Source organism: Haemaphysalis longicornis, unplaced genomic scaffold, assembly GCF_048455015.1.
Source record: "Haemaphysalis longicornis isolate Haplotype H1 unplaced genomic scaffold, Haemaphysalis longicornis Haplotype H1 scaffold_7, whole genome shotgun sequence".
NCBI lineage: Eukaryota > Metazoa > Arthropoda > Arachnida > Ixodida > Ixodidae > Haemaphysalis > Haemaphysalis longicornis.
Genome location: NW_027526422.1, coordinates 100069363 through 100338279, shown reverse-complemented (window position 1 = coordinate 100338279; position 268917 = coordinate 100069363). Strand labels below are relative to the sequence as shown.

The following is a 268917-nucleotide window of genomic DNA, read 5'->3' as shown; positions in this document are numbered from 1 at the left end:
TTGCTTGACAATGTTGGCACGTGTGAAGGATGTTACTAATTTAACTGGTTTGGAACGGTTTTGCCTATGTAAACGTCTTGTACAAGAGTTCATTTCGTCTTGTGGCCGGGTGGCTGAATGGGGGACAAACTGACCGACATTAAAAACAGACGGATTAAAAATTTTGCATTTCTGTAGCCAAAGAAACACTACCGTCTCAAATAAATTCATAGGCTCTAGAATGCAAAAATACCTACAATTTTGGCAGGGTAGGTACTCCTGCACATTCGGAAATACTTTCGCGTATTTCGCCGACCAGCTGGAAGCGTCACTCCTTGATGTTCGATTGAAACATGCGTCTAGCGTGTTCTTTTCTAGCTTATCTAGCTATTCTATCGTACCTGCGTTCGTCGGTGTTTGTATGAGTTTTTGTATCATTGCTTCCTTCGATGATTTTCGCCCCTATCATGTTCATATGGAGTAGCAAGCCGAGCTCGCTGCCAGGCTGACTTCTCTTTATCATTAAAGGCACCCCTCCTCTCCTCTTACTATTGACACTTACCCCCTCCCCCGGTATTATGAAGGAAGGAATCAACAGGTGCACGCAGAAAACAATATGCGAACCATGGTTAGATATTCACCGCTTTAGAAACATTGACGCTGAAGCCGAATTCTTAGGCACCCCAATGGGAGTTTTCGGAGCGGGTGGTGAAAGTTACAGGCACATGGGCTTCCGCGAACAACGTTTATTGTCAAGACAGAAATCAGGACTGCTGGGTAACCTTCCGTATGCAGAAGTCCTGCCTATTAACCGCTTGCGACACGCATTAGGATGTAGCCGCCAGGAAAATTTGTAACTGCCTGTGCCTTCGTAAACGTGACTACCGTTTCCTAACCATTGCTACAATAGAAAACGTACACACACTATTGTGATCTGTTGCCCTTATATATTAAGGTAAGAGCTTCAGTTTTGCTTGAATAAACGTTTGAACTAGGTAGAAAAGGCAACGCCAAGAACATTTACTCGACGCGCCGTAGAAGGCCGAGGCGTTCATCTTGCTCGCTTGTTTCGGTTAAGCATTGGTGCATGGTAAAGGCGCGGCATTTACGAGATGGCAGCACCGTTACGTAGAGCAGGAAATGCGAATGCTGGCTGAGCAGTCCAATTGGGGATGACGACTGTAACGCGCAAAAATGCTCTTAAAAGTCGACTGTACCACTGTACACGCCATACAGGAAAGGGCTACTGCTAAACTCTCCGACAGTAGCTGCAACTCGCACCAGGGAAAGAGAAATAAAAAACACCCGCCCAACGTGGGGCTCGAACCCACGACCCTGAGATTAAGAGTCTCATGCTCTACCGACTGAGCTAGCCGGGCGATGCCGCAGTCTCTCGAGAAGGTGCATTTGCCCGGTAGGTGGAGCGAATGAAGAAAAGAAACGTCGGTCGTTTGCTCTGAGCAAAAGCTCACTCGAACAGGACCACGGCCCCTATCGTAGGATCTCCACGCAACGACAACGTCATTATCCACGGGGCCGCCCTTCCCGCATCCTATCCGCACACGTACCACAACGGGGCCCTCTTGAGCGGTCGAGCACCTGTGGCGTTGCGCCAGAAATGAGAGCGACAGGAGCTAACGAGAGTGTGAAGGAGAGCCCGAGTATGACGTATTCCGAGAGGGCTTGCGTGTACGTGCGGAGAGAAGAGAAGAAGCAGGAAAAGAAGGCTACAGATTCTATGCAGGCGGGCGAGAACGGGACTTGGCTGTGGCCTGATAGTAAGACAATATGGATTTCCCGATACACGGCTACGGTCACGCGCATTATACTACTGCATTGTAACGCCTGTACATGACTTGGCGATGTCGTTACTTCGATTTATATGTCGTCAGGAAAAAAAAAAACTTTACCATCCCCTTCTAAAGAAACTTGACTACTGAACTGTTGTGCGAAGAGCGAAAGCGTCGTCCAATCCAAGGAAAGTGACCCAATCTATCGTCAAACCTTCAAAGCCCCAAATCACAAACTAAGAAGGAACACATGCGACTATTTTTTGGTAACTAAGTAAACGCATCCACGAACGATCTAAGGGCCTACCGATACGTCGTTTATGCAATATAGGTGTACTATTGTGCTCATTATTAATGATCGATACGTTTACTGTCTCCGTTCCTTTTTGAAATTTTCAAGTAACTGTTTTGACACAATGGAAGCTGGGTTTCATGCCCATGCCGTGTGTCCAGAGATCTTATCAGAACTTTTCGTTCGACCGACTGGTCTATGGAGAAATGCATTAGCTTTTTGACAGGACGCCATCGGTCCCGCTAATAAAGCTTTACCTTGAAAAGAATAGCCATATGATGCCGTAACCGCTCACAATAAGCTATTCAACGAAGGCCACAAGCGTCGGCAAGGTTTTGTCATGTGGAGGGCAAAGCTTTTGCATGGTGGGAGGAGGGGTGAGGACGGGGAGAAGGATAATTGAACTTGTCTGAAGCGGTGGGGGGATGGGGGGGACAAGTGCCCCTTTTGCACCCCCTGCCGACGATCATGGCGAAGGCTGCCATGATCGGCGAAGAACATATACTTCAATTTCGCTTTTGCTTTTTTGTACATGATGGTAAGCGTGCGTACACTGGCAGCTGCGGTCTAAATCTAACGCAATAGCTCAAGGGTCTGGGAAATTGTGGACTGAATCCGTTAAAAACCGCTAGGGATGTGCAGTCATGACCCAATGAAACGACAACACGAAAAGATAAAGCTGGAAACACAAAAAAGCGCAATTTCGTTCCTTGCAAGTGAAATTGCCGCGTGGCTTTACTGCAGTGGAAAACGTTGGAGATGTTTTTATAAATGTGCCACTAGTGTTCCATTAATTTATCTTCACTATCCATATTCTTTGATTCGGTATGTTCTGGTTGATATTTTCATTTGTTGACTGCACGTGCTGTGCAAGACAATGACTGTAAGCAGCTTTTTGTCATCGCCTTTTGCGCATTCCCCACTTTCCTGAGCGTTGTACGTGTAAAGCCTCGGATTAAAGCCCGGATATCGAGACGATGAGTACGAATGCTGCGAAAAATAGTTGCTTTCGGACCTACGCACACATTGCCAAGGGATAAACCCACGCACGAATGCAGTTAGTTTCAAAGCAAATAAAAACAAAAACAAAAACAACAGTTTCAAACCTTTTCAGCGGAAGTAGTTTTAAGGGTAACTTTTCTTGACAACAAGAAAAGAGGGACGGTTTGCTTGTACTGCCTTTTACATACAGTATATGCACAGCAACCAAATCAATTCTTTCTTGTACGACCTCTTTTGTTTTCTCGGTGAAGGGGGCAATTTTCCCAAATATTTTTATCCACGCAAGTCCACGCGGCAATGGTGAGACATTTCTGGCCCGTTCGGCATTCATCTCAATATAAACGCCATCCGCAAACCCCTAAAGCATCCTAGATTTTGTGTTGTTCTTCGTACCCATCCTTCAGACCCTACAGTAAAGTAAATCGCAATGTCCTGTGGCCACATTTCCTGCAAGAGTGATCCCTCCTGTCTCTAAATAAATTCTTTTGTTGTATCTTTTGCAGAATACTTGTTAAATTGAGTCATATAGTATACTTCAAACTGAGTATGTCCGTTTGCATATGTTTGTTGGGGCATCGCGGCTGCATTCCCATCACAAGCACTGTTAAGGTCGCGATCCTCTGCTTACTTACCCGGGAAATACTACATCGTCCCTAACGCACCCAACGGGTCGTATCTCCGCCCTGCTCCTCGCGAAGAATAGTGCCGGGTCACCTCTTGGAATGAGCAACATGAGAAGAGGATCGGAATCCTCCTCTGATGTCCAATCTAGTGGAATTTGTAGAAAGGTAGTAAAATGACATGCAGCATCCGCTCTTGGGATGTGGTGTCATCATACCCTTCGTCAAGGGATATCATGTCACTACATGCTACCATGTACCATGGTACAATGTGTTATTCAGGTGAGTGAGGGGCTAAATCAAGGTCGGAGGTTGAAAATAGTTTAGAAGTTTCCGAAAAATAGAGCTGCTTCAATCACTCAAAACACCGCGAAAAGAGGAAGATCAAATAAAAACTTACATTTATTTCTGACAGTGATTTATAACAGGAGAAGCACTTAGCCTACATCTTGCATCTTCGTCATACCTTCTTTGTATTGTGAGATATATTCTGCCGCTTTAGGTGGCAACAACTGTTGTACACGCTTTGGCATGTCGTGTGACTGCTTAACGATTGTGTGCCATCCGTTGGAAACTTGAATAATTCTGCTTTGAATTCATTGCTGTAACGTTGTTGCGTACGACTTGTATCTCGCAAAGGGTGTTATAATATCTGGGCCAACTTTTGACCTGATGTTACACTGAACTATTGTCCAGAAAAGTTATATGCATTAGTCCTTACAAAACTCCTAAGCGCCGTATCGATTGCTGGGCAACATGAGACCTGCAATGAACTCGGGTATATTACTTTCCTCATACATTCAATAAATGTCCTTCATACCTGTGTCGAAGCTTATTATAAATGGAAAATTGAAAGACGTGTTTTTATAAGTTAGCGCTTCGTTCTACCTATTTGCTGCTCAGTGCCTGTTTTTTAAACAGAGTTTTGATATTGCTTCCATGTTGGCTAAACACTTCTGCTTGATGAAGTTTTTTGAAATAGCATGTTTGTTTGCAGTGCCAGGCAGTGCTGTAGCAACCTTATGCGCTTGGGTACGCCCTATATCTGTACGGTTTTCGTTTCACTTAGAATTAGGTGCTATTTTTATGGTCATGGTCATCATTATTATCAGTAAACTTCATCTTCTCCCTCTCACTCACTCACTCACTCACTCACTCACTCACTCACTCACTCACTCACTCACTCACTCACTCACTCACTCACTCACTCACTCACTCACTCACTCACTCACTCACTCACTCACTCACTCACTCACCCACTCGCTCACACAGTCACTCAGTTACTCACTAAGAACATTGGCCTGTCATCTGCATGTGCCGTTAGTAGACGGTGCATGGATTCAGGGAAAAATGTGTACGGGTGGTTGTGTGTCTAGGAGAACACCTTTCACCTGCCATATTTTATGGAATGAGCTATTACTTCGAAGTCATAATTAACTCCGCAATTTTCAAAATACTATCCTCCTTTGCGATCGAATGTTGTACTTTGTCGATGCGAGCAACTGGCGCAAATTTTGAGCCGATCCACTGTCGGGGGTGTAGCTCAGATGGTAGAGCGCTCGCTTAGCATGCGAGAGGTACGGGGATCGATACCCCGCACCTCCACTACATTTTTTTTATTTTGTTGGCTTGTGGTATAAAAATGCAGAGCAGAACATGCTGCTTTTGCCAATGAGTAAAGAAGCGGACAGTCCCGCATTTATTCTTGAGCCACCGTACTGAAGAGCTATTCGCAGGAACAAATATATAATAAAGGGAAGGAGACTACCGCTGCAAACGACCCTTGTAATAACAAAAAAAACCATACACTGGACGAGCACTCCACTGTTGGGGTGCTGCGGTTTCATGCAACTGCTTAGAATTTTCTCGGCGATGAGAAGCCAGTTTGGTTTCTATAGAACATCAACCGTAGAATACTTTATTTCGAGAGCCTCGCTGTAGCACTCTACGCTCTTTACGCAACACTGCAGGCTTCGATACTCGACGAGCACTACCAACGGGACGCAGTAGGTGATGGCACCAGGGCCCGCATTTTTGTGTGCAGTAGCACTCCCGGTAAGCCACCCTGCATTGTTCATGTATTTTGTATTACAAGGGAGAATACGATCAGTCGTGACAGCACGATGACTACATATATAGTCAAGAAAAAAAAACAATATACTGAAGTTACGAGAAGCCCAAATACATCAAAATTCAGGCAACACACACAAGCGTTCGAAAGAGTGAACCAGTCAGGTGGTTGGTCACAAGAATTATACACACTATATACAAATGCCACAGTTTCACATAAGCAGTTTCACAATATCACAGTGTCACAATATCACATAAGCGAAATCGCCACAAACTAAACTAATCAACTCAAACATGTGATAAAGTACTTCACCAGGTTAGCCGAACGGAAAAAATCGGATTGAGAGGGCGTAATATCCATGTATTTTCTGAGTGTTCGCTGCAAAATGTCCCAAAAAAAGACAGCATCTCTGCAATCTAAAAAAAAGTGGTCAATTGTCTCTGGGCGAGAACAGAGCCGACAGTCTGTCCACCAAGCTATAAAGAGACCCCGGTCTTTCATCCAAGTTTTAACAGGGAGCATGCTAGTGTGTAATTTAAAGAGAAGTGTTTTAACAGCTGGCGAAGCAGACATTCTACACACCTATTCAGGACATCATGGTACGGACACACCAGGTACGAAACACTATATAAAGGCATGGGAAAAGCCCAGAAAACAGGGCATCAGAAATAGAGACACGCGAAGCATTAAATATGTACTCAAGGTTAAACCAACCCTGTAAGAAGCAAAACGTGTCAACCACTTCTTTGAGGAAACCCCGCGGACTTCGAACTGCTGCCACAGACAGCGAAAACACCACAATATCAGGGAGCAAATTAGGAAGACCTGTTTGCAGTACAACTTTCAAAAACAGATGTTCAAGATCTCGAAAGTAAAATAAACGAAAAACAAGCTGCCAAACAAAAAGATGAACAAGCCCTAGCCTCCCTGGCACAACCGGAAGAAAAAGGGTATTGAGACGCAGTGGCTCACTATGCGAACACCAAATGAAGGTTGCAAAAATCCGGTGAACAGCCTGTATCCTGAGTGGAGAGGAATGTAACACCTGTAGAACATAAAGAAGTCGGGTCCGAAAAAACGTGTTACATGCCCGATCACGACAAAAATTGACAGCTGCGCTGTACCCTCACCGCCTGCTCCGACCAATGCAAGGCAGTACCCTCATAGTGTGTATATAACGGCTGAAAACTGCCTGGCCTTTTTTTACAATGATTTCCTGTTTACGGTAGTTACCTTCCCTTATTTCTAACTAATGTTGCATTAAGTAAATTCTGTTATTTTTAGTGTGCTTAAAATGTTTTTGCATTCGTTGTTGTTATTGTGGTCATCTTGTTGATGAAGTAATTGTGTATTGGTAATTTGTATAGTCATGTGTTTTTCTCATTGGTATTTCTGTGCAATAAAGTACTAATTATTGCGCCAAATGTTCCTTTTTATTTTCTTCCTTTCCTTTTCTTTTGTTGCTTCCTTTCTATATTTTCTTTCTTTTTGTCTGCTAGTAACCTGAACAATGAATTAAATGCTGGATCTTAATAGTGCGTAAGCTAATTTTGTTTGGATGTATGTCTGCTGGTTTGGAACATTTGTTTGTAAATTCTACGCTTATAATAAGGCTAAACCGCTAATTTTAATCACTTATCATACATTCAATACTAAGAGGTCCCCTCGCCAGTACTTCACTTCGGGACCTCTTTCTCTATTCCTCCAATGTATTTGTGACCTATCATGAAACTAATAAACTTTGATTTGATTTGATATCGCGAAACTGCGAGTGGCGTACTCCTAAATACGTTACGTCTCTGTTCCAATTGATTCAGGCTAAGGAACTGAGTGTCGTTCCCCTGTGTCCCAATCAAAATCCACAGCTTTTCTCGATATTCAGGGCCGCATCGGGAACGTCACTAAATTCTTGTGTAATTGCATGGGCATTCTCCACATTTGCCTTGTCAGTACAAAATGAAGTGACATCATCGGCATATGCTAAGATTTTCACTTAGAAGGACGATAGTGTAAACCCTCTAACACTAACGTCCTGTATTATGTGCATACATAATGAAACCAGGTGTAAGCAAAACAGGAGTGGTGATAAAGGACATCCTTGACGAACCAATGAAAGAAGGTGAACTGGTTGGATTCGTCGATTGCTGACTATCACTCTTACCGAGCCAGTGGCACAACATATTTGAATACACTCGGTAAGCCAAGATGCTGCGTCCACATACTGTAGAGCACGGAACAGCAATTGGTGACTGACACGATCGAATGCCTTTGCCCTAGTTGCACCAGGGCTGCTTGGGAAGAAGTAACCGAAATACACTCAAGTATGAGCTCGCTATGGGAATGTTAGTTTGAATAGATCGCCCACGGATGCCACAGGTCTGGTGGCCACCAACTAGGAGAAGAAGACGACCGCTACTACGGATTGATTGATTGATTGTAGGGTTTAACGCGCCGACGCAACGCAGGTGATGAGGCGCGCGGTAGTGGAGGGCTCCGGATTAATTTTGACCACCTGGGGATCTTTAACGTGCGCCGAAATCTCGTACACACCGGCATTTTTGCTTTTCGCCTCCATCAGAAAAGCGACCGCCGCGGCCGGGAATCGAACCCGCGACCTCGTGCTCAGTAGCGCAACGCCTTAGCCACTGAACCACCGCGGCTTTTTTTTTCCTTTATTGCCTTTTTACATGTGAACCAAAAACAGCGCGCAGAACTGGCAATTGATAAAAAACGTCAGTCTGACTTAGACTGACGCTGGTGCTTCAATACTCTTTCAATTTCAACAGCCCTTCGAAAACAGGTATCCACTCAGGGTAAACCTCTCGCACTTTATATATTTCTACAAAAAGATGTACCGACTCTTCGAAATATTCCGGTATTCTTCTCACATCAACGTCACTGTACCTTACCGCCAATCTGTTCCGCCATATGCTGTGCAGTCCTAACAGCATGACGGTGTCATACGGAATACCATCCTCTATTTTTACAGAGAGGAACCTTATACCCTTGAGATCCAGCGGAAATTCTTTTTTGATTGTTCTTTGCAAAATATCCCAAAAGAATACAGCCCCCCAACAGTCTAAAAAAACGTGTTCGATTGTCTCCGGTTTTTTACATACAAAACAGTCTGGTCCCCATGGTACAAACAATTGTTTCTGCTCCATCCATGTCTTTACCTCAAGTGTACCCGTGTGCATTTTGAAAAAGAAGTTTTTTCTCCCCAGATGGAACAAGCATATTTTTTACCCTTTTCAGAACGTTCCGCTCGATCCCCAGGGTGTACATGCTTCGGTACAATGGTATAGGCAGCACTATGTCTACAATATCTTTGTACAGCCTTTTCCTTGTGACTGTTCTCAAATAATTCAAAGAGAAACGTGCGGTGAGGAAACGAAAAGACAAGACCACTTCTTTGAAATAGCCCTTCACCCCACCGCTCATATATTCGGTGGTCACGACGTACTCTGACAGCAAACTTCCAAGCCTCAATTGACAGACCGTTCGAAGAAAAGGGTCTGTGACATCTCTAAGAAAAAGAAACCTATTAACCAGTTGCTCTAAAAACAGATGAGTTAACCCGAGACCGCCTTCTCGGACCGGCCGAAAGAGATTTGTTCTGCTTGTTCTTTCCCACGTTGAACTCCACACGAACACGGCAAACACCCGGTGAATCTTCTGCACGTTTACTCTTGAACAATGCAACACTTGAAGCACATACCAAAGCTTGACGGGAAGAAATAGATTGCAAACAGTGGCACGCGCGAACACAGACAGTCCCCACACTTTCCACTTGTCAGCCTTATCGCGAAGCATAGCGGCTTGCTCTCGCCAATACGGCCCGCTGTCCTGGTAGTACAACAGCGGCACTCCGAGGTGTTTAACAGGGCTAGTTACCCACTGCATGTTGGCGAATATGCCTGGTGTTGCAGGCCAGTTGCCATGCCAAAACCCTAAAGATTTACCCCAGTTTACTGAACTGCCGCTGGCTTCACAAAAACGTTTGACCACTTGTACAACCTCAAACACACTCTCATAATTTGTACAAAAAGCAGCAACATCATCCGCGTAAGCCAGTGTTCTAACTTCAGCCGCATGGAGTAGGAAACCTTGAATGTTCTCACTCTTAATCACACCTCAACAAAAAGACTCGATAAATATACAGAACAAAAGCGGGCTAAAGGGACATCCCTGACTCACAGATCGTTCCACTTGTATTCGCTTACCGACATGCTTGTTTATAATCAGGCTTGTCGTACACCTATTGTACGGCATGCGTACTCCTTCCAGAATCACAGATCCTACATTAATATACTCTAAAATGAGGAACAGTAGGTCATGTGGCACACGATCAAATGCTTTTTCTAAATCCAACTGGATCATGGCAACGCCCCCTCCTGTGACATCGCAACGCTCTAGGACACATCGTGCCTTGTGTGTGTTAGAAAATATAGTCCTTCCCTTTATTCCACATGTTTGGTGGGGACTTACTAATTCTGTCATTACTGTCTGCATCCTTCTTGCTAGTATTTTCATGAAAATTTTATAATCCACGTTTGCTAAGCATATGGGACGGTAACTATTAACCTGTTTAAGTTTGGTGATGTCTTCAGTTTTGGGGATAAGTACGGTGTGTGAATTTAGAAATGACGGAGCAAGGGTCCTAAGCTCTAGAGCCTCATTGAGAACGTTTGCTAACAAGGGTGAACATTCAGTCTTAAATTTCTTATAAAACGCTGCCGTCAAGCCATCCGGCCCCGGCGACTTACCAGGGTTTAAGTCTTCTATAGCCTTTTCTACGTCGTTAACTGTTATGGGCTGTTCTAAAAATTCTTTACTGTCTGCTTCTAACACTGGCATCAAAGGAAGAAACTCCTTCTTGAATTTTTCTACGTTAACCGTGCTTTGAGCGAAAAGGGCGCTGTAGTACTCGTAAAAGGCATGCTCGATATCTTCAGTTTCTGTAACGTACGTATCTTTGTATTGTACCTCCTTTATATCATTGCGGCGAGCTTGGCTTCTTTCTGTTCCTAACGCTCGCTTCGTTGGCTGTTCTCCCGCGATAATGTGTTCAACTCTTGATCTTACGAGCGCCCCACGATATCGCTCGGTGTCGATCACTTCTAGTTTTTTCTTTATCGCGCAGATGTCATCCTGAAAGGCTCCCGGCTGCGTACATTCAAGCTGTACGAGCGCCTGCAGATTGTTGCGCAAAATTCGTTCGTCCTTGTCCTTCTCATGCTTCAGCAATGTAGCTCGTTCTAGCGCTTTCATCTTTATGTTTTGCTTGAGCAGCTCCCATTTGACCCCATATCTTTCTTTTTTGCTTTCTTCCTTCAATGCACTCTGGACGTATTTTACAAAGACGTCATCGCTTAGAAGGTTCGAATTTAATTTCCATTGTTCCCATCTGAATTCTTTCGGTTGCGTTTTTTTGCTCCCGATGGAAAAGGCGACCACACAATGGTCCCTGAATGGGACCGGACGCACATGATAATTTCTGTATTCTGGTACAATTTCCAATGAAACGTACGCTCGATCAAGCCTGGAGTGACTGTATCCTTGAAAATGAGTAAACTCAACTCCTCCACCACTTACAGTGTCTCCTACTTCGTCACGCCCACATTCATTTACAATAGACAGTAACGTTTCGGTGCTTGCGTCTTTGAACGGTGTAGCACTTGTCTTGTCGTGTGATGCACAAACACAATTGAAATCGCCTAACATGATGACAGTTCGTTCACTGTTGCAGCAAGGCGCCACAGTGCCGAAGAAATCTTTCCTATCCAGCACCTTTGTTGGAGCGTACAAGCACAAGACACGCCACTTACACTCAGACACCGCAAAATCACAGACAACTAGGCGTCCGCCGTGCTAGAAGTCACATGCTCAATATTTAGGCCCATGTTTTGTCGGATAAACAGTACGCACCCTGCCGACGTGCCAACCGCGTGAGAAACACATGCATGATACTGAGACTGGAAACAGCGTACCATAGCCTCTGTCTGATCCTCGTCTTCTAATTTTGTCTCTTGAACTGCTAATATATCCAAGTTCTCCTCAAGCGCCAGCCTATACACTTGCATCTGCCTTCTTCGGGAACTTAGTCCCCGTACATTAAGCGTAGCGACACGCATGGGACTATTGAGGTAAAACATGAAATAGCAGTGTCAGACGGAAGGCGTAGGGTTTACCTTTGTTGGCACGTATTGCAGGGTATTCCGTTTCAGACTCAAATCAGGACTTGGGTGTGCTGCCTCTCGTAAGAGGTGACGCAGGCAGCTCGTTGACGACACGATTTTTTTTTCCCAACGTACTTCCACTGCTGTTCAAGTTGCGGTAGACGTTGCGCTTTGGGCGCATCGTCGACGCACTCCCTCCGGCGTTTCGCCGACCCTTCCTGCAGGTTCATCTTCACCACACTGGACCCTCTTACAGTTGCCTCGTCGTCTTTTTTGGAGCCACTCTCGGTGGCCACAGCCGGCGAAGCCGCGAGGGCAGTCTCCGATGTGGAGGGGTTGGCTTCCGGAACCATCACCTCCTTCGTTAGTTCTTTCCCTAAACCGTCTTGTGTGGAGTTGCCCTCGGACGGCTTCTCTGCAAAGTCGCTCACCACGTCTTTCACAGCGTTCCCGTCCTCTTCCGGAGTCGCCGCCGTCTCCACCTCCCCTTCGTCCATCAAGAGCTCGTCCCGGTCTGCGTCAGCACCTCGGCCGACCGCTCGCGCGTACGTTCGCGTGCAGTCAGCTTGCTCATGCCCGAAGGCATGGCACTCGGTGCATTTGGGCACTCTGCATTCACGTCTGATATGGCCTGCAGTGCGACACCGCAGACAGACCGGGGCCCTACCTGGAACCACTACAAGGGCTTTCCCCTTTCCAAGCGGCACCTGGTGCGGTAGACATTCCGGGGGTACGCCCTCCCGAAGCACAAGTCGGAGCACACGAGTGGTAGAGTCCGCAGTTTCAAAATCAGCTGCTCTCCATCGGTCGCTCGCCACATCCTTCACTTCGCCGTACACAGCGAAGGCCCGGCGAATCGCTTCGTTTGACACGTCGAAGGAAACCCAATGAAGCTTCACCCGTAGCTCTTGCTTGTTTGAATCGATGACCAAACACGCCCCTTCACGTCCAGCCTCCCGGCTTCCAGCAGCTTCTTCTTCGCGTCGTCGCTCTGAAAGTTCACCAGTCAAACGTGCGACATCTGATAAGCATCGATGCCGCCCACTTCCTGTATGACGCCGAAATCTTTCAGCGCGGTTGGCGAAAATCGTCAATCCGGTACGGTCGAGAGGTATTATCGCAGTGTAAAACGACTGCGCAACTCATAGCTTCTCCTGTTGGCAGCGGGGGCAAAATAATCCTGTAATCCTTGGGTACAGCCAAAGACGGAACACCACGGCCGAATCGGCCGCTATCGCTGCTCCTTCGGAGCCAACCATTCTGCGACCGCTCCTGACGGAAACCGGAAATAGAATCCTGAGCCACCGCGGCGGGTCGCTACTACGGCCACGTTGTAATCCTTGGGTACAGCCAAAGACGGAACACCACGGCCGAATCGGCCGCTATCGCTGCTCCTTCGGAGCCAACCATTCTGCGACCGCTCCTGACGGAAACCGGAAACCATTCTGCTGAAACAGCGCATCGTCCTTGGGCAGAGGTACTCAAGTTGCGTCATCTTATGACTCTGGAACCTACAAGGTCGTACTTCCCCGTCTGCTTTCTGGTAACAGCGTTGTAAACTCCGTGTTCTTTTGTGCTGATCTTCCTGGCAGACTGAACCGTGCCCCGGACTTTCGTGATGTTTTGCTTGCCGTTCTAGACACCAAGGACATTCTCGCTTGTGGTCATTATCAGATGAGTCACTTGTGGCTTGTCACACGCGTCAACGGTGCAACGAAACAAAAGTTAGTAGAGCGTGTTGAGAAATAAAGAAGCGCAGGCAGGGGGCGACGGTAGGAAAAGAGGAAGAGGAGGATCGTGGGGGCGCACTGCCTCGCTAACCGACTCGATCACCACATCGGAAGCCAGACGCTGGTCCTCTTTCGCTACAGAGCACGCCTAACTTTTGGGTAAAGGCTTCAAGTGCCTGGTCATTGGTCCTGACAGTAGGAATTTGTAAATGAAGCTTCGTTAGTTTTCCCCGCACATGAAGCAACGACGAATTGTAGAAGCGCCGGAACTGCATGGCAGTTTAAGTCTATCAAAAGAGAAATGTTGCATTGTAATGGCGTGCAGGTGTGGCAGATGACCAATAGAGACGTGTCATTCACGCTGAAAGATGGATTCTCTGTTAACTCGCTACCGCACCTATTAGACGTTTATGGTAAACAGCCTCTCAGCTTGAATTCTGTGCGTCCAGCACTGTGCTTGCGCTGCAATAGGGTAGGCCACATAAGTAGGCAGTGCAAGACTCCACGTTGCAAAATAAGTTTCCGTTATGGCCACTTCTCATCAGCCTGTGTGTGCAAACTTATGCAGACAAGGTTCGTTCGAGCTAACCGGGTGACGCTCCCATTTCTATAAACGTAACATTGCAAGCTTGTCAAAAATAAAATCGAATGTACCCAGTGTAACTTTGATATTATGTGCCCTTCTTCCTCTGATTTTCATTCTAAACAGGGGCGGTATTTACGAGGCAGCCGTTTCACCGTTCCCGGCGTAAATGTGTCGCGGGCGGCTGAGAAACAGCACTCTTCAAAGGTCGGGGAACGCTTGGTGTTCTGCCAGAAAGGAGAAGAGCCGATGAAAAAGCCAACAAAACCAAGAAATACGAGAAAAATACATTGACGAGACACGATCGTAAATGTGTGCGTCCAGGCCAGTATTCCCAAAACATTCAAAACGTCTGTCTGTAGTTCTACACGTTGCCGAGAAAAGATCGAACCAAAATGGCAAAAAACTCCGAGAAAATTAGAAAGAACAATACGCTGAGAAACAAAATCCGAAAATGGCACTGTAAATGTATTTATGATTGGTTCACCACTTTATTACTCGGTGAATTATGAGGAATTACGTCACTGCAGCGATGCAGTAGTTGGCCACCATTAGCTGTGGTCTTGCCTCGCCTTGCGTGCGACGAGGATGAGACATCCACTGGAGACGGGCTTCCGTGTAGACGACACACCCGCTTACACCACATGAATACAGAGGCCCCATCCGCAATGCGGGCATTTTCACGTTCATCTAATTATTTCATGCTCAAATCATTTCCTGTTCTAATCATCTAATCATTTTATGCCCATCTAACCTTCTCATCATCAACTCATACCCCCGCATCTATGCCCTGCGGCAAACTGGTGACTCTAAAAAGTACTTTGCGAAAGAAAGAAAGCCGCCACGGATAATTATATTACACTTTCTTTTGTGCTTATAACAAAGATACAAAGTAGATAACCAAGGCAATGAATGTGGACCGAGCAGAAATTCTGTATCGACTATACTTGCGATTACGATTCATGAAACAATAATGAGCGTGACGTTTAAGTGTTCGCGTAATTGATTAGCTCAGTATGGTTCTGTGAACAGAGTCTCGTACAATGATAGAAATTTCGAAACAAAATTATATCGATAGAGCAGGCTCTACTGACGAATACGGTCAAGGTGAAGTGATGCTGAACACCAGGTCAAGGGCTTGGCCCTCGACAGCAAAGGCTATTTGCTCTGTGTTCCTGTCTCAGAGAGAGGAAACCAACGTTAACGAGACGGCCGCGCGACGTTGGCCTAGCAAAGGCGTCTAGCTTGCTGCGTCAGATTTACTCCAGAGATATATGCAGTAAAGATAGTGAAAAATACAAAAAAAACGGAAATACTAATTGATGGGGGGATGAGGATGATGAAGTGAAATGCTAATAAAACAATCACGATCCCCCTTCTGTGCGACACGCCTGGGTATAGCTTCATCACCATTATCATCATCATCACCAGCCTATCTACGCCCACTGGAGGGCAAAGGCCTCTCCCATTATTCTCCAATTACCCCGGTCCTGTGCCAACTGTGACCAATTTATCCCTGCAAACTTCTTGATCTCATCTGCCCATCACACAAAACGTTAATTAAAGCTCAGACTTGAGTCACCCGATTTAGTATTACGACATATTGTCTTCCAACTTTAGAAGTATCCGGCACAGAAATGTACCGTGCCGAAAGCGCCAGAGCGAAATTGCGCAATTTTGTAATTGGGAAGGAGGGACGTGTGCTGTCTTAGCGGCCCTTGCGGTATCCAGGGGTCACAGGTTAAAACTTGCAGATGGGACTTCAGCATACCCGGGAGCTCTCTGCAGCCGTATGCGATATATTGCCGTGTGTGTACTTTATGTTTGATGAAAAGTTACTGGTAAACGTTTCTATCGCCTTCCTCTAAGAAGATAGGGCTGCGGACCAATATGGCTGAACCCCTAACATGAGTGCTGCCTAATGAAAGGGGAAGGAGGCGGAGTACAACAAATAGAAGTTGATCACAAAATAAGTAAAATAATAAACGAGTTTTTGTTACCGCGTTTTCTTAGTGGTGGGGACGACGACTGATTTAAAAACTCTTGGGTTTTTTTATTGCACAAAGTTTATCATAGTGAGCACAAAAGAGGGTGGCTTTCTTGGAACTGATCTTATATAGCTACATTATGAAACATAACGACAAGAAAACATGAAATACCAAAACAAAAACTCCCACCTCCCCTCGCGGGAACCCCTGTGTAGATGCGACGCATAGGCGGAGCGGCGAAGGGAACGCGTTGTATAGCGCGCATAACGTTGAGGGGACTGCGTAAGCTGGTCCCAGTCGATGACGACGTTGGCGTACTTGTAAAGCGGCGTGGACTAGGTGTTTGAGCCAAGCGTGGATGTTGCTTCGCCGGAGAACGGCACACCGGTTATATGCGCAGCGCGCCCGAAGGAGAGGAAACCGCGGAAGAGAGAGTACTGCACATGCGCCGGCCCCAGCGCGTCTGCCGCGGCTATGACGTAACGTGCCGCGGCTATGACGCAACACAATCCAACACAATCCACTTTAATCCAATCCAATCCAAATCCAATCCAACCGAATCCAAGCCAATCCAATCCAAGCCAATCCAATCAAATCAAATCAAATCAAATCAAATCCAATCCAATGCCCCTCGCGAGAGAGTGTTCGTTATCGGAGAGGAGAGGGGGTGAGCGGTGGAGAGCGGCGGAGAGCGCAGCTCGCGCGGCGAGGAGAATGGCAGAGGGGTGGACAACGCCGACAACAACGACGACGACGCCGGAGGGACAAGGCGAGTGAATCAGATGCTCTGCATCTAATAAGTCTGTGACTGCGGCTGGGCCTCTTCGCGAGTAGACGAGTTCCATCGAAGGGCGTGTTCTGCGGCCCAGTTTCCCTCTAAACCAGTCCCGAGTCATGCGTCATTCCGCCTTTTAAGGCGCTCTGGACCGTCCCCCCGGACAGCCGTGATCGTATAGTGGTTAGTACCTTGCGTTGTGGCCGCAATAACCCAGGTTCGAATCCTGGTCACGGCAAGTTTTTTATTTTTTTTATTTTTTTTTATAGAAACGGCAGTCTTCCTGCTGAAAATATTTGCCTGTCACTCGCTTCAACCGATTACCGCCAGGTCTCTGACGCGGACTAACTCAGTGCATGAGCTCGTGAAAAAATTGTTCGTAAAATTTCTTTTTGAAAGTCGCTGGTGATTTAGTACGGCAACACTACGCAGCAAACTGAACGTTCTCGCAAACACTCCCTCGATAAATTCAACGTTCTCTTGGTTACCCCTCCAGAGCTGTGTCTTCTACGCTCGTAATTCGCAAGACGCATCAACGCGACTGTCAAACTAGGCCTAACGTTCACTGGTCGATCTCAAGTGGGTAATTTGCTCCTGCGGTGGCAGCGCCTGCCCTATCTTCGTCGCACGATGCCCAATGAGCGATTCCCCTGCCACTTTGATTTCAGCAGCACATTTTCTTTTTGCGTCTTCATATTTAAGTATACAATAAGTCTCAAAATAGCTTTCAACGGGTGTGTGTGCCGGAGCACGCTTAAAGCCAAGACAGAGGCGTCGATCCGGCCAGTGCTTATCAGCATTGAGTAAGAAGAGTGTCACCATATCAGCTCGCACTCAGGCTTTTCGGTGTCAGGCCCGCTAATCTTTTCGGGCAATTTATGTTGCAAATTGATTACATAGTCCAATGCGATTTGTTACTATTATATTATTATTATCACAGAAAAAACACAAAATACGTAACCGGTGTGAAAGACGGATTTCTCAAAAGAAGATCTCAAAACGCAAGGCCACGTGGGGCCCCCCTACCTCAACCTCGTCTTCATCTCGATGCATTTTTTGGGTGCCTTCGTTTCCCCTTGTACCTGATATTATACCGTCCCCGCTGCGACATAACGGAAAGGAAGGCCCAACACTAACCTTAATCCATCCGGCGCATTGCCACAAGTGCGCTAAAAGGTCGCAAGGATTTATCGCGCTTTCACAAGGTCTGGCAACGTCGTAGCAAAGACGGCGAAAAGGCGGCCCACGGAGGTTCGCCACTGCGACCCAATCGGTATCCAATAAATGGCACTCGCAAGCGAGACAGACTTAAGGGAAGCGAGTAAAGGTGGAGGAGGTGGATGGTGTGCTAAAAAAAGAAGAAAAAAGGACGACCACCTAAGATGGCCTTTCTAGCGTGAAGAATTAAAGGGGCCAGAGCAGCTGCAATTTTTTCCACTTGAAACGATGCAATAATTGGGTCCTGAATGTACTTGTGCTAATGGATTCGCCAAACATGAGCCTCTTAGCGTCTAACTGAGATGTTAGAGCACGCTTAGTATACGAAAGGTACCGCGACCGATAGCCCCACCTCCACGACCGTTTTTTTTTTTTTTCGCTCAAGTCTTTGCTTACTTACACTCTTATGTCTTTGTCTGTCTGTCTGTCCGCCGGTCCGTCCGCCTGCTTGTCCCTTTTCGTACGTCCGTCTTTCTGTCTGTCACTCGGTTGAACCACTTGGCTCCCGAGCGAAAAATTGACCGCGCATCTGTTTGCCTGGCTGCAAATTTGCTCTGTCGTAGTTCATGCATGTCCACATCATTCAGCGTAAAGGAAACATCAGCCACGCATGAAGCAAAACATTAATTATGCATGATGCCACAAACGGGGACACTTTTGTTTTGTCTAAAATCCGTTGTTACAGTTCGCCCGCCCGCTTGTTTCTTCCCGTGTATCCGTTTTGTTTCCGCAGGTGCATCGTGAATCGTTTAAGCCGGCTCGGTGAGATACATAATTATGTGCATAACCGAGAGAACCGGTGTGTGTTTTATAAATAATGTTCAATAAATTGGTTCTTCCGGTAGCAAATGGGCCAAAAAAATACAACGCATTTGTGTAAAAGAGGTGCGAAACAGAAAATGAAGGAAGCTCACACTAACGCGCAAGACTTGAAGCTAGCGAAGTTTATTTTTACACAAGTTTATTTTATACGAAAGATTTTCTGTTTTCTTGTACCCTAGGCGCTTCTTCGGGAGCAAACAATTCTTTGTTCACGAAAAAATTAAATATTGTAAGCCAGAATTTCAATGCTCCCGCTAAATCGTTTGCGTGACGTCGACAACGACGTATCAAGAGCAAGGCCTTAAAGGAGCAGTGACAAGAAATTTCAAAGCTGAGATAACTATGTAAAATGCTTCTTTTTTATCAGGAGATATCTCGCAGCAAGTGTAAATAGTAACCGTTCAGTATAAAATTTTAAATCCATTTTAATCTTTGCCCGCACAAGAAAGCCCAGAGCGGGCCAGCATGTCTGCATCTTCCACTCACTCACTGACTTCTCCTTGCCCCATGGAGGAAAGAATACCTTTTCTTTCCTCCATGCCTTGTCCCACCTGCCGACATCGGGGCTCCCGTAACGTAGCCGATGCGCTGGCTGCGGTTGGCGTGCGCTGCTGCGCCCTGTGTACACGTCATGATTTTCGGACATGCGTCATCTGCGCTTCGGCGCATGGGGATGGTGAAGACATCGGTCGGTCTGGGCGCGCGCGTCAAGACTGTGAGCCCTGCGACAACAGTGGTGACGTCACAGGTGCCCTCCTGTCATGGCGGCTACTGCGCGTTCGTTTTGTCGAAACCGAAACTGACACGAATAAACGACGCTGTAAACGATTGTTTACGCTAATGGTGCCATTCCAATGTACCGTCTAATGTGCCATTCTATGATTACTGGGCTGGTAGGCTCCCATAGCAGCCAAAAAAACGTAACACGAAAATTTAGCGTCAATAGGTACTCCTTCAAAATTAAAGATAGCATGCTGACCAGGGCTGCTGCCATCTCAAAGACGACTATTTGGTTATATTGTTTAAGGGACCGGTTTTATAGATGGCGTTGCAATACCACGGAAGTGCCAGTGTTAGCGCTTTGCTTCTGCCCGGATTTCTATACCTGCCGTGTTTTTTACTAGGGTTCATAATAATCGTTTCTTATCGTTTTAGCGGTTACCCCACCATTCTTGCTGCTATAAAAAGAATGTGCCCTAAATATAAGCTCAACTAGCTCGTTCAGCAAGATTATAATCCCAGCATAACTTGCGTTTCCTTCGCCGGCCTAGCCAGTCACACAGCTCAGCTTATGACATCATACGTTCTGTTGCGGGAAATGAGCTAGTGGGTCGCATGGCCATTACCGTTTTCCCTAATTATATAGCTTTTTTGAGTGAGGTTGACGTTAAAAATGTTGTCAGTATGGCTCTAACGAGGCAATTGTTGGAATGAACCAAACTTTTGTTGCGACTCGCTTGGGAGCTTTTTGCACCCTTGGACGATCCGTTGCGATCCCTTGAGAAGTCTTTACGAACGGTTACCATTGTCTTCCTCCGCGATAGTCCTTTGGACCACTATGGCCGATCCCCAAACAAGATGCTTCTTTAGCAGAAGGGTAAGAAGAAGAGAAAGTACGAGAAATATATGGCCACCAAAACAAATACAAATAAAAAGTCAAAGGAAATGGCTTTAGTATCTTTTGTGCATTCGCAATGTCGGGGACGACGACGGGCCCGAAAACTCATAGAAACGACATGATGTAGTTTCACCATAGATATGAGCGCCATGAACAAATGAAAGGTTTAAAGAATGCACTGACTGCAGCTGGTTTCTTTGGCAAGAATACGAGTTACAGTGGAGGGCGTTTTTCCCCGATCGCTATCGTGCCCGTTATTGTTGAGCTTATGCTTGCTCGCCGACCCAGTTTCTCTTGAAACCAGGTCCGCATCGAGCGTCATTCCTACTTTCTTCGCTGCCACCGCAGTCCCGTCTGGACAGCCGTGATCGTATAGTGGTTAGTACCTTGCGTTGTGGCCGCAATAACCCAGGTTCGAATCCTGGTCACGGCACGATTTTTTTTATTCTTCGAAGTAAAACTACCACGGGTAACCTCAACGTGAACAATTTTGCTTCACCGCCAAGTGGGGACCCTGCAATATTCCCCCCTGTTCTTTCTATCTTTGTCAGATCCATCTAACGCTACGCTTTTGCCATACTTTGCCGAGTTATGTTGAACCGCCTCTTTCAATAAAACGAAGAAACTTAAATATTTTACATTTATATTTTAGTTTCCGTTTTTAAATTAACGCAAGTCTAAGAAAACCCAACCGCTGGGGAGTACTAACTCCGCTCACTAACCATGTCGGTTAGATTTAATAATCGTACATTAGCCACATTGTGCTCATTATCATTATCAAACGATATGTCAATCAACAAAATTCGCCCGTCAGTAACAACATTACACGTTCCTCCTTAATATTTCGCTTTTTCAACATGAATATAGAGACATGAACATAGACATCTCAACTAGATCTAAATGCTTTCAACGCCGTTCGCTCTAACCAATAAGCGTACACTAAAAAAACAACCACTAATCTTGCATTGCTCGCTACCATGCGGACATAGCCACCCCAACCGCATTATGAGAATGCGTTTATCAGAAAAACATACGCACACATACACACACTTAATTTAACACCGCACAAACACGTGATTTGGTACTTGGGTGCTTGGGCACTTGGGACACTTGTCATGTACACACTGCATCACCCTAAAATGCCGAGCGCTGTTGGTGAAGCAAATAAATAAATAAATAAATAAATAAATAAATAAATAAATAAATAAATAAAATGCATTGAACCGGCGAAAAGAGTTGTGGCAAGGGGAGGTGAGGAGTGGGGATGCAGATGGCAACAACATAAACATAAAGGGAAGGGCAGAAGGAGGAGGAGTGGGGAGTAAAACAGAAGGTCAGGGCGTGAGAAGGATGTGGAAGGACGCGACGATGAGTAGAGGAAAAGGGAAGAAGAGGAGAGGATAAATGTGGAGAGAGCAGTGATAATGGAGAAAGAAATGGGGAGGGAGAGGTTCGGCAAACAGAGCAGCAAAGGGTGTGGGTACCGTCTAGTTGGTGTTTGATAATGCACACAGGGCGAAAAAAATGTCCCAGCAAATGGAGGAAAGAGAATGGCAGAAAAAGTGAGAGAAATTGGAGGAAAAAGAGATATAGAGGTGCCGTTCCACGTTTGCGCTGTATGGTGCTGAAGACTTGAACATGTAATATTGTACTTCTTTTTTTTTTTTTTGGGGGGGGGGGGTGCTAGTCAAGCTGTTCGTACAGCTTATTTTCCTTGCCTCCCTCAATTTAAAGGATAGAAAACGAAAGTTTTTATTATTAGAGGGGAACGGGATCATGGGAGAAACATTCGCGATGGTCAGTTTGGAATGGAAGCAGTGGAGAGGATCGGGAGGAGGGTGCAAGGAAATGGCAAGGAAGAGGGTCTGAAAGCGGAAAGGTGCATTAATGATCGCGGAAAAAAACGTTCAGGGTGGGTATGAAACCGTCCCCGCAGGGCAATATGGCCGCTAGTGCGCACGAATAGGTGGCCGCCAGACACAGAATTGACGCAAACAAGAATTCTCGGAAGATTTGCAGATGAACGGGCCTCAAACTTCACGGTGTATTTTGTATCAGAAAGCTAGGGGAGGACAAGTGCGTTAGTGGGACGTAAATATGCCACGTAGTAGTTTTGTTTAAATGCGAGAGCTTTAAGTGCCCCACTGTCCGGTACCGAAAATGGCGGCGGCTGCAAAGGGTAAATAAGAAAGACATTTGATTTCGTCTATGATTCACCCGGGTGTCAACTGCCAGTGCATGAACACTGCGCCGCCTCCGCCCGTCGCCCGGCAGCGGGGGAAGAGAAGCTATACCGCTGCATGACACGCGTACGTGACGGCCCGTGAGTACAACAGCGCCCCGGACACTCAGAGCTCTGGTTCTGGGGAAGCTGTGGCGTTAAGTCTGCCTGCTGAAGTATTTCACCCCGAAAGACGAAGAAACGAAAGCGAAGAGACGCACACATGGTGTAGCATAAACAAGCCTGTCGAAGCAATTCTTTCAAAAATACGAAGAAACAAAAGCGAAAAAAAGACGCTAATACTACGTGAAGAGAACGCAATAACGCAAGGAGACTTAATTGCCAGAGGAAGTGTTTTTGCAACTAATAGACTGAAAGACAGTATTAATTTGCCTGTTTGTTGGGGAAACCTTCTTTTCCGTCTTGTCTGCGGCGTTCAGCGTGCAGAAAGCACACCGCCTCCATCAACGCGCCACTCTTCCCATATTCCACTTCACATCCACCTAGTGGCAATGTTGCGAAACTGTATGGCAAGTAGTGGGGGACGTTCGGTCGCATTGGAACAGATGGCAGCACGCGCCCGGCTTACCGTCAGCCGTGATCAGCTGGTTCAGCCAGGGAAAGCGAAAGAACACCGCAGTGTGCAAAAATAAAACTTGGCCGTGTATCTGCTTCCTTCCTTCAGAGCAAATCGTCGAAAAACAATTGGGCTGCAACCTTTCGTTACTGTCGGACTTCGCAGAATTCCACGATCTGGGGTCGCGATAGAGCGCTTTTGGTATCTTCTGATCAAAACATTGCGTTCAACGCGTATTTTTTTTATATATCGCAGAAATCAAGCAACCATGCAGATTTAATTAAAAGTACACTGCGAATACCACTCACGTGTTAACAGTTTGCTCAAATATGCCTAGTTTTTTCTGTTTGCTTGACAATGTCAAGTGTGAAGTGTGTTTCCAAGTTAAGTGGTCTGGAACTGTTTTGCATATATGTAAACGTCTCGTCTTATGGCCGGGTGGCTGAATGGGGGACAAACTGACGGACATGTTAGAAACAGATGGACTAAAAATTTTGCGTTTCGGTAGCCAAAGAAACACTACTGTGTTAAATAACTTGGTAGGCTCTAGAAAGCAAAAATGCCTGCAGTTTTGAGAGGGGAGGTACGCCTGCACATTCGGAAATCCTTTCGCGCATTTTCGCCGACCGGCTGAAAGCGTCACTTTTTGATGTTCGATTGAAGCATGCGTCTAGCGTTTTCTTGTCTAGCTTATCTGGCTTTTATAGCTTATCTGCGTTTGTTAGTGTTTCTATAAGATATGCCTTCGCTTCCTTCCCTCATTTTCGCCCCTCTCAGTTTCATATGGAGTTGCAAGCCGAGCTCGCTGCCAGGCGGACTTCTCTTTATCATTAAAGGCATCCCTCATCCTCCTCCTTCTGCTCCTCCTCCTCCTCTTGACCCTTACCCCTCCCCCCGGTATTATGAAGGAAGGAATCAATAAGCGCACGCAGGAAAAACATGCGAACTATGGTTAGATATTCCGCGATTTAGAAACATTGGCGCCTAAGCCGAATTCTTAGGCACTCTGATGGGAGTGTTCGGAGCGGGCGATGGAAGTTACAGGCACATGGGCTTCCGCGAACAACTTTTGTTGTCAAGAAAGAAATAAGGACTGTTGTGTAAGCTTCCGTATGCCGAAGCCCTGCCTATTATCCGTTTGTGACATGCATTAGGCTGTAGCCGCCAGAAAGAACTGGCTGTGCCCTCGTAAACGCCACCACCGTTTCGAAAACGTATACACATCATTTTGATCTGTAGCCCTTATATATTACGGCAACAGCTTCAGTTTTGCTTTAACAAACGTTTTAACAAGGCAGAAAAGGTACCACCAAGAACATTTACTTGACGCGATGTAGAAGGCCGAGGCGTTCATCTTGCTCTCTTTTGGTTAAGCATTGGTGAATGGTAAAGGCGCGGCATTCACGAGATGGCAGCCCCGTTCCGCAGAGCAGGAAATGCGAATGCTGGCTGAGCAGTCCAAGTGGGGATAACGACGATTGTAACTCAGAAAACTGCTCTTAAAAGCCGCGTGCACAGCCTCTCAAATTTTCTAATAATATAGCGGGAGCGACGACCGACCGGCATGTCAGCGACTTATTACGGTGCTCAGCAGCAAAATAGGCGAGAGTACGCGCACGCGTATAGGGCTCTCTGCTGTATAAGTGTCGTCTGCTACGCTTTTTCCCTGAGAGTGGTACACCCCCTGCCACTGCATCTGAATGACTTTGTGAGCCACGCTGCTTAGCTACCTTTGGCGGCAGCGAAACGGCCTGACAAGATAAGAAAAACAGGGGGTGTGTTGCCCTGAAAAGACTGGAGAAGACGACGTTCGCACAACAGATAGTTCTATGCGCGTGCGCGTACCCTCGCCTATTTTGCTGGTAAACACCGTGATAAGGCGCTAGCACGCCTATCGGTCGTCGCTCCCGCTATATTATTATAGATTTGGGAAGCTGTACCATTGTACACGCCATATCCTAAAGGGCTATAGCTAAACACTCCGACAGTAGCTGCACCTCGCATCCTGGAAAAAGAAATAAAAAGCACCCGCCCAACGTGGGGCTCGAACCCACGACCCTGAGATTAAGAGTCTCATGCTCTACCGACTGAGCTAGCCGGGCGACGGTACAGGAACTCGGGAAGGTGCATTTTCACGATGTGAGGAATGAATAAACGAAACAGCGGGCGTTTGCTCTGAGCAAAAGTTCACTCGAACAGGACCGCTGCCCCTATCGCAGGATCTCCACGCAACGACAACGTCATTCTCCACGGGGCCGCCCTTCCCGCATCCTATCCGCACACGTACCACAACCGGGCCCTCTTGAGCGGTCGAGCACCCGTGGCGTTGTGCCAGAAATGAGAGCGACGGGAGCTAACGAGACTGAGAAGGAGAGCCCGAGGGTGACGTATTCCGAGAGAGCTTGCGCAAGTGTGCGGAGAAAAAAGAAGAGGCAGAAAAAGAAGGCGACAAATTCTATGCAGGCGGGCGAGAACAGGACTTGGCTGTGGCGTGATAGTAATACAATATGGATTACCCGGTTCGCGGCTACGGTTACGCGCATTATACTACTGCATTGTAACGCCTGTACATCACTTGGCAATGTCGTCACATGGATTTATATGTCCTCAGCGGCAAAAAGCTTTACCGCCCCTTCCTAAAGAAAGTTGGCTACTGCACCCTTGTGAGAAGCGCGAAAGCCTCGTCCAATCCAAGGAAAGTGCATTTTATCGAACGTCAAACCTTCGAATCCGCAAATCGCGGACCAGGAAAGAACACATGCGAGGTTTTTCGTGCACTAAATAAACGTATCCACGAAAGATCCAAACGTATACCGATACATCGCGTATGGGGTAAAGTATGGGGTACTCTGTTGTACTTCTTATTCATGCTCGATACGTGTATTCTCTCATCTAGAACCGTTCTTCTTTTGCGGTTTTCAAGTAACCGTTTTGACTCAGCGGAAGCCCGGTTTCATGCACGTGCCGTGTGTCCAGAGATCTTATCAGAACTTTTCGGTCGACCGACTGGTCTATGGGGAAATCCACTAGTTTTTTAACAGGACGCCATCGTTCCCACTAAGAAAGCTTTCGTTAAAAAGAACAGCCGTATGACGTCATAACCGCTGGCAATAAATAATTCTATGAAGGCCACGAGCGTCAGCAGGATTTGGTCGTGCTGGGGGCAAACCTGATGCATTGTGGGAGGAGAGCTGAGGACGGGGAGAAGGGAAATTGCACTTGTGTGGCAGTGGGGCATGGCAGGTGCCCCTTTTTCACCCCCTGCCGACGCCCATGGCGAAGGCTGCCATTGTCTGCGGATAACATAGGCTTCAAATTCGCTTTTTTTTGTACATGAGGGTAAGCGTTCGTACACTGGCAGCTGTTTTCTGAGTTTAACGCAATAGCTTAAGGTTCAGAAAAGTTGTCGAATTGATCCCGCTAAAAGCCGCTAAGACCCGCCGCGGTGGCTCAGTGGCTAAGGCGTTGTTCTGCTGAGCACGAGGTCGCGGGTTCGTTTCCCGACCGCAGTGGCTGCTTTTCTGATGAGGCGAAAAGCAAAAACGCCCGTGTGTACGAGATTTCGGCGCACGCTAAAGATCCCCAGGTGGTCAAAATTAATCCGGAGCCCTCCACTACGGCGCGCCTCATCGCCCGCGTTGCGTCGGCGCGTTAAAACCTACAATCATCATCATCATCATAAAAGCCGCTAAGGCTGTACAGTCATGGACAAATGAAACGCCAACGCGAAAATATGAAGCAGAACGTATAAATAGGGCGATTTCTTTATTTCAAGAGAAATTGTCACGTGGCTTTCTTACAGCAAGATCGTTTGAAAATGTGCCTGTCGAAATTTAGCACTAGTGAGACATTATTTTATCTTCACTATTTATATTCTCTGATGCTGCGTGTTTTGGTTCATATTTTCGTGTTCTCATTTCATTTGTTCATAAATGTACGCGGTGCGCAAGGCAATGACTGGGAGCAGCTTTTTGCCATCCCATTTAGCGCATTCCCCACTTTCCTGAGCGTTGTACGTGTAATGCCTCTGGTTAAAGCCCGAATATCGAGGCAATAAGAACCAATGCTGCGAAAAAAAGTTGCTTTCGAAACTGCGCGAGCATTGACAAGAGATAAATCGAGGCACGAATGCAGTTAATTTCAAAGCAAGTGAAAAACAGAAACAAGAACAACAGTTTGAAACCTATTCAGAGAAAGTACCTATAAAGGTACCGTTTCTAGTCAGCACGAAAAAAGGGTGGGTTTGCTTGTATTGCCTTATATATAGAATATATGCATGCTTAGCAACCAAATCAATTCTTTCTTGTCTGACCTGTCCGCTTTGCTCGGTGAAGCGGGCAATTTTCCGAAACATTTGTATCTACGCAAGACCAGGCGGCAGTGGTGAGACATTTCTGGCCCATCCGGGCTTCATCTCCATATAAAGGCCGTCCGGACATCCCCAATGCATCCTAAATTTTGTGTTCTTATTCTTACCCGTCCTTCAAACACCATAGCGGACTAAGTCGCTTTGGCCTTTGGCCAAATTTCCTGCAAGCGTGATCCCTCCTGTCTCCGAATAAAGTCTTGTGCTGCATCTGCTCCAGCCTACTCCTTATATTGAGTCGTATAGTATACTTCAACCTGAGTATGTCCGTTTGCATATGTTCGTTCGTGCATCGCGGCCGCATTGCCACCGCAAGCACTTTTATTGTCGCGATCCTTTGCTTACTTACTCCGTAAGGACTACATTGTCCAGAACGCATCCAACGGTTCATATTGCCTTCCTGCTTGTCACGAAGAATACTTCCGGGTCACCCCTTGGGATCAGAAACATGAGAGGGGGATCGATATCCTCCACTGAAGTCCAATCTAGTGGAATATGTAAAAAGGGAGTAAAATGACATGCCGCATCGGCTGTTGGGATGTGGTGTCATTATGCTCTTCTTCAAGGGGTATCATGACACCACGTGATACCATGTACCATGGTACCATGCGTTATTCAGCTGGGTGAGGGGCTGAATCATGATCGGGAGCTTGAAAAGGTTTTAGAAGCTTTAGAAAAATAGAGTTGCTAAACTCCCTCACAACACAGCGGAAACAGTAGGATCACATAAAATGTTACACACAGGTGTGTGTGGGTATCTTTGACAGTCATTTGTAAGAGGAAAAACACCTAGCCTACGTCTTACAAACTTCGTCATACCTGCTTTTTATTATCAGACATGTTATGTCCGTTTCGGTGACAACAGCTTTTGTGCATACTTTGGCCGGTAGTGTGACTTCTTAGCGATTGTGTGCCATACATTGGAAACAAAAGAGTAATTCAATTTTGAATTCCTTTCTGTAACGCTGATGCGTACGACTTGCATCTCGCCAAGGGCCAACTTGTTACGAAACTTGTAAAAAATATCTGGACTAACTTTTTACCCGCTAGTGCACTAAAGTATTGTCCAGAAACATTATCGAATTAGTTTTTATAAAACTCTTAAACGCCGTATTGTTTGCCAAAATGGGCAATATGCTACTTGAAATGAACTGGAATATATTACTTTTCTCATAAATTCAATAAATGTCTTTCATACCTTTATCCATGCTTATCAACACGAAACAATTAAAACGTTATTTTATAAGTGCGTGCGTCATTTTGTCTACTGGTACCTCAGTGCCTGTTCTTTAAACGGACTTTTTATATTGCTTGCAAGTTGGCTAAACACTTCTGCTTGATGAAGAACTTTGAAGTAGCAAGTTTGTTTGCACTGCCAGGCACTGCTGTAAAAGACTTACTTATCCGCTTTGGCAAGCCTGATCTTATTATTACTATTATTATTATTATTATTACTGTTATTATTATTAAACTCCACCTTCCCCCCTCAAACACTGACTCACTGACTCAATCGCTTCCTCAGTTACTCAGTCACTCACTCATGAAGGAATTTTCCTGCCACCGGCATGTACCGTTAGTGGACGGCGGATTCAGAGAAAAATGAGTACGGGCGGTTGTGTGTCTAGGAGAACACTTATCACCTGTCATATGTTATGGAATGAGCTATTACTTCGAAGTAATAATTAACTCCACACTTGTCAAAATACTATCCTCCTTTGCGTTCGAATGCTGTACCTTGTTGATGCGAGCAAACGGCGCAAATTTTGAGCCGTGCGCCTGTCGGGGGTGTAGCTCAGATGGGAAAAGTGGGAGGGAAAGGGTAAAACGTTGTCTGTGTTTGCACGGGCGACGGTGTGTAATGTGTTTCTGTTCGCTAAACTGTGGTACGTTTTGCAAGTTATTCATTGTTCGCGTGCAAATGTACAAAGGTTACATCGTGTATGTGCTGTTTTTATCTGGGGCTCGACCTGGGAACGGACGAGTAGAACTAATCTTTTCAGACGTGTGCGTGATGGTGGTTTGTCACTATCGCATCTTTTTCTGCGACAAGTAGTCAATAGATTTTATTTTTTGCGTGAGGTGAAGGACCCCCTACTTCGCACTGTAATTCAGGTTAGGTTAGGTAGATTTCTGCCTCAGTTTGTTATTACGTCATCTTTGTGTTATACCGGAGGACTTCACGGATATCTAAAGGAAGTCGTACAGGCAACACAATTTGTATGTTCGCGTTTTTCCATGGAGTATTTGACTTCAGTGTCGAAGAAGAAGTTGTACAAAGATCTCGTTGAAATCTGCTTTCCTGTGCCACTATACAGATCCATGTTTCGAAGTGGACCAGGACAAAATGTTTTGAAACGTGTAAAAGCAATGGTTGTTCCGCCGGGTGTTAAAACGTTTTTCTTTAAGCTTCATGTTGGTGTGCTCCCGGTTAAAACGTGGATGCTTGAGAAGGGTTTGTTCGTGCCCTGGGGAGCAGACTGCTGGCTATGCAAGAAGCCGGAAACTGTTGAACATGTATTTTTGGACTGTTGGGGTGCGGTGTTTTTGTGGGATGTACTTCAGAGAACTTTGAAAAAGGAATTCCCCTTGGATCCTCATGGTATATGGTTTCTGGCAGTTGAGAACGATAATGGAGTGCCTTACGACCTATTGATGTTGCTGGTCCTCCACGGAATATGGAGGTCTCGATTGGCAGCTCGTTACTCGGACGTTGATGGACGGCCCGCGAGGCAGTATTTCTGTGAAAGCGTTCATCGCATTGTAGAAATGTGGAAGGGTCAGCCTTGTACACCCGAGTGGCTGCAGGAAGTAGAGAAAGTGTTGTCTATGCCCCGTTTTTAGACATAATACGCTGGCTTAGGCAAAGCTAGCGTTTGTTATCTGTAGCACGTTTTTGTGATGTCTGAAACCGGTAATATAAAAAAAAAAGTGTAGCTCAGATGGTAGAGCGCTCGCTTAGCATGCGAGAGGTACGGGGATCGATACCCCGCACCTCCACGACTTTTTTTATTTTTTTCTTTTGTTGGCTTATGGTATAAGAATGCAGAGCAGGAAAGCCAATGGCCCCTGAATTTCTTGGTCGGGCGTTTCGTATGCAGCTTTTGCCAGTGAGGGAGACAAATGCACAGTCCAGCATTCATTCTTTTTCAGCCCTCGTACTGATAATTCGCAAGCAAGAATATATAAAAAAAATGGAAGGAGGCTACCGCTGCAAACGACCCTTCTAATAACAAAAAAAAAAAATTAAACATACACTGGACGAGCACTCCACTGTTGGGGTGCTGCGGTTTCATAGAACTGCTTAGAATTTTCTCGACGATGAGACGCCACTTTGGTTTGTATAGAACATCAACGGTAGAATACTGTATTTCGAGAGCCTCGCTGTAGCACTGTACGCTCTTTACGCAACACTGCAGGCTTCGCTACTCGACGAGCACTACCAATGGGGCGCAGTAGGTGACGTCACCAGGGCCCGCTTTTTTGTGTGCAGTAGCACTCTCGATAAGCCACCCTGCATTGCTCATGTATTTTTTATTACAAGGGAGAATACGATCTGTCATGACAGCACGATGACTACATAGTCAAGCAAACAAAACAATACACTGAAGTTACGAGAAGCCCAAATACATCAAAATTCAGACAACAAACACAAGCGTTCAAAAGAGTGAACCAGTCAAGCGTTTAGTCATAAGAGTTATACACACTATATACAAATGCGACAGTTTCTCGGAAATATGACTTTGTTGATCTTCGTGGCACAGCAGGAATATCACATAAGCGAAATCGCCACAAACTGTGTAAACTAAACAACTGAAACATGTCATAGGGTATCTTACCAGGTTAGCCGAATGGAAAAAATCGGATTGAGAAAGGCGTAATATTCATGTATTTTCTGAGTGTTCACTGCAAAATGTCCAAAAGAAAGACCACATCTCTGCAATCTACAAAACAGTAATCAATTGTCTCTGGCCGAGAACAGAGCCGACTGTCTGTCGACCAAGCTATAAACAGGCCCCGGTATTTCATCCAAGTTTTAGCAGGGAGCATGCTAGTGTGTAATTTAAAGAAAAGTGTTTTAACAGCTGGCGAAACACACATTCTACACACTCTAGTGATGACATCATGGTGCGGACACAGCAGAAGCGGAACACTATATAAAGGCATGGGAAAAAGTCCAGAAACCAGAGCACCGGAAATGGAGACACGCGAAGCATTAAATATTTACTCAAGGTTCAAACAAGACTGTAAGAAGTTAAACGTGTCAACCACTTTTTTTAGGAAACCCCGCGGACTTCGAACTGCTTCCACAGACAGCGAAAACACCACAATACCAGGGAGAAAAAGCGGAAGACGTGCTTGCAGTACAACTTTCAAAAACGGAATGGTAAGATCTCGAAAGTAAAATAAACGAAAAACAAGATGCCAATCAAAAAGATAAACAAGCTCAAGCCCCCCTGGCACAACCGGAAGAAAAAGGGTATCGCGACGCAGTGGCTCACTACGCGAACACCAAATGGAGGTGGCGAAAATCCGGTGAAAAGCCTGTATACTGATTGGAGAGGAATGTAACACCTATAGAACATAAAGAAGTCGGGTCCCAAGAAACGTGCTACATGCCCGATCACGACAAGAATTGACAGCTGCGCTGTACCCTCACAGCCTGCTCCGACCAATGCGAGTTAGTACCCTCGTTTGTGTAAAAAACTGCTGAAAACTGCCTGGCATTTTTTTTTTCAATTATTTTCTGTCTACTTCAGTTACCTTCCCTTATTTCTAACTAATGTTGCGTTAAGTAAATGCTGTTATATTTATTCTGCTTAAAATGTTTTTGCGCTCTTTTTTGTTGTTGTGGTCATCTTGTTGATGAAGTAATTCAGTATTGGAAATCTGTATAGTCATGTGTTTTTCTCATTGGTATTTCTGTGCTATAGAGCATTAATGATGCGCCAAACATTTCTTTTTCTTTTCTTCCTTTACTTTTTTTGCTTCCATTCTATATTTTATTTCTTTGTTTTCCTCTTTTTGTCTGCTAATAACCTGCACAATGAATTAAACGCTGGTTCGTAATAGTGTATAAGCTAATTATGTTTGGATGTATATCCACCGGTTTGGAACATTTGTTTGTAACTTGTACGCTTGTAATAGGGCTAAACCGCTAATTTTAATCACTTGTCATACATTCAATACTAAGAGGTCCCCTCACCAGTGCTTCACTTCAGGACCTCTTTCTGTACTGCTCCAATGTATTTGTGCACTATCATGAAACTAATAAACTTTGATTTGATATTGCGAAACTGCGACAGGGGTACACCTAAATACGTTACGCAACTGTTCCAATTGATTAAGGCAAAGCAACCGGGAGTCGTCCCCCTTTCTCCCAATCAAAATCCACAGCTTTTCTCTATATTCAGGGCCGCATTGGAAACCTCACCAAATCCTTTTGTAATTGCATGGGCATTCCCCACGCTTGCCTTGTCAGTACAAAATGAAGTGACATCATCGGCATATGCTAAGATTTTCACTTCCAAGGACGATAGCGTAAACCCTCTAACACTAACGTCCTGTATTATGTGCATAAATAATTGAAGGTGTAAGCAAAACAGGAGTGGTGATTAAGGACATCCTTTGGCGAACCGATAAAAGAAGGTGAACTGGTTGTGTTCGTCGACTGCTGACTATCACTCTTATCGAGCCAGTGGCATAACATATTTGAATACATTCGGTAAGCCAAGATGCTGCGTTTACATGCTGTAGAGCGCGAAACAGCAATTGGTGACTGACGAGATCGAATGCCTTTGTCCTAGTTGCACCAAGGCTGCTTGGGAAGAAGTACCCGAAACACACTCAAGTATAGAGCTCGCCATGCGAATGTTAGTTTGAATAGATCGCCCATGGATGTCACAGGTCTGCTGGTCACCATTTAGGAGAAGACGGCGGCTGCTACGGCCACGTTTGCAATACATTCTGCTGGAACAGCTCATCGGCCTTGGACTGAGGTACTCAAGTTGCGTCATCTTATGACTCCGGAACCTACAAGGTAGTACTTCCCCGTCTGCTTTCTGATAACACCGTTGTAAACTCCGTGTTCTGGTATGCCGATCTTCCTGGCCGACTGAACCGTGCCCAGGACTTTCGTGATGCTTTGCTTGCCGTTCTAGACACCAAGGACATTCTCGCTTGATGCAACTAGGGCAAAGGCATTCGATCGCGTCAGTCACCAATTGCTGTTTTGTGCTCTACAGCATGTAAACGCAGCATCTTGGCTTACTGAATGTATTCAATGAGGAACTTGTGGCTTGTCACGTGCGTCAATGGTGCAGCGAAACAAAAGTTAGCAGACCGAGGCTAACTTGTGGCTAAAGGTCTCAAGTGCCTGGTCATTGGTGCTGACAGCAGGAATTTCAAAATGGAGCTTCTTTTGTTTTCCCCGCACCTGGCGCAACGACGAATTGTAGAAGCGCTGGAACTGCATGGCGCGGTTAAGTCTATCAAAAGAGAAATATGGCATTGTGATGGCGTGCAGGTGTGGCAGATGACCAATAGGGACGTGTCATTCACGCTGAAAGATGGAGTCTATGTCAACTCACTGCTGCACCTACTAGGTGTCTATGATCAACAGCCTCTCAGCTTGAATTCTGGGCGTCCACCACTCTGCTTGCGCTGCAATAGGCTAGGCCACATAAGTGGGCATTGCAAGACTCCACGTTGCAAAAAAAATTTCCGTTATGGCCACTTCTCTTCAGCCTGTGTGTGCACACTTGTGCAGGCAAGGTTCGTTCGAGCTAACCGGGTGGCGCTCCCATTTCTATAAACGTAAAATTGCAAGCTTGTGAAAAAGAAAATCGAATGTACCCAGTATAACTTTGATATTATGTGCCCTTCTTCCTCTGATTTTCATTCTAAACAGGGGCGGTATTTACGAGGCAGCCCTTTCACCGCTCCCGGCGTAAGTGTGTGTCGGGCGGCTGAGATACAGCACTATTCAAAGGTCGGGGCACGCTTTGTGTTCTGCCAGAAAGGAGAAGAGCCGAAGAAAAAGCCAACAAAATCAACAAATACGAGAAAAATACATTGACGAGACACGGTCGTAAATGCGCGTGTCCAGGCCGGCAATCCCAAAACATTCAAAACGTCTGTCTGTAGTTCTACACGTTGCCGAGAAAAGATGGAAACAAAATGGCAAAAAACTTCGAGAAAATTAGAAAAAAAAATTCCGCTGGGAAACAAATTTCGAAAATTGCGCTGTAAATGTATTTGTGATTGGTTCACCACTTTATAACTCGATGAATTATGAGGAATTACATAACCACAGCCATGCAGTAGCTGGCCACCATTAGCTGTGGTCTTGCCTCGCCGTGCGCCCGACGAGGATGAGACATCCAGTAGAGACGGGCTTCCGTGTAGACGACACACCCGCTTACACCACATGAATACACAAGCTCCATCCGGGAAGCGGACATTTTCATGCTCATCTAATCATTTGTTGTTCATCTAATCATCTAATCATCGACTAATCTCTAATCAGCGCATCTGTGCCCTGCCGCAAAATGGACGCTCTAAAAAGTACGTTACACAGGAAAGAAAAACGCCACGGACAATTATACTACGCTTTGTTTTACGCAAGCTTTAAAAATACGCTATTTATTGAAGTAGATTACCAAGGACAATAAATGCGAACCGTTCAGAAATCCTGTATCGACTATACTTGCGATTATGATTCATTGCACAATAATGAGCGTGGAGTCCAAGTGTTCGCTTAATTGATTTCCTCAGTATGGTTGTGTATTTAGAGCATCCGACAGTGATTTAATTTTAGGTAGAAAATTGTATCGATAGAGCAGGCTGTACTGATGAATGCGTCACCGTCAAGGGAGAGTGGCACTGAGCACTAGGTCAATGGCTTGAGCACCGAGAGAGGCAGGAAACCAAAGTTAACAAGTCGGGCGACGTTGGCTGAGCAAAGGCGTCTAGCTTGTGGCGTCAGATCCACTCGGGAAGAATTGGCATGAAAGACAGTGAAAAATAAAAAAAAGGAAATACTGATGGGTATGGGGAGGATGATGATGATGAGTTTAGTTGGTAATAAAATAATCCAGGTCCCCCTTCTATACGACACGCCTGAGTATTGCTTCGTCACGCAAAGCGTTACTTCGAGCTAAGACTTTTTTCACCCTGATTTACTATTACGAAATATTGCCTTCCATCTTTAGGAGTACCGTACACAGAAATGTACCGCGGCGAAAGCGCCAGAGCGTCATTGCGCAATTTTGTCATTGGGCATGAGGGACGTGTGTGGCCTTTGCGGCCCTTACGGTATCCAGGGGTAACAGTTGAAAACCGGCAGGTGGGTCTTCAACATGCCCGGGAGCTCTCTACAGCCGTATGCGATATATTGCCGTGTGTGTACTTAATGCTTGATTGAAAGTTGCTTGTAAAGATTTCCATCGCTTTTCTCTACGAAAGTAGGGCTCCGGAATAATCTGGCCAAATACCTGTCATGGATACTTCGTAATGACAAGTGGAAAAAGACGACGTACAAAAAACAGAAGGAGATCACGAAGAAATAATGAACGAGTTTTTGTTTCAGCGTTTTTTAGTGGCGGGGCGACGAGCGGTCTAAAAACTTTCGGCACTGACCTTATACAGCTACAGTATGAAACCAAGAACAAATGAAATGAAAAAAGAAAAGCAGTGACTGCTGCTAGGTGTCTTCGCGAGTTGACAAGTTACAGCGAAGCGCGTGTTCTTCGCCGTATACAATTGCCCCCTTAATTGTTGCGTGCATATATACTGGCTCTGCGACCCAGTTTCCCTCGAAACTAGTTCGGCGTCATGACTTTCTTTGCGCTGTGGACCGTCCGCCCCGGACAGCCGTGATCGTATAGTGGTTAGTACCTTGCGTTGTGGCCGCAATAACCCAGGTTCGAATCCTGGTCACGGCACGTTTTTTTTTTAATTAGTAACGACAGTTGTTCTGCTGAAAATATTCGCCCGTCGCTCGATTCAAACGATTGATGTCTGTTCTCTGACGAGGAGTAACGCGTTGCGTGAGCTCCCGAGCTCCTAAAAATACGTTCGTAAAATTTGTATTCGAAAGACGCTGGTGATTGAGCACGCGATCACTATGCAGCAAATTGCACGTTCTCACCGACACTCCCTCGACGGTCCCAACGTTCTCTTGGTTCCCCTTCCAGAGCCCTGTCTTCTACGATCATAAGCCGCAAGACGCATCAACGCGACTGTCAGAGTAGGCCTAACGTTCACCCGTCGATCTCAAGTGGACTCGAAGTCTAGTAAACCGCTGCAGTCCGGTTAATTTGCTCCGGCGGAGTAAGCGTCTGCCCTATCTTCGTCGGGACATTCCCAATGACCGTTTACCCTGCCACTTTGATTTCAGCTGCACATTTTCTCTTTCCGCCTTCATAATTCCGCTAGCAGAATATCGTTCTCAAATGCCCTGCAACGCGCGTGTGTAAGCAGGAGCACGCTTCAAGGCTGGACAGAGACGTCGATCCGGCTCGTACTTTTCAGCACTAAGAAGTGTGTCACTGCATCAGCTCACTCAGTATTTCGGTGTCAGGCCTACTATTCCTTTCGTGAAATTTATATCTTGAAAAATGATTATGTAGCGCACGATAATTAATATTTTGATTATTATAACAGAAAAAAAACGCGAAAAACGTATCCGGTGTGAGAGGTGCTGTGAGAGGCGGAGGCAAATTCGTTACTACAGTGCGCCCGTCCACGTGTTTCTTCCTGCATCCCCGCTTTTTTTCCGCAGGTGCGTCATGAATCGTTTAGGCCGACTTGCTGTGTTACGTAATTATGTGCATAACATTGAGTAAAGGTGCACATTTTTAATAAATAATGTAGAGTAAATTGGTTCTTGCGGTTGCAAATGGACAATAAACATACAACGCATATGCGTAAAAGAGAGGCGAAATAAAAACGAACGCAAAAACAAAATTTGCCGGCTCCATGTGCTCTGAGAAAGAAGCGAAAGCTCCCAACTGGTGGCCCATGAGCAATGCGATCGCGGGAAAATTTAATTGAGCAAAACCTCCGTTGCGTTCGTCGTGGGAGGATCAAGAGGTGTGGAGGAGAGCGTGTGAAGGTGTGGAGGAAATAGTGTTACCTGGCTGCGGCGGCAGGAGACGTTTGCCTTTTTTTCTACATTCGCAGCGAAGCAAGCACATACGCGGCCAATTTCGGAGCGGCTCACTCCTGCAGGGGCAGACGGGTGCTTTTTTCTAACTTTGCACATAAATTGCAGGACGAGACTGGTTCCAGGTTTCTATGAGTGGGTCGTGGTCAGCCAGAGACGTAGGGGAAGTGACATGTGCGTCCTTTCCAGGATCTCTGATCCATGTGTTCCTGGTTCGACACCTGAAAGTGGGGCTTCGAGAAAGTGCCGGTGCCCTAGCTTTCACCGTAAAAGTTTGGTTCCTAAAACAGGCTAAGGCTTCCGAAAAGTGTCCATAACAGTTACACTTAAAGGGGCCAGGCACACAAAATACAAGTTCGTTTTATTCGAAAGATTTAGGGTTTTTTTGTGCCGTCAGCGCTTGCACGGTAGAAAACAATGCTTTATTCATTGGAAAATAAACGTTGTAAGCCAACATTCAAACTCTCCCGCTAAATCGTGAATTTTCCTAACGTCCACAATGAACTATCCAGAGCAGGGCCTGAAAACTAAAGAAAGCCTGCTGACCAGGGCTGCTACTATATCAGAGACGGCTGTTTGGTTATCTTGTTTATCGACTGCTTTCATAGATGGTCCTGCAATACCGCTGAAGTGCCACGGTTCGCACTTTCCTTCTGGCTGAGCTTCTATACCTGCGGTATTTTTGTTACTGTTCTTACTAATGGTTGCCTAAAACGTAAGCTATGACTCGACAAACATGGTCTTGTAAGTGGCCGTGGCGCTTACGTCGGTTGTTCAGTGTTGGCTCAGACAAGTCCAACGCGTCCGACGGCTGTATTAGGCTGTGTCAGCCGGCGCAGTGCCGCACTAACTGCTTCAGTGTTTACGTGTTTGTTCGTAACTTTAATTGTTCCCCCCGCAGTTCTTCCTGTTATAAAAAGAATGTGCCCTAAATTTAAGCGCAACTAGCTCGTTGGGCAAACTTATAGGCCCAGCATAATTTGCGTTTGCTTTCGCTCCCTTCAGCCAGTCGTACAGGTGGCATATGACATCATAGGTTTTGTTGCTGGAAATGAGCTTGTGGGTCGCATGGCCATTCCCGTTTTTCATAATTATGTGCCTTATTTGAGCAAATCAGACATCAAAAGTGGCGCCAGTATGACTCTATCGACGCAGTCTTTCTAATGAACCAAAGTTGTGTTCTGTCTACATACCACTTTTAAATAAGGCGTGGGAAGGTGGTTATAATAGCATGGGGGCTTTCTGCACCCCTGGATGATCCGTTGCGATCCGCTGACAAGCCACTAGGAAAGGTTACGATCAATGCAAGTGGTGCACCCAACGAGCCACACGCGCTCACATGATGTGGGCTTGTGATGCTCAGTCACGAACTGTACGAGCATGCTTACGAATTACCAGTGCGGAGCAGTGGGAGACCTGTTTGCTCAGATCCGACCCTGAAATACAGGCCAAGGTCGTCCACCTGGCTGAAGATGCCGCTTGCACCCAAGGGCTGCAGGCCGTCATCTGAGGGGGAGAAATTCAGGAAGGACCTCACTCCCCCTTCCTGCTATCCCCAATTTTTGGGCAAAATAAAGTTATTATTATTATTATTATTATTATTATCATCATCATCATCATAGCCTTCCTCCACGATAGTGCTTTGGACCACTATGGCCGATATCCCATGCCGCAGGCTTCTATAGGAGAAAAGTAAGAAGAAGAGAAAATACAGGAAATATATGTCCACCAAGACAAATAAAGAAAAGACAAAGAAAAGGGTTTGAGTATCCGTGTGCATTCATAGTGTCGGGGATGACGGTGGGCCCCAAAACTCGCGGAAACTACATGGTATATTGTCGCCATAGACATGAGCTCCAATTACGAATGAACGGTTAGAAAAATGCACTGGCTGCTAAAGGATTCTTTCCTGAGAAGACGAGTTCCAGGGGAGAGTGTGTGCTGCCCCGATCGCTATCGTACCCGTTATTGTTGCGCTTACACTTTCTCGGCGACCCAGTTTCTCTGGAAACCAAGTCCGTATCGAGCGTCATTCCTACTTTCTACGCTGCGACCGCCGTCCCGTCCGGACAGCCGTGATCGTATAGTGGTTAGTACCTTGCGTTGTGGCCGCAATAACCCAGGTTCGAATCCTGGTCACGGCACGTTTTTTTTTTCTTCTTCCAAAGACCCAGTGGAACTACCTCGGGCAACAACCCTAAACGCGAACAATTTTGTGTCACCGCCGACTGGGAACCCTGTTAATATTCCCCCATGTTCTTTCTCTTTTTGTCAGATCCATCTAACGCTACGCTTTTGCCACACTTTGCTGAATTATCATCAACGTTATATCAGGCTTTCTCTTTCAATGAAGCAAAGAAACTTAAATATTTCAAACTTAAATCTTAGTTTCCGTTTTTAAGTTAGCGTAAGTCTAAGAAAAACCAACCGTTGGGGAGTACTAACTCCCTTCACTAACCATTTCGGTTAGTTTTAATAATGATACATAGCAACATTGTGCTCATTATCAAACGACATGTCAGTCAACGAAATTCCCCCGTCAATAACAACATTACACATTCCTCCTTAATTCGCTTTTGCAACATTAATATAGAGACATGAACATAGACATCTCAACTAGATCGAAACGCTTTCACCGGCGTACGCTCTAACCAGTAAGCTGATCCCCACCAAACAAGCACTAAACTTACATTGCTCGGAAAAATGCGGACATAACTACCCCAACCGCATTACCGAAATGCGTTTATCACGAAACACACACACACACACACACACACACACACACACACACACACACACACACACACACACACACACACACACACACACACACACACACACACACACACGCACACACACACACAATTTAACATCAGCACAAACACGTGATTTTGTACTGCGTGCTTGGGCACTTGGGACACTTGTCCTGTACACAGTGCATCACCCTAGAAGGCCGAGCGCTGTTGGTGAGGCCAATGAATAAATAAATAAATAAATAAATAAATAAATAAATAAATAAACAAATAAATAAATAAATAAATAAATAAATAAATAAATATAACATTCCACCTATGAAAAGAGGTGTTGCAGGGGGACGTGAAGAGTGGGGATGCAGATGGCAACAATAGAAACGTAAAGGAAAGGACATAAGGGGGAGGTATGGGGAATAAAACAAAAGGTCAGGGCGTGAGAGAGATGTGGAAGGAGAGCTGCACGGTCGGTGGAAGCAGGCGACGATGAGTAGAGGAAAAGGGAGGAAGAGGAGAGGGTAAATGTGGAGAGAGCAGTGATGATGGTTTGGCAAACAGAGCAAAGGGTGTGGGTACCGTCTAGTTGGTGTTTGATAATGCCCACAGGGCGAAGAAAATGTCCCAGCAAATGGAGGAAAGAGAATGGCAGAAAAAGTGAGAGAAATGGGACGAAAAAGAGATATAGAGGTGTCGTTCCACGCTTGCGCTGTATGCTGCTAAAGTCTTCAACATGTCATATTGTACTTCTTTTTTTTTGGGGCGGGGGCGGGGGGGGGGGAGGGGGTGCTAGTCAAGCTGTTCGTACAGATTCTTTTCCTTGACTCCCTCACCTCAAAGGATGGAAAACAAAGGATTTATTATTATAGGGGAACGGGATCATGGGAGAAACATTCGCGATGGTCAGTTTGGAATGGAAGCAGTGGAGAGGATCGGGAGGAGGGTGCAAGGAAATGGCAAGGAAGAGGGTCTGAAAGCGGAAAGGTGCATTAATGATCGCGGAAAAAAACGTTCAGGGTGGGTATGAAGCAGTCCGCGCTGGGCATTACGGCAGTGCGCACGAATAGGTGGCCACAACACACAGAATTGATGCAAATACAAATTCTGGAAGGATTCGCAGACAATAGTGGCCTCTCGGGACATTTTGTATCAGCTACGAGAGGACCAGTGCGCTAGTGCCAGGTAAATATAGGAGGTAGTAGCTTTCTCTCAAGGCGAAAGCTATAAGTGCCCCACTGTCCGCTACAGAAAATGGCTGCCGCGGCAAAGAATACACAAGAAAGGCGTTTAAGGATTCACCCGGGTGTCTGGAGTATTATCCCAGTGGCTTAACACTGCGCTGCCTCCGCTCGTCGCCCGGCAGCGGGGGAAGAGAGGCTAAACCGGTGCGTGACACGCGGACGTGACGGTCCGTGAGTACAACAGCGCCTTGGCCACTCAGAGCTCTGGTTCCGGGGAAGCTGTGGCGTTAAGTATGCCTGTTGAGGTATTTCACCCCAAAAGACGCAGGAACGAAAGCGAAGAGACGCATCCATGGCGTAGCATAAACAAGCCTGTCGAAGCAATTCGCTCGAAAATACGAAGAAACGAAAGTGAAAGAAAAGACGTTAATACGATGTCGCAGCAAAAAAAAAAAAAATCGTTCGGCGCTATCACCGGGTTTCTGCCTTCAAAGAACGCAAGGAGACTTAATTGCCAGAGGAAGTGTTTTTGACTAATAGACTGAAAGACAGTATTATTATGGCTGTTTGTTTGGGAAATTTTCTTTTGCGTCTCGTCTACGGCGTTCAGCGTGCAGAAAGCAACACCGCCTCCATCAACGTGCCACACCTCCCATATTCCACTCCACATCCACCTAGTGGCAATTTTGAGAAACTGTATGGCAAGTAGTGGGGGAGGCTTCGGTCGCATTGCAACAGATGGCAGCACGCGCCCGGTTTCCCGTCAGCCGTGATCAGCCAACGCCATCTTTGGTCAGCTAGATCAGCCGGGGAAAGCGAAAGAACACTGCAGTGTGCAAAAATAAAACTTGGCCGTGTATCTGCTTCCTTCCTTCAGAGCAAATGTCGTCGAAAAACAATTGGGCTGCAACCTTTCGTTACTGTCGGACTTCTCAGAATACCGCCAGGCTATCTGGGGTCGCGTTAGAGCGCTTTTGGTATCTTCTGATCAAAACATAGCGTCGAACGCGTATTTTTCTATATATCGCATAAATCAAGCAGCCATGCAGATTTAATTAAAAGTACACTGCGAATACCACTGATGTATTAATAGTTATATATGCCTAGTATTTTCTGTTTGCTTGACAATATTGATAAGTGTGAAGTGTGTTTCCAAGTTAAGTGGTTTGGAACTGTTTTGCATATATGTAAACTTCTCGTACAAGAGTTAATTTCGTCTTGTTGCCGGGTGGCTGAATGGGGGACAAACTGACAAACATATTACAAACAGATGGACGTGTAGTGGCGGCAACACCATCTGCATTTAGCGCCAATATCATCATCATCATCCGCATCCTCCCACCATCATCATCAACAGTGTTTGCCTGGCAGCGTCAGCAGGGCCTCGCGCCAGGAGAGATCGAACACGACTGCGCAGCGGGGCGGACGCTTGTTCACGCCACTCTCTAAATTCTGGCCGGGCCTTACGCACCTGAATAAATGTAGGAGAGCCACAGTGCATCACCGAGTCCACGGCTCCCGTTCCTACAGACTAAAAAAATTTGTAGCCAAAGAAACACTACCGTGTTAAACAACTTCATAGATTCTAGAATGCAAAAATACACGCAGTTTTGCCAGGGGAGGTACTCCTGCACATTTGGAAATCCTTTAGCGCATTTCGCCGACCGGATGGAAGCGTCACTCACGTCTTGATGTTAGATTGAAGCATGCGTCTAGCGTTTTCTTGTCTAGCTTTTCTAGCTTATCTGCGCTTGTTAGTGTTTGTATGTGTTTTTGTGTCTTCGCGCTTCCTTCGTTCATTTTTGCTTCTCTCGTGTTTATATGGAATAGCAAGCCAAGCTCGCTGCCAGGCTGACTTCTCTTTATCATTAAAGGCATCCCTCCTTCTCCTCTCCCCGTCGTCTACCTTCTTTCCTCACACTTACCCCCCCCCCCCCATTATTATGAACAAAGAAATCAAAAACCGTACGCAGAAAGCAACATGCGAACCTAGGCGTTATATTCCCCTTTTAAGAAACATTGGCGCTTAAGCTTAATTCTTAGGTACTCTGAAGGCAGTTTTCAGCGCGGGTGGAGGAAGTTACAGGGACATGCGCGAACAATTTTTTGTCAAGAAATAAATAAGAACTGTTGGGTAAAAAGGCCCACCCATAGCTGAACTCTCCGACAGTAGCTGCAACTCTCAGCAGGAAAAGGTAAATAAAAAAAATATCCGCCCAACGTGGGGCTCGAACCCACGACCCTGAGATTAAGAGTCTCATGCTCTACCGACTGAGCTAGCCGGGCGACGCCTCAGGAGCTCAAGAAGGGGCACTTGCGCGGTCGGAGGAGCCAAGAAACTAGGAAAAGAAACAGCGGGCGTTTGCTTTGAGCAAAAGCTCACTCTGTCAGGACCGCTGCCCCTATCGTAGGATCTCGACGCAACGACGTCATTCTCCACGGGGCCGCCCTTCCCCCATCCTATCAGCACACGTACCACAACCGGGCCCTCTTGAGCGGTCGAGCACCCGTGGCGTTGGGCCAGAAATGAGAGCGACGGGAGCTAACGAGACTGTGAAGGAGAGCCCGAGGGTGACGTATTTCGAGAGGGCTTGCGTGTACGTGCGGAGAGAAGAGAAGAGGCAGAAAAAGAAGGCGACAAAAAAAGAAATGCGACCGCGAACAGGACTTGGCTGTGGCCAGATAGTAAGGCAAGATGGATTAATAGCCAGGCTACCCTATACACGGCTACGGTTACGCGCATTACACTACTGCATTGCGACGACTGTACATCTCTTGGATTGATATGTCCTCAGGCGAAAAGCTTTACTACCCTTTCTAAAGAAAGTTGACTACTGTGCTCTTGTGAGATGCGCGAAAGCTTTGTCCAGTCGAAGGAATAGAATCAGTCGTCAAACATTCGCAACGCCAAATGCAAACGAATAACGATCTCATGCGACGCTTTTTCGTGCACTAAGTAAATGCATCTACGAACCATATACGATACCTAACACATCTACGATACGCATCCATGCATCTACGATACGTATAGATACAGATAGGAAACGCATCTACAATACGTAAGCGTGCGTACGCTGGCAGCTGCTGTCTAAATCCAACGTAATATCTTAAGGGTATGAATGGACAAATGAAACGCCAGCACGGAAATATGAAGTAGAACACACAAACAGCGCAGTTTCTTTCCTTGCAACTGAAATTGTCGCGTGGCTTTGTTACAGTAACAACGATGGAAAATGTGTCTTTCTACATATACCCTAGAGAGTCACTACGTGTTCTGGTTCATATTTTCGTGTTCTCATTTCATTTGTTCATGAATGTACGTGGCGCACAAGGCAATGACTGTGAGCAGCTTTGATGTCATTGTTGTGAGCAGCTTTGTTGGCGAATGCACGTGAACTGGCCAGTAGAACAGCACGCGAGAGATGACGCCACGAACGCTGGGCAAAGTGTTCTCAAAGGTCGAGGTGGCCAACGCCAAGCGCTCGTCACGAGGCGCTCGCCCACGTGCGCTCGGTATTTCTTTTTTGGTTTTCTTTTCTGGTAACGCTCGATGACAGAAGTGAAAGCTGCCCCGCTTTTAAAAGGTTGGAAAGAGATAATCACTTTCCGATTGCTGCGCCTGCAGACTCATGTTGCTTATATTTATGGATGACTAAGAAGAGTTACTCATCCATAAATGCCAATTTTTCGCAATTTTGCCTCGCAACATCATTTATTTTACATGGTGCTCTGATCGGTGCAAGACAATCGTATCAGAAAACTGTGCCCTCAATCGTTCTGCTTACTAAATAGTGCCGTTATGGAGCGCAGTGGTTTCTTGCTGTGATTTATGAGCGTTAATTAACATTTGCAAGTTGTCACCCGTAAGAACATAAATAAACTATCTTCGTTATATCCCCTGGATGCTGTGAAATTTTGCTTACATTATTTCCACGCTCCTCCTCCTCCTCTCCCCCCCCCACCCTGTCCTACATCAGTGCAAATGGTTTGCCCCACTCCCCCTGAGACAAAATCCTGCCGACGGCCATGCGTCCGCGTAAAACTTCCATTTCCGCGCCCAACTTTTATTAGAACATAAGGCTTGAAACCGCGCAAATGATCCCTGAGCTTTGTCACGTGAGTGATGACTCTGTTGTGGACACCGAGGAGTACCATCGCGTGCGTCGCAAGCTCCGACGTGAGGACGCAGAAGTGAGCGCTGTTTGATTCTCTAAATGAACAATTATCAGCTTGTTAGTCTTAGCAAGCTTGAACCCCCCCCGCTGAGACAGGCGCAAAAAAAGAGATCAGACATGCTGCAGTGGGCGGTGGACACTGCAACAAGGCACTGCAATTGACAGGATGGTAGCTACGTACTGTCGAAAGGGCAGGCAGAAACTTTCTGCCTTGCATCCAGAACTCACGCGGGAGCAGAAAGTGATGTATCAAAAGATACAGAGTCCTTCTCCCCCCCCCCCCCCACCCCTTACTCAATTTAACATGTTCCCGAATCATTACGACAAAAGTTCCCCATGATGTAAAAAGCTGCACAACCTTCGTAACATGGAAGGAGAGTGCCATTTTAGCTGATAACACCCGCCACCCACATTTCCTCCCCTAATAACCCCACCTTTCCCGTAGAGAGTGATGGGAGCCCTTGCTGTCCACTCAGCCTTGGAGCATCAGCTACGGCTGGTCGCCAGGAGCCAGGTGGCGAAGGCAGCGTATAGAATCCTGTGAGGAGGGAACCCCGCTCGTCCAGCGTGGTTCGCGCTCGCGTGCTCTAGATTAAGTTTTTCTCCACAGAAGGCTCGAGCGGTCCCCAACACGATGTCCTACAGAAAGCAGTCGACAGCGCGATTTCCTATCCCCAGTACTGAGGCCTGACTTGTGAGCCCTCCAAATCAGCGCTTGTATTAAAGTCCCGCACCCGCGGTCCCCCACCTCCCCCAATGCCTGAAAAACAAGTAACCATCTGCGGTCAACCGATACCCAAAGTCAAGACTCTAAGAATATGGGGGGTCCCATTCCACCACGATAGGTACGGCGCGGCCTTCTTACCTCAACTGCAACAGCCAGAGCAAAACTCACCCACCTCATTCGTCGCATCAGCAACAAAAAGTGCTGTGTGAAAGAGCAGTACACGTGCCGCGTCGTACAAGCGCTACTAGTGAGCAGGCTCACGTACGCCACGCCGTTCTGGCCCACAAGTCTCACGAAAAAGCCAAATTGGATGCCCTCATACGCAAGACCTACAAAACAGCACTGAAACTCCATGCGTACACCAAACGGATAGATAACATCCTCTCAGAACTTCTAGAAGCCCAGCACACGACGCAACTCAACCGGCTGTCTCTAACACCACCAGGCAGGATAGTACTACAACGCGTAGGGAGAGCCCCCCCCCCCCCAATTCCAACAACGACCCACACCAATCCCGCTGAACATACGGTGCAAGATCTGGGTAGCCTCCATAATACCCCGCCTCATGCACCCAATTTTCAACAACGGCCGCAGAGGAGGTCGTGTTCGTCATCTGGCTAGAAAATACTCCGAAGACCGTCAAGTTCGGTACACGGACATTGCACAGCACCCCCGATCACGAAGAACCACAATTGTTGCCCTTACTCCGCAAGGTGAGGTGGCCACAGCAGCACCTTATTGTAGTTTATCAACCACAGCGGCTGATGCTATCGAGATTGCCCATGCTGCAACTATCCACCAGAACCAATCACGAGTCACAAATTTTACCGATTCCGAATAGACCTCCCGACTGTATCAGTAGGGTACCGGCAAGCGCCCTTCGTCTCCTTCTGACCTTGCCCGAAGGTCTTGAAATCGCCATCGTTTGGACCCCAGGCCACTTGGGCCTTGCCGGGAACGAGGGAGCTCGCGCTCCCGCTCGCGATCTGCACTTCCGGGAATTCACATCCTTAAGGCAAGGTGCCGCGAGCGGCCCGGACTCCACAATCCCTTCTCTAACACCCCTCGTACCTACACACAATGCCATCCCATCCCACTACCTGCACTCCAGAAGGAGCTATCCACCGCCGCACCCTACTCTCAGCCACCAACAGTCTCATATCTGGCGCGAGCTACAGGGTCGGTACTTACTTTAACCACACAATTCTCTCTCATTTCTCCATCACCCTTCCAACACGACTGCCGCACTTGCAACGTCCCTGTCACTACCTACCACTTGACGCACTCATGCACAGACAACCCTAAACCCCTCCTCAACCAATCACCTGAGCAGTGGCAGACTGCGCTGACCAGCTCGGCTGCGGAGCAACAACAAGCTCTGGGGTGCTATTCCAGAAGGCCTGAGTTTGAGCGAAGAGCTGTGGTGGTAATAATAAGCTCATGACAATATTTCGGAGCAAAGTTAAAACGCTTTAAAAATGCGATTTATGCTGTTTGCTGATTATTGAGGTGGCGTAATCGGATTAGGGCAGCGCGCTCCGAGGATGCGCGACTAGGGCGTGGCGCATCTTTCAGTGCCTTCTCTCGCTCCACTGCTGCACTGGTGGCTACTGGAGGCAAGCAGAACTAGTTTATTTTATTGCACTTTTAATTTATTAATCTGTATTTCTCTATAAAGTTAATTTTATTTTTTATTCCGGCGCTCGTATGAGCTTTTTGTTTGAAAATTTTCGTCCTAAGAAGTAGTTTCTGCCGTCAGTAGCAGACAGTGCAATCACGTGACAATGGCAGACTGAAAAAAAAAAAAAAAAAGAAAGCGGGTGACAGAAGCGCGCCACATTCAAAGAACCAGTTGCTGCTCGTATTACGTTATGGAGAGAGAGAGAGAGAGAAAGACGTGCTTTATTTGAGGCCTGTGGGAGAGCACTCTTGCTGTCTGCATCAGTGCTGGCCTGTGAGGGTGGTTTAGTCGTCAGGGAGGGCGGGTGGGATGGTAGGAGTGTCTGTGGTAGGCACCCAATACGCCTCTATGACCCTCGTCGGCATAGACAAACGCGGCAAGAGTTATGGAAACGTTACGTTATGGAAACCCTCCGCTTTTCGAAACAAAATTTCCTCGGCACGGTCCAGTCTACCTAGTTGCGTTTGAGGCAAAAGCCTGGCGAAATGTATTTGCAAATTCCTTTCTAATACACTGTACCTGCGCCTTTTTCATCGTTTTCATTTCTTTGTCTTTTGGTCCGGATCAATTTAACGCCTTCTTTTCGCTATTACGTGTTTGCGTCCGTTTCTCCTATTTCATTTGTTTGTCTTAGTGTGCGAGCAGACTCGAACACACCACGGCCTACCTAGAATCGGCGTTCTGCGAGGGTGGTGTGCACCTGTCCTACTCCCGTGACATCACGTTAAGACTTCACTCTGCACGACTATTTTACAACTGTTACTTTTCGAATTCACAGTGTTATGAATTTTGCCAACCGGGAACGTTAGTTACTCAAATAAGCTCCGAATTGCGGGCCAATCCCCCAAGTGGCCATGTGTTACTAAGGAAGGAATAGCAACAAGGACAACAACTTTTCGAATTTGTTTGCTTTATTTTATTTTGCTCTTCACCGCTTTTGTGCGAAGAAGCTCTCCACTGCCGTTTTTTTTTTCTGCAGAGTTCAATCCCCTCATAATCCTCTCTTCTTTCGCCCTCCACTACGGCGCGCCTCATCGCCTGCGTTGCGTCGGCGCGTTAAACCCTACAATCAACCAATCTCTTCTTTCGCGCCCATCCCACTCCTTCTTACCCTCCCTCTGGCGTCACGCGGTTACTTTAATTCTCAGCTCACCCCTTTACTCGTTTTCCATGCTCTACTTCCTGCCATGCGATGGTGACGCTGCACAAAACCCGTTGAAATGTGTACAGATCGCCTCTGATAATAGGCACGCGCGCCGTTGATTGTATTGTAGCGAGGATAATGAACAGATGCAACAGGCCATCAAGCCATCGGGGTATGCGCCGTACCAGCATCAACCATGTGAAAGAGGAAGGTGGTGGTGGTGGTTTAACTGGTTTATTGAGTTAACAGGTTGGAAGCGGATCTGCCCCCGGCTACTCCATTTCACCAATACAGGGTCATAGACCTACGTCCTATCCGTATGCGAGGATATGCGCCAAACATGTGTCAGGAGAAGAAGATGAACCCCATAAGGTGCATGCCTGTGAAACGAGCTGGGTTATCTCGAAGCTCGGACCTGCGCTGCAATCGGTTTCACCCCCGCGAATAAACCACCTCAACTGCCTCAACCGCCTATCGGTGCGTCGACTGTCTCCTTCACAGTATACGTAATAGGTATAAGCTGTCCTGCCAATAACCTTTTCAGAAGAAATGCGCGTCACGCAAACCATCGAGGGAGCCTGTGTGCCGCGCTTATAAACAAAACGCACAGTCATGCAACGCTTCATTCGTAACTGTTTTGCGAGCAGACGATAACTGAAGCGCACGTTCTGGCTACAGACGGATAGACGCGCGGTAGGAGACTGCGGAAGCCATGTCCGCCAAATTACCTAAAAGAAAGGCGAGGTTTTGGAAACACGTCTCCAGTGATCGTATTGCGCACACACCGGTTGAAGGTCGAATGTTGGCGGTCGATGGTGCGGTCGCCACCAACGCTTCTGTAGAAGCTGCCCGTCGCGCCAAAACCGCAGCGCACACTGCACTTGCTCCTCGACGGTCATGGAGCGAAAGCCGCCTCCAAGTCGTCGCAAACGGTGTTCTGTCGCCAGCCGACTGCACAACCAATGCACAGCACTTTTCGAGAGCTAAAAACGAGCTCGAAATTCCTAATTCGGTTAAAATACCTGTCGGGGTAGAAATATGCCTGCTACGGCGACCATAAAAATAAATCACTCCGCAGCAGCGGCCACCACGGGCGTCCCGAGTTCAACTCGGCCGTGCAAAACCATAACCGAGTTTCCTCCGAGTTCTAATGTCAGTCAAACACATCCAGCACATTCGTGGGCGCGGTGTAACAACCGAAGCCACACCCACCCATGACATCCACCTTGTGTGGGCGTAGCGTCGTAGCCACGAAGTCGTCGTTTGATGCCCGCTAGCAGCGAGAGGAACTGGCACAAAACAAAATGAAGTCCCCAGGCCTTCGTCAGCTAATGGTGGCACAGTCGCGGGGGTGTTCTGTCCGAACTGGAGTTCACTATTGTAGTAGCCGATCGAAGAGGCCAAGACGACAGGATTTTATCACGGAAGCCTTCTTCATGCCCCGTGAAAACACGGTCCATTACAAATGACACAACTTCCACGTGTAAAACGCACCCGCCAATGCTCAAACACGTTCTTGACACGGGACGATTTCTGGTAAGGGCCCGCCGTGCACACTCAAGCAAGCCGTAAACAAAACTCATATTTGATGGTCGGGAGCAGGGCGCGTTCCGTTCGCTACACTTGACACCTTTGATTACTTGGTTTGTGCTTGCGCAGAGCTGCACTGGGACTACCCTCAAGCCAAGTAGCAAACATAATTAAGTGGAAGAACAGAATACAGAGAAAAAGGCACCGCCCGCGCCGGGCGTGGCCAACATCCAGGCTAAGGATTTAAAAGTAGCAGTGGGGTTATCTAGTTTATGCGAGGGAATGAGTATTACAGATCGATTTCAGATGGTGCTGCATGCGGAAGATAGCACAACCCGTACTTTATCAACGTAATCGGCTCCAATACAGCGCGCTGAATATACCAGGCGTGCTGCGCGCGATTCCGGTGGTTTCGCTCGAAGTGTATAGAATGCTCCACTATCTCTACTTTCACAAACCAAGCATCTGGGAACTCGGGAGTAGGCGGAACTCGAGCCTTCTAGAATAGCGCCCCTGGTCGACCGGGCACTGGAATCCGCGCGGGCTTGCAGCCTCCTCGATTTGGGAGACTGACCGCTTCCTCTCTTACTCCTTGCTCTCTCAGATAAATAAACGTTCATATCTCTCTCTCCTCCTTCTCATCCGATTTTTATTCTCGGGAACCGTTCGTATGCTGCACCGTAGACATGAATATAAGACAACATGCGCCATGAGATGCACTTTTGTGCTCCAAAGTTCCAAAGGCATTGATGTTCTCAAGAGATATTTCATGTCTTTTTGGGGCTTTTAAGCATTACGATGACTTAGAGGCGCCAACCACGATACAAACAAGGTGTTGGTTTCGCTCAGTTCTAAGAAATACATTATACATACCCCCCCCCCCCCAAGTTTTAATGTACACACACAAAAACGTTCTTTTCAATATCGTTTCTGCGTAGGACCCGCCGCGGTGGCTCAGTGGCTAAGGCGTTGCGCTGCTGAGCACGAGGTCGCGGGTTCGATTCCCGGCCGCTTTTCTGATGGAGGCGAAAAGCAAAAACGCCCGTGTGTACGAGATTTCGGCGCACGTTAAAGATCCCCAGGTGCTCAAAATTAACCCGGAGCCCTCCACTACGGCGCGCCTCATCGCCTGCGTTGCGTCGGCGCGTTAAACCCTACAGTCAATCAATCAGTCAATCTGCGTAGAACTGGAGGCCGAAAGAAAAGCTATGGCAGCATAGCACATTTCCCTTGACGCGCTTAGTCTAACGAACTATAGAGAATATCGCGTAACAGCGGATGTGGTCCACTAAATTAAATTTTCTAGCTTTGTAGTGACGTCATACCAGGCCTAAGCGCCGTGCGCCTTCGTTTTGTCTATTGCTTACTGGACAAAAATAAAGCGGTTCTAATTGACGCACAAAGGAAGCGTGCACGTTTCGTGCAGCACAAGTCTTTACAACAGACAATGCCCCGAAATTTTATGGTTATTGCTTACGTCCCCTTTGAGAGCTTTTGAGCATAGCAGACGTTCAATGGTATACCGCACTCAAAAGCAACCATACCAGCCAACTGGCGCCGTCGGATAACATAAACAGCGCAAATACTTTGCCATCCCTTACTAAACGAAGTTTGGAGAAGCGCGAAAGCTTCGTCCAATCCAAGGAAAGTGCGTCCAATCGATCGTCAAACTTTCAAAGACCCAAACCGCGAAAGAAGAACGAATCCATGCGACGACTTTTCGAGCACTAAGTAAGCTCATCCACAAACGCTTTGAATGTATAGCGATACGTGGTTTTGATCAGCACGTGCACTGGAGGGAACAAATCGATAGTGCGTGTAGGAAACTTGCTTTTGGTTGTTACACGCTGATAAAGACCCATCGACACTTTCCAGTTAGCATTCTTCGCTGCCTATATGCTTCTCATTGTTACACGGCCATATAAGTTACTGTAGTGAAGCGGGAGGATGACATGTGGGACCTATTGCACTCCTCTTCAACGAGTACAAAAACGAGCGTTAAGAATAATGACATGTTCTCCTTTTGACAACCCAAGTAACACGTTATTGGATGAACATCGCGTGGTCTCATTCACATCTCTCCGTGACTACAAAATCGCCCTTTTAGTCAACTCCATAGTAACTTCCAACTCTCCCCTGCACTTAACTTCATTTCATTTACCGGCTCGTACGACAAGACGAGCTGCAAACGGAAATTTCAACCTGTGTGTTTGTAAAAATGTGTACAGTGAAAGGTTGATTGAGTTCTTTGGTGAGAAAGTATGGATTGTATCATCAATTGAAACTAAACAAAAAATTTCAATTGACGCGTAAAATGTTTTACTTGTACAACAAACTTTTATAGTTTTCTATGGTTACGTAATCCTTATGTGTTGCTTTTCTGCCATTTGCATTGTTTCGCAACCACATAATGCATAAATGCATTAGTGGATGCGTCCGGGAATCAATAGAACAAATGTTTGGTCTGATAGCCAAAGGCAAGTTTCCAGCCTAATATAGCAATTTCTGCATTGGACCGGACACTTGCCTTTGACTATCAGTGCTAGTATTTGTTGAATAATTTTCCCAGAAGCATTCACTAAAGTTTTTTTATGATGATGATGAGATAAAGGTATACTATTGTACTTCTTTTTAATGGTCGACGCGTTTATTGTCTTACCTGGGACAGTTCCTTCAAATAACCGTTTTCAAGATTTTGAAGTCACGGTTTTGACTTAAGGAAATCCCGTCTTCACGAACACGAGAGGTGTCTACAGCTTTTCGGTCGACTAACGGGTCTGTAGGTAAATTCTTCACTTTTCTGACAGCACACAATCGGTCCCAGTAAGAAAGTTGTCACTTTAAAAAACACTTTAGAACGATCTGTGTGGTGTTCACACACCTTGCCCGCTTCCAGGTACGTCACTTGTCAACGAAAAAAACTTGCGTTCACCGAGAATAGAGATCCCGTGCGTCCTTCCCGAAAGAAGGAATACTTGTTCGAAAAGCGCGTCACTTGTACGAGGAAAAAAAAATTGGCCGCGTTTCTGATCTTTTCGCTGCAAATGTCGACAAAATACGACAGCCTTTCGTCGACATTTGCCAAGTAAATGCCTCTTTTGCTTTCCCGTTCACCTCTCATGCTGTTCCTCTTCCGTCGCGCTCTTCTCAATGTGAACATGCTAGAGGTCTGCTCAAGTCAATTTAAATTTACCGCGCTCCATTGCTCTAGGCCGGGTTCCTCGATGCCAGCGATGCCATACGGCGGAGACGCGCGTGAATCGAGGCACCCTACTTCAACGTTTATCGCACCACGTTGCCCTACTCCACGTGCCTTCCAACCGGAACATGAAAACTATGTAGTGGAACCTTTCATAACTGTTGCCGTTTCGTTTCTTAAAATGCCGCCAGAAGCTATAGGGGCGCGGGCGACTGCAGGCGACAGAGTGAATGCAGTGGATGTAGTATTTCATGTGAAAAATCAAGCAGTCATGAATATTTTATTAACAACCACTGAAAATATCACTTGTGCAATGATTTTGCGCCTCATATTTGCGTAATATTTTGTTTTTGTTCAACAATGTTGACAAGTATGAACATTGACACAGGAATTAGACTTTAGATTTGGCTGTGGGTATATAAAACTATTTCGCAGCTTCTACTTCACTTTGGCTGGGCGGCTGAATCGAGTCACAGACAGACAGACAGACCGACAGACAGACCAATTTTCTGCGTTTAAGAATCCCAAGAAAGACTATGGTTTTTAAAAAAACACGTTCATCGAGAACACCGATCTCGTGCGTCCTTTCTGAAAGAAGGAATACTTGTTTGAAACGTGCGAAACTCTCCGCCGTTCATAGGTATATACTTTTTGGGATGTGCCGAACTAACGTCGTCATCCCAGGGCGACCAGGCCACAAAAAACAAACTTGTGCGTGATGGCCGTTTTCACACGGGTGATTTTGCTCGTTATGGTAACAATCCTAAAGGAACAGAGCAGCCGTATACACCATTTTCCATAAGCAGCCGGGAAAGGAGGAAAATACTCTCAAACCAGTTCTCTCGGCGGCCGACCAGCGTTGCCTGAGCGCGCTGGGCTGCTAACATCGCTCGGCGCGGTGTGCTCCATTGCGTAGTTCAGGAGTATTTCGCACCGTGTGCTTAGTTTTTGCGGAACTTCAACTGTTTTAGCCAATGCTGCGATGCCGTTCAAGGCACAAACGTCGCTTGGTCAGCTCTGCGCGGTGGTGGGTTATTGAACAACCAGAGAAAGCGAGAAACAGTCGCTGACAGCACGCATGTGCACGACACTGCCTGGAGAAAATGCAGTGGGGTTGCGGCGTGTTTTTGCGGCATCGCTTCCCAACGCACACCGAGTTGAGATATCGGTGGATTCCGTTGATAAATCGCAACGACTTTGTACCAACGACCAACTCCGGGGTTTGTTGGGTGCACTTGGACGGCAAGCAGACGGAGCAAAATCCATTTATCACACGCAAAGCTGCGACAGGGAACGGAACCCCCTGAAATGTTAGAAGCAACTTTATCCTTTACAATACAGCATTGATTGGTTGGTTGATTGATTGATTGATTCATTTATTATGGTGTTTAACGCCCCGACGCTTCATGGGTGATGAGGCGCGCAGTAGTGGAGGGCTGCGGGTTAATTTTGCCACTTGGGGATCTTTCACGAGCGCCGATAAAATACAACACTACAATAACTTCTGGTTCCTTGTAGTCAATTTAAAATACCATATATTGTTTGGTCATTACAGCCGGTTGGCATTAAACAATCCCCTTTTCATCTAATCTAACCTTTAAAATCACGGCGTTTTGTTTACTTTTTTTCAGGCCAACGCATTACACTGCCAAACGATATGAAAGGATAACTTTCTCCATCGCACACTGCTGGTCGATAGCAGGATAAGCAGGCAGCCAAATGTGGAAACGCAGCTCGAGATACGCGTGAACGCTGCATTTACAAAATACCTCAACCTGTTCACAACGCATTCAAAGGAAAAACTTCTAATCCTTTTGCGTTACCACGGAATCTAAAGTATTACAATTACAAAACAGTTACTGCTGGTCGCGTAAAGCATTTGTGGTGCAAGCAGCGGTTTCACAAAGGTGGGCTCCGAGCGACAGGCCACATGCGCTGCGCAGAGTTAGGTCAATCATGATCACGATCATGATCAACCAATATTAACTCGCCCGAACGTCAACCCTTTTGCTCAACCTTCGAATAGTAATTTGACTGGTTGTGCGGTCGTGTTATTTTTCCGCCCGGGTAATTTCGTTTCGTCAGTAACCGTCATAAAGCGCTAACCACATGGAGCGATTTTTCCAGCGACGCGACGAGCGACTCGACTAGGATCCGCAGTCGCCGAACCGAAGTCGCTCGCCGAGGCAGCCACATGACAGCGACGGCTCGAGCGACTGAGCATGCGACTGAGGATGGCGATTTCAATGTTTCCGCACTGCGCATAGTAAGGCGCTTGGTACGCTGGATGTTTGCAAACATTTTTTTTGTTCATTTGTCATAAAAAGCATGACTAAAAAGCATTACGCCTTTCTACCTTGCTTTTTGCACTTCATTGCATCTCTAAAACTGGTTTGCCATGGGTTAGCGATAGCGCACGCTTTTCCTTCTGCGCCTCGTTTCTCGGCTCCAACATGAACGCCGTGAAGAATTCGCTTTCTTGACGTCGTTTTTCCCACACGGGTCTCACCCAGTGTGAGCGGGAGCCTTCTTGCTTCTGCTTCAGCGTGTACACAAGCTTTGCCACGCAAAGCTTTCTTTGCCGCTGCACCGCAAACGTCGTCTGCGTGGATTTGCAAAATCTTCCCCCCGTTCTCTTTCAAAACCGGAGGTTGCGTGCTTACGTAGGGGCTCTCCTATTGGCTAGTCGCTGAGGCCACTTCCGGGAGGCGAGCGACTGTTTCTGGCGACCCAGAACCGAGCGATTCGATGAGCGACTTGGTGCGCGGCGAAAAGTAGTTCGTCGCTAGTCGCGTCGCGCCCCAAGTCGCTCGCAAAATCGCTCCATGTGGTTGGGGCTTAAGTCTAGTTAAGAAAGATTATATTGCATTGCAATGTCAACAGCGTAGCAATCGCCTCGTCGAAAGTCCATCACGAGCACGGATCACCGTGACCCACATATGCTGTGTGCGCTCCGCATTCGACGTCTGCGCTTCCGTAAACATCGGTGAACATAACAAGCACGGTGGCATTGAAAACACGTATTTACTCCCCGATATCGATTTCTATGTCAGTTGGTGCCATACCGGTACGGTTGCATCGCGGAACTGCGGAGCACCACCGGCACCACCACCACACTGCTACTGCTGCTCGCAACAGCCGGGGTCGGAATTTCCCGCTCTGGCAGCAAATTAGGACCTAAAATCTGTCCGCAGATGATGAAAACAAAGCAGAACACACACACACAAGCACTGCAACCGCTAACTTAAGGCCAAACACTACGGTTCACTCGGTAATGCACGGATTCCGAGCAGACGCACGCAAAGAACGGCGCACTTAACAGCCCAGCGCGGAGGTTTCGGCGGTCGCTTCATAGACGGCGCTAGCGTCTGGTCAGAAAAAGCAAATGGCGGCGCCCACCTCAAGCAAGGAAAATGGTGTATAGAGCTGCAGTGCCAGAACGCACTGTGTCGGCCGTATTTTCGCCGCTTCGCTATTCGCGACCGACATCCGTAGGGAGTTTTAGCTGACCGTCTTTCACGGTCCGCTCCGCTCCGATAGCAAGCGGAAGCGCCATTGCGCATGCGTGGCGCGCTTGGCCGCGAACGGCAGGCCGCGGGCCGCGATACCGGAGCGGAGCGTCGAAAACGGTCAGCTAAAACTCTCTAGTTTTAATACATGAGATCAACACCGCACGGCGCTAGCACACCATCGCATCTAGAGTTCCTGTATATAGCTCCCGCAGGGAGCTAAGAGTTGCGCGACCCTTTTCCACGCGCCGCTGTGATTGCGACACTCCGGTTATCCATGCCGCGCAGAGAAGCCCCCACTACGGCTGCGCCGCAGCCGCCGATGCGGGCGGCACCGCGCCCCGCCCAGAAACAGCAGCAGCAGCAGCGTGAGCGACATCGCAGGAATCCAGCGTAGGAATCCGCCGTAAGGCGCCGCCGACCGAAGCGCCCCCACCACGCGTCTTACTGTGGCGTTGTTGAAAGACAGCTGTCGCCTTCGTGCCATCCTGTCGGCTGGCACTGCGGCGTAGCTGTCTTACTGTGGCGTTGTTGAAAGACAGCTGTCGCCTTCGTGCCATCCTGTCGGCTGGCACTGCGGCGTAGCTGTCTTACTGTGGCGTTGTTGAAAGACAGCTGTCGCCTTCGTGCCATCCTGTCGGCTGGCACTGCGGCGTAGCTGTCTTACTGTGGCGTTGTTGAAAGACAGCTGTCGCCTTCGTGCCATCCTGTCGGCTGGCACTGCGGCGTAGCTGTCTTACTGTGGCGTTGTTGAAAGACAGCTGTCGCCTTCGTGCCATCCTGTCGGCTGGCACTGTGCGCTCATAGGGGGTGACGCGCTAAGGAAGGAACAGCCTAGCAGACGATGGGCACAACTAAGCGCGGCTTTCTGGGCATGCGCTTAGCCTCAAACAGCTTGCAACTTGGCTCCGTCATATGGCGCTGACGCACAGAAAAGTCGCCGCTCACGCACGCCAGTTAAAGATTTGGCCGACTGTACCATGTCTTCCACTGTAAACCACTTCCCTCTGTAATGCCATTTGGCCCTGAGGGTATAATAAATAAATAAATAAATAAATAAATAAATAAATAAATAAATAAATAAATAAATAAACAAATTAATTAATTAATTAATTAATTAATTAATTAATTAATTAATTAGTTAGTTAATTATTAATTATAGGCCGATTGAATGCCATTTTCATTGTGATGCAACTTCAAAGGGGCATTCACCCTTCCGCAACACGCGATTACAATGTAATCTCTTCGTCGCGAGGCATTCCCTTGAGGATGAACAAAGGAGCCCGAAGCGGCTAGGTGATGGGTCAAAGATGGGTCGGGCGGCGGCCCGGATCATATTTGTAAATGTTAGGCGGACGCTAGACACATCGCCAACACTTCTTGATGACGTGATGCGCACGCTTTCTTCGATGCCAGGCGTTCGTTACACAGCATAGCAGAAGGAGCAAAGATGTCCGAAGCGGCGAGGTGACGGGTCCAAGATGGGTCGCGCGGCGGCCTGGTTCATACGTGCCAAAGTTATGCAGGCGTTAGACACATCTCCAACACTTCTCGATGACGCGATGCACACGCGTCTGATGTGAAATAACGCTACAAACCGCTCGTTTATAGCCGTCTTCTTCCCAAACATACACACACGCCAACCGCACTTTGATGTTTGTCGCCATGTTGGCTACCCAACGAAGACCATGGCATGGCTTGGCTTGACTTCGTTGCAGTCTTTCCGGCTTAGATTTCTTGCTCTTCTTCCAACTCTGCTTCTTGCGGCCTCGCAGGCGCAGCACTTTTAGCTCTCTTAGCTCCCATCAGGGATACGAGTGTAATAGCTTTTCCTTCACGGTAACAGCCAGAGTTACTCAATATATCCAGTAACTCTGGGTAACAGCAGCGTCAGACGTCCATGTGGATTGTGATCCAAAAGAAGTAATACAACGGATCATTTAGGGATCATTCGCAATCCCTTGTGATCCAAAATAAGCTCTAGGATGAACCATTGAGGGATCATTTATAATATCTAATCCTGTGGATGTCCCGTGAACGCCCAGTATAGGATCCAGGATGTTTTGACCATTTGAGGACGTCCTCAGGACGTTTTGCGTTATCTGGGGCGGATGTCTTTCATAAAGAAAGCATGCAGTTGCTGCGCATGATTATCAGGAAATATCATTCGTGCTGCAACGAACTTGCGCTATTGGCATCTCAAGCGAAATCGCGTGCGCACTTGACAGCTACTGCTACGCGAAAATTCATTTAAAATGCTGCCGTTCTTGGTATTTTGGCCCCCGCTAAAAATCACTGGGCGTACGTACATCTCCTTGCATAATCGACCCGTTTCAAATAAATCGCGAACTGGAATAGCGCGCGCGCGGCAAGAAAATGTTGAGCAACTTTCGAGAGCAGTTATTTCTTTTCGAGTACGCAGCCAGATCACAACCCGAGATGCCGAAGCGGAACGCTACGGAAGGGCCGGAATTTGCACGAGGGCGAAGGAATCCAAGAGCGATAAAAATCACGTGATCAGCAACACTACGTAACGTGTTACGCCGCCAGTTTTTTTTTTTTTTTTCCTGCGGGGTATGTTATATTTTTCTGCCATTCTTTTTTCTTTTCTCTCGCGCGCACGCTGCGTTTGCACGGCGTTGCACGCGCTCTCCGGCAAGTCGACGTTCTCATGTGGTGCCGATTATTCTTCTCTGTGCCTGTTCTAGGTACAAGCGCATAGAGCTTTTCTTGCGCGCTGACATCCCAGCGCTCACATGCGGTTTACGTTATGCTTTCCTTCCGACTGGAGCAGGAAGGCGAAAACCACTTAGTTAAAGGGACACTGAAGTGATATGTAAACATTGCGCGATTACTAGCGCAAATTGTAGTCCGGAGTCCCCAGGCCATGTTTCGACCACTCTAGACGCGTTTACGCGATTTTATTTAGTAGAAAAACTAATTCGAAAATGCTGTCCTCCTCTCTTTGCGCTCGCCCATTTTCTGTGGCGTTTTCGTGTGACGTCAGGAGGGGATGAGCTGGCAATTGGCTGCGGCGCTACTGCACGGCTCCCCGGCCAACAGAGTCAGTCGGCCCAGCGTTTCGTCCGCCGGCCGCCGGCGGGTCGTCGCAGTCCAGGAGGTTAAAAAAAATTGCTTGGTCGCAATTCGTTCGCTTAGTTGAAACGAAGCCAGGACACGTTTGTGAATGGAAGAATGTGCCTTTCTTTACTTGGTTTGTTTGTACACTGTATCTAGCTCCAAGTCAAGGTCGCTTCACACAAGCGCTGCACAAGCGCACATGCGACGCTTCGCTGACTGGTACGCCAGTAGGAAAATATAAGGCCTCTTGAAGGCGGGAGAAGAGTCAGCGAAGTCAATATAGGTACTAAGGAAATAAAATCAACTGATATTTTTACCGTACAGCGTAAAACTAGGGCGCGGGAAGCACTTTTTTGCGCTGGGCGAACAAGCACAGCGGTCAGCAGCACGACTACGCATCCACGAACGCTTTTCCGTCTACGAAATGCAATTGCTAGACGTGAGCTACTGTGGAAACTCGGGCGACGTTTACTGCACGAGCGCAGTACAACAAATAGTCACCTAAGCTGCTTGAAATGCCAAAACTAAATAAAAGTGTACACCGGTTGTACAATATGTACCCTATATTAGCCAGGCCTTCGCATCCCGCTCCGTGGCTCAGTTGTCTGAGGCGCTAGGTACTATGTCACCGCAAGTGTTTTGCAAGTCACGAGTTCAAATCCCCGCGGGTACATGCTTTCTTTTTTTGTAAGTTAACTTTTATGTTTTTGCGCCGATGTTTTCTATATTGAGTTCACCTTTTTTTGGGCCGCAACGTTCATGGCTACACGAACTAGTTCACAAAACGCGCGCAGGCTGGCACTGGCGCGCTAGCGAGTTCTCGTTGGCGTGCTGTTGCCATAAGCACCGACTGCTTGCAGGCAGTGGGCACATGCCAGAATGAACAGACCCTTGGCCTGGTGCGAACACGCTTTTTACGATACAGGCATGAGGGAGGCAAGCTCCAAATATGGGGGAAAAGCGCATGACATTTGGGCGTCTGCGGTTACGCGGAGGGCGTTCATGCACTGCGTAGGTCTCGGCTAGTGAATGCTACGACTACAAGCCGTCCTGGGAGGCTTATCTTGTGCATTTTACAGCCGACAACATGGCAGAAGCGCGGTACGATGATTACTGAGATATTGAGAATGCCCATCCAACAACGCCATTGGTTGTGTTTTACAGAACCGAAACCGAAACCGAAACTTGTGTGATTGCTAACCTTGGGCATCGTCCAATCACGGCGCCCCTCCTCTCAACGTCACAGCCTTAGTTGGTGCGGCCGCCGCAAACCGCGCATGGTAGTTTTTCTTCTTTCGCGCTTTGTAAAATAATTACCGATTTGTCAACCGGATAAACGATGAAAAGTGTGCTAATTTGAGCCAGTCTACGCAGTGCAAGCAAAAACGGGAGCTTGACAAATTCACTTCAGTGTCCCTTTAAGTGCTCCACGTGCTTGGTGTGCGCGCGTGGGTGGGCGCACACATCCGGTAATTGTGTACATTCTTGAAAGCAAACAGCTACAATAAACAGAAGACAACGAAATTGTTTGCCACTTGTGTGGTTCTTCCGAGTTCACTTTTGCAGAAGTGCATGCATATACGCGCGTGCGTATATGCATGCTCAAAGTTTCGGCGTAGTTGCGTGTCTCTACAAGTTTCTTCCTTTTGTTTGCGTTTGTTTTTGACCCCTGTGCGCGAACCTTGCCCCTTCAGTGCGTTCAGTTTGACGCTATTGAACAGTGCCGGCCGATTTCATCGAGGATTTCGTGACTCCGTCAAGGCGCTGTGTTTTCTTTGATGAGCCTGGCTTACCGCAATGCCAACGTGCTCCGCACCTGTCTGTACGAGCAGATACAGAAGCAACACTCAGAAGTGTCTCTTTTTAGCGCCGTCATCGGATCCATAGCTTTTCACCCAATAGAAAAGAGCGATCCCCGCGCGGACAAAGAGATAAGCAAAACGCGCAAGATATGTGGACTTCATTTTCTCGAAGAGGATATTGCGATCATTAACGTAAAGTCGTCGAGATCGGCCGGGCTTACTGGGCACTGAAGGAAAGTGCAGTTTCCGTTAACTTTCCCAACCTTCCCAGCAACTTGTTAAGCAAGCAGACTCGGCGGCGGTCTCTGAAAAAGAGAAAGGTAGCTTCTGCGCACGAGCTAGGTGTTTACAAAAGGAGAGCACTTTCCCAAGGAGCGACAAGAGGAGCTCTCTAAAGCACCTGTTCCCCAGCAATGCACCGATTTTGCACAGATAGTCGAGAATAGTGCGGCAATATGGCTCCCAGCCAACTGGAGAACGGCAGCACTCGAAGAAGAACCGGGGTAGCGTCGGCAAACTTTTTTACTGGGCCCGAAAGAAAGCGGGGCCTACACAATCCTCAAGAATGTTGTTGCGCGACACGATATCACCTATGTTGTCTATGAAACGGGAAACTGCTCCAACAGTCGTGTGAAAAAATATCATTCGTGATGCAATAAATTTGCGCAATTGGCATGGCAAGAGAATTTGTGCGCACGCTTGACAGCCACTGCTACGCGAACGTTCATGTAAAACGCTGTCGTTCTTGATATTTTAGCCACCGCTTCAAATCCCTGGGCGTAGGTACACGACTTCTTGCATAATACCGTCCGTTTCAAATAGATCTCGAACTGCAACGGCCGCAGCAAAATGATGAGCAACGTCCGAGAACAGTCATTTCTTTTGCAGTACGCAGCCAGAAGCGGCGAGGACCGGAGACGCCGAGCGGAACGCTCCTCGCTAGCAGACGACGCTCGCTCTCCTAGCGCAACTCGCAACCGCAGCGCCGCGGTGGCGAGAGACGCGGCCGGCCGCCTTCTCTCCATGGCCGCGGCGGGGAGATACGGAACTGAAAAAGTATCTAAAAACGTTGGTCGGAAGCGGGGAGGCGAGGCTCCTACACTCGCGACGTGCGGCTTTCCCGCAGCAATCCGGATAACAAAGATGGCGCGCGGTCGCGCAACTCTATAGCTCCCTGCGGGAGCTATATACAGGAATTCTAATCGCATCGTATTCGATATATCAAAGGCGCGTGCTTCGGAAGCCTTAGACTTCAGGTCGACCCCCCATACAGTGAAAGTTCTCGGTGAACTTCGCGCGGCGGCCGCCGCGGTTTGACGCGCCGCTCAGTTTTCGCTCACCCCAACCTCCATTCAACGTGATGCTACAGTGAACTAGAATACTAGTTCGCTGTAGTGATTATAGTGAACTAGAATACTTACCCAAGTATTCTTGTTCACTGTAGTAGTGATGCGGCCAACGCGGCTAACATGGAGGAAAGAAAAGGTTGCGGCTGACAAGCGAGCTGCTTGCATCAAGGTGGCCAGATGTACAATACAAAACATGTGCGTAAATATAACCGTGCTCACAATTTGTCTTCAACAAAACCTAACTAGGAAGTAATAAAACTTGATGTAAACAACTGAAATAATGTTTATTTTCTTATTTGTTTATTTTGCAAGCTTCTTTTGGAGACTGGCTTCATATTTAGCGCACAAAACATTTCCAAATGGCAACAATGGGTGCTGCTCGGGGGTTTTTCTCATAGAGTTAACTGGTTTTGCTAGTTTTGCTTTGCTCTTGTTTTGCTTTGCAGATACTTTCAGTTTCACGCTCTGAACTTCTCCATTTCGACTACACTTTTGCACACCGTGGTACACTCCAAATGACACATACCCGCCGCCACCGTCGTCGTCTTCTCGTAAAGTCTCCCCTCCATGCTTACTGTCCGAGAGATACAACTGTACCCAGAAAAGGCGCGAAAGAAGCGTTTGCTTTTTGGCTACCGAGTGCGCAGGCGCTCTGCGCAGACAGGAAGTACAAAGCTGTGATGCAGTTTGCTGCTTTCGGTCGCGTGACTCGCGTTCGCCGCCTAGTTCGCCGGCAATCTAGCTCGCGTAGGTTGCCATCGAACAGCCGCATTTACAACGCCGGTGACAGAGAAGTCGCCGCCGGGCGTCGTTCGCCGCTTTTTCGCCGACATTTCGCTGCATGGAGGTCGGCCTTTAGGCGCCCACCAGTAATCACTTCTCTTTTTCTACGCTTCTCATAAGTGTAATAGACACTTTTAACCACCACCCCCAACCCTGTCTTCCGTCAATAAAGTTCTTGAGCAGCAGCAGCCCCAGTAGAATATTGGGCCGTAGCGGCATGAGGCGCAGAGTTGTTGCGTGCCGGCATTTTCTTCGCCACGTACGCTGTGTTCGAACTCCATGGACACAAAATAATGTAATTATATTACGCCAGTGTTACTGAGGAGCTTTTGTGAAAGCCTCTTACAACAGCTGTCCTTCAACATCGTAATGTCGGAAACTTCGGCCTCAGCGTCCACACCAGCACGCACACATCAGCTCGTGTTCATTTTTACTAACACCGGTAGACGTCGCTCCGCCGCGTGAATGCCACGCTGTCATCATCATCATCATCGTCGTTTGCCCGTACCTGGCACCTCCCACGAATTCCATTCGTTCTCGTTCTGCTGACCTTGAAGGCGCACCGTCTCACTGCCTCCCAGTTCTTCAGGTCACGCCAAGGATTCTGCCACTGATAAAAGTGCCGTAAGCCAGTGCGAGCCATCCTCGCCTCCTGCCAACCATAATGATCGCTTCACAGCAAAATGAACGCCCAGAGTCCCTTCGAAAGACGTCGGCAGGCATCTCGGGCGCCGCTTCGCAGGCCTCGCGGTCAATCTCTGGAAAAGTGTCGCGGGGCTTAATGAGCCTCAGGCACAGTTTCGCAATCGAGGTAGCCGAAAGCGATCCCTCTTCCCCGCATCGGTCCTTCTACCCGCCCCCCGTTCCTCACGAAGAGGCGCACCATGAGGAAGAGCGCAGCGCCAAGACCTTCTCGTGGGACGCGTCCGTGCTCGCCTGCAGCTCCAGCATTTTCTGGGTGCTGCTCGACGTCGTGGTCAAGCTGAACCCGTCCATACGGGCTCCCAAGTTCTTCTTCCACTTCTCCAGCGGCATCTTCGTCGGCAGCATGACGCTCATGGCAGGCGTCGCCGAGCCCTACGGCCCGCTGGACGCGCAGGGGGTGCTGTTCATGCGCAGCGTCTGCGTCACGGTCGCCCTGTTCGCGCGGATCTTCTCGCTGCGCTTCATGACCGTCGTCGACGCGTTCACGGTGAGCAGCCTCGGGCCCTTGCTCACCCTGTTGCCCGAGTGTCGCAGGGCCGGCCGTCGGGGGGTCACGGTCGGCTGCCTGGTGGCGCTAGGCATGGCCGCCGTGGCCATCGGCCTGGTCATCTACTCGAAGAAGTACAGCTCCAACGACGCGGCGGCCACTACCCGCTTCGCGGCCGGTCTTGTGCTCACCATTGCGGCGTCCGTGCTGCGTTCCACAAGTCGGTACTTCAATAGCGCGCTGTGGTACGTGCCTAGCGTGGTGCAGTCCTTCCACACGTCCTTCGTGAGCCTCATCGTGTCCGTCTGCCTCGTGGCCCTTTTCGACAACATGCACCACCTGTACAACGAGGTAGACATGGGCACCATGGTGTTTCTGGCACAGGTACGTAGCTAAGAAGCCTAAATTGAGAATATTTTTTATGTCCTAGGTGTTTCAGTAGCCTGATGGGAGTTTCAGCGTAGGCGTCCACCAACGAGCTTAATCGTGCCCTCCCTGCTTCTCTCCTGCAGTTGGCGTTCGCGTACAACTTATCGCTGACCAAGGCGCACAACTTGGAGAGTTTCGGCGTGGTACACATCGTGGTGTACACCCTGGACGCAGTTTTGTCGATGATAGCGTCACTCCTGGTGCTGGAAGAACAGGTCACTCGCCTCGGCTACTGCGCGGCCGCGCTGGTCATGGGGGCCGTGCTGCTGGTCGAGCTGCACCACATGGCCGGGGTGGACGCCGACAAGTCTCGCAAGCGGCGCTGGTTCGCGGTGCTTACTGTGCCCCTTTTCGGTCGCCGGCCACGACCGGGAGACGGGAACCCCGAGCCAGAGGCGGAGGTAGTGCATGACGACGAGCGCCTCAACTGGCGTGACTTACCCCAAGCCTGAAGAAATTGGGCATGGCGTGTATGTCGCCTTGACTTGAAACGTTGTTGCTTGGCATTGACATGTGGAGAGCGTATGATACAAAGCGGTACAACCTGCGTTTCCGTCTGTTTATTAGGAACTGAAAATCTCACGCAGTTGGCTTTCTCGAGTGGCCCGCATGTGCACTCGGTCACTGCTGTTTTGCAAGATTATCAAATATAGAAAATGTGTTCCGGAACATTATATTGTAGCTTATATTCAAGCTAGGCTTCGTGTCGAAGTAGGGATTGCTATTGGCGCGGCACGCCAAAACTCCCTCCTTCCCCCTCCCATGCATCTGACGGCCTCAAACCGTGTGCGCCCACAAGTGGCGCGCTATATCACGCTATACTCCCAGCCAATCCCATGCGTTCCCTCCTCCCGGAGAAGGGAAAGGAGGTTAGCTAGCTCCCCGCGCCGTTTCTCGCCAGTTCAAGGCCAACTGCCTCATGGGTGGCCGCAAGCCCTGAAGAACGACAACGGGAGCGGGCAAACCCGTCAACGTGCGCGTGCTTGGCGAGCCAATGCCGAGTTATGGCAGTTGCAAAGCCAGACTAAATGACAACGGCGGGCCGCTTAAGGGGGTTCGGCAGGCTGGGGTTGTGCATTGGGTTTGACAGGGATGTCACCGGGGATTGGTTTACGGTTTCACAGGGCTGGACAAGCTTCGTGTGCACCAGTGTTGCTGTTGGGGAAGGACCTGTTTTTTGTAGGATGGTCATGTTTTACGGTATGTTTCGCTTGTCATTGAAATGGGAAACATGTAATTGGTTACATCGCAATCCAAACATTCCAAACGGCTGCTACGCTATCGCGAATATGAGATGCAGCAGATGTATAAGAGCCGACTCAGAAGCATGCCATATTCGCGCTTTCACTTTTGTACGCCAGACCATACAGACTCCCTCGAATGCACAAGTTGTGTTGTCAGTTGTGCCTTGCGGGGGCAGGATGAATTCATAAATATTGTGCTCGTTTATACATGTGCATGCTAAATTATACACTTTTCCGATTGGAGTCGGCATTTGCTGCTGGAATCCTCCGCATACACACACGCAAGGGGCAGTCTTGTGTAGAAACACGGGCGCCTCAGCCCAGGACCACTTACCTTGAAAGTACTTCTTGGTCCATGGCCATCTCCACCAGGTGAACGCAAAGTACTGGAGGCGTTGTTCGCTTGGCCTGCCCGCTATCACGCGCCGTTTGCGGACACTTGCCCCTTCTATGTGCTTCCTGCGTCAGGCGCTGACATTGAACACTTGCTGGTGACTTTCCCAGGCCTTAGAAACGCCCGAACGCAACACCTCCGAGGCACAGAGCTCCATCCTGGCAGACCCCCAGATCTTAAGCGCTGGATATTTTTTTATGCCGTAGGGCAATCTTTTGCAGAAAAAAAGAGACTATCTGGACGAGATTGGCGTCATTGCCGTGATTTGGAGTTTAGAAGATAGGCTTTTTAATCCTACTGCGTACTCACAACCTGAGCATCATTTTTTTTTATTTTTCTGTCTTCTTTTATTTCGTCCCCGTCTTCCTCTTTCTTCTACCCTGTAATCTATGGGGCCTTTTCTTTACCCCTCCGCTTCCTCCGCCGAGTGGCATGTCGGTGTAGAAATTCCGGCTTTCGGCTTTCTCTTCTAATAAAAAGCCTTCTCTCTATATATATATATATCTCCCTCTTATGTTCATAAAAGATTCGTAACGGGAAGTTGGCGCTTCAGGGTCATTGCCGCCAACGAACGTTGTGTTGCATAAACTGAAGGAGCTACACTTTTCTGCGCGCATCCTGCACGCGTTCTTCGCGTTTGTTCTCGAAAAACTATTCCTGTAATGCCTGAATCATCTTGACTGTTCGTCTTTGCTAAAGTAGGCCGCTCCCCGGCACAATACAACCATTGTCCAGCCAGCGATTTGTAGGCGTCAGTTACGCGTTATATAGGAGTGCATCCACCTGGTCTTGTTGAGGATGCAGAGTTCGATGCGGATGGCGTCGAAGCAGTATTCAAGTGTTTTTAACTTTAGCGGTAAGGTCACGTGAGTCGTAAACCAACGAGAAAGCCTGCTGGCGTATGAACAGGAAATATGACAACGGGAAACGTTTTATCCCCTTGTTCGGCACCTATATAAACTTGACGCCATCAACCCCACCCTCTACAGCGCCACATGCTCACACTGCGGTGAGATCTGTACCCTCTACCACATGGTCTGGGCCTGCCAGAAAACCCAACCATTCTTATGAGCAGTGGGAGAGAGAACTGGCCGGCTCCAGCAGCGAAACTCAGCTTCGGCTGGTGGAACGTGCGGAGAAGGCAGCAAGCTCCAACGGGATCCTGAAATGAGGAATCCGACCACGTGGTGCTCCCCCCCCCCCTTTTTTTTTTTTTGCAAAATAAAGTTTACTATCTCTCCCTCTCCCCTTGTTCGTCTCTCTTTGTTTTGGGGGCTACGGTCTATTAATTGTTTTCTGTTGCGCCTATTTTAGGGGTTAGGTTATGCAATTTTTGCTATTTTATTATCTATTTCCAAGCTCGATAACACAAGTGCGCATTTGCCTTCTTGTCTTGTAATGAAGCGGCGTGGGAAGGCTAGACGGAATCGTTCTTGCATGCAATGGGCGCCTTATTCGTGCCTAGGTACATTTTTTCCGTTTCAAAATTAACCTATTAGGCTTCCAATGCTCTGAGGCGATTTTTTTTCCAAGTGAGCCAGATCCACCTAACGCAAATTTGAGAAACAAGCGGAAGTTTGTTACCAGTCCTAAATACAACGCCGTCAAAGCTATTATATGATATATTATATTGAAGAGGACAGAGACACCCTTACTGTTCCGCATCCGGACCAACTCAGCGCGGACACGCTTCATAAGCTGAACTTTGCCTCCTCACCTCTGTGCGCAACGTGTTGTCTAACACGTCATATCGGACATTTTCTTATGGACTGCCCAGAGCATGCGATGGAGAGGTTAGCTTTGTTTGAGGAACTTCGAAGGAGAGCTGCTCCGCATGACTATTTGGAGGATAATGACTATTTGGATGATATCATTTTTCCTATAGGACATTGGACAGCCAGGACAGACATTTTGCACCCGATCCTTGAGTTTTTAAGTGACACCCGTCTCCGTGCTTTTGGTGATTTCGTTCGCATAGCACCAAAAGGTGTTGATATGGGGAGCAATTGCGAGCATTTCACGCAAGGCTGAATCCACTCGCCGACAAACATCACCACCACCACATGTCAGCTAGAGGAAAAATACCGCCATAAAAAATTAAAAATTTTGTATGAATTCAAGCAATATCAGGGCGATAAGTATGGATTTCACTCATATTAAATTGAAACGCACTTGTAAATTGATGCGGCGTTTTTACGAAAACTTTATTTAAATTGACTTTCAAGCCATGTGCGATTGAGTTTTGGCGGTAAAGGCAATAAAGATATGCAACAGGGGTTCCAGAACAGTAGAACTGTACATGGAGAGCAGGTAGGTCCTCTTGGTAGCATTACCAGCTCTTTCAGAATTCTTCCCTAGGATAATTTTCTTGGGCACGCCTGAAAGCACTCACGAAGTACGCAAGCTCTTCTTTGCTTTGCCATGAATTTCCCAAACGCTTCAAAAGAAGGCTGCTCATATATTCTTCTTCACCTTAACGAAGTGGTTTGCACTCTCACAGGGGCGGGGGGGTCACGCAGTCATGCCGCTGTGGCTCGGGCTCGAACGAAGGGCCCGCCGCGACGAGGCTGCTGCTGCGCGGCCTCGAACGGTGGCTGGATGTCGGTTGGCTATGTGTGGAGGCGTGTGGTCAGACGTCGCACTCGAGCGATGGCTTTAGACTCCAGGACCCAAAGCCCAAAGCTCCCCTGTCTTCTGCCTAGCGCTTCTCGCGACTCGTCTCGTCCGCTCCCCGGATCAATCTCTCTCTCTCTCTCTCTCTCTCTATCTCTCTCTCTCTCTCTCTCTCTCTCTCTCTCTCTCTCTCTCTCTCTCTCTCCCCCCCCCCCCTCCGGTGGGGCTCCTCTTTTGATAACTTCTTTCGTCGCGTTCTTCCAGCCTGACCATGTGTTTTTTAGGTGGCACACAAGAACGAAGACGCCCACGAAGGGACTTATTATCCCACAATGAATGAACATTAAGGATATCCCCATTCATCCCCTCCCTACGTGTCTCCCCCCCCAAAAAGGGCTTCCTGCCTCCTTTATAATAGAGCACATTCATTCATTCATTCATTCATTCTCCTTCTCCCCTGCCGTCAGTGACCGCTGTCCCCCACCTCGTGTCCGCCGGGGACATGAGCCACTTAGGCTGTCACAAAAGAAGTTCTTATCGTGGGGGTTCCAGGGGCGTTTCAAAGGCAGTACTAAGATGCTCTCTGCAAGGTAAGTCACGGCGCTTCCCATCGCACGCGCTTCTACTCGTAGGCTCCCGAAATAGCCATTGCTGGCCCGGTGACACCGTGCCCCTTGTGGCGCGCTGGACAAATTTTCGGAATGGTCACAGACCGGTTTCCCATCGCCGACCCATAAAAGTTCAATGCACACATGCGCACACACTAACACTAGACTAATAGGCCCTGTAGAAGATTATAACCAGCGCTAGACTCTTTTAGCGCCGGGTCCCGAGATTGGTGGCGCTGGCCGGATGAAACAGTACCAGCATGGCGCCATGAGCAGTTTCTTGAGGCCAACCACCTGCTGAAGTCTTTTCAACGAACTCGAGTCGTCATAACGATATTCATACGACATGAGGTTCCGGATATTAAAAAGAAGGCAAGTATCTATTTTGGCGGGTAAGTAGAGCTGTAAGGTGGTGTGTCCAAGTGACTGAATCGTCTAGAAATTGCCAGATCGTCGTCATCTGCCTGAAAGTTGGTTCTGTTCCGTTTTTTCAGCTTGTCTAGACGGCTGAAGCGCACTGAGAGGTCATATAAGACACTTTTAGTGGAAAGGGAGGCGTCGGAAGGGCGCGGAAATATATGTAATCATCAGTGCTTAAGGCAGCGAGACAGTAGCCAGGCCTCCACACTGAAATTTCCGCCCCCATGAGTTTCGAAAAGTCGTCAGTTTGGCGATAAATCGCCAGACCAGACAACTCTGGTTCCAGCGTAGCGTCGGTAGTCATTCCGTGTGAGGTGCCGTGTCCTGGTTCGTTGTAGATTCTCAGCATTCAGCAATACAAGGAGAACTTGAGGGTGCATTGTCAACGCCGGAAGGACAAAAACGGCGCGTCACGCTAAGTGCCCGGTGGCTTCTTGGGACGCTCCACGTTAACGTTTATGTATATGTATACATCACCGACGCCCGTCGAGCATGAATCTGAGCCTTCATCGGCATCACCGCTCGGATCGGTGGTGGTGGCCTCTTTTCACATCGGAGCTTATGTTACTCGCCGTAAGTTCGCCGTCACAGAAAAAAACCAAGAAAAAACGCCCAGCGCTCGTGAGCGCGTGCTTCGCGGTGACCGCCGAGTCTCAGGCTCGCGCAGTAGCTTTAGCAGAACAAAAAAGCTTCAGCGCTGTCGTCAAGCACTACCCCGCATGTGAAAGAACCTCCGCGCTAATGCTAAACATGAAAAGAACACCCTGCTTGGGGGAGGTCAACCCGGCCGCCGCATTCTGTGCAGGCCCGTATGAGTAGCAGGAGAAATGGCTACGAGTGTGCCGATCCTTCCCGAGAGGACTTGCAGATCCCGCCCCCGCTGCCTAGAGTCGATGATGAGGAGCTGGTGGAAGTCTACAATGCTGAGGATGACTTTGCATCCACTTCTCGCCACGACGCAGACGGCTTCTTCGATGCATATGACAACTATTACTAGCACCGCAACTGTGCAAATAAACAATGCATTGAAACTTAACTATGTGTCCGGCAACGCTCACCTACAACAACTTTGCCATTCAAGACTAGCGCGTGAGTGCAAGCTTCCCTGAATTTTTTCCTCGACGACCTCGCTCGCATGCCGTAGAGACCCCGAAATAACACTTGACGTCTCGACTACATCTAGTTCTTTGCTTTGTCGCCATCGGACAAAGAAAACGGTGCGCCAGTCGTGGACGCGCTGACATAGACGGTTAGGGAGCCGCTGTAATTAGGGTGCCCTGATTGCTCGGGGTTTTGTTGGGCGCATCTCCTTCGGCGGGTGGTTCGCCGCCCGGTGCCACAACAGTTGAACGGCCAGGGGGCGTAACCTCCTTCAGCGCGTCCTAGCTCGAGCCCTTCGCGGCGTTCTCCGCGTCTTCGGTGTCAACTACATACTCAGACTGGCGGTCGTCTCCCTCTGGCCCGGCAACGTTCGCGTTAGTGCTAACGCACTCATTCTCACCGTGGCCGAAGCGGCGGCAACGCCCGCCGAATGTGTCCACGTTGGCCGCGCAAACAAAACGGTACCCGTCCGGGCACCACGACAATGGCCTGCTCACCGGCGACGCGACGCTGGTGCGGGACGTTGTCGATGGTGACTCCTCACTTACGCCGTAGTGTGACCAGGCGTGTTGTCGAGAGCTGCAAAGTGCAGCCCGGCACACGCCAGCGATCACGGATCACCTCGGTGACTTTTCCGTCAAGCGCCAGGACCCCTCGCACTTCGCCTTCAGGGACGTGGTGGAGCACCCAGTGCCGTTTTGGGCGAACGTCCTGGCCCTGCTGGTCGATGATAAGGCACCTCCGCCCCTTTATGTGAAGTTCGGAGGCGGCAACCAGCTTTGCAGCTGCCTCGGCTTCCTTGAACGTCACGGCGCACAGGTGCTTCATCTTATATGCGCCCAAGGCAACAACCTCGGGCCGCGAATTCAGATTCACTAATGGGTCGCGGAAATCTTCAACCTTGTATGACCTGGCTTTCGCGACCGCGTGCAGAAAAATGGTGTTGACGACAGATGGTCCGGATGGCAAATGAGGCAGAGTAACTTGGTATTATTGGTTTGCAGCATTGTCAAAAACAGAAGACCTAGTGCCGCGGGCCGCAGGGCCTGCCAAATCCACCGCTTGAACGGAGCTCGCCATCCTTCATCCGCACGCAAGCGCGTCCAGAAGCGTCCAGAAGGAAGGCCCCGTGCAACCACCTTCTACTGTTGCCCGGCTAGCTCAGACGGTAGAACATGAGACTCTTAATCTCAGGGTCGTGGGTTCGAGCCCCACGTTGGGCGCTTCAATTTTTCCCTTCAGTTTTAAAACTGCCAGTACCAGAAGGCCCCGTGCAGCCCCACCTCCCGTCGCCCGGCTAGCTCAGTCCATGGCTGGCAAACAAAGGTTTCTTTGTTCTGTGGTCAACCAACTGTGATCTCTGCCCTTACCCAGAGTCCCTTCAGCACGTGTTCCTCTTTTGCACGAACGCAGCGCATTTCTGGCATGAGGTCAGATCAGCATTTGGAATTTCTCTGTATCCAACTTGGAAAGATGTGAAGTTTCTCACAAGTGAGGAATTCCGAGATGACAAATGTGTGGAAATTGTCCTGCTGTTGGGATTGTATGCAATTTGGCGGTCTCGCACGGATCACGTCCTTTGTTTGGAGGTAGCAAAGTCCGCGTGGACGCATTTTTGTGACGCGTTTGCCTACACCAGCTCTCTGTTAAAAAGTGCAGACGACGAGCTATCCACCAAGTGGAAAGTAATGGAGGCGCAATTGCACAGACGCGTCCATCCGTGATCTCAAGATGAACCAGTGTATCTGTGTGTTGCACTTCGCTGAGTGTACTCTGTTATGTCAACGGACTCCGATGTATAAAGGCAAAGACTGCCTTTTTACTATGTACATAGCACCCGATTTTAAATAAAGCTTAAAAAAAAAGCCCGGCTAGCTCAGTCGGTAGAGCATGAGACTCTTAATCTCAGGGTCGTGGGTTCGAGCCCCACGTTGGGCGCTTCAATTTTTCCCTTCAGTTTTAAAACTGCCAGTACCAGAAGGCCCCGTGCAGCCCCACCTCCCGTCGCCCGGCTAGCTCAGTCAGTAGAGCATGAGACTCTTAATCTCAGGGTCGTGGGTTCGAGCCCCACGTTGGGCGCTTCAATTTTTCCCTTCAGTTTTACAACTGCCAGTACCAGAAGGCCCCGTGCAGCCCCACCTCCCGTCGCCCGGCTAGCTCAGTCGGTAGAGCATGAGACCCTTAATCTCAGGGTCGTGTGTTCGAGCCCCACGTTGGGCGCTCTTGTTTTTCCCTTCAGTTTTACAACTGCCAGTACCAGAAGGCCCCGTGCAGCCCCACCTCCCATCGCCCGGCTAGCTCAGTCGGTAGAGCATGAGACTTTTAATCTCAGGGTCGTGGGTTCGAGCCCCACGTTGGGCGCTCTTGTTTTTCCCTTCAGTTTTACAACTGTCAGTACCAGAAGGCCCCGTGCAGCCCCACCTCCCGTCGCCCGGCTAGCTCAGTCGGTAGAGCATGGGACTCTTAATCCCAGGGTCGTGGGTTCGAGCCTTACGTAGGGCGCTCCTATTTTTCTCTTCTGTTTTACAGCTGCCAGTACCAGAAGGCCCCGTGCAGCCCCACCTCCCGTTGCCAGGCTAGCTGAGTTGGTAGAGCATGAGACTCTTACTCTGGGTCGTGGGTTCGAGCCCCACGTTGGGCGCTCTTGTTTTTCCTTTCAGTTTTACAACTGCCAGTACCAGAAGGCCCCGTGCAGCCCCACCTCCCATCGCCCGGCTAGCTCAGTCGGTAGAGCATGAGACTCTTACTCTGGGTCGTGGGTTCGAGCCCCACGTTGGGCGCTCTTGTTTTTCCTTTCAGTTTTACAACTGCCAGTACCAGAAGGCCCCGTGCAGCCCCACCTCCCATCGCCCGGCTAGCTCAGTCGGTAGAGCATGAGACTCTTACTCTTGGTCGTGGGTTCGAGCCCCACGTTGGGCGCTCTTGTTTTTCCTTTCAGTTTTACAACTGCCAGTACCAGAAGGCCCCGTGCAGCCCCACCTCCCATCGCCCGGCTAGCTCAGTCGGTAGAGCATGAGACTCTTACTCTGGGTCGTGGGTTCGAACCCCACGTTGGGCGCTCTTGTTTTTCCTTTCAGTTTTACAACTGCCAGTACCAGAAGGCCCCGTGCAGCCCCACCTCCCATCGCCCGGCTAGCTCAGTCGGTAGAGCATGAGACTCTTACTCTGGGTCGTGGGTTCGAGCCCCACGTTGGGCGCTCTTGTTTTTCCTTTCAGTTTTACAACTGCCAGTACCAGAAGGCCCCGTGCAGCCCCACCTCCCATCGCCCGGCTAGCTCAGTCGGTAGAGCATGAGACTCTTACTCTGGGTCGTGGGTTCGAGCCCCACGTTGGGCGCTCTTGTTTTTCCTTTCAGTTTTACAACTGCCGGTACCAGAAGGCCCCGTGCAGCCCCACCTCCCATCGCCCGGCTAGCTCAGTCGGTAGAGCATGAGACTCTTACTCTGGGTCGTGGGTTCGAGCCCCACGTTGGGCGCTCTTGTTTTTCCCTTCAGTTTTACAACTGTCAGTACCAGAAGGCCCCGTGCAGCCCCACCTCCCATCGCCCGGCTAGCTCAGTCGGTAGAGCATGAGACTCTTACTCTGGGTCGTGGGTTCGAGCCCCACGTTGGGCGCTCTTGTTTTTCCTTTCAGTTTTACAACTGCCAGTACCAGAAGGCCCCGTGGAGCCCCACCTCCCATCGCCCGGCTAGCTCAGTCGGTAGAGCATGAGACTCTTACTCTGGGTCGTGGGTTCGAGCCCCACGTTGGGCGCTCTTGTTTTTCCTTTCAGTTTTACAACTGCCGGTACCAGAAGGCCCCGTACAGCCCCACCTCCCATCGCCCGGCTAGCTCAGTCGGTAGAGCATGAGACTCTTACTCTGGGTCGTGGGTTCGAGCCCCACGTTGGGCGCTCTTGTTTTTCCCTTCAGTTTTACAACTGTCAGTACCAGAAGGCCCCGTGCAGCCCCACCTCCCGTCGCCCGGCTAGCTCAGTCGGTAGAGCATGAGACTCTTACTCTGGGTCGTGGGTTCGAGCCCCACGTTGGGCGCTCTTGTTTTTCCCTTCAGTTTTACAACTGTCAGTACCAGAAGGCCCCGTGCAGCCCCACCTCCCATCGCCCGGCTAGCTCAGTCGGTAGAGCATAAGACTCTTACTCTGGGTCGTGGGTTCGAGCCCCACGTTGGGCGCTCTTGTTTTTCCTTTCAGTTTTACAACTGCCAGTACCAGAAGGCCCCGTGCAGCCCCACCTCCCATCGCCCGGCTAGCTCAGTCGGTAGAGCATGAGACTCTTACTCTGGGTCGTGGGTTCGAGCCCCACGTTGGGCGCTCTTGTTTTTCCTTTCAGTTTTACAACTGCCAGTACCAGAAGGCCCCGTGCAGCCCCACCTCCCATCGCCCGGCTAGCTCAGTCGGTAGAGCATGAGACTCTTACTCTGGGTCGTGGGTTCGAGCCCCACGTTGGGCGCTCTTGTTTTTCCTTTCAGTTTTACAACTGCCAGTACCAGAAGGCCCCGTGCAGCCCCACCTCCCATCGCCCGGCTAGCTCAGTCGGTAGAGCATGAGACTCTTACTCAGGGTCGTGGGTTCGAGCCCCACGTTGGGCGCTCTTGTTTTTCCCTTCAGTTTTACAACTGCCAGTACCAGAAGGCCCCGTGCAGCCCCACCTCCCATCGCCCGGCTAGCTCAGTCGGTAGAGCATGAGACTCTTAATCTCAGGGTCGTGGGTTCGAGCCCCACGTTGGGCGCTCTTGTTTTTCCCTTCAGTTTTACAACTGCCAGTACCAGAAGGCCCCGTGCAGCCCCACCTCCCATCGCCCGGCTAGCTCAGTCGGTAGAGCATGAGACTCTTAATCTCAGGGTCGTGGGTTCGAGCCCCACGTTGGGCGCTCTTGTTTTTCCCTTCAGTTTTACAACTGTCAGTACCAGAAGGCCCCGTGCAGCCCCACCTCCCGTCGCCCGGCTAGCTTAGTCGGTAGAGCATGGGACTCTTAATCCCAGGGTCGTGGGTTCGAGCCTTACGTAGGGCGCTCCTATTTTTCTCTTCTGTTTTACAGCTGCCAGTACCAGAAGGCCCCGTGCAGCCCCACCTCCCGTTGCCAGGCTAGCTGAGTTGGTAGAGCATGAGACTCTTAATCTCAGGGTCGTGGGTTCGAGCCCCACGTTGGGCGCTCTTGTTTTTCCTTTCAGTTTTACAACTGCCAGTACCAGAAGGCCCCGTGCAGCCCCACCTCCCATCGCCCGGCTAGCTCAGTCGGTAGAGCATGAGACTCTTACTCTGGGTCGTGGGTTCGAGCCCCACGTTGGGCGCTCTTGTTTTTCCTTTCAGTTTTACAACTGCCAGTACCAGAAGGCCCCGTGCAGCCCCACCTCCCATCGCCCGGCTAGCTCAGTCGGTAGAGCATGAGACTCTTACTCTGGGTCGTGGGTTCGAGCCCCACGTTGGGCGCTCTTGTTTTTCCTTTCAGTTTTACAACTGCCAGTACCAGAAGGCCCCGTGCAGCCCCACCTCCCATCGCCCGGCTAGCTCAGTCGGTAGAGCATGAGACTCTTACTCTTGGTCGTGGGTTCGAGCCCCACGTTGGGCGCTCTTGTTTTTCCTTTCAGTTTTACAACTGCCAGTACCAGAAGGCCCCGTGCAGCCCCACCTCCCATCGCCCGGCTAGCTCAGTCGGTAGAGCATGAGACTCTTACTCTGGGCCGTGGGTTCGAGCCCCACGTTGGGCGCTCTTGTTTTTCCTTTCAGTTTTACAACTGCCAGTACCAGAAGGCCCCGTGCAGCCCCACCTCCCATCGCCCGGCTAGCTCAGTCGGTAGAGCATGAGACTCTTACTCTGGGTCGTGGGTTCGAGCCCCACGTTGGGCGCTCTTGTTTTTCCTTTCAGTTTTACAACTGCCAGTACCAGAAGGCCCCGTGCAGCCCCACCTCCCATCGCCCGGCTAGCTCAGTCGGTAGAGCATGAGACTCTTACTCTGGGTCGTGGGTTCGAGCCCCACGTTGGGCGCTCTTGTTTTTCCTTTCAGTTTTACAACTGCCGGTACCAGAAGGCCCCGTGCAGCCCCACCTCCCATCGCCCGGCTAGCTCAGTCGGTAGAGCATGAGACTCTTACTCTGGGTCGTGGGTTCGAGCCCCACGTTGGGCGCTCTTGTTTTTCCCTTCAGTTTTACAACTGTCAGTACCAGAAGGCCCCGTGCAGCCCCACCTCCCGTCGCCCGGCTAGCTCAGTCGGTAGAGCATGAGACTCTTACTCTGGGTCGTGGGTTCGAGCCCCACGTTGGGCGCTCTTGTTTTTCCCTTCAGTTTTACAACTGTCGGTACCAGAAGGCCCCGTGCAGCCCCACCTCCCATCGCCCGGCTAGCTCAGTCGGTAGAGCATGAGACTCTTACTCTGGGTCGTGGGTTCGAGCCCCACGTTGGGAGCTCTTGTTTTTCCTTTCAGTTTTACAACTGCCAGTACCAGAAGGCCCCGTGCAGCCCCACCTCCCATCGCCCGGCTAGCTCAGTCGGTAGAGCATGAGACTCTTACTCTGGGTCGTGGGTTCGAGCCCCACGTTGGGCGCTCTTGTTTTTCCTTTCAGTTTTACAACTGCCAGTACCAGAAGGCCCCGTGCAGCCCCACCTCCCATCGCCCGGCTAGCTCAGTCGGTAGAGCATGAGACTCTTACTCTGGGTCGTGGGTTCGAGCCCCACATTGGGCGCTCTTGTTTTTCCTTTCAGTTTTACAACTGCCAGTACCAGAAGGCCCCGTGCAGCCCCACCTCCCATCGCCCGGCTAGCTCAGTCGGTAGAGCATGAGACTCTTACTCTGGGTCGTGGGTTCGAGCCCCACGTTGGGCGCTCTTGTTTTTCCTTTCAGTTTTACAACTGCCAGTACCAGAAGGCCCCGTGCAGCCCCACCTCCCATCGCCCGGCTAGCTCAGTCGGTAGAGCATGAGACTCTTACTCTGGGTCGTGGGTTCGAGCCCCACGTTGGGCGCTCTTGTTTTTCTTTTCAGTTTTACAACTGCCAGTACCAGAAGGCCCCGTGCAGCCCCACCTCCCATCGCCCGGCTAGCTCAGTCGGTAGAGCATGAGACTCTTACTCTGGGTCGTGGGTTCGAGCCCCACGTTGGGCGCTCTTGTTTTTCCTTTCAGTTTTACAACTGCCAGTACCAGAAGGCCCCGTGCAGCCCCACCTCCCATCGCCCGGCTAGCTCAGTCGGTAGAGCATGAGACTCTTACTCTGGGTCGTGGGTTCGAGCCCCACGTTGGGCGCTCTTGTTTTTCCTTTCAGTTTTACAACTGCCAGTACCAGAAGGCCCCGTGCAGCCCCACCTCCCATCGCCCGGCTAGCTCAGTCGGTAGAGCATGAGACTCTTACTCTGGGTCGTGGGTTCGAGCCCCACGTTGGGCGCTCTTGTTTTTCCCTTCAGTTTTACAACTGTCAGTACCAGAAGGCCCCGTGCAGCCCCACCTCCCGTCGCCCGGCTAGCTCAGTCGGTAGAGCATGGGACTCTTAATCCCAGGGTCGTGGGTTCGAGCCTTACGTAGGGCGCTCCTATTTTTCTCTTCTGTTTTACAGCTGCCAGTAACAGAAGGCCCCGTGCAGCCCCACCTCCCATTGCCAGGCTAGCTCAGTTGGTAGAGCATGAGACTCTTACTCTGGGTCGTGGGTTCGAGCCTCACGTTGGGCGCTCTTATTTTTCTCTTCAGTTTTACAACTGTCAGTACCAGAAGGCCCCGTGCAGCCCCACCTCCCGTCGCCCGGCTAGCTCAGTCGGTAGAGCATGGGACTCTTAATCCCAGGGTCGTGGGTTCGAGCCTTACGTAGGGCGCTCCTATTTTTCTCTTCTGTTTTACAGCTGCCAGTAACAGAAGGCCTTGTGCAGCCCCACCTCCCGTTGCCAGGCTAGCTCAGTTGGTAGAGCATGAGACTCTTACTCTGGGTCGTGGGTTCGAGCCTCACGTTGGGCGCTCTTATTTTTCTCTTCAGTTTTACAACTGCCAGTACCAGAAGGCCCCGTGCTGTCCCACCTCCCGTTGCCCGGCTAGCTCAGTCGGTAGAGCATGAGACTCTTAATCTCAGGGTCGTGGGTTCGAGCCCCACGTTGGGCGCTCTTATTTTTCTCTTCAGTTTTACAACTGCCAGTACCAGAAGACCCCGTGCAGTCCCACCTCCCGTTGCCCGGCTAGCTCAGTCGGTAGAGCATGAGACTCTTATTCTCAGGGTCGTGGGTTCGAGCCCCACGTTGGGCGCTCTTATTTTTCTCTTCAGTTTTACAACTGGCAGTACCAGAAGGCGCCGTGCAGTCCCACCTCCCGTTGCCCGGCTAGCTCGGTGTCGGTTTCGTGGCTCATTCTGCTTCCGGCCGCTGCGCAGTGCGGACGCAGGATGGCGAGCTCCGTTCAAGGGGCGGCTTTGGCGGGCACATCGGCCCGCGGTACCAGGTCATCTGTTTTTGACAACTCTGCAAACCAGGAATATCAAGTTATTCTGCCTCATTTGCCATCCGGACCATCTGTTATGAACACCATTTTTCTGCACGCGGACGTGAAAGCCAGGCCATACAAGGTGGAAGATTTCCGCGACCCGCTGGTGCGTCTGAATTTGCTGCCCGAGGTTGTGGCCTTGGGCGCATATCAGATGAACCACCTGTGGGCCGTGACGTTCAAGGATGCCGAGGGAGCTGCGAAGCTGGTTGCCGCCTCCGAACTTCAAGTGAAGGGGCGGAGGTGCCTTATCATCGATCCGCGGAGCCAGGACGTACGCCTAAAGCTGCAGTGGGTGCTCCACAACGTACCAGACGACGAAGTGCGAGGCGCCCTGTCGCTTTACGGGAAGGTCACCGAAGTGACCCGTGACCGCTGGCGTGTGCCGGGCTGCACTTCGCAGCTCTCGACGACACGCCTGGTCACCCTACGACTGAAGTCAGACGTCACCGTAGACGACATCCCGCATCAGCTACGCATCGCCGGTGAGCAGGCCCTTGTCGTGGTGCCCGGACGGGTACCGCTTTGTTTGCGCTGCCACCGGAGTGGCCACATTCGGCGGGAGTGCCGCGTCCCACGGTGCGGGCGTTGCCGCCGCTTCGGCCACAGCGAGAGCGAGTGCGTCCGCACGTACGCGAACGTTGCCGGACCAGGGGATGACGACCACAAGGCCGAGTACGTGATGGACGCCGAAGACGCGGAGAGCGCTTCGAAGGGCAAGGACGAGGACATGGTGAAGGAGGCAACGCCCCCTGAACCTGCAGCCGCCGTGGCACCGAGCGCCGAACCACCCGCCGAAGGTGGCACTCCCACCGAATCCCCGGACGTGCAGGGCAACCAAATCCCCACGGACAGTTCAGGCTTGGCCGAAGCACCACTCGTGGCGTCGGAGGGAGATAAAAGCAAGGAAGAAGAAGAGGTTGAGATGGCAGGTGTTCTTTCTGGATCTGCAAAGCGTGCAAGGGATGCTGTCGAAGAAAAACAGGCCAGCACCGCCGAGCCGAGCGGTGACGAGCCGCCGGCGAAAGCTCCGACGCATGCTCGACGGGCATCGGTTAAAGTGAAGCCGAACATCAACGCGGAGCGGCCCAGGAAGCCACCGGACACTTAACGTGAAGCCCCTTTTGCGTCCCTGCAATGTCAATAAGGCCCAGTGATGTTCTCCGTGCAGTGCAACGAGCAGCAGTCTCCGGGGAGTGTTGAGCAGCTACTATGGACAAGAGCACGGCAACATACTTGGGATATCCGCCGTCGCTACACTGGAGGCTAGGGTTCGTTGAGCTGGTCTTTGTTTTTTATGCTCTTGGTGTGCTTTAATTCGATGTAATGGCTACTTTAAATAGGCCACTTCGCATTTCTACATTAAACGTAAGAGGGCTTGGGGCCAGGCGCAAGCAATATCAGCTGCGAAGGATTATGGACGACAAAGAAATAGATATATTGGCCATTCAAGAAACAAAAATTGAAAGCGAAGGCAGCACCGAGAGCATGATAAAGCCCTTTAGTGGGCGTTACAGCGTTTGTGGGACTCATTCTGTGGGAACTTCTGGGGGTGTTGTATTTTGGTTAGAAATTCAGTTGGTATTCGTGTACGATCAGTTATTTCGAGCGAAACTGGCAGGCTTGTGTGTTGTGATTTCAACTACTGTGGAGTAGATTTTCGTGCAGTGTGTATCTATGCACCAAATGTTGCAAGGGACAGGACGGTTTTTTTCGAAGGGTTGTCTGATTATTTAAAGAAGCAAGAAAGAGTAATTTTATTGGGCGACTTCAATTGTGTGTTAGAACGAAGAGACAGAATTGTGTCGCCGCGAACAAGTGATCAGAGTGCAAGGGTCTTGACAGAAGTTCTTGAAGACGGCGAACTAGCCGATGTAGCACACTGTGCGGTTAACAGAAGTGCTTTAAAATTCACGCACTTTCATGGCACGAGCCATGCGCGGCTGGATCGTGCATACGTATCTTTCGAGCTCGCTGCGGCGTGCAAGAACTACGTGGTCGATAGTGTCTCTTTTAGTGACCACTGCCTGGTTTCATTTTTGTTGGGGGAAAGGAGGGAGGAGTGTAAGAAGTTCAGCTGGGAACTTTGGAAATTTAATGTAAAATTATTGCAGGACACCACATTCACGGATTGAGTACAGGAAATTGCAGAAAAACAAACAAACGACGAAATCAGCAGCTGGCGGGAAAGGTGGGAGGTATTCAAACAGGAATGCAAAATGGTAGCGATGGAGAGGGGGACAGTGCTTAAACGGCAAGAGAGGGAAGTGGAAAACCAACTCAGAAATAATCTGCAACACATGTTAAAACTCGAAAGCGAAATGCCTGGGGCATACAAAGAAGATATTAGAACTATTAAAAATAAGCTGGAAGCCATCGATATAGAAAGATATCGGGGAGCGACCGTGAGGGCGAGGGCCGAGGTGTTTTTGGCCGGCGAAGCGCCAACAAAGCGAGCTATAAAAGACGAAGCACGGTACGCGAGAGGGAATGGTATTGAGGAAATATACTGGCGAGGCGCGCTTACCAGTGACAAAGAGAACATAAAAAGTGCGTTTCAAGAACATATTACACAGATTTGTTTAGCCCCACAGTTCCAAAAACTGATGAGTTCAAGCGGGACTTTCTTCCAGCCATGCCAAGGTTGGGAGACGATGTGAGGGAGGAGTTAGAACGACCGATATCGCTGGGCGAAATTCAGACGGCAATATCGGAGTTAAAAGTAGGTAAGTCGCCAGGACCTGACGGGCTTGGTGCGGATTTTTATAAAAGGTTCTCGGATATAGTAACTCCGTTTTTATTTATGGTCTTTCACGAGGCGTACGACTCCAAGGTACTTCCGCCGTCGTTTGGTCGCACACACACCGTCCTCATACCCAAATCGGAAGACCGTGTTAAACTTCAGTCGGTTTCTGGGTACCGGCCGATTACATTGGCCAATGTAGATTATAAAATCCTTATGAAGATCTTAGCGCAACGAGTGCAGAGTGTTATAACAAGTGTAGTAGGGCCGCATCAGACCTGTGGTATAAAGGGGAGGAGTATAGTAACAAATGATCATGTTGCGCGCAGTGTGCTGGAGTGTTGCGATATGTTTTTTAAAAGGGTCGCTATGCTTCAGATTGATTTCGAAAAAGCGTTCGACCGAGTGTGCCATGAGATTCTTTTTTGTATTTTGGAGCATATAAATGTTGATGATGTGATCATACAGGGAGTGCGTATGGCGTACTCTCACTGCTGCACGCAACTTATAATCAACAAGAATGTCACGGGAAGTATTCCTGTACTGTCTTCTGTGCGACAAGGATGTCCAGCATCTCCTCTTCTGTTTGCAATTTATTTGGAACCCTTTTGTTTAAGAATAATTAATGACAGTGGAGTACGTGGTTTTCAGTTACACACATGCGAGGTGAAGTTACTAACATACGCGGATGATGTGGCGGTTTTTTGTGAAGACGAGGAGAGTGTAAGCGCAGCCATATCGATAACAAGGGAGTTTTGTAGTCTTACTAACAGCTGTGTTAATTGGGCCAAGTGTGCGGGTTTTTTTCACGGGGAGTGGGGGTCAACACCATCTGTATTTGAAAACGTGTCTTGGTCGCGTACACCAGCGCGTTATCTCGGAGTTCCGCTGGATCGCTATCAGGATAGCGGCGAGTACTGGGAATCCGAGACGGCGAAGCTGCGCGAAAAAACAACGAAGTGGGGCGGTCGCGCGTTGTCTGTTTTCGCACGAGTCACGGTATGCAACCTTTTTCTTTTGGCAAAGCTGTGGTATGTGCTGCAGGTGCTTCATTGTGCACGAGTCCACGTGCAGTGAATGCACAGAGTATTTGCAGTCTTTATCTGGTCATCGGTGTGGGAGTGTTCCAGTCGGAGTAAACTTTTTCGCCGAGTAAGGCATGGGGGTGTTGGCCTGTGTCATGTATTTGTTCGCCAGCTTGTAAACCGGTTTATGTTTCTGCGTGATACACGTGATCCATTTCTTCGCACTTTAATGCAGATTACATTAGAAGATGCCTTGCCTATGTATATTGTTTCTTCTGTAAGTGATAGATGTGGTGTCGTGAAAGGCTATATGAAGGAAGTGGTTGAGTCTTTTCGTTTTCTTACTGTGAGATTTTCAGTAGAATATTTAGCCACTGTTTCGAGAAAAACCCTTACAAATAATTTGAGGGAGATGCTGTTCCCCGTACCACGTTATCGTGAAATGTTTAGTACTGGTCCTGGGCAGGATGTGTTAACCCGCGTGAAAAAAATGGCAGTCCCAGCATGCGTGAAAACTTTCTTTTTCAAGTTACATACAGGAACGCTGCCAGTTAAAACATGGATGGAGGAGAAGGGGCTGTTTATTGGTTGGTCAAACATCTGTATGCTGTGTGCGAAAGCCGAAACAGTGGAACATGTTTTCGTGGGACGCCGTATTTTTTTGGGATGTCTTACAGAGAGCGTTAAAGAAAGACCTGCCGATTTCAGCGCATGGCATTCGGTTCCTTCCGGTTGAGCGCGAAGATGAAGTCCCGTATGATTTGATCATGGCGCTAGGGTTACATGCCATTTGGAGGTCCAGAATGGCTGTGAGACATGCGGACCCGAATGCACTCACTGTAAGCAAGTATTTTTCTCAAAATGTCAGGCTTTTGTATGAAGTGTACAAGTTACAGGACCCCGAACTTGAATGGCTTCCTGTTTTGGAGGAGTTGTGTACTTTTGATGTTAATTTTAAGTCCTTCCGTCAGCCAAAGTTTGGCAGGCGGTTTTTAATTTATCCGTGACTTGTATTACGTGTGTGCAGAAGGTAATAATAATAAAAAACAAGCCCGGCTAGCTCAGTCGGTAGAGCATGAGACTCTTAATCTCAGGGTCGTGGGTTCGAGCCCCACGTTGGGCGCTCTTATTTTTCTCTTCAGTTTTACAACTGCCAGTACCAGAAGGCGCCGTGCAGCCCCACCTCCCGTTGCCCGGCTAGCTCGATTCTGCTTCCGGCCGCTGCGCAGTGCGGACGCAGGATGGCGAGCTCCGTTCAAGGGGCGGCTTTGGCGGGCCCATCGGCCGGCGGTACCAGGTCTTCTGTTTTTGATAAGTCTGGAAACCAGGAATACCAAGTTATTCTGCCTCATTTGCCAACCGGACCATCTGTTCTGAACACCATTTTTCTGCACGCCGACGTGAAAGCCAGGTCATACAAGGTGGAAGACTGCCGCGACCCGCTGGTGCGTTTGAATTTGCTGCCCGAGGTTGTGGCCTTGGGCGCATATCAAATGAACCACCTGTGGGCCGTGACGTTCAAGGACGCCGAGGCAGCTGCAAAGCTGGTTGCCACCTCTGAACTTCAAGTGAAGGGGCGGAGGTGCCTAATCATCGACCTGCGGAGCCAGGACGTACGTCTAAAGCTGCACTGGGTGCTCCACAACGTCCCAGACGACGAAGTGCGAGGCGCCCTGTCGCTTTACGGGAAGGTCACCGAAGTGACCCGTGACCGCTGGCGTGTGCCGGGCTGCACTTCGCAGCTCTCGACGACACGCCTGGTCACCCTACGACTGAAGACAGGCGTCACCGTAGAAGACATTCCGCACCAGCTACGGATCGCCGGTGAGCAGGCCCTTGTCGTGGTGCCCGGACGGGTACCGCTTTGTTTGCGCTGCCACCGGAGTGGCCACATTCGTCGGGAGTGCCGCGTCCCACGGTGCGGGCGGTGCCGCCGCTACGGCCACAGTGATAGCGAGTGCGTCCGCACTTACGCGAACGTGGCCGGACCAGGGGACGACGACCACAAGTCCGAGTACGTGATGGACGCCGAAGACGCGGAGAGCGCTTCGAAGGGCAAGGAAGAGGACGAGGACGCGGTGAAGGAGGCAACGCCCCCTGAACCTGCAGCCGCCGTGGCACCGAGCGCCGAACCACCTGCCGTAGGAGAAACGCCCACCGAAGTCTCGGACGCTCAGGGCAACCAAATCGCCACGGATGGTGCGGGCGTGAACGAAGCACCACTCTTGGCGTCGGAGGGGGAGAAAAGCAAGGTAGAAAAAGAAGTTGAGATGACAGGTGTCCTTGCTGGCTCTTCAAAGCGTACAAGGGATTATGTCGAGGAAAAACAGGCCAGCACCGCCGAGCCGAGCGGTGACGAACCCCCGGCGAAGGCTCCGACGCATGCTCGACGGGCGTCGGTGAAAGTGAAGCCCAACGTCAACGCGGAGCGGCCCAGGAAGCCACCGGACACATAACGTAACGTCCCTGTTCGGCCCTGCAATGCGAACAATGCCCCTGATTCTCTCCGTGCAGTGCAGCGCAGCGAACAGCCGTCTCCGGGGAGTCTACGGACAAGGGCACGGTAACGCACACGGAATATCCGCCGTCGCTACACTGGAGCCCAGTGTTCGTTGAGCTGGCCGTTGTATTGTGCTCTCAGTGTGCTTTAATTCGATATTATGGCTATTTTAAATAGGCCGCTTCGCATTTCTACTTTAAACGTAAGAGGGCTTGGGGCTAAGCGCAAGCAGTATCAGCTGCGAAGGATTATGGACGAAAAAGAAATAGATATAATGGCCATTCAAGAAACAAAAATAGAAAGCGAAAGCAGCACTGAGAGCATGATAAGGCCCTTTAGTGGCCGCTACAGCGTTTGCGTGAGTCATTCTGTGGGAACTTCGGGGGGGGGGGGGGTGTTGTATTTTGGTTAGAAATTCAGTTGGTATTCGTGTACAAACAGTTACGTCGAGCGAAACTCGCAGGATTGTGTGTTGTGATTTCAACTACTGTGGATTAGAATTTCGTGCAGTGTGTATCTATGCACCAAATGTTACACGGGATAGGACGGTTTTTTTTGAAGGGTTATCTGATTATTTAAAGCTGCAAGAAAGAGTAATTTTATTGGGCGACTTTAATTGTGTGTGTGAACGAAGAGACAGAAATGTGTCGCCGCGGACAAACGATCAGAGTGCAAGCGTCCTCTCAGAAGTTCTTGAAGACTGCGAACTAGAAGATGTAGCGCACTGTGCAGGGAGCAGAAATGCTTTAAAGTTCACGCACTTTCAGGGCACAAGCCATGCGCGGCTGGACCGTGCATACGTATCTTTCGAGCTCGCTGCGGCGTGCAAGAACTACGTGGTCGATAGTGTCTCTTTTAGTGACCACTGCCTTGTTTCATTTTTGTTGGGGGAAAGGAGGGAGGAGTGTAAGAAGTTCAGCTGGGAACTTTGGAAATTTAATGTAAAATTATTGCAGGACACCACATTCACGGATAGAGTACAAGAAATTGCAGAAAAACAAACAAACGACGAAATCAGCAGCTGGCGGGAAAGGTGGGAGGTATTCAAACAGGAATGCAAAATGGTAGCGATGGAGAGGGGGACAGTGCTTAAACGGCAAGAGAGGGAAGTGGAAAACCAACTCAGAAATAATCTCAACACATGTTAGAACTCGAAAGCGAAATGCCTGGGGCATATAAAGAAGATATCAGAACCATTAAAAATAAGCTAGAAGCCATCGATATAGAAAGATATCGGGGAGCGACCGTGAGGGCGAGGGCCGAAGTGTTTTTGGCCGGTGAAGCGCCCACAAAGCGAGCGATAAAAGACGAAGCACGGTACGCGAGGGGCAATGGTATCGAGGAAATATATTGGCGAGGCGCGCTTACCAGTGACAAAGACAACATAAAAAGTGCGTTTCAAGAACATTACACAGAGTTTGTTTAGCCCCACAGGTCCAAAAACTGATGACTTCAAGCGAGACTTTCTTACAGTCATCCCAAGGTTGGAAGATGAGGTGAGGCAGGACTTAGAGCGACGGATATCGCTCGGCGAAATTCAGACGGCAATATCGGAGTTAAAAGTAGGTACGCCGCCAGGACCTGACGGGCTTGGTGCGGATTTTTATAAATGGTTCTCAGATATAGTAACTCCGTTTTTATTTATGGTCTTTCGCGAGGCGTACGAGTCCAAGGTATTGCCGCGGTATTTTGGTCGCACACACACCGTCCTCATACCCAAATCGGAAGACCGTGTTAAACTTCAGTCGGTTTCTGGGTACCGGCCGATTACATTGGCCAATGTAGATTACAAAATTCTTATGAAGATCTTAGCGCAACGATTGCAGAGTGTTATAACAAGTGTAGTAGGGCCGCATAAGACCTGTGGCATAAAGAGGAGGAGTATAGTTACAAATGTTCATGTTGCGCGCAGTGTGCTGGAGTGCTGCGATATGTTTTCTAAAAGGGTCGCTATGCTTCAAATTGATTTCGAGAAAGCGTTTGACCGAGTGTGCCATGAGATTCTTTTTTGTATTTTGGAGCACATAAATTTTGGTGATGTGATAATACAGGGAGTGCGTATGGCGTACTCTCACTGCTGCACGCAACTGATAATCAACAAGAATGTCACGGGAAGTATTCCTGTACTGTCTTCTGTGCGAATAGGATGTCCAGCATCTCCTCTTCTGTTTGCAATTTATTTGGAACCTTTTTGTTTAAGAGTAATTAATGACAGCGGAGTACGTGGTTTTCATTTACACACAAGCGAAGTGAAGTTAATAACATACGCGGATGATGTGGCGGTTTTTTGTTTAAGAGTAATTAATGACAGCGGAGTACGTGGTTTTCATTTACACACAAGCGAAGTGAAGTTAATAACATACGCGGATGATGTGGCGGTTTTTTGTGAAGACGAGGAGAGTGTAAGCGCAGCCATATCGATAACGAAGGAATTTTGTAGTCTTACTAACAGCTGTGTTAATTGGGCCAAGTGCGCTGGTTTTTCTCACGGGGAGTGGGGGTCAACACCATCTGTATTTGAAAACGTGTCTTGGTCGCGTACACCAGCGCGTTATCTCGGAGTTCCGCTGGATCGCTATCAGGATAACGGCGAGTACTGGGAATCCGAGACGGCGAAGCTGCGCGAAAAAACAACGAAGTGGGGTGGTCGCGCATTGTCTGTTTTCGCACGAGCCCCTGTATGCAACCTTTTAAAGCAAAGCTTTTTACCTCTACCCCCCAAGGTTTCTTTCGCGACCGTTGGTGTCACCAGAAAACTCCAGGGAACAAATAAAAGAATTTACTTGCACCGCCGGGAATCGAACCTGGAACTAATAGACTAACAAAGCGAGAGCCCGTTGTCTTACCGATTTAGCTACAAGCTTTTTTTTTTCTTTATTTCCAGACAAACACCGCTGTTACAAACATAATACACAACAAGAAAACAAACCCATTACACTAAGACATAAAATCACTGTTCCACTCTAGGGTACAGTGCTGACTACTAAAATATTTTCATTTTTGTCAGCTCCTCCATTTGTGACAACCAGTCTGGAACACATTGGCGTGCCTTTTGAACTTCAAGAAAAGAGAATATGGCCTCTCGGAAATACTCATTTACTGGCCGCGCATCAATGTCCGAGTGGCGGACTGCCATTCGGCATCTCCATATACTGTGCAGTCCTAGTAACACTACTAGATCTAGAGGGACGCCATCATCATCAGGTTCAACGGACAAATACCGAATACCATGGGCATCGATTGGCAGATCTTTTTTCAGCGTACGTTGCAGCACTGCACGCGAACACGGGAAGACAAATGGCGTACTCACCAAGCACATCTACGGGTTTACCCCCTGCCTTCTCGTTGAATGCCACGTGAAAGCGTCACACGACCACTCACGCCCGTCTAGCGGCCCTGTGCGCACCTTGCTCATGTGCTAAGAGTTACAAAAATTAAAGGAAGCTTACACCAATCCATGGAATCTCACTTTTAGTACGCCAATGTGCTCCAATCACTCCCAGCCCCAGCATTAAGATGCTGGACCTACATCTCGAGGATAACACCAAGAGTGACGTCTACTTGTAGCGCCTAAAAACAGCATTAATCAAATCATACACATGATCAGGCGAGTTGCCACCAAGAAGCGAGGCCTAAAGGCATCCGATATCTTTCGATTAATTGAAGCTTTTGCCCTCTCGAGAGTCACTTACGTCAACCCCCTGTCTTCTTCTCGACGAGGAACACATAGAGATGCATTATATAATGATTATAAATGCGGTTGAGCAGGCCATTGGTCTTCTCATGAGTGCGTCCACACTGAGGCTGCTTAGCACGGGCTCCACAACACGGTGGAAGAGCTGATAGAAGGCCATCTTTCTAACCAGAAGGTCCGACTCAGAACTGCGGTGGGTAACCGCATGCTTCACCAGATTGGCTGGGCAGCCCAGAATGTCACTCCGCTTGACGTACTCCCAGACTCTTGGTGACTAAAACTAAAGATGCTCCCTTTGCTTAGAAATATGAACCCCTCACATGACGTCACCGAAAAGCACGGGCTCAAGCGCTAAACACCACCCTCGGTGGGGCTCATGCAGTTATCTACACAGACTTCTCCAAACATCGAGGGCAGCAACACGCCATCATCGTGACTACCTCCAGAACCAACCTCCTTGCGTGTACCTCGCTTAGGACCCAACAAATGACGGCAGCAGAAGAGGCAGCCATCACCTTGGCTCCCACTCAACCAGGGGTTCGGAGGGTAGTCACCGATTCCCGGCAAGCCTACTGGAATTACCAGTCGGGTTGGGTGTCCTGACCTGCACTGTGCGTGCTAAAAAAACACTCCCCAAACGGTTCCCTTCAGCTCATCTGGACAGCCCCTCACGCTTCAATGGAGGTCAACAAATACGCCCACCCAACAAGCCTGCGCTTTTACCTCCCGTGCTATGGAGCTGCACAAGGACAGTCACCCGCTTGTCACGTCCAGGGAGATAATCCAGCATTATCGCCTTCTGAGACAGACCGTACTTTCACCTTACCCTGACCTTTCCAGAGAACAACAAACTATCCTACGGCTCGTATAATCCGGGCTCCTTCCCACAGCCTACGCGTATTCACTTAATGCACCCGAAACGCTACGACGCTGAATGTAAATTTTGCTCAGAAGTAGGAGCACCCCGCCCCGTAATCGGGGTGTGCGACTTTAGCCCTGAGCACCCTCCTCTCTTTCCGTCAACTACCCATGACAGCAATGGGAGATGCTACTCTCCAGGCCCTCTCTACCTACCCAGCGTCAGCGGGTGGACAGAACACAGGCCGCGCGGACTGCTTATGGGCCCCACAGAAGAAGGAATCACTCCCCAGGGCTGCACTCTGGGCCGTTCAGAAATCTGAACAGAAGTATTTCTTCCTCCCCCTTCTCAGCCGCAAGCCTCGTCGCCTCCGTCCGCGGCGCAGAGGCGGAGAAATCAGATCGTCCAACACCGGGTTGGAGCTTACTTTGATTTTATAAAAAAAAAGTTTCCACTCTTGTGCTACACCAATACAACTCAACCAAACACCGTTCATGCATCATGCATTGAGTTAACTTTACCGAGAATATCTCTTTGAAGTAATAAATGGTGTGGTTAAGTGCATTTCACTTCTGTCTGGTTTTACTATTTGTAGAGCGATGTGAGTGATTTTAAGTGACGTCGCATGAGTAATCGTTATGGGTGCCGTTTACAGCTTTGCTTTCCAACCACATTCACGGGGTGGATTGGCGCGATTTTTTTCTTTTGGCAAAGCTGTGGTATGTGATGCAGGTGCTTCATTGTTCACGAGTCCACGTGCAGCGAATGCACAGAGTATTCGCAGTCTTTATCTGGTCAGCGGTGTGGGAGCGTTCCAGTCGGAGTAAACTTTTCCGCCGAGTAAGGCATGGGGGTGTTGGCCTGTGTCATGTATTTGTTCGCCAGCTTGTGAACCGGTTTATGTTTCTGCGTGATACACGTGATCCATTTCTTCGCACTTTAATGCAGATTACATTAGTAGATGCCTTGCCTATGTATATTGTTTCTTCTGTAAGTGATAGATGTGGTGCCGTGAAAGGCTACATGAAGGAAGTTGTTGAGTCCTTCCGTTTTCTTACTGTGAGATTTTCGGTAGAATATTTAGCCACGGTTTCGAGAAAAACCCTTACAAATAATTTGAGGGAGATGCTGTTCCCCGTACCACGTTATCGTGAAATGTTTAGTTCTGGTCCTGGGCAGGATGTGTTATCCCGTGTGAAAAAAATGGCAGTCCCAGCATCCGTGAAAACTTCCTTTTTCAAGTTACATACAGGAACGCTGCCAGTTAAAACATGGATGGAGGAGAAGGGGCTGTTTATTGGTTGGTCAAACATCTGTACGCTGTGTGCGAAAGCCGAAACAGTGGAACATGTTTTCGTGGAGTGCTGGGACGCCGTATTTTTTTGGGACGTTTTACAGAGAACGTTAAAGAAAGACCTGCCCATTTCAGCGCATGGCATTCGGTTCCTTCCGGTTGAGCGTGAAGATGAAATCCCGTATGATTTGATCATGGCGCTAGGTTTGCATGCCATTTGGAGGTCCAGAATGGCTTTGTGACATGGGGTCCCCAATGCGCGCACTGTAAGCAAGTATTTTGCTCAAAATGTCAGGTTGTTGTATGAAGTGTACAAGTTACAGGACCCCGAACTTGAATGGCTGCCTGTTTTGGAAGAGCTATGTACTTTTGATGTTTATTTTAAGTCCTTCTGTCAGCCAAAGTTTGGCAGGCGGTTTTTAATTTATCTATGACTTGTATTACGTGTGTGAAAAAGGTAATAATAATAAAAAAAGCCCGGCTAGCTCAGTCGGTAGAGCATGAGGCTCTTAATCTCAGGGTCGTGGGTTCGAGCCCCACGTTGGGCGCTACTGTTTTATTCTTCAGTTTTACAACTGCCAGCACCAGAAGGCCACGTGTAGCCTCTCATCCCGTCGCCCGGCTAGCTCAGTCGGTAGAGCATGAGACTCTTAATCTCAGGGTCGTGGGTTCGAACCCAACGTTGGGCGCTCCTGTTTTATTCTTCAGTTTTACAACTGCCAGTACCACAAGGCCACGTGCAGCCCCTCGTCCCGTCACCCGGCTAGCTCAGTCGGTAGAGCATGAGACTCTTAATCTCAGGGTCGTGGGTTCGAGCCCCACGTTGGGCGCTACTGTTTTATTCTTCAGTTTTACAACTGGCAGCACCAGAAGGCCACGTGTAGCCTCTCATCCCGTCGCCCGGCTAGCTCAGTCGGTAGAGCATGAGACTCTTAATCTCAGGGTCGTGGGTTCGAGCCCCACGTTGGGCACTACTGTTTTATTCTTCAGTTTTACAACTGCCAGCACCAGAAGGCCACGTGTAGCCTCTAATCCCGTCGCCCGGCTAGCTCAGTCGGTAGAGCATGAGACTCTTAATCTCAGGGTCGTGGGTTCGAGCCCCACGTTGGGCGCTACTGTTTTATTCTTCAGTTTTACAACTGCCAGCACCAGAAGGCCACGTGTAGCCTCTCGTCCCGTCGCCCGGCTAGCTCAGTCGGTAGAGCATGAGACTCTTAATCTCAGGGTCGTGGGTTCGAGCCCCACGTTGGGCGCTCCTGTTTTATTCTTCAGTTTTACAACTGCCAGTACCAGAAGGCCACGTGCGGCCCCTCCTCCCGTCGCCCGGCTAGCTCAGTCGGTAGAGCATGAGACTCTTAATCTCAGGGTCGTGGGTTCGAGCCCCACGTTGGGCCCTACTGTTTTATTCTTCAGTTTTACAACTGCCAGCACCAGAAGGCCACGTGTAGCCTCTCATCCCGTCGCCCGGCTAGCTCAGTCGGTAGAGCATGAGACTCTTAATCTCAGGGTCGTGGGTTCGAGCCCCACGTTGGGCGCTTCTGTTTTTCTCTTCAGCTTTACAACTGCCAGTACTAGAAGGCCCCGTGCAGCCCCTCGTCCCATCGCCCGGCTAGCTCAGTCATTCCACTTCCGGCCACCGCAGTGAGCGGACGTGCGATCATGTGCTCCCTGAGAGTGGATATTGCAGCCCGTCAGGGCTGCGGTAACAGGAATGCTGCCATTGAAGACCAGGAAGACAAGTCTCGCTGCCAAGTCTACCATCATGACGTTCGGTGAATAACACTGTTTGTTTGCACGCTGACCTTAGGGCTCGACCATAACGAGTGGAAGATAAGATGAATCACGTTTGGGCGATAACGTTTAACAGCGCAGACGCAACAAAGAAGATAATTCAGGCCACTGACGTGAGTGTGAAAGGGCACCGCTGCGTTGTTATCGACCCGAGGAACCAGGACATTCGGCTTAAACTTCACTGGTTGTTGTATAACGCGCCGGACGACGACTTGCGCGCTGCCCTTGCCGCCTACGGCAAGGTCGTCAGCGTGACGAGGGAGTGCTGGCGGGTTCACGGCGTCGTCGACAAAGGATCTACGACTCGCTGGGTGACGCTCTAGCTCAAACCAGGGGTCCAGGTTGACGACCTAACGACCAGGTTGACGACCTGACGACCTACCAGGTTGACGACCTAACGCTCTGCTTGTAGTGCCCGGACGGGCACCCATGTGCCTGCGGTGTCACTGCTCTGGACACGTGAGGCGTGAGTGCCGTGTACCTCGCTGCAGCATTTGTCGTCGTTTCGGCCACGACGAGACCAGCTGCGTGAAGACGTACGCGAAGGTGGCAGGGCCGTGGACGAAAGAGGGTGACTCGGAGCTCGTCATGGACGAGGCGGAGGCGGAAGCCGCTGCGGGAGGTGGGGCGGGAACACCAGCCCCCAAACCACCGCTTTCCCAGGACAACCCCGTAACGTCAGTCTGCAACGAAGGTACCACCCGTGCAAGAGGCTCCTGTTGAGGGCGCCGCGGAAGCTGAAGAAATTGAAGACAACCGGATGCAAGAAGAAGAGGGGACGGCCAAAAGGAACGAGCCCGGCGAGACAGACGACGATGAAAAGGACGCGTCAGGAGCAGCGGCTAAGAGACAGCGCAAGGAGAACCGCAGTCACGACGACAAGCCTTTAGCCGTCGGGGCTGCGGTAACGGCAAGGGAGCCGCCCGTCAGACGATCGTCCTTCAAACCCAAACCCAACGTGACAACAGACCGAAAGGCGGCGGCAACGCCCCCTTCGTAGAGGCAGCATTGACGTGTGTTGTGTGCTTAGACGCTGGACCGAACCTTGAACCTTCTCGACGGCGTAGGTGTTGTTGGTGAAGCGCCTGAACACGACCTCCAACGGTAAGGTGAGCTCCCCCATGTTGCAGATATATGGAGCAGGGCAAGGTGGAAGATTTCCGCCACCAACAACAAGACAAAGTTTGGGGCAACAAGACAAGGGTAGCAAGCGTCTGCGCGACAACGACGGCAACGAGGACGGCAACGGAACGCCTGGACTGGGAGAGCCGCTTGCAAAGGCGGCCACTCAGCGAAGGTCGACGGCATAGCTCAAGTCCAGCGTTGAGACAGCGCCACAAAGGAACAGGTTAGCTGACTTGAGTGTCCTAGAAGTTTTTGTGTTAAGTGGCGGGATGGCAGAGCAAGGTGTATTTGGGGCACCTGATAAAGCATGAACGCTGTACCAAACTACCGCCCGGGAGCTACTGCACCGCATTTAGGAAAACGCAATGCAGCGCGCCCTCGTGCACCCCTGCAAAAGTACTTGGTAATGACGAAAAGAACAATGTGAGCGCTGTTGGACATGTAATGCCATGCCTTCGGAGTAGTACCCAATTATAAAATGGTACGACTTGAACTGCCACTTCATGTAGGCACCTTGAATGTACGAGGCTTCGGCAGTCAGTGAGAGCAGTACCAGCTACATGACCTGATAAATGAAAAGGAACTAGATATTTTGGCTGTGCAAGGGACCAAAATTGGGCCTCAGGAAGGTACTGATGGCATGGTGTGTCCCTTCGCTAATCTTTTGAGTGTGTGTGTTAGTCACTCGGTGCTTCATCGGCAGGGTGCGGTATTTTTGTGAAAAACGCCATAGTCATTGAAATTCAAAGTGACATGTACATTCACAATGGCAGGCTAGTTCTTTGTGATTTTCCTTTTCAGGTGCAAATTTAGAGTAATATGCATTTACGCCCCTAATGTGAACGACAGGAATCAGTTTTTAACACGAAAGTGTTTTATGCCGCGGTCCACGAGGATTTCACTTACGTCATATCTGTCACGAACATGACATCACCATTAGAACTTCGATTGACGCGTATGGGCTGGGGTTTCAAGCACAAACTCTTTCGCCGCAACGGCAGCTATGAAACGGGCTCCCGACTGCGCTATAAACAGACACGTCTGTAGGACGACGAACGCGCCATATATCCTTTCCTTCAGATGGTGCTGTCGTCTAGAGGATGCGAAGCGAAGTAGTGCACGATGACGCTAATAAGCGCCTACAGTTGGCACCTCGATGCCAGCGCCTACGTGTACGGGGGACTCGCAGCGTAATCAGTGGAGAAGCCTGTAAGGCAGCGACCACGGAGTAAGACCGATGCCAACTTGCGAATGTCGCGCTAGTGGCATGGTCCGCTGCAGCGTAAGAAGCAGCGGATCGTGTATTCACCAAACGATTCGCTGACAACCCGTTCGGTTTCGTTCGTACGGACAGTTCTCCAGTGCCTGTGGTTTCAGTCGGATTTACGCAATTCTCCGGCGCGAGCAATCAAGTGTCTAACGTTGATGCGCATAACGGTGTCATACGACGAAATATAAATAGCAATGTGCAAGTTCATATCGATGCACAATAAACATTCAACTGCTCCTTTGAAGGCCCATTTCAGTTTCGTGTTTTACCGGTTCCTATGGAAGTGGGATCAATCACAGTTTTTAACACGAACGTGTTTTATTCCCGGATTCACGCAGAATTCTCTTACGCCATTTCCGTCACGGAAGTGACGCCAGTACAGCGAAGAAAGCGGCCTGTAAAGGGTGCACCCCTGCACACAGGGTCTTCTTGCTGGGAAGCAACCTTTAGTAGACAATCATAGTAATCATAGACAATTATGTCTGGGAAGGTTGCAACAGGACCACAGGAATGAAGAAAGGGGGAGGTGTTGGCATGCTCATTAACCAAGGGACCGACTGGCAGAGAGTGCATGAAAGTTGTAAAGAGCATCTGTGGGTTAGAGGCACCATAGAGGGGAAAAATACATGGTTAGGAGTAGTGTATCTGTGGACCGGAAGTAGTGCTAGGGAGGAAAATGAGGAAATGGTAAACTGTTTGAGAAGAGATATAAACGAGTTCAAAGATTCGGGCGAAATAATCATAGTTGGAGATATGAATGCTCATATAGAAGCTTTGGATGGATACACAGACCACAACGGTTCTCTAGTGATAGATCTATGCCAGGAAAAATTCCCCGCATTTCCCCGAGGGGAAGAATGTGAAAGTGCGAATGCACGAGTTGAATTTGCGCGTTTCGGTAATGTTCGCGAAAGAGAGATCACACACACACACACAACTACAAAGAAAGAAAGATGCATTTATTCACAGACACCTATTTGTGTTGTCGTTGTACTTAATTGCTAGAGCGGATCTCAGCTTTGAAATTTCGTGTCAGTACTCCTTTAAGCAGGTGCATTAGCCCTTCTCACGCCCGATTCTTGGCCAATCCCCCACGTGGGTATGTGCCATGTCAGCGGCCAGGCAGCGCGCGCCCATCTCCCCCCGTTGCCAAGGAAGACGAGGAGATTCCTGGCCAATCCCCCACGTGGGTATGTGCTATGTCAGCGGCCAGGCTGCGCGCGCCCATCTCCACGTGCGCGGACATCGCCGGTGGACGCAGGTTCAGGGTCGCTTAAGAAGTGCATTGCACTTAAAACCGGCTTGTAATAGTAAACACGGAAAGCAAGTGTGACGGACAAATAACGTGGGAAAGCGGTAACAGACAGTTCAGCATAGACTACAGTTTAGTATCCGAGACAGTATACGGAAGGCTGCGGGAAATGAGGATAGATGAAAATGGAACAGACAGCTTAGGAAGTGACCACAAGCGGTTTAGCTTGCACTTTGGAGGCGCAACCCGGACAAATGCAGAAATAGTTACAATAGGAGGAAATAATTTAAATAATGAGCAGTTAAAGATCATCGCTGATAGATTGGAAGATGAAATCAATAAATACCTAGGCAAAAATTGGGATTACGACGAAATGATTGTGTTCATAAAGAGTAAGATGAATGAAGTAAAGGAACGAAACCGATGGAAAGGGAAGAGAAAGCCGAGAAGCTGGTGGAATAAGGAAATAAAAGAGGCTATTGACCAGCGAAGAAAGGCTTCGAGAGAACATAGAGAAGCAAAAAGAACTGGTATGGAACCGGAGGTAGTGAAGGAGAAGTGGGATGTCTACCGTGGGAAAAAAACTAGAAGCGCAGAAAATGCTGCAAGCAAAGATCAAGCAGAAAAGCGAACAATGGATGACAGAAATACGGAAGAAGGACAAAAGGGCATCCAAGAAGTTTTGGAACCATGTAAAATCACTAAGCTCAAAAAACGATACCCAGCAAAAATTCCTGATTGATGAGGAGGGGGAACATTTAGAAGGAGAGCACGCGTTGGCGCATATTCATCGAGTGATTAGTGAGAAGTTTAGGACAATAGTGGTAGGGAAACCTGCACCGATAACATCAGCGCCACAAAAGACTGCGGAAAGGGAAATAAGTTTGAGCAACCTTGATTAAAAAAAAAGCAGAGCAAAAGGTTTCCCCTCAGACAGCAGTGGGCCCGGACGGAATACCAATGCAACTGATAAACCTACTTGGACCTAAAAGTAAGGAATCGTTTATGAGGGCGATAGAAAGGCGATAAGGCGATAGAAACCAAGGCGATAAGGCGATAGATAAGGCGATAGAAACCAAACAAATACCAGAGGACTGGTTAGAAAGTAGGATGAATTTAATATATAAGGGCAGAGGAGACAAAGCCAGCATTGATTCATACAGACCACTCACAGTAACGTCAGTGGTGTATAGATTCGTAATGCAGGCGATAAAATCAGAAATTCAAGCATGGATGGAAGAAAATGAAATACTTGGGGAACTGCAGAATGGATTTAGACAAGACAGGCGACTGGATGACAATCTGTTCGTGATAACGCAATGCATTGAAATTGCGAAAGCACAGAATAGACCACTATGGATTACGTTCTTGGACATTAAAGGGGCATAAGACAAGCTAAACAGAGAACGGCTGTGGAGGATGCTGAAACTCCAGGGATTAGATGACGAGTTAGTACAATTCCTTATAGCAATCTATAAAGACAATAGAGTGCACCTTACTTGGGAAGGACAGAAATGCGCCCAGCAGGTCAACATCCATCGGGGAATGAAACAGGGATGCCCTTTGAGCCCAATACTGTTCATGCTTTACATGGCAGGATTAGAAAAGAAAATGGAAGAAAGTCAAGTAGGGCTTAGCCTAACCCATATGCTGCAAGGCGAAGTGGTACAACAGCATATTCCGGGAATGTTATACGCAGACGACATTGTTCTTTTAGCTGATAACCAAACCGATATGCAGCGGCTAATAAATATTTGCGGCCAGGAAGCCACTGACCTCGGGTTAAATTTCAGTGCAGAAAAATCAGGAATAATGGTTTTCAATGCCGCTACCACCGACGTAGTGTCTATCCAGGAAGGCGAATTACCTAGAGCGAAGGAATATAAATATTTGGGAGTGTGGATAAACGAAGGGGATAACTACTTAAGTACCCACGAGGAGCAACTTAAGGTTAAGGGAAAGCGAAACGCAGCTATAATGAAGCATAGAGCTCTGTGGGGGTATAACAAATATGAAGTAGTAAGAGGAATGTGGAAAGGAGTAATGGTTCCGGTTCTCACGTTTGCGAATGCTGTACTCTGCTTAAAATCAGACGTTCTATCAGGTCTTGAAGTAAACCAGAGAACGGTAGGACGTTTGGCCTTAGGCGCGCATGGAAAAACAACTAAAGAAGCAGTTCAGGGAGATATAGGCTGGGCGTCGTTTGAAGTTAGAGAAGCTCAGAGTAAAATATGCTTTGAGATGAGGTTGAGGGCAATGGATCAACGAAGGTGGGCAGCTAAGGTTTTTAGGTACCTATACTTGAAAAGCGTGGACACGCAGGGGTTAAGAAAGGCTAGAAGGCTAACGATGAAACACGGAAAGAACAGTGGGGAATACAAAACAGCCAAGTTAACCAAAAAAGAGGCAAGGCAGATTGAAACGAATAAATGGAGGGAAAAAATGGAGGCTAAAACGTCGTTAGAGATGTACAGGGCTGAGAAGATGAACATCAGAAAGGAAAATTTCTACGATGATTCCCAGGGCAGTGCTTTGCTTTTTGAGGCTAGGGCAGGTTGCCTGCGAACTAAGAGTTTTGTGGGGAAGTATTCACAAAATGATGGGGTATGCGTGGTCTGCGGAAAAGAAACAGAAACTATGCGGCACATAGTGTTAGAATGTGAGGGTATCCATTCAAATCTACATGAAGGGAATATTGGGCTTCCAGAATCCAGAAGCCCTAGGATTTAAGGGTATCAGAGAGAAAGTTAACTTCAAGGCTGTCGAGGGGACGAAAAGAAGATTAGAATGCTGGTGGACGAAAAGCAGAGAGGGGAATATTGCCTAGGACAGTTACCACCTGTAGCAGGGAAAAGAAAGTATTTCGGGCCTAATAAGCGTTAGTGCCTGCCCTAAGCAGCGCTAGTATTAAACCAAGAGTGTAAAACATGGTTATATTAGTCCTTTTTGGTAAGATGACATGTCATCACCCCGCTTCAAAGGGGAAACCAATAGGAATCATCATCATCATCATCGGTACCTTATGCTTAGGGTTGTTCGTTTTCGGGTTTTATATTTTAACAAGATAGTGTTTTATGCGGGGCACACCAAGATTTCACTGGCGTCATATCCGTTACAGAATTGACACCAGTACACCTTTGCCGAAGCGACCCGCCAGCAGGACGTCGCCCGGCAAGCCCACCCACAAGACAGCCGCCGACCCGCAAATAATGCTCAGCTGCAGATTTCGCTGTACATATCAGTTTCGTGTTTTACCGGTTCCAATGACAGAGGAATAAACCAGTTTTTTCAAGAGCATTTTAAGTGCAATGCACTTTATAAGCGACCCCAAACCTTCCACCGCCGGCGGCGCCGTCCGTCCGCAGTCCTCCTATCCCCTAGCAACGGCGTGGAGCGGAGAGGAGCGTCGGTAGCAACGGCGCAGTGACGTCACTCACCACGTGACGACACGCCCCTCACCGCTCCTCGCGGCGCGACGGCGTGGGCCGCGCGCGTCCCTCTCCCTTCCCCGCGCCGTGACGTCACATACTCCACCTCCTCTCCCCGGCAGCTGCCGTGCGCCGCTGTGTGTCACTCTCCCTCCCCGCGCCATGACGTCACGCACCCGCACCTCCTCTCCCCTCGCTCGGCTGCAGCTGCCGTGCGCCGCTGTCCCTCTCCCCTTGCGCTCGCCTCCTCTCTCAGCCACCTGGCTCGGCGCGCTGGGCGCGGCGTACCCCCCTATATATGCAGCGATAAACTGCCAGACCTCCGTGGGTCGGCTCGCGCGCGCTCACGGGCGAATGCCAACGGATTTTAACTTTACTACCCCTCATAACATCACCCCGTGCATTCGCACTTAACCATGTTCACCCTCGGGGAAATGCTTGGGAGTTTTCTAACCACGTAAAGCTTGATAATATTATCATGTTTTTGGTGATTTTATTTGCGTGTGCGCACGGGAAGACAGCAGAGGATCGGGGACTTTGAACGAAGAGAGACCCTTACTCATATGCTAAATGAGTTTGACGTGTCAGATGTGGCCCAGTGCTCGGGTAACACGAGTACGGTGTGCTACACGAACTTTCAGGGGAGCAGACATGCACGCCTAGATCGGATATACGTCTCTCCAGAGCTTTTGTCGGCGTGCAATAATTATGCAGTCGACCAGGTATCATTTAGTGATCATTGTCTTGTCTCGTTTTTTCAAGAGGGGAAGCGGAAGGGGCGCAACAAATTTAATTGGGAGTTGAGGAGATTAAAATCGAGGTTATCAAAGGACAACCCTTTCAATAAAGCAGTGGAGGAGATTTTTGTTAAGCGCAGAAATGAAACCGAAATTCGGTGGGGAGCAAAGTGGGAGCTTTTTAAGCAAGAAATAAAATGAAGGTCATTGAAAGAGTAGTCTGCATTAAAAGAACAGAAAAGGAGGAAGAGGACACTCTTCGTCGCAATATCACTCGTATGTTGAAGCTAGAGTTCCAAACGCCAGGATTGTTCGGCGACGATATCTCAACCCTCAAAAGCAGGCTTGAGGCGATTGATAAGGAACGTTCCAGGGGGGCAACAATTATAGCCCGTGCAGAAAGGCTGCTGGCAGGGGAGGCGCCCACAAAGCGCGCTTTAGAAGATGAGATGCGTTATGTGAAGGCGAACAAAATAGAACAAATAACCTGTCAGGGTGTTGCTACGCGCGAGGACGAACAGTTGAAACGAGAGTTCGCGCGGTTTTACACAGGACTGTTCAGCCCGGCATGTCCAAAAGTAGATGGTTTTGAGGGAGAGTTTCTTTCACTGTTGCCGGTGTTAGATGACGAGACTAGACTAAATTTGGAACAACCCATTAGTTTAAAAGAAGTGGAAACAGCAATGGAGGAATTAAAACGAGGGAAAGGGTCGGGTCCAGATGGTCTGGGTTCGGGCTTGTATAGAATGTAGAAAAATATGGTTGCACCTTTTTGTTCCTTGTATTCGAGGAAGCTTTCAAAAATGGTGCGCTGCCAAAAACTTTCACCCGCACGCACACCATTCTTATTCCAAAGTCTGAGGATCCTTTGAAAAGGCCGTCTGTAACAGGACATAGAACCATTACTTTGGCCAACACAGACTACAAAATATTAATGAAGATTATTGCCAAAAGACTTCAGAGTGTGATTAGTATGATTGTCGGGCCACATCAGACATGTGGCATTAAAGGTCGCAGTATTGTAACAAACATTCACGTAGCGCAAAGTCTCCTGCAGTGCTGTGACATGTTTTTTCGTAAAGTAGCCATGCTACAGTAGATTTTGAGAAAGCCTTTCATCGCGTCTGTCATGGGATCCTTTTTTCAGTTTTGAAGCATATAAACCTTGGAGACGTTATTTTAAAGGGCATTAAGATGGCGTATCATGATTGTTTCACGCAGCTGGTAATTAACAAAAGTGTTACCGAGTACATTCCAGTGTTGTCATCAGTGAGGCAAGGGTGCCCTGCTTCCTCATTGTTATTTTGTATTTTTCTAGAACCCTTTTGTTTAAAGATTATCAATGATAGTTATGTACGAGGTTTTGTGTTGCATGCAAGCGAAGTCAAGCTTCTAACGTATGCTGATGATGTGGCCATTATCTGCACAGACGAACAAAGTGTGAGTAGAGCTGTCATGATAACCAAACAATTTTGTGGCGTCACCCAAAGCTCAGTCAATTGGCAGAAGTGTGCCGGTTTTTGGCACGGAAACTGGGAATCAACACCGACTGTATTTGAACGCGTAAACTGGACCACCACGCCTGGGCGATACCTGGGGGTACCGATGGAGAGTTATTTGGACAGCAATCATTACTGGCAAGACGAAACCCAAAGGCTGCGCGACAAAACCGCAAAGTCGGGGGGCGGGGGGGGGGGGGGGGGGCTGGGGGGTGCACTGTATACAACTTGTTTTTCTGGCGGAAGTGTGGTTCGTGATGCAAGATGTTCACTGTTGCCGTTTTAATGTGAATAAGTTGCCTGGTATTTTTTTGTTAATTGCACAGCCTATTCAGAGAGCAACCGATCGCATCGGCCCCTAGTCCTAGTCCTCTAGTCATGTAGCCTGGTGTTCTGGGACCTCCTTCGGTATAATTGGTTATGTAAATATGTTTTCGGTAATTTAATTTCTCCTTCTTCTTCTTTTTCTTCTTCTTCTAGTTGCGTTCACCTTTGTGGGTGGGCGTTTAGTGCAATTTTCCCGGAATAAAAAAATTCTCTGACTTTCTGCGGAATTTTTTTCCATCATTTTTCACAGCGTCCAACACCAGGAGGCCCTGTGCAGCTCTTGTTTCCGTAACCCGGCTAGCTCAGTCGGCACGCTTTTGGGATACGTTCTCCCTGTAGAAGATACACGAGGCTTGACATTCGACATGTTTATGTTGGTCAGCATGTGGCGCGCAAAGACGGCGAATTCGGACGCGAATCCGGACACCGTCTTAGGGCGGTTATGAACCAAGCAAGCGAAGAGCTCTTTGCTTTACCCCTCGCATCAGAAACCGTAGTTTTTTTCTTTATCTGTCATTTATGAGTCCACACGGAAAAAAAGTCGCTTCATTCCCTCAACAAACAGGAGCTCGCTTTCGTTGGGATGCTGCGTGCCGGTCTGCAGCAACTGCTCGGCCCGTTCCTTAGGAACTAGAGCCGTGAAAGTTTTCGAAAACTCAGCCTTGAATAACTCCCAAGCGGTGAGGGTGCGCTTGTGGTTCTCGAACCAAATGCGATCCGAATCTTCAAGATAGAAGTGCACTTTGCTCAATGTTTTGTCATCGTCCCATCAGTTAAATGTCCGGATCCGCTCGAAATGCTTTAGCCATTCATCAGCATTGCCTAATGGTAACCCTTAAAATGATGGGGGTTTCCGTGGCTGCTGCATGGAGACCGATGATGACGAAGTGCTGGTCATCGTCGCGGCCTCTACTTTAACGGGATGATGTTGAAGAAGGCCGTACTCCGGACGAAGACATTGAAGTCAACGGCTGGCGCGGCTCGGACTTGCTTGGCGACTTGCCGGGGGCTTAGGGTGCATGTACCCCGCGCCACTACCAGGTGTCACATAGCCAAGGACGACGCAGGTTTTCTTGAAGGAACGAACTTGTGCTCCGCAAAATCTCAGAGAAAATGAAAGCGGCGTAGAAGAGGTCAACGAAGTGACGTGCGCAGACTGGGGTCGGCGAATCGAATACCACAGCGGCTGCCCTGCGAGTATTTATTTTTCGGCGCGACTGTTTCTCGAATCGTCGAATTACAAAGCGAGCACTGGAGATCAAAGAAGATTATTTTGGGCTAGGGACTTCAGGGCCAAACAATCTCCGCATCAATATAAAACAGACCGTGCTGCATTCAAAAGAAAAAAAAGGATATTCACTTTGCTTGAAACACTGATAACACAGCCTAGGGCCGCCGGATGGTGAAAAGAAAACAAAAGTATACAAACACACTGCGCGGTTCGTGGCAATATGTAATAACTTTGACAGCGCTTCATTAAGCCCGGTCACAAATTTTCGCTGGTTTCTGACATTTTGTTTAGCTGGGTTGGACTCATTTCGAATAAAAGCTCCTCATATTATTGTTGTTCAGCCACAGGAAACTTTTCAGCCTGTCCATGAGCCATGCCAAGTACGAGTGGAACGTGCCTACTAGATATATGAAGGCACGATCGCCGAAACGTGGGTGGCGCCATTGCCGCCTTTGACGTTCCTCGCCTACTTGGCTGAGCTAGCCATATGGCTTCTTTCTTGTCTCGAAGCCAAATCAACCTTAAAGTAACATTTTTTCTTGTTCATCGTGCATGAAGCTCTTACATCATCACTGACAAATTAATCCTTTCGGAGGTTCAATTTTATAATAACAAAAGAAATTTGATGAATCTTCTATAGTAATATTGTTGCCTTTTGCAGCCAGAGCCAACTTCTCAGTCTGTTCATGAGCCATGCCAAGGACAAGTGGAAGTTACCTGTCCGCTACATGACGGACCATTCGCCGAAGCGCTACTCCCCAGACAGTGGCGCCAGATTTACATCTAGTAGATATTAGTATGAAACTCTATGGCCTCGAAGAAACCGGTTCCTAGATCCACCGCTAGAAGGCGGAGCGGTGTCGTATAGGCGGGCTCGTCTCCCTCCCGCTGGGGAAGAGAAAGCGGAGGGGGCCTCCCGCCATTGACGTTTATATGCGGGTTCCTTTGCGCCAACCGCAGAATTTGCTCGGTGACGGCGCTGCCGTTCTCGCGCGACCACCCGTTGACGTTCTAGCCGAAGCCAGAGAACCACATGTGAAGCAGATTTCACACTGCATGCGTGAAACTGGGTTTAGTACTGTCAGTTGTTTTTTTACTTCCTTGATTTAATTTTGCCCAAATTATTTTTGATATTTTCGTGTTTATTTCCCATGGATTCTTCGTTACCGCAGTGGCTGAGCTTCTGTTTCGACGAAGGTGTCCAGGGTGCTCGGCTTTGTGTTCTTTCTGCAGGTTTAGAACAAAAAAAAAAAAAACAAAAAAAAAACGTGCTTTATTAGCAGTCATGCAATTTGTATTTAAAGAATGCAAGTTGTTGCAAGCATACGTATTTGTTTGTATTGATGCTCGAAGTGTTCTATGGCGCATTGCGTGGGATTTGGCTATTTCGTATATATTTACAGCTTAAAATACCAGTGCGTTCTCGTAAAAGCTGCTGCGGAAAAAAAATCGTTGCCACTCGGCCACGCAGCTATCCGAGAGTACACCTGAGAATCCTTCTGTCGTTGTTTAGGTTCTTGCCACGAAGTTAATAAAAAAAGGCTTCTGTGGGAGGACAACTCGAAAACAGGAACGTTTGAATTTCAATCACGCCATTGCTTGATTGTATGCTTAGTTATTTTATATCCAGCATTGGATGCAATATCTAGGCATTCACGAATTGACGTTATTCTTCCGTTATATGTTATACAACCGCAACTGATTACGCATGCGACAGTAAAGCGCGCGCCGAACATGTTACATTTCTGGCGTCTGTAGCGACGTGGTCCCTGCCTGCGACGTAAACTTTTAAGCCGCTCAGACTATCGTTATTATTCTCTCCAGATAATATACCCGGGACATGTTAATCAAAGTCCAGGCGAGTTAACAACGTACCGTATTACACTACATAATACAATCAATCATAGGATAACTGGTAGAGGAGATGGGAGCATCCCGGAGGGCCAGAGACAGGCTATATAGTTATCAGGGCGTGATGGAACGCAAAAGACGCAAAAAGTTGCCTTTTAGCTTATGATCACACAACGCTCCGGCGAAGACATTGCGGCAGTCGTTCGATCCAGACTGGAAGAACACTCCGAGCACACCTATGCCCTCTTTATCCGAATGTGGAAGCATTGATGCCGAGTGGCCGAATGGATATGCCAGTTATGTGCGTTCACCAAGGTTACTTTGCCCAGGGATAGCCAGGAGAGGCTGGGCATTCTGGATCGCTGGTGACCGCTGCGCCGTTGGTTGAGTGCAGGAATACTCGCATAACACCCTGCCGATGCACCGCCAGCAGTTCGGCTGAACCGTTAGCAATGATGGCTTCGTTGCGCGTAACGTTAAACCTAAAATCAGGTTCAAGCATACCTGTGCCCGCAGCTAGTGGGAGTTCATCTACCTTTTCAGTTGTCGATGCCGGCTTTGTCGCCCAGTAGGCCTTGTTATGTTTTTATCTGAATAAATGCATACCGGCTCCAGCAGGATGCGGGTATGATGAAGGTATGATCAATAATGGCTTTGTCGGTGGCGCTCAGTAAAATCGCTGACGCGGCAGCATTACCGTCTTCACTGTGGATTCAAACTCTATCCGGGTACACGGGTGTCCCTGACACAAACGACCTTTTTTTCTTGTCATTGAAGGTCTCAAAGTATAGAAGTTGATGATCTAAGAGCCTTGCGGTGAAGTTTAAACCGCTTGTTTGGCGTTTAGTCGTGCGCAGAATCTACTTTTACTGTTACTCATAAGAAAGCTTCTGGAGCCAAGAAGGCAGGAAACTGTGGATTATGCCTTCTTATAACTGGAAAATGCATTATTTCGTCCATATTATTGTAAAAGAGGTGGTACAGAGGTACCATCGGGCTGCCTTCATATTAAAATTAAAGCCGTTACACTCTAACGGGAAAGCTGTCGGAAGTGCAGAGCAGTGATTCGTCATAATGGGCTGTAGGGCCGTTGTCCGCTCACTGCTAACACCGAATGCAATTCAAATTTCCCGCCTCCACAGTGGTCGCGCGCGCCCTGCCTGAAACAGCGCCAGCGGGAGTTCTGTTCTTTTTGTGCTTGATTTTCCTCCCGCACTTGCCGGAGTTGCACAGCCACTTTTTTCGCTTACTATCGTAAACACGAACGCAACGAGCGTTCCAAACTAAATGAACGCGGGCGCTGCGGGTTAATTACCTATATTTTGCCTCAAATGAACCTGCACTTTTCGTTGCGCTAAACAACGGGGAGATGTATGACAAGCGCCAGCGTTTCACGAGTTGCGAACGGTTATGACTATTCAAACCGCCTGGCTTTCGAAGCCTCTGCGGGGCGCCCACGACGGGTACGCCGGGCTCTACATGGGTCCGTTATCTCGCTGCGCCGCCTGATTCTGGCTGTCTCTTGACATCGACCGTTACAGAGAACTACGACGACAAGGCAAGCCCCTAAAGTGCACTACACATAAAAGTTCAAGGTGAGGATTGCCGTTAGCGCGGGGGTAATCAGTAGGCGGCGATGTGAGTCGCGCAGCAGCTTTGTCTTTTGATTTCTTAATCAATGAAAGTCACGCCATTACGACGATTTAAAAAAAAGGAAGTTTTAGGTCAACGGCATACTTGGCTTGTTTGATGTCGTGCAGTGTGTCTGGCAGTGGAGCCTTGAACGTTTCTGGCACGGGCAGGGACAGCAAGATGAGAGTCAGGCATACGACGATGTCGACAAGCTTGGGTGCCCAAGGCGCGATAACGACGCCCTGCGTCGCGCGTACGGCCTTTCAGAACAGAAGCTGCAAAGTTTAAATCATTCGCTGCCAAATGGTATTTCGCCACTTTAGCCGCTCGAAAAAAAAAACTAACTTTATCAGAACAAAATTATGACACTCTCTCATTAGGTACGACGCGATTGGCCATCAAAATTGGTAGTGTGATAAGGGAGTGCGGTGGCAGTGAGCTTGTCCTGCTTTTTAAGGGGTTAGTTCACCACTCTGCCCATTGAAAAACAGTGATGGTTCAAATTGATTTGCTGTTTTGCTGATTAGCTGATTATGGTTGGTTGATGTTGAAATTTTCTGTTATTTATTGGTTGATATTTGTCTCATGAGCAGTCCTATTCTCAGCTGACAGATCTTTCTCAACGGCCTGTGCTATTCTCTTTACGCGCAAATGTACACTGGAACGACCCGAACTAAGCACTACAACACCTTGGTGTATCCGAACACCACCTACCACCAATTTTGCGATTCCGGCAGTTGGGGCTGCCGCTGCGAGACCTCCAAATATGTATGTTAAGTGATCTCACGAAAGATAACCAATCGAGGCTTCCAGCGGAACGTATCCCGAAATGTAATTGAGCCATTGGCAGTCCGTTGCCGCATGGCGCCACAAGGCGGCTCAGTCGTAAGGTAAAAGGGCCCGAAAATATTCCTTCGGATTTGAGGAAAAAAGAAAAGCAATAACGGAAACGGGATTTGTAAAGAGCAAATAAACAACTAGAATACATACTGCAGAGAATATGCTTTCTAATGTACGAGGAAAAAGATTCATACATTTTAAACAGTTTATAAAAAAAAAAAAATAGCGCCCTTATTGAAGTGACCTGCGTTAAGAGACGTGGGATGTTACTGCGACGCAAATATTTTCGGGGTGCTTCAGGCCAGATTAAATCGACGGTTTCATGGTTTTCTTTATTGCGGACTTGGGTAACCTGAACAATCTGAACGTGCGTTTCTCATTAGTTCGAGCCTTCGTGTCCCCCCAAAAATCGGTAGTTAAACGTCCGTGAAACGCCGGCGAAATCTCTCCTGTCTTCCGAAATAAAAAGGAAATTAAGTTGGTCGCGTGGTATCTTATCTGTCTGGCTACTCCGTACAATGCCAGTTTTAATTGCCACTCTTGTACGCAACTGCAAAGGTGGGCGTGGAAGCCAGAAATACAGAAAAAGAGAAGGCCTCCGGGAATTCGGTGTGTGGCTTCAGGAAACTCCAGCCGTTGAAATAATTTCCTTTCACACTGCGTCCTGCATCAACGCTCCCTAATCTTTTGACTGCTCGGTCCCACCATTATTTTCGTACAGTCACCCAAAGGTTCCTGGTACAACATTAATAGAGAAAAACTGCTGCTGAGCGTCCAGATATTTTCTCTTTATGACATAATATACAAAATCACCTTTCGATATGTCTAAGTGCGGATTTTACTGGCTGCTTTTTAATAATAACGTTGGATATAACGGAACTGCCCGTTTTTAAAGAATTTAGAGTCGTGTTGACTAAGAAAACGAATTATGCAATTTGCTATCATTTACAAAAAAAAAAAAAACATTTGTACATGCAACAGTCTTTTTGGTGTTTTATACAGATCTCTCAAGGGTTTACTGTCATTGCGTTTGCTCCTTTTGTCTTTCACTTCTATACGCCATTTAGCCTTTGTCTGATGCAGCAAATAGCTGTTGTACAAAATTTTTGGGCCCAGCAGCATACGGATGTTTTAAGCAGGCGACCTTGCAACCTGTTAGCCAATGACCTGTCCTCACTCTTCAAGCGTCGTTACATCAACTACAGTTGCAGAGAGAAAAAAAACTGGCCTGCTTGAACTAGTGGGGCAAGGCTGGAGAAGCAGCAGCGATGGTGGCCCCTCTCCCTTCGTCCCACGCGCACGCCTGGCCGACACCACTGTACGGGAGCCTGTATACCATGTGTTGTGCAATGACGTAAAGGCTTATGTTCGACAGAGCCATGCCTAGGCTATAGAAGCGACCGGGAAGCTATGCAGGACTGCGCCAAGGGTTGCTAGGAAACGCGAGGATTTTTGGTTCAATGGACGGATAACGCTAATCTTAAACAGCTCTGCTGTTAAAGGAATGAATATCGCACCAGTTCCTTGGTGAACGGTGCGAGGATGGCCCCCACTCGGCTCGTGGTGATGGTGAAGCCCGTGGCGGTGGTGCGCAGCTTTGTCGGGTAGAGCTCGGACAGCTGGACCACGCTGACGCAGTGCGCCGCTATCACGCCCATCTTGGCCAGCAGAGCGCAAGTCAGCAGCGCCCACGTGGCGCCTGCGTCACAGAAGAGGTGAGGAGTGAGCACTGTCGCCTTACGCTGTTAGTTTATACGCTCCTGTCAAGCTGAGAGTAGGAATGCGAATTTTAGGCCAAGGCTATTATTCTAGGTACAGACCCAGGAAAGGCCGGGTAGCGTCCCTCTGACCTTCAAGCTGAGGCAAGGTCGGGCGAGCGCCTCGTGCAGTTTCGCCGGACCGGATAAAGCGCCGCCGACCGCGCTTGAAGACAGTGCTTGAAGGTGGCATTTAAACAGCGTGCTGGCCACGTATGCGACGCCATTGAAGGTGAGCGGCGTGGGGAGCCCTACCACTGCAAGCGATAATTAGAAAAACGTCTCGTGGCCTTGCGAGAGCCGCGCGTGTTACTTGTCAGTGCAGAGGAAGACTTCGAAAAACAGTTTGCGAACGACGAGTTCGGAACAGTATCCAACTGAAGCTTCTCTTCATGTCGACTACCATATATGCGTGGGATTTGTCGGTTTCTTTCTCTCAAAAAAGGCCAAATAGTTTTAGGGGGAATGCAGAGGTGTGAAACAAAAAGAACGCAAGTTTGAAAGAGAGAAGTGTGGAAGCTTGGTTTATCTAATAAGGTATTTTGCAGTCTAAGCACTCCCCCTTTTATTTTTAGAATCCACTACGTTAGAGACTTCGCAAACGACCCTTTCTTCGGGTGCCTGTTAGCGACTACGGCCGACCAGGTGACAACTCAGTCAGATATTCTGCAAACTGCATTCGATGATTTCAACCACCCTGCATAAGCGAGCCAGCCGATTGTTCGTGGTGAAAATTCAAAGCAGTCCCAAAAAGTTGCATAAACGGATTTGTTCCCATTCGATTAACGAGAACAAAAGAGAGGAATGTATGAATAACTAGAAACATTATTTGCACAAAACGCAAAATACGGTGATTATGTAAAGGAAGGGGCGGTATGAGCAGATTTTAGAATTACGACCAACATTAGAAGTCGAAATCGCAATGTCAAAACAAAGGTTTCTTTTAACCAAACACTATCTGGTTTCTTGCCCACTTCGTCTAGAAAAGTTTAGCTGTACTTACGATATCAAAAAGGAGGGATTGGGCAAATCACGGCTGGTAGTGATCTCTTAACACAGAAAGAACATATATAACCAATAATTTATCATTTCCCCAGTCTGTGTTTAACTTTACAAAGGCGGCATGCAGGCGAGAAAAAAAAAGGAAATGTATTTTATACTTGCGCATGCGCCATGGAACCAGTTTAATTTCATCAAGCGGGCGTGTTTCAGCAGTTACTCACTTTGAACTAGAAGAAGCTGGTGGACCGAATAGAATACCAAATATGCTTTTTAGGCAGTATGCGGAATGGATGTCGTTTTATTTAGTGATAATGGTTAAATAATCGCTTCAGACCGCTTCACTCCCAAATACTGGGTGAGCGCCTTTGTTAAACCGGTATTTAAAGGTGGCGGTGGATGCTTTTTAGTAATTACAGGTTAATGCCTCTGAAGTCTGTTTGCTGTAAGGTTTCTGAACACGACCTGGCAAAGCACGTGGTTGTTTTCTTGGAGAGAAATAGGCTGATATGTAGCCAACAGCACTGGTTCAGACAAAGGCGTTCGACAGTATCCCAACTCGCTGAACATCTCCCCGATTTTACCGCTGCTGTAGGTAACACGGACCAAGTCGGTGTAATATGCCTGGGTTTTGCAAAAGCTTTCGACATAGTTTTGCACCGTAAACTTCTCTTCAAGCACAAGCAAAGAGGTGTAAATGAAAATATTTTAAAGTGCATTGAGGCATACTTAACGAACCGCAAGCAGCTTGTGCAAATTGATAAATGTGAGCCTCAATCTCTTAATTTTTCTTCTGGTGTCCCACAGGGCCGGTGTTGGGTTGCTTTTGGTGTACATAAATGATGTTGATGGTGTTAAATCCTCAGTAAAAATCAAGCTGTTCGCCAACGATTGGTTAATCTGTGCTCCAGTGACTTCAAAGAGTGACCTAAATGTAACTAATGATTGCCTTCAGAATTTTCTAAAATGGTGCCATAAATGCGCGATGGCAATAAATTACTCTAAAATAGTATACACGTATATGACTAATAATAAAATGTTCTTCCGTTGAGCTACAACTTTGCACACCACTGCTTAGCGCAGGTGTGTGGGTTTAAATATTTGGGAGTGCATATTATGAATGACTTCAAATGGCGTGCTTACTTTGAGAAAGTATTCTGTGCTCTTTAAAAAATATGCGCTAAAATGTTGAATGCTGCGAAAGACGTCAAGATGCTTGCCTATAAGACATCTGTGCACCCTGTTGTTGAATACGCTTGTGCGGCCTTGAGCCCACATGAAAAGGATTGATTAACTAAACCGGAACAAATTCCGAGGATTCCCGCAATTTTTATACCATGAAGGTATAAAAGGACGGATTCAGTTACCGTGATGGAAGCTATAAGACAAACGTACCGCTTAAAATTGTTTTTACAGGTATTACAAGGTCAAAAAGAAGGACATGAAAGATTTTACGCGCAGTCTCAAGGTAAGCTCAGCAGTCGCGTAAACCGTGACGCGGCAGTTCACCTTTTGGGTGGTCGCACGGAAGCCTTTCCCAAGTCGCCTTTTCCTGGTACTTTAGAAGCGTAAAACAAGTTGCCGCGTCTTATTGTTGAGATCTGGGATGTTCAGAAATATGAATGCTCTCCTGATGTTTACTTTGCACAATGAACATGCGATTACGCTTTTTTCCAGGTTATTGAAAGTGTCAAGGACTATATTTGTTGTCGAAACCTTTTTTCTGTCTCTGTAATGACCCTCAAGTGAGGGTTGACAGCATACAAAAAAATAAAGAATAAAAGAAAATGGTTGATGTGCTGAGATTTGAAGAACGTCATCGTTACGATGGAAGTTTCTAGGAAGTTTTTCTTTCAAATTTGCTAAGAGGACTTAAAATAGGAAAGTAGAGAGAGAAAGAGCGAGAGAGTTATTAATGGAATTAATATTGCAACGCGGAACAACCAAGGCACATTGTCTTTTCAAATGACTTTGCAAATGGCATGCGACTTCTGGTTCGTGTTTGTACAAAAAACGCCTAGTGGCTACATCGACTATTTTGACACAGACTAGCCTAAAGACAGAAACGAGTCACGGAGCGGGGAAGTAAAAATATCTCGCTGAATTTTTAGTTGGAAACTTGAAACACTGAGGGGGAGGGAATATGCTCCCAGAAATCAGTGTGGTGTCGCCGGCATAGCGCACGATATCTGGAACAATAATAATAACTACATCTTGTAGTGAACAGTGAGAGCATACCTTTAGTGTTCGTATACGAAACAGGAACGTTAGTCCTTCGGAGGACGTTGAAAGCTCAGATAAGGCCAAACAATGCAGGAAATTACACGTAACGTCAAGATAGTCTGATAAACCAGGCATCATGAACTTAACATTCTGGGAAAAGTTATGTCACACAGATGTGCGAAGATGTGGAGTCAGGGTATGTGTGCAAGGTTCAGGATTGAGGATAGATCGGAGGCCCAAGTAACGGCACCCGGTACAAAGTCACTCAATTTGATAACGACAAAGCTGGACAAGGATTGGTGGAATGCAAAATATATTTGGTGGAAAAATGACGGAACCGGATTATAAGAGTGGATGATAGTCCCGTTAAAAACAACTTGAAAATACTTTAGTAGACCTTTAAGAACGCGTGAACATCTCGTTCCTATCCCTCGCGAACATGGTGTGCCAGATGGCCACACCATTTAGGTTTTACAAGTCTGCAGCACAGCGTTTCTCTCCCGCGCCTCGTTCACTGTGCCAACCGTGTTTGGAGCTTCAGCCCACTGAGTGGTCACGTTTTCTCGCTTTAGCAGCGGCTTTGGCTGCCTGCCACTCTTTTGTAGCCTACCATATCGGTATTTCTCTACCTTCATTACCCACCCTTCCTCTTTTGCAGCCCTGCACTGACTGCCCCTCCCATTTCACAACGCGTAGAAAAAGGCGACGGGAGTCACGGGACCCGTGCGACGGGCGCATCGGCAGAGGCAGTTGGCGGGTCGCGCTTGGACTTGCCGTATTCGTAAGCGGTATTCACACGGCTGAGAAATCCCGTCAGTCTGGCCCGCGGAGCCCGCTCACGTGACCAGTTTTAGGCTCTACCCCTGAGCGAGGAATCGCCCGCGGACGGTCCAGGAAAGAAGATGCCGTTTCATGTTTTCGGTACGTAAGACCAAAAATAGAACTTCGGGGAAGGAAAGAAGGGGGAGGGAGCGATGGGAGTTTAAAACAGGGGTGAGGGAGATATGTGTGAGAGGCAAATCTGCAAGGTTAGCTAAGAGTAGGGTGAGTAAATGGAATAAAAAAGGCAAGTCGGTCGCTGACAACCGACGTCTCCATTCAAAAGGAGAGCCGATAATCATCATCATCAGCTACGTTGCCTTTCGAGAGCCGCCTCGCTTCCTCCGCGCTGTCGTGTGCTAGCCGCTCCGCGCGTGTGGATGCACCGCCAAGCCGGACCATACTTTGACGCGGGGCGAGGAGGTGGGGAGGGAAGGAATCAAGAGGCGAAACTCTTAGCCGCCATGGCCGATCTATTGCTGACGCAATAAAACTATTCACTTTGTAATGAGCACCAAACTGATGGCGATTATAGTGATGATTAGGCACTCAGAATCCACAGGAGAAATTGTTAGCAGATTGCAATGCTTCTGCAAGGTTTTAAAACTATAGTGCGTGCATATCATCGACATCATAGCAGAACGGTGGAACTCACTCGCCGGAAGAAATATGGCAGTCGCCGAACAGACCAAAGCGAACATGTAGAGGGCCGCGTACGAGGTGCGGCGTTTCAGGTAGTTGACAAACAGTACTCCAACGAACCGGGCGGGGTACTCGGCCGCTGCCACCAGGGCAAAGCTGACGTACGGGTCACCAACCAGAATGCTCGAGTAGGTCAGGTTGTAGTACACGAGGGTGTCCATCACACTGCAGACAAAAAGGGTCAGCATGTTAAGAGCTTATTACATTAGTTTGCTTAAGTGTGACCGGTTACTTTCCAGTGGAAGGCAGTAAGTGGATTTCGATTGATTGAATCCTTTCGATAACGAACTTCGTGCTGTCGCCGGAAAGGCACATTAATATAATACACGCGCACCATCAAATACGCTTGGTTGTCTGAGTCACGAAGCTTGTATGTCAGGCATGCGTACGGTCTTAACAAGAATACGCTTCATCTATCTGGCACTCCTCCTTTATAAATCATATTTAAAATCTATCCGAAACCAAGCTACAAATTTTATTATTTCCAGCTACCAACGTAAACTAGCATCACCAAATTAAGAAGCTTACTTTGTCTTCATAAAATCAAATCCCACCCTATCAACTCGTGCCCCGCCTGCTGCATTCTTGTACTAACGCCCGCAAGAGAGGTACCGCTAACTATACACAATCACCATTGAGGCAGTCCCTCAATCGCACATAATTTGACCTCACGGCAGCGATGAAAGGTTATTTCTAAACGCTGTAGCTCCATTGAGTGCTCTCCAAAACAGTATTCGTGCACAGGGCACACGACTTTACGCGCAAAATTTGCAAATTACTTGGAATAAAAGCTTTTCAACCAGTGTTATCGTACCGTTCTGCAGTATATTTGTGGATTAGTTGTGAATACTGCTTGATTGCTTACTTGTTCACGTTTTTACTGCCTCCTGCTATCGCGTTTCGTTTGCAGTGAATATTGGTTGTTCATATTGTTGCTCTGCGCTAGTTGTGCTATGCCAGCTTGACAAGAAGAAGAGAAAAAAAAAAAAAACCTCTGCGTCCCTTCCTGAAGACAGTTGAGAGAAGCCTGAAAGCTTTCTGACATCAAAGCTGCGTCTACCATGCGTAAAAACCTTTGCTAAAAGTGCTGCCAACCTTCGCCGGAAATGATTGATTGATTGTAAGGTTTAACGCGCCGACGCAACGCAGGCGATGAGGCACGCCGTAGTGGAGGGCTCCGGATAATTTCGACCACCTGGGGATCTTTAACGTGCGCCAAAATCTTTTGCTTTTCGCCTCCATCAGAAAAGCGGCCGCCGCGGCCGGGAATCGAACCCGCGACCTCGTGCTCAGCAGCGCAGCGCTTCGCCGAAAATACGTCCAATCGATCGTCCCCCATTTAAAGACTCAAATTTTAATAACGAACCAATGCCACGAGTTTTTGGGCTCTTCGTAAATGGATCTACAAACTGTATAAATCTATACCGATACGAGATTTATCTGATAAAGGTATCTATTGCACTCCTCATTTATGACCGATGCATGTATTGTCTAATCTATAGCCATTTCTTTTTTGCGATTTTCATGTAACCGTTCTGTCACAAACGGAAGCCTGGTTTCACGTGCGCGCCGTGCGCCCAGAGATCTTGTCCGAGCTTTTCGGTCGACAGAATGGTCTATGGGGAAATGAATTAGTTTTTTGACAGGACGCCATCGGTTTCACTAAGAAAGTTTTTGCTTAACAAAAAGAAAGATGGTACTTCCCAGTGTTGCGCTATGAGGCTTCTTTTACCCATCTGTTTTTACAGCTACAATCCCGAGGTATATAAACAACTATCGGACATCACGACGTATTTTTTACCCTCCTTTTATTATTTGCCAATGGGCGTATTGGTTCAGCCAACGAAATAAAAGAAAAACAGGTTACACTCGCCACAGTACGATGGCGTGACGTCGTAGTCGAAATGGTCTTGACTGGAATTATGTATTTTGATGAGTACGGTAAGTTTATATTTGTAAGAAAATTGGCACTTACGACCTGACCGACATGAGAATTGACGTCGTACGAATGCATCGAGATCGAAACAGGTCTGCAAACGTAGGCTTTGAACTCAGCTTGTCCTGCAAAAAAACAGCACCAGGGCTTTCAGTATTCGCAGGCCGGATGAATCGCTAAGGGGAGCAGATCATACAATGTAGTTTAGCGTATCTTTAATCGAAACCTGACATAAATAGTCCTAACTCATGTAAGCGACGTTTTGTGAAAGAGAAGCCAAGGAGTGAATTATGGCGACAACCTGGTTTTAGGTACTGTACAGGACTAAAATTGGCGGGAAGAATTTTCGGCCGTTAAAATCAGTTTCATATCACCTGGTGGTGAGACATCTGCTATGGGTTTTATGTTGAAATGGTCAGGGTTGATGCTTAGGAACGCAGACCGAACTTTTCGCTACCGAAAACGCGGGAAGTTGCTATTTTAAACCTGTAACCCCATACTAGAGGCTTTTTTCACAGTCAGTCTAGTCGCCGCAAAGGCCCGCCATTGAATCTTATCTGCGCTAGTACTACCGATAAACCAAAACAGCTTGTACAACAACAAACGAAATCCACCCAGATATGTTATACAAGATTCAAACAGTTGTTCAATATAAAATATAACGGACTGAGAATGTTCAGCGCGTTTGTCATAAACATGCAAGGATAAATGTCTGAGCACGTATGTATCTCCATAATAACTGCACTTAAAGAATAGCTGCTTTAGTTTAAAAGGTTCTTAACTGGCTCTGTGTTGCATTTTTATTATCGCAATCCATTTATCACCTGAATATCTTGTTCTAGTATTTCGTTTAACCTAGACATTTCTTTGCACCCATTCTCCTTTCTGACGCCTGAGGTAGACAACCAGGTTTTTCTTTGGATAACCTTCCATCCTTTATGCATTTTTACATATAACGGGGTATATTCTACATACACGGAGATTTCGGGTTGGTTGCGAGTTTTAGAAAAATGTTTTACAGTTACGGCAACCGTTAGGACCCATGGGCCATGTAATGAAGGAGGCCAGCACGTCACTTCCTCCCTCTCGCCTCCTTCCATTACTAGTAAGGACTCGAATGAGGTTCTCGCTCTCTCACATCGCCTTGATTAGCCAAAGAGCTAAATGCAAACCAATTTATTTATTCATAATACCACTAGAGGCCCTGGGTGGGGTATGGCAGTAGCATTAGCATTAGGTATACATTAGCATAGCGGGCTACATTAGGACACAGGTTGGGTAAACGCAAGAAAGAAGGACGAAAAATGAAAGAAAACAAAATTGGAAGGTTCAAACTGAGAACGCAAATAAATACACACTGTTATCTCGAAAAATACGAAAACGCAAAATTCAGAACATAATTAGAATAAAAAGGACACAAACGCAAATAAAAGGCTTCATATTTTAACGCGAACACGATGTACAACCAATGAGCAGAACAAAAATACCGAGCAAAACAAAGAAATTGGGGCACGTTTTGAAAGAGGGAAAACAAAAACACAGAATGAGCGCAAAGCGTTAGATTTGTTCTTGGATTAGTTTCTGAAATTTTGTGTTGCCTTTTTGAGAAGCAATATGGGATGGTAGATTATTCCATCAGACCATGGTACTTGGAAAAAAACAGGGCAAAAGCACAAGAGCCGCAACTTATGCGCTTAACTTTGTAGGAATTTTCGCGGCTTGAAAAAATTACGGGAAGTGGTTCAAAGAAATTATCGTGAAGGGACCGATGATAAAGCTTATTAAAGAGGGACAGGCAGAAAAGTTGGCTGAGATGTGCTAGATCAGGTAGTTCGGAGCGACGTTTCAGAGCTATGATGCTAAATGACGTGAATAGTGTGTATATATGAAGGTTTTGCAGAGATTCAATATCAGTTATTAATTATGCTTGATGGGGATCCCAAACGGCTGATACATATCCTATTTTTGGACGTATGAGTCTAGCAAAGGCAGGTTCTCGAATGGTAGAAGGAGCATGTTTAAGGTTGCGCTTAAGGACACCGAAAGAGCGATTAGCGGAAGGAAGAGTAGTTTTATGTGGTAACGCAATGACAGCTCAGGCTGTAAGTGAATTCCCAGATATTTAAATGTGGAGACACGGTCAATGGAAATATTATCAAGCATGTAGGAGGATGGAACTCGGGAGGCGCGATTGGTAAAGGACATATACTTAGTTTTGCGATTGTCACCGTCGTCATCTTTGTCATCGCAAGAGGGTCGTTAAAAAGTAAATGTAAATAAAGAGAACTGTCTATACAGTTTTGCTAAGATACATGTACGCCAAACTTCGTAATAAAGGGCTCTAATTTTTTTTCATAAAGTTCTCCAATCGTTTGAAAGACCAAGTCTATACAGTTTTTAAGGAGATTCATGGGCATTTAAGAATCACTGCTCGGCAGAAGTTCTATTATTGCATAAAGTGCCAGCATAAAACATGGTGCGCCTCAGGAAGATTTGTACGCCAGCATAGAATGGAGCCTTAAAAGAGCAGCGGAAAAACTGGTTGCTACACTTCATGAAACAATACAACCTTCGTTTAAGCTATGATACTAGACAACCAGCACATGAAACGAACAATTTTTGGATTGTGTATAATGAAGTTGATTACATTTACTGACGGGCTACTTACATTCACTCTACAAATGCTCACAATAGCATGTTTGTGTCTATTGTCAGTTCAGAGCTTTGATCCTCGTGCTGGACTGTGATGCAGGTGCACTGTAGGCGAAACATCTTGACTATGCAACTGCATTGGGCAAAATAGTTTCAACTGCATTTTGTGTACCTAGGTGGCGGGGCACCACACTGCGCAGTGTTAGTATTATGTTGATTTTCAGTGCTTAAATTTCGCCTCTGATTGACTTCTGTTCGTGAGCTCAAACGCTGACGCATTTTGAGAAGGCTGGTGTACAGGTATAGAAAAAGTAAGTTGCGATGTAATTTGCTTAGTGCTGTAGCCCCACTAAAAAGCTGCGCGAAATAAACCCCTCTGCTTTGCAGGACAGGTGGACTTCACATGCCTCACTTACCATCGAGCTTTTGTCTTTGAATTCTTTGATTATAGCATCCACAGACACCCCCTTCACATTGTTCTGTCTCACGGCTTTCTCGAGTTCTTTCTTCGCTTCGTCATATTTGCCTGTAGCCAGAAGCCAACGCGGAGATTCTGGAAGGAAGCTGTAGAAGAGATCATGCGCATATTAACACGTGATAAAGAGCGTGGTCAACCGAGAAACCAGCAGAGGGAAATAAGAGTGTCAGTAATTAGCTGAGAAACACATTGACTGGCAGAATTCATAAATGCTAAATCAAAGGCTTGCATTCAAATGTTACAGTTTGCTGCAGTTCAAAGGCACTTTTATTATCACTAGCCAGTAGCAATGGACGACCGTGTTAAATAGCGAAATGAGTTCAACGAAAGATTTTTTGACTGAGTTCAAAGAAGTCTTTACATACTCGTGGATACACGGACTGGATTCCCAAAGTCAGAAGGCTGAAACGGGACCCTTGGTAGTTCATTACTAAGGTAAAATGTAATCGCTGCGAAAACGGGATTGTTATTCTGAAATAAGTACGAAAATAAATGCAACACTTCAAAAATTAGCAATTTGTAGAGTTCAATGGGACAAGTCTATTAAGTGAATTTACAATATCTACTGACACATTAACAAACCCTGACATTCACCAGTGGGTCGTTTAAAGGGTTGAAGACGCCGCCGGTAGCCAAGGCATCTTGGCCGTCGTCCAAGGCGCCATAGGCTTCAGTAGCCTTTCCTTTGGACCCAATAAAGTTATTTTCTCCTTCTCCTCTATTTGAGCCTGTCGAGGCTTGATCATGGTTCTTGGAGATACTGAAGTGATAATGAAATGTAATCACTCTGGCGGTTTGCCTTGGACGCAAGGCTGGGTCAAAATCGGGGCCGCTTTTTATAAAAAACGCATCATAACGACTATTCATTGAATATAATAATGAGGTAAGTGTACCATGGCACAGGAAAAGCAAACAAGGCAAGAGCTGGGACGATGCAGTTCTGTGATTGTTGCAGTGTGATACGTAGATTTTGGAACAAAATTAGTAAGTTGCAGACATGAAGACCCTAACGGTATACTTGGAGGGCTCATAGAGTCATTCTCATTTTCTGCGAAGGCCATTTTGCCTTAAAATGAACTAACCTTAATGACAGCTACGAAAGTACCACGGTGCCGCATTTGCTATTCCGATCTATTCGCAAGCTATTCCGAGCCCATGATTATTAATGTTGTATATAATTAGTTTCAATACACTTGGGCAGAATGATTTTTATAGCGCATTTATGCTTGGTAACTCAGATCCTCTTGCTGGACCTTGTGTTTGAAACTTTTTATTAAGCATGTGCTCGCGTACAGAGAAAATAGTCAGATCAACTGGAATATAACAAACTAGTAACTTTATCGGGACCGCAATCGGCTAAGAGCCTGTTATGAGCACTAGCATATTGATTCAAGAGTGCAGTATCATCTGCATATACAAAAAGGTGCGCCATCATGTAAATCAAACGAATCACTTTCCAGCGTAACTAGCATGCTCTTGCGCTCCGCCTTACACATGCATAAAAAGACCAGGGCCCAGAATTCAAGTTGTCCTGATGCGCGTCGGTTGCAGCTGCCCCTGCGTCGTGCGCCAAGTGCTACTCACAACCAGTTGATGATGCTGAGAGAAGCGGCGGCCGTGATGACAACCTGGAATTGCAGCCAGTCCCGGAAAAGCCACGCCAAGCCAGTAAGTGTTAGCAGGCCCGTCGTCCACCCGCTGGTAGCGATAAGGGAGCCCAGCGCCCGGTGCCGTGCAGATAGCACCTCCATTGCTGTACACATCGAGAGAGCTGTTCTTTTTTCCTGGTACGCAGATATGTATTGGGGACTAGTAAGCACGGTGGTCATGTTTCCCCGCGAAGGACATCAGAATAAATTTAGCTTCGAAGAGGTTTTGCCTTGTGATAAATAGTATGTTTAATTCCTGGCTCGTAGCAACAGTATGTGCCACTCAAGCTGTACATGGCTTTTACAGGCAATACTTTTCGTCCTGTTACAATGTCAAAGTCAATTTGATGAAAGTCAAAGTCAATAATAACGACATAAACATCTCATCAACATCATAATATCCACAACGTAAATGCCATGAAATGCCATCGTCATTGCCCATAAATATATGCTTCACTAACTCATGGTTGACCTTCACATCCCGCTATAGGGATCTATGAGGATGAGGATTAGCACCGCACTGCTTATCAGAGGCACTGGTAGCTGCGGAGACTCCTCGCGTAAATGCGGAGTATTTACGTGATTTGGGATTAGTGGATCAGGAAACCGCAAAGTAAAATGGTACATTTCTTCTCTCCCGAGAAGCGGTACTATGATTTCTATCGTCATGAGGGACAGTTGTGGGGCATCCAGCGGAAAGAGCATTCGAAGTATATTTCCCCAGGGATGTATATTGAATGTTATCGCCTCATGCAAGTGAGCAGCATGTTGAGGAGCATTGTGAGCTTGTGGGTAAGTGTTTGCTCTGGGGTTCAAGAATACTTCCAGCACTAGTGGTCGTAGCCTAGATTTCCAGGAATTCCTTCGTCACAGCAGCAAATTCTGCCATCGGTGTGATCTAATGGTCAGGCCTTGTTCAATGCTGCACGATGATTTGCTGGTTTTGTTGGTACTGAAAATAAATAATTGATGGCAGTGTCTGCTTTTTGGTTTGTTTGAATTTTTATGATGGCAGTAAACGTGTTTCCAGTTTGTGCTGAAAGTGCTTGAGTCGTTTCTTTTATTACGAAGCGCAGAACCTACCGCACAGTCGGCCACTGTGTTGGGGATCAAGTACTGACCGTTTTGGGGTTTCCCAGACGTCTTCGGTAATGATCTTACTGTCTTGTTACTGGCCTCGTGTAGCAGATGCCTTTTGCAGTAACAGGAAATTGTGGGACATGCATTTCGACTGGTATATCTCTTGGGTGCGCATGTGTCACGAGTCAAAAACGAGGCAAAAGAGGAGACTCAATTCGAAGAAGACAAAATGCTCTCGCTCTTAAATGCACCTCGTCTGAATACATCAGGATGATTAAAGCTCATTTTTGCCTTAAGGCATCCCTCAAAACGGAGATTTAAGCCTAGTGCTGACTGCTGCATTTGTTGTGCAAGTACGCTAGATTGCAGAGCGTAGGTTTCAGACTCACGAATCTTCAGGCATTCATTCGTAATGATTCATCGGTGTCATGTGTAAATAGTTCACAATGAGAAGTTAGAAACATGGTGCGGAAGGGCGTGTTGACTGATTTTTTTTTGCATTCTAAACTCGCCTGCGCACAACTTGTGGTACATGTAAACGCCCATAGCGTGAACGAGACTACTCCGGGACTTTTCACAACTCCGCATTGCAGGTGGTGAGTTTCCTGTAAAATTCTACTTCGCACCGTGCTTCAAGTCCGGACATCGTTTGAAGCCTCCGCGGCATACAACTTTATATGCCCTACAGTCTCAAATCCACTAAAAATTTATGCAGCAGAAAATTCAGCAATACCTCATTTCAATTTTTACCGTATAATGTGTTTCCTTCCCGTTCGTTAACCCAGTGGCATAAACAACTGCATAAACTTGTTCAAGAAACATTGCTTGTTTCTTGCGCATGAATCGAATGCTGGAAACTTGATGAATCTGTCGCTTTAAAAAACTACGAAATTAAAAGCAACCGTTTGGGTACGCGCTTTTTCTTTAGGGAATGCTATAGTGACCTTTATAGTCATATTCATTCTGTTATGTTTGCTTTATTTCACATTTTGTCGTACTCATAACATATTCTACTTTACGGGGTTGGCTTCAAAGACAAAGGTCATTGTGAACAAAGAAACTGACGTAAATTTGCTAAAAAGCCAACTTGACTACGCCAGAATTTCTTCAAAGGGTTGCTGATTGCGAATCGAATGTTTAACAGGTGTCACTTGACGGGGTTCCGGGAACTTCTCACAAAAAATAAGCAAGACTAAAAAGGTTTCTTGTCAGAAATCAGTGAAGTACGCACACAACGTGTAGGTGGTGTTAAGGATTCCACCGAGGCCCAGTGACGCCACGAATCTGCCAATGTTGAGCATGAGGAAGCTTGTGGAGAAGCAGATCACGACACTGGCAGCCAGTGGAAGTGGCGTCATGAAGAGGAGCGCCCTCTTCCGGCCATACCTGCGGCAAGCACGTGGGTGCGTGCCCCATACGTCATTACCACCACAATAAGCGATACAGAATTGTAAAAGGAGTTCCTCACCCGGGCTACACAACTACTTTGATTCGCCAGTATATGCCCTTTCGCTGCGTCCGATTGTATTTATCCTGTCTGGGATCCTGTGCGCTTTGTAGGAAGTGCTGAATACCGAGAGTCGGACGAAGGAGAGCCGCGATAGCCCTTTACTCCTATACATACATTTGAAAGACAGAGAAACCGAGTTTGGCAAGAAATTACCTTCGAAGCAGAATCGAACATGCGAAGAAATATTTCTAAAAATTTCACAGCGGTGCGAATTTTTTTACCGACGACGTATTATGCTTCTGCTCATAAAGTCAGTACAACGGCACGCAGATAAAAAAAGCGTTGTTAGTCAACGCCGGATCTCGGTGCAGGAACGAACATTGTAAACGCGCCGGCTGCTACCTTTCTGCACTGAAACGAAACTGGCCGCTTTACTCGGCACTGCGACATTTTCGCAGCTATCTCGCTACAGCGGGTCAGAGAATAAAGCGTTGTGCCGCTGCAGCCACAATGGTCTGTACCACAGCGGTGTTTTTTTTACAGAGGCGAAAAGCGACAGCGCCCGAGTGTGGAGGTTTCCGTGCCGGTTAAAAATCTCCAGATGGTCTAATTAATTCAACACGGGACGCCTTATAGCCCGGACATTGCTTGGGTGCTTTAAACTTGAGGATTTGACTTTTGTTTAACGGACTAGAACATGCATGATCAGTGATCACGATAGAAATAGTGGTGGCTGTTCCTATCATGGCCACTGGAGCGCACTGGTTGCACAGGAAACTTAGAGGATCTTAGCATAGAGCAAATGTAAGTCTAAACATAGCCGGGATTCGGCTTACGTGGCATTGTCTCATCAGGCTTGTACAGCGCTTCGCCTGTGGCAACTTTATGGCCTAACAATAGTTTTAGAGAGCGGACGGGACAAGGACTTGGACCAATATCGATGGTAGGCGTCGCGCCTGTCAAACTGCAGAAAAGTGTAAACGGCAGAAAGCTGAACGTGCGTCCGTCGATCCCAAAGCGGGAGCTGAACTACCTAAAAGAGAAACTTCGCATTTCGCCTTCATGTCAAAACCTCGGGTGACTCATTAAACAAAATATGCACGATTTTTTGGTGTACTGTGGAAACCCGCGACAGGTAGTTTTCTGTGGTGTACTATACTTATCTCTAATTTATCCTTTCAGGTCCCACATAGCTTCGGAAATGTGAATTCACTACCGGTTTAGTTTGTTTAGGTTTGAGTTGTAGCAGTCTTTTGTAGTTGTTTGGGGGTTTAAGAAGGCTGTGGCAACAAATCATTAGTTTTGGAAAGGATATCACCTAAAATATCTAATTCAGGCTTCAGTTTTTGAAGATTTATGGGGTTCAAGCTATAAATTTTAACTATAGTTCCGATTATTACAGCAAAAGCTGTGCTATGGTGCATCCTTCAAAGTAATTAGTCGCGTCGTAAGTGACTTTCAGCCGCCGGAGGTCAAGCTGCGCCTCCTTTCTTTCGTATTGCTTTTCTCACTCCGAGCGCTGCTGCGGTAATACGTAGCTCGGCCATGCAAAAACGGCTGCTTGGTCTGCGCTTGATCGCTCAGCGTCACCTGGGCCATCCGTGCGTACACTCCAGCGTGAGCAGACCACGCGACTATAGAAGAATTCAGCGGCTGCTTTGCCGTCCTTCGTCTCAGTCTCGCCATTGATGGCTCGCTGGCTGGGCCGTCAAGGCGTACCCTTCAGCGCAAGCGAAAGGACGAATCCTATCACCTAGTGGATATCGCTAGAATAGAGGCTACGAAATCTCAAGGAAAGGCAAGTTATTACAAAAACATATGCGCACTAACTTTGTTTTCGTATATGACCGCTGGGTTAGAAGTGCTAAACCTGGGCACTTCTTATTTTTTAAGTGAGATAGAAGTTGTTTTTATGAAGCTTGTGAATTGCTTGTGAATTGCTTGTAATTTTATATTGGACCGGCCACTAGCCTATGCAGCTCTCGGTCCAAACAGTGTCTGGACTAACTTCGTGTTTTCATGAATAAAGTTTCTCTTAAAAAAATCTTCTTTGGCCTAGGCTACCTGGTTTACCAAATGCACATTTGCAGCACTGCTTATAGCTTCAAATTTTAAATGTGGCAGCTACCTGAGGAGTCTTGGGGTACTATGATCGACAACCTTCTGGAAGCTGACGTATTTGCGTTAACACTTCCGAAGTCGTTTCATGTATGCTAGAAACAAGAATGCGACATTTGCAAAACCACAGTAGCGGGTAATATATCACATATATTCCGTAAATACATACGAGAATTTAGGTAGCATAAAAGCTTGGAACGTGGTGAGCAGTTGACCGGCGATAAACATTGGGAATCTCAGCCCGCTGCGCATGTTTTAACAAGAAACTTGCCTTTGCCAGGGCCGCACAGTATGCTCGAGGAAACAGTGTTTGTAAAGCATTGGCCGGGAGCCTATGGTGCGCTCTTGTCAAAATTTTGTCTTCGGTTGTTTGAGTTGCTATCAGTGTTGTACGGAACGGCGTTCCAAGGAACGGCGTTCCTGGAATTAGTTCCTTTTTGGAGGAACGGAGGAACGCCACCGTTCCATTAAGGGTTGGTGGAACTGTAACTATAACTCGTTAGGTTTATGAAGGAACGGCAGGAACGGCGTTCCTTCTGCAAATGTTACACATTGCAAGGATTTGGCTGTTTTTGATGCGAAGGCTCGAGTACAAAAATCCACAAGTCGCTACTGGGTTTGTCTTCCTACAAGCTGGCCAGTTTGCCCGCGCCCTTCAGCGGAACGTGCTTTCTCGAAAGACAAATGCAGAAAATAACCACGCTGCAGCGGGCCGCAGCTTGTGCTTGCTTTCAGGGCGGCGGAGCTTACGCGGCGTTCGACGGGTGAATAGCGCAACCGCGAGAAGGCTTTTCACCTTTCATCGTTTCTCTGGAAAGGTCAGGATGCGCGTCTGGCAGACAGAATTGTTCCCTGCCGGGAAAACGTTGTCTAAGTCCGAGCGGCGCTGCAGGTTCCTCGTGAAACCACCGTATCCGTATACTGTCAGGGGTTATTACCACATTAGTGCGCGCGAGGCACGGGTGTGTTGCTATGCTATAAGGCATTGAGGGAGGGGGGAAGATAGATGGAGGAAAAGGGCTCAAAACTGTGTGGCGTGGAGTGCCGACATGGAAGTTGCGCTTGCTGTGAGGTCATTTGAAGTGTCACCGGCTATGAATAGGGCTGGGCGTGCCGCAGTGTCTCGGGATGGTGTACTGCTCGAAGTCACAAAGTACGCATGAAGTTTGTCACGCGGCGGTCTGTGGGTTGACGGGAATGGTCGAAGGGAGTGCCAGGTTCTTTTGTATTGCACGCGTCGTGTTGACAAAGGACAGGAATTTCGTCACTGTTGGGCATAATTTGGTCACGTGCGGTATGAACAATACCTGAGAGAGGCCGCCGGAACGTGGACAGCCAGCATTCAGAGTTATTTTAGTTGGTCGGTTTTAACCTGTGCTTTGATTGTTTATAGTGTAAATGTTTTTTTTACGCACTTGATTATCCTCCGCGTTATTTCCTGTGCTTTTCACGTGTGCGTATTTCTAAAGATTTATATTTCTATTTCTATTTTTGGTTTTTACTTTAGTAACTACTCTGATTGTGCTCGGTATACTTTGTAATTCTTGCGGGTAGATTTGATGTGTGACTACGCTGCTGACTTTTATTTTTCTTCTTTTTCTTGACTCGAACTTGTATTGCGAGCGTTGTAGCCATTAGTGGTTCTGTTGTGTTTTGTTACTCGCAAATTTGTGCTGTATTATCCGGACAGCTTCAATATTGTAACCCCCTTACTAAATTCCCTGCAGAGGGCCTGTAAGGCACTCTAAATAACCTTCAATATTGTAATAACCATTTATTAAACGCCTATGTATTGTTCCTTTCGACACAGTGTCCTATGCAAGAAATTTAATTATGTCCCTGCATGCAAATTTTTATTTGCACATCTGAAGCGCAGTAAGCGTACTGCGCATTTGTAAGACCGAAGTGGAAAGTGTCATACGTGTTGCACGCATAATAAACGAGCACCAAAATCGCAGTCAGACATGTCTGGAGTTTGTCCGGTGCTCCCTGACATGGGGAGACCTGCTGCACCCATCTAGGAGTGTTTTTCTGGATTCTTTTTATCTCCAGACAATCTGCTGCCGGCGGTGTTCCTGTTCGTATAATATACGTAGTTTGCTGGGAGTTTTAAATTTTACACTTTAATATTTTGCCTCGGGATGATCCGACACTATAATTTAATTGCAAAAATGAAATTTAACCCCAATGTAACGACACGTTCCAATGTTCGAAGTGGAACTGAAACACGTTTCCTTCGCAATAAAGGAACTAGTAACGGAAACTCGTTCCAAAATTGGGAACGAACCAGGAACGAGCTTTGGTTCCTGTTTTACAGGAACATGTACAACACTGGTTACTATATCTTTCAAGCTGTAACGCAAAACATGAAGTAAAGAAGCAGTTGAAATAAACGATGTAGGCGCTACCCCAGGATGGTCTCACTGTGTCTGTTTTATCTAAATATTTCTTACCAAATATGTTAAAGGAATTTATTTATCTGAAGAACATAGTATAATACCAATGCTAACGGGCGTACATTTTGTAGACACTCTGCCATTCACTCTTTCACGTCACCACAAAAACATGCACCTTTGGTGCCCACATTTATCTCGCTGCATAGAGCATGCTTTAAGTAGCTTCGACAAACTGTAGCGCGCCTTCCCCTTAAACAATAGAATTTTGCTATATTGTTGTGACATCACGTCTAATATGTAACCAGAATAGTGAAAAGACGTTATTAGATAACTACAGTCCGTGTGAACCTTATCGCCAGGATAAATCCTAGTATAAAAGACGTCCCACGCTGTTTTCAAGACATTTGTAGAACGTGTATAGTAACATTTATAAAAAAATAGCGTTCCTCATCGCTGTATTTAAAAAAACAATCTTCCAAGTGTAATTAGTCTACGCTGAATTTACGATGTGGCCTAAAGTACGCGGTAAACCAAAAAGTGAGTTGACTACGGAATTGGCCCTCGGTGGCTTATATTTTTGGTAAAAACATATAACGACCAATGCGGCGCGTTTCACAAAAAAGTTCTGAAATTTTCACTTAGTTGCTCCGGTAGAACGCATCCAGCTGGTTACCTTTATTTATTTATTTAGCATTACTGGTAGCCCCAATAAAAGGGGTTGTAGTAGAGTGGTTTGTACATGGATTACCTGTGTACAATTAAGTTTGGTTTGGTAAACATCAGAGCAACATCAATGTACTCTCACAGTAAACAACACAGCCATTTTTCAATGACTGTATGAAGATTTAAAGAAGGGTGCAGTTTTGACACAACGCGAGGAACATGGATTGTGAGGAAGATTCCAGAGTTTCTATAAATGTAGGTACGCACAATTATCAACGAGCCAATAGAACAAAAATGGAAACACCGATACACTTTAACAAAAGCAATTTCAGTTTTCGAGATGAGTCTGAATTTGCCAATGTCGTCTTCTGCAACTACGTGTGCTTTTACGTCATTACAGTCAATTATGGTCCGAGGAGTACAGGAGTATTTAAATACATTGTTTCGGCTCTTAAGTGGTAATAAACTGGAAGCATGCCGTACCCTTGTGGCGTTCCCCGAGGAAAAGTCAACATAAAAAGGTGTTCTACTGTAGAGCCTTCGTTTAAACAACTGTATACATGATGCGAAAATGGTATAAGGTGTTTTCAAAAATGGCGAATACTTACCAGTCTGAAAGATGGGAAAAGATAAAGTTGCCCACCATAAGGCCAGCCATATAGAAGCTTTGCGATGCCGCTCGGAGCCAGATGCGGTCGCAGACCAAGTTGAACTGCAGTGATATGTATGGCATATTCTAAGGCTTACAAATTCTACGTTTCTTAAATATTTTGGGAGCAAGTTCATTATAACATGGCCCATAGAATTAGAAAGTAGATGTAGCAAGTTTAAACGAGGAATAAACCTTACGATGGCATTAAAAATTGTAATACACCATTACACAAAGCTGCACACCTCAGAACTGGTAGACTGGCACACCATCATCACCAGCCTATAGGGCAACGGCCTCTCCCAATATTCTCCAACCGGTCCTGTGCTAACTGCGACCAATTTATCCCCGCAAAAGTCTTCATCTCATCTGCCCATCTAACTTTCTGCCGCCCCCTGCAACGCTTGCCTTCTCTAGAGACTGGCACAAATGTAGTCAAAAACGGAAGAAAAACGTGCTGATTACAATTCCGGGCGTAACAGACACTGCACTTTAAAGAATTATCAGTGTCTGCTTTGCTACAACGCAGTTGAATGTAAAATTGGTGCTTCCACGAAAGAAAATATTGAGTATAACGAGACCAGACCTACAGTTCGAGTAAAAAATGAGGTCTGTGCTTGACATCACAAATAGAAAACGTATTACGCGCATTGCGCAACTTTTCAGCGCACAAATTTTCCGGTTAAAATTGCATGCTGGGTATTGTCATTGTTCTATTTCGGTAATATGGTTGTCGGCTATGTATACTTGCATATCCTTAATATGGGTTGTCAGTGATAATTAAAAAAACACTGCTCTTTGTGCAGAGGCCACAGACTTCAAAATCTTTATGCAAACAATCAAAACATTTGAAAAATTATCAGAAACAGTTTAAGTGCAACGCCTAACTACATCGCAAAGTATTAAAGCAGTTATCCGCGTTGCCAGAAGCCGCTCAGAAAGAAGACATTTCTTCCATTATGCAGCTAGGCACAGCAAATTTTATTCCCAAATGAATAGTTGAAGCGTTACGGAAAAGTACGGAGAGCTGAAAGAGCTAGATAGCCATGTCTTGTTAATGTAAGAAACCAAGGAAACGCGTTACATTCCGCTAACTTACTCATGCCAACCCCACTCCATCAACCACCCCCTCCACCCCCCCTGTCTTTGCTGCTGGCCAAAGATAATGATGAATTACCGGCTGCGAAGACAAATAAATTCCTGCTTTTCAACACAAAAATAAGTTATTACAATAAGTTATTGCCATTGTTTTTGTCTCCATCAGTAAATCACACTGCTATATGCGTCGATTTGAGGTAGATACTTACAGCCGTATTCATATCCAGCAAGAATTACCTAACCCAAAGCATAGGTGGACCAGAATGTGCTACACAAACAATCGTCTTTCTGTTTGCTAACTACATCTTAAAGCCTTTGTTTTTTAGATTGCAGTAGAATATCTGAAATTTTTTTCTACATACCTCAATTTTTTATGTTGGCTAATCAACAAAGGTGCCACTAATTTAGCATAGTAGAAATGCGCATTCAGTTTAGCCTGATGGCTTGAGCGCCCGAAAAGCTGCGGTTGCTGCCGATTTTCAGCCAGACACTTGGCCACCTCCTTATTAAAATTGACAAAATACGAGCACTGAGAGACCAAGGACGAGGCAGTCAACATCAAGGACGAGGCAATCCCTGAAAACGCCTGGCATCAGTAGCCACACCTCATGGATGCAGAATCCTTCATAGAAGGGCAAATAAAAATGTTTCTGTCTCTCTCCACGATTGCGGCGAGGATATTCTATCTTTCCGACAGCTGGAACTTTAATTTACTGTCCCTAAGCGGCGCGTCAGCAGATTCTATGCTAGTGCTGTAAATATCTTTTATCTCCTTTCCGGTAGGTGAATTAAGTTAGCAACCACCACATTGCTAATCAGTTGTTTGTTTAGCCTTCGATTACTTCGCTCACATCAAGCAAACGATTGACTGGTGTAGATAGTGTCAAATATATTCAATTGTCTGCAAAACGCCTACGGGAAAATCGATACAATAAGTGCAAGATCTCACCTCGTTGGTCATGGTATTCGTGTTGCCGCCCAAATCGTATTCCCAGCTCGAGCAACGCACCGCGGTGTCATTGAGGATGACCACATCGTCGTCATCGGCTGCGTCGACCGTATACATGGTGCAGCGGCTCCAGCTGGCCTTTTCATCGTCTGTAAAGGAAACGTATGCAGAACTGAAACCCATACTGGCGTTGGCATACTGTATAGAAATAAAGCATCCTGAACATATAATGGCAGCATTGTGACAGCGCACTTAAACGTAACAATGAAATAGCCCAACCCACATTGCCTGTGACCCCCCCCCCCCCCTTCCCAGCTAACATTTCAGCGTTTGTTTCCACCATCACGGTTTCCTAAAGGCTACACTGTCTCTTTATCAGCCTCTTCTCTCTTCGTAGTTATTCGCCCGCATGGTGGTAGTATACCTTCGTGGCCTATTTTCTGTTTCCATAGAAGCTAAACAGCCGAGCTGGTGAATGCTTCAACTCATTCTTTCGTGCCAGAAAGTACTGGGAAAACGGCAGTCGTCGCTATCACAAATAAGCCTCCGTGATTTGGTCAGCGCAGTAGATAGCTTTTTTCAGAATCTGCTTTGATGTCGTTACACTTTTTCGTAGAGCAGGTACCAAAGGGTTCTATTACTGAAACTCAAAGGCAGCCTGCCAAGAGTGACGATGTTTTAGGTGTGAAGTCACACAAGTACTTTAAGAAAGTCAGGTTATTGAAGTACCCTCGAAAATAGTTCTTTAGGGTTTATGTTTGTTTTGAAGCGGCTAAGAAGGCTCCGAAATGTGCCGAACTTGTTCCTAAGAAGACTGGTAATGTGTCATCTGCTACACCTCTTCGCATTTGTAGTAGATTTTTATATTTCTTCATAAAATTCTGATAAGCACCCCAATGCACAACATCGTTCTTAGCTTCACCGGACGAAATTCACGTTTATATTTGTACGCAGCTGCTTAAAAGGCATTTAACAAAGGGGAGCAAGGATTTGTTGTTGCTTGTTTATTTGTACCAAAACAATTGATTAGCGCCAAGAGTGTAAGAGCAACCAGTATTCGTCTACAGCACTTGCTGACAAGCGACAGAGGTACTTTTCGTGAAACACCTCACTTAGACTGGTATTTGAGCAACGTGAGCTCTGTTATAGTTTTTATTTGTAAACTGACTTAGAAAAGACATGTGCTTTTATAGAAAACAAAATAATGGAACGATCGCTTATTATTATTAGTGGATTAGGGATGAGGTATAAAACAATAAGGATGACGTATAAGATTTGGTAGCAGTGGTTCACGTAGGATACCTACGTGAAGATCGCACAAAGTTTGGAAAATTTCATGCACTCCGAATTGTTTTGTTTGAGTCACAGGATTACGAACCTACAATATAGTCGAAAAATAAAATTCCTGGAAATAGGTTTTTATTTATTTATTTATTTATTGATACTGCGATCTTTTACAAGATCATAGCAGGGGTGGTACAAAACATGAACATCAGTGGTAACAGGCAAACAAACAATCAAAAACAAATGAAGTACAAACTTATGTAACTGATAGCTGCAGTGATTCTTCGAGAGAAGAGAATCAACAAAAAGCAAGGTACAAACATAGATAACAATCATTTCTGCAGTGAATCTTCAAAAGCAGACAATGTACTTAGGGTAACAACATCGTTATGTAGATTATTCCAATCCACGATTGTCCTAGGGAAAAAAGAATATTTGAAACAACTGGTTCGTTGCATCAATGGAGAGATAGTAAGATTGTGTCTCTGTCTTGTCGCGTAACCCGATGAAAAGTGAACGATATGTGATGTGTCAACTGCATAGTGACCTTTTATCAACTGGAAGAGAAATTTTAAGCGCAATATTCGATTTTGGTCCGGAATGTTTGGCAATTTGCTTTTCAAGAGAAGGTTTGTAATCGAAGTAGGACCGTACGAGTTATAAATGAACCTAACAACCTTTTTTTGCACCCTTTCAAGTTTTTGGATATCAGTCTGAGTGAACGGGTCCCATATGACCACAGCATACTCCAGTATAGGACGGATAATGGCATTGTAAGCGAGGAGACGAATAGTTGGTGTGGTTGATCTTAAAGAACGCCTTAGGAAAAAAAGTTTACGGAGAGATTTAGCTACTACAAAATCTATGTGTTTTGACCAGGATAGATTTTTTGTAATCCAGAGACCAAGGTACTTGTATTGAGTTACTTCTGACAGAATTGTATTGTTGGTGGAGTACTGGAACAAAAGAGGGTCTTTTTTAAGGGTAATTCTCATAAAGACTGTTTTAGCAAAATTAACAGGCATCTGCCATTTGTCACACCACGAAATTACTTTTAGAAAGTTCCGATTTAGTTTAATTTGATCGTCAACTGAGGTGATCTTTTCATATAAGACACAGTCATCGGCATACAACCTAATAATTGTAGTGATTCCAGAACATCTATTTAGCCGTTTCTTAACTAGCTCATGAAACGTATTGCAAAAGGTAGAAGCCGCACTGGGCAGTCTGTAGCGAACGCAAACAGTATTCTCTCCTACAGAAACAATTTACACTTAACTGCGATTGCATCTGAAACAAAAACAGTACTTACAGCTTTGCGTGGACAACCTTCCCCTACACATCTTAATCAAAACCACTTCTCTTTGCATATTCCATATTATCCTTTAGGCTGGGCCGTTTCAAACAGAAATCTACGGGCTAGCCCTGCGTTTGAGCCGATGTCGATACGCTTTGTTCACCCACCACCCGTCACCCTTCAGGCAAGCATTAAACGTCTGCCAGCCGCTAATACCACAATGACGTCGTAACTGAGATAAGAGTTGCTCAAGCAGAGACTCATGAATCTCTCTCACCGTACGGTATGGCCGCGTGGAGCCAGCGTTCCGTGGTCCAGTTTGCCAACTGAGGAGGCCTGGCGCACCAATGCTTGAGAGAGGGCGCTGTGAAGGAGAGGGACATGGCGTAGTAGGCCGCCGGGAATCCCCGGTAGAAGCAGAAGATGAGCGCCGAGTAGTGCCACGGGCCTAAGTTAACCAGGATGTCGTCAGCAGTGGCCATTGTTGTGCACTCTGGAGGAGGCGGAACGGGGGCCATAGAACATTAGCAACGCTATCGTTGGCCAACGTTATGCACAAGCTAAATCGGCTCACATCCTTAACAGAGAAAGACCGTGAGGACAAAATTCAAGTTTGGTTTATTCAAGACTGATTTGTCCCAGTAACAGTGATGGCCTTTTCGACGCAGACCTCACAAAGCTGAGCTATATAATAAAGAAAACAGTTAAGTGGTAGTAATACAGCGGGCACTTACTCGCCAGCCCATTACGACGGTACAGGAAACTGTATGTGTGAATGGGGGTCACCGACCAAATTCAGCCCATGAAAAATGGAAGAGCGATTGCATGTGGCGCCTCTAGTTTCCGTTTACGTACCACTTCAACACTACCGAGTGGTTGAAGCATGAATAATTCAGTGTTACGCGGGAGCGAATATGCTCCCACTTTAAAATGTGGCGGCGTGCATGTACAAAACGTGTGAATCAAGAAAGCATGCCATCATAACGTGAATATGTCGGTGAATACCGTGTCGGCATGCCTGGGCTGCAGCTGAGATTGTTGCTGAGCAATGTCGTTCTGTCACAGAGAATATCCTTTCACCCAAGGTCTTGGAGGGAAAGAATGCCACGCGAACAAGAAAGCGCGTTGCTACACGATACGCAAGATGATTGCCGTGTCATGATGCCGGTGGAAGCGTTCGGAGCACGTGGTATACTGAAGTGAACAACCAAGCGACGTTCGCCTTGCTTGAGCGGTACCATTCGCTTTCTTTGTTTATAGCGGGAGCTCCACTAGGCCATGTTTCACCAAGATCTTTCATCGCGTCGAGATAACCTTGAGCCACCGGAGCCGAAGAGCCGCAGGTGTGACGTCACGCCCCGTAATTCGCTGCGAAGAGACGTCGCAGTTTGTACCCTCGCCGCTGCGGTACCACGTGACTATGCGAGAGTTTAACGGCTGCTTCGCCGGCGCCTGGCTGCTGAGTTGCTCCAGAGACGGCACGTCAGCTGGTCCGTCTGCGCATGCTCTTCCGTACGATCGACAGGCTACATCCAAGTATCCAGTAGCCTAACTTTCATGAAACACTACGTGCGTAGTCCTCACGCAACCAAGCCAAACAGTTCTCTAGCTCGTGGTAACGAAATTTAGAAGTGTTAAACCTGAAAGATTTTTTGAGTGGTACAACCGTGCCTTACAGGGCCGAAAAGAGGTTCAGCGAGTTACCTAGCGCTATTTCTGTCAAAGAAAACTCGATAATATTTTGTCCTGACGTTCTCTGTATTGTTAAACGTAGCGTTAACGGGTGGCCGCCCGATAACACTTATATTTGCAACCATGAGGATATATTACGTTAACTGTCGGCCCAAAGAACGGTTTGTGAATAATAGAAGCCTCGGCTAGCGCACCTCTTTATTTTTCGGCTGGAGCTAGACAAGGTGGTAGTAAATCCGTAGCCGGTACTCGAACCAATTTGGCAATACTAATTCCTTTGTAATTCGTGGTGCAACCAGGGAAAACAAACAAAACCACTCTTTGCTTTGTCGATTGCTTTTGTAGCGAAAACATTTTCCTTGTTCTGACACGTGCAGCTAGTTCGTTAACGATGTGGTCGTTCGCGCAAAACGGACCGTAAGGCAAGAGGGAACGCGCTGCGTTAATTGCTCTGCTCTTAGCGACGAGGCACCTGTTATCACTGCGTTAAAGAGCCTCCCTTCTTGCTTTAACAACTTGTATGCTCACAGCAAGGCACTAGGCCATTACGCCATGGAGTCACGCTAATAGAGATTGTCGCGTCCTTTGCACTTCTTGTTTCCTGCACTATAGGGCTATAGTTACAATGTTCTTCCTATTTAGCTTCCGCCATTAAGCAAGGTTGAAATCCATTACGCGAATACCACCTTCAGCTCGCTCAAATGGAGGTCGATGCTGCCCGTGCTCAAGGCATGCTGGACTCAGGGCACCTCCTTAACGCTTGAATAGAAGCCCATCTATTTCCATTAATAAATATTTATTCTCTCTCTCTCCGTCTAGTTTGACAATGTTTCTTATCTCTCTAGATTATTTTGTTGCTCTTTAATCCATTGTTGGTGTAAAAATTTGGCGGATGGACAAGTTGACTTTAAGTGTCTTACTGCCTGTCTTCTACCGAGCCATGTACCAGCTGCATTGCAAAAAGGAAACTTCAGTCATTATTATTGGGACAAGCTGCGGGCCAACAATTGTCTGCACATCCAAGAATAGTCAGTTGCCGGCCTCCTCTTAAGGGGCCAAAGTTTCTCCCTCTTCTTATCAATGGTTGCGTAAACAGTAGACGTTGCGATTATGGCCCCATAAAAAATGTCCCTCTGCACACAATCTAGTAAGCCCGAGATGACCGCTCCTTCCAATACAAGCGCGCAGCGGATATCTCCGTTCGTCAGTTTCAGGTTGACACTCGTGGCAGCAGAATGGAAGTTATAGATAAGCTGGACTCCAGGGTTTGTTCAGGTTTCACAAGCTCAAAAACAAGTCTGCTCAATCCCTCACTAAATTTGTCAGAAAAAACAACAAAGACTTTCTAGCTGGCCTCATTATTTATATAAACGCAAAAGAAAAGACACCTGCTTCTTTCAGGTGCCTGTTGAATGATTGAGTCCTTGCTGTAGCAATAACATAGACAAAGACACTTTTTTATCACGATGCTAAGGATTCAGACCGATACCACAAAGGGAAATACCTTCAACACTGTTAATGATACCGGGTGCATCCAACGAGTATTTTGTCTTTGGTTGGAGTGGGTACTTTTAATGCAGTCCTAATGGGGACTGTTATAGTAGTCGCACGTTTTTTCGAAAACATCCCTGGAGTAAAAAATCCGCATTAAACAATGTTGACCATATTTTCTAATTGTATATATTGTAAATTAATTGTAAATTGTATATTTATTGTAAAATATTTGGTGTTTCACCTAGCTTGCCACAAAACGTTGGCTGCAATGCGGGGAAAACAACATTTTAGGCAAAAATAGGAACTTCGTGTCACTATTTGGCATTTCTTATATAGTCCAGAGGGATATTGTTGACTCGGTGTCTATGGTATTGTTCGTTCCTTATGAAAACGGGCGATTTATTTCTAGTCATTACAGTTAAGGTGCACAAATAACTGGATATATGGATGCCTTGATGGCAGCATTACTGAGAATTTTGAATTAGACTTTTCATTTGCGCTATGTTGCTTCTGTTCTCACGGTCACCGATATAGCGTTGTATATGATTTTCTGTCACATTCAAATTGACTATAAAATTGTTTGCTGTCTTGATTACCATTCTTTGTAATTTAAAGAAAATATAAAGCTTTAGGAACACAAATGCTACATCAATTTTGTTCTGTATATAAATAGGTGCGCGCGAATTTGGCAAAAACTTTACCAATGCTTCCCAAGTAATTCTGAGCGAAGCGCGAAAGCTTTCTCACATCAAAGGTGCGTGAAAAGGTTTGCTAAAAGTGCGTCCAACGTTCGCTGAAAGTGTTTAGTTGTTTGTCATACCTTCGAATATGTAAAGTCGCAAACAAAAAGGAACCCATGCGACGATGTTTTGGCATCTACGAACGATGTATATGTATACTGATGATTAGCTTATGAGATAGAGGTATACTATTGTACTCCTTGATATTCAATGCGTTTATTGTCTTATATAGAGCACAATTCCCTTTTCGCGATTTTCCAGTACCCGTCTTGACACAATGGACGTCCGGTTTCACGCGGCGCCGTGTGTCTCAAGATTTTATCGGAGCTTTTCGGTCAACCAACCCGTCTATGGGCAAGTGCATTAGGTTTTTGACAGGACGCCATTGTTCCCAAAAGGAAAGGTTTCGCTTTAAAAAGATTGGCCCGTAAACAAACCGAAACAAACACTAAAATGAATTGCTGGACCGCCGGCCTTCCACGGAGCACGGATTCTATAGGAGTGTGTTGCTTTGAGTTTTTTTTACTTCGTAGGGCACTCTCTTATCCACATTTTGAAAACAAGAAGACTTTGAAGAGATGGAGTCCCAGCCTGGAGATTAGCTGTATCCCAGCTCAGACTCATTCAAATTCAACATTTTCTTTCCTGTCCTCTGACCATATCCTTGACTCATTGTTCCTTTGTTCGTGTACGTGGGTGTTTGCGCCATGATACACTGCAACAGAGCTAGCCCCAACGGAGCTGTGAACCTGAAGCCGTTGAATGTACGCACTTTTGAATCAGCTAAGCGCCACTGCCGTTTAAGGGCGTTGATTTTCCTGTAATTACAGTCAGTGGTGCTGTATGCAAAAGTTATTTCTATCAGGTTTTGAAATAAGCAGTTAGGAGCAGTCACCGACCACCCTGTGTTCAGCAAAATATTGCATTAAATGCCCTCTTCATGCGAAGATTGGGAAGAAAACAAAAGTGCTGCTTGCTAAAAAATATGGCTCATTTATTGTTCCAATACCCGTGTTGGTAGTATACGAACTACGCCTAACAAGTTAAGACGCCTGGCACAGTGTTGCGTTATAAACATCTTGTTATTCGCTAGTTGCGTCATACGGGCCAATGTGCGGTTGAATTGAATTTTCATGAAGCCACAATAAAAACCTGCTGAGTCAGCACAAGGTTGTTAAGCCAACAACCACGTTTATTTAATCACGGCGCCAAATTGCAAAAGCCAAAGAGTAAAGTCGGTTTATTACAGGCATACACTTGATCTTTGCCCAATTTTGACTGTTGGATTTTTATTTAGCTTGACGTGTCCTACAATAACCTTCAATGTTATAGGCACTCCTCAAGAGCTCCATGAATACGGATGTACCTCGGACTACATGATGCGTGCAAGTGTCTCGTGCGGGTTTTAGAATGAGTTTTTTGAGAGTCAAGAGTCACAGCAGTGGAGGATTTAAATGTTCATGTTTTTCTCCACGGCGGAATAGCATTGCCGCTGAGTTGGCCCGGAGTCAATTTTCACACTGTGCTAGCAAGGTGTATGTAGACTTTCCATAAGAACATGTTGAGGGAAAGCTTAGGCATGGGGGCGTAATGACATTTCTTGCTATGTCTGTGCATGGGTTCCCTCGTTGGAATTGATAAATGCTAGGTCTCACGAACGTCGCCTTGAAGGAAAATTTCAAATGATAAGGTCGCCACAGAATACAGCACCTGTAAGCGGCATAAATAAACATAACGAAAGCAAAAGGCTGCCAGAAGGCCTTTGATGTGGCTTCGTTTCATATTCGGCAGTGGTAGTTAGCGCCTGGGAGAAATTATCCAGCCTTCAAGTTTCTCATCGAACAACCTAGCACCACAAGTCCGCCTGTTCAGGGTTTATTGCTCAAGCAACATCCACATGTTTGCAGGGTACGTTCAGAACCGTGCATTCCAGATGGGGCTTTTTTCTCGATAGTCTTTAATCTCCGCACAAGCAAACACAAGACGTAATAATGCATAGTGATCTACTCACGTTTGCAAACTGGACACCCTTTCTTGATCCCCACTTGCTGGCCGTCCCACCAACGCAGGAGGTGCACACTTACCCTCTGAAGATAGTAGCACGAACAGTCGGTTGGTAGGTGGCGCAGTAGCTTCGCTGTGGTCATAAACCCCCAAGGAAAGACGCAGACTGTTATCTTATCTGAAGGATGCATGTATGGTCATGCCCGTTCTGGCTTATGGGACGCACTATGCGCCATATCACTTGTGGCCCTGGGGTAAAGGCTACCCGTGGCCACCATCACAGCTACTGTCCAGCCGACGCACACGTTACGAAGCAAAGTCCTCTATGGCCTACGATCTCAATTTACTGTGCAGATGCATGAAGAGCCCAATGAGAAACAAACAAAATATCCGGTCTAGATACGAAACAATATGCTTCAACTGCAACCTTTCCGAAGAATTCTTGTTTTCTGGTTAGTAAATTTTCGTGTGTTGTTTTGGATACCGGGTACTGTAACCCAACTGCAGTCAAGGCAGTTAATACACTTACGGAAGTGGTTGGACCTGGGCACTCCGGGACCGAAAGACAATGGTCTGTTTCTTTTCCTAGTGAGCTACGTGATATGTGGAATAATGTAGTTGGAAGGTGCAAAATATTTGCGGTTCCTAACAGTGCAAGACATGTTTTAACGGGGTGCTCAGAATACTAGCAGAAACATCACAGAAAAAAGTCTCCAAAAATTTACAGATATTTCTAATATTTCCTAGCATTCTTACGCCGCTTCTCTAGATTGTGGAATTTTACGGTCAGAGTAACTAGCCTAAAGCGTTGGCCTGTTTTACTGTTTTTAAGTTTTTTCATTCGTTTTCTCCAATGGTCAAAATTGACCTCATTATGGTAATTATGTACCTTTACAATGCTAGATATATATTTTCTCGCAGATGCCAGGCGTGGTGGCTAGTTTTACCAAGCTTATCATTCGTAGTTTCATGTTCTTGTCGGGCTTTTTAAGTTTAACCTTTGTTTTTTGGAGATGCGTAATGTGCACATTTTGCTTTCGCCAGTTAATAGTGTAAATGTCTCAGTTTTTACGTTTTTTGTATGTTTTGGTTACTTAAAATGCCGTTCAACCAATTATTTCTATGTGTTTTTAATGACTAAATGTTTTACTTCTAGAATTATTTATTTTTGTAGAAATGAAGCGCGTTGCACCGTTTTCTCGTTATTGCTATTTATTATTGATGTTTCCAGTGTTCTTTCCGGGCTTTTAAATTTAGTCTTCGGTTTTTCAAAATGTGTGACATACGTATTCTCTATTTCGTCTGTTTTTTGGTCAAAATTCTATTTTTTCTCTTGCATTTTCGGTTTTTCAAAATGCTGCTCGACCAATTATCTTCATTTACGCTTTCTAACGACTAAATGTGTTACTTCCGCGTATTATGGATTGCTGTGGAAATGCAGGGCGCTACACGATTTCGTGATTTTCGCTATTTTTATCTGTATTTCGAACGTTGTTTTGTGGGATTTCTTTCTTTGGGCTTCCGATTTTGTAGGAGGTGTATAAGATCCATAATTTTAATTTCGTCAGTCAATGTTGGTAAATCTTTATTTTTTTATTTTTACATTTTTTGGTTTTTCAAGATAAGGTTCGACCAATCATCTCCACTTGCGCTATTATAGGGATCAAATGCGCTATTTCCACCATTTATGCTATTTTCTGAAATTTCAGGGCGTTACCCAGTTTGCTCATTTTCTCTATCTTTTATTCTTATCTCCAATGTTCACACAATGCGGGTCCGTGGCAGTTCTGGTCATTGTTGGAGCCATACACTCTTGAGCACTGGGAGACCATGCTGCGAAGCGGCCAGTTTGCATATCAGGATTTTTTTGTGGCGCCCAGTCGGGCCATTACAGCATAGCGTGGAATACAGGAGAAGGACGTCCACCCACCGCTGGTGGTCTCACTTAGCCCATAAATTTATAAACGTTTTTTAAGAAAATCTAATCTGCAACATTCTTTGGCGTTTTAAGTTTAATATTCAGTTTTTGGAGGAGATTTATAAGACGCGTACTTTTAATTTTGTTCGCAAAGCTTTTACTTTAATTAGTTGTTTGTACCTTGTTTCTTCAAAATTCCCTTCGACCAGGTATTTTCATTTACGCTATTATAACTATTAAATTTGTTACTTCCACCCATTCTCTGTATGAATGCAATGCAGGGCGTTACGCGGTCTCGGCTGTGGGGTACTCGGCAAAGAATGCTGCTCATTAAAAGAAACAATTGTAAGGGTCAGGTCTGCAATGTAGCACACAGCGTGGCGAGCTTGGAGTTTAATGTTTGCCCATAACACGCCGTCGCTCATTCATTGAACGCAGATGTCAATGTATAATATAAAAAAAAGTAAACGCAGCAGGGCTTGTAAAAGCAATGCGTACTCGCATTTGACGCACCGTTACAAAACGCAGTTATGTTCTGGTTGCCTGGACGAAAAAAGAATGATACAGTTTCAGTTTCAGTTTTAGTTTATTTTCCACAAGTGGGTAGTTCCTCGGGTAAAAGCCACTTTTGCAGCTTGACAAGTTTGCAGCTTGACACCTCGATCATGCATCGATATGCAGCTAAGATTCAGTGGCAGCCTTGCACATGTTGAAGGCTTGTAGTATTCAACGTGAGGTGACTTCTACCGATTGTGTTGTTATGCCGCGCCAAATGAGGTCCAGCAAACTCTATTAAAACATGTGCGTTCATTAGAATAAACTTCGTGTCGAGTGTCAGGGCCATCCTGTGGTGGCTCTATCCGTCTTTGTGTCTTCACTGCTAGTTTTAAACCTCTTCCTCACACGTTTTGGGTAAACCCAATCTGCGCAAATATTTCCGTGCTAATTGTGATTAGTCGTGATGATTCTAACGTTCTGGGACCCGTTGAAACAATGGTAAAATTTGGCAACTTGCTCCAAAAATAAATTGTAATAGTGAGATTTATAGGACATAGCAACAAAGCAGAATTATGGTTCAGTAATCGCTATTTGATTTAAAATAGGTAGGAAGCTGCTACGAGGCTTCCTTGCGTTGTGCTTGCGGGTCTTATCGTTTCCTACTTCAGGGTTCAAAATAAACTATTCTCCTGACGTACATAAAAAACCAACTTAATGCAATCAAGAAATGTTTCCTCTTAATTACAGGTGAGATAGCTGTCGACCTTTTTCAAAATCTAGCAGAGTCAACCGAATGCGTGGTAAAAATTGAGCAATGCACTCAAAGCGACACTCATTTCGTTTAACAATTTTGTAAGAGGCATTAAGAAATCTCATGTCAAGGGACATCTGCCAAAGCATCATCCCAAAAAGACCACGAGACATCAGTCGCGGGGAATGTGTTAAGGAAAACGATGCTAAAATAATAAAAAAATACAATGCGCTTCCAATCTGTGAAGAAGGATTCCCAAGGAAGCTGGGCCCAGCGGGAGGAGTGCACAAAACAAGACGCTTTTTTTTTTTAATTTTAGATAAAACATACGCCCTAGCTGAATAAAGCTTGGAAGGACTTCATTTTATTCTAGCGGACAAACATGGAGTTGTCCGGTTCCGTTCCACGCCGTTGGCATTTTACGGTCCGTGTAACACACCAAGACAAACCATTTCACTACGAAGGACAGGAGTCATGTCGTGTCGGGAAGTCAGACGCCCATGTGGAAATCTCCCACCCGCATAACGGGAATATCAACTGTGAACACCAGAGGCGTGGCTGCGCGTCCACACCCTTCCTCCCTCATCACCTCACGTGACGTATTTAAGGGGCCATGAAGACAAAATACAACTTTGCTTCATTAAAATGACTGCTTTGTCCCAATAACAATGATACCAATTTTATCGCAAACTTCAGAGAAGTTTCGAGGATATTACGGAAAACAGATGCAGTAGTGGCGACCCCCCCCCCCCCCAGTAATCATTGGGCAATTTCTCCATGACGTCACAGAATCTTGTTTGTGCAATTGGTGGCCACCGCTAAGACATGTGACTGGGCGATTGTAGTGGGGAAGCTAGTTTCGTTTGATCGCATCACCAGATTGTTAACAATGTTCGGATGACACGAAGGTCACTATGTTTTAGTGGGGGAGCATATTAGGTCACACCCGCACATAACACGTCCCTGTAGCGTAAAATTTGAAAAAGTGAAAAAAAGTTAAAAAATGTCTCTCGGGGCTGAGATGGCACTGACTGACTTATTAAAAGCCAGTTCTAGACAGCGGCCGAAATGTTGCACAAGTCAAAATTAGTACTGACCAGTGTAGCCAGTACTAAGTACTCGTAGGCATGATGTACATGAATAGCTTAGTGCACTGCCGCCCTCTAGCAAAGCAAAGAAGCGCATCGAGCCGTGCTACCATCGTTCTCCACAACCGCAAAATAGAAGCGGTGCAACGCTCTACGAACAATTATTCAGAGAATACAATTACTGCTTCCTCATTTTCTGGTGTTCTTTCACCGTGAACGTTTGCAATAAGTTCGGAAATTTAAGTTCCGGCCTTTGAATGCGACTAGAGCTGATTAAGTGTGCGAAAAAACTTGCATTGTTCGAACCTTCCTTTCGAAATACGAAAAATGCATTAACAGCTCCTCTGCACCAATACGCTATTATAAAAAAAATGTTTCAGGGGAATTCAGCAATAGAGCAAGCTGTGGGAGTTATTTGATTACAGTGGAAGAAAGGAATTCATACGTAAAACTTAGTTTGCGTGCACGTGTGGTTCAGCTCGGACCAACGCCTTTTGATTGACTGTTCGCGGCATCCCCTCCATGTCGTGATGGCAAAACTAGCAGCCGCACTACAATCGCCCAGTCAGATTTCTTGGTTGTGGCTTAGGTCGCTGGCCGCCAATCGCACAAAGAAGATTCTGTGACGTCATGAAAAAATTAGCGAAAAGTGACTGGGGAGCCGCTACTTCTGATGACGTGTCGTGAGCAAAGAAGATAAAGCTTCTGTGATACAGAATTTTTTTAAAATGTCAGAGCTGCTATCAGCGGCAAGTACGAATTATTTCCGTACGATAAAGGATGTGGCTGTCCTACGCTATATTCCCCTTTCTGCTTTTCATCTAAATCAGCTGATTGTTGTCTCATATCCTCTGAGCACTGGCAGTGGGCCACGAGAGGTCAAGCTTCCTGGTTTAAGTATGCACAAACCTTCAAGATAATTAGGTATCGTTATGTGGCGCCAGAACCATGGTTGGTGAAGGGATTCATTGATGAGATGAGACGATATATTTTCAGGCGGCCATATTTTCAAGCGGCCCGTGTTGGCTGTGCCCCTCAGAAAGGTTCTTTTGTAGCGTTAGCAACACTCGCCGAGGTTGAGCAGTTTCGCGTGGCTCCTGGAGAGCCGTGGTGCGCAAGCGGGCACGTGGCGGCCTGGTCCATTTTATGATCATGCCAGGGGTGGCCGGGTGTGGAACCGATGGCTCGTGCGTCGAAGCAACACCAGTGTGCGCCAGTGGAACCAGAATAACTGTGGCGTAATTGGTGACGCTACGCCGGAGACACTTGATAAATGAACATGTGTCACATAATGCGTATACCGTGTGTGTTTCATTGAAGCAGCAGGAAGCATGATAATCAAGCTAATCTTGGACAACCAGGAAAGCTACAAATAACCAGCTGAAACATAACTTACGCTGCGTATATTCTGGCATAGCCGAGCTAAGCCACTGCTAATTTTTTTCCTCGTTGATCTCAGAACATACCGCTACGCGACACATTTCAATTTCTTGTGGCATAGCCCCCTCCACCGTTGAAGTCGATCGTCCCGGTCGAGGGCGCAATGAATGAGTAAGCGCGGTTAAGATGTGGCGAGAGCAGAATAAAGAGTGGAAAAGTTCTTACCGCCACGGATGACGATGGAGAGCTCGGTTAGTAGTGGTCGCAGAACAGCGATGCTTACCGATGCAACGGAGGAGTGTCTAAAGCCATTGGAGTCAGGCTGGAGAACTTGGCAAGGGGATCATCGTCATCGTCTCGTTAGGTCCCGGCTGGTCACGTCGGCAGGTCTCGGCCAGGGGTGGGGCTAGGACGGGTATTTTGGTGTGAAGAAACACCCCCAAATTTTCTGAGTGGTGCATTTCTCCCTCTGTCTCCTCCGCATTTCGGCTTTTTTTCGATGACGCCGTGCACACTCCATATCGATGCATTATTATGTAAACACAAACTAAATGATTAGACAAGGAAATGGAAATCAAATGATGTTTTCACGCAGGCTGCCTTTATTTGTAGATTTCCTTTCATGGCGGTGTATAACATCCCCTGAAAAAAAAAACGAAATGGCTCGCACTAACGCGTAAGACTTGAAGGTAGCGAAGCTGAACGAAAACGTAGCATTTGTCCTCTTTATGAGCATTTGTCCTCTTTAGCATTTGTTCTTTTTAAGAAAATAATAAAATAAGAGGGCTTGAATGAGGGGACCCCCCCCCTCCCCGAGCCCTTGTCAGGGAAACAGAGACAAGACAACGTGATTTAAATAGGTTCTTAGAGGACATAGATACAGAATGAAATTGCACAGTAAGCCTACATTAATAAGTAAGAAGTTGTGTATAATAAAAGGCATCAGCATAAGAGGCACCAACTTACCCAATTACGTCATGAACAACTAACATTTTTCAGCCACTGCAGCTTCGCGGACTATATCGTCTCGTGGAGGGAGCCAGAAAAAAAGACAAAACGAAAGATTAGGGACCATGCTAGGGGTATTGCCATTGGGGAAAGGCAGGCATATACATCAAGAAATCGAGAGTAATGTGAAACAGACACGCACAAAGCTTGAACTTCCGCCTTTATAGTGTAGTACCGACGAGATGAACGAACAAATAGAAAATGATGTTGAAGTAAATGTCATCTTCAGCAAGTTGTCAGTAATTGGCCAAACCACAATCCAGCAGTTACTCGCAGATTCTGTGTGTGCATTCGCAAAAGCACTCTCAGCTACGTCTGCCGCCTATGTAACTGCACGACCTTTGGGGGCACAAGGTTCAAGATTACTAAAAATATCGAAAGAAAGGTCCGCAGAATGACGCGTGCGGAAAAGAATGATAGGAGTAACGCGTAGGTATAAAAACGAGCATCGTAAATTTAGGCACTAAATGAGGTGCAAGGCATGGTAATCTAAATTAGGACATGAAAGTATAGCTGCGAAGATGGAGGGAGAGTTTATTATTGAGCGGAGAGAATAGATAAATCACTGAGCAGAACACTGACCACCAAGACCAAGTGGCAATTAAAAGAGGACATGAAAGTCTACTCAGGGAAAGGAAACTGTGTACAATATAATAAAATTGGAGAATGCGTCATAAAAACGCTGGCAGGTCTGTGAAAGAGGCCTTCGTCATGCAGTGAACGAAAATAGGCTGATGGTGATTTTTCTGATGATTACAACAATGTGGACATCTTTGGCGTTATTAGAAATCTCAGAAAACGTAAAATGAAGGGTGATCGCAAGGAGTACGCAGGAGATAGTGGTTTCATAGACAAGCAAGGTAATAAGTGCGTTATTACAGCGCCTGTATTAATAACAGGATAATGGAAGGGATTTCTACACCAGTCTGCGAACTGATCGCTCAGGGGCAGTCATTTTTCTGTATTTATGGAAGTTGTGCCATGTGTCGGCGTACATACATGCGCTATGCCGGAGCAATATAAGTCGCCAGCAGCCATGTGTCCTGTTTTCTTCTCAACCATCCTTCGTTTGAATTTTTTGCTGACATTACAAATTACCACGTACTCGCGTAATGTTAAGAAATATTTTTTTCGTTACCTGCATCCATGCTTCCAATGAAATGTAGAGCGGTAGATGACCAGGATATACATTTTAACTGACATTTCAGTATTGACAAACAAGCGGTCTATTTACAGCCTATAGACGGAGCAGGTGTTTGTCGCGTTTCACGTGTATCGAGTGCAAACGATAAAGACGGGGCTGCGCAATATAAGTTTCAATGGGGGCCCACCAGTAAACGTTGCATAAATGTTGCACATATGGTATGAAGGAAGCCAAGATCAAGCTATACGTAACCCATAAAGCATAAAATATTTTTTACGTCATTTTTTGTGGTGTTATGTGATGTGGCTATTGAAATATTTGCTCACTACAAGCAAATAAAAACGCTGTCGTTTAGGAATTTCTGTGTGCCAGTATGGTAAATCTTCAAAATTCTCCGAAAAGAGGTGAAAACGTAACGCACGTTCTTTATTCTTACAAGTTAGTTGACACCAAGTTACAATATTGTTGCGAACGTAGTTGTGGGCGTAGCTGTTACATAATCTGAGAATAACCTTTCTGGTGTCAACACTGAAAGTTATCTCGCATGTCGCTTAAGCAGTCAAAAAAAACTTTTGTTCTTTGTGCCAGATGTTGTCCTGTTTTGCAGGGCAAATGCCACTCTAAAAAGTTTCTCTTTTTTTCGCTGCCCTTAGGAAGACGCTTTTACCGCAATTACGCGTCTAACATGCACGGTTTTTTTCTTGCTCTCGGCGCACCCTGGATCATTGAACAGACCTGCTGTCAAGGGCTATTTGTCTAGTGACCTTATAATGCACCGCTCACATGTTTCTTGTGCTTCAGGAGAATTATTTCAGCTCTGTTTCGCGGCAAAAGGTAATACTGCGTGAGGTGACGAAACTGCCTCCACCTACGCGAACAAGGGCCACATCAAAGAGCAGGGGCTGGGGTGAACATATTTGGTTGAGCATCCACATACGGCCATAAAAATTGTCCTGATTGCTCTTACATCTTCCTTTGCATGCACTGGAAAACTTGACGGAAAGAGGCAGGCGGCATGAGTTGCTTGGTTCTAGTCTTCGCATTTTTTACGACACTCGCTACTTTGTGCGGTAAGTTGACGTGACGATAAGTATACGTAGGTTGCTGCGGGGTTGTATGTACATGGCAATAGCTGTGAAGGTTGGTATTCTGGGATTGAAGTGGTGATATTCTGAGCTTTAAACAAATGTATGAATTTGCCCACTCTGCGAGAAGAGGGAAAAGGTGCCTCTATCTTTAGGAAAGCCTCCGACTCCATACGTGCTACCTCAGTAGAGCCAAAGAAAACCATTGTGGGTCGGGCAGTCAAAGCGGGCTGGAGCTGACAGAACAGGTGGTAATTGTAGAGGGTTGCTTAAAATTTGCTTTCAATTGAGCATCCTTACACCATGAGATGAAGGGTTTACGTTTTCAGAAAATTTTAGAAGATGTTACTTTGGGGGATACACTCAGAAAATGTTTCTAGATGTTCTTTTTGGGTGATACCTTGTTTTGAAGAATATTTTGAGATGATGTGGTCTTGAGATTTTCAAATGAAAATGGGGCTAAAATCAACGTTTGTTTTGAAGTGTGGCTACACGCTATCTTTTTTTTTTAAATTCGTGTAACAGATAGGTGTCGGCAGGTTGCTCAGATTACGATGAATGTGGAGTTGCCCGCATGCTGTTATACGACTAGGTTTTTAATTTTTATTGGAATGTAACAGCAGTTTATATCAGTATACTCACATTTACACTAAGAAACAGCTGATCAAGCCGAAATCATTGTCGCTTCGTTGAGCCAAGTAGGTTTGAAAGCGGTGACTTGTGATATCGCAAACTGAGAGAGGTGACAAGATTTCGGAGGAGCGTATCCGCATGCTAGCTGAAAGGACAAAAATTGAGGCTGTTAGACTTAATAATGTCCGACAGCCTTGCTTCACACAAGCATTTTAAACAGAAGCACCAACTTGTAAACATGAAACAGGCGAAACTACACAGGCGGTCACCTTCGTATTAACCTTCATTTTGGTTGACCGTATTGCCTTGGCGTGCAACTGGACAATGCGTTTTAGAATTTAGAATGGCTTTATTTATTTTAGTTACAATGCCATCACTTTTTTGAATGTGATTATTTTCAGTAGTTCTGACTTTAGCTTAAGTTTTGCCCTTGATGTTATTTTCCGATTATTTTTACAGGTCGATTGAGTAGGCCTTGACGTTTGACAATTCCGTAAACAGTGATAGTGCATTTTTAATTTAATATTGGAAATGATTAGAACTTCGATGAGGACGAGGACAAAGCAGGTACCGAGCTTAACAGACGCATACAGTGAGGAAGACGAATACGAATAGGCGATGAATCAAGATGGCTGCGAAGTACTTGTTTCTCTGTACATATTGTAGATGTACAAGCTTTTCCTCTACGAGAACCTCTTCCCTTGCCCTCCGTGGACGTTCTTCCGCAGAAGCGGTTTATCTACATTACCAAAATTTTGTGGCTGACTGGATATTGAGTATTTCTAGATTCATGTGTGACGTAATTTAAAAAACAGAATTCTTGCAGCTTTAATTCAAATATACCAAATTTAATTGTTCGTGCTTTTTCTTGTGTGCCGTATTTTGATTCTTTCTATTGCGGCAACGGTAGTTTTATCTCCAATATTTTTTTCAGCATCATGGTATGTACAGGATTACCTAGCGTTGTTTTGTGGCATACTGAGTGCGGAAGTTGAAAACAAAAAGTGTTTAAGACTGAAAGATTCCCAGCATAGCAGTTGTTTCTTAGTGTTGTTGTACCTAACCCAACCACTAGCTATTTCGTTTAACTTGGGGATTCTGTATTGACGTTTCTGTTTTGTTGACATGTCTAGAAGTGTTTTAAGCCTGTTGCAAAGTTGGCCGTTTTTTACAAAAATTGGGTGAGCATACTTGTCCAATGAAGCATGCGTTCTATTTTTTTACACTGCAGTGTCGACAAAAGGGTAAAATATTTCAGGAAAATTTGTCATGAAATGATCACGGTGAGCGTTCGTACATTGCAAGTGACCTCAATCACATAGTGTTAGGTTAGATCTGTTCTTCATTCGCCGCTGACGCTGCGATTTTCTCTGCACTAAAATTGGGATTATTTAGTATTCTTGGAGTCAAAGACAATTCTTCCTGGACAAAATACCCTCCTGGTTTGATTAAAGCAGAAGGTCAAGTAGCGCAGCAGAGGGGCCAGCGTGTGATATGGGAGCTATGGCGAAACAGTTAATCAAGAGAAAGAACTAAGTACTTATTGCAAAGTTTAGCTCCAACCTTAAAAGCAGCTCGCTACCAAATTCTGAATTCATTAAAAGGTACAATGGTTGTCCTAATGAACCACATGATTGGACCAGGTACATTGAAAGGGCAACGGCTGAAAGATCACATGGGTGCTCTGTAAACTGCTTGCTGTGTATATAGTACTTATGTTTTTATATGGCAGTAATATTCCAATATTATAGAGCATATATATATATTGATACAGCAACCATTAACGAGTGCGCATAAAACGCAAACACAGCCCTTCTAATCACACGTCCGAACCAGTCAGTCTGGCAAACTCCTCCTTCGTCTTCTTTTTCAGTTCATCTCTCTCTCAACCTGCCTCACAGCCCTAGCTCGGTTGTTCCGGTAACCATGTCTATTCTAATTTTCTTTTTGATTCACAACACTTTCCCCGTTGTACTAACAGAAGTTGCCGCTCCGATGTAATTTCTGTGCGGCCCTGGTGCAACAAACCCCAAGGAGACACGATCAATAAGAGCTTTCAAGTTTGCACTTATACACAATAAGGGACGTACAATGAATGCAAGCATAAGTGCGAGAGACCAGGACCAACGAGCAGCTTTCGTACGCGTAGGAAGATCTTGGTGCCCCAGAGAAGAGTATTCAGCATTATGGTTGCTTATAGTTAAAGCTAATATATTTCATCTTTTTTTCTGAGAGATACCATCCACAAAAAATATTTCCCGCATTTCCCCGAGGGGAAGAATGTGAAAGTGCGAATGCACGAGTTGAATTTGCGCGGTTCGGTAATGTTCGCGAAAGAGAGATCACACACACACACACAACTACAAAGAAAGAAAGATGCATTTATTCACAGACACCTATTTGTGTTCTCGTTGTACTTGATTGCTAGAGCGGATCTCAGTTTTGAAAGTTCGTGTCAGTACTCCTTTAAGCGGGTGCATTAGCCCTTCTCACGCCCGATTCCTGGCCAATCCCCCACGTGGGTATGTGCCATGTCAGCGGCCAGGCAGCGCGCGCCCATCTCCCCCCGTTGCCAAGGAAGACGAGGAGATTCCTGGCCAATCCCCCACGTGGGTATGTGCCATGTCAGCGGCCAGGCAGCGCGCGCCCATCTCCCCCCGTTGCCAAGGAAGACGAGGAGCGCGCGCACCCGCAGCTGTTGCTATGCGGACGGCGGCGGACGCTTCAGGCTCGCTTAAGAAGTGCATTCGCACTTAAAAGAGCCTGGTAGCTTGAAAATGTGATGGTGTAAGGAGCAAGTTTTGCGAAAACTAATGGTAGATGATTGACCATTACGAAGGGAATTAATTATTCTGTAAATAAAAATTAATCTTCCGATAAGAGTTGCGGGTAAACTCTTCGTGTTCAGTCGATATTTTCTCTTATGTCTACAATGACCCTGCGTCTCTTCCAGATTGCTTGGCCTCACAGAAAACGTGTGAGCCAAAGCGGGGCTTCAACGATCGGCCGGTCGGCTGGTGGTGCGATGACGCTGTCAATATGACCTGCTATGCACGCAATTACTACTACAACAGCGGCACAAACCGCTGCGAGATGTTTGAACACAAAGGTTGCGGTGGAAACAGGAACAATTTCCCCTCGATTGAAGACTGTATGAACCACTGTTTGTAAGTGCTCTTTCTCTATTTTTTCTCTTAATCATACACTTGTACATCGTTCAAATACGGTTTATGCGTGGAGACACTACGATGTGTGTGGGAAGACTGGCTTAAAAAGCCTAAAAGGAAAAAAAGTGGTGCCCAAAATCATTGATCAAATGTTGTTACAACGAACCGGAAGGAATAGAACTATTAAGTTTTCAAGCGTACTTTTTACCGGCTGAATTTGGACTAGTATCCCGTAAGGTAATTTGGGTTTTAGCCAGGGCTTGCTGTTTACCCGGCATTCCTTGCGCGGCGCCAGCCTCTGCAGTTTCATGTTCAGTTGAGAGGAAACGAAAATAGGTACGCAGTGGGCGCATGCGTTCACTCGTAGAATAAATCGCTAATAACAGTTAATTGTTCAAAATAAACGCACGAATGTTAACCCAGTGACAAGCAAGCGTTCTTATGATTCGTAAATACACACGGAACGACGCAAAACTACATCCTTTTTGCTTAGAACAACCTCTACATGCAAGCGGTACTGAGGTAATCAATGTTTTAAAATTGTAAAATGCGCGTACTGAAGTACAGCCAGCGTGATACTTTTTTTGTTGCAAAATTGCGACGCGTACTGAAGTACAGCCAGATTGATACTTTTTTTGTTACAAAATTGCGACTTTATTCGTATACTGAAATTTCATTGCCCCAGCCAGCAGCTGTTACGATCTGAAATTTCCGGAGAGGACGCCCCGCGTGTTCATTGCGTACTGTTCAGATAAATGCCTAGATATATGCAGGAACTAATGGGGTCAGTGTATCTCAAATGAGTTGGAAATGCTAGTATTCGGGGGACAGCCAACTGTTATCGAAAGTTGTTACCTCTTCTTCAAAAGCATAATTGTGGATTTGGTGTCTTGCAGAAGGAGCAGCACGAAAACTTATCCAATCAACCCAGCGAGGCTTGGTCAGGGTAAGTTTTTTACGGTGCTGTTTATCTTCAATCTGCCAAAAAAAGGTGTAGCGAATGGCGCTTCGCGAGGAGCCAATAGTTATTTTTCAATAACTTAGACGGTGCTGCAGTTCAACAGGCATTCCGTGCAATGAGTAGTGGTCCTAGGCAAAGTCGGGCGAGGGTTTGCCCGAACCCAAGCTGAAGTTTCAAGTCGAAGGTAGCTAAGTAATCTAAGTGAAAAACAATCCACATTTTACTGTTATTAACATACAGAGTAGCAGAATAAATCAAAATATGTGGATAGACATTCTTATACAATGGCAGGAGGAGGGAGTTGGGGTGTATGGCCTTTTTTAATTTCAGCTGTGATAACCCTAGAAGCCGCAGAAGGATCGACATTTGGGGGAGTTGGTATTGGTTGAACATCTTCGAACAACAGCGTAAGAACACAGGCGCTAGGGGGAAAAAATGACAGGACGACGCTGTCCGAAGCCATCCATCTATGACCGAAGCCAGCTGTCAGTACATGCATACGGCTTTGTCTAGGAAAGGTGGTAGCGTGGACGTGCTCATCAGGTGAAATGGATTGGAGAACGAGGGGGGGGGGTAGCATTAGAAGCAAGGAGCTCTAAAAAATTACCCTCAGAGCTGAAGGAAAGGTAACATGGGTAAGATTAGCCTCCCTCTGGATAAGAAATGAGGTGAGGCGGCAAAATAAACACTTCATCGAGTGTACAGCAAAGTATACTGAGGTTATAAAAACAACGCGAGTGGATATGGCAGGAGATATGACTGCCCACTCAGCGGATTAGAACGGTTGCGCAGATTTCAATATGACTCCCTTGTGTTAGACCTCTGGTAAGAGCAGAACCTTAAAGGGGTTCTGAAAGGCGTTTGGCACAGTAAATGAACTAACGAAGTTGTTACGGTTGGTGGTCACGTCATCTGTTCTAAGCACAACATGTTTATGTGGTAAGTTGCGAAGTTTCGTTGCAAAGTACGGCGTTCCAACCCTTTCCTGCGTCTTTTTGGGCCCCGCCATCTTCCGGCATGTACGCATCGATTCTCCCACGTGCGTCACGAAGCAGAAATCTTCCAATTGGACGCCTTTTTCTCGCAGTTCCGGCGAAGAGAAGCGTAGTCAGCTCAGCGTCGACGGGTCTCGGCGGCGTCAATTTGCGCTTCCTGCAGAACGCTTAACGCTTTCGTGTTCTTTCGTGCTCTTTCAGAGCACCTTGTCACGCGACACCAACGACCACACGAACACGTCGTCCGATCGAAAGTCCGCATGGTGTGACTGGCTCCCTGACCGAAGACGCTGTCAATACCCATCGGCCCAGCGATCGTACGGAATCGATTGAGAAGCGAAACCAGCTGCACCTCGACAACATCCGTGTCGTAACGAATGCGGCTCTGTTCTGTTAGTTAGTAGAGTGTTATAAACATACTAAGATCTAAGAAGTTCATACAACTCAACACTAGCGCTAATGCGATTCGTAGTTCGGCTTACGACGCTTCGGCCGTTCGCTTTGGCGATCCAATTCATTTTACGGAGTTGCAAACTGCATATTCACGTGCGACCAGCAGCGCCAGTTTAGGGCAGAAGACGAGTTACGGAAACTTTATTAGGAAATAAGGAATCAATATCGGCCGAAGGTTTTAGTGTAAAGCGTAAAACAAAAGTACGGCGGTCACTATTCCGGCTGGGTGAAATCGCAGTCCTACCCGGAACAGTGCTGTTCCTGGAGATCAGCTACAGGGGGGGCTTCAGAGAACCTCAATTTGAAACTCTTATTAAAGAAATGTTCAGTTAACCAGCCAGGAATCCGTGAAATCAGATCGAAAACATGGACGTGACACAAAGCGTGGATTCCAATGTAGTATACAGGTTATTTCCATCCCATCGCCCCTTCTGTCGTAGCGCAGTGGGCGCCTTATGATCAAGCTTGCTCAATCAAAGTCGGGGGTTTAAATTCCAAAACAGTCATACTTTTTTTATGCTTCGAAGTGGCATGGTTTGCGAATCGTATTCGGGAATACAAAACAAAACTTTTTTGTGCAACTTTGGAACTACCACATCAAACATCATTGCATCGATTATTATGTTCGATTTATTCTGTTTTACACTCGTGTTATGTATATATTAAAAAGCAATTGTACCTTCATAAAACAAAATAAATGATGTGTGCATTTTGCAACACTGAATGTCGTGTCTTTATATATAATAAACATAGTTTCCTCCTGTCTCGTTAAACAAGGCACAAGGTAGGCTTGGAGGAAGGGGTAGTTAGAAGTTCTTCTAAGCACCATAGGTGAACCGCTTCAGGGAAACGGAAACAAGGAATCTGGGGAAACAAGGAAACTATGGTGGTTATAAAACCGCGGAAAACAGGCAAATAGAGAGCGCAGAGAAGCATAAAATTGGGATTGCTTGGGGGAAGGGAGGGTTGGAAGCGTTTTATAATTAGGGTAGGAGCGATTAAGATACCTCTAGGCTTAAAAACTAGTACAGGCGGAAATTAAAAGTCAAAGTGAATGATGAGTATGAGAAATACGTGATGACAAAGGTACGTCGGAAAAAATTGTGGAACAATGTGTAACGTTGAGAACAACTGCTAAAGAAATGCAACCACACGTGTAGGATACAGCACCAAATCCAGGTACAAGGCGTCATTTCTAGTACGTTAGGAAAGGCGGGTAAAGAATTGCTTACTTCGGAGGAAGTGGAGGGTACCATAGATTAAGAATAACGTATAGAAGTTCAAAACGTAAAAAGGCGAAAAAATTTCTTGGCAATCGTGGCAGCAGGGCCGAACCAGACGGGCAACGCATATGTGGTCAGCGTCATTGAATGTACTGTGATATCAAGGACGATTCTAAAGCTGCGACGCAAAAGGGCTTAGTAACGTAATCTTAATACAAAGGGGGGGGGGGGGGGGGCAACCAAAAGGAGAATTCGTACAGAGCTGACAGAAGTTAACGTCATATTTGCAGTACGAGCCAACTGCGAGAAATGAATTGGTGACAGAAGTAAAGAATCATCGTCTGCCATGACAGCTTTTAGAACAACATTTTGTTGCATTAACACGGTGCATTTAAATGTTCTTCAGTTCAGGACAACCCCCCCCCCCCTCCCACCATATGTCTTTTCTAGATTTTAGGGAGCTTTCTGCAAAATGGGCAAAAGTTGTGTTGACATACTAACGAACAAGATGGCATTAAAGCGGACTTTGTGGGGTTGTTCAACCGAAAATTTGAAGGGTTACAGAATAAAGATGCCTGTATTTTTCCCATCATTCAGAAATATGCATGTTTCTTGGTTGGGGGTTGGGGGTGGAGGGAGGGTGGAGGATGCGACACTGAACTTGCGTACGTCCACAGGGGTTAGAGCCGAAAGTACGCCTGTCGCGATGGTTTATATTAAGACAAATCAAAAGTGATTCGAAAAGAATAAAATGGAACTTGGCTTAATGTTCCTATTGTATTGGGCAAGCGGAACCAAGATGGTCCTTTCACTGCCGCATACCCAATACACGAGTAAGCGCCCTCTTCCGTGTGGGCTTTCTCGATCACAGTCTACTTTACTTTGTAGGCTGTGGTTGAGAGTGGCCTTCACGAAAGCCCACTCCTTCCTCATCGGGATGGCCAGTAGTGCCCTGTGGAACACCTGTGAGGTTGAAGAGACCATCGAACATGTGCTTAGTTATTGCCCCCTGTATTCATCGGAAAGACGCGTTTTGGCCGCTGAGCTCAGCCGATTGTCCAATCAACCGCTCAAAGTACAGACTATTCTAGGACATCGACCCCTACAATCAACTTCACAGAAAGCAACAAAGGCCTTCTGCGTTTCATGAAGGACACACGATTGGATGAAAGACTATAGTGCCCACAAAGGGACTAAAGTGTGTGCGGGGCCCCACTCCTATCCCCTCTTTTTCACCGGCCCTGTCTTTCATCCCGTGACCACCCCTTTCCAAGTTCCGAGTAGCAATCAAGGCTCTAAGCCTGGATGACTTCTCGGCCTTTCCGTGCGCTTTTCTCCTCTCTTTTTATTGGGCAGCTGGTAGAATAGCAGATTCCACGACTTAAGTACACGGAAGGCCTGGTTCTTATAGCCAGTAATGAGCAATACAGAAACTTGCATTGTGGTAAGAAAGCAACATATCTGACCCGACATGAAATTTTTGGGCACCGAAACTAGCTACTGCATTTTGGATATGTTTTCGCGCTCCTCGTATTGGCGATTCAAGAGGTTATCTCTTGAGTTGGAAGTGCACGAGAGAGAATGTTGTGGTTTCTCAGCTAACTGCTTTGCAAATTTTTTGCTAAGTGCCATGTCCAACTATGTTAGCAGTCCTACTTCGAAAGCGGAGTGGAGAGGGGGGTTACGACTACTTTCAGCGCAGCTCTGTTGAGTCAAAAAACTTTTCCTTCCACCAAAACAATAAGGAGTGATTTCACTGTGTGAAGTTGGGTTACGCTAAAGCTGCCTAAAATAGGAATTCCACAGAGGGTTACAGAATACAGATGCCTGTATTTTTCCCATCATTCAGAAATGGCAGGAATTATAAATTGACGGTTGCGTAATAAAACTTGGAAAGACTATAGTTTTATTCAAAGGGGACAAGTATGCGACTGCCCGGTTCCCTCGAGTAGAAAACCAGGTATGGAATGCATTACGTTTACAACTTCTCCCTGAATTACTATAACAGGTGGCATGAAACTCGGATCAATGGTACAGTCGTGTTAGCGACGAATTGTCATATAATTGTTTTTAGAAGCGCCCTAACAAAAGGATAGTTACAGCCATTTTCTGCTGAGCATTCCTAAAAAAGTTAGCTTTGCAACAGGAATTTTTTTGCCACTCCAGATTTGCTGACGGACACGAATAATACCGGAACACCTAGCCATAAGAAACTTCGCGGTAAAACGGGAAACTTAGATAAATACAGTGTCTGTGATGTTCCTCACTTTCAGTACTTGCTAAATGGCTGGAGCAGCTGCCTGATTGCAACGTAACCTTCAACCCAGCCACTGAAAGCGGAGGCATTACGCGCTTCTTCCTCAACTCGACCTCTCACCGCTGCGAGCCGATCAGAGTTAGAAACGGAGACAAGTATTTCCCTGCGATGCGATACTGCGTTGAAAAGTGCAATCCACGTAAGTATTCTTAAAGTAGTCAACGTCACCTTACACCGCTTTATCAATGCAAAGTGATTCGTTCACCGTACTCTGCATAATATTCATTGTTGACGCTTAGCTACACCCACCTGCCAGGCCGGCATTTTGTTTCAACGCTAGAGCGCTTGATGCTGAACCTTGTAAAATCGCGTCAGTAGCTTGTGGGGCGTCAAAATCACGTAGAGAAACGAATCTGGGCGATCAAGCACTATAGCTTTGCTAGGCTACGTAGTTCAGTCAAAGTCGACGAAGTAATAATGCCATGAGAGCCAGAAAACACGTTAATAGGTGGTTAAAGATCAAACTCGTAAAATTAAGAAAACTAAGTTTGAATCAATGGTGGCGGTGGTGGTGGTGGTGGCCCAATAAATGGCGCATACCCACTGAGGGGATTGGCCAAGAAGAGTTCTTTTTCCATTGTGATCAATCTTGCAATGCAAAATATTGGAGCAGAAGAAACAATTTGATCTCATTTGAAGAGAAAGAGAAAAAACACGAAAAACAACGGAGAGAAGAGTAGGAAAACTAGGTAAAAGTCAACCTAATCGGAGTGTTTTATCACTGCAGATGAGCTGTCTCCGAAATGAAGGAGTGGATGGCGTTGCACACTTCCCTATGGCATCGGCCCAGCCTAGTCCGCCCAAACGACAAAAGCACCGGTACAGTCAAAGGCAGTCCAAGACGTTGCAAGGGAATTTCCAAAAGCCTTCTCCGATGGTTAGAAAATCGGCGGGTAAAAAGAAAGAAATGTTCTTCGGATTCAATTTCTTGGTAAAAGTGGCCCAAAGGGGAGGTTGTCAGATTTCCCCAATCTAGATACCGATTAAGTGGAGGTACACCACAGTGAAAAGAAGTCAGCGGTACTTCACACAAGTGAGTTTAGCAGATACTTCTCTTCCAGTGGTACCTGAGGTGTTGTTCAGGAGAAGTGTTCAGACCGTGACCAGAGGCATCTTGATTCAACAGGTATAGGCGATAACGTGCCAATAACACTGAAGAAAATGGGGGAGGGACCTTTACTATAGGCAAAGCCACAGCTGTTTTAGCTAATATGTTAGCGGTTTCATTGGGGGTTAACCCACAGTGGCCGGGCAGCCGAACGAGTCGAATCTCCCGCACGTGAATGGGGATGCAGGAATAAAAAGTTTTAAGAATAGAACGTAAAGTTTCTGAGGAAAGAGCCATGCACAAGGACAGGGAGTCGGTGAGGGACATCACCAAAGAATTAGCCGAATGAAGTTTCAGGATTGCAAGGAGAAGGGCGACAAATTCTGCATAAAAAATGGGGAGTAAATCTGGTAATCGCAATGAAAAAGACCACTTCAATGCCGGAGAGAAAATACCCACCCCAATCTTCTCGTCTTTTTTCGAGGCGTCAGTTGCAATTACCACGTGGGATGGGTATTCGGACTGGTGAGCCAGGAGAATGTTATTGATGATGTTAGGCGGGAGAAACTTAGCATTTTTCGGGAAAATATTATCAAACGAAATCCTTACTATGGTGGATGGCAACTGCAAGGCGGGAACTGAAAGCTGGGGGGTGTTTCGTGAAGTAAGCAACTAATTGGCAAAAATGACCTGTGGGCGCCGGAGCCGAGACCAATAGGAACCAAAAAACGACATCGCATGCTGGAAGAAAACAGCTTGTGGTCTGGCCATCGGGGACTCAAGGAACTGTGCGTATGCATTGACTGTTAGGTATTTGAACCTGGAGTTCAGCGTTGGGACTCCTGCTTCTAAGTACACACCCGAATCGGGACGTAACCGGGCAGGCTTAAGCAGCACCGCAATGCTTGACGTTCAAGTTTCACCAAAGGTGAGAGCTTATAGGTCACAGAGCCAGCGAAAAAAAAACGCACCCAAATTCTAGGACTGGATGAACATACATGCTGTAAATCATCAAGAGCGTATCTGCACTCAGACCTGTTCGCTTGTGACTACGACCACTCAAAAGAGCGACAGCGAGGGAGCCTTTCGCTGCAATGTGCTCAATTTGACGGCGCCAATTCAATTTACTGTCATATATGACTTCAAGGTATTTTAGTGAATCAACCTGCCGAAGGGATTGTTGATGATAGGTAAACAAAATCGATATTGGGTCTGTAAAGAGGAGTGCGAGAGCAACACACTTATTAATATTTACCGAAAATTTCGCAGTGTCCAGCCATAATTCCATGGCGTTCAGATAACACTGAAGAGAATGAAACCAGGAATGAATATCCTGCGATGAAGAGAACAAGGCAATATCATCTGCATAAACGTACGTTTGTACATTAGGTTGAATAGGTAGGAACAGCACATTAAATAACACTGGAGAATCGGTCTGTGCACTTGTGTGCGCACGTGCTTGCGTGTTCGTGTGCCTGTGCGTGTGTGTGTGTGCGTGTGCGTGTGTGTACGTGCGCGTGTGAGTGGCATGTGTGCGTGTGTGTGTGTGTGATTGTGAGAGATAGAGAGAGAGAGCAAACGAGAGAGATAGAGTTTAGCACAATACTTAACAAAGTCCCGGTGTTTATCGGAGACGGTGACCCTCTGCAGTAGTTACTACCTCAATGGTGGACGTAATGTGATCGTAACGTTAAAAATGGAAATTCATGAAGTTCATATTGTCACGCACGTGAAATGTAGTTTGGCTAATCTCGTAACTCGATCCTCCAAGCTGAAGAAGAAGAACGGGGACGTTCGAAATAGAGAAGAATTATCGACGGTTTGGGCAATCTGCGCACCAGTTTTCCCTCCGCCTGAAGAGCCAACGTTCTGCAAATAAACGAATCCCGGACGTAACAATATCATATAGACCCGTGGTTCTCAACCATAAATAAGGCGGAGACCGCTTTCCGTCTGGCAAGAGTGATTGAGCAACCCATGATAAATGTTGTTGATTCGTGTTAAACTGTCCAAGAATTTGCACTTTCAGCTAAAGTCGCCCACATAATTATTCAATACCTGTCTTTTGTGCCTGACGTTAATGCTGATATCTGTCATGTTGTGATGCCCTCGCTCTTGCAGCTAAAAGTCCCCAAACCTATATACCGCCTTTTGTGTATCTCGCTTTTCGGCATAGCTGTCGGGTTGTACGAAGGACAACCTTAAAATACAATATAACCCACTTACAGCGAACCATGTTTTAACAAAATCCCGGCTATATTGAACAAATTCTCATTTCCCAATACCATTTGTGTGCATATATTTTAATATTCAGATATAGCGAAAAACGGATGTAACGAATTTCGGTTCCCGATGTGTTTTTTAAAAAGCGGGCTGGAGTGTATGGGCTAAGCGGCGAGTCTTGCATTGAAATCACCTTTTTCCATAGCAAGCAAGGTGTGGCGAAATGGGGGAACAACAGAGGGAAGAGTTTCGGGAAGGGCTTAGAGGACGCCTGAAAGGCCCTCGCGAACCTGAGGGGCCCGCGGACACCGATTTGTTTGTGGAGCAATTCGTACAGACAATACATGATGCATGCAAGGGCAGATTCGAGGAAGGGTATCAGAGGTTTCAGTTGCACATGTATGCATGTACATATTTAATGCATATTTCGGCATATCATTATGGCAGTAAATAAATACATATTTATTTATTTATTTATTTATTTATTTATTCAAAAATACCCCTAAAGGCCCTCACTAGTTATATACTATATAACTTAGGTCACATTTATATCCACTGTAAAAATAATTTTAATTGCTGATCAGACATCAACGACCTCACAGGCCCAATCTGCATCAGTATGGGAACAATGTAGCTCTGTGTATATATCACGCGCAGTAGCCCGATGGAGGATCGAGGTTCATGGAGCTCCGTATGCTACCATATGGTCCACATACAGTCTAGCCCGCTTATAACGAGCTCTAAAGTGCCGCGAAAAGTGATCGTCATATCAGTAGTTCGTTGTATGCGAACTCGCCTTTTAAAACGCGCGCAAATGAGTGAACATGTCGAACAACCCCTTGGATGACAAGTTAAGCCCTTTCGCTTCATGAAGGGACACCCGCTGCTTGCTTACCACCGAACTAAATTGCGTTTGTGTCGAACCTGCCGCTACCGGCAAAATGCCCACAAACAAATTCTTTCGGACGTCTTCAAAATGTCCACTCTCCGTAATGGCTTCGATAGCTAATAGCGAGATTTAGCTGACCGTCTTTCACGGTCCACTCCGCTCCTATAGCAAGGGGAAACGCCATTGCGCATGCGTGGCGCATTTGTCCGCGAACAGCATTGGCTCCGGTTGCGCTGAGCGTGCCGCCGATACCGGAGCGGACCGTCGAAAACGGTTAGCTAATACTAGAGTCCTTCAATGCTTCTCTGGTCATGAAACTCCCGGCCAAGTTTCGTACGGGGACAAAGGCTACCGCGAGGGGCGCCACCGCAGATCGGAGGGCATTGGGCAGCCGCCGCTGGTCTGTAGCCAGACCGGCAAACAGGAACGCAGTAGCAGCATGACCGTTCGCACCAAATTTTTTCGCCACTCACAAAATGATATGTCCATTTGAGCGGCCCACGACACGTAAAGCGAAAGCGCACTGCTGATAAGGCGGCGAGCGTCTGTTTTATCTTACTCCGTGGTCCGTTCCCTGCCAAACATGCTCTGACCACGCCCCCGGCTGCCCTACGATCAACACCAGCGCCGCGGCGCGGCCTTCCTGGGCACCTTGCGAAGCTCTCCCATAGCGTGACGGTGAAGTTTCATGACCAGAAAGGCATTGAAGGACTCAGCTAAAACTCTCTATTAGCCGCGACAGGCTGCGCGTACCGGGAGCTGCGTTGCTTCGGCCGGAGATGATGAAGTTCGAAAGTTGGAATGTTATGGCGATTCCTTATCAGCAACTGTAAGAACCGCGTTGGCGGACCGCGATCTCTAGATGACACCATAGCCACTGAGCACCATAGCCCCTGAGACGTTAATCTGGGCGGACTCTTGATTGTGCCTGGACCCGCCGCGGTGACTCAGTGGCTAAGACGTTGTGGTGCAGAGTACAAGGACGCTGCTTTTCTGAGGAAAGCGAAAAGCGAAAACAACCGTGTGTTTGAAATTTTGGCGCACGTTAAAGATGCCCAGATGGTCAAATTTAATCCGGAGCCCTCCATTATGGCGCGTAATCGCCTGCGTAGCGTCGGCGCGTTAAACCCCAGCAATCAATCAATCAATCAATCAATCAATCAATCAATCAATCAATCAATCAATCAATCAATCAATCAATCAATCAGTCAATCAATCAATCAATCAATCAGTCAAACGGCGAAAGAAGCTTTGTTCAGCACCGAGCAACGGTGAAGTTTAGTAGCTGCACCAGGATGATTAACAGTGAAAAAATAAAATAATAAACTACGATAAGAAGTTTAGTAGCTGCACCAGGATGATTAACAGTGAAAAAATACAAAAATAAACTACGATAAAAATAAAAATTTTAAATTAAACTGCGCTTTAGGCGAAAACACGTGTGCTAGCACCGAACGTTGTACGTTTTCAGTTGCCGCCTCTAACTTTATTCTTTTTACCACGTGGTTCCGGATTTTTTCTGCTGTCGGGCTACTTCTGATCTTGCGGTGTGTGTGGGAACCACATGAAGCGATTTTTGTGAGCGACATGACACGTGCAACTCAATAGTAACAGTAGAGACAGAGAGTAAAAATTTTAATGCGCCGGAAAGTGAGAGTGGAACCCTAGTCCGGAAATCCATGCGCTGCCGTAGCCGTCTTGGCCCGTGTAACCACGAGAGTCTGGCCCTCCGGTTCACAGATGGTCAACGGTGTCTCCCACAGCTCAGAAAAAAAACGAGTCGAAGAGTGGCGGGGCTGGGTTGTGAGCGCATTCCAGAATTGTATGCTGGAGGGTATTTAGCTGTGGACAAAAGTTGCATATAGCCGGGTGCCGTGTGGGAAGCAAATTCATTCGAACTGGGTGTACGTACGTCCTTGCTTGTAACTGTCGGAGTGTTATTTCCTGAATTTTGGGGAGGTATGGGTGACGGCACGGAAATGTTTGTCTGCGGGTCCGGTAAAATCGAATAATGTCCTGAGAAATGACGCGCGGCTTTGGGGCTGCAATGACCTCGGGTGTATGGGCCTGTTCACGAGCCTGTTGGTGGGCGAAGTTGTTGCCCTACAGACGCTACTACAGGTGTCGAAACGATCGTTACTCGGTGAGGTGGACGGTACTGTTGTAACAGTGGACGCTAAGCCCATTTCACACTGTCGTTCACTTATGGCCGACCAAAAAAATTCCACAACTAGGGGACCACCGCGGAACACCAACTTGCGAAAGCTTTTCTGCAATAGTGGATATTTGAGATCGGCACCATCAACCGCCAACTGCAGACATTGAGAAGTTAAGTCACAGTGCCGCAGGTAGCAATCCTGTCCCAATGGTGTTCAACATCGTAAAGCACGACATCGCTGTTGAGATAGAGGCGATCAAACACTTGAAAACGGACGACATCACGATTCGGACTGGCCATTCGACCGACGTCAGTACGGCCCCTGCAGTGGCGCAGCGTGGACTCCACGGGAATGAACGAAGGGTCAGGGATGCAGGAATGACGCCTTTTCAGAATGGCGCTTCTCATTGTTCCACGTTGTGTTTAGCAGTCCATGCCCACCACGGTATCAGGCTAGGCGCTCGACGTATCGAGCGGGTTTCTCCCCTTTACATACGGATCGGGGGTACTGCTGCACGAATAGTGTGGACACGACAAGTGAGTCTGACAGGTGAACATGGCGTGGAGGCAGCGGTAACGTACCATCCCACGGAAGAGCTATTGCTTCGGAAGTGACCCACGCGGTGCTTACATCGCAGGCATGCTTCGAGCTCGATAAAGTGCGATACACGCAAATAGAGGCGCTACATCACGACTGTCCGCTAGTTATCACTGGCCTTCCGAGACGCGCCAGAATCGAGGGACTCTACCGGTTTACCAAGCCGCCCTGCAAGGTGGTGCTATATTCGTGGACGGTGGAGTCGTTGCGACCACGAACCACGTAACGGTTGCTTCTGCAGAAGGGCGAGGCAGGGAAACACGGACGTTTCAGTTCGAAGTTACGTCGAGAGCCTTGCGACGCACGCTGACGACGGCACTTTTCGCTGCTAACCACACTGAAAGGGACCCTCCAACACTCTTTTGAACTTTTTGTTAAATGCTTGCTGCACCTAGTCAGCCAACACATCCAGTACATATATTAGGGGTCGCGAAGTACCTCGGGTAAAAATTACCGCTACATGCCCATGTGATTACTTGTAAACTTGCGCAAAATTTGTTTCTTCCTTTCGAGGTTTTGGAGTTCTTAGACCGACAGAATTACGTCATTAAAGCCAAGTAGCGGCTACTGGCCGGCTTTCCCTGTGTTTCTGCAATTAACACATTCGATAGCCTCTTTAAAGAGAAAACCAGAAAAGCAAAGCAGAAACGGACGGCGTATCTGCTGCGACGACCGAATGAGACAGCGCAGCTCCGTGCTGGCGATACCTATAGCTTCTGCAATGCTTCAAGACAAAAAGGAACAAGTAAAAGCGGTTTACGGAAGTGTTGCTGAGTCCCTAGAAGGGCGCCGCCAGGCGGAAAAGCACTATAGTCGGACCATACGGACTCAAGAGAAGCGGTGGCATGACTCAGCGGCACCCCAGTCGTCGGGTACACAAGCCTCCTCATCAAGACGATTGCGAAGAGACACCGTAGAGCGAAAGACATTACGGTGAGGGCGAATTGGGCTCCGGGACACGCGGCGGCGTGGGCCATTTGCTGTCGAGCGACGAAGCAAGCATCAGCTCCGATACATCGCATCCGTTTCCTCTTACACGGGATGACCCTGACCAAATGGACGGCAGATTCGCTGCTAAGCAAGATAGCAGGGGGAAGCTTCATGTTCTACGGCCCGACCCCACTGCCAGGAGAACTTCTCATTGGAACTAAACGCCTGGGACACAAGATAAGGGCAGGGGATGATATCATGGAAGGCGGGCTCTCGAAGTGGCTCGCGAAGGTTCCCCGCCGCTCAAGACGACTAAGGGAAACCTCCGACAAGCTCACGGAGACCACCATCGTGACCTGCTCGTTATATCACTTTGGGATACTCGGGGCTCACGTAAAAAAGAACTCATCTTCCAACTTCCAACAATCGCCCAGGAGTGGGCATTGCCTCCTCCGGGCTGGGTGCTTCGAAAAGACACTCATATCCCTGTGTAAGTTTGTACGTGCAACGAAATAGAAACAATAATATGGACTCCTCACTTCCTTTACCGCTTTTCTCAGTCCTAAATAGACCATCAGGCAGCCCTTCTCAATAAATAATGATAAGAGTAATAAGTTCTGAATTACTGACAGAACCCGTCGCAGCGGCTGTATTGCAGCTACGGAGGCCGTGATGTTCCGACGTACAATACTTGCGCTGGGTTTTTAAACACGATAGTCTTTCTTGGGCTACTTAAACCCAGAAAGTTTGGTCTGTCTGTATGTCTGCCTGTCTGTCTGACTGAATTCAGCCCTCCGACCAAAGTGAAACTAAACCTGCCCAATAGTCGATACTCACAGCAAAATCTGAACGTCTAAGTCGGGTGTTAATGATCCTACTTGTCAACATTATTGAACAAGAACAAGACGTTACGCAAATATAATTCATAAAAAAAATGCAAGAGTACTATTTGCAGTGTTCCTTTATTATAAAATTCACGGATGCTTGGTTGTTGCGCCAGCAAATAAAATGTTACATAACTGCAGAAAACCGTCGCCTGATGTTGCCCGCGCTACCTGGGGCATGTACAAAAATCATACGGCAGCAAGGAAAAGTTCCATTATATAGGTTCTACATTCCGCTCGGAACGTTCGTGGAGTAGGGCAACGCGGTTTTATAAACGTTGTAGTAGGGTGCCTCGATTCACCCGCGTCTCCGCCGTACGGAAGCGCTAGCATCGATGCACCCGACCTGGAACAGTGGAACGCGGTAAATTGAAATTGACTCGAGCAAACCTTTAGCGTGTTTACATTTGGAGGAGCGCGGCGGAAGAAGAACAGCATCAGAGTTGAGCTGAAAAGCGAAGGGAGGCATTTAATGGACAAACGTCGACAAAGACTATCGTCTTTTTTTGACATCTGCAACGAAAGGAGAGGATACACGGCACGTTTTTTTGGTTAATGGACCGTTTAGTGCTTCTGAATCAAAAACGTACGGCAAGTGATTGCGCAATTCTTTGGCGTACATGAAACGTTGGCCCTTATAACCATCCGGTCGAATGCACCGTACATTTTCTTACAACTTTCTTGTTTATTGTTTATTTTTTCTCCTGTCGCCCCCTTCATCTCTGCATATGAACCTTATCTCACCTGTCACTTAATCAGCAGGGGTACCTTCTTCGCCCGACCTGCAAGCCTCCACGCCACGCTCTAATTGCTTACGTCTCCTGTTTAGTGAGCACATAAGCGTGATAGGTACTATAAAAATGTATACGGCAAAGAAAGCGCCAGCGCATGCATTACAACGAGTAAATAAGTTATACGGTTAAGAATGACCCCGAATTAGGCGTATATTGGGGTATACCTCATTGAACTGAAAAATATTTCATTTTTTACGTAAAACTGGTGTCGAGACAGAAACCCGCATAAGTGTGCTAAACTACCTATTGAGCTTCTGTGGCCGGTTTAGTTTCAGGGGTGACATTTAGTATAAGGATGTAGAATGAGACCAGCGCCAATTTTTCTCACATTATTCATTCTTTACCGAATTTTCAGGCCGTCAGGGACTTCGCCGGTGCACGAAACCTAAAGATCTTGGCAAAGAACCGAAAGGGTGGACCTGTGGTAAAGGCACTGGAAGCTCTCGTATCTGTAATAAAGTACCTGTCACAGTGTAACAAACACACACTGTTAACGTCTATTACTTTAAAAATGTATTCGACGTAAAACGTATGACACCACGCAGGTGAAAATTCGTTCTACACAAGACGAAGAATATGAACATAGCATTTATTTAGACCCATACCTTTATTATCTTCTGTCATTTCTATGCCGTGTTCTGTTATATTGTTCTTTTATTGTGGGCATAACGAACGATTTTCTACGAATTTGTCTACTCTGTGCGAATGTAATGATATAACGTCTGTTTTTCCGCATCGCGATTGCTGTTTCTTGACTTAATTATTCTGGGAAAACCACGGTATAATAATTATAACAACTTATTGCCTTGGTATCAGTAAGAGCATTGTTCTAATGGTAGTTCTTGGTGCCATCGTCGTTCAAGCCGTTCTGTTACGTTTGGATTTAGCTCACGATACCCAACGTTGCTATATTCATAACTTCTGTCGAAGCTAAGAAAACAACGAAAAAGGAAAAGATATAGCTCTTCACTATTCAAATAAAAAACACCTATAAGGTTATTTTCTTTAAGGCCAGGCCTGCTGTCCGGTCTGTTCAGTCTGCTGTTTTCCGCAGTCCGTATGAGCTGTGAGCAACGTTGAATGCGTCCCCCCCCCCAAGGTAAACGAAAATTGCGCCACTACAGCCAATTTGTTCCCTGGTGCTTGGTAGGCCAAACTGTCAAATCAAAAATCAACGAAAACATCAGTGATGCTGCTATGGCAACAATATCCTTGGTGAGCGAGGAGAAAATTCCGTGCCGCTTATCGTCTGCTACGGCCTCAACGGGCGCGACTGTCTGTGTGTACCGCAGGCGTGAACCAACACGGCTTGCATTTTTCTTTTCAGATTGTGTGCGGCTGCACATCTTGTTTTCGACAGCTTTCAGTTTCTAATTTTCGTGGACTCTCAGCAGGTTCACAACACAGCTCTTTGGAAATGTTTCTTCGTGCAATGCGTGGAAGCCAGCACGAACTGAAGCGTGACAATTTTGTTTGGGAAAGAAAAAGGAGCAGGCGGGAAATGTGGTATATTCACTGATTTTATTAGCAGCGTATTGCAAAGGAAGAAATTCAGTACATGCCACGATAGCATATAGCTGGGTATCTCGTATGATAAATAAAAATGTCCGCATTCTGTGTCGGTTACACAAACAAAAGTGACACCTTCGTACAATTTATCGTATACAGAAAATTGCTGCAGAGGTCATCACGTTCATTCGCTGTACACAATGCAATTCTACAGAAACGATGTTTCATATTAACACACGTTCGTGAATAATAAAATGATTATGAAGTGCTAATGACCAGCAGTTTCCGCACACCTTTAACAATTGCCTCTTTTTCTTATCCTTGTGAAGTTGCTTGCTCAAAAGTGTTCTATAGCTAGCGAATTTTCTGCGCAATCGTACCATACGTCACACCTAGAAAAGGGAAGAAATACCATTATGGATATCAATAAACAACACGTAAAAGCGGAACAAATATTTAGAGTGCGAAGTAGCTACAAAATAATTGTCCTAGCACAGGTTGAAAAGCGAAGCGCAGTTCGGCTGTCGCGTAACCAACTCGAACTTCTCCTAACACGGAATGCAAGTGGTAAGATGCTGCGTTAATGATTTTGGGAACTTCTTTCGTGTTATTAACACTGAGAGGTGGTACTGTAACTATACGAAACTGGTCGTCGGGACGGTCTAAGGAAAACCAGTTCGTCGAAGAAGCATTTAAGCACATTCGGCAAACATCATTTGCAAGCTTTCCTATCGGGGAAAAAAATAAAGAGCAACCGTTCACCAAACCAATACCGAAGGGAAATTTCCGTCTGCGGGTCCGCTGGCATCAATCAGCTCATGCAAAACTGTCGACAAGTTGCTTCACGTGCTTACAACATTACTGAAAAATGTGTTGTATCAAACTTTACGTTGCTTTCCATTGCGTTGCTTTGCGTTTCACTGTAACGCAATAGCGGAATATATTTGGGTTCGCCCTGCAGTTTTTTTTTATAGGGATAGCGCTTACCTGTTCATAACTTAGACCGAATAAAAAGTGTACTTACATGCCATCCGCTGGGAAGGGGAAAAATTTCGCTGTGCCATTCGTCCCAGAGTTGTCACCGCACACAGCAGCGCAGCATGCCTTGTGCCCTTTTCTCAGTTTCTCTGACATTCTGAGGCCGTTCTCACTCACAGACACCAAAATATTCCGGTTCAAGCCTTGCTACAAAACTTCCGCACGTGCACACAGTGAAAGCGGCTGGAGCAGAGTGGCAGCACAGGGCGGCAGCCCAAGAGAGAAGAGCGAAAGCGCCCCCATACAAAAATATTGTATGGTCGGCTATAGAAAATCCTTTTTATGGTCGGCTTTAGCTATTTGGCCCAATATTCTTTAGACGTTTCTATGGGTGTCTTTAGCGAATCGTATCGCCATTCCTATGGGTGTCTTTAGCTTCTTCTATAGCCAGTTCTGTGGTTGTCTTTAGATATTCGTATCGACATCCCTATGGGTGTCTTGAGGTTCTTCTATAGCCGGTTCTATGGTTGTCTTTAGCGATTCGTATCGCCATTCCTATGGGTGTCTTTAGGTTCTTCTATAGCCGGTTCTGTGGTTGTCTTTAGATATTCGTATCGGCATTTCTTTAGGTGCCTTTAGCTTCTTCTATAACCGGTTCTATGGCTTTCTTTAGGTCTTCTTTCGATATGGCTGTGGCTATAGAAGAAGCTAAAGACACCCATAGGAATATCCATTGAAGTGGCTAAAGACAGCTATAGAAATGTCTAAAGATAATTGGGCCAAATAGCTAAAGACAACCATAAGAAGGATTTTCAATAGCCGACCATACGATATTTTTGCATGGGGTGCAGCCAGAAGAGAATCGCCACTACATGAAACACAGCGGCAGCAGCAGCCTCTGGGAAATTATTAACACACTGCCATGCCGGCATATAGCCTTGCAGATCTCTAGAACTTCTCCTGTGGCACTTAGGTTGTGTGGCTATCTGCATTCTGTAATATATGCTCCATGAACACTTCAGCGATATAGGGGGAGTGCAAGGTTGCGACTGCAAACACGTCGCCAGTTTTCATTCACAAAAGGCTTAAACAAAGGCAAACAAGAAAAGCAAAACCAAGGGGTTTATTCATCCCATTCATTACATAAAGGGCTACTATCTACCCTACTTCGCCGCCAGTAAACTGTTGTTCACATACGCCGATCGAAACACACAGCACACGCATTCCAACACTCTGGCTCACGCTTACGTCATTCGCTCGACAGCCACACTACGCGGCACATTTTCCACGAACGCCCACCGAGACTCATATACCTACAGGTGCTGGATAGTCCACAGAAAATAGAACACTCAGAAGTCGTTCATTTCCCTCAGTACTCAATGCACGAAGTTGCAAGTATGGTGGCTAAAATGGAAATGCACTCTTAATTAAACAATGAAGACGGTCGCACATAATGCAATAATAAAAAACGTTTTCCAAGTCCGTTCAATTAGTTCCTTGTACGTTTTCTCAGTTCGCGAAAAAATAATTATATTTGTCTCATCACCACGGCGAAATCTTCACTTCTGTGTACATTGCAATGCCCATGTGGTAGCTTGGTACCTTGGAAACGTATTCTTGAACACCAAAAATAGTCCTGCATTTCTCGCACAATACAGCCTCTTCAGTTCGTAAGATCACTCACCCTGGTGTTTTGCGTACGATGAAATTCCTGTCGCGGTATCGCAGGTATCCATTTTCGCATGACTTCGGGTTGATGCTGAATTAATCATAACACTGTCACCGTAAACACCGAAATTTCCGACAGCGAAAAGCGGCATATTTGCTTGGCGTCACACCATCAACACGAACACATTGCAGTCGAGTCGTAAATTTCCAACATTAGGCAACACGTGCCATGCCCGCGCACACGAGCAAGGAGACGAGATGTGGCTGACTGAGTACATCCTGGTATAAGCAGGTCCATCGCGCTAGTAAATAGTGCGGAGATACGTGCCCATCTTTCGACCTTTTTGTAAGTTGTTTTCGGGTAATGATTTTATTTGGCAAATACAACATCGCTTAACGTTTTGTTTTCTTCATCCGAAAAAACTATATCTGTTATCAGTACTCAGGGAAAATTTTCTGCCACTATTATTGCTGCGCGCACGAATACTAACACAGCACGGAACGCCTGACCCTCTTTTCCACGAAAACTTCCCTTCGCACGACCGGGGTACAGCGTGGACGCGCGCGGCACTCACGCCGCACCTCCCCGGCCGGTCGTGGTCCCCTCTACCTTTTCAACGCTTCCCAGAACTTCCTTTCCCTGCCTCCTTCGGTCCAGCTTGGGTCGCTCTCCCCCTTTCTCAATGACTAATTTCAAAGTGAGCTCCGCGGGAGAAGGAATACGGTTGTTCGCAGATGCCACCATATTTCTGACTGCACCCGCAGGAACGGGGGCCGCGAAAGTTCTTTCCAATTTGCTTTGACGCTGAGAAGGCCGTTTTCAGAGAAGCCCGCTTTTTCACTTGACCGCGGCAGCGAAGGGCCGCAGAGGAAGAATCCTCCGAACTTACACGTCTTTCGGTCGACGTTCATGCGCAAGCTTTGCCGACGCACAGTATCCAAAGTTGCAACCTGAATTTGAGCGTTAATCTGTCTGTAGCTGCCTTTAATCGTACTTTTCCCGTATTGTTGGTATATTAGGGACCTAACGTTATTGAACAAAAACTTTCATATAACTGGACAATGAACCACATCATCGTTATTCAGACTGTGTTGTAAATGTAGCTGGGTAAATCATGAGTGTATAAATTACGCGTCATAAGTCATATTGGAACCAGCGGAATAGAATTTAATGGTGCGCTCGAATTATACCTTTATAGGCTAACACTTTTGTATTAGCGGCTGGAGACGTAGAGGCTTATGTCACTATGTAGTTAGCTAAGGAAGCTTTTATGGATACAAGCCTCTAAATTCTGCGCCAAACGCTTTCCTAATTCCGGCTAAATGTTGCTTAATTGTCACACGTCTAAAGGTTTACAGTTATATATTGCGCTGTAGCCAGCCGCAGAAACTTTTATGGGTGCCTCTCTTTAGCTTTAGGGCAGATTCTCTCTAATAGCTGGCAGAAGACAGCTGAATGGTTCCAATTATGTAGACTTAGAGCTAGACAATGGCCTATATCCAGCCAAATGAGCTTTTATGGCTTTCTCGTTTTAGCTTTAGGACGAATTCTTTTCAATAGCTGGCAAAAGACAGCTCAATGGTTTTGAGTCTGTAGAGTTAGAGCTAAAAAACTGCCTATAGCCAGCCAAATGAGCCTTTATGGCTTTCTCTCTTTAGCTTTAGGACGAATCCTTTTCAATAGCTGGCAAAAGACAGCTCAATGGTTTTGAGTCTGTAGAGTTAGAGCTAAACAACGGCTTATAGCCAGCCAAATGAGCTTTTATGGCTTTCTCTCTTTAGCTTTAGCACGAACTCTTTTCAATAGCTGGTAAAAGACAGCTAAATGGTTTCAAGTCTGTAGACTTAAAGCTAAACAATGGTGTATAGCCAGCCAAAAGAGATTTGTCGCGGCTGGCCTATAGAACTAAAGCCATAGATTTTTCTTTAGCTGGCTACAGTAGCCTGAATAGCTGTGACTCTATAGACCAAACACACTAGGATGTTCTATAGTCGTCTAAAGAGAATTGTATGGTTTACATTCTTTAGTGCAGGATGCATAAAAACTTCAATAGCTGGCTATAGCCTAATTTATGCACTTTTATGCGTGACCATAGGGAACCATAGGCGGCCATAGCTCACCATACATTTTTCTATAGACGCCCATAAGGCATTTTTGTATGGGCCACAAGGCGGCGCAACGAATTAAGCCACTAAATAAATCAATAGGATGTCAAAAAAAGGGAAATAGCCAAGAACACATTTTATTTCTACACATAATAGTATCACTTTACCTTATTGCTACGTATGTTGGAAAGATAAAGCCGAATGTGCAAACGTTGCTGAATTTTCGCTTGGCTATCAGCGTCGTGGCGACACTTTATTTCCAATACAGAAACTAGCCGAAGTGTCCGGCCCTAGTCTAAACCTCCTCCATTTTTCCCTATCGGCCCACTGTGGAACAAATGTTTCCGTATTCCAAATGAACGCTTGCTCACACATAAACACAAGCTCACGCGCAAACACCAGCAATCTTTCTCGCTGACGAACCAAGGCTAGCAAGGTCGCGCACGTCCCGCTTCTACGTGGTTGAAAGACAGAGACGAAGCCTGAACGCCTCAGCTTTGCGCTGGCAATACTGGTAGCATGATTGCGCAGACATCGGGTATTTTATTATTAATCTGCTACTCTTCCCCCTTTTCACCACCAACACCTCTTTCCTTATTATCATCACGTTTAGCCCACCGCAGGATGAAGGCCTCTCTCTTAGCCTACTACAATTCGTATCCAGGGTTGCCAGAGTTCAGTTTTGCCTCCGAATTTTGACGTTTCGGTCTCCATAGAGTTAATAATTCTCCCCGCTCTCGGAGCCACTCTGCTACCTTGGTGGCTCACCGGTTGTCATTTAATAACATTTTATGCCCAGCCTAAGTAACTTTGTTTTTATTTATTATAATTATGATGTCTTTTACCTGACCTTGTTCTATATGCTACCAATATCTATATACTGGCAATGGAAGTTCTCACTCGGCATATATTCTATTGCCGTGACGCGACATCATAATGTAACTAGGTACCTCGTCCTCAGTATCGAACTGAGTTGAAAAAAAAACAGTAATGTATCCATCCTCTCCGCGGTACTCTGGGCCCTCTCTGCATGGTCGTTGTGTGATCAGATGACTCCAAGGATGTTGTGATAAGCCATAGCCGTATTCTGCCTGCGATTGCTAGATGTTGCAATCGCCCCTTGACATCTACCGTGAACCGTTCTTACCACAGTAATCTGACCATTCGAAGAGGAGACGGTGGTAGTGTTGAGTTTTCTGCCGTTCACTCTTCTTTCCCAGGCTGTGCAAGCTACAGTATAACAATTTTCGAAAAGCTGAGGAATCGAGAATTCGCGAGAGACCCCAAGTCACTCTGTATACCACATAACTGGTCAAATCTCTGTAGGCTCGATCGCTCCGTTCTGACTGTTAAACTCCACACTAAAAATTATTTCTCGCAAAACACAATCACTCGGTTTTGATGCTCGATCGCTCGGTTCTGACTGTTAAACTCCGCACTAAAAATTATTTCTCGCAAGGCACAATCACTCGCTTTTGATAGGCCCATCTCTCGAGGAAAGTAATAAAACCTAGCGCAATATTTCACTAGGCTTTTCGGGTAGGCGACGTCATTAACTGCACACATCATGCCTGGCCCTGAGATTATGTTACAAAAAGAAAAACAACGCTGACAGAAACGAGTTTGAAATCAGCTACGATGAATACGGAAGAATGCATGGAAGGCTAAAGCGCTAAGGCGTATAGCGCGCATGGAAAAACAACTAACGAAGCAGTAGAGGGAGATATGGGCTGGGCGTCGCTTGAAGTTGGAGAAGCACAGAGTAAAATATGTTTTGAGATGAGGTTGAGAGCAATTGATCAACGAAGGTGGGCAGCTAAGGTTTTTAGGTACCTGTACTAGAAAAGCGTGACACGCAGTGGTTAAGGAAGACTAGAAGGCTAACGATGAAATACGGAAAGAACAGTGGAGGATCCTAAACAGCCAATTTAACCAAAGAAGAGGCAAGGCAGATTGAAACGAATAATGGAAGCTAAAACGTCATTAGAGATGTACAGGGCTCAGAAATTGAACATCAGAAAAGAAAATTTCTACGATTATTCCCTGGGCAGTTCTTTGCTTTTTGAGGCTACAGCAGGTTTTTTGCGAACTAAGAGCTTTGTGTGGGAAGTATTCACAAAATGATGGGGTATGCTTCGTCTGCGGAAAAGAAACATTAAGTATGCGTCACATAGAGTTAGAATGTGAGGGTATCCATCCAAATCTACATGAGGGAAATATTCGGCTTCCAGAAGCCCTAGGATTTAAGGGTAGCACAGAGGAAGTTAACTTCAAAGCTGTCGAGGTGACAAAAAGCAGATTAGAATGCTCGTGGACGAAAAGCAGAGAGGTGAATATTGCCTAGGAAAGTTATCACTGGTAACAGAAAAAAAGTATTTTGTGCCTAATAAGCTTTTTGTGCCTGCCCTAAGCAGCGCTAGTAATAATCCAACAGTATAAAACGTAGGTATATTAGTCCTTTTTGGTAAGATGACATGTCATCACCCCGCTACAAAGGGGAAACCAAAAGCAATCATCAATCATCATCATCAGCGGTGTGTCTAAAAGCAACATTGAACCATACAATAAAAACGCAGAAGTACCGAAGCGCCGTAGGAGCAATAACATGGTGCTAGTCGAGCACGCTGTTGATTTGTGCATTGGGCGTACACGTTGTCGAGTTGGCAGACTTACACGTTTCACGTTGGCACAAAATTAGGGCTAGTGTCGCTTAGATCGTTGTGCATGTTTTTGTCATATAAAGTTGTCCGCAAGGCCCGTTTTTATGCTGCAATTAACTCCCTATTCGAAGATTCTGAGTGATGATGCACTTCATGCTGTTAAGCTTGCATTCTCGAAATCAGAATCGCGTGTAGCGTCAATTACATGTCTTTTTTTTCTGGTGGTGAGAAGTTTATTAGAGCTGAAAGCTTAGAGATTGTTAGGCAGTACAGAGAAAGAGAAAAAATGGCTGTGGCTAAGCACAGCTAACCATCGATATGTAAAGCGAAAACTTGGCTTAGCCTGATTTAGTCTGGTTTCACTTGGTTAACATTTGATTTAACTGTAGTTATTCCACTATTCGTCCAGAGCCTGCCTTTGTCTCCGGTTGTGGTCCTGCTTCCGGCGTTTCTGAGCCGAACGGCTCTCCGGGCGATATCCGCGGTTGGTTACACGCAGCTTGTCGGTGCCTGCTCAAAGCCTCCAGCTCCCTTGCAACGCTCAGAGAATACGGTCCGACCTTGCTCTCATTCATGGCCAAGCTCGCATCCACGCAGTGAGTCACATGGTCAGCTGCTGAAAGCGCATGTGCCAAACCGGCAGCGGCGACGGCAGCGGCGAACGCGGTCGTTGGCGGAGCTCGGCCCGGCAAGTCACGTCATGCGTTGCCAAAGTTAGGGCGCGGCTGCGGTCAGATAAAGGTAAGATTTACCGCGACGGCGCAGCCGCTCGACGTGATTAGTAAAGCTGCGCTTTAAAAGGCGCCGTCTACTTCTGTAACGCAATTGGCAGTACAATTAAAATGTTAAAGTGCCCCAAATTTTTGCAACGAGTATAGGACCATCAACGTTCCGTCAATAAACGTTTTTGCTGCACTGCTATTCGAATAATATATTTTGGCGTACCGGGACGTTATTGTGAAAAATACAAGTCGATACTGAAAAAAAAAATCCCCAATGCTGGCAGGAACCCCGATGTGCCGGGTCTGACATATTTCCGCATTCTTACATTCAAGACAGGGGAATGTTTATGTCGTTGCCAAAATATCGTAGGTTCTTCATGCCCTTTTAATTTCTGTAGTTAAAGGTTAAGGCAACACACAGCACGTGCAATTCTCGTATGATGGTTAACCTTGAAGCGCATGAGTTGTACTGAATCATTTTCGCTTGGAACATAACGTGGGTTTGTTTTGGGCCTTTATTTTTTTAGACGGCGTTTTCAGCATTGTATGGGCAATGACCTTTGCTGGATAGATTGTCCGTAGGTTAAAAATTACGGGGGATCAAAAATTTTGATTTGTACAGACTTTAGTGCAGTGAATATTGCGATAAGTAGCACTCTAAAGTTTGTAATGCATTTATGTATTGAGTTGTGGGTGTGGAAGATGCATCGCTAATACGTTTTGTTACCGGAAATGTATCCTCTACAGTTCGTTCTCCATAGACTTTCTAGGCAGCGTAGCCGAAGAACAACTACGTGAAAATGCCGTTGAAGCACATGATTACCGGTGCAACTTTTTCGTTCCGTTTACCTGGAAAACGAGGGCAAAGACATCAGGCAGAGTAAAGCGGATTCTTCCCCGGTGATCCAGCAGGTGAAGGTGAGTCAGGAAAGAAACAAACAAAAATTGTACGAAGAACATTATTTTGAGTTTGTATGAAAAACATTATTTTGTTTGAAGGACATTATTTTGAGTTTGTATTGCATCCCCAGATGCTTCGTTTCACCAAGGCCTTCTATGATTGCGGATGGCACCAGAGGTGTGCGGTATGGACTTCCTGCGGCATTTAAAATATCTGCTGTAATGACTGTGCATGTTTCGTCAATGTCTAGATGTGTTAAGTTGTGACTGAAAGCTTTGATTCCTGTGTGAATTTAGTCCAGTCTGCACCGGTTTCGTTGATTTTTTATGGGAGATAGAACTGTAAGCTTCTACATCCTGACATTTCAATGCGACTGGGAAATGGTCGCTTCCATAGGGGTTTGTGTCCACCTCCCAGTTAATGAGTGGGGAACAAATCTGAAGAGCTTATTGCCAAATCGATATGTGAGTATGTATTGCGCGCTGCATTGTAGTAGGTTGCCTGTTTTTTTTTTTTTATTAAACAGACAGGCTCCGGGCGACACTACAAATTTCTCAATTAAAGGAGTACTCACGCGACGGAGAAGTCCGCCGTTTGTCCCCTAGGATTGCGCGCCACGTGACCCCTACGTCACTGTTTCTCTCCGGCGCACCGCTCCGATCGGAGGCCGGAGCTTCTGCTTGCGAGCTACAAACGATCCGATGTTTGGCGGCGGAGGCGGCGGGATTTCGTCTGCTCGTCGGGCAGCTGGCCGCGACTCAAATTCTAGAGCGGTTGCAGGCACTTTATTTTTAATGCTTCGTATTACATTGGACGCGAAAATGCACCGCGCACACGACAGGCGCACTGAGGGAGGCGCGTATACCACCAGCACGGTCGCTGAGCGAGCGGCGGCCGCGGCCGCGAAGTGGTGCAGGCCGGCGCAGGTAGCTCGAGCGATAGCTTGGTATCGCTCCCGAAGGCGTGAACAGAGCTAGATATACGAGAAAGAGTAATGATGTGATGGAAAGTTGCATTAAAAATCGTCATCTGTGCCGCTTGCGAGAGCGGAAATCGAATATTCGCCGTAGTATTAAGCCTAATATCTGTATGCGGGCCTGTAGGCGGACCGGCCGGCTGCTCCCAGCGCGCGTATCCCCACACACTGCCGTGCGCGTGGCGTGCCGTTCTCTACCCGCGGCAGCGCCTGCATCGCGTCCACGGCCAATTTTTGGGCGGCTGACAAGATCAGTACGTAGGGGCTTTAGCAGAAATTTCTGCCGTCGCGGAATCGGTGGTGCTACGGCAGCTCTGTTTTAGAGATAGGCGACTGCAAACTCTGATGTGCGTCCCACATTCGCATCCCCCGTGTGAGCGAAGGAGCTAGCCGAGCGGAAGTCCGCGTGCGGGGACGTCACGACATCCCTCGGATTTCTCCGCTGAAACGCTCCGTCGTGTGAATACCGCTTAAACGGCCTTTGGAATCTGTGCGCGGAATCTGTGCGGAATCAGACCCGCACAGTTGAGAGTGGACGTTAATATGACCTACTAGTATAAATGGTTACGGTAGCTCATCTATCAGTGACTCAAATTCTGAGCTAGAAAGTCGATAGTCAGGCGGAATGTACAGCGAACAGGCGGTCGTTAACTTCTTAAAAATGACTGCTCGTCCAGCGACGGCCTCAAGGGCCAAGGGCAATCATTAGGCGAACTGGTTGGCACGTAAGCCATTTATCTGTGACTATCGCCACATCACCAGAGCAGTGAGTGGAGCTGTTTCTGTCCATCCTATAAACAGAGTATTGGGTCATGCAATTTGTTTGTTTCAAGGTTATGCGTGCTTCTTGCAGACAAAGAATTCTACATTGATTTTAATGAAGAATTGCGTACGGATCATCTAGATTTTTCATTAGGCTCCAACAGTTTCATTGTAGAATGCTCTGTTTCATATCTGTTAGTCAGAATATTTTAAATATATTAAACGGTTTTTTGATGATGGTATTATGTGTTGGTGTAGGAGCTGTTACCATGGGTGGTGGCTTTTTTGGCGCTCAATAGACTACCACTTCTGCTTGAGCGTTGTGCTGCCGATGAGGATGGTGTTACATCCATTTCATCATCTGACGCCCTTGGAGTTTCTGTTGTGTCACGTTCTTTGGCGCGGACACCACGACGCACACTGGGTACCCGAGGCCACCACTGGGTACCCGAGGCTACCACTGCCTCAACCACCCGCGGCGGGGTGGTTGAGGCAGTGGTAGCCGTTGCTTTCCTGTCCATGTCCGCCACTCCCTCAGGGAAACTGGGGGAGATTGCAACAGGCACAAAAGAGGCGACATCAGCTCCAGTCATATTTGGCGCCACTGTGGCTGTGGAGTCCGCAGGCAGAGTGGATGCATGGGCTGTCGAGGGCAGCATGGGGGTAGGGGGGTGCGGTGGCGGAACCAAGTCAGCCGTGCTGTACTGGGTTTGCAGCAAAATATTACGCCGCCCCACCCACCGGCGAGCACCGTCAGCGTAGCTTCCGGGAGGAAGCATTGTGTGTCTTTTTCCAGCCCCTGGGTAGGACATTTTTAGTGACTTTCAGACTTATTATTTGCTTCTCCTGATTGAACTTCCGACAAGACTGAGAGTAACCGCCTTGAGGCCCATCACAGTTACAACACTGCAGCTGTGTCGTGCGGGAATCGTCTATCTGGTGATCAGTTTCCGAGAATTTTGCACATTTTTGTTGGCCTCAACAGTTGGTGATTCCATTTTCGTACCGTTGCCACTTTAAACACCGTCGCGGGTTGAGGATGTAAGGTCATGTCTGGAAGTGGAGAAAACCTGCTTTTACAGACTCTGGTAGGGTGCTACGGTCAGGATTATGTGTTTTGTTTTAATCTCTTTTCCATCGAGCCTCATAGTGTCTGGCTGTCGTGACACCTTGCTCACTCAAGCCTTCGAGGACATAAGCATCACTTTAATTGAGAAGTTCAATTTCCGAGATAACTCCTTGGCAGCTATTGGATGTAGGATGGGGTGTCACAGTGATCACTAGATCTCCGATGCTCGTTTGTTTAGTAAGTTACATGACTGTTCTTTACTTTTCAATTGAATGAGTATGTCACGAGAGGCTAGCTTTTTTTGCTTCGTAGTTTTTTACAACCACACTTTCGATAAATGTTGCGATCTGGAACACAGACTTGGTGGTAATTGGTGTTTCCTTGTCCACTGACTGCATGACCAAAAATTGTGGGAAGTTATCTGGGTTTGCAAACACAACGTTTAAGACTGGCTTGAAAATGGCTTCGGAGTGGGTCCCCTTTGGGGCCAGATCAGGTTTAGAGAAGTGCTTAGAGAATACCATGCGAAATAGTATAGAGCAAGGAAGGGGTACAACATTCTTCTGTAGCCTTATCCTGATAGCCAGAGAGGTCCCGGAGATCCCTGCCCGGTAAACGGACCGGGAGCCCATCCTGACCGGGAGCAAGGCTCCGACGGTCAGCGTTAGATGCTTCTGTCCCTCCACCTTTTGACTCATTGCCATGGTTGGTCACAGCGTGAGTGTGGGGCTCGAGATCCGGGGTGTCGCCAATACCGTCCCCAAGATTACTCAAGGTGCCCCGTGCGGGGCTATATCAATAAATATATCCGGCTGTGAAGTTCCCGGTGGGGTACATATGATTACTGTTAGTTTTGTCCATGTTTATTCTGCCGGGTCCTCGAGGCAATGCCCAAATAGCATAGTCTACTACTCTGCCACTTTCACAGCCGCACTTCATTCACCAGCCAAATTGTAGCACGTTTTCCCCGCGGCTTCGGCTGGACTTCCAGACGTGCCTGCTCTAACGTACCAGGATAGAGCGCGAAGTTGGTCGTTGCCGTGGCGTGCGCATCCCGCATGTTCTGGAAAATGATAATAATACGCTGCAGCAGCATCATCTTCCTCGCCATGGTAAGTGAAATGGCGGCATCGCGAGAAACAGCCTCGTGGCCCTTCAACCTCTTGGCAGCCACTACCAACGTCCCCGGTAAGACTAACCCGTGCGCATGTGCACTGCTACGCTCATAATGTTGGTCATGAAAATAGGACAATCGCTATAGATTTACACAAAGTCTAGACAAGCCTGGAGCTAGTTAAATTAGTTATCTTGTGCATCGCATTTTATCACATTACTGTCGGAATCCCGGGACAGATGTGCATTAACGCTAAACCAAAACGGGACTAAGAATGCCCTCAATACTTAAACATTCGTTCGTCACATTGTCGTAGCATGGTATCATGTTCTAACTGTAATTAAGAAAGAGAAAAAGTGAAAGAGAGGGAGAGAGAGACGAAAATACTTTATTCTGGTCAGTGCCATTCAGGTCGTACTTGTGAGCGGTGGAATCCATTCACTGGCGACAACTCAGCGAAAACATATGAGTATTATTAAAAACTAGGAGTTTCAATTTTGTTCTTGAGGCGTGACGGGCCCTGTTTGTGACGTCGTGACGTCGTGAATTGCTGACACCACGGTAGAAAGGGTTAACGGGACCTGAAGATCCAAATGGAGCTGTGGAGTGCGGCCTCCGGGTGGTTCTCTGGGGAATATATAAACAATAAATAATCCCCACAGTATACCCATATAATGTGACAGAAGGTTGCGTGCTAGCCTCAGAGCCCTTAGGCCACTGTTGAGTATTGGTTTGGGTACATGTGCGCAGAAGCAATAAGCCCGGGAACGTGAAGTCAACGCCAAATGTATGTGTTGCGGTTTCTGGTTCAATATCATTTCCGCCGGTAGGTAGACACGGCAGAAGATAGGGCAGTGCATTGTGATGTCAGTACGTGTGATCAGGTGGTCCCTACTACTGACAAATATCTTTGCAGACAATCCCGGAACAGGTGAAGATTGCAGACAGTCACGAAACAGGTGTCAAACCTGGCCTATTTAAACATCCGTCTCGTGTGCCCGTTCTGTCGTTTTACTACGTGTCGTAGTTATCGCGCGTAATATTCATCATATTAGGTAATATTTTTATAAAAAAAAATTCATGGATCCACGCACGAGCGGAATCAACAGAAAGCGAAACTTGCATCGAGGCAAGTGCGTAGAAATTACGAGACCCTACGACAAACATTCAACTTATAAATGCCCCTGGTCAACACGTGGTGAATCGCACACCAATCCTTGACGTGGGCACCAATGAGTGGGATGGCATACCTGAAAGAAAAAAAAGCACACCGCGTAGGAATCTCCCATGAAAAGCCGGCAACCAGTGTTTTTCATAGGTCGACGTTGAAGGGACACTGAAGTGAATTTGTCAAGGTAGTGTTTGTGATTGCACTGCGTAGACAGTGCATCTTTCGATCGTTTATCCTGACGATAAGGCTGTATTTATTTTATAAAACCTGAAAGAAATAAAACTACCATGCGTGGTTTGTGGTGGTGGTATCAACTAAAGCAGTGACGTCCATTCAAGCTGGTACGTGATCGGGCGATGATGAAGGTTACAATTCAAACCAGTTTGGGTTCTTGTTCTTTGAAACAACATTCTTGGCATCTGACGTTATCGTTGGCTTGGTATTTTGATATCTCAGTAAACGACATACCGCGCTTCTGCCATGTTGTCGGCTGTAAAATGCGTCAGATAAGCCTAGCAGCACGGCTTCGAATCGTAACACCCACTCGGCGAGGCGTACGCCGTGGAGGAACACTCTCCACGTCACCGCAGACGCTCTAATGTGATGCGCGTTTCCCCCACCTTTGGAGCTTTTTTGGCTCGTGCCTGGCAAGAGGCGTGTTCGCCTATCGCTAATCGGAAGGCGTATTGCGATAGGCGTGTTCGAACGCGCCTATCCCAAGAGGCATGTTCGCACCAGGCCAAGAGTCCAAGGGTCTGCTGATTCTTGCCTGTGCCCACTGCCCGCAAGCAGTCGGTGCTTATGACAAAGTCAAGCCAACGAGAACTAGTCAGTGCGTCAGGGTCAGTCTGAAAGCGTGCTGCAACCTCGTTCGTAGAGCAATGAACGTTACAGCGCAAAAATGGTGTACTGAGTATAGAAAACGTCCCACAAAAACAAATAAATCAAGTCAACTTTCTTTACAGAGGGACGGTATTTTTTTAGTTTACTGCTTGAAGCTGTAGCACCTAAAACAGGCCCTTCTCAGGGAAACACAGAATCTGCTTAGCGGGTGGAAATAGGGTTCATATTAACGTCATCAGGGATGCTATTCTAAATTTAGGTGCCATTAAGTTGTACGAATCTTTTTCCGCCGAGATTCCGGCGGACAGGAAAATTAAAACGTGTATTTACCGCCGCCTTTGCACACTTTTTATACCTGTGTAAAAATGATACTCGCAAGCAGCGCATCTCTGAGAGCTAATACTGTCTTAGGTCTTTGGGTCAATCTTGACGTGCAAGTTGAACAAAAAAGATGCCAGTTGATTTGAACAAAGGCTCACTCTTACAAGTAAATGTTGCATATGTTACGTATCTAAGCCGTTGTTTATTCCGTACATCTGTTGAAGATATGTCGAATGCGTGCTATTTTGTGACTCTATGCCGTCGTTTACACGGCTATGAACGAAAGCAAGGTATTGCTGCGCAGACTAATAAGGTCGAGGTTATTGCTAGTTTTCCGTTGAATATGGCATCCATGTGCTAATTGGTTTTTTTCAGTGGATGTCATACGCAACATACACATGAAAGTAATGGTAAGGTGTCCTATCTGTTAGTGACCCATCAGTATATAAAAACGAGCATAATTTAGGTCACTTTTGGAAGAAATGATTGTGTACGTTTTTTTAATTTACTTTGATTTGATTCTTACTAAACCATGCTAAAACCCTGAAAAGCGCATGCTTTATTTTTAGCCCTATTTCAACCATCATATCACCTGCCAGAACGGAATCGGTACTACAGCATATATTAGAGCCTACGAATACTTTAGATAAGCTAGGAAATCACTCATGTATTACAGGAAAAGTACGAGCCCATGAACAAGTCGAAAACCCATCTATTAAATAAAAAAACTTTATAATATTTGAACTGTCTTTGCTCTAACGCCGGAGTTGAGTATTTTAGCCCTATAATGTGATGATTAACAGCGTCAAAAGCTTTTTTACGTCATAATATACGACTGCAGTCATCCCGTTGTTTTGTTAATAACCTACGTTAGGGGTAGAAATTCAGGAGCTGTGCATGTATTCGGGATGAAACCATTTTGAGAGGACTAATTATATTACAAGAGGAAGTTAGACAGTGTTACATATAACCTCGCCGCCGATCAAAGATCCTGATGACGCGGTGGCTCGTAGCAGAGCTCCCGCGAAGATGGCGGCTTCTCATTAAAATTCATCTCGTCATCATATACCATGGTTCGTTTCGCCTTTGCCATAGCGCAGCGCAACGATATTATGCTTCTATACATTTTTTTAGCCACATATAAAACAATTGTTATCAAAAACAGTATTGATGATAGTCGCAACCTGTAATTACAAGGGTGCGATTTATTTCGTTCTTTATAAACCACTAACACATCCGCTGTCTTATCGCTTCCTTGCTATCACTGGAATACAAGTTTCGGTTTTATATTTCAAGCCCCAGTCTCTTTCTAAAAAAGTCAACTGTCCCTTTTCTGGGACAATAGTATTGCAGGGAATTTCGCCGGCGTAGGAGCCATCCGCAACAAATCGTGACGTTATTTCTCCGCGCACATTGCGACAGTAGCTGAGAGGGCGAAAAGCATCATCACATTTTTTTGCCAAGAGCGACACCCCGTTCTTGTGATACAGATATCTCGACGAAAAAACTATTAAACACTTTTAAAGCACTCATAACGAAACCGCTTGTACTAGTTAATTGTTTCCAGCGTTTTCGTGTGATCGGTGGGACCCAAAGCTACCTTAAAGGGACACTGAAGTGAATTTGTCAAGCTCCCGTTTTTGCTTGCACTGCGTAGACTGACTCAAATTAGCACACTTTTCATCGTTTATCCGGTTGACAAATCGGTAATTATTTTACAAAGCGCGAAAGAAGAAAAACTACCATGCGCGGTTTGCGGCGGCCGCACCAACTAAGGCTGTGACGTTGGGAGGAGGGGCGCCGTGATTGGACGATGCCCAAGGTTAGCAATCACACAAGTTTCGGTTTCGGTTCTGTAAAACATAACCAATGGCGTTGTTGGATGGGCATTCTCAATATCTCAGTAATCATCGTACCGCGCTTCTGCCATGTTGTCGGCTGTAAAATGCACAAGATAAGCCTCCCAGGACGGCTTGTAGTCGTAGCATTCACTAGCCGAGACCTACGCAGTGCATGAACGCCCTCCGCGTACCCGCAGACGTTCAAATGTCATGCGCTTTTCCCCCATATTTGGAGCTTGCCTCCCTCATGCCTGTATCGTAAAAAGCGTGTTCGCACCAGGCCAAGGGTCTGTTCATTCTGGCCTGTGCCCACTGCCTGCAAGCAGTCGGTGCTTATGGCAACAGCACGCCAACGAGAACTCGCTAGCGCGCCAGTGCCAGCCTGCGCGCGTGTTGTGAACTAGTTCGTGTAGCCATGAACGTTGCGGCCCAAAAAAAGGTGAACTCAATATAGAAAACATCGGCGGAAAACAAAAAAGTTAACTTACAAAAAAAAAAGCACGTACCCGCGGGGATTCGAACTCGTGACTGGCAAAACATTTGCGGCGACATACCTAGCGCACCAGACCACTGAGCCACGAAGCGGGACGCGGAGGCTATGCTAATATAGGGTATATATTGTACAACCACTTTACACTTTTATTTAGTTTTGGCATTTCAAGCAGCTTAGGTGACTATTTGTTGTACTGCGATCGTGCAGTAAGCGTCGCCCGAGTTTCCACAGTAGCTCACGTCTAGCAATTGCATTTCGTAGACGGAAAAGCGTTCGCAGATGCGTAGTCGTGCTGCTGACCGCAGTGCTTGTTCGCCCAGCGCAAAAAAGTGCTTCCTGCGCCCTAGTTTTACGCTGTACGGTAAAAATATCAGTCGATTTTATTTCTTTAGTACCTATATTGACTTCGCTGACTCTTCTCCCGCCTTCAAGAGGCCTTATATTTTCCTACTGGCATACCAGTCAGCGAAGCGTCGCATGTGCGCTTGTGTGAAGCGACCTTGACTTGGAGCTAGATACAGTGTACAAACAAACCAAGTAAAGAAAGGCACATTCTTCCATTCACAGACGTGTCCTGGCTTCGTTTCAACTAAGCGAACGAATTGCGACCAAGCAATTTTTTTTTAACCTCCTTGATTGCGACAGCCCACCGGCGGCCGGCGGACGAAACGCTGGGCCGACTGACTCTGTCGGCCGGGGAGCCGTGCAGTAGCGCAGCCGTGGCGCAGCCAATTGCCAGCTCATCCCCTCCTGACGTCACACGAAAACGCCACAGAAAATGGGCGAGCGTAAAGAGAGGAGGACAGCATTTTCGAATTAGTTTTTCTACTAATTAAAATCGCGTAAACGCGCCTAGAGTGGTCGAAACATGGCCTGGGGACTCCGGACTACAATTTGCGCTAGTAATCCCGCAATGTTTACATATCACTTCAGTGTCCCTTTAATGGCCGGGAATTTATACGAAGTTATCGCTAAACCTTGTTTCGAAGCCGCGTTCGAGCGTTACTTGACGCGCGATCAACTAAAAAAACGAGGAAAAAAGAGTCGACGCTGAACGCAATATCACGGTCCGGGAAAGCTGAAAAAAGAGTCGACGCTGAACGCAGTATCATGGTCAGGGAAAGCTGCAAATAGAAAAAAGTCACTATTTTAAACCTAACAAAAAAACATGCGCAACTTTGTGCCCATAACACATGGGAAGAAAATCTGACATTGGAAATTATAAGCGGTGGGAGACAGCTCAAGGGCATGTTTTGCCGAACTAGGAATGCCGCCTGTTGGATAAGCAACAGGAATGCAGTCGTGTGCTTTGCTGCACATGTACGATACCTTTTATTAAGGGCACACTATTTGAGCACTGCGCATCTACGCCCGACAGGTAATTTACTTGTATGCAACAAATCCTACTGCACTCTAACATGTATTCGTACTCTTACAAGCCTCGTCTGCGCTTGAACGTTTCAGTGTAATGTATCATTATCGTTCTCAAAATCAAGAGCACCGCCCCAATCTGATGGCTGTTCTTTCATTACGCATGAGAAGTTTATTACTGAACAACATGCTGTTAGTGACCTAAAAAAGTAGGTGTTCGGGCCCGTACTCTGTCACTCTCACTATGCACTTTTTGTCCTTCTGCACTGGCCACAGCAGCGTTTGTGTCCCTATTCAGGTATGTCGCTGAGAATTCTCGTATATCGCTGAACACACCTCTTTGACTTTCCGTGTTGTACTTTGTCTTTGGTCCTCAAGACAATGTTCAAATAACAGTCTACACCTTTTATGTAACTCTGACGGGTGTTCCTCCTTTACCAGCCTAAAGATAGCTGGTTTCCATGGCGCCTTCAGCGGGGCTTCGAGATGTGCCTGCTCTACCATACCAAGATACAGCGCGAAGTTGGGTGGTAGCCATAGCGTGCGCATGGAGCATGTTCTGGACAACGATTATAACTGGCTGCGGTGGCATCATCTTCGTCGCAGTAGTCAGCGAGATGGCGGCGTCGAGAGAAGCGGCATCGTGGCCCTTCAACCTCATGGCAGTCGCCATCAATGTGTCCGGTAAGCGTAGATAGTACTACTGTGCTCGGCGAGGCTGATCTTGCTGTCATAAAAAATATCTACTCTCTATAAATCTCTATGCAATGCCAGTCCGTGCAGACCTGGTCAATTACCCATTAGTACGACTTCTATTTCTCATTGTATACAAATAAACTTTTGTGATTTTTATTTTTCCATTATCGTATCTACGACTTTTTATTTCCTATCTCGCAATTCTCCCCATTTTCGCTAGTAGAACAATTCAGTGCGTTGAATCTGCTAATTTTGCGATTCTTGTGCGAAGCCAGGGTGTCGCACGATTACCGGCCCGCTTTCAATGTTTTTATTATTTCAGTTTCCATCGTTCTCTTTGCCGCATCGTTTATTTTTTTCTTCATTTGGTGGGATTGTTTATAAGATACATGCCTTTGATTCCGTTCGGTTGTTTTTATAATTACTATATTTTTGCTATTCGTTCTTTTCTTAATTGTCTTCCTGAAGGCCTCAGGGGAGTTCCAAGGGAAGCAGTGGATGACTATAGTGGGGTACGTCTAGGTGGCCATTTCTAGACGGCCATGCACGACTAGAAGCCACGAGTATATAGGTGACGAAGCCATGGTTTATTTCGCTCGCAACTAATTTCCTAAGCTCCAAGACGTGGAGCCCGACGAGTGGATCAAGGGTGACGTCGTCGTACAAAGTGAGACAGCACGTAGGCCACAACACAAAGCCCACACAAGCGCTTAATGTGCGGTATGTCCGCAAACGGCATAACCTGGCGTCCTAGCTTGGCGCCCCGGTAGCTTTTCTTTCCTTCTGTCTACATTACACGGTTTGCCATGTTCCAGGGTTAGATCGACTAAACCTTAGGCCTCGGCACAGGTTTTTGACTAGGTCGATGTACTCTTCCTGTATCTTAATTGCACCGGGCTCGCCCCATCATTTTGCGCAAATTACTCTTAGTATTACCTCATGGACGGACAAGAAAACCAAGAAATTGAATTGCCTAGCGCTGCTCACTACAATACAGTCATTGACATGCCTAAACTTCGGCATGCGAACGCGAATGCGCAGGTGTAATGGCCGGACTGCTTTTGAGGAAGTTCTCCCCACGCTTCGTCTCTATGGCGGGATGTCTGCTCACATCACTCGGAGTGCTTCTGTGTGCTGCATTCTACGACGTCACCGGAATAACAATCTGCTACGGCTTACTGGGCGGTAAGGCAATCAGAACGAGCGTCTTCATTTTTAGCACCACTACCAATTGTTCTCTGCTTTGTGTGCAGGACTTGGCATCGGTTTACTTTTTCCTTCCAATGCGTACGCGCTGAACACGTGCTTCAAAAAGTAAGTACTTCTTGTCTGACAAAAAGAAGACAGCTTGCCACAGCGAAGTGCATGTCTTTTGAGGCGCAGCTTGTGAAGAGCACGAGTGCGGATTCCTGGGAACGCTTTTGTAGGAAACGTTATAAATTCGTAGCGCATACAAACGAGGACAGTGTAGAGAAGAGAAGGCACACCAGAAAGCGCAATCTCTTCTCCGTGGTGTTTCTTGTCTCCTCCATCCTGGTTTGTAGGCGTTGCGAATTTTACAAGGGCCTTATGAATAGCTCGAAATGAGGCCGACCTTTGTTTAGTTCCTCACTTCTACTTTCTGTCGTTGTCAGGTACCGGGCATCGGCAAGTGGGATGAACTGGACAGGACGCAGTTTGGCCACCTTCGTGTTCCCGTCCGTCATTATCTGCCTCAACAAAAAGTACGGATTGCGGGGAACCTTCATCATCGTTGGAGGCTTGACTCTCAACGCCGCTGCCGGGTGTCTCTTTCTGAGAAGTCCAGAAGAACTCGTCAGAAAGTCTGAGCCTCGCGGCAGCCGAACAAGTGTCAGCCAATACACAAATGGGAAAGTACAACGCAAGCGCAACGTTACTTCTTCGAACCGCACTTTGCCCGATGCATGCGAAGAAAAACTGATCAAAGGGGACTACAGTGAACCCTCAACAAGCGTAACAGATAGCTCAGTAGAAACGAGAGAACTGACGGAAATGCCGCCTCGAAACACTTCACTTGGAGTGATGTCTGCGAGCTCACAGGCAGAAGAAAAGTACATCGGTGATAAGCGAAGAGAAGGTTGTCCAAGTCAACATTCAATGAACACCAGAAACAGGGAAGGGAGAAAAGTAAATAGAGCCAACTCTGCGAGTGAGAAAACGCCTGTGTCCGTTGTCCGTCGCGAGATGGGCTTCCTGAAGCGGCCCATCCTTTACGTCATCACGCTTTCAACCGTTGTGTACGCGTGCTCAAGCGCCTTTTACAGTGTCACGCTTCCAGATCACGCCATGGGTCAAGGACTGCCCAAATGGCAGGCTGCACTACTGGTCTCCTGCAACGGCGTGGGCGACCTCATCGCGCAACTTGTGTCCGGACAGATATCGGATAGGAAGTTTCTCCAAAGGTACCAAAAGTTCATGTCTACTCACTATATTCCGTTTTTTCAACACTTTGTGACAGCGCGCCTTTCTTTATCGTTAGTTTCTTGTTGACATTGGAGCAGCCCCAGCGGGAGCTCTGTTCTTTTTGTGCTTGGTTGTGTTTCACATGACCTGGAGCTACTCTGCGCCGTTTTAAGGCGTTTTTTCACTTGCTGTGGTAAACACCAACCCAATGTGCATGTTGACCAAAATAACGCGCGTACTCTCGGTTACGTTCTTACATTTCCCCTGGTGCGCCCGGGGTTTCCTTCGCGCTAAATGATGGCGACACGTGCGACTTACGCGATCAGTTTTAGTAGTTTTGGACAAATTCTGCCTATGTGTACGGCTTTTTGACGGTTTCTTTCAACTTTTAGCTGGCAGGTTAGGACAAGCGACAGACAGGCAGACAAACAGAGACAGACCAATGTCGGATTCATGTGACCCAAGTAAGGGTACCGCCTTTAAAAGAACTTCATTCAAGCAACCGGTTAGCGAAGCGAAGTGGCCACCGGTCGGAGGCTGGCGGCGTATTAGGCGGCTCTTAAGACCAGGGCTTCTTGCATCATCCCGTCAGCGCTACCCAACGCCTTCATCCACTTCTCGCAGATGATGATAAGGTAGGATGCAATCAGTTATGCAATTATCCACCAGTATCTTTAACGTCAGTTTACTGTGAGACACTTGAGAATATTTTGTACTCGTCTATTGCAAAACACCTTGAAGAAATTAATTTCTTTTCGCTAGGTCAGCATGATTTTCGCTGTGGTTTATTGTGTGTTACACAACTAACGGAGTACATTCATGATGTTGCCTTCTCTTTTGACCAGGGCCTGGAGGCAGACGCAGTATTTTTTTATTTTAAAAATTCGTTTCACGTAGTGCCACAACAACCTCTTGTTGCCTAAATTATCACTTTTGAAAATCCCTAGCCGCCTTCCTCGTTCGTTAAAACAGTAGCTTATTGCATGGGAGCAACGGGTAGTCAGAAGTGGCCCGTCATCATCAGCCATTGAAGTTCTGTCTGGCGTGCCCCAGGGATCAGTTCTTGGGCCGCTGCTGTTTTGATTGTTACCAATGATTTACCAAATGGCATCAGGTTAAATGTTATATTGTACGCCGATGATTGCGTCTTGTACTACCCTGTGAAGGGTGTCGGTGATTTACGTGTATTACAAGCAGATTTATGCAAAGTCTCAGATTGACGGGCGCAATGGCAGATGAATTTAAAAATAGCCCCGTGACCTTTACTAATAAGAAAAACTGTTGCAGTGTAGCTATCTTTAAAACAATGACGCATTACAAAGTGTACAAGATGTGAAATATCTAGGTGTAACATTTAACTAAACTGGACAGACCACATTCATGCAACAGCTGCAAAAGCCTCTCGGCTCGTACTTCTTTCAGAGAAATTTTGACCATTCCTCCAAATCACTAAAAGAAACACTTTCTTCCACCAAATTTAGGCCCATTTTAGAATAATCGTGCGCAGTGTTGTACCCGTATACAGAAATGAAAGAACAGTTGGAAAGGGTACAGAAGCATGGAGCTACATTTGTTACAGGTAACTTCAACTGTGATATAAGAAGCTATGTCATCCGCGGTAACTTGGGGTGGCAAACATTATGCTCGCGAAGAAAAATATGTATACTCAACTTTCTCTATAGCATTAAATAGGATTGACTGAAATTAACAAAAAATGCCAAAAAACGCCGATGTACGTGTCGGAACGAAGACAAAATTTAGAAAAATTAACCCGCACTAGTGTCCCATCAATGTATTCAAGTATTCCTTCTTTCCCACTACAATTAACAATTCGAACATGCTCCCAAATGAAATTGTGCGCTAACTGAATGTTTTCACTGCCATTGAAAGTGTTTCCTGAGTGCTAACGTCTGATGTTGTTGCTGTTGACCATGTATTGTTGCTATATTTTGAACTATCTTCTGTTGCTATCTTCTGCTGTGTTCTGAATACCGAGACAAACCTGTATTCCCATTCTCTAGCTTGAATTTGTGTGATTGCTTGTTGTTTTTGTGATTAGTAATTAACCCATCTACAAAAATGTCCAACGGGCACTGCAGGTATTTAAAATAAACAAAATAAATAAAATGTCTTGGGAGCATGACCGTATGGAGTGTGGAGCGCCCCCCACAAAGGGGGCATGCTGATGAAGGGAATTACAACGAATAGAGGTGAAGGGGGCACGCTGTACTGTAGAATCTCGATAAACGGAAATCGCTTAAACGAAATTGCCGCTTAAACGGAGCAGTAGCCTGTAAGTCGGTTGGTTTTGTATTCAGATAACGCAAAAAAAAAAAACTCTCGGTAATCGGAACTAAAATTTCTGCGTCACCGTGTAAACGGAACCATAATTGGAACTTCTTGTGATACCCATTGGCATGAGAAACACCTTTTTACGGTTCCAGTTGTTTAGTTTTTTTTTTCCTCCGTATTTTTTTGGCCTTGTTTGCCTCGCAAGCCTCGTCTCGTAAGTGGTTAGCCGTGTTAGTGCTAAGAATGCTATATCGAAGTTCTTGTTCGACTCGTTACGTTTCGATTTAAGATGCCGAGGTTACAGGGCTGAGCTCCTGCCGTCTCGTTCGTGCCATCGTGGTGCTATTCACGCTTCATTACCGCGTTGTCTTCTTCTAAATTAGGTGGCTCGTAAGCACTCGGAAAGTTGAGGCATCTAGCGTCCGTGAAGATGCAGTTGCAAGGACTAAAAGAAAAATAATGAATGCATTTTGTAGTGCACAGCAACTCATTGTCGCCAAATCAACTTTGTGAATGCTGTGCCTAAGCCTCTTGTAGTTTTCTTGCTTTGTGAAAAACTATCAGCTACATTCACCTTATAGTGCTTAGCGTTCCATGAAATGCCATTAAAGAGACACTGAAGTGATTTGTAAACATTGCCGCATTACTAGCGCAAATTGTAGTCAGGACTCCATAGGCCATGTTTCGACCACTCTGAGCGCGTTTACGCGAATTTATTTAGTAGAAAAATCAATTCGAAAATGCTGTCCTCCTCTCTGCACCCTCGCCCATTTTCTCTGGCGTTTTCGTGTGACGTCAGGAGGAGATGAGCTGGCAATTGTCTGCGCTAGTGCACGGCTCGGCTACCTTCCGACCGAGTCAGTCGGCCCAGCGTTTAGTCCGCCGGCCGCCGACGGGTCGTCGCAATTCGATCGCTCAGTTGAAACTAAGCCACAACACGTTTGTGAATGGAAGAATGTGCCTTTCTTTACTTTGTTAGTTTGTACACTGTATCAAGCTCCGAGTGCGGGTCGCTCCACGCAAGCGCTGCACAAGTGCACATGCGACGCTTCGCTGACTGTACGCTAGTAGGAAAAACCTAATGCCACTTGAAGGTGGGAGAAGAGTCAGCGAAGTCAATATAGGTACTAAGGGTATAAAATCGACTGAAACTTTTACCGTACAGCGCAAAACTAGAGAGCCGGAAGTACATTTTTGCGCTTGGTGAACAAGCACAGCGGTCAGTAGCACGACCACACATCTGCGAATGCTTTTCCATCTAGGAAATGCAATTGCTAGACGTGAGATATTGTGGAAGTTTGGGGGGACGTTTACTGCGCGAGCGCTATACAACAAATATTCACCTAAAGTACTTGAAATGCTAAAACTAAATAAAAGTGTAGACTAATTGTACATTATATACCCTATATATCCAATCCCGTCAGTGCTGGCTTATGGCCGAGTTGTCTGAGGCGCTAGGATTATTGTTTTGCAAGTCGCAACTTCGAATCCCCAAAGTTGCGTGCTTTTTTTTTGTAAGTTGATTTTTTCGTTTGCGGCCGATGTTTTCTAACCTGAGTTCACCATTTTTGGGCCGTAACGTTCACTGCTCCATGAGCGAGTTCGCCGAACACGCGCAGACTAACACTGACGCGCAAGCCAGTTCTCGTTGGCGTGCTGTTGCCACAAGCACCGAACGCTTGCGGGCAGTGGGCACAGGCCAGAATCAGCACACCCTTGGCCTGGTGCGAACACGCTTTTTACAATAAAGGCATGAGTGAGGCAAGCTCCGAATATGCGGGAAAAGCTCATGGCATTTGAACGTCTGCAGTGACGCGGAGGGCGTTCATCCACTGCGTAGGCCTCGGCTAGTGATTTCTACGATGCCAATCCGTCCTGGGAGGCTTTTCTTAGCCATATTACAACCGACAATATGACAGAAGCGCGGTACGACGATTACTGAGCTATCCAGAATGCCCATCCAACGCTGCCGTCCGATGTCAAGCATGTTGTTTTACAGAACCGAAACCGAAACTTTTTGAATGCTAACCTTGGACATCGTCCAATCATGGTGCTACCTCCTCCCGACGTCCCAGCCTTTAGTTGGTGCGGCCGCCACAGACCGCGCATGTTAGCTTTTCTTCTTTCCCGCTTTACAAAATAATTACCGACTTATCAACCGAATAAACGATCAAAAGTGTGGTAATTTGAGCCAGTCTACGCAGTGCAAGCAAAACCGGGAGCTTGACAAATTCACTTCAGTGTCCCTTTAAGAGTAGTGTGTACGCACTTAAATTTGCACCTTCGCACATCTCTCTCAGTAAAGGGAACTCCTGCTAAACAGAACTAATTGTTGGGGTCCCTTGAAGTTCCGTTTAAAGAGAGTCTACTGTACCTGGAAAAATCTTTTTCAGCGTGTAGTAAGTGGTGTATGTTGAGGAGGAATTGTCGGCGTGACAGGCTGTCGAGCATTATTCAGCCTGGAGCGGGCCCCGTGATGAGGAACGATATAACTTCGTTAAGCGCAGCAAACTCAGGACGAGGAGGCTGGTCCTTGTCTCCCTCGTCCTGCGTTTTCTTTGATGCGCTTAACGGCGTTACAATAAAGTACCAACTAGCTCGTACCTATACGTTGTCAAAGAGGAACGACAGCTACGCCGGCTCGATCTGTGAGTTCCTTATTCATTACGTTTGTGTTCTCGTTCCCCTCCCAGATAAGGTGGGGTGGGCCGCATATAAACTTTACTGAACCTGTGGTGTATCTTGCTTGGGATTGCAGTGGATGAGAGATGTCCGAGGGAAAATTTTTGAAGGGTCGTTTTCACGTCTGACATTATAAATGCTAAAATAGACCTATGTAAGGACTAAGGCCATTGGCGCCTCTTGTGCCAGAATGGTAAGGTGGCTATGGCTTCGAGGGTGCGAAACAGAGCAGTGCTTTTTTTAACGGTGACTCGAATAACGTTTCCTCCATGATGTCTTTACTCGGCTGCGTCAAACTACGCTACCCATGAACTGTTTGGTAGCTGCCTTGAGAGAGGTTGGGTTTGTGCTATTGCTTGGCGCCATATCGAATTGTGAACTTTAGATGCATGTGCCTTGTTAAAACCCCTATTATTTGCTTCCGTATATCAACAGAGGGAGGCAACACTTCTAGAGTGTGCTGCTTTGCTGCCCCACCCGTATCAGCTATAATCATCCTCTCCCTCTCTGTGAAGTGCTTGCATGGCATCTTCAGTTGTGTGGTACATTCCCGGTTGGTTAAGCCTGTCAGTGGACGCGTTGTAGGAGTTGCGGGGCAGCTCTACACACTTTCCTAATTAGGCCGGCAGTTTTTGAGTGATGTGGAAGTCAAGGCCTGATGGTTGGAAGTCTGGGTCGAAGCGTGCGGCGTGTCGATAGAAAGGGTTTTTAATGGCAGTTTCCAATAAAAAGTATTGTAAGACAAGTTGCTGTCCTTGAGCATTGTTTCTCCTCTCTGTGTAGCGTTTTTACTGCTTTGTTTTTATGCCGTTATTTTGCCCAGGTCAGTCTTTCTGGCTCGAATATAGGGTATAGTGTAGAAAAGCTTGTTCATATGCAGCGTGTTTCAGGGAAGCCAAAGTAATTTTAAAAATACGCTTTCGGAGGTACAATTGTCTTGCGGGAAGTGGTCAGAGGGCATAGCAGACGCAGAAAAAGTGTTCCAACTTTTAATTACGCCAACAATCATTAGTATGTTAACTTTTTATTATTGTAGTTAGGCGTGTGATTGTAATGTAAAAATTGTAGATGATCATCAGTCAATCCGATATCCAACGTTATATTTGCGAAAATGTAATTGCCCGCATGCCTACGGGCTAAGTACTTCAGTCCTCTGAACGCGCGCATCTGGAGCGCGGCGGCTGCAACGTGCCGGCAAGCCATGTCCACGTGTTGACGTCACTCAGAGAACGCGGCCGTACTTTCTGTTTAATTTTAGAGACCCGCTGGACCACGTGTCCTCTCACTTGAATGTTGATTTGACGCGTCATAGCATTCCTTTGATTTGTTGCAAACACCAAGAATTCGGATTTTATAGGTGAGGACTCGAGTCCAGCCAGGGCTGCCTGTTCTGAAACCACATCTGCTCCTGCTTGGAGGGAGCTCTCAATGCGTCCATGATTTACCCGGGTAACGCAGAGGGTGATGTCCTTCACATATGGCGAGGTGGCGCTGTGAGGTCCGCCGCAGTGCAAGAGTAGGAGGAAAAATCTTCAAAGATTTTTCCTCCTACTCCTGATTTTTCCTCCTTCTCCTACTCCTAAGATCATTAAAAGGAGGGTTACGCTGAATAGTAGAGCAGAAATGACTGCGCCTTGAGGAGTGCCTCTACTAGCGAAGTCGTACAGTACACCCTCGTTTTGGCCTATACAGATGGTGGTGGTAGGGTCGACAAGGAAATCCTTAACATAGTGGTAGACCCTGCGACCCGGCTTGAGTAAGTTGCACCATTCATAATGACCGTGTGTTCTACCATATCAAAGACTTTTCGTAAGCCCAGTACTAGTAGCGCTCTGCTGTCGACTCGTTTAGTCGTCTGTATTCATTACAGAGTGATAGAAAAAGGCGAAAGACTACGATTTCGCATGGTAGTTCCGCGGTCTGGTCGATGCGTCCGGTAAGCCGAGCCGGGACAATGCGCTGGTGGACTTTGCCAAAGAAGGATAGAAGGTATATTGGTCTGAATGTTCTACAGCAAAAGGCTTACCCGGTATTGTGATATAGGATATTCTGGCGGTACGCCACTCCTTAGGTAACGTGGCCATTCACCAATAGCCACCATGGTACTCTGTTAACTGGGCGACGGATTTATCGTGACGGTTCCTGAGCCCCTTATTAGAGACTGCATCTAGACCAGGAGCTGATCCGGGCAGGACGTATTGAATTGCAATTCCCTTATTTCCGCGCCCAAGGCTTCCCTCGCGTCTCTCTTGTAGTCCTGGGTAGCCACTTTCACACCATCTTAAGTGTCCATCGAGCATTGGTTAAGGTCATCTGAAATCCCCCTTTGGTATTGGATTACCATGAAAGTTTGGATTTTGAAAACATGACTTGGTGAGGGTAAGCCTTGGTTTAACGCTGAACTTCTCTCAATTTTCATTGCAAGACAAAAAATATAGAAAAAACAACGGTATTTTATTTTGCTAAGTGCAGGCTGTTAATAAGTTGGTGAACGCAGATATTCGCAAAGAAAAACTTTTATTCCTTTCCCTCAAGATTAAAGAAAAAGTTTGGCGTTACATCGAATGGAATGGTAAAGACAATATGCGTGCTCCCTCGCTTAAGCGTTTCAAAGAATTGGTGCTAAAAGATCTTGAAAAAGCTAAGTTCAAAAAAAAAATAGCTGTATTTTCTCACCTCTACAACTCTTACCACCTCATCAGGCCTAGCAGCGAGGGACATCGCTGCCATGGAGCAAGACCGAGTAGATGAGCACGTAATAACAGTACTTATACAAACATAGAATTAGCGTAACGCTGAAGGTCTTGATGGCTTACTGAGCAGGATGCTAAAGTTGTGTGCACCATCAGCTTCGTCTCTCTAGGCTGTATTTTTTTACAAAATAGTTAGTCACATGTTCCCCTCCGGCTGAGTGGAGGATGGTCGCTGTTGTCATAATTCACAAATAGGCACCACGAGGTTCGCTAATTAACTAAAGGCCAATCTCTATGACGAGCCTTGATTGCAAAATCTTAGTAATATTTTGTACTGACACATAATGAAACTGCAAAAATCCCATTCATGGGTCAATACCAATCTGCACGGCTTTAGGCAAAGTGTATATTGCGTAACTGAATTGACGGAATATCTTCATGAAGTGACCGAAACTGTGGACAGCAATTCTGTGATACACTGTGTTGTTATAGATTTGATAATAACCTTCGACTCGGTGTGTCATGTGTAGCTGTCGCACAAAATGCTGTATTTGAACATAAATGAATAAGTTAGTATTTAATTTGAAGAATACTTCACTTTAAGGTCTATGTTTGTTACTACAATTAGGGCACACTGGAATGTCTTTGATGTTACATGAGATGTCCCGCAGTAATCCGTCGTAAGGTCTCTGGGGATTTTATTTATATAAATGATGTCAAACATCGGCTACACCATGCGTTTATTCGCAGACGATTGTTTAGTATACCGAGACGTGGAAGGGGTGGAGGACAGCCGTGTTTACAACGTGATTTAGATAACGTAAGCTGTGGCGTCAAAAGTAGCTCATGACTTTAAACGTGGAAAAACTTCTCGCATTTGTTTTACAAAGAAAAAATGTCCCTTGAAAAAAGTTTTTGCTTTCATCGGGTACACGTTGCAGACTGTTAGGGAATTCAACTATCTACTTGTGTTCCTTATACCGACTTTGCACTAGCACCTACATGTAGATTTGATAACTTCAAAAGCCTGTCATAAGTTGGCTGTCCTGCGTAGATACACAAGAAGGTTTCCCCGAAGTTCACGCGAGCTATTATATAAAATCTATGTCAGATAATTGATGGAATATTCATGCACTGTGTGAGGTTCCCCTGCGGCAAGGGATAAAACTAAATTAGAAAACGTTCAGAACCTGACAGCACGTTATGTTTCTGAAAATTACGCGAGACGCCGAAGTATGACGAGTTTAAAGCAGTCCTTGGAGTGGGAATCGCTAGATGTAAGAAAAAAAAGGCGGCTGAAGTTTTATAAGATCTGCCCCAGTCAAGTTAGGATAACCAGGGACAGGTTAGGATAGCCGGGACTTTATCGCGACTTTCCCGATATCGCATATAGCAGTGGCTCGACCACTATCAAGAAATACGCAAATGTCAGAGAAAAACTGATTGTACAAACAAACAAACATACAAATAAATAAATAAATGAATAAATAAATAGATAAATAAAAATTAATGCAAATAATACTAGAAACATTAGCGCCCTTTACATTCAGTTACGATACAGGGTGTGGAAGAAGGACTTCGTCATGCACGTGCGACATGTGGAAACTCCGCTCTGTTGCTCCTTTACCTGTGGTGCAGGAGGGACATGATGGCGATATCCTTCCTGCTGATGGCAGCGTCATGGGTGGGCCTCATACACGCAAAATCAATGGTTCTGCTCGCTATGGTCGCGGTACTGTACTGCATTGCCAGCGGAAGTATCCAGATGCTCACCTCGGTCATCACAGTCGAGTACCTGGGGTTGTGGAACCTGCCACTGGCCTCCAGTTTCCACTCACTGGCCTGTGCCCTCGTGGCTTTTCCAAGGCCGCTTCTCATTGGTAAGTAGCGTTCGTGTCGCGTTTGTGAAAGAAGTGGGCTTCTGGCGTTGGTTAAAACGAAAACTACCATGCGCAGTATATTTAAACGTATGTTAGGAATGACCATTTAGCTCGGTGGGGGCGAGCTCCGCGATCCACCTTCGCACGGTGTTCGGGAGTTTTTTTATTCGAAGGGCAAAACCTGCTTTCTCGCCGGCACCAACTGACCACGCAGTTTCATTCGCGTGTGCTGACCACCCAAAGCGACTATTGAGCCTAGGAGTAGTAAGTATTCGCGAAAGGTTCTAACAAGTGTCGCGAAAGATGTTAGGCCGAAGTCTCCAGTGTCGCCCTGCCACCAACAAAGCCACAGCCTGCGGTCGCAGATACTGTTGAGGAAGCTGCTGACGCGGCCGCCGGGTCTACAATGGCGACTTCGCTTCCCCCGGTGCAAGCTTCCAGAGAGGAGGAATTGTACTCTGAACCGTCAGTATCGACGATGCCCAAGAGTTCAGCGACCGTTCACCGAGAAAAAGCGAAGCACTTTTACTCCGTGAGCAACATTGACCTGGGAGAAAATTGGAATAAAGATAAAAACGCGACTGGCAAACGGGCTTACTCTTTGCACGATAGAATCGGACAGCGAAAGCTGACTAAATCGGACTCATTCTTTTTCCCTGCTACAACTGCAGCCTCCGACAAAAATCGAAATAAAAAAATTCAGGAAGCTTGCACTCACGCGCAAGACTTGAATGGCGGAGCTGTTGTAGGTGAACATTGCCGGTCACATAGTTGAGTATCACTATCATTGTTTATTTGCATAGTTCTGGTGCTAGTAATCGTCGTCATATACATCGAAGAGGTCGTCGTCTTCTTCTGGGTGAGTGGTGAATGCAAAGTCTTCTTTAGCATTGTAGATTTCCACCAGCTCTTCATCAACTCGAGGCAACCGTGGCGGGATCTGCAAGTCGTATCGAAAAAGATTGCGCAATCGTAGCGATGTTTCCTATTATTAATGATGGCTCCTACAGAAGGAGGCGGCCGCGGTGGCCTGTCCAAAGCAGGGTTTTTCATCTATAGCATTAGCGCTGGAGGTTTTCTCAGCTAAAGCCAGTGCACGAGCCGGGGCCTCGGCAGTCGCCGCGAGGCACGCGCTCACGTGCGCTCACCATTTTGTCTCTCCTCGTGGTTTTGCCAGTTTTTTTATAAGAGCCACTGCATGTGTCGAGGATGCTCGGCGGTCACCGCGAAACGCGCGCTCACGAGCGCTTGGCATTTTCTCCATATTATTTTTCCTGCAACGGCGAACTTACGGCTTCAACAACAGCTCCGTTGTTAAAAGTCCATGAATGGCACCTATTTAGACTTGCAATTACTCATTTACGCTTTAAGCTACAAAAAAGGGGACTAACTTCCTAGCCGGTGAGAGTTACACTCTTCTTTTCTCCGCTTCCCCCCCGAGAAAGGCCAGTCGTTGGAATTATGCGCAAGCGGCCGATTCTCCGCATTCGATTCAAGGTCGGTGAGCGACTTATGAGCAAACTAAGTGCGGAACGCTTGCAAGGTAAGGTCGACATTTTTTCAATGAGGGTAGCGAGACCGGCGTAGCATGACGCTTCCCCGACCATCCATTTCTCAATGGCTCGAATCGCATGCTGAATCATTGTGTTAATAGAAGGAGAGGGGCTGCTTGGCACTCTCTTTGCCCTGGAAAGATGTAAGGAGCAGGAATCCCAACTCAGTGCTCATGGTTCCGCGCCTTCTGGGATCCTCACCGATTCCCACGTGGCCTTGGAAGGGATGAGCAAATCTTACACTCATAATGTCGTTGCTAATTGAATTTCTTCACTAATTAAAACACTAAGAAAAATATTTACAACATAGAGTGGCTTGGACACCTGGCCATTCAACCAGTGCTGTTGGGAATCAAGAGACACAGGAGAGTGCCTGGGAGAGCCTTCACTCTCCATCACCTTCCACTGACCCAGATTCGTACGAAAAGAAACCCTCTTTTTCCTGGTACCAACAGTGTCGCCAACTTCACACCCAGAGACGTAGACGACTTCACCACGCGTCTCCACTTGGCTTTTTACCCCTCAAGTTGACTCTCAAGATCAGGTGAATTGTTAGCAAATAGACCCTGCGCGAACGCAGCCTACACACGTCAGATATCCTCAGAAAAAATTACACTTTCCTAACGTCACTTGGCCAGTCTTCTGCCCATTTTGTGAGACTGGAGCCATTCCGAATTTGTGTCACCTTACCTGGAGGTGCCCCAACTTTATCGGAAGGACGTAATACCCTGTTAGAGAAATCCACACCGCTATCTTCAGAGCATGATCACCTAAAAATGCTCCAATTGGACCCTCCCCCCTTTGAGTGTGTGACAAACTACGTGATTGTGCGTGACCTGTTGAAGATAGTGTGATGTGTGCTTCGACTGCGTGCGACCCGACACAGACCTAGGAGCAGAGCTGAAACTATGACTTGAACGTTGGACAGTGATTTAAGCACCATAAACTACACTTATTTGTTCTCTCCCTAACCCGAATCCCAACCAAGGCCTACGACCTCCTTGTCGACGAAGCCGTTCATTGATCTATTCAGAGGGGAATTAAACCGATGTTAAAGGCGCCATGAAGACCACGTACAAATTATCCCAGTTTGACAGAACTAACCTTCGGTAAATCTTTCAGCTTAATTCTGGCTACGAAAGACGTTTTTTCAATTTTAGGAACTCAAAAAACCTTGGAAACCTTGACATCTCGCGCTGCAGTGACGCAATATGGGCAGAAGTGAAGGGATCTGGGCCCGCACTGAAAACCCTGGTTAGCTGCACGTTAGCTTTCAAGTGATACGTCGAGCGTTAGTAGAGGCCCCACCACAAGTACCAGTGCTGTTTCGTGTTAGTGGCTCAAGTCGGCGGCTGCCAATCGAACAAACAAGATGCTGTGACGTCATAGAGATATCGAGGGAAAGTAGTTTCAAAGTCCCCACTGCCACATGTTTTCTTTAACATTACGGTTATTTTCATGAGATTTTCGAAAAATTTGTATCAGTATTGTTGGAACACGGCAGTCTTCTTAATATCACTAACCAAACTCGTATTTGTCTACACGAAACGACATTTATATCGACTCTTTCCTCTCTCCAGAAAGAAACCTGTTGCAGCCCCTCACACCATGACGCATCTTCAAATTGATACATACACGTATCGTTTTGGTGGACGATGGGCTTTAGTAAATATACTGAACATCGAGTCTAGACTGCAAAGATTTGCGTCTCTCGGACATTAAAGATTATACTGGCCCTTTAAGTAAGCGCGAGAATGTGCTCGCACGGAACTTCTTGTGCGTTTGATTCTAGCTTGGCCATGTCATTGCAGTTGCCCTTTTTTAAATTTGGCTAAAAGCGGATGCGGTTTATGCAGCAAGAATAAGTATAGAACAAGCCTGCACGCATTTTATGCCGATTAAAAATATTTTACTGGTTTGATGAATGAATCGCTTGCTCGAGCGACTGAATGATTTTCTCAACAAATGGTCGCTTGAAGTGTGCATTTACAACTAAACGCCCGTTGTCTATTTATTGTCATTGCCGGGGTGAAAACATAGCAGGCCCGACTAGAACACAACAAATCGTTTAGTCTTCTCGCACCGCGTAATGAGGTCAAGTGTTGAGTCGACACATGGCACAGACGGAAACTGCAAGGCCCGGGATGTACGGACGAAAAAAAACGCAAACGGGCTCAAAAGACATGAACAATGACTTAACGATGTCACCGCAACCCAGAAGCCCTAGCAGTAGAAATTAAAGCGCCAGAGTTACAAAGTACCATACCAGCTGACAAATACTTCAAGTATAGCGAGCTCAATGACCAACTCGCTATAACGTCAATAAAAAGCCGTTATTATTATGCGCGTGAAAATCCAATAATTGCAAAACATCGTGCTTTCTCGTCAAGCGCTACCTCTGAAAATTACAACACAAAGCAGCTACGCCCACTCCTTTTTTCTGTTGCTTGCACCGGTGACTGATAACCACGAGAATAGTGACAGACGACACATTAGTGCAAAGGCACGCATTGCGTATGTCGAGCCGATGGCGGTGGGCAAAGCCGGAGGGCAATGAAACCGAGTGGACTCTAACATGAGGTCTTCCGCGTTTCTAGCCTGGAAGATGTTTTGATGTGTTTCCAGGGATTAATCCGCAAGTTCACGTTCGTAAATGCGCTCAATTGACGGTGAGCTAAGTGCACACTGCATTTATGCAATGAAACCATATACGGCCGGCCCCGCAGCTATGCTTTCTGCAGGCGATTGTTGATTGCATAACTTCCTAACTATAGTGTCATTTGCTTCCCTTATACAGGTTACTACCGAGATAGAGGGGAGTCGTATACCGGCCTCTATGTGCTTGCTGGGACATCGTGCTTCGCTATGGGCCTTGTTTGGACCGTGGAGTGCCTTCTGAAGTGGTGGGGGTCCAGAAGAGTTCGGGAAGAACCGGAACAGTCATATGAGGTCGCTTAGGAGGTGTGCAGCGCCATAGGGGAGAACAGGTACAGTCACACGAGGCGCGCAGTGATTACAGATTCGATCTGTGGGGATCGTGGCACTTCCACGAGTCCCATTTAGCTGGCTTTCCTATACGGACGCTGTTACGCAACGACCCTTGCTCATGCGCGTTGTAAAAACCGCCCATCCATTCCATTTGAGACGGGTTCATTATGGCGACAGGGGCGCCCATCCTCAGGCAGGTTCTCGACAGCGTTCATGGACACCTGTGGTGACGTCTAGCGAGAATTCTGAGGACAAGGAAAGACATGCTCCTATTGAGAAAGGCTGTGCGGGCTGCGTGTTCATTATACGAGCTCCTGTCTGGGCCGCGGCCCCCGAGCTTCAGTCGCACCCACACGTGACGGAACACTCCTTCTCATACATAATACAACCCAGTCAAACCATTGTGATTTTTGCAGCGTTGTTGAACGCCTCGCTCCACAGCTACTGTTTGACCAACGATTAGTCTGTATGCAGTATCTTCGATTTAACGTGCAATAAACACTGCCTGTGATGCTTAGCACTGTCGCCTCTTGCCTTCTTCGTCTTCGTGAAAAACGAACCCGTTGGAGTCAGTGCTCCCACGGCATGAGCTCTGATCGTGGGTGTCGGCGGGGTAGAAATATATAGAATGAATAACTCATTAGTTCTCAGCATGTTCGGACATAAAAGTGCGTCTTATTGAAATCTAATAGGACCGTTTTTTAACAGCACCATAATAATAGCTGTAACGGGTCATGAAAAGCAGGCACGATGACAATGATTATAACTAACGTATCCTGCAAAATGGAGAGGTGACGTGCGCCGCCTCGCCAGGGGACACAGACCACTGCAAATATAGACAGGCTTGCTCTCAATATAATGCTGTAATGATACACGGTACCGGACAATCTTTTCCTCAACCTCATAGGGATGAGAACACCACAATATGTTATAACAATCTGCCCGTCCTTTCGGGGCTCTGCAGACAAATTCGATGTAGTATAAGCATGGCAGTGGATCTTTTATGCTCATCACTCAGCATTTTAGAGCCGCGCATCTTAAATACACAAAAAGAGGTATGCATACGTTTATTCAAGCTTATATTTCTGCAGCATGCCGCTTGAACTGATAGGGAAACAATATTTATTGGCCCCTGCGGGATGTCATCGCGGTCCGCTTTATTTTATGTAACGCCGCTGTTTTCTTCGGTGAATGTTACATCTATAAGCTCCTGTTGGGAATTGCGTAGAAGAGAAAGGAGTAGCTCCCGGCACCTATGGCACGAGCATCATCATCATTGTACATTAGTCAGTCATCACAATTAAAGAGACGTTTGATCAGGGGTCCCACGGCTGCGTTTTCCTGGCGGCTCAACCGCAACGAGGTGGTCACTCCGCAACAGCTCCAACAGGAGCACAATCAACGCTTCTGCCGTGGTTAAACCGACCCTTGTGGGTACGGTGGGTAAGAGCCATCTGACTGGTACCAGCACCGCCACGAAGTGAATGGTGCTGAACCGTAGCTTAGCAGCCAGAAGAAGAACAAGCAAGTATACAAAATTGTCATGGAATTCGGTTATCTTCCATCGGAGCTGGTTCTAGAAATATTTTCCTATCTTCCCCAAGATTCTCTGTTAGCCGCCTCGGATCTCTCTGAAACAAGGAAGCCATTCGCTTTCGACCATTTGCTGTTGACGAAGGTAACAATCGACAAAGGGACCTACAGTAGCTTTAAGCGTGTTCTCAAGGTCCTCGAAGGAGCTACCGGTCTCCTGAAGTTCGATATCTCCAGTAGTTGCATCAGCCTGGACGCGATAGCATCGATGAGTCACCGTTTCGGTCTTCTAAAGGAGCTGGCCAGCCAAGCCGGGCGCTATCTAATTCGAGCCATGCCAGGGATCTTGCGGAGCTGCGAGTCTCTGACATCGGTAGGGCTTCGGGGTTGGTCCCTGTTTTTGAATGAGTACCTCTACGTCTTGGAGATTGTGTCGGAGTTGATATCTCTAGAAGTGTCCGGCGAACGGGAATTGGCGAAAACATTATCAGACACACCGGCAGAAGCTGCCCTCGATTACAAAATCTGAAGATAATCGCGAACTGTCCACACTTTATTTGAAATATCGAGTCATTTTCAGCACCTCAAGAGCATGCAGGTGACAACTATCTATACAAATGCCCTTTTGGCGGGCTCCGGTTGGTGTCCGAATCTAGAGTCGCTTGAGGTCCGCAATCTCTTCAACATGAATGGAGTACCTGCAGCTCAGGCACTTCAGGGGTTCCGAAAGCTAAGAATTTTGAAGGTGAACCGGCACCCTGGGAACGGCTGATTCGCCTCCGATTTTCTTCCCGAAATCTCACTGGATTGCGTCGAAGTTCCCGGACTGCGAATCAAAGAAGAGCCGCTAGATGTTTTCATACAAAGTTTCCGGGATTCACTACGTAAGCTCTCGTTTGACGCTTACATGCTGCAAAGCTTTTAACTTGTGGTGCTGTCCACATGCCGCAACCTTGAGATAATATGCATTCACGGCTTGATTGGCACTTGCTTCGTTCTTTCAGAACTTTGCACGTTCCCCAATTTGCGTCGTGCTAAGTTGGTCGTCCAAAGAGAGGCTACGCGCGCAGTTGAACAGCTGCCGTCCATCGTGGATATTCTTGAAGCACCTTCTACTGGATTCACGCGGCTTGTCCTGAAACTCACCTGTGCATCCAAAGATTCCCACGACGAGACGACACAAGCGGTACGAACATTCATAACGTTCCTCTCCCAGACCGCAAGGCAGTATCAAGCACAGGTTCGCCGCCTGGTGGAGGAGTGCAGCCGTTCTGCGAAAGTGTCGTCGTTTGTGTTGAATACATCGTTTCCGGTGAGAAGTGGGACGTTGCAATACCTTGTGCTGAACCGTGTTGATAACCTAGAAGACGCAAATGTCGGCGCACTGAGGCTATATTCGTTAGATACGAAAGCGTCGGCCGTACTTCAAAAGTATTTCTTGATATAATGGGCGAAAGCAATAAACTATATTGTGTAAAAAAACCAGAAGAAAGGCGCACAATATGGACCAAGTTTTAAGGAATACAAAATAAGTTAATCAATGCTCAGAACGATCCCACACTTCTTGTCCCATTAACAGACCACCTAATTGAGTTGGGAAGAAAATTAGGCAAATATTTTCTGGGGGGGGGGGGGGGGGGGGGGGGGTAGACGAACACGGGTCCTCCGGAAACCGAGACGAGCCTGAAACCCCTATACCACCTTTTTTGTTTTTGTTACCTGTCGCTAACGTAGCACTCAACGCAGCACGAGCAAGGAATATTTACACCTGAAACATGTTTCTACGCGACCAATTAAAATAAGGGTCGACTTTGTCAGAATTGTTGATGTGTGGTCAGGGCTTTAACCCTTGGTAGCCACTAAGGAACCGGAACCTTTAATTAATCATGAAATCAAACAAGCAATAAAAATAATTAATCAGTCTTTGACATTTGACATTAACAGAATACAGATGTCAGGAGCACCAAAAATAGCCAACAGAAGCGACTAGACGGGTTCCGTGCCCGCTAATGTATTAATAAAACTAATTTCTCCGCTGATACATTACAAATAAAACAAATTACACGCAAAATCAATGTTACAAGAAAATTCACAGCTCATGGCAGCATCATAACCAATTCATATTAGAATCAAGCATAATGGATGCAACGCAACAAGAGGTTTGCACAGCAGCAATAAGGTGAACCACAAAAATTCCAAAAACAGCAATACTACCAAAACAGCATAATTCATTGTATAAGTCAATTTAACATAAATGGTAAAGTGCAGCACAATAATTGGTTCCGTAATTGGTACGTGGGTAGCACACAAACCATGCTTCTGTATGACGAGTCTTATGAATGTTATGACTTGGAGTCAGGTTCGGCAGTTTTCTAATAAAATTACTATTAGTTTTTTAATTCAGTGTTGTAGCAATTAATAGGTCTTTCGTCATGCAGTGCTTGAACTGGACAAACACCGAAGTTTACAAAAGTCGGTTCGGTGTGAGCATCGTAAGAAGAGTTGGAGACGACTCGCGCGGATTTCTTTTGTAGTAGATGTAGTCTAGCAATATTGGTTCCCGTCGTACGTCGCCAAGTTAATGGGCAGTAAATAAAGCTGAGAGAAAAAAAAGGCATGGTAAATAACCAGTTTTATTTTCTGCGGTAGGAAAAACTGTAACCTTTTAAGGACACCAACGACGCGCGCAAGTTTGCTCGAAACCTTTTCGACGTGTTTATTCCATGTTAAGTGTTCCTCAAAAACAACGCCAAGGCTTCTCATATACGAAACAATTTAGAGGGCTCAAAGAACCAATGCATAAGCGGTTGCGAATACTTGCTTTATAATTTACTGGTCTCAACAGCACTGCCTTTGTTTTAGAAGTTTTATTGCCACCCGGCCCTATGGCTCAGTGGCTAAGGCGTTGTGCTGCTGAGCACGTGGACGGGGGTTCGATTCCAGGCCACGCCGGACGCTTTTATGATGGAAGCGAAAAGCAAAAACGCCCGGGTTAACGAGATTTCGACGCACGTTAAGGATCCCCAGGTGATCAAAATTATTCCGGAGCCCTCCCCTACGGCGCGCCTCATCGCCTGAGTTGCGTCGGCACGCTAAACCCTACAATTATTCAATCAATCAGTTTTATTGGCACATTGTTTGCATCACGTAGTAATTTCGTAGTATCATCAGCAGAAAAGAGTAAAGTGGTGCCGTCTGCATAAATAACAAATCTGAAAGAGCCGTCGACATTAACCACGTCATTAATATAAAGTAAGAAGGATAAATACCCGATGATGCTTCCCTGGGGCAAACATTTTAATTGCCTTTTAATAAGATATTAGAAACGCCTGGCATCCGAATTGAAGGTAGCTTTCTAGAAAAGTGAAACATACACCTCTAAAACCATAATATCAGAGATTTTTAAATAATATAGCTTGCTTAATTCGATCGAATGCCTTCGAGAAATTACGAAAACTCCCAATGTTACCAGCTTGTCCTCAATTCCCTGTAGAATTATTTCTTATTGTGTTAGAAGCGCAGATTCGGTTGAGAGATATTTTCAAAATCTAAACTGTGAATTAGCTATTACGGGGTGTTTCTCACAAAAAGCAGAGATTCTTTCACTGATTAGTTTTTCCAGACCTTTGGGAACACGGGAAGGATTGCTATTGGTCGATAGCTAGCTAGTTCATTTCCATCGCCACCTTTAAGTATAACGCTCAATTTAGCCAGCTGCATGCGTGTTGGGAGAACGGCTTTTTCGAAAGCGGTGTTGTTCCCCTGCTCAAGGACAGGGCAGGTGATATTCAATGTGTACTCAACTTGTCGTATTGGAATGTGATCGGCGTCACGTTCTTTGCAGTTACCAAAAGATGAGAACGTGCGGAATATATCATCCGCATCAGTTGGGGATAGGACGCCGCGCTATTACAGTCACTGGGTGGCAACTAAGGCCAGGTTCACACAGTTGCCGAACTGTCGTAAAATCTGTACAAAACGGCGTCAATTCACGCCTCAGCCAACCGAACTGCGTGACACGCCGTTTTTTTACGTCCATAGCTCAGGATGTGGTCATTGCGTTACTAGTCTTAACATATCATAATCCAAAGAACCCGCATTGTAAGAGCTGTTATCAAGAGGTACGAAAAAGCGTTAACTGCGTTAGCCAGCTTCGCGACAGACGAGGGCGCGCTGTTCAAAATTTGTTCCGTACCCTGCGCATGTTTATGCTGTCTGCCCAGAGCACTGGTAAGTCTTTTCCATGAAATATCGTTTTTTTTTGTAATACTTTAAGCGTTGAACATCTAGAAAAGGTGAGCACGTTTAGCCTGCCTGAGGCAGCTGGTCACAGTATTTGTTATTTCCTTAAAGCAACGCAGGTCGTCCAGATTCGTCTCTGCACTTCAAGAAATTTGGATACGCTTTTTAGGAGGCACTGATGCGGAGGCCTCGTGTACCGAATACCGAGCTCCGAATACCGTATACGGGACAATTGAAACCACCGCATGAAAGGGTACTCCTTCCTCATGTTCAGCCTACGAAGACCGTATGCCATATGAATGTAGTGGCAGCTCTTTATGGATCATTGTCCATAGAGGTTGTCTCAAAAGAAGACCAACCCCCCAGTAACGAAAAAAGACGTTCGTTATTGTATAAGGCTGAATTGAATTGAATTTAGTTTATTTCACAACCATGTTGCGGGAAGACCAGGAATAAAAGCTGTTGAAAAAGCTTGAAAAACCATTGCCACCTTAAACACGGAGCAGCAAGTCAAGAATGACGAGAGGAATTACAAATAAGGTGTAGTTAGTTACAAAACAAGCCCTAAGTTACTATAGTAGTACGAAAACAAGTGCAGCACAACACAAGTGCTGGAACCATCTAATCCTTCGGCGCGAACAGGAAGCATCCACATACTAACAAAGTGCTCCTGTGTGCAGCGTAGGAAAGGAAGACTTTAACGCCCAGCACAGTCAAAAGGAAAGGAAGAGAAACGAACAAAAGGCGAATAAAAAATGAACAGACACACAGTTCTTAGCACACAGCGTATTATTCGCCAAAGGAAAGACCGCAACGCCAGCTGCATGAAAATGACGGCGCCGACGGCGGCGGCAGCGCCGGCCAGTTTTACATTTTCCCGTAGCGGCAGAAGCCTTATCCTTCGACCTCGAAGCGATACTGTGTTTGCTTGCAACGCTGCCTTCGCTCTGGATTTCTCTCTCCAGAAAAAAAGAAAAAAGAACGCGAGGACCTGCGTCTATGCAATCAAAGCCAGTGTCGCCCGGGTTGTGTGGCCGTCGATAGCTCAGTTGGTAGAGCGGTGGACTGTAGAGGTCTCGCACTGATATCCATAGGTCGCTGGTTCGAATCCGGCTCGACGGAGTTGTTTTTTTTTACTTCCATTTTTAACATACTGCGTAAACTTTACTGTTCGTGTGTGGGTGCGTGTCCCATTGGAGAAAGAGGGTGTATTGGGATCAACCCCTGTAAATTATCCTCCACATGAGCCACGCGGGTGTCTGTATCAGTACTGTGTATTGATACTGGCCTCTTTATCGACATAATGTTCTGGTACCTGGATGCATTTCGCAAGTGAAACGTAAGCGCCCCTTTATGGACGCACACTCGGCATAGGAGGAAACTAGACTTGCGGTGAAAAATGTTAGCGCGTAAGTAGGTCATGCGGTAAACGTAAAAAAAATATGAAAAAAAGCGGCAGCATTGTTTTGTAGTGTGGGGCGTAATCACTCCCCCGATGTGTTTAAAATACGTCATCACTACCCAGACAGTCACAATGAAAGCACTAGGCTGAAGGCAATGCCCACACGAAACAATGTAGATTGTGGGGATCCTGACGCCCAAGCCATTGCGCGATCACTGGGTTTGTGGCGTCGCGCGGCGCCTTTCCCCTCTCTCCCCGAACTTCCGGCTCGTCTTGGCGCCACTGTGTAGAGCCGAGCCGTCTCTCAAACTCGTGCGTGAGGTGAAGCCTGCAGAGACCGTTGCGGCGATAAAACACTGTCACGCAGCGGGCGCTCCGCCCTGGTAGCGGAGCTAACCTCACCTCATTGGTCCGTTTGAACGATGCCCGAACCCGACTCTCGCCGGGGATGCGAACGCGCGCCCTGCGCGGGGGTCCGTTCGGGGAGACGCTGCCAGGACGCCGAAGGCATTGTCCGAAGGTATGTGACGCTTTCTTTACCAGCCGGTGGCAACTCTGTTGCGCCGGCGAAAGCCCACCAGCCCTTCCGGCTGCGGCCAGTGCCCAAGGCTGCTCCTGTTGTCCCTACGCTTGCATATAGTAAGGCCGTACCTACCACTCGACGAACACGCCGTGCGGTACGCGCCTGTGAGCGAATGGGCCCCGTCTCCCTCGCTGCTGCGAGCCGATCCGGCCAGCACGGCGATGCGCGCGCGCACAACGTGCGCGCACCCCGGAATTTGCCCTGACTAAGAGCCCACTGGCTTTGCGCCGACGACGCGTACACTTGCGCGTGGCGCCCCATCGCCCTTTTCACCTAACGGGAAGTACGTATACCTGTACTGTAAATTATGTAATTGGGTCTGTAAAATATGTGACTAGAACGTTAGTATAAAATAAACGTCTTCCCTCCGTATCCTGGGCATATTCCTTTGTCGCCCTTTGGCGCGACGGCGTTTCAGTATCGTGAGCGTGCTCAATTAGCTCGAACCCACGGTGGTTCCTCGCGGTGTGCATGAATGCCTGCCTTGTTCAAAACTAGCGTCATGCATATTGTGAGGTAGAGAGACCACAAGATAACGTCAAATGTATACCTTGCCTAGAGATGATTTGGGGCTGATTTCCGGCTTTTAATTGTTAGGGCGATGGCGTTGCGCTGTTTTCTTATTAATACAATTTTCCTGTTAGTAATCTTTTAATAAATTTAATTCTAAAGCACTCTTAGACCCCTTCGGCTATGCCCCCTCCCTTCCCCTCCCCCTTCCGCCGCCCAAAAGATATTCTTCCGTCCGCCAGTGCGTAGGTGTGTCAGTAACGCGTCATACGATACCCTCCATATAAGTACGCATGGGCCATATGGGGTATTTCTTAAAGGACTCATTGTTTTTGTACGGATAAACTGCAATTGATTACAAGCCAGTTCACGCCTGCAGGATAAACATACATAGAGTTGTATGGGCGGACATAAGCTCCTGGAAAGATAGCGAACGCTCCATTTGAGTAATCTCGCTTAGGAGTTTTTACCTTTATTTCCTCTCGCTAGCTCCAGTTGCGGCTAATTCTGCAAACCCCCACAAAACACAGTCGGGCCGCCTCCTTTTCTCTCGGTTGCATCTGAGGCTGGTATGGCTGACGTGGGAAGTTAATATATTCAATTCTTTATTCAATTAGGTTATCACCATTAGTGCTTTTTGAACGATTCTGGCCGCTGAGGACGCAATAATGTGGTCCTCTCTGTGCCTTGACCGATCTTCTGTTTTCAACAAATTGGTGCCGTGGCCAGGGCCAGGATTAGGGGTAGAGAATGTTGGGGTGCCCCGGCCGGTAGAGCAGGCGGCCGGGGTGGCCGGTCCTCAGGGGAGGATTGCAGGGTTTAACGCGCCGACGCAACGCAGGCGATGAGGCACGCGGTAGTGTAGGGCTCCGGATTCATTTTGACCACCTGGAAATCTTCAACGTACGCCGACATCTCGTGCACACGGGTGTTTTTGCTTTTCGCCTCCATCGGAAAAGCGGCCACCGCGGCCGAAAATCGAGCCCGTGCAGTCTCTCCAATGGTTGTAGTTGGAATGGGCTACCACTAATTTAAGGGATCCCATGAAGTAGGGGCAGGAGGTGCAGTGTTGCCTATGCGCTGCTGGTTTAGACGGTGCGCCAGTCCACACCACCCACTGGAAAAAATTCGGAGATACAAAATATCCTAACATTTTAACCGAGAAGACTATGCCCAGCGCATGCAGGGAGTCGAGGGAAGCGAGGATTGCTACGTTTATGGTTATTCATTGTTTCATCTGACTTAGGGAAGAACTTTTGTCTTAAGGCATTTTTCATTTGAGGGTCCGCTTACTGCTTCCGAGATTTGTGACTCCCAGGAAAGTATCGTCAATCAGGCTCTCATTTGCAATACACTAACAGCTTTGAAAAGAAAAGAACATAGCATAGGTAAAAGCACAAGTAGGAAATGGGAATGAATGTAACAGAAAATTAGGTTCTTTTAATAGCGCTGAGACGACGGGAACAAAGAAATGAGGGCGAGCACGGTGCTTCTTTGTCCCCGTCGTCTTAGTGCTGTTAGAAGAATACAACTATACCAACTAAGTCGACTTTCATTACTGCTACAGAAGATTAGCCAGACTGCTCAAAACACGCACGTTGTTGGAACAGACAGCGGCGCGACTCCCAAAAACAAAGTGAATCCAAAACAATCGCCAGCCACAATTCACAATACAGGCAAAAAGTACAGCCAGCTACCTCGAAGCCCCAGTCGTAATTGCTCTCGGCGAACGGACGGTGAGACGTAAGGGTCCACGCCATGCCCGTCGATAGCTCAGTTGGTAGAGCGGTGGACTGTAGAGGTGCCCTGCTGACATCCATAGGTCGCTGGTTCGAATCCGGCTCGACGGAATTGTTTTTTTTTTGGTTTCTTCCCATGGTGCGCTACTTAGAGGCAGTTGCAACTCCTTCCTAAGCGAGCAAACTTGCGTGGTTTCTTTTTAATATAGTCTTTCTGTTTGTCTGTTTGTCTGTCTGTTTAAAGAGGTTTATTTGTCCATCGAAGCAGATACATAACATGCCTCGATGCAATTATGCCTCAGGTAACAAATACACATTACAAAACGGAAACACACCCAAAATCGACAAACGCTGCCGCTGGCCTAAATACAAGTTGTAACATTTTGTACCACACAGGGTACAACACAGACAGAGTGGAAAGTTGAGTTGTCGAAAAACTCGAGCAGTAAATTCAGGGTCGAAACACCGCTAACGTTGGTAGCAGTGCTACAGACTTAGTTCGTTACAGATACACACATGGGAAAGTGAACGCCGCAGATTACATAGCTATGTATCGAATTTAATCTGGTTACAAGGCTAATGTTCCGTCTTGTTTTAGTATGGTCTTTCCTCGATTCACCCACTTGGCCAAAGTAAAACAGATGCTCCACAATACGTTCATATACCCGCAGCCAAATCAAAACGGCTTAGTCCGGTGGCAATGTTCGTATTTGTCAACATTGCTTAGCCAAAGCAAAATATTACGCTTACATTGGGCAGGAAATCAATACATAAGTGATACTCGCAGTGTTTTATTTATTAAAAATACACGAATGGTTGACTTAATCCAAGCTTCGTCCATAAAAATACAACAGCGGTCACCCGCTATTTCACTACCGTCATTTTAAGAAATCAAACGGCAACAGTAACGAAATGTTCCACTGGAAAGTTTCCACGTTCTGCTTGGAACGCATCAGGAGTAACTAGGTTGCCTCGATTCACGCGCGTCTCTGATGGCAGCTCTGGTATCGAGGCATTCGGCGTGGAGCAGTGGAACGCGATAAATTTAAATTGGCTTGAGCTATCCGCTAGTTTGTTTATCTTTGGAGGAGCGATACTGGAGAGAAAAAGCATGACAGGTGTGCGGGAAAGAGAAGGGAGACATTTACTTGGCAGGGACGCCAGACGGCTATCGTCTTTTGTCAACATTCGCAACGAAGTGAGCAGATGCGAGGCCAACTTTTTTCATCGCCCATTTTCGTTTGCCGTGCACTTCTGCGTGGCTTGATTGGATGACCTTATTCATGGCGGGCTATTAAAAACTACGGTTACTGCCCCTTCATTTCTCCCCATATGAAAAAAAAAACCCAGCAAAACAGAACGTCAGCGCCAAACACAACGGCATTTACCAAAAAATATATCGCGAAGTCCTCCTTTTCTTAGTTCAACCGACACCTTTCCCCCTATTACGCAAGTGCGGTTCAACTGTAGTAAGCTCCGATTGAAATCTGCTTATACAAAAATGCAGACCGTGTATGTGCACAGTGTCGACAAACTCCTGAAGTTGGGCCAAAAGATCGGCTCTTGGTGTTGGGTGTATTCCTTTATTGCACATGAGCTGGCACGGCAAATGTTCGGGTCAGTTGGTTCTTTACACGAGTGATGCGATAAATGTTTGTAGAAGTGAAGAGGTCAGAAATGCATGCTGCTTTAGTGAGCAGCTGTGAACCGCAACAAAAGAGCGGGCACGACGTACTCGAAAAAGCTTACACTCTCGGCACACGGTATTCAACACAAACGAAAATAGAACCAGAACCTAGATGAAATCTGCAGTGGCTATTGCTTTCGAGCCCCAAGAGGCGTATAGTTCAGCGACTTCCCAGGGTTGACCGGCGAAACTGCATTTTCCAGCACAAACAGCACGCACAACTCCAGAGCCTGTTATTTGTGCAAGAAACTTAGGGAGCTTAACCGTTATAATAGCGTGAATAGGGGCTACTGTAATAAATGAACTAAAAAACGCGAAAGGCGCCAAATTTGGCCACTTACTGCGACATCTGCAATTGTAACATTGTAGCTGTAACTTTGTCTTTTAGTGTACACCGTAATGTTTTCCACTACAGAGAGAGACAGAGAGAGAAAAGCCCTTTAGTAAAGGAGAAAATGCAGTGAGCTTTGCCAACATACGATCGTCGACACGCTACTCTGCAGGAAGGGCAATGGGGAAAAGATAGTAGATTAGTGAAAAGAGGAGTGGCAGAGGAAAGGGGAAAAAAAGATAGCCTAATATATAGTGACATTGGATATAGCATGTAGTGTCCGCACTAAGAGGGGCTACAATGTCTCAGCGACGCCGATATCTTCAAGGTAGTCAAATAATGCGTGCAGGGCTTTCCGTGCAATGCAAGGGCAATGAGTGCAATGGTCCACGTATCAGGCTTAGCGTAATTGCTCTCGCATATCGACCGCTTCTCGGTGAAGAGCTCAGCAGGGACGCCGCGGCCTGCTTCTCCGCATGTGGCTCGACTCCTGCAATGTGGCGGAGCTCCTGCAACGACACGGGCGCAAGGACTCCCCTACACGTGTGGACTGTCCGGAACCAGAAACGCTGGAGAACCTACTCTTTTTCTGCCCACACCACGCGGGGCCCAGAGCGGAGCTCCACCGAGCGCTCCACCGTTGAGGCCTTCCCAGCGCCGGCATGGAGGACCTTCTGTTCCTGAAGGGGCCTGCGACAACCCAACGGGAAGTCTTCGCCCATCTCCTCCATAACCTGGAGACGACCGGGCTCACACAGCGGCTGCAGCCCGCAGTGCCGTGACTGACTGGTGTGCCCAGACCGACAGCTTTCTAGGACTGACAGCTCTCTTTATATCTTTCTCTCTCTCTCTATGTCTCTCTCCACTTTATCCTGTCACTCCCCCTCTACTTCTCTTTCCCTGCACTGGGTTATATGCAGTTGAGCTCCCTGCCCAGCTCAAAATATCCACAGTGCATTTCCTTTCCTTTTCCTCTCCTGCTAACCACAACCACCACCACCGGTGAGAGAGAGAGAGAGAATGCTCTTTAATGTGAACTGGTGAGGTCAGCCCTGCTAGGAACGAGGCTTGCTACACCAGATGGGGGGTGCCTACGTTGATGAGTGGTGCATATCAGACATCAGAGTTACAGCAGGAAGAAGACAAACATGAAGCGTGAAAAAAAAGGACAAGAAAAACAAGAGAATGCCGCCAACAGAGTCGGGACATAAAAATACAATTTAAAAGAAAATCGCTAATGGAAACGCTGAAACCAAATGCAAAGTAAACGGCTGGAAAAAAAGTAACAACACCAACCCAAGAAAAATAAATAGAAAAACGCCACAGTGCGAAAGAGAGGATATCGTGACACACTTGCTCTGTCTCTGATCTAGAGAGATTTGTCCAGTTCAGTCTCTCGTAGGAACTGGAGCAGAACTTTTGTACCTAAAGTACTGTCAGCACTATTGGCCCAGGGCCCAAGAAAATGAAAAAGTTCGAGACTGCCTCCATGACGTATTCGAGAGAGGGAACTCGCTGCAGTTTTTCGCGCAGCAGCGTATCGAGAGCAGACGCACAGCAAGTGATTTACAGTCTCGCGCACACCGCAAGTCCGGCACAGGGGGGAATCTTCCCAATCAATCCTAAACTTAAAACTCCGAGTAAACGCCACATTCAGGCGCAGTCGGTGAAGAACATTCTTCAATGTCTATTCTGTTATTAGGAAAGGCTCAGTAAATCTTAAGGTCCCCCCCAAACCGGCTTAACAAAGCTCACTGTTGGGCGAGTTGGTAGTTCATTGTAAAAGATGCTACAGCGCGAATTGTGTCCGTGTTTTATTTCGTGCTGTAGCACCTTTTACCCAAACCGGCATTTGCTGCACGCGTCAATATTAAAAAGAGGCAAACAGAGAGGAAAACATAACAGCGCCGTGCTTGCCTGCCTCCTTTCCCGCCTGTCGTTTTGGCGCTGTTTTCTTGTTTTTAACCCGTATTTTGATGCGTTAGCATCATCAGGCGACTTCCCCGGAATTCTGCCCGTACGTAAGGCGTGACACGGGGCGGGGCTCACGGTAGGTATGCAAGGTCCACATGGCATATTTATAAAACAACCCCCAAGGCCTTTTACAATGACGCTCATTTATCAAATAAATTAACGCTTAATAAAATGTCGTTGGCCCTAGGGCCTACAAGAAAAACATGCTTAGAGAATTGCATGTTGCAGGTGAGCACCTGAAATGAAGGCTGAAGCAGTAGCTCACAATTTCCCCTACCACCCAGGAGTCCGCTAATTCAGCAAACCACGACTAATCCTAATCCAGCTTCCTGGTTCCTGGTCGAATACAGGCTGATTTGCTGAGAGGATGTGGGTGAGGAAAAACGGCAGGAAAGGCCGCATTGTTTTAATCATGGCAAGAAACAGTAGAAGGATGCGCAGGGCTCTCTAAAGTGGTGCCAGTTTAGAGAGCGCTTGAACGTGGTCCACACTGTCCACACGGTCCACACTGGCCAGCTTGACGAATATACAAAAGATAAGGAATATCCTACGAAGAAATCCGGGAAGACGGTGCACAGCGAATGCAGTGGACCGATGTAGGTGTGCTTTCAACTGTTATGGTTATTAATTCTAAGATCATACTTTACCGGAACGTTTAAAATTAGGCGAATCAAATTCAGAAGTCGTACCGCTTACAATGTTTACGGATCTTAGGAAGTCCTCGTCGAACAGTCTCCAATTCACAATACCAACGCCTGTCGAACGAAGTTATCATAGAAGGAATAACATAACAAGAAGGAAATGGCAAAGAATGGAAGAAAAAGTACAACTAGGCTGCTTTTGAAGCAAACGGTGTTCCAATAGAAAGTAGAAGGTAACCCAAAAGCCAGAACAATCGCCTGCCAGGAATCACAAAAGCGGCAAAAAACGCAGCCAACTGCATCTAAGCCCCTGTCACAGCAAGGTCGCTATATATAGGACTGGTGCTCCAGTTTCTTCGCTCTCCGCGAACGGAGGGAAAAACGTGAGCGGGGACGCCGTGCCCGTCGATAGCTCAGTTGGTAGAGCGGTGGACTGTAGAGGTACCCTGCTGACATCCATAGGTCGCTGGTTCGAATCCGGCTCGACGGAGTGTGTTTTTGTTTTCCTCGCTTTCTGCGGCACATAGACGCAATTCAGGTTCCTTGTAGTAAGCCGGCGTGTTTTTGTTTTTCTTTTTCTTGTTGATGCCGCGTTTTTTTTTTTTGCAATGAAACGTTGCGTTGCTTGAATGAACCTGCTTACCCACAATAGAATACTTAAAACTCCGGTTTGTGGGCTCTTGATTTCCCCGCATTGAAAACTAAAAGGAAAAATGCATGCAGCTGGGAGCAGGGCACTGGCAATGGTGCGGTAAGCTAATTAGTGATGAAGGCAACAATTGTTAGTACATAGTTCACAACAGGCACACGCATCTTTGAAGGAAGCTCGAAAGAAAAATTCTGACGCGATCACGGGAAGTGACGTGAAATGGCAGCGCAGTTATACTTGTAATGCGATTTCGCAGCCAACAATTTGTATCGGTTTTGCGGCCGTGGGATACTTCAACCGTCAACGACTTCCTGTTTGCCCACCGTGTTCCAGCTGCTGGTAACTACAAAAATACATTTTTAATTCAGAGATTTTCGCACTGAACAAAAGAGATCTTACATCGTGCGCAAAACCAGAGACGGTCCGGATAGACGTAGCGTGAACCCCGTGCGGCACCTCTGCTTTGAAGACACGTATAGCGACGTTTCGGGCGAGAGCAACTTCACGGGCATGCATGCTCTGCCTTGGGCGAACGGTAAAGCCGTTTTGCAGCCCAGAAACTTTAAGTAAATCGTTCCCACCCAACCTGACTTACGTTGCCTCGGTTGTAATGCCAGTACTCCTGCCACACTCCACCAAATCACCTGGCCTTGTTATACTCTCGCCTGCTAGCGAAACCTCACCGCACCCTGTATCGATAATGAAAACAATTCCCACGTATACGCCAACTACCTGCATGCAGAGACACTTCATAAAATAGCGATTTATGCTCTTAAAGGAGCCACGAAGACAAAACACAAGTTTGTTTTATTCGAAAGATTTCGTGTTTTATAGTGCCCCCACCTCTTGTACGTATACAAACGCTGCTTTATTCACTGAGAAATTAATCAATTTAGGTTAATATTGTTTTTTCCCGCTAAATCGTGTTTTCTTGGTCTGCATTGACATCACACGAACCGACCACTCTGCAGCCTAGGGTGCCTTGATTGACCCGCGCGCCGTAGAGGGTGGGGACACGTATACGCTGGCGCTGCCATTCTGGGTCACTCGCTCCCCGCCAAAGGAAGTCATTGTATCAAAACCGCGCTAAAATTACCGCTGCAAGGGAGTTTACTGGCGAAGTTTGAATCGTCTTATCTCATTGCCTTGCTCGGTCTCGTGGGAAACGAAAATAACAATGTAGGACACGCTGCCCAAATTACGTCGGCACCGGACCGTTCAAAGTGTGTCTTTACCCTGTACGGGGTCTGGCATCGAGGTACCCTACGGCGGCGTTGGCGGGTTTGTTTACGTTACTGAACCTAGATGTTGCCATCATACCATGGCAAGTCGTTTTCAGCTTTTGGGTTGTGTTTGACCGTATTTAAACGTGGCTTCTGTTTGTTCTGTGAGAAAATTTATGAAACATATTGCTCGCTCGACAAATATGGTCACGTAAGACACCGTTGCTTTTTCTTTAATTTTAAGCACAAATAGCTCGTTCTGGAAGCTTATAGGGTCAGCCTAATTTGCATTTGCTTTTGCCGGCCTCCTCCAACCGCTGAGCCGGCTGGTATGACATCAGAGGTTCTGTTGAGGGAGTTAAGCGACTGGGTAGCATGGCTTTTTTCCCTTATTATATAGCTTATTTGAGCGAAGTTTACATTAAAACTAGTGTCATTATGATTCTAACGAGGCCGTCTTTTGAATGAACGAAACTTGTGTTTCGTCTTTATGGCTGCTTTAAAAGTTGCCTATCATGGTTACTGTGATTGCTGGGTCAGCCTCTTACCCTGCGCTACGAACTTTAAGACGGAAGCATCGGTGAAAAAAGAAATTCACGGGGCCCCAGGAGAAGCCTTTCGGAAGAAGCTAACATTTTTTTGGATTTATTGATTCTCAACCCCGTTTCAAGTCACACTTTTCCCCTACATGGGCTGTTGCGGATTTCTAATCTGCCGCCAACATGGACAATGATGATGATTGTAGAGACGCTGACAATGAAGTGGCACGTTCACGCGCCTCGCGATGCGTGCTGGCACGTTCGCTCGTGATTGAGTTCGGAACGCTGCGCTTGAACGACCATGCACGGCTTTGCGTCGCTCTCTCCACGGCGCCAATAAACGCTGAAGAACGGTTTTCCCTTTTCGTATCATTGGCGCCGAAAACCCGGGAAGCAAGCCAGCATCGCGGCGAGCCTTCTTTTTACGAGCTGGGTGAGCCTTTTCTTCAGTTGCGACCGGCATGGATCGAGTCAAGAGCAAGCGCGCGTCACGGCGGGCTATGAACACGAAGATAATCAGCGAAGTGGACCAGCTGCTCCAGTCCCAGCAGTTTGCCCTTTCGGCCCTTCGTGTCGTTCACGGTCGTCTCCGAGCAAGCAATTCAGCATTGTCTGCGCTCAACGCCGAGCTCGAAGCCCACCTGACCGACGACCAAGCATCCGAAGACTACACTTCTGTCATGGAGTACGAAGACGCAGCGAACAGCGCCCTGGCGTTACTTGAGCATCATATGGACGTCCTGAAATCTTCTTCTACGTCCCAGACTTCTTCTTCATTGGATGACGCCAGCGGGGACCGAATAGCGGCGAATTCGGGCGGACAAGCTTTGCCTGCTACCCGTGAGTTTGGAGCACGTCTCCCGAAACTAGAACTGTTGCGCTTCGACGGAGCTATAACGCGGTGGCAACCCTTCTGGGAAATGTTCCGACATTTGGTCCATGAAAACCCCAGGCTGTCCAACACCGACCGCTTCCACTACTTAGTTTCGCTTCTCGACGGAGCTGCTGCGGAAGCCGTTGCGGGCATTCAAATTACCGAGTCCTCGTACTCAGATGCCCTAGATGTCCTAAAAAATCGTTTTGGAAACGTAAAGCTGATTGAGCAAAAGCACTTAGAAAACCTGCGGATGCTCAGGCCTGTCGATTTATCTAGTAACGTGGCCGCTTTGCGGAAGCTTTACGATACCGTGCAGATGAACCGGAGAGGACTAGAAAGCCTGGGAATCGGCATGTCATCATACGCGGCTATGCTGAATGAAGTGATTTTGAAGGTCATACCTAGCGACATTGTCGCGGACTACTTGAAACGACAGAGCCTTGCTGCGAGCAGATCTTCTACGAGCAGTCAAGTTTCGTCGGAACAGGAGATTGAACATCTGCTGTCTTTTCTGCGAGTGGAAGTAGAGGGCCGAGAAAGAAGCTGTCAAATCACCAAGCCACCGCGAAGTCATGACGCCGAACGCGGATCTAAGAAGCAGCCGTTTATTCCGGCCGCTGCGGTTCTCCACAACAAGGCAAAGACCTCTGCTTGTTTCTTTTGCGCCGCTACGGATCACAGGACTGAAGAATGTTCTGGCGACATTGACTTGGCTGACAAGCGAACTCGCCTGTCAAGTGACGGCCGATGCTTCAGATGCACCGGAAAGGGACATCTCGTACGGAGTTGCCGAAGAAAGGTCCAGTGTCAATCATGTAAGCGCCGACATGCCACCACGATGTGCACCTACCGCAGCGCTAAGAGGCCTTCGTCGGAATGGGCTGGAAAAACACGACAGGCAGCGATGCACATCGCCACACGCAAATCAGCCGTCCCGCGACTCATCAGCGACGTCCTACTACAGACGTTTAGGGCATGGATGACAACTTCGTCGCATTGCTGCTACGTCCGCGGAGTGTTTGACAATGGTAGCCAGCGGACATTCATCAGAGAAGACGTCGTCGCTAAGCTGAAGTTAAAGGTGACTGGCGAAGTCGATCTAGCCATCAGTGCTTTCGGCCGATCTGGAGGTCCCAAGAAGGAGTTTTAAAGTCGTCAGAGCGACCCTTCGCAGTCAACATGACAGCACGTCTGCTGAGGTCGACGCCATCGTCGTGCCTTTCATTTGTGAAGACGTGGCTGAAGCACCAAAGGGCAACACGCTTTTGCAACGCCTGGTCTCCGAGGGGAAGCTTCTGGCCGACACCATTGCTTTCCCAGGTATGGAGTTCAAGCAAGGAGTAAGCCTTCTAATTGGATCCGACCAGATCTGGAAGTTCGCGCCAAAAACGACCCAAGTATAGTGGGAAGAAACGAATCCTGCTTTGGTCGCCGGCAGCACAAGCCTGGGATGGACCTTACAAGGACCGTTATCTCTGCGAGAGAGCAATAGATGCAAAGGCAGCACCCTCGTCTGTGTTCTCCGCACAGACACGCACGACAGTGAGGACCGACCTTGCTCTTTTCGGCGGTTTCGGAAGGTAGATACTGTTGGTCTAAAGAACACTTCGATTCCCCATCCAGATGAAGATGCATTGCGCAGGTTTGAAGAGTCTACGGTCGACAACCGCAAGAATGCCCTTTCCAGACCTCATAGGTTACCTCGACAACTTTCTGCAAATGAAGACGGCGTAAGAGCCTACGATAATGCTGTGAGGCAAGGCAAGAGCGCTGACCACGCAGAAAAAGGGGTGAAGGGCCACATTGAAAAACGAATGAATCTCAACGGCTCCTCACAAGAAAAGAAACGCCGGCTACCGGAACCTGGAGATGACCGTTGTAACCACTCCATTGGCAACGCTCATGTGCGACTTTTTCACTGTGGAGTCGGCAACGCTCTCGCTGAAATACGTGAGAGTGACGGGGAGGCTACAGGCCGACAAAGCATGAAGTTTTCGGACGTTGTGAATTGTGTTCACTTTCCATGCAGCAAGCTACTGCGACCACAGCGCTGCCGAGGGACGTAGTCGGCCAATTCCAGTACTTTTTATAGAGCATGGTCAATCGACGAGTGTTTGCCAAAGACGCTCACACTAGGATCTGACAAGTTCAGCTAATGTGCTGTAGAGAATGTGCTTGACTAGTGCTAATGCTGTCTGCTTTGTATCTATGCGAGTGAGCATTTGGTGGGCGCGGAGGATGTTGCGGATTTCTAATCTGCCGCCAACATGGACAATGATGATGATTGTAGAGACGCTGACAACGAAGTGGCACGTTCACGCGCCTCGCGATGCGTGCTGGCACGTTCGCTCGTGATTGAGTTCGGAACGCTGCGCTTGAACGACCATGCACGGCTTTGCGTCGCTCTCTCCACGGCGCCAATGTTACGAAAAGGGAAAACCGTTCTTCAGCGTTTATTGGCGCCGTGGAGAGAGCGACGCAAAGCCGTGCATGGTCGTTCAAGCGCAGCGTTCCGAACTCAATCACGAGCGAACGTGCCAGCACGCATCGCGAGGCGCGTGAACGTGCCACTTCGTTGTCAGCGTCTTTACAATCATCATCATTGTCAATGTTGGCGGCAGATTAGAAATCCGCAACATCCTCTGCCGCCAACATGGGCCACTGGTCCTATGCTTTCACCTTAAGTACTATTCCATTTCGCCCACCATTAGACCATCATCGCACGTTTGTAGACGTGTTACACGTCCGCCAACACGGAGGCGCTCCTGGAGCTCACTTCAGTTGCCTGCTTTCGCTCCATTTAGTTTCTACTTTTATTCATATTTTCTGGTGGTGTTTCATTTCACTTCATGGTTTCCCCCTGGTGGTTTCTTTCATTTTATTTCAACCGTCAGTTCCTTTACCATCTCGCTGCATCCGATCCCCACTCTATTTTTATAATATTCATTCCATCCCACTGTAGTCATATCACTGTTGTGCAGCAAACCACGTTATTGGCTGGACTGACCTTTACAGTTTTTTTCTCTCTCTCGCTCTCAGTGCGCTGAGAGTTGATGCATACACTTTGTTGTCCAGCTCAATTTGCACAACCTGCACAGCGCTTTTTGTGCAATAATCATAATCGTCAATGCGAACAAGTGTGCATAAAAAAAACTCCCGCGGCAAACACAAGAAACGCGGGGGTGCAGAGTATCGCTTCCCGTACTATCGCATGCTGATCCAGCTGTGTACAATCTCAGCTATACCCCACGACGGAAAAAAAGAGGGACATGCGGTATCTTCCCTCCTATGTTTGCGGTGCCTAGCCCTAGGACTTGGATTCAATTGCCGGCCTCGACGGCAGCTTTTTTGATGTAGTCGAAAAGCGAAACCTCCAATGTGTTTGAGATTTCGGCTCATGTTAATGATCTCCAAGTGGTCAAAGTTAATTCGGAGCCCTCCACTACGGCGCGCCTAATCACCTGTGTAGCGTCGGTGCGCTAAACGCCATAAGCTCGATCTATCTTCTGTCCTTCTACACCAGCGCTTGTATTTTTTGTCCCACTGGTGCCCTTAAAACATAGATGTATGCTGCGTTACTTAATAAGCACTATAGTACTGTCCAAATTTGTCTTGGTGACTGATGAAAATGACACGAAACAGGCGCATGTTCAGACGCGAAAGATGAACAGTATGTATTACATGAGCACACGCCCATGTTCTTGACTTCAAGATGAGCCTCACGAAAACCGGTTTATTAGCTATGAGTTTGCAGTATTTTCTATTTTTCTCACAAGTTCCGACGGGAAGTAAATGAATAAATAAGTAAATAATTATTATTTTGAAACGACAGGGTCAATTCCTACGTGGTGGATTGCCTGGGTAACCTGCTTCCGCTACATTAGATTGCAAACATTTGCGGATGAGGTAGAGTAACACGCTGAACACAATGCAAGATGGCTGAAGGTATACAGACTAGCATTCAACCAACCCCATAAATAGCCATAATTATACAGCGAATATCGCCTTTACTACGCGCTCGCGTTACTTAACAGCTTTGATACAGCCAGACCATTAGCATGCTTAGTTATGCACATTAGCCGTAAAGCATTTTTTGAAGACCAAACGGCCAGTTGACAAAACCACGAAACCAAAGTGGATTTCAGGAACCCCTGCTCGACGTGCACAAACATAATTCACAGGGCATGTGATTATTTAAAAAAACGCGATCTGAAAATAAAAATGTCGTGGAGGTGCGGGGTATCGATCCCCGTACCTCTCGCATGCTAAGCGAGCGCTCTACCATCTGAGCTACACCCCCGACGGATTCCGCACGAGAAAGATTCCTGCGTCTTGCTTAAGCAGGCAGGTGTGACCAAATCGCAGCGTCACTCTGCATTATGCGAACTGCATTGTAGGATGGAAACTTCGTCTCACGGCTTTGTAATAATGGCTAAAAACGTTTCTATATTCGCAAGACAGATTTGTTCCATAGGGCAGCCTTTTAGAGTTTGCATTGGTATGGAGCCGCAGTCCGCATGGCTACATTGATTTTGCTTGATTTGTCGTTTCTTCCTTAATTCTTCACTCATTAAATAAATAAATAAATAAATAAATAAATAAATAAATAAATAAATAAAAAAATAAAAAAAATGCAGAGTTCAATAAAACAACGAAGAAATAAATGCAGGTGGCCATCCGTATAATAGCCGAAATAAAGAATTTCGGTGCCCAAAAACACCAACTTCTTCATCTCGGGCAGGTGAAGTCTGAACTAAGACCTTATGCCGTACTACCTAAAGCGATTTAACAGGGCATGTACATCAAGTTCGCGATTCTCGGTGATAATTCAGAAAAAATACAGTGAGCAAGAACCTTTCGCCACAAACCTCGAGCATTTTTCGTATAGGTTATCAACTATACTGACACGGATTTTGCGAAGCATAGAGCTACCTTACTAATTACGGTTTTTTATCATGCACGGTTTTATCATGCATCCAATCGAAAAATGTTAATTGCTGATTACTTTTTATTTCAAATAAGAAATCTGGTCAATGACACGCCCCACATTTAAGTGAACCCAAATTGAGCCTAGCGCCGGTCGCTTTTGTAGCGTAGAGGAGGTGGTTAGGGTGCTGTAGTATACTACAGGCTGAAACTGTAAGCCACCATGCAGCATCGAACGTGCCATGACTCTCAGTAAGGAATATTGTGCAGAAATTCGGAGAGAGAGAGAGAAAAAAACACTTTATTGGTGAGACACCGGGTTCAGGTTGGGGCGGTGGCCTCAGCCCAAATGACCGAAGCTACCTGCAGCGCCCGTTGCGTCAGGGTCCGTTGATCCACGAGGCAAGAGCTACCCAAGGCCTGCTCCCACTGGGTGGGGGTGGGGAAGGTGGGGTAAAGGTCCGCGGGGCACTCGCACAAAGAGTGGTATAGCGTTTCGAGGCAGCGGCATCTCAGACACTCTGCGGAGAGGAAGAGGTGTGGGTGGGAGTGCTGTAACTGCGTGCGATGTGGGAAGGAATGGGTTTGTAGAGTGCGCCACATCTGTTCTTCCTCTATCGTAAGTTTGGCGTTGGGCGGGGGGTAGTGTTCTGCGGGTGAGGCAGTAGTGCTGTGTGATGTCTCGGTATGTGGTGAGGGCGTACCTAGTGAACTCGAGTGCGGATGCATGCGTAGAACCAAGAGAAGTGCTCGCCCGGGGTATTAATGCTCGGGCCTGCTCATTAGCTACCTCTTTGGTTCCCACGCCAGTGTGAGCCGGGGTCCACAGCAGTATCACGGGCTGGTCGGGAGGTCTTTCCACGAGAATTTTTAGGGCCGAGGCTGAGATGTTGCCCTTCTCATAATTGCGTAGCGCCTGCTGTGAGTCTGACAGGACGACGGTCGGTGTTGGCGTCTTGGTTATGGCGCGAGCCAAGGCCGTTTCTTCTGCAGTGGTGGGGTTTGCCGTACAGATGGAGGCTTTGATTGTTGGTTGCGTTTCTGTGGCGGAGGCGATGCCCGCGATTGCCAAGGCTGCTTTGCCTGGGTACCGTGCCGCATCCACATACACGGTATAGTGTACTAGTACACTGTATACACGGTGTGTTTGTCTGGTGGGTAGTGCTGCGAATGGTACTGCGCGCGTGCCTCTCTTCTTCCCGCGTGGAAGGTCGGGTGCATGTATCTGGGGATAGGTTTGACCTTGATTGGGGATCGGATGTTTCTTGGTATCCTGGCCGTAGTGGAGTCGGTGTTGGGCGGTTGAATTCTGATCCGCTGCAGTATGGACCTGCCCGTCGGGGTCTGCGCCAGCCTGTGTATCTGTGCCGTCCGATGGGCATCGATTATCTCGCCTACGGTATTGTGAATGCCCAGGTTCGCAAGTCTGGTTGTTGAAGCAGAGTGGGGAATGTGCAGGGCCGTGCGGTAGGCTGTCCGAAGTAGAGCGCCGAGCGAACATTTGTTGGATTGGGTTAAGTTCACATAAGGCAGGTGATAACTGAATCTGCTGACTACGGAGCCTTGTACGATCCTAAGTCTCTCTTCCTCTGTGAGGCTACGTCGCCTTGAGGTTATTCTTCTTAGCATGGACATTGTTTGTATCGTGTGTGATCGTAGGACACGTGCTGTCTCGGTTGTCCCTCTGGTGGCCTGTATCAAGCATCTACTAATGCGTCGTATTCTTATGCCGCCTGTCTTGAGTGTGAATTTTCTTCATCCAAATTTAGTTGGCACCCCAAAAAATTCTATCCCGGACAACCTTAATAGGCAACGTAGATTATAGTCGTGAGTGCCTAGCCGAAAAATTTAACAATAATTTACTGGATGCGGGCGCAGCACCCTTTACCTACCAGCCATGCTTCGAATGTAGGAAATATATACATCCCGTCTGAAACTTTCCGCTCTGTCGTTTTAATGTCTAATACTGAATTGGAAATAATAAATAATGTTATGTCCTTAGAGAAAAGTACTGCCGCCGAGTAAACCTGTTATAGCCGTAGCTCATCTCCTGTGTTCTTTCCTGGCGCATTTATGCAACACTTCGGTTGAAACATCATATTTCTGGTAGGCATGACAAAAATTACACCATCTTCCCTTGGGGAACCCTGATGAGGATGCGAAGCATTATGGGGGTTTCGTGTGGTTCCATTGTGTTGCCGTTATGTTGAGTCATCTGGTGTTTAGTAGCGCCAGAGGGAATTCGCATCCGGGTCCACACCGGTGGCAAAGGACGCAAGTACTGTTGTGTGACGGTGAGTAAGTGGTGGTTCTCGAGGCGTCGAAATTTGTCCATCATGTTCTTGTCGATGTTGTGTCTGTGGTAGAATCGGTAGTTTCCGTCAGCGTTGGTGAGCGTTGTTGACGTTGGTACACCTGCTGAGAGCAACGTACACGCCCTCCTCCCCGCAGCTTTGTCTTCTCCTTCTTCTTCTTCAGCAGTTCCCCTAGGGGAAGATGACGACACTGGTTGAACGCGAAGCTATGTTGTGATGGATTCGCAACGTACACGCCTTTCTCTTCGTAGCTGTGTCTTGTTCTCCTTCTTCTTATTCAGCGGTTTCCATCCGGGAAGATGACGACGGTGGTTGAACGCGAAGATATCTCGTATGGATTCGTTGGTTGGCCAGTTCCTAGGGGCATCCTGCCACAATCATCAGTAGCGGTGCCTGGCCAGGCATGCGCAGTGGGTGTGTGGACGGCGGACAAGAACGACAAGGGAGGGAGGGACGCAGTACCGAGCATGAGACGCTCCGCATCTAAAAGAACACTACAACAAACACAGCATAATTCATTGTATAAGTGGATTTAACAGAAATGGTAAAGTGTAGCCCAATGATTGGTTTCCGTAATTTGTACATGGGTAGGGTACAAACCATGCTTCCGAATGACGAGTGTTATGAATGTTATGACTTGCAGTCAGGTTCCGCAGTTTTCTAGTAAAATTAGAATTTGTGTTTATTTCAGTGTCGCAGCGCCTAATAGGTTTTTCATTATGCAGTACTTGAACGGGACGAACACCGAGACTTCCAAAAACCGGTTCGGTGTGACCATCATAAGAAGAGTTAGAGATGGCTCGCACGGCTTTGTTTTGTAAGAGATGTAGTCTAGCAATATTGGTTTCCATCGTACGTCACCAAGCTAATAGGCAGCAATAAAGCTGAGAGAAAAAAGGGAACGGTAAATGACCAGTTTTATTTTCTGGGGCAGGAAAAACCGTAACCTTCTGAGGATACTAACTACGCGGCAAGTTTGTTCGAAACCTTTTCGGCGGGTTCGTTCCGTGTTAAGTGTTGCTCAAAAACAACGCCAAGGGAGAATTTAGAGCGCTCGACACGGGACAATTTAGAGGGCTCGAAACACCAATGCACAGACTGTTGCCAATACTTGCTTTAGTATAAAGGGCACAGCCTTTGTTTTAGAAGCGTTTATCATTAATAAATTAACTGTGCTCCAATTAGCCAGTTTTATTGACACCCGCCGCGGTGGCTCAGTGGATAAAGCGTTGTTCTGCTGAGCACGAGGACGCCGGTTCGATTCCCGGTCGCGGCGGCCGCTTTTATGATGGAGGCGGAAAGCAGAGATTTTGGCGCACGTTAAAGATCCCCACATGGTCTAAATTTATCCGGAGCCCTCCTCTACGGCGCGCCTCCTCGCCTGCGTTGCGTCGGCGCGTTAAACGCTGCATTTAATCAATGAATCAGTTTTATTGGCCCACTGCGTCGCGTAGTAATTTCGTTTTATTGTCAGCAGAAGAAAGTAAAGTGGTATCGTCTGCGTAAATAGCAAGTATGAAAGAGCCATCCCCAGTAACAACGTCGTTAATATAAAGTAAGAATGATAAATGCCCGACGACGCTCCCTTGGAGCACACCTGTTTTAATTGCCTTTTAATAAGATATTACAAACGGCTGCCATCGGAATTGAAGGTAGCTGTCTAGCAAAGTGAGACATAAATCTCTAAAACCTGAATTCCAGAGATCTTTAAATAAAATAGCTTGCTTAATTCGATCGAACACCTTCGAAAAAGTTACGAAAACTCCCAATGTTAGCAGCTTGTTCTCAATTGCCTGCAGACTTTTTTCTTGTTGTATTAGAAGCGAAGATTCGGTTGAGAGATAATTTCAAAATCGAAACTGTGAATTAGTTACTATACGGTTTTTCTTACAAAAAGCAGACATTCTTTCACTGGTTAGTTTTCCAGGCCTTTTGACAACACGGAACGGATTGATATTGGTCAATAGTGAGCTAGTTCTCCTCTACCGCCACCTTTAAATATAACGCTCAATTTAGCCAGCTTCTTGCGTGTTTGGAAAACGCCTTTTTCGTAAGCGATGCTGTGCCGTCCTGAAGGACAGGGCAGGTAATATTCAATGTGTACTTAACTGGTCGTATTAGAATGTAATCTGCGTCACATCCTTTACTGTTACCAAAAGATGAGAACGTTCGGGAGATATCGTCGACATCGGGTGAGGATACGACAGCGCTTTTACAGTCACTGGGTGGCAAGTAAAGCCGAGTTCAGACTACGTGCGCATCGTTCGTACGGATCGTAAGCTCGAAAGCAAACAAACCCAATGAGCTTGTTCAGACTAACGCTGCATTGAAAGTAGAGTACGCAACGTTTTCTGCCAGCAGGTCGTAAATGTTGGAGGGTCCGCTACTTTTACGAAAAACACAGTTGCGACGGTTACGGCGGAGCCAATAGGCAGAGCAGTTTCGGTTTTCACTTTCCGGTGACCGGCCTTCCAGCGTCCCCAGATGATTTTTCATCCGGTGACCGCACCCGCAGGCATCCGCCGATGCAACGTTGTAGAACAACGCACTATCGCCAGTCCCCGGCTTCGCAAAAACATTAAGGAAGTCTCCGTCAACGGCCCTGTCGAGGAAGATTTGATGAAGCCACATTTTTCTACGACGCCTGCGTTGCGTCGGTTGGCGCATAGACGACGATAACCTCATTTTGAACTTGAACAGCCTCGACACGCGCTAACAGCCGCTTGCTGATCGGAGCCATGATGAAAAATGCGAAATGCAGTTTCCCGAAAGCGGTGATTGGCTGGTCGTAAAATACGTATCTTACCGAAGGGCTCAATGTGAACATTGTCGGTTGCTAGCTGTGCATACGGAAGTTGCAGCAGTTGCGCAGATTTCGATGAATACGCCACTTACGGCGGGTGCGACTGTAGTCTGAATGCGGACTAAGGCCAGGTTCACACTGTTGCCGCAACTGTCGCAATATCTGTACAGCCAACCGAACAGAGTGACACGACATTTCTTTACGTCCATACTCAAGATATGGCTATTTTGCCGCGTCTGGATATAGCGTAATCAAAACAACCGGCATTGTGAGAGCTGTTATCAAGGAGATACAAAAAAAAACATTAGATGCGTTAGCGAGCTGCGCTAAAGACGAGTGTGCGCTGTTAAATATTTGTTCGGTACCCTGCGCATGTTTCTGTTGGCAGCCCAGTACATTGTCTTTTCCATAAAATATTGTTTTTAAATGCAGAGCATTTCTTAGCCTCGCCTGTTCCTGCGTCGGACGGTGTCAACAGTTTCGCGTCCGCAGCAGGTGCGCCTCTCCATCCCTCCTCTCTCTCAACAGCAGCTGGCGCGCGCATGCGTCGTAGTTAGCCCGTTCGCTCCGTCGCGGTCTCTGCCTACCAGGTGCGTGATAGCTGCGCGGTGGGGCGTGGAAGGGCGCGCGCTGCTTGCGCATGCGCGATCTCCCCCCGTACTGCTCTCCCTCTACTGCGCGCGCTGCAAATATAGCGGCTAGCGGTCGCTCGTGTTTCAGTCACTGCGTTGCTCCTTCCTTCCTTGGTTGACGCTCGTGCCCACGTTTACTCGTGTCTGCTACTGCAGCATCACGGAAGAAGCGATGGAAGCAACACTGCCTTCAATCAGTACTGAGGCCCCAATGCTCTGCATTTACTCGTGTTCCCCTCGCGGGAAGGCGCGGGAATTTTTTTTTTCATTACTTCAGCGTTGAACACCTTGAAAAGTTAAGCGCGTTTAGCCTGCCTGATGCACCTGGTCACAGTATTTCTTAAGTTTTCAAAGCAACATAGGTCGTCCATATTCGTTTCTGCCCTTCAAGAAATTTGGATACGCTTTCTAGGAGGCACTGATGCGGAGGCCTCGTTTACCGAATACCGAGCTCCAAATACCGTATACGGGCCTACGCACACCACCGCATTAAAGCATAAACCTTCCTCATTTTCTGCAGACGAAGACCGTATGCCATATGAATGTAGTCGCAGCTCTTTATGGATCATTGTCCATAGAGGATGTCTCAAAAGAAGACCAATTCCCCAGTAATGAAACAAGACGTTCGTTATTGTATAAGGCTGAATTGAATTGAATTGAGTTTATTTCACAATCATGTAGAAGAAAGAACAGGATTAAAAGCTGTTGAAATAGCTTGAAAGACCATTGCCAACTTAAACACAGATCAGCAAGGTAAACATGACGAGAGGAATTACAAAACAGGCGTAGGTAGCTGCAAAACGAGTGCAAAACCAGTATAGTAGTACGAAAAGAAGTGCAGCACAACACAAGTGCTCGAACCATCTAATTACAGGGTTTATTACAGGCAACTACAGTAGAGCATTCAGTGTAACATACATAAAAAAATACTTTGCATTTGCCTCAGCTCGCCCATCGTAGTCAGTATTTTGGTCTTTGTTTATTTCATAGAATGTACTATTAATCCCTACTTTCATTCCATCTTTGCTTCTGCGGCTTCATATGTTTCTGTACGTATTGGTGACCGTCCTAAAGTTCCAATCATGGCCTGTCGCACAAAATCTTGTTCTCAGTTTTTCATTCCTCACACAGAATATGACTGGAACCACATTCCCAAACCAATTGCCGCTATTGAAAACCATCAACAGTTTCGCATACCTTTAGCTAACAATGTTAATTTAGGAGCCACATAGAGCTGTTATAAAAAAAAATTTTTTTTGGAGTGACTTAGATCTTGTACCGTAATATGTTGTATATTTCCCTGTTAGTTTGTGCCACCTGTATTTGTTTCCTTTTTTGGTCATGTTCTTGTATTGTACTACCCCCATTCCTGCCTGGGCTATTCTTAGCCTGCAGTATTTTCTAAATAAATAAATAAATAAATACACTACCTTGCTGCTGCATTGTATGGTCTGTTCTTTTTGTGTGTTTGTAACCCACTCTCCTCTGTAACGCCTGTGGCCTTGAGGGTAAAACCAATGAAGTGAAATGAAATGTAATCCCTCGGCGCAAACAGGAAACATCCACGTACTAACAGAGTGTTCCTGTGGGTAGCGTAGGAAAAGAAGACTTTAATGCCCAACAGAGTCAAAAGGAAGAGAAAAGAATAAAAGGGGAAGAAAAAACGAACAGACAGGCAGTTGTCAGCACACTGCGATTAATTCGCGAAAGGACAAACCGCAACGCCATCTGCATGAAAATGACCGCGCCGCCGGCGGCGGCAGCGCCGGCCGGTTTTACATTTTGCCGTAGCGGCAGAACTCGTTATCCTTCTACCTCGAAGCGATACTGTGTTTGCTTGGAACGCTACCTTCGCTCTGGATTTGTCTGTCCATAAAAAAAAAAAAAAACGGCGAGGGCCTGCGTTTATGCAATCAGCGCCAGTGTCACCGGTGTCCTGTGGCCGTCGATAGCTCAGTTGGTAGAGCGGTGGACTGTAGAGGTATCACACGGACATCCATAGGTCGCTGGTTCGAATCCGGCTCGACGGAGTTGTTTTTTCTTACTTTCCTTTCCAACATACTGCGTAAATGTTTTAGTTCTGTTCGTGTGTCGGTGCGTGCCCACTGGAGAAAAAGGCTGGGATCAACCCTTGTAAATTATCGTCCACATGAGGCACGTGGGTGTTGGTGTCAGTACTGTGTATTGATACTGGCCTCTTTATTGATATAAAGTTAAGGTACCTGGATGCTGATTGATTGATTGTTTGTATACGGTTTAACGCGCGGACGCAACGTAGACGATGAGGCGCGCCGTAGTGGATGGCTCTAGAATAATTTTGACCACGGGTTAGGATCTCTAATGTGCGCCGAAATCTCATACACACGGGCGTTTTTGCTTTTCGCCTCCATCACTAAAGCGGCCGCCACGGCCGGGAATCGAACTCGCGACTTTGAGGTACCTGGATGCATTTCGCAAGTTAAATGTAAGCGCCATTTTAAGGACGCGCACTCGACGTAGGGGAAAAGAAGACTTGCGGTCACAAAAGTTACTGCGTAAGTAGGTCATGGAATAAACGAAAAAAGTATGAAAAAAGAGCGGCGGCGTTGTTTGGTAGTCAGGGGTGTAATCGATCCTGCGATATATTTAAAATACGCCATCACTTCCTAGACCGACACAAAGAGAGAGCTAGACTGAAGGCAACGCCCACACGGAATAATGTAGAACAAGTCGAACTTATAACTCTCCTTGAGATGATTTGGGGCTGATTTTAGGCTTTTTTAGGGCGATGGCGTTGTGCTGTTTTCTTGTTATTAATCTAAATGTAATGCTAAGGCACTCTCAGGCCCCCGCTGCTAGCACCCGCCCCCATCCCCAAACAAAAGAAAATTCGTCCGTCCGCCAATGCGGACGTCTGTCAGTAACGCGTGATACGATGCCCTCCATATAGGTACGCATGGGCCATATAGGACATTTATTAAAGAACTCGTAGTTTTTTAACCATAAAAAGCATTTGATTAGAAGGCATAGCATGTTTGCCGGATAAAGGTAGCTAGAGCTGTATCGGCGGACATACGCGCCTGGAAAGAAAGCGAACGCTCCACTTGAGTAATCTCGCTCAGGAGTTCCTATATTTTCCCCTCTTGCTAGCTCCACTTTCCGCTAATTCTGCAAACCACCACAAAACACAGTCCGGCCTCCCTGTCTCTGGGGTGCATGTAGGGCTGATATGCTGACTTAGGAAGTTAAATTCAATTCAATTCTTTGTTAAATTTTTTTAATCAGTGGAAAGGGAAGCAAGAGCTGAAGGCTACCGCCTGATAGAGACTCTTGATCCACGCGGCATTCCTTGCAGTACAGGACAATCAGAAATAAACACAATTACATTAAATTACGCAATGCGTAGATCATACACACAAAAATACACTTGAAGCGAAAAAGTAAGAAGGAGGGCGGGGATGAATACATCCCTTGCAAATTTAGAGCGACAAGGAAAAGAAGACCATGGCGGAGCTTCAGGAACGAATCGGATGCGCGGGACGTGGGGCGAGTGCCATCATCACTAGTGCTTTTTGAACGATTGTTGCCGCTAAGGACGCAATAAACGGGCCCTCTCTGTACTACAACCGCTCCTTTTTCAACATATAGGTGCCGTCGCCGGACCAGGATCAGGTGCAGAGGATGTCGGAGTGTCCCGGCCGGTAGAGCAGGTCGATGCGGGGTTCCCGGTCCTCAGGGAAGCCGTTCACAGTCTCTCCTATACGGTTGTAGTTTTAATGGTATAGCGCTAATTTAGGGGTCGCATGAAGTAGGGGCAGGAGGCGCAGTGTTGCCTAAATGCTGCTAGTTTAACGGGCGCACCAGTCCATATCACCCACTTTGGAAAAAATTCGGAGATACGAAATATCGTACCATTGTATCCCACAATACTATGCCCAGCGCCTGCAGTGAGCCTAAGGAAGCGAGCTTTGCACATTTATGGTTATTCATTCTTTCGTCTTACTAAAGTAAGAACTTTTGCCTTGAGGCACTTCTCATTCGAGGGTAATCTTACTGCTTGCGAGGTTTGTTACTCCCAGGAAAATACCGCCAATCAGGCTCTAATTTTCAATACAATAACGGGTTTAAAAGAAAAGAACATATGATGTATAAAAGCACCAGATGGAAATGAGAATGTGTGTAACAGAAAATTAGCCAGGCTGTTCGTAATATACACGATGTTGGAACACACAAACGCGCGAGCCCGAAAAACAAAGTGAAGACAAAACAATCGCCTGCCACGATTCACACCACCGAAAAAAATTGCAGCCAGCTGGCCCGAAGACCCTGTCCCTCCAAGGTCACTATACGACTAGTGCTCCAGTTTTCTCGCTCTCGGCGAACGGACGGCATGACGTAAGGGTACTCGCCATGCCCGTCGATAGCTCAGTTGGTAGAGCGGTGGACTGTAGATGTGCCCTGCTGAAATCCATAGGTCGCTGGTTCGAATCCGGCTCGACGGACATATTTTTTTGTTTTCTTCCCTTGCTCTGCTACTTAGAGGGAGTTGTGACTCCTTACTAAGCCGCCAAGCTTGCGCGGTTTTTTTAAAGACGATAGGCTCATTTTTGGGCTACTTGGACGCGAAAATTTTGGTCTGTCTGTCTGTCTGTCTGTTGGTCGGTCGGTCGGTCGAAAAGATAATTTGTTTGTCTCTAAAAAGGTTTATTTGTCCATCGGCTCGGATACATAAGATGCGTCGATGGAGCTATGCGTCAGGTAACAAACACACATCACAAAAGGGAAACACACTAAAAAACAACAATCCAGAAATGGCTGCCGCCGGCCGATATAAAGTTGTAACATTTTGTACCACGCAGGGTACCACATAGGCAGAGTAAAAACTTAGGTTGTCGACAAACGCAAGCAGTCGACAACCTTCTCTGTGTGTTGTTTCCGTTTGCGCTGACCACCATGAATGCTATCCAACTCGCCCAATTTTCTACCTTAATATTACATATTGTTTTAGTATGGTCTGTCGGTGTGTCTGTACTAGATTCAGCCGCTTGGCCAAAGTGAAACAGATTCTGCACAATACGTTTACATACCCACAGCCAAATCTAGACGGCTTAGCCCGGTGGCAATTTGTCAACATTGTTGAGCCAAAGCAAAACAGTATACTTACGTGGGGCGAAACATCAATACGTAGGTGATATTCGCCGTGTTTTTTTTTATTGAAATACACGGATGGTTAGCTTAATGAAATATACGTCCAGAAAATACAAAAGCGGTCGCCCGCTATTTCCCTAGCGGCATCGAAAAATCAACGGGAACAGTAATGAAATGTTCCCCTAGATAGTTTTCACGTTGTTCTTGGAACGCACTCGGAGTAAGTAGGGTGCATCGATATCGCGTCTCCGCCGTACGGCAGCTCCGGCATCGAGGCATTCGGCGTGCAGTAGTGGAACGCGGTAAATTTAAATTGACTTGAGCTAACTGCTAGTGTGTCAATGTTGGGAGGAGCGAGACTGGAGAGGCACAGCATGAGAGGTGATCAAGGAAGAGAAGGTTTTCATTGCGAGTGGCACTGCAACGGGTGATTTACGGTACGAATGATCCCCAGTGCTTCGCCCACTCGTCATTATTCACTTCGTGGAGATCCGTTAATTTTTTGGGGTGAATTGGCTTATTGGTTAAAATTATGGCGTTGAAAACGTGACGATCTAGTTTAGATGTTTACGTTGCAAAAACGAAAATTTTCAGGAGGAACGTGCGATGTTGTATTCGACAGGCGAATTTCGTAAATATACATGTCGTTGTGATAATAAGCACAATTCTGTTAATGTTAAAAATGTTAAAACTAACCAACATGTTTAGACAGTGGTGTTAGTACCCCCCAAGGGTTAGGTTTTCTTATATTTACGGAAAGGTAAAAACTAAAACCAAGATTTAAAATATTTCATTTCTTCGTTTTTTGAAATAGAAATCCTGGTGTAGGGGTCATGATAATTCGGCAAAGTGGGGAAAAAGCGCAGCGTTAGAAGGATCTGACAGCGAGAGAAAGCACATGGGTCAATATTGGCAGGGCCCCCACTCGGCGGTGACATAAAATTGTTCGGGTTTAGGTTGCCCAAAGTAGTTCAACTTGGATTCAAAGTAAAAAAAAAAAAACGTGCCGTGACCAGGATTCGAACCTGGGTTATTGCGGCCACAACGCAAGGTACTAACCACTATACGATCACGGCTACCCGGACGGGACGGTGGTGGCTGCGAAGAAAGTAGGAATGACGCTCGATGCGGACCTGCTTTCCAGAGAAACTGGGTCGCTGAGAACGTGTAAGCGAACAATAACGGGTACGATAAAGATCGAGCCGCCACACGCCCTCACCTGGAACTCGCCTTCTCGGGAAAGTATCCGGTAGCAGTCGACGCATTCTTTTAACCTTCCATTTGATTTCCCCAGAAACTCGTCTTCTCGCGGTAACAGTCAGTGCATTCTTTTAACCTTTCATTTGTTCTTGGCGCTCACGTCCATGGTGAAGCTGTATCATGCAATTTCCATGAGTTTTCGGGCCGTCGTCGTATCCCACCACTCGAATGCACGCGGATATAAAAACCTTTCTTTTTTCATTTTTCTTTATTATTCATCTGGGTGGCCACGTATTTCTTGTATTTTCTATTCCTCTTCTTACTCATCTCCTAAAGAAGCATGCTGCATGGAGGATCAGCCAGATTGGTCCAGAGCACTACTTTTCCTAGTGACCTTTAATAACCTGTAATAACAAAGGTAACCTTTCGTAATAACTTCTCAACGGATCGCCACGGACCGTCCAGGGGTGCAGAAAGCTCCCTGGCGAGTCTAACCCCCCCATTCCCACATGTTATTCAAGAGGGCTTCGCAGACAAAACACAATCAATCAATCAATCAATCAATCAATCAATCAATCAATCAATCAATCAATCAATCAATCAATCAATCAATCAATCAATCAATCAATCTTTATTCCAGAAACAAACTGGAGAAGCTTCCAGGGATAAAAGCTGCGTTACGCAGCTTGACCGCAAGCCAGAGGCCATTACAAGGCAGGTGGGCGACGATAGACAATGATACATCATAGTACACAGCAATTAACGCTGACACTGCAGTTGAACCAAACACTTACAATGCAACAATAAAAAACATGTTGAAAGTAATAAAAATTTTAACACGAGTAAACATACACACGATCCATTTGTACAAACAGGATAGCACTGGTTTCAACGAATCGATTCCTCCAAGTTCACAAAGCATTCGCGCAAGCGCCTAAGTGGCAAACGATTGATTGATTGTAGGGTTTAACGCGCCGACGGAACGCAGGCGATGTGGCTCGCCGTAGTAGAGGGCTCCGGATAAATTTTGACCACCTGGAGATCTTTAATGTGCGCCGAAATGTCGTACACACGGGCGTTTTTGCTTTTCGCCCCATCACAAAAGTGTCCGCCGCGGTCAGGAATCGAACCCGCGACCTCGTGCTCAGCAGCGCAACGCCTTAGCCACTGAGCCACCGTTTTTTTCTTCATTTCCTTTTTTTTCACTTGTTAAAAGAAACATGCCCCCTTCTGTCAGTTCATAAAACTACGTCAGTCTGGCTTAGGCTGACGCTGGTGCTTCAGTAGTGTTTCAGATTCAAAAGTGCTTCGAAAATAGGCATCCACTCCGGTTCAGTATCTCGCACTTTATACATTTCTACCAACACATGTATTGATGCATTAAAATAGTCGTTCATCCTTCTTACATCGACATCGCTGTATCCTACGCCCACTCCATTCCGTCATATGCTGTTTAATCCTAACACCATCACGGTGTCATATGGAATCCCATTCTCGTTCTGCACAGACAGGAACCTTATACTTTGAGGAGAGCCACCGCGGCGGGTGGGAAAGAAAAGGGAGGCATTTATTTAGCAGGGGCGCCAGACGACTATCGCCTTTCGTCAACATTTGCAACGAAGTGAGCAGATGCGAAGCAAATTTTTTTCATCGCGCATTCTTGTTTGCGGTGCAATGCTGCGGGCCTTGAATGGATAAAGTTACTAATGACGGGCTATTGAAAACTCCCGTTAATGGCCCCTTCATTTCTCTACATATGAAACAAAAACCAGGAAAACAGGATAGCGCAAAACACAACGACATTTCCCAAAAATATTACCACAAAGTCATCAATTTTTCAGTTCAACGGACAGTTCCCTCCCTCTTCAGCAACAGCAACCATGTTTCAAATGTAGTAAGCTCCCCTTGACATGCGGTTATCAAAAATGCAGATCGTGCATGTGTACAGTGACAATAAACTCCTCAAGTAGCTCCAAAAGATTGGCCCGTGGTTTTGGTTGTAATAATTTATTACACACTAGCTGGGGCGGCAAATATTCGGGTCAGTTGGTTCCTTACACGTGTGATGCGACAAATATTTGTAGAAGCGAAGGAGTAAGAAATCTACACTGGTTTAGTGAGCAGCGGTAAACAGCAATAAAAGAGAGGGAACGACGTATTCGAAAAAGCTTACTCTCTCGGCACATGGTTTGCAACATGGACATAAAAAAAATAGAACCAGAACCTGGATGAAATGGGCAGTGGCTATTGCTTTCGAGCCCCAAGGGGCGTCTAGTTCAGCAACTTCCCAGGGTTGACCCTGAAAACTGCATTTTAATGCAGAGCACTCCAGCACGAACAGCACGAACTCCAGAGCCTCGTATCTGCGCAAGGAAGTTAGTGCGTTTAGCCGTTAAAATAGCGTAAATAGCGGCTACTGTAAGAAATGAACAAAAATTACAACAAAGCGGCCAATTTGGCCACTTACTGCCACATCTGCAATTTCGTTATCGATACCAGAAACTGCAAACATCGCCTGTTTCATGAAACAAAAATAAAAATAAAATGCAGAGGTCATGCCCCAAAGTTGCCAAGGGCGACCTATCCATGACCATTCTCTAACCCCAAACAAATGCACATGAAAACAGAAACAAAGAAGTACAAAAGCTGCAAACGAATTAAGAAAATCACAAAGCTGCATCAAATAACAAGCACAGGCATGCGACCAACTAAAAAAAGCCGAAAAACGGAAGCAGGCGTTCTGTGTTTACGTGTTCCCTCTATGATACGGAGACAAAGTAATCTTGGTTAAGTGGATCACTTTCAGAATCGTGATTCAGTATCGCGAAGAAACCAGCTCTGCACATGGTTATAAGGACAGCTTGAAACGAGTTCGTGAGGAGAACCTAAAGTGAGGCTCCACAAATTTGTTGAGGAAGGCTAACACTCGCAGAAAATCACCGCAAGTGAGCCGGCAGCCCCACTTAGCATTCGTGCACCTTTCGAAATATAATAGGTACTTGCACAAAGTAATAACGACCGTGCATCTTCACTTGATAGCTCAGAGGGTAGAGCGGTCGGGTGTAGAAATTTCTCCCCGATATCCATAGCTTGGTGGATCGAATTTGGTTCGACGGAATCGTTTTCGTAAACTTGTGCGTAAAATTCGCAGTGCCTCTTTAAGTGTGCGTTCATTCGTGTGTGTCCTGTTGGAGAGGAAAAGTGCGTTTTCACCGACTCCTGTGAACTCAGCTCCCGGCAAGCCAGACCGTTGTCGTTAGTCTTTGTGTGCTCAAACTTAAAGTTTAGGGGCCTGTTCTCGCTTTGAGAATCTATTGAAATCGCCAAGTTGTTTTATGCAGGGAAAATGTGAGCTCCAGCTGACGCTTGTGCACTCAGCGTTGACGAAAAACAAGTGCGATTTGCCTTGTAGAAAAAAAAAAAAACGACCAGTAAGCTTTCTTAGGTTGCAAACAGAATCATAGAATTGGAAGAGCAGATGTAACGTTGTTTCTTAGTGTGGATCGTAATGTTTTTCAGAAGAGAGAGAGCGAGGCTCTTTATTGAATGAGAAAATGCAGAGAGAATTCCCAACATGGGTTCGTCGACGCGCTACTCCGTAGGAAGGTGAATGGGGAAAAGATAGTAGATTAGTAAAAAGAAGAGTTGTAGAGGAAAGCAGAAGAATAGAGATGGTATCATGTATGGTGGCATTGCATATATCGTCGATTGTGCGCAAAAAGGGGCTACAATATCTCAGTGACGCCAATATCTTCCATGTAGTCAAATAATGCATGCAGGACGTTCCGTTCAGCGCAGGGAGAATGCAATCGTCCAAGTATCAGGCTAAGTGTAATTGGCCAAGGTTGGAGACATCACATCGTCTGCTGTAGACAGCTTCTTGCGTGTGGGTAAGCGAAGCACTTTAGTAGGACATCCTCGACTGTTGCGGGGGGGGGGGGGGGGGGCAGAGTCATCGAAGTATGGGCTTGGAGTCTGGCCTATTCCATGGAAGTAGGCATTAGTGAACACCGCATTGATTAACGTTTCCAGTCGGCGAGATAGTCGTTGTGGCAGCCTGAATGTCATCTGTGGGGCAATTGAGAATAGAAAAATGAAGGAAGCTCGCACTAATGCGTAAGACTTGAAGGAAGGGAAGCTGCTCGCCACAGTGGCCTTTTTGTTGTTCTCCTCACGGCGTTGTTTAAGCCTCGTCGCTGTACAAGGGACCACAGTTGGATGTTCGTCCTGCTCCATCCCACACGGTTGTGCGCCGCACGTGGCCTCATGGCCTTCCTTCTTCGTGGTGGTGGTGGTTGTGATTTCTAAAGAAAGCAAGGAAGAGAAAAAAACCGGGGTGATTGTTGAACTCAACGGGGAGTTCACCCTCATACATCCCAGTCCCTCATACATCCCAGGTACTCCACACCAGGCGCTTGCAGAAGGGGGTGTTGTTTGACCTCTAGCGTCTAAGGGCAAAATTGGCCACCCCGCGAAGGCTGCCCGGGGTAGCGTAGTGTAGCTTGCGCTAAAAATCGTGACGGTGCTCCGGAAGGCTCCATAAGCGGTTTCTTCTGCCACAGCTTCTCTAGCGAAGCGCAGGCCGAAGAACGCTCGATTTTTGGAAGGAGGATTCCAAAGCCTACCCGGCTTCCCTCGGAAAATTTTTAAGGAAGCATTTTTAAGAAACATTTACACCATCTTCCCGCGAGGGGAACCATGGGGTAGATGCGACGCATCGGGGGTTGCCGTTGCGTTTCCGTTATGTTAGCGTGTGAATTGCTGTTATGTGTCCTATTTACGCAGCATGTTCACCCCCGATGCGTCTCATCTACCCCATGGTTCCCCTCGCGGGAAGATGGTGTAAATTTTTATCGGGGTGGCCGGTGCTTGTTACGGATGCGCCGACCATCGTGATATCAGGCCTGTTAGTCTTCATTTCAAATTATCGGCTGTCAACGGAGGATGTCATCGGAGGAACGCCAGCGGAACGACTGAGCGGAGCGGCGCAGTTACCGCGTTTACATGTACGCTGAGGAGAATGAGAGAAAGCAGCGCAGAGCAGCGCATGCGCATGTGTTAACCCGCACCCACGCACAGCTGGCACGGCGACGGAGCGAGCGCAGCCGATCGCTAACACTCAGATGGCGCTGCGGTGAGAGCGGCGCTAGCGCGCAGCTGGCGCGGCGAGGAGAATGGGGGAGGGATGCGGACGCCGCCGGACTACGCCGGAAGGACAAGGAGGGTGAAAGAGATGCCTGGCATCTAAAAAAATGTAAGTAATCCTTCAGGGGCTTCTGTTTGATCATATAAAACATCTTGAGGTGTTCAGTGTTTCAGAAATTCATCCTCAAAATTTAAAAAATGGAAGTCGGGCCGCTCTTGAGGAATCCTCACGTATGGAGCGCGCTAAGATTTGACCCTAGTCGTATCGGTGGCTCGAATAGCTTAACAGCATAACAAAAATTCTGGTGTTGTCTAGAGTTGCTGGCGGCGTTGGGTCTTATACCTATGCGTGTGATTTGGGAGGATAATTTGTCAACACGAAGGATAGCTAGGCAAAAATGACTGGAACCAACATTCTGCCTTTTTCTTATCTCTCCCCATCCATCTTGATTATTACATGCCGTGTGTAAGATCACAAAAGTCTAAGTTCCGTGAAACAAACTCCGCTTATTGTCACCAAGTCCATTTTTTCTAGGGAGAAACAGGCTTACAGACGGTATTTGCCTCCTCGAGAGCTTCTACCAGGGCAGATGTACTATACTGCTGCAAGCAAACCATCAAAAATGCGGAAAAAAATGGCAATTCAAATATATGTTCAAAACCCTTGGAGTGCATTAAATATGGAAATATACCTTCAGAGGGAATTAAGCAGCAAGGAAGCGAGCGAACCTTAGCAGCGGCGCGGGCGGTACGGGGAACGCCGTATTTTCCTATTCTTGGTAATCCCCTGCACACTACAGGCTAAAGGTTGGAAGGTTGGTCAAGGCCCCAGGAAGTTTTGTTTTCTAAGATCCCGATGATCTTCCAAGTTCATCCAGAAACTAATTAGCCAGTGCACGTTTTGCCGAACCCCCGCAAGGGGGACGTGGTATGAGCCTAGGCCATCCCTTTCGCTCTACAATAAGTGCACGGTATCGCTCGCAAGGCACGGCTGCTCACCAGTGCCCGCTGAGGCTGCGACAGTGAAGCCCTGGAGGCGGGTGCAGTTAGAAACATGCGGCGAATCTCCATCTCCGCCATACCTCAGACACAGGAGCCACCCGTTTGTACATAAAGTACCAGTCTTAACCCAACATGGACCTGAAAACCTTCCCAGCAAGTATTATTTTCAAGGAATTTTATATAAACATTCTCTTGTTGAAACATATTTCCACGTGTCAACATTCATATAAATGAACTTATAATGGGAGTCACCGCAGCAAAGACGACGACAAACAAGTGCCACCCGAAGCGCATTCTACATTGCAAGCTCTCGTGCAAGTGGCTTGCTCGGTGGCTATGGCCTCCTAGAAATCTCACTGTATGAAATGGATTTCGAACGAGGCCAGCGAACAGTTGTTTTTTGACACCATGCTTTAAATAGCCCAATTTATTCGGCTCTGTGCACTTCGGTGTTGGCTCTCCGGAACAGGCGTGTCTTATCTTCGGCAAACACCGCGACCACCTCGTTCGGCTATTGGATGCGAGACTCCAAAAGGTGCTGAGCGCGGTCAAGACGATCGGTGCTGGCGAACACCTCTTGCAGCTGGAGGCGAAATTCCTCCCACGACGTCAGGCTGTCCTCGCGATTACGAAACCACGTCCTCGCACTGTCGTCACAAAGTACACATTTCTCAGTGTTTGTCCAGAATATTACTGGTTCAATGATGCGACGTGCTCAAATTGGTCCAGTCAGTCTTCGGAATCCTCGAATACGCCACTAAGGAACGTGGAAGGAGTGCGCTGTTGCTGAAACGTCACCTGAGAGACAACAGTCTGCGCCATCTCTTGTGCTCCATCCCTTGTGCGCCATCCCTTGTGCTCCAGTGAAGTACTCCATACTCAGGAGACAGGCCGAGTTGGCGGCGGCTGCTCCTACGAACCAGGGTTTCAACAGGGCACGACCGTACCGGGCTTCTAAGAGGGGTCCTGGATAGCGGGTAGTCGTACCCAGCGCCTCCCCCAGTGGACAACAAATACGAGTTGTGGGGTGACCTTAAGCTTTACGCAGGCTTCACCAATAACGGAAGTGTCGGTGAAGAATGGTCTTGACCGACGAGCGCTGGAGCTGCGAGAGCGAGGCACTTGCACGAGAGTTTGTGATGATGATGCCTTCCGGGTGGCACACATTCGTTAGCATAGATTTGGCTTTGGTGTCTCGCATTAAATGTTCATTCACATACATGTTTACACGTGACAGTTTCGACCCAACCGCTGGCTACCTCGGGTATGCGCGTAAGATGTTCCGAATGGAACAGAACTACTACTGGCCCATACTTCCTTCCACTGTTAAGTAATACATCCGTTCCTGCCATGACTTTCAGCGACGTAAAGCACCGCCTGGATTCCCAGCCTGTTTATTTCAACCTCTCTAAATACAGGAAACGCCGTTTCAGCAAATCGGCATGGTCTTCTTGGGCCCTTTCCCTACTTTTCACGCCGGCAACAAGCGGAGACTTGTCGCGACCAACTGTCTTACCCGAGCGAGAGAGAGAGAGAGAAAACATTTTTATTGAGTTTTATGTGGCTCAGGGGGCAGTTGTGGCCGCTGGCTTGTGCCGTGCGGCGACATCGGCAGCTCTGGTCGATACGCCGGAACGAAAGCTCTCCAGCATTGCACAGCTCTCGGCAAGGCCCACTGTTTCATTGAAAACAGTGTTTTCGCTATGGAACTCCAGGAATTGGGATTACAGACCGGGTCACCGCATTCAACGCAGATTTGGTGCGCGCCGTTATGAACATAACTTGTACTTTCCACCGAAAATCGGAAGCTTACAATCCGCAGGAAAACGGACTGACCGAACGTTTAAACAAAACGCATGCAAATATGCAGAATACCTCGATGAGCAACACAAGACTTGGAACAAAGTTCTTCCATACGTGACATTTGCCTAGAACAGAGCCAAGCAAGAAACCACGCGCATGACGCCATTCGCTCTTGTGTGCGGCCGCGAGGCAACCACAATGTTAGATGCCATGCTCTCTCACGACAGTGACACGACTGCACCTGGGTTTGCCCAGCGAGCAGAAGAGCTGCTTTAGCTCGCAACACATCGAATCAGACAACAACAGCTGCATAATGGTGCTGATTACAATGCTCGACGCGGGCACGCCGCTTTCCAGCCGGGTGACAACGTGTGGGTGTGGAGCCTAATCCAACGTCGAAGGCTATGCGAGAGGCTTATGAAGCACTAATTCGGGCCCTTCAGGGTACTACCGAAGCTCAGCGACGTCACGTACGCAGTTACTCCGACAGACGCCATGTCTACAATTCACAGTACTCGTCTACCTGAGGTCGTCCTTATAGTACTCCTGAAGCCATACTTTGCGAGGACGTGACGTGTTGCAAATGAATTTCAGTTCCTTCCCCCCTCAGCATCGGGACGATACTTCCTTCGGGGAGGGGGTGGAACTGTCGCGTGTCCATATGCATGTGAATGAACTTTTAATGTGAGACACCGCAGCCAAGATGACGACGATGAACGAGGGCCACCAAGAACGCATCATCACAAACTTTCGTGCAAGTGGCTTGCTGTCGCAGCTGTTCAGCGCTTCTCGGTCAAGAGCATTCAGCAGCGCCTAATCTGTTATAAGGAAAACCTAAGTTGGGCTCAAGTTCACCCCAAAACCCGCATTGCCTGTACGCGTCAATACTGTTATGGAACTCAGGCGGGCAATGCCTCACAGCGCCTTGATTCAAGAACGATGACGGCTACGATAAAGTGCCTGGCACGCACCTTGCGCGAGCTCTGCCATGGCCGGTATGTAGAGCCACAACCAAAGTTGACGGACCAGAAAAATGTCAATTTTGGGTTATTTCTCTTCGGGTAGCAGCCCGACAAACTGCTGTGTGCATGCGAGGTGTCGTATAGATACTAAATGAATCAAAAATACCGCACGTAGTTGATCGGGCTACCTTACGGCAGAGACAGAACCCAAAATTGATGCTTTCACGGTCCGTAAACTTTTGCTCTTGGGTATACATAATCTAAATAGATCGCCTCGCCCCATCGCATCCTTCATCTCATCTTTGTCCTGCCGCCCCATAATAATATTAAAATAGGGAAACAGGGAGGAAAACAAGCCAGCACCATGCTTATCTCCCTCTTTTCCTGGTCTGTCACCTTTTTCGCTGTTTCCTTGTTTATAACCGCTATTTTGATGAGTTGGTATCAATAAGCAACTTCCCCAGAATTCTTTCCTTTCGTAACGCGTGACACGAGGCGGTGCTCACGGTAGATATGCATGGTCCACATGGCGTATTTATCAGAAAACCCCCGCGGCCTTTTACAATGACGCTCATTTATCAAAAAATGACCATTTAACGAAACGTTGTACGGCCTAGGGCCTACAAGAAAAGCATTGGTTGACAAGTGTATGTGTAGCAATGGCCACCTGAAAAGAAGGCTGAAGCAGTATATCACAATGTCTCATCTGGAATGCCTAAATTTGTTTTAGAGTTGCCAGCTCAAGAGTACGCTAATTCAGCAAACCACGACTAATCATAATCCAGCATCCTGGTTGCTGGGACGAATACAGACTGATTTGTTGAGGTGATTGGGATGAGGACAAAGGGGAGGAAAGGGGCATTGTTATAGGCAATGCAGATATGGAATAGTGGGAGGAGGCGCTGTGCTCTCTAAGCGGTGACAGTTTAGTGGGAGGTTGAACGTGGTACAGTGCAACGATCCACACTGCCCACCTTGAAGAATATACTGAAGATAAGAAATATAAGAAAGAAATATAAGGGATAATATGAATATAAACATCATATAAATTTATTATATCACATATATTTATTTATTTTATATTTATATTTATAGATTTATATTATATGATGTATAATAAAAATGTATAATATATTATAAATATAAAAGTGAGAAAGGTTATAAAGAAGAAAAAAAGAAGATAAGAAATATACCAAGAAATCCGGGCCGACGTTGCACATTGCATGCAGTGGACCGATATAGGTGAGCATTGCACTGTTATGGTTAGTAATGCTCCCATCCTACATTAGCGGAACGTTTCAAATTAGGCGAATCAAATTCAGAAGTCGTGCCGCTACCAATGTTTACGGATCTTAGGAAGTCCTCGTAGAACAGTCTATAATTCTGAATACAAACGTCTGTCGAAAGAAGTTATCACAGAAGGAATAAAAGAACAGGAAGGAAATGACAAATAATGGAAGAGAAATTACACCCAGGCTGCTCTTGAAGCAAACGGCGTTCGAATAGAAAGTAGGAGGAAACCCAAAAGCCAGAACAATTGTCTGCCAGAAATCACAATAGCTGCAAAAAGCGCAGCCAGCTGCCTCAAAGCCCCTGTCGCAGCAAGGTCGCTACATATAGGACTTGTGCTCCAGTGTCTTCGCTGTCCACGAACGGACGGAAAAACGTGAGCGGAGACGCCACGCCCGTCGATAGCTCAGTTGGTAGAGCGGTGGACTGTAGAGGTACCCTGCTGACATCCATAGGTCGCTGGTTCGAATCCGGCTCGACGGAGTGTGTTTTTGTTTTCTTCGCTTTCTGCGTCACATAGAAGCAATTGCGAGTCAGCCAGCATGTTTGAGTTTTCTTTTTTTGATGCCGATTTTTTTTTTGCAGTGAAACGTAGCGTTGCTTGAATGAATCTGCTTACCCACAATAGAGAACTGAAAACTCTGGTTTGTGGCCTCTTAATTTCTCCGCATTGGAAACTACAAGGAAAAAGCATGCAGCTGGAGCAGGGCACAGACAATGGTGCGGTAAGCTAATTAGTGATGAAGGTAACAATTGTTACTACATAGTTCCCAACACGCACACGCATCTGTGGAGGAAGCTCGAAAGAAAAATTCTCACGCGATTACGGGAAGTGACGTGAAATGGGAGCGCAGTTATACTTGGGATGCGATTTCGTAACCAACAATTTGTATCGGTTTTGCGGACGTGTGATACTTCAACCGTCAAAGACTTCTGGTTTGCCCGCCGTGTTCCAGCTGCTGGTAACTACAAAAATACATTTTTAAATCAGAGATTTTCGCCCCGAACAAAAGAGATCTTACATCGTGCGCAAAACAAGAGACGTTCTCGGATACCCGAAGCGTGAACCCCGTGCGGCACCTCTGCTTTGAAGACACTCATAGCGACTATTTCGGGCGAGAGCAGTTTCACGGGCATACTCTGCTGTGGGCGAACGGAAAAGCCGTTTCGCAGCCCAGAAACCTTACGTAAATGGTTCACACCCAACCTGCCCTACGTTCCCTCGGTTATAATGGCAGCACACCAGCCACACTCCACCAAATCACCTGTCCTTGTTATACTCTCGCCTGTTAGCGAAACTTCACCGCCCCCTGTATCGATTATGAAAACAATTCCCACGTATACGTCAACTATCTTCATGCGGAGACACTTCATTAAATAGCGATTTATGCCTTTAAAAGAGCCATGAAGACAAAACAAGTTTGTTTTATTCGAAAGATTATGTGTTTTATATTGCCCACAGCGCTTGTTCGGATACAAACGCTGCTTTATTCACTGAGAAATAAATAAATTTAGGTTAAAATTTAGAATTTCATGCTAAATCGTGTGTTTTCGTGGTCTGCAATGACATCACAGGAACCGACCGCTCTGCAGCCTATGGTGCATTGATTGACCCGCCCGCCGTACAGGATGGGTACATGTATACGCCGGCGCCGCCATTCTGGGTGACTCGCTCGCCGGCGAAGGAAGTCATTGTATAAAAATCGCGCTAAAAGTATCGCCGCAAAGCGGTTCACTGGCGAAGTTTGGATCGTCTTATCTGGTTGCGTTGCTGGGTCTCGTGGGAAACGAAAAGAACAATGTAGAGCACATTGACCAAATTACGGCGGCACCGGACCGTTCAAAGGGTGTCTCCACCCTGTAGGGGGGTCTGGCATCGAGGTACCCTACGGCGGCGTTCGGGCGTTTGTTTACGTTACTGAACCTAGATGTCGCTCCCATACCATGGCAAGCCGTTTTGTGCCTTTGGTTTGTTTTTGACCGTATTTGGACCTGGCTTGTTTTTGTTTTGGGAGAAAAGTTATGAAACATAGTGCTTGCTCGACAACCATGGTGTCGTAAGACACTGTTTCTTGCGTCAAGCGGCCAGTGCGGTCTGAGACAACGCCAAAGCCCCGCAGTGACTGCGCAGTTAAGCTAAGCATAGTGCGCGCAGTACCAACAGCAGTGCGCATCAGTATTTTTATGTTTACATGTGCTTTCGTAACTTCCACTGTTTATGTCACCATCCTTATTGCTTTAAAAAATATGTGCCCTAATTTTAGGCACAAGTAGCTCTTTCTGGAAGCTTATCAGCTCAGCCTAATGTGCGTATGCTTTTCCCGGCCTCCGCCAATCGCTGAGCAGGCTGGTATGACATCAGCTGGAATTGAGCGAGTGGGTCGCATGGCCATTCCCTTTTTCCCTAATTATATAGCTTATTTGAGCGAAGTTTACGTTAAAACTAGTGTGAGTATGTTTCTAATGAGGCCGTCTTTTGAATGAACCAAACTTGGGTTTTGTCTTCATGGCTCCTTTAAAAGTTGACTATCATGGTTACTGTGATTGCTGGGTCTGCCTTTTACCCTGCGCTACGAACTTTAGGACGGAAGCATCGGTGAAAAAAGAAATTTACGGTGCCCCAGGAGAAGCCTTGCGGAAGCAGAGTACATTCTTCTGGATTTATTGATTCTCAACCCCGTTTCAAGTTACACTTTTCACCTTCATGGGCAACGGGTCCTCCCCTTCCACATTAAAAGTACGACTACTATTCCATTGCGCCCACCATTAGACCATCATCGCAGGTTTGTCGACGTGCTACACGTCCGCCAAAACGGCGGCGTTCCTGGAGCTCACTTCGGGTGCCTGCTTTCGCTCCCATTTCCTGTAACGGTTAATTTCTACTTTTATTCATATTTTCTTGTGGTGTTTCAGTTCATGTTTTCCCCCTGGTGGTTTCTTTCAATTTTATTTGAACCGTCATTTCCTTTCCCAATTTGCTGCATCAGATCACCACCCTATTTTCATAATATTCATTCCATCGGACTATAGTCATATCGTTGTGGTGCAGCAAACCCCGTTATTAGCTGGTCTGCCCTTTACAGTGTTTTATGTCTCTCTAGCTCTCAGTGCGCTGAGAGTTGACGCATAGACTTTGTTGTCCACCACAATTTGCACAACCTGCACCGCGCTTTTTGTGCAATAATCATAATCGTCAATGCGAACAAGTGTGTATAAAAGAAAGTCCCTCGGCAAACACAAGAAACGCGGGGGTGCAGGGCATCGCTTCCCGTACTATCGCATGCTGACCCCGCCGTGTACAATCTCAGCTATACCCCACGACGGAAAACATGTGGAACATGCGGTATCTTCCCTCGTATGTCTGTGGTGCTGAGCCCTAGGACTTGGATTCTCGACGGCAGCTCTTTTGATGTAGCCGAAAAGGGAAAACGCCCTTTTGTTTGAGATTTGGGCTCTTGTTAAAGATCTCCAAGTGGTCAAAGTTAATTCGGAGCCCTCCACTACGGCGCGCCTAATCGCCTGTGTAGTGTCGGTGCATTAAACAATCATAATCTGGATCTATCTTCTGTCCCTCCACACCTGTGCTCTACTGTTTTGTCCCATTGTTGCCCTTAAAACATATCTGTATGCTGCGTTACTTAATCAGCACTATACTACTGTCCGAACTTGTCTTGGCGACTGATGAAAACGACAGGAAACAGGCACATGTTCAGACGCGAAAGATGAGATGTATATATTACATGAGCAAACGCCCATGTTCTTCACTTCAATATGGGCCTCATGAAAACCTGTTTATTAGCGATGAGTATGCAGTATTTTTCTCACCAGTGCCGCCGAGAAGTAAGTGAATAAATAAGTAAATAATTAAACTTTTTGAACGACAGGGTCAATTCCTACGTGGTGGATTGCCCAGGCAAGCTGCTTCCGCTACATTAGATTGCACACTTGTTCGGATGAGGTAGAGTCACACGCTGAACACAATGCAAAATGGCTGAAGGTATAGGGACTACCATCCAACTAACTCTATAAAAAGCCATAATTATCCAGCTAATACCGCTTTCACCATGCACTCGTGTTACTTAACCGCTTTCTTGTATCGCCAGACCATTATCACGCTTAGTTATACACATCATGCAGCAAAGAATTTTTTGAAAATCAAACGGCCAGTTGACAAAACCACGAAACAAAAGTGGATTTCAGGAACCCCTGTTCGACCTGCCCAAACATCAGTGCATGTGATTACAAAAAAAAAATCGGATGTAAAAAAAAAATGTCGTGGAGGTGCGGGGTATCGATCCCCGTACCTCTCGCATGCTAAGCGAGCGCTCTACCATCTGAGCTACACCCCCGATGGATTTCCCTGGAGAAAGCTTCCTGCGTCTTGCTTAGGCAGGCAGGTGTGACCATATCTCAGTGTCACTCTACATTATGCGAACTGCCTTGTAGGATTAAGCCTTTGTCTCACGGTTTCATAGTAATGGCTGAAAACGTTTCTATATTCGCAAGACAGATCTGTTCCATAGGGAAGTCGTTCCGAGTTTGCATTGATATGGAGCCGCAGTCCGCATAGCTACATTGGTTTTGGTCGATTTGTCGTTTCTTAATAAATGCTTGAGTCACGAAATAAAATTTAAATAAATAAATAAATAAATAAATAAATAAATAAATAAATAAATAAATAAATAAATAAATAAATAAATAAATGGATAAATGGATAAATAAATAAATAAATAAATAAATAAAAGAATGAATAAACTAAGAAAACAATGAAGAAATAATAAAACAGCGAAGGAATAAATGCCCGTGGCCATCAGTAAAATATCGAAAATGTGGAATTTTGGTGCCCAAAAACACCAACTTCATCAAGGGCAGACCTTATGCCGTTCTACCTCAACCAATTTAACAAGACATGTACAGTCGTCAAAACGGTTAGCAACAACAAAGAACGACGTGCCAGCGTACGAACAGAGCGGCAGCTTAGGATACTGCTCGGGCTTTTAAGCCAGGCTTCGCGCAAACGCTGAAGCACCTGAGTGCAGTAGGGCAGCGTCGTAAGTGCCAATAACCAGGCCCCAAAGATGCGGCTGTGGCTATTGTGAGCTGCCCCTCTGTGCGTAGACAGGCACATCGTGTTTTGTAGTTTTTAACAGTTTTGACGACTGTACACGAAGTTCGCGAGTGGCGGTGATAATTCAGAAAAACAGGTAGAAAAAACATTTCTGCAAAAACCTCGAGCTTTTTTCGTATACCCTATCAATTATACTGATAAGGATTGTGCAAAGCATAGACGTACCTGACAAACTATGGTTTCTGGAACAAACAGTTGACGTTACAAATAGGTAAATGTGAATTGCTAATTATTTTTCTTTGAAATAATAAACCTGGTCAATGACACACCCCACATTTAAATGAACCCAAATTGAGCCCCGCGCCGGTCACTTCGGTAGCGCACATGAGGAGGTTAGGGTAATGCAGTATACTATAGGCTGAAACTGTCGGCCAGCGGGCAGCATCGCACGTGCGTAACTCACAGTAAGGAAAATTCCGCGTAAATTCGGAGAAGTATCTATTAATGCGTCGCATTCTTATGCCGCCTGTGTTGAGTGTGAGTTTTCTCCATCCAATTTTGTTCTTCTAAATCCTATCCGACCAATCATCTCCAATTACGCTAATATAACGATTACATTTGGAACCTTCATGAAATCTTCACTATTCTGGAAATGCAGGGTGTTACACGGTGCGCGATTTTACGTAATTATTGGATATTTTTGTCATGTCTTTAGGTTTTCAAAATTTCTTTCGACCAATTATGTCCATTTACGCTATTACAACGATTTCATTTGAAACTTTTGCGAAATCTGCATTATTGTGGGAATGCAGGGTGTTACACTGTTGCCCATTTCCTAATTACTTTATATTTTTCCTATTTTTTTTTAGTTTTCAAAATTGCGTTTAGTTTTCAAAATTTCGTTTTCAAAATTTCGAAACCAACTATTTCCATTTAGAACATTATGACGACTACAGGTAAAACTTTCGCGAAATCTGCAGTATTGTGGAAATGCAGGTCATAACATGTTTCGCTATTTTCCTTATTGCATCATATTTTTGTTGTGTTTTAGTTTTTCAAAATTTCGTGCGAACAGTTCTTTCTTTTCACGCCATTACACCGATTATAGGTCGAAGCTCCGCGATATCTGCATTTTTGTGGATATGCAGGGCGTTACAGGGTCCTGGCTGTGGGGCTACTCGGCAAAGAATGGTATGCAATAAAAGTGTCATCTGGCCGTTCATGCGTACCTCTACAGCCAGTGCAGGTTCCCAGCACCTCTTTTCATCACGCTGGCGTCAACTTGCAGGGCTGGGGTGGCCCGACGCGGCCCGCGTGCCCCCAACGATAGCGTTTACGGCGAGATGGTGCGAAGCTGGGGCCACCATAGGGATGATCGACTTCGCACACTCCACCAAAGATGCTACGTGGTGGAAGCGTGAAGGTGAACGAACCGCGAGTAGTGCTGATGAGCGATCTAGGTACAATATTTACAAGGTTGCCACGAAAGCTGCACGCCATGCCAACTCCCTCTCGTCGTCGACGATGGTGCGCCATGACGCCATTGAGCATTATCTACATATGTCCGATATATATATATATATATACAAAAGAAGAAAAACTTCGAACAAGGTAAAAGCACGATTGTGGCCTACGTTTCAGCAAAGAGAACTTGCTTTCCTCATATATATATATATATATATATATATATATATATATATATATATATATATATATATATATATATATATATATATACCGGTATATATATATATATATATATATATATATATATATATATATATATATATATATATATATGTATATACAGAAAGAAATCCGGCAGTCTACAACGCCAAAGAAGGCATAGGGGAATGGTTAGACTATTTTTTACCGTTAGTGACGTCACACTATTTTTTTAATTATTACGTGAGTAAGAAAGAAAGAAAAACAAGAAAAACACGCGCCCAGAGTGGGGACCGAACCCACGACCGATCCCACGCCACTCTGGGCGCGTGTTTTTCTTTCTTTCTTACTCGCGTAATAATTAAAAAAAATAATGTAACGTCACTAACGGTAAAAAATAGTCTAGCCATTCCCCTATGCCTGCTTTGGCGTTGTAGACTGCCGGATTTATTTCTGTATTTCCTAACGAGCCCCTCATTTCCAAACCCTATATATATATATATATATATATATATATATATATATTTATATATATATATATATATATATATAGCGAATCAGAATAGGAAATCGGGGGCTCGTTGAAATAAGACAGAAATAATAATTGGCAGTCAAGACAACCTCGGAAAGCAAAGGGGAGGATGTAGTACGTCAAGATAAAGAATTTGGAAAATAAGAAAGTCGAGAAAAAATGCCCGCCAGGTGGGATCCGAAACCACGACCTCCAGAATACCGGAATACCAGAATACCAGACCGGTATTCTGGAGGTCGTGGGTTCGGATCCCACCTGGCGGGCATTTTTTCTCCACTTCCTTATTTTCCAAATTCTTTATCTTGACGTACTACATCCTCCCCTTTGCTTTCCGAGGTTGTCTTGACTGCCAATTCTTATTTCTGTCTTATATATATATATATATATATATATATATATATATATATATATATTATATATATATATATATATATATATATATATATATATATATATATATATATATATATATAAATATCTATGACAAAGAGAGCAATAAATTTGTTGTAGAGCTACTAAGAAGTGGCTGTTGTCCCGTTTCCTGGTCTACACCGCGAGCACGGGCCGACAGCTCGCATGTACGGCGGCCTTCACTTGTTTACGGGCCAGCCGCCGTACGTACATGAAAGGGTACGCGTATTTTCACATTATTAAGCATCTTGTTTTTCAAAGTGAGCCAAATCCACAAACCGAAAATAAGTCAGGTAAAACTGCATTGACGGGGACAACTGGTCAACATCCCCGAAAAAAAGGTGGCAAGAAAATAGGAGTGATTGGGCCTTCAATGTGGACGCAGATCGTCGTTCGTATCGCAAACAGGCCAGATCTTGCTGTGGCACGGATGGAAATTAGCCAAATCTATTTTTCAAACGGGAGTTTGCTTTTGGCTCGACTGTTCGGATGGTTTTGTGGGTGTTTTCAACTTTTTGTTTTGCTTTTTGGGGCTGACTTATTGTGACTTCTGACCCAAACTGGGAGTACGGCAAAATATCTGTCCCCAGACGTCGACGACAAAGTAAACAGAAGAAGACGGGAACGAAGTGCAACTGAGAGATATGAAACAATCATTTCATCTTGGTTTCCCCATCCCTGCGGAGTAAGTATGGTTATATTTACTTTCGTACTCCCATGTTTACCGTTTTAGTACTTAACCAAATAGCCGCCGCTTACAATCCTTAGAAAATCTCTCCAACCCCCTCCCCTCGGCCCCCGTGTAAGTACGATCTAGTTCAATAATGCACGATCCACTTCCAAATTCATGGGAAGGAAACGAATAGCTTGCTTACTTCACGAGTGTCTTCGTGAGTGCTCAAGAAAATCATCCCACGGAAGTATTCAAAAGAACTGCTAATGCTGCGAAGCTGACTCACCTGCTCTGCTGATATAGCTCTACTCTTTTTGAAGCCGTTTTGCATAGAATAAACTTTTTTTCGCAAGAACGCCATCACAGCATTCTTGAAAGCGAATTGAAATATAATATTTATAAAAAGGCCGCATCATTATTAGTGTTTCAATCCAATACGGGCCAAATACAAACTCATGCTGATATTGCTCACGTTCACTGCCCAATTTTTATCTGCTTGGGGGCATAAACGTCCCTTAGCTGACATGTACAACCTATTTTATAATAGCTTTGAGAGCGTTGCATTTAGGTCTCATTACAAACTTTCGCTTTCTTCTCAAATTCGCTTAATAAAGTGTATTGGTCCCATTAAAAAAAGCCCTCATATATTTGCAAATTGTTCACGTTTCTACGTCGAAAGACGACGATATTTTTCAAAAAAAAGCCAGTTAGGGAGGATGTTGACAGACCCTCTTAGGATCCATAATTGATAACAACACCCAACGGGCTCACTTGTAGCTGTGTTTGCATATGAAGTTGCCAGTGCACTGTCGCTCTCCAACGAAACACTCACACTCGCCAGCAAACAACCATAAAGAAGGACCACAAAGTTTACGCTGTAAGTTTGAAAAGGAAATACAAAAAAAGAAACAATTCCGTCGAGCCGGATTCGAACCAGCGACCTATGGATATCAGTGCGAAACCTCTACAGTCCACCGCTCTACCAACAGAGCTATCGACGGCCACAGGAGACCGCTGACACTGACGTTGATTGCATAGACGCCGGCCCTCGCCGTTTCCGTGCCACTAAGAAAAATCTAGAGCGAAGGTAACGTTGCAAGAAAACACATAATTGCCTCGAGGTGAAAGGATAAGGAGTTCTGCCGCTACGCGGAAATGTAAAACTGGGCCGGAGCTGCCGCCACCGGCGGAGTGGCCTTTTTCATGCACCTGGCGTGATGGTTTGTTCTTTGGCGAATTATTCACTGTCTCCAAAGGCCTGTGTGTTTGTTCCTTATTTTTCTCGCCTTTTGTTCATTGCTCTTCCATTCAATTGTGTTTGGCATAAAAGGACTCTTGCAGAACGAAATTTATCTTCGTTGGTTTGTACGGTAATGAGGGCCACCCCTTGCTAAAATCACAAAATACCTCCAGCGACTGTATTACCCTGTCAAAGTAGAGGAACAAGCGGCACAGCAAAGACATCTTTTTCAGTTATGGCTCCAGCAGAATTCGACAAGATGTGCTCTTGAAGTGCAGGTAAAACACTATCATCTGCCCAAACTCAATGACGTCGTCGACCGATGGAATAACTATGCCTTCTACATGTGACATGTCGATGGCCGTTTGACGATAAGAGATGACCGCAGACGTCGAAGAGAGGACGTCACAGCCCAATATGAGATTGTGGGCAGACGGAGAGTGCACAGTCGATACTATTGTGAGTAACTCCGACGAAGAGCACCCGAATTCCACAGTACCTGAAGGTTTGATTTCAGTCTTATTGCCAAGGCATTTCCTTTGGGCAAGCTCCGGCCGGGTGCTGCTTTTGAGCTTGACGACTCCCAGGAAATTACCACCTGTTAGTCTGTAATTTACAATATACTAACGGTTTTAGAAAGAAAGAACATAAGATAAGAATCGAGGAAACTCTGGGTCACAAGTGATTTTTATAAAAAAAGAAAACTCGAGAAAAATATTATGGCAATTTTTTTCGATCTCGTGACACCAATGTTTTAAGTGAGTACAAGCGCCCCCCGAAAAAAATAACTTAAACTCTGACCTAGAAAAAGCTAGACTTTTCAAAGGGAAGTTTGAGTCTATTTCCAGCCATCCGAGTAAAATATGAAGTGCAATCAGAAATTTAGTTGGTACACCAGAGAATTCTATCCGAGACGAATTAGTAATAGGCAACGTAGAGGGAAGTCTTGAGTGTCTCGACGTAACATTTAACAGTTATTTTCTGGATTCGGGCGCTGCACCCTTGTCCTGCAAGCCATGCTTCGAATGTAGGAAATACATCCCGTCTGAAATGTCGCCCTCTGTCTTTTTGGCACTTAGTCCTGATTTGCAAATAATTAATATTTTTAGGTCGTTAGACAAAAGTACTGAATCCGGTACGCCCATTAGAGCCTTAGCGGATCTCCATTCTGTCGTTGCGAATATATGCTGTACTGCGTTTGAAATCGGCATACTTCTGTAAAGCATGTAAAAAGAAAGAGCAGTCATTATTCACAAAGGCGTCCTCGGGACAATATACGTAACTACCGCTACATTTACGTTCTTTCTTTGTTTTCAAAAGTAGTTGGGCATCTTTTTGAAACATGCTTAAATAAATTTGTGAATATACTTCCTCTATTCATGAATGAGCAATATGATTTCCGCGAAGTTAAATCAACTGAGATGGCACTACAAAAAAAAGACAACTTAACTAGTAATTTTAAAACACAACAGTCTACTATAGGTTCATCTTTTGATTTTAGAAAGGCATTTGATTTAATTGAACACGACGTTCTGTTTCTAAAATTGCGTCTCTACGAAATTAGGGACATACTTTTAAAATTGCGTAGAAGTTATTTGAACGGTCGCTTACAGCGCGGTTTTATCACTAGATATCAACCTTCGTTAAAACCAATCACTCACGGGATTTCCTAATGTTCATTCTGGGTCCATTATTGCTTTATATATATCTATATATATATATTAATGACATTGTACACATGCCAGGTACACCAGAAATCACTTTGAATGCTAATGATTATAGTGTATTTTTCTCTAGGAGGCAGTTAAGCAATGTTATTACCACTGTTAGCACTTGGTTAGTTGACTGGATAACATAGTTAAAGGTGAATCAATTGCAGCTAATTGTTGGAAAAACTAAATACGTAGTGGTAAATCGCACAAATAAACCGCATGATTATGAAACCCAAATACAGTTTCGCAATTGTGTTACAACATGATAGTTGATACTTATTCCAAGCATTACGGAAGGATGTGAAGATCTCCGAATTGGCCGAGGAATTTGCGGACGCGTACACTTACACAATGTCTGCGGGACTCCTTTCCCCGTTAGCCTCCATGTCCTCCTCAGTGTTGGATGCCCCATTCACGCCTCGGGAGTTCGAGAGCACGCTAAGTTCCTTACGCAGGCGATGTTCACCAGGTCCTGAGGCAATCTCCAATCAAATGCTGCTTAATTTGCCTACGGAACGCAAAAACGATCTCCTCCGGTACTTCAACCACATTTAGGGGACTGGTGCCGTTCCTTCTTCGTGGAAACTCGTCTGGGTGGTGCCGGTTCTTAAACCTGGAAAGGACCGAACTGTAGTGTCTTCATACCGGCCTGTTTCCCTCACATCTTGTGTGGCGAAGTTGATGGAGAACCTGGTTTGTGCGAGGCTAACCTGGTGGCTAGACCGTTATAAAAAACTACCATACTGCATGACTGGGTTCCGACGACGCTTAAGCGCCCAGGATAGTGTTTGAACCGAGTGCTTGAACTTTTAACTATAGCTCTGTTTTATGACGTTTCGAAAGCCTATGGCTGTCTCCTGAGACAAGCAACAGTGGACAGACTACGTGCAATGGCGGTGTCAGCATACCTTCGTCGCTTCGTTCACGGCTTTCTCACAGACGGTACATGCAAGCACGGTTTCGGAGTGTGCTAAGCGAAAAAAGAACCGTCTCGAGGAGGGTTCCCCAGGGTAGTGTTTTGTCCCCTATTCTGTTTAATGCGGCTATGGCTGGGCTACCTGCAGCACTAAAAGAAGTTCGACAACGAGCTCAAGTATCCGTGTACGCGGACGATGTTTGCATCTGGTTTTCCGGATATCAACATGAGTGACTGGCAGGAATGGCTCAACGGAGTGTTCACACCATGCAGAAATATTTGTCCTCCGTGGGACTGACGCTCTCGGCCGAGAAGTCCTGTTTTGTTCTTTTCCCTGGGAACAGGCGATGGTCCACATTGGGCAGCCTGTCTATGCGTCAAGCCCCTCACGTGCGGTTCCTTGGTGTCACCCTCGACAGCAGACTGTACAGGTGACGGGCAGTCGACATGACTGTTTCGGCTCTGCTTCCCCGTGTGAACATTTTGAGGAAGATTGCTGGAGCAAAGGGGGCGAATCACCCAGCGTAGATGATTAAGCTGCACTCAGCTCTGATTGTGACTCGCATTCTTTACCACTTGCGTGATCTCCCCTTCAGAATCCCAGTATGAGCGCCTCGAAGCGTTGCATAGGAAATTGCTGAGGATTGCAATTGGAGTTCCTGAGGAGCGGCAAACTAGAAGGTAATACGGGAGAGCCAGTCTGCTACACTCCGCTTGATGGCGTTTCAGATGTTACTGACGCAGGTAATGCGTCTTGGGGAAGCCAGTGGTGGAAGAGCAATAATACGGCAGCTTCGATCAAGGACGGCCTCTCATGCGCACACTGATCTTAACACTCTGAGAATATTGTGCCATCAGTGGCTGGGAAACTTCCCATCTCAATGCTGCCATGGTCTTACGAGAGCCTGCAGTGTCAGCTACATGTTCCTCACATGAGAGTCAAGTGAAACACGCCAGTGAAAGCAGCCAGAGTTTTGGTTCTTCAACATCTGGAGAACACTTATCCCAATCACCTTCAAATTTTTACGGATGGCTCAGTCGATCCGTACAGAGGGGTTAGTGCAGCCGCGTAGATCATTCCTGATGCCAAGGTTTCGTGGGCAGCACGCCTGGATCCTGTGGTATCCTCCACCGAATCCGAGTGCATTGCAATCGCTGCTGCTTTGAGAAAACTTAAGTCGTATAAGCTGCAGGAAGTTGTAATTCTGACTGACTCAAAAGCAGCACTACAACTTTTGCAGCATGGGATCCACACGAAAAAAGACTGTCAGCCTTCCTTGCGGCTTGTGCGAGAACTTAGCAGCAAGGGTTTCAATGTGCAGTTTCAATCGATTCCATCCCATGTTGGCGTCAAGGGCAATGAGACCGCTGATCAGATGGCACGGAGTGCGCTGCAATTTGCACCGACAGTTAAAGTTTCCCCCAATCACTGGAACGACTTCAGGCGAACAGTGGGCGAATATTTCAAGTCTCTGGTAAATCCCTATCACCAGCCTTGCGTCACAAAGGGGCTTACAAAATCGGAGGCAACATTGCTGTACCGCATCCGAACGGGCTTAGCGAAGACAACAGCATGGATATTCAAGGTGGGCCTCGTGCGATCGCCTCTGTGTTCGTCATGTGCAGTGATAGGGGATGTACACAACTACGTAATGTGTTGCCAATAGTATGATGTCGAGCGGACTGCAATGCTCTCAGCGATTCCGAAGCCGGCAGCCCCTGGCAGCACTCTGAACCACATTGTCTTTCCAAGGGGACATTGGATGCTGCGAAGAGACGTGTCACGCCTTCTCCTAAGCTTCCTTGAGGAGACGGAGCTGGCAAACTTGTGGTAAAAGGACACTACCTTTGGCTAATTAGGAGGAGCTCGGGTGGAGCAATTGCCGGCATATCCAGCCAGGCTAACGCCGCCTGATCTCACAACCACCACCACCACCACCACCACCAAGGAGTTGTTTTCGAAGAAAGCCTGAGCTGGACACCACATATAAATAGCGTGCATGCAAATGTGTCAAAATTCATAGAAATGCATAAAATTAGAGAAATGATTTCTAAAACCTTATAATGTCAACTATATGATGCACTGGTGCAATCTCACTTGCACTACTGCTTGTTAGTATGGGGTACCGCGACTATGACGAATATAAAATGGATAACAGCACTACAATAATGAGCAGTTTGCTGTGTTGAAAATCATCAGTACTTAAAACAAACCTCCCCTCCTGCCTTCTCCGAGAATACATTGCTAAAGGTTACGCAGCTGTTTGAATTTAAGCTTTCAATACGCATTTGTTACAAAACCAAACTTGACGAATGCCACTTTTATACACTCTATCAACCACACAACATGTATATACACTTATACATGAACTATACAAAACCCCAATGGTTACAAACATCCTGATATTCCCAAAACGGTACATGAGTTCAGTTCGATACATGCCTTTAAAAGCAATGTTAAGCAGTACCTTCTTACTCGTGCCATGAAATGAACTGTGCCTAATTTTAATTATTGTATACACTGAACGACTGTTCTTTTGCACGCCTGTGTATTTCTTTTTGCGAATAGTTCTTTGAGTTACGTTTCTTGAATATTGATCTTGTTTTCTTTTGCCGCCTGTGGTTTGTCTAAGTTTGTTGCTACCGCTGTTAGCAATGATCATGTACGGCTGAATGGGCCTTAGTCAGGCGGAGTTCATCTGCATTTAGCCTGATCACCCGAGATCTTGTTGCCTCATCAAACAGATAAATAAAATAAGCACAAGATATAATTTATAATGAGTGCTACCGAAAATAAAGCCACGCTGCCCAAAAGAAGCGCTGTGACAGAATTTAAAGGAACAGGAGCCTCCAAAACAAAGATAGATAAATAAACAAGCACAAGATGTAATTGATACTGACTGTAACCGAAAATAAAGCCAGGCTGTTCAAAAGAAGCACTGTGTTACAACAGAATAGAACACGATCCCTAAAAACAAGGGGACGCCAACAAACGCCTGCCACATATCACAGCAGAGGCGAAAAGCGCAGCCAGCTGACTCTCGGCCAATGTCCGGAGAGGTCACTCGGTGTACAACTGGCGCTCCAGTTTAATCGAACTCGGCGATTGGACGGAAAGCGGTTC

At 46.8% G+C, this 268917-nt stretch overlaps 5 protein-coding genes and 71 non-coding genes across 76 annotated transcripts; 68 read left to right on the top strand and 8 right to left on the bottom strand.

Annotated features, from left to right (window-relative positions):
* Window positions 1-1285: 1285 nt before the first annotated feature.
* Trnak-cuu (transfer RNA lysine (anticodon CUU)) lies at window positions 1286-1358 on the bottom strand. The gene has a single exon. It is a non-coding gene; the product is annotated as a tRNA-Lys (tRNA).
* A 3857-nt stretch (window positions 1359-5215) lies between these two features.
* On the top strand, window positions 5216-5288 carry Trnaa-agc (transfer RNA alanine (anticodon AGC)). The gene has a single exon. It is a non-coding gene; the product is annotated as a tRNA-Ala (tRNA).
* Window positions 5289-17175: 11887 nt separating this feature from the next.
* Trnah-gug (transfer RNA histidin (anticodon GUG)) lies at window positions 17176-17247 on the top strand. The gene has a single exon. It is a non-coding gene; the product is annotated as a tRNA-His (tRNA).
* Window positions 17248-21028: 3781 nt separating this feature from the next.
* On the top strand, window positions 21029-21100 carry Trnah-gug (transfer RNA histidin (anticodon GUG)). Its single transcript has one exon. It is a non-coding gene; the product is annotated as a tRNA-His (tRNA).
* A 4394-nt stretch (window positions 21101-25494) lies between these two features.
* Trnak-cuu (transfer RNA lysine (anticodon CUU)) lies at window positions 25495-25567 on the bottom strand. Its single transcript has one exon. It is a non-coding gene; the product is annotated as a tRNA-Lys (tRNA).
* An 11134-nt stretch (window positions 25568-36701) lies between these two features.
* Trnah-gug (transfer RNA histidin (anticodon GUG)) lies at window positions 36702-36773 on the top strand. Its single transcript has one exon. It is a non-coding gene; the product is annotated as a tRNA-His (tRNA).
* Window positions 36774-40068: 3295 nt separating this feature from the next.
* Trnah-gug (transfer RNA histidin (anticodon GUG)) lies at window positions 40069-40140 on the top strand. The gene has a single exon. It is a non-coding gene; the product is annotated as a tRNA-His (tRNA).
* A 3997-nt stretch (window positions 40141-44137) lies between these two features.
* On the bottom strand, window positions 44138-44210 carry Trnak-cuu (transfer RNA lysine (anticodon CUU)). The gene has a single exon. It is a non-coding gene; the product is annotated as a tRNA-Lys (tRNA).
* Window positions 44211-65417: 21207 nt separating this feature from the next.
* LOC144144689 (uncharacterized) lies at window positions 65418-67043 on the top strand. Its single transcript, XM_077676220.1, has 2 exons — window positions 65418-66480; window positions 66609-67043. The coding sequence occupies exons 1-2, from the start codon at window positions 65569-65571 to the stop codon at window positions 66975-66977; spliced, it is 1281 nt and encodes a 426-aa protein (XP_077532346.1). The 5' UTR covers window positions 65418-65568; the 3' UTR covers window positions 66978-67043.
* A 7012-nt stretch (window positions 67044-74055) lies between these two features.
* On the top strand, window positions 74056-74128 carry Trnak-cuu (transfer RNA lysine (anticodon CUU)). Its single transcript has one exon. It is a non-coding gene; the product is annotated as a tRNA-Lys (tRNA).
* A 642-nt stretch (window positions 74129-74770) lies between these two features.
* On the top strand, window positions 74771-74843 carry Trnak-cuu (transfer RNA lysine (anticodon CUU)). The gene has a single exon. It is a non-coding gene; the product is annotated as a tRNA-Lys (tRNA).
* Window positions 74844-74911: 68 nt separating this feature from the next.
* Trnak-cuu (transfer RNA lysine (anticodon CUU)) lies at window positions 74912-74984 on the top strand. The gene has a single exon. It is a non-coding gene; the product is annotated as a tRNA-Lys (tRNA).
* A 68-nt stretch (window positions 74985-75052) lies between these two features.
* On the top strand, window positions 75053-75125 carry Trnak-cuu (transfer RNA lysine (anticodon CUU)). Its single transcript has one exon. It is a non-coding gene; the product is annotated as a tRNA-Lys (tRNA).
* A 68-nt stretch (window positions 75126-75193) lies between these two features.
* Trnak-uuu (transfer RNA lysine (anticodon UUU)) lies at window positions 75194-75266 on the top strand. Its single transcript has one exon. It is a non-coding gene; the product is annotated as a tRNA-Lys (tRNA).
* Window positions 75267-75334: 68 nt separating this feature from the next.
* Trnak-cuu (transfer RNA lysine (anticodon CUU)) lies at window positions 75335-75407 on the top strand. Its single transcript has one exon. It is a non-coding gene; the product is annotated as a tRNA-Lys (tRNA).
* Window positions 75408-75614: 207 nt separating this feature from the next.
* On the top strand, window positions 75615-75685 carry Trnak-cuu (transfer RNA lysine (anticodon CUU)). Its single transcript has one exon. It is a non-coding gene; the product is annotated as a tRNA-Lys (tRNA).
* A 68-nt stretch (window positions 75686-75753) lies between these two features.
* Window positions 75754-75824, top strand: Trnak-cuu (transfer RNA lysine (anticodon CUU)). Its single transcript has one exon. It is a non-coding gene; the product is annotated as a tRNA-Lys (tRNA).
* Window positions 75825-75892: 68 nt separating this feature from the next.
* Window positions 75893-75963, top strand: Trnak-cuu (transfer RNA lysine (anticodon CUU)). Its single transcript has one exon. It is a non-coding gene; the product is annotated as a tRNA-Lys (tRNA).
* A 68-nt stretch (window positions 75964-76031) lies between these two features.
* Trnak-cuu (transfer RNA lysine (anticodon CUU)) lies at window positions 76032-76102 on the top strand. The gene has a single exon. It is a non-coding gene; the product is annotated as a tRNA-Lys (tRNA).
* Window positions 76103-76170: 68 nt separating this feature from the next.
* Trnak-cuu (transfer RNA lysine (anticodon CUU)) lies at window positions 76171-76241 on the top strand. The gene has a single exon. It is a non-coding gene; the product is annotated as a tRNA-Lys (tRNA).
* Window positions 76242-76309: 68 nt separating this feature from the next.
* On the top strand, window positions 76310-76380 carry Trnak-cuu (transfer RNA lysine (anticodon CUU)). Its single transcript has one exon. It is a non-coding gene; the product is annotated as a tRNA-Lys (tRNA).
* Window positions 76381-76448: 68 nt separating this feature from the next.
* Trnak-cuu (transfer RNA lysine (anticodon CUU)) lies at window positions 76449-76519 on the top strand. Its single transcript has one exon. It is a non-coding gene; the product is annotated as a tRNA-Lys (tRNA).
* A 68-nt stretch (window positions 76520-76587) lies between these two features.
* Trnak-cuu (transfer RNA lysine (anticodon CUU)) lies at window positions 76588-76658 on the top strand. The gene has a single exon. It is a non-coding gene; the product is annotated as a tRNA-Lys (tRNA).
* Window positions 76659-76726: 68 nt separating this feature from the next.
* On the top strand, window positions 76727-76797 carry Trnak-cuu (transfer RNA lysine (anticodon CUU)). The gene has a single exon. It is a non-coding gene; the product is annotated as a tRNA-Lys (tRNA).
* A 68-nt stretch (window positions 76798-76865) lies between these two features.
* Trnak-cuu (transfer RNA lysine (anticodon CUU)) lies at window positions 76866-76936 on the top strand. The gene has a single exon. It is a non-coding gene; the product is annotated as a tRNA-Lys (tRNA).
* A 68-nt stretch (window positions 76937-77004) lies between these two features.
* On the top strand, window positions 77005-77075 carry Trnak-cuu (transfer RNA lysine (anticodon CUU)). Its single transcript has one exon. It is a non-coding gene; the product is annotated as a tRNA-Lys (tRNA).
* A 68-nt stretch (window positions 77076-77143) lies between these two features.
* Window positions 77144-77214, top strand: Trnak-cuu (transfer RNA lysine (anticodon CUU)). Its single transcript has one exon. It is a non-coding gene; the product is annotated as a tRNA-Lys (tRNA).
* A 68-nt stretch (window positions 77215-77282) lies between these two features.
* On the top strand, window positions 77283-77353 carry Trnak-cuu (transfer RNA lysine (anticodon CUU)). The gene has a single exon. It is a non-coding gene; the product is annotated as a tRNA-Lys (tRNA).
* Window positions 77354-77421: 68 nt separating this feature from the next.
* Window positions 77422-77492, top strand: Trnak-cuu (transfer RNA lysine (anticodon CUU)). The gene has a single exon. It is a non-coding gene; the product is annotated as a tRNA-Lys (tRNA).
* A 68-nt stretch (window positions 77493-77560) lies between these two features.
* Window positions 77561-77633, top strand: Trnak-cuu (transfer RNA lysine (anticodon CUU)). The gene has a single exon. It is a non-coding gene; the product is annotated as a tRNA-Lys (tRNA).
* Window positions 77634-77701: 68 nt separating this feature from the next.
* On the top strand, window positions 77702-77774 carry Trnak-cuu (transfer RNA lysine (anticodon CUU)). Its single transcript has one exon. It is a non-coding gene; the product is annotated as a tRNA-Lys (tRNA).
* A 68-nt stretch (window positions 77775-77842) lies between these two features.
* On the top strand, window positions 77843-77915 carry Trnak-cuu (transfer RNA lysine (anticodon CUU)). The gene has a single exon. It is a non-coding gene; the product is annotated as a tRNA-Lys (tRNA).
* A 68-nt stretch (window positions 77916-77983) lies between these two features.
* Trnak-cuu (transfer RNA lysine (anticodon CUU)) lies at window positions 77984-78056 on the top strand. Its single transcript has one exon. It is a non-coding gene; the product is annotated as a tRNA-Lys (tRNA).
* A 68-nt stretch (window positions 78057-78124) lies between these two features.
* Trnak-cuu (transfer RNA lysine (anticodon CUU)) lies at window positions 78125-78195 on the top strand. The gene has a single exon. It is a non-coding gene; the product is annotated as a tRNA-Lys (tRNA).
* A 68-nt stretch (window positions 78196-78263) lies between these two features.
* On the top strand, window positions 78264-78334 carry Trnak-cuu (transfer RNA lysine (anticodon CUU)). The gene has a single exon. It is a non-coding gene; the product is annotated as a tRNA-Lys (tRNA).
* A 68-nt stretch (window positions 78335-78402) lies between these two features.
* On the top strand, window positions 78403-78473 carry Trnak-cuu (transfer RNA lysine (anticodon CUU)). Its single transcript has one exon. It is a non-coding gene; the product is annotated as a tRNA-Lys (tRNA).
* Window positions 78474-78541: 68 nt separating this feature from the next.
* Trnak-cuu (transfer RNA lysine (anticodon CUU)) lies at window positions 78542-78612 on the top strand. Its single transcript has one exon. It is a non-coding gene; the product is annotated as a tRNA-Lys (tRNA).
* Window positions 78613-78680: 68 nt separating this feature from the next.
* On the top strand, window positions 78681-78751 carry Trnak-cuu (transfer RNA lysine (anticodon CUU)). Its single transcript has one exon. It is a non-coding gene; the product is annotated as a tRNA-Lys (tRNA).
* A 68-nt stretch (window positions 78752-78819) lies between these two features.
* Trnak-cuu (transfer RNA lysine (anticodon CUU)) lies at window positions 78820-78890 on the top strand. Its single transcript has one exon. It is a non-coding gene; the product is annotated as a tRNA-Lys (tRNA).
* A 68-nt stretch (window positions 78891-78958) lies between these two features.
* On the top strand, window positions 78959-79029 carry Trnak-cuu (transfer RNA lysine (anticodon CUU)). Its single transcript has one exon. It is a non-coding gene; the product is annotated as a tRNA-Lys (tRNA).
* A 68-nt stretch (window positions 79030-79097) lies between these two features.
* Trnak-cuu (transfer RNA lysine (anticodon CUU)) lies at window positions 79098-79168 on the top strand. The gene has a single exon. It is a non-coding gene; the product is annotated as a tRNA-Lys (tRNA).
* A 68-nt stretch (window positions 79169-79236) lies between these two features.
* Window positions 79237-79309, top strand: Trnak-cuu (transfer RNA lysine (anticodon CUU)). Its single transcript has one exon. It is a non-coding gene; the product is annotated as a tRNA-Lys (tRNA).
* A 66-nt stretch (window positions 79310-79375) lies between these two features.
* Trnak-cuu (transfer RNA lysine (anticodon CUU)) lies at window positions 79376-79446 on the top strand. Its single transcript has one exon. It is a non-coding gene; the product is annotated as a tRNA-Lys (tRNA).
* Window positions 79447-79514: 68 nt separating this feature from the next.
* On the top strand, window positions 79515-79585 carry Trnak-cuu (transfer RNA lysine (anticodon CUU)). Its single transcript has one exon. It is a non-coding gene; the product is annotated as a tRNA-Lys (tRNA).
* A 68-nt stretch (window positions 79586-79653) lies between these two features.
* Trnak-cuu (transfer RNA lysine (anticodon CUU)) lies at window positions 79654-79724 on the top strand. Its single transcript has one exon. It is a non-coding gene; the product is annotated as a tRNA-Lys (tRNA).
* A 68-nt stretch (window positions 79725-79792) lies between these two features.
* Window positions 79793-79863, top strand: Trnak-cuu (transfer RNA lysine (anticodon CUU)). The gene has a single exon. It is a non-coding gene; the product is annotated as a tRNA-Lys (tRNA).
* Window positions 79864-79931: 68 nt separating this feature from the next.
* On the top strand, window positions 79932-80002 carry Trnak-cuu (transfer RNA lysine (anticodon CUU)). Its single transcript has one exon. It is a non-coding gene; the product is annotated as a tRNA-Lys (tRNA).
* Window positions 80003-80070: 68 nt separating this feature from the next.
* Window positions 80071-80141, top strand: Trnak-cuu (transfer RNA lysine (anticodon CUU)). Its single transcript has one exon. It is a non-coding gene; the product is annotated as a tRNA-Lys (tRNA).
* Window positions 80142-80209: 68 nt separating this feature from the next.
* Window positions 80210-80280, top strand: Trnak-cuu (transfer RNA lysine (anticodon CUU)). Its single transcript has one exon. It is a non-coding gene; the product is annotated as a tRNA-Lys (tRNA).
* A 68-nt stretch (window positions 80281-80348) lies between these two features.
* Window positions 80349-80421, top strand: Trnak-cuu (transfer RNA lysine (anticodon CUU)). Its single transcript has one exon. It is a non-coding gene; the product is annotated as a tRNA-Lys (tRNA).
* A 207-nt stretch (window positions 80422-80628) lies between these two features.
* On the top strand, window positions 80629-80701 carry Trnak-cuu (transfer RNA lysine (anticodon CUU)). Its single transcript has one exon. It is a non-coding gene; the product is annotated as a tRNA-Lys (tRNA).
* Window positions 80702-80908: 207 nt separating this feature from the next.
* Trnak-cuu (transfer RNA lysine (anticodon CUU)) lies at window positions 80909-80981 on the top strand. Its single transcript has one exon. It is a non-coding gene; the product is annotated as a tRNA-Lys (tRNA).
* A 68-nt stretch (window positions 80982-81049) lies between these two features.
* Trnak-cuu (transfer RNA lysine (anticodon CUU)) lies at window positions 81050-81122 on the top strand. The gene has a single exon. It is a non-coding gene; the product is annotated as a tRNA-Lys (tRNA).
* Window positions 81123-86174: 5052 nt separating this feature from the next.
* Window positions 86175-86247, top strand: Trnak-cuu (transfer RNA lysine (anticodon CUU)). The gene has a single exon. It is a non-coding gene; the product is annotated as a tRNA-Lys (tRNA).
* A 7699-nt stretch (window positions 86248-93946) lies between these two features.
* Window positions 93947-94019, top strand: Trnak-cuu (transfer RNA lysine (anticodon CUU)). The gene has a single exon. It is a non-coding gene; the product is annotated as a tRNA-Lys (tRNA).
* A 68-nt stretch (window positions 94020-94087) lies between these two features.
* Trnak-cuu (transfer RNA lysine (anticodon CUU)) lies at window positions 94088-94160 on the top strand. The gene has a single exon. It is a non-coding gene; the product is annotated as a tRNA-Lys (tRNA).
* Window positions 94161-94228: 68 nt separating this feature from the next.
* Window positions 94229-94301, top strand: Trnak-cuu (transfer RNA lysine (anticodon CUU)). The gene has a single exon. It is a non-coding gene; the product is annotated as a tRNA-Lys (tRNA).
* Window positions 94302-94369: 68 nt separating this feature from the next.
* On the top strand, window positions 94370-94442 carry Trnak-cuu (transfer RNA lysine (anticodon CUU)). The gene has a single exon. It is a non-coding gene; the product is annotated as a tRNA-Lys (tRNA).
* A 68-nt stretch (window positions 94443-94510) lies between these two features.
* Trnak-cuu (transfer RNA lysine (anticodon CUU)) lies at window positions 94511-94583 on the top strand. Its single transcript has one exon. It is a non-coding gene; the product is annotated as a tRNA-Lys (tRNA).
* A 68-nt stretch (window positions 94584-94651) lies between these two features.
* On the top strand, window positions 94652-94724 carry Trnak-cuu (transfer RNA lysine (anticodon CUU)). Its single transcript has one exon. It is a non-coding gene; the product is annotated as a tRNA-Lys (tRNA).
* Window positions 94725-94792: 68 nt separating this feature from the next.
* Trnak-cuu (transfer RNA lysine (anticodon CUU)) lies at window positions 94793-94865 on the top strand. The gene has a single exon. It is a non-coding gene; the product is annotated as a tRNA-Lys (tRNA).
* Window positions 94866-94933: 68 nt separating this feature from the next.
* On the top strand, window positions 94934-95006 carry Trnak-cuu (transfer RNA lysine (anticodon CUU)). Its single transcript has one exon. It is a non-coding gene; the product is annotated as a tRNA-Lys (tRNA).
* Window positions 95007-107201: 12195 nt separating this feature from the next.
* On the bottom strand, window positions 107202-142741 carry LOC144146174 (organic cation transporter protein-like). Its single transcript, XM_077678142.1, has 12 exons — window positions 142591-142741; window positions 136931-137146; window positions 134073-134221; window positions 131985-132088; window positions 125981-126135; window positions 123605-123773; window positions 121959-122106; window positions 118930-119015; window positions 116908-117119; window positions 111972-112153; window positions 109720-109856; window positions 107202-107358 (listed from the first exon to the last, which is right to left on the bottom strand). The coding sequence occupies exons 1-12, from the start codon at window positions 142724-142726 to the stop codon at window positions 107295-107297; spliced, it is 1758 nt and encodes a 585-aa protein (XP_077534268.1). The 5' UTR covers window positions 142727-142741; the 3' UTR covers window positions 107202-107294.
* Window positions 142742-151028: 8287 nt separating this feature from the next.
* On the top strand, window positions 151029-161951 carry LOC144146440 (anticoagulant protein rhipilin-2-like). The gene is made up of 5 exons (XM_077678395.1): window positions 151029-151440; window positions 155042-155255; window positions 156152-156201; window positions 161161-161343; window positions 161932-161951. Exons 1-5 carry the CDS (start codon window positions 151386-151388, stop codon window positions 161949-161951), a joined length of 522 nt encoding a protein of 173 aa, XP_077534521.1. The 5' UTR covers window positions 151029-151385.
* Window positions 161952-190924: 28973 nt separating this feature from the next.
* LOC144144688 (monocarboxylate transporter 12-like) lies at window positions 190925-208913 on the top strand. The gene is made up of 6 exons (XM_077676219.1): window positions 190925-191917; window positions 192971-193114; window positions 193183-193243; window positions 193564-194352; window positions 203659-203900; window positions 208251-208913. Exons 1-6 carry the CDS (start codon window positions 191695-191697, stop codon window positions 208409-208411), a joined length of 1620 nt encoding a protein of 539 aa, XP_077532345.1. The 5' UTR covers window positions 190925-191694; the 3' UTR covers window positions 208412-208913.
* Window positions 208914-215250: 6337 nt separating this feature from the next.
* On the top strand, window positions 215251-215338 carry Trnay-gua (transfer RNA tyrosine (anticodon GUA)). Its single transcript is given in 2 exon segments — window positions 215251-215287; window positions 215303-215338. It is a non-coding gene; the product is annotated as a tRNA-Tyr (tRNA).
* A 3135-nt stretch (window positions 215339-218473) lies between these two features.
* Window positions 218474-218561, top strand: Trnay-gua (transfer RNA tyrosine (anticodon GUA)). The gene is given in 2 exon segments: window positions 218474-218510; window positions 218526-218561. It is a non-coding gene; the product is annotated as a tRNA-Tyr (tRNA).
* A 4924-nt stretch (window positions 218562-223485) lies between these two features.
* Window positions 223486-223573, top strand: Trnay-gua (transfer RNA tyrosine (anticodon GUA)). Its single transcript is given in 2 exon segments — window positions 223486-223522; window positions 223538-223573. It is a non-coding gene; the product is annotated as a tRNA-Tyr (tRNA).
* Window positions 223574-225955: 2382 nt separating this feature from the next.
* LOC144146439 (uncharacterized) lies at window positions 225956-227521 on the top strand. The gene has a single exon (XM_077678393.1). It carries the CDS (start codon window positions 225956-225958, stop codon window positions 227519-227521), a length of 1566 nt encoding a protein of 521 aa, XP_077534519.1.
* Window positions 227522-230598: 3077 nt separating this feature from the next.
* Window positions 230599-230671, bottom strand: Trnaa-agc (transfer RNA alanine (anticodon AGC)). The gene has a single exon. It is a non-coding gene; the product is annotated as a tRNA-Ala (tRNA).
* An 8318-nt stretch (window positions 230672-238989) lies between these two features.
* Trnay-gua (transfer RNA tyrosine (anticodon GUA)) lies at window positions 238990-239077 on the top strand. Its single transcript is given in 2 exon segments — window positions 238990-239026; window positions 239042-239077. It is a non-coding gene; the product is annotated as a tRNA-Tyr (tRNA).
* A 2363-nt stretch (window positions 239078-241440) lies between these two features.
* Trnay-gua (transfer RNA tyrosine (anticodon GUA)) lies at window positions 241441-241528 on the top strand. Its single transcript is given in 2 exon segments — window positions 241441-241477; window positions 241493-241528. It is a non-coding gene; the product is annotated as a tRNA-Tyr (tRNA).
* Window positions 241529-243178: 1650 nt separating this feature from the next.
* Window positions 243179-243250, bottom strand: Trnah-gug (transfer RNA histidin (anticodon GUG)). The gene has a single exon. It is a non-coding gene; the product is annotated as a tRNA-His (tRNA).
* A 10721-nt stretch (window positions 243251-253971) lies between these two features.
* On the top strand, window positions 253972-254059 carry Trnay-gua (transfer RNA tyrosine (anticodon GUA)). Its single transcript is given in 2 exon segments — window positions 253972-254008; window positions 254024-254059. It is a non-coding gene; the product is annotated as a tRNA-Tyr (tRNA).
* Window positions 254060-257852: 3793 nt separating this feature from the next.
* Trnaa-agc (transfer RNA alanine (anticodon AGC)) lies at window positions 257853-257925 on the bottom strand. Its single transcript has one exon. It is a non-coding gene; the product is annotated as a tRNA-Ala (tRNA).
* Window positions 257926-262838: 4913 nt separating this feature from the next.
* Trnay-gua (transfer RNA tyrosine (anticodon GUA)) lies at window positions 262839-262926 on the bottom strand. The gene is given in 2 exon segments: window positions 262839-262874; window positions 262890-262926. It is a non-coding gene; the product is annotated as a tRNA-Tyr (tRNA).
* Between the last annotated feature and the right edge of the window lie 5991 nt (window positions 262927-268917).

Coding starts and splice junctions, on each gene's coding strand:
- LOC144144689 (XM_077676220.1), top strand. CDS start 65,569: ATGATCGCTTCACAGCAAAATGAACGCCCAGAGTCCCTTCGAAAGACG. Junction 66,481..66,608: donor CCATGGTGTTTCTGGCACAG/GTACGTAGCTAA, acceptor TCTCTCCTGCAG/TTGGCGTTCGCGTACAACTT.
- LOC144146174 (XM_077678142.1), bottom strand. CDS start 142,726: ATGACCACAGCGAAGCTACTGCGCCACCTACCAACCGACTGTTCGTGC. Junction 122,107..123,604: donor CTCAGCATCATCAACTGGTT/GTGAGTAGCACT, acceptor TCTCTTCTACAG/CTTCCTTCCAGAATCTCCGC. Junction 109,857..111,971: donor CACCGTTCACCAAGGAACTG/GTGCGATATTCA, acceptor CGCGCGACGCAG/GGCGTCGTTATCGCGCCTTG.
- LOC144146440 (XM_077678395.1), top strand. CDS start 151,386: ATGAGTTGCTTGGTTCTAGTCTTCGCATTTTTTACGACACTCGCTACT. Junction 151,441..155,041: donor GACACTCGCTACTTTGTGCG/GTAAGTTGACGT, acceptor CGTCTCTTCCAG/ATTGCTTGGCCTCACAGAAA. Junction 156,202..161,160: donor CCCAGCGAGGCTTGGTCAGG/GTAAGTTTTTTA, acceptor CCTCACTTTCAG/TACTTGCTAAATGGCTGGAG.
- LOC144144688 (XM_077676219.1), top strand. CDS start 191,695: ATGGCGCCTTCAGCGGGGCTTCGAGATGTGCCTGCTCTACCATACCAA. Junction 191,918..192,970: donor AGTCGCCATCAATGTGTCCG/GTAAGCGTAGAT, acceptor GCGAATGCGCAG/GTGTAATGGCCGGACTGCTT. Junction 193,244..193,563: donor CTGAACACGTGCTTCAAAAA/GTAAGTACTTCT, acceptor TGTCGTTGTCAG/GTACCGGGCATCGGCAAGTG.
- LOC144146439 (XM_077678393.1), top strand. CDS start 225,956: ATGGATCGAGTCAAGAGCAAGCGCGCGTCACGGCGGGCTATGAACACG.